Raw genomic sequence first — 251,382 nt, 5'->3', positions numbered from 1 at the left:
CAGCCTTCCTCTATGACTTAACATTGTTGTGGTCAAAATGCCCCTAGATCTAGACTGAAGATGTTTAAAATCATCATCATGTGTTATATGTTATATGTTATATGTTAGCATATAACGCAAATTTCCTCTTGTAAATAGGAAATGTTTTCTTCCTCCAGTGTATCTTTCTGTTCTTCACTGGCTGCTCATGTTCATGGCATGACAGATGCATGGGCAGTTGTATTTGGCTGTAATTTGTCTTGGGTGGTTGTACACAGTGTTTCTGACTAGCTGTGGGGTTGGGTACCTGTGTGGGATGTGAATTACACAAGTTATACAGACATACAGTATGATAATCACAGAATCATTTAGATTGGAAAGGACCTCTAAGACCTTCAAGTCCAACCACTAAGCCAGCACTGCCAATCCCACCACTCAACCATGACCCCAAGTGCCATATCCAACACATCTGTTAAGTACTTCCAGGGACGGAGACTCAACCACTTCCCTGGGCAGCCTGTTCCACTGCTTGACCACCTTTTTGGCAAAGAAATTTTCTTCCTTCATAAAATGGTTGTTCAAGATTCCAGGCATTTCAGAAAAGCAGGAAATACCAGGTTCCAGAGCAAGAGTTTTTTATCTAAGAACGGGTTTTTTTGTCAATGCAAGCAACTATTCCACTGAATTCTCCTAGATGGCTTTGTATCTATGCAACAAGAGGAAGAGTATAATTAGTGTGAGGAGGTTTGCTTGGGAACATTAATCTGTATATGTTGTAAACAGATTTGGAATGAATTCTCTCGTGGGAAGATGGAAAGAGCTGTCTTACATCATGGAATTGCACCTCTTCCCTCTGCAAAACTACAGAAGAAAATGGAACTATGAAAGGCAGTTCCAGCAGAAGTGAAGTTGGCTGCTGAACAGCTTTGCTTATTCTGCTTCAGCTGTGATGCCCCTTAAGTACTTAAATCAAATATAGAAAGCGAATAGATTACAAGCATAAATGGGTCAAAATATTTGATTTTCTTTAGAGAATTTGTAATACAGGAAAAACAATTATTAACTTGCTTATGAGTTTCAAGTGTTACTGTTCTCACCCACTTACTGGTAAAGTTAGTGGTTGTCCTTTTGGTAAGGTTGGTAAAATGCAATTTCTCACTCAAAATTTTTAAAAGTTAAATAATTCAATCAGATGTTCATTCTTTCTTGGCATATATCTAGTATGATTTCCACTCTCCCCTGTTCTTACCTCATTTTTGCTAGGTTCCCCAGAGGGTCCCAGGAAAAATATTAGAAGAACATACTGTATTTTGCCTGTTTTAGTGCCTTCAGCTCTAATTAACTATGTTCAGCTTGACTTTTTTTTTGTCTCCCTAGCATTTTTTCTTTTGGAATTCTGGCATTCACAGCTACAAGTGTGAAGACTGTTTGCAACATGCCAGCTTTAGCTGCAATTCCCATAGACATATTGTTAGGCTGGAGTTCCAACAGTGTACAGCTACAGACTGCTGAATTTGGAACATGAATGAGAATCCAAATACCAGAGAGGTGAGAAATAGCAAAAGTTTTACTTTTATGTTAAAAAGAAATGGAAACAAGCAAAGTAAAAAAAAATCTAGAAAAAACCTGCAATGGCACTTTCCTTTTTGGTGTCTGTTTTTTCCTATTCTTAAATTGGGCATAACATTTTCCTCTGATTCATGCTGTTAAACATTTAAAGGTTAGAGAAGATCTTCGGTGCATAAGGATCACTGATTATCTTGCAGACATACCCAAAAAATGAACCGTTTGGATCATGTGAACTGTATGAATCTTTCTCATTGCTTCATGAACGAGGGAAAGCACATGGATGGTAACTGCAGTGAGAGCAGTCAGTGGCCAGCCCCAGGGGCTGGATGACACTGCATCTGAGATACTCTAGGTATTAAATAAACAAAGTCCTGGGGAACCCGGTCTGAAGTCAGCACTGACACTGCTTTGAGCAGGTGACTGAACCAGAGACCTCATCCATTGTGAATGAGACTGTAATTTAAAACATCAGTTTTACAAAGCATCATCATACTTAGCCAACAGTTTCATTTTATTCAAAAGTGGAAGCAAATACATATTCACAAAGAGAAGTTCACAGGCGTTTTCCTGATTTTGTGGGGGCCCTTGCTAAAATCCTTATTAACAATCTGATGAATATTTCTGAAGACAAAGCTGGCTCATGGGTATCTACCTGATAGAAAAATACGGCTTGCAAAGCTGGGTACAGAGGAAAGGGTAACAGAAATAAACCATGTAACACTGCAGTGTTTTGAAAGATGCAAGGACAGAACAGAAATGTAGTAGGGAATTATTCCCTCTACAATATAGCATTATAAAGCAAAGTTCAGATGCCAACAAATGGGGGAAATAAATTAAGCATTTAAATTAAGACCATAAATGCATCAAAGTCAATTTATCAGTTTCACTAAGGAGAACTTTGGAAAAAGCTTAGTGCCCTGTAACAAGTGAAGCAGAGAAAGTCTGAACTTGTGATAAAAATTACAAATGTGACCGATAGGTAAGATAATGACAATAAACAAAGCCTGTGAGCAAGAGGCTGCTGTCAGTTCCTCAAGACACTAGGCTTTCAAGATTTGGGAAGATGGCAACTGCAAACAGGAAATATAGAGGATCAAAACCGGGATCGCCGTGGGATGAAAAAAAAAAAAAAAATCTTTTCACTATTTTCCCGCTATAATTATGATCAGATTACATTATGTATATATTATAAAATTATCAATATTTTTCATTATAAAGATCGTTTATTGGAACAGCAACATTACAGGGCAGACAAAAAACCACATAGCAAGGGATAAATCAGCCGGGAACTTTGGTTTAAAACGTATCAGTAACAACTGAGCGGGATCAGGGATGTGAGAACTACCAGTATTTCGTGAGGTTTAAACAAGGTGGAACAGAGAGCAATTACACGGGGCAGGAAAACACTTCTCCCGGGTATCCGCTGAGTGCGCCGTGGGGAGGCGGGGGTCCCACAGCTCGGGCCCAGTGGCCCGGGGCAGGGACAGAGGCAGCTCTGTCTCGGGGAGCCGAGGAAGCGAAACCTCCGCCGGACCCATTACGCAGCAAAAAAATCACCACGGCACCCTCCCGGAACCGCTCCGAGCCTATTGGGAACATCGCGCCAGCGAAAACACCCGGAGTGACCACTTTTGAACAACATCCGACTCCCACTTTCCCATGTTTCCCAGATGTTCCCCTGTCTCGCGGTTCACCGCCGCGGGGGCGGGCGCTGCTCCCTCGGCCCCCCCGCGCACGGCTCCCCTCCGTCCCCGCCGGGCGGGAAGGGCGCGGTGGCTGCGCCGCCCGGGCGGTGCCTGGCCCGCTCCGCCTCCCCGCGCCGCGGCAGGAAGCCGGAAGCGGCCGGGGCGCTGGGCAGGCCGGCGGGAGGCGGCTGGTGCGTGGGGCTGCCGGGCCGGGCAGGGCGGGTTCGGGGGTGGCCGCGGAGGGCCGAGCCGAGGTGGGCTGCGGCGGCTGCTTGCCCTTGCCGCCACCGCGCTGGTGCCGAGGGGAGGCGGCCGCCGCCGGGCGCGGTGGTTTCAGTTTCCCGGGGCGGCGGTGGGGCCTTCCCGGGAGCTGCCGGGTCGCGGGCGGCGGCGGCGCGCCCCGAGGTAGCGGCGGGCCCGGCCGTGCAGCCCGGGAGGGACGAGGCGCGGCCGGCCCGTGGCGTCGGCGGCGTGCCCGGGGCCTGGCCTTTGCCCCGGTCTCGGTGACATATCCCCGTGAATGCGCCTCAGTAAGCGGCGTCACCTTCATGGCTGTAGGAGTTGTTAAGGTTTTACCTCGGGAATCTCGTCCTGCTGTGGGGATGAGCCCCGGGGATGTTTCCGCCGTACCCCACGTCTCTGAGAGAGGGCCGTGGCTCTCCGTTGGTTTCCGGGAGCTGCAGTCCCAGACAGGCCAGTCCTCTTCCTGCATTACGGACTGGACATGCCGAGAGTAGGGGTGATGAGCAGCACTGGAGCCAGGCTTGCCATTTGTTTTGTGTGCCTTTGGAAGAATGTGCAGTTTCCTTAGGGTTCAAGCAGCACCATGTGTGGCTAAGGGCACGGTATTTCCATGATTCAGATGCTAGCTGTTGGACTAGAAACTCCCGTAAGGAGGTTGCAGCTGAAGCAAGCAGGAGCTTTAAGGGAGGAAACTTCTTTTCTAAGCCTTGAGAGAGGGCATACAGGGAAGTATAAAGTGTTAATAGTTACCAGACTGTAAGTAACATTTATTTGGAGCCTCAGCACCTTGCCTGTTGGCTTTGGTTGCCTATAGGATCTTGCCCTTAAACAGAAAGAGCCATCACTTTAACTTCATCATCTGTCCTTGCTTGCCTGAAGTTGTACATTGCAGCTGTCAACAGGGGAGCCATACCTGCTTTGTGTGCTTATCCCGTGTGCCTGAGGTAACAGAAAACTCCTTCATATTAATTAGAAGCAGTCAATACTCCTGCTTCAAAGCATTGGGAGTTTTTAAAAAAATCACATTAGCAATGCAGTCTTTTTTTATTACAATCCCCTCTGCTAATAAGTTAAAAAAGTAGTAGCGTGACCAGAAGCAGAAAAATATTAAATAGAAAACACCTAAAAAGCAGCCCTCAAGCCCCTGAAATGCTAATGAGTCATGGGGGCCAATAAATCACGCTGCTAGCTGGAGAGATTTCTTTAGATGTATGTGAGGAGCTTTTGACTCATCTAATACCAAGCTTAATGACCGTAAGTGTGATGTGAAGAAACAGAAAATTCAGCATTAAGTCTAGTGACAGGATCAATCATACAGTTAGAGCTTTTTTTTTTATTTATTTTAATAGGAAACCCTTAGTGCCTTGATTTAGGAATACAGTGGAAGAAATTAAAAGAAAACTTGACATGCGAAGTATTTAGCAAAGATCGGTTATGACTTTGTCAGAGAATGCAAAGTATTAAATCAAAGGAGGCCTAATGTTATTCGATCTAATTGTTATAATTTGAAGGTTAAAGCTGAATGAGACTTTATACCTAAAAAGTGAAGACTGCCAAAAAGAGCGTACTCTTTCAACAAAAAAAGGGTAACAGTGCAATACTGACTTTGTTTTGTTGCTTAATATGTACCCTGGGATTATTATTGATATATTTATATCTGTAGTTTTAAGAGTGAAAAAAACCCCAGACCTTGAGAATCCATTAAATGACTTGCTGGTTTGGGGTTTTTCTTAATATCTACTGAATGATACTGAAGATCATCTGTTGCAGTCATGTCCTTTTGTTTTTTCATCCACTGACCTTTGTGCATACTTAATTATAAAGTAAGAAGGTAAAGAAAAAGAGCTGATCTTGTACGTAAGCTGCCTTTATCGTTTTGGGAAAGGTAATAATTCAGTTTCTCAATAGGCTACTAATTTTTGTTTTTATTTGAATAGACTTCGATGAAGAATTTCTGTGCACTTTCTGTCTGAATAGAAAGGATTTGTTATGGTTCTATGTCTTGGTATGAGTCTAATGAATGTTGTTTTGAAGTAAATCACAAAATACATGGTTACTGGTAATGTGCCAGCTGGCTTGTTACAAGCAGGGTTTTAATTATGTGAGGAATGTTTTAAATTGAAAATTTTACAGATGGTTTGCAGAGCAGGCTGTGCATTATTTCTTTGCATCCTCTCTTCCTTACCTTCTATGTCTGCATCACAGATAGCTCTTTGGCATCTACAGTAACTGCCCCGTGGGAGAAGTCATCTTATTCTACTTTTGCAAATTGTCTTGTCAGAGTCAACCAAGAGTTGTAAAGGTTGGGGATGTGGTGTTAGGTTTTTTTGTTGTTGTTGTTGTTTAGATTTGACATAAAACCTTTTGTCCCTTCTAGAGGCATTAAGAACTTTATCTAAATTTTGCAAATGGCATTGCTGCATGACTCTCAGTTCGTTGCAGAGTAATGTCAGGTCTTTGCATTGTGTCTTTGCATTCTCTATGCTACTTGTTATCGCCTAGATGTTTTGGGACAGCTTTGCGAGAAACTTCACATCTCACATGAGCAAATAGCTAAATGAAAATGTGCAATCTGCAGTCACTACACGCAGAGAAATGTGCTCAGAGTCATGAGAACGCGTGTGCCTGCAGTGTAGCACGGTAGGATCAGGAGCAGTGCCCGGGTATGTGCTCCAGCTGCCTGCCGGGGCAGGGTGGGTGAATGGTGGGGGAATGGTGGGGGAATGGTGGCTGGCATGCGGCTTGGTCCGCTCTCCTGCGGTGTGCACTGTGGGACTCCTGTGTCACCTTGTGCACCAGGGAGCTCTCAGAAGGTGCCAGTCACCTTCTGGTGACAAACACAGGAAATTCTGTCATGCCTCTTCTTCAATAGTTACAGGAAAGGCTTCTTTCTTTGAGTATCAGTCAGCAGTTTCCTGTCAAGTATCACGTGCAAGGAACATGCAGTGTCCCCTGCCAAGCTGAGCAAAGACAGCTACAGCTACTGTAGGAGCTTCCCCTGGTCCAGTTGCCATTCTGCTTTTGAGATTCTTTAGGTTTGGGAATCTTTGATTTTAGAGCCTTTTGCTAGGTTTAATGGCAAAATCAGTGTGTTAATTAAACCAAAAAGTTAAGCATATTCACCTGCATCTCTGCTGTTTTGGCAAACAGGAAGATCTGGCAGTTCTAATGTTTTATTTTATGTTAATAATTTTAATTTAATCAAAATTTTTTTCCTTTTGAATTTGTGAAGACATTTGGGTATTTGACAGTTCATATTTCAGGAAGAATGGGAAAGCCAGGCTGTCTCTCTAGATGTGACATACCCCATATGAAATTTTAGAAATGAGAGAAATGTCCCTTAAATTCTTTCAGTAGTAATTGCTGGATCTAGCAAGTGAATGAAAATACTTGCGTTGTGACTTTTTTTGAGCTCATGTAAAAGGAGCATTCTGTGAGTTGTTAGTCCAGTTCCTTTACAGTTCTACTGAAATGCAACTTCCAGAGCCAAAGTGATCTAAAATATGTGTACTTATCTGCCATCATCTCTAGTGTCTGTTCTTTGGGATATGTACAGAATAATGGAATTCAGTTACAGGTCTTGCTTTCCTTTAGAAGATCTTGTGCACGTGGTTTTGACTCTTTTCTATATATTTTGTTACTTTATCGTTTAAACACCATGTACAACACTAAAGGGATTATAAAGCTTTCACCTTTCCAGTTGATTTTTCACACAAAGTTTGGAGAATATAGACCTTAAATGCAGAGAGGTGTTGTGTCAATGGCATTAGTTTTGATTGTTGGGCTTCTTTTTGTTTCCAACGTTTCACCTCTTATTCCTCTACTTGGTTGTCCTTAATTCTCCATGTCTTTGGAGTTACAGTTGGGGTTTGGACATTTATATTTCCTTCTAATTAAAATAAGTCCCTTTTATGTATTTTACTACATTATAATTCAGTGTATTGAACTTCCTGTTTTTAAGGTGAAAAAGAAAACTGTCTAATCAAAGAGCAAAGATGCAGAGCACTTCAAATTACCTCTGGCTGTTGTCTGACATTCTAGGACAGGGAGCTACTGCAAATGTTTTCCGGGGACGACAGAAGGTTTGTGAGGAACTTTCATATGCAAGTTGCTTCTTGAAATCAACAAAAAAAGTTCAAGATTTAGGCCTAAAGCAAATGTATCTGTGTAATTGTTCATGCTTAGTTTTTAATTTTTAGTATTTGTCCATTGAATTAGAGTTCTGTAGTTAGATTTCTAAGGATTTGTTTTTAATGTTGTAATGTTGTACTTGTTGTAATGTTGTATTATTTTTCCTTGTAAAATATTAACTGTTACGAATTCTTCATTCCTTTTTCTTTAATTTTATGGAAAAAATAAACCTTGTTTAAGACTTTGAATAGGAATAAATGACCTACCAGTTTCTATTATACAATCCTATGATTTATATCTTCATTAAATTGTCTTTTAATTTTTTTTATCTGTTCTTTTAAAACCTGTTTTGGTGATTTTTATTATTTCTGTGCATGAAATATTCTTATTGTAGTGGATGAAGCTGTTGTTAGTTGTTGTCTACAAGTCAGTGCTTTTTAAATGTCTTCTTGGTGATGTGCCTTGAGTAATCAGTGCAAAATAGTAATTTTTTTGCCATGTAAATGATACACTGATGTATGTGTGTGTTGCAACCTGAGTGAGGGGTTGAGATGACCTTACTTGTGTAGGTCATTCTATTCCTGTGAATTTCACAGTATGTCTCACAAAGTGAAGATAAGTGTCGTTGTTAAAAGTTCCCTTACAGTAATGACAGTCTGTGTGAAATCAGTACAAAGTGATTTATAGGCTATAGTGTTTCTGTGTTCCACGTTTAAGTGTGAAACAACTGTAAGCAATAATTTAGTGGTTAATGTCCTTTTCTGGGTGAGTGAATTTCAACACAGAATGATTCCCCTGTAAACCAGTTTCATGGTTGCACCTGTCATCACCCTCACTAGTCTGAGCCTGTGACCTGCAGCTCATTGTCAGTGGGAGAAAGCTCTTACCTGGGCACCAGTAGTGCATGTGAGTGTTGCTGCAAAGCACACCTTGTCGAAGCACAGGAAGGCTGTGTCCTTAGAAATAATCACTAGCACAAACTGCTAGTGCAAGCTTATTCCTAGAGTGGGTACAGGGAGATGCTTTGCCCTGGGAAAGGGACAGAAGTTACCAGCTGGGGCTTAGTCTGACTTGAGTACAAGTGTGATTAAGCTTGTAATTGTGCTTCTGACACTTACTATGTGGGTTTGAACTGCTTCAGGATTTTACATGAGTGGCATGTAGTGCTTGAAACTGCCTTTGAAAAATCAAAATACTGGTTTATCAGTATAAACGGAACAGTAAAGAAAGAGAGAGTAATGTTCAGCTACCAGAAATTGTCTTTTAATTTAAGCAAGCCAAGTATGTGCGTGCCTCTCATTGATAAGTGCAAGTAACTTGCTGAAAAAATATTTTTCAGCTAAGCTTATGAGTAATTCTTAAATGTGTAGACTTTCTTATGCTAACTGTTCTTTTTTTCAAAAGCACTTAGGTTTTGTGACCTAAGGAGTTTCCATTCTGCTAGTCTGTTTGCTTCTAGTCTATATTAAATTAAATCAATTAAATTTTTTTTCAGAACCTTTATTTCTACCTTAGCACAAAATACTATTTTGAAATATTTCTAGTCTGGGTATGCTCACATGTACAACAGAAGATCTCAAAATTCTTGGATAATGTCTATGTGTACATTTACAATCTTTTGCTTCTGTTTGATGAATAGTTTGTTTGTTTTCAACAGAAAACTGGGGATTTATATGCTGTCAAAGTATTTAACAGTATAAGTTTCCTTCGTCCTGTGGATGTTCAGATGCGAGAGTTTGAAGTATTGAAGAAACTAAATCATAAGAACATTGTCAAATTGTTTGCCATTGAGGAAGAGGTAATGCATTGTTGTAGTTGTGATCTGAGATACGTGGAAGTAACCGCAGTTACTGTTTTTTTGTTTTATCCATAAATGTAGAACATAGAGTTACATTTTTAAAGAATGGTATCATATATGATGATTCAAATACTCCCACCCAACCACCACCATATTTTGGTTTTCATTCTTCTTTGTCGTTGTTGCTGTTGAAAGAACATGCTTGCTTTCAGGAGGTGAAACACCTTCAGTGTGTAGGCACAGGTTTGTGTTTGATGATTCTTCATCTCAAGAAGCCTTTGTCCTAAGTTTTATCTTGAATTAGGATTTGTAAGCTACCTACATGTATCAATATTTAATAGTTGAATAATGGAACTGTTTATAGTTGAAGGTGTTTTGGTAATCCTGACAATTTTATGCTTTTCCTTTGCTACCAACTAAATTGGTGACATAGGATACTATTATACAGTAGAACTGTATAATAGTGTATGTAAGTTGCAGCAGCTGAACTGAAACTGAGACTGATCAAGTGAAATGACCGAGATGCTGAGATGAGTAAAGAGTAAAGGACAGTCAGTACTCTCAGCACTTATGGTGTGTAGTTTCTCACTAGTCCACCTGTCAATACTGCTATCAACCTGCTAGTGCCTAGAACTTGAGGCTTTCTCAATTATTTTTCCCTCTCCAAGTTGGAATACATGAAACAGTTTAAAAATCCACTTGTACTTCTTTTGAAGATCGCCAGAATGGGATTTATGATATAGCTATAGATTTTACTTTGCTTTTCTTTTTTGATTGTAAGATCTTGTGGTTATTGATAATTTCTGACATTGGTGTCACAACAGTCAGATTCTTAATCTCATTTGATTTTTTTTTTTTTCAGACAACAACTAGACACAAAGTACTAGTTATGGAATTTTGTCCATGTGGGAGTTTGTACACAGTTTTAGAGGAGCCGTCTAATGCCTTTGGTTTGCCGGAGTCTGAGTTCTTAATTGTTTTGAGAGATGTGGGTATGTAGACTTAGGTCTAATTTGTTGACTGAAACAAACTCATACTTGTTTTGTTTATCTTGAAACAGCAAGAGAAAAATTTAAATGACTGTCAGCTAATTGAACAAATTAATATGGTCTTACGGAATCACATCTTTTATTTGTGTCTATGTTGGTATAGGTAGCAGCATTAAGAAGCCATTTCTGTGTAAAGTATTGATGTAATTTTTTTTCTTTAAGATTATTTTTCACACATTGAACTGACTTCTAGTGATAATTTCAGAAGAGTAAAATAGAAAAATAATATGATTCACTTGTGTTTACCTGCTATAAAATTTTCTTCCTAATTTACCTGCTATAAAAATTGCTTTATGGGAAAGATGTTACTGAGAGCAGGAAATGCTATAATTTAGCTGTTTGGAAAGAAAAAAAAAAAAAGCAATCTGTGGTCATGGTCTTTTTGTTAATTGAGTGTCCCTTCTCATTCCCATTTCCCAATGAGAACATAAGCATGTCTTCCTAGTTACAATTCAGTGTTTGCCCAGTCTGTGTCACAATGTATACATGAATTCTGTGTTTATTTTCTCAATTGAAGTGGCTGGGATGAATCATCTCCGTGAGAATGGAATAGTGCACCGTGACATCAAACCAGGAAATATAATGCGTGTTATAGGTGAAGATGGTCAGTCTGTTTACAAACTTACAGATTTTGGTGCAGCAAGAGAACTTGAAGATGATGAACAATTTGTTTCTCTCTATGGCACAGAAGAGTATTTAGTAAGCCCATATGATTTAATTTAATTGAAGCAATGTTTGAAGCCTGAGGCCCTCCGTGATTATAGTTGAATAGGTGAAGGTCATGTTGTTGGGAATTAGTATTTAAACCTTTGTATTATAATTGTTTTTATAACTTTCCATTGGGCTTTTTCACCTTGGGTCATGCCATTTTCTGCTAAAATACATCAGCCTTGAAATAATTTCCAGGTCCAACTTCAACTGTTGCCTTGTGTGAAAGGAACAACAATGTTTTAGTTATGAATATATTTGCCTTTATCTCTGTAGATGGGTTTTAGTTTGTGTTTGAGCTACTTGGATGACATTAGGTGCAGTTAAGATTCATGTGAAACCTTGGCCAACCAAAGAGAGGCAGGTAGAGAAGTATCAAGACAAGCACCTTAGCATGATTTTCTTCCTGACATGTTTTCTCACATGTATATCATAACTGATACTCTCCTCTACTATGGATCTTTTTTCAATTTGGTTTCTGTTATTTCAAAATCATCTGGAGGAATACTGAATTTCTTCTCTCCTTTAGTGGTCTTTTATACTAGTAGTCACTCTTCAGCTGAATTTTAAAATATTTTTTGCAAAGTTTTCAATAAAAGTGACTGTCACACCTAGGAATATAGTGATATTTGTCAGAATAGCTTAAGGAACTTCTATGATACAGGCAAGATTTGCTTTTTAAAAGAACTGAAAGCTTAGACTGACAAATTACCTTGCTGTGGAAGGATAGATTGGGTTTTTATCTTTATAAACTTTCATAAAGCAATTCTAACTTTTTTTTTCCTCTTTAGCATCCTGATATGTATGAGCGAGCAGTTTTGAGAAAAGAGCATCAGAAAAAGTATGGAGCAACAGTTGATCTGTGGAGCATAGGGGTCACCTTTTACCATGCTGCAACAGGGAGTTTGCCCTTCCGACCTTTCGAAGGACCTCGTAGAAACAAGGAAGTGATGTAGGTAATCTAGAAAGAGAATTTTATGTTGGTAAATCACATCAGCCCTTTAAATGCTTTTTACCAAGAAATCCTCCACACATACAGTAAAATTTAAAACAGTGAAAATATTTAAGGAACAATACTCATTTGTTGTGGTATAGCCCCAGTAGGCAGCTAAACATAACACAGTTGTTCGCTCAGTCCTCTGTAGTGGGATGGGGAAGAGAATTGGAAGGGTGAATGTGCAAAAACTCATAGATTGAGTTAAAGACAGTTTAATAAGTAAAAAAAAGCCCCACAACAAACAGCAACCCTTGCCTCTTAAACCCAAAGGGAAACAAAACCAAGAAAAACAAGTAATGCCGAAAAATGCCCAGTTGTTCATGACCAGCCAACTGATGCCCAGTCAGTCCCTGACCAAATGCCACCCTGGCAAATTCTTCCCCACCTTCTCCTTAGCTTATGTTGCTGAGTAATATGGTGTGGTATGGAATATCCCTTGGGTCAGCTGTCCTCCTGTATCCCCTTCCAACTTCTTGCCTGCCCCCAGCCTACTTGCTGGTGGGGCAGTAGAAAAGTAGAAGAGGCTGTGATGCTGTGTAAGCACTGCTCAGCAATGGCTAAACATGCGTGTGTTATTAACACTGTTTTGGTCACAAATACAAAACATGGTACCATACACTACCATGAAGAAACTTAACCTATCCCAGCCAAAATCAGTAGAAACATTCTGCTTCAACAGGGATTTTACTGTGTGACACCTTAAAATCTGAATTAAGCATTTGAATTGAGAAGGACCTGAATTAAGCTCCCCAAAATACTGATGTTTTTCCACACATCTTTTCTTCAGCCTGGCACTAGGCTGGTCTGTTGCAGTGTCGTGTATATAACTTGGCTACTTGGGCAAAATTACGGTATTCTGAAATGAGTTTTCAGTGCTGCAAATTTTTGTTGTCCTTTAAATGGTGGTCTTCCCCAGCAGTCTTGAAATGGGTGCACTACCCATGAGACTGACATTTGAGTAGTACAGTTGTGGACTGCAGCTGAAGATAACAGGGGTGGCTCCTGAACGGAAAACAGAAGTTGTGTCTGTGATGTGATGATTGTATTTGATTCTTGTTTCATCTTGGTCTGATTCTATTTTGTTTTTCTGTGTGTTGCATTTTAAAAATAAAGCAAGGTGGTACTTGGGACCTCTAACAAACACATCAATAACATCTCTGTTCTGGTACTCCGTGTAAAGCTGACTCCAGTTTTCTTAGTTGAAGAAATTGCCTATCTTGTGATTTTTTTTTCCCTGTAAGAATTCTTGTCGTAGATGTTTGAGAGATGTTTTATATACACCTTGTCCTCCCCAAAGAGAAAGCACAACTGAAATTTTCTATTGCAAAAAGCCTACTGCTCCTCATTCGTTTCATGAAAAATTTGAGAAATACTTACCTGTGCAATGCCAAGTTAAACAATGCCAAATTGTATCCAGATTTCTGGATGTTCCTTCTATATGCCCAAGCCACTTTGTGGTGGCTAAATGTCATCTCTTGCTATAGAACATGCTAGAAGTTAGCATTTTAATGTGTAAATTGAACTAAATTGACTTTGATTAATTAACTCTTGTGAAAACCTTTGGTTTCCTTCAGTATGCTGGAAATATCTCCTGAACTTTTCCCCAAGGCTGAAGTAGACAAAGTTACTTCTCCAGCTAGCTCTTCTAGCACTGCTCTGTCAGCTTGTAAGTGAAACTTCCTAACTGTTGCACCATATACAAATTTAGGCCAACCTGTTGTTTTAATTTGTATTATTGCTGCCCCTTTGAGAATTAGTTACAAGACCTATGTATGTATAAGAGGTAGTAGTTGAAGTCTCCATTATTTTTGTAATGTGTTGCAGGTATAAAATAATCACTGGAAAGCCTTCTGGTGCTATTTCTGGAGTACAGAAAGCGGAGAATGGACCTATTGAGTGGAGTTGGGAGATGCCTATTTCTTGTAGCCTTTCAAAGTAAGTTTGAACAAAAAAATGTTCAAAAAATGTTTCAATACCACTTGATTGGACTTTTCCAGTCATATTCTAGGATTGTGTCTTTGGAGCAGAGATTTGACGCAGTTTTTTCTTTGAACTCTTCAGTACATCTGTACAGTCTGATATTTGGTTATAAAGTGGTTTTTTCCTTCACATCTGTCCAAATAGTTTTATGATTGCTAATTTACAAATGAGCACATCTGATGTGGTTTGAAAAGAAAGATTATTACCGCATTTTCTTTACCCTCAGGAATGAAGAATCAATACCTTTGATGGCCCTCGTTTCTTGCAAGAATGTGACTTCAGACGTGACAAAGATTAGGCAGTAGGAAGGAAATGATGAGCAAAGACAGTTCAGAGGCTTATTTTTTGCTAGGAAAAAGGTCACAGCACATTTTAACACATATTCATATCTCTTCAATTTTATCATCATATTTTTGCTTTGTATGTCCATAATATTCAATAGGAAGAGCCATGAAAGATGTAATTTTGGTATGACTTGGAAAATACCTCCCATAACCCATTTACCTTCCTGAGACTTCTTCCGTACTTTAACGTTACTAATCCTTCATGGTAAAGGAGGAAATAAATTCTTCTATGAAGAGACTCTAGAAGCAAACTTTTCTGAAAGCCAAATATGTACATCTTTAAGGGGTGTAGACTCAAAGTCTGGTTTATATCCATTCATTAGTTCAGAGTGGGCAGAACTTGCGCTTTGTATGTGGTTTTTGTAGTACTGCTCATTTGTTTCCTCTGCTTATTCTGTATAATTGAAGTGCTTGAAATTATAAAGGAAGCAGATTTTTTCATTAAACATCTCTTCACAGTAATATTTTTAAGTAGCATTCAAACAGTATTTAGTGTTATAAGTTTAGTACTAAAGTGAGTTTGAGCACAGCATCCACTGACCTCTAATGGGGTCAGCAGTGTGCTTGCAAGCCGCTGCAGCTTGCTTCAGAATGTTACCTGTTACCCTGGCTTGATGTGTACATAATGTTAAAATTTTGGAGAAGTTGTTCATGATAATGCACGAGTGGGATCCATAAAGATCCATTCAGGTGCCTAAGGTAGAAATGTGAGAAATTTAAGCTGACCTTTCTCCTAGAACAGTAACAGCTGTAAGGCAATAGTTGCATGGGTTCTTTTGCAGCATTCAAGCTGCATGTGCAGAGTATTTATTTAGCCCCATCTCAATCAGAATGAATTCTTAGTGTTGACAATTTAAATAATGAGTCTTTTCTAACCCAGCTGATTTTGATTGAAAGCAACAGTGTTGCATCTCCACCAGCAAATCCTAAATGGCAGTAGCTTGCTTCAGAGTGATACACTGTGGTGTGGGGGGTGAGCTGGGTAAAATGCTACTACAGTGGTAGAAGGTGGCCTCAGCTCAACAATGTAGACTTACTAAATTCTATGTAATTTTTGCACTGTCTGTGAAATATTTCAAGTACCAAGAAAAAATACTTGATAGTTAAGCCTAAAAATGAAAGATTTAAAGTACATGTGTTTATGAAAAACAATGGACATTGCCATTGAACATTTTGTTGCTCACTGTAGGAAAAAAGGCACTGACATATTCTTGTAAGGGAAAATAGATGTGTATTCATGAGGAAGTATGAATTCATTTGGATAGGTCAAATGAATTATTGCAATTGGTTTGCAAGGTAAAATGTTCCAAGTAGAACCAAGTTGTCTCATCTCTTCCTGGTGTCCTCTAGGGGTCTGCAAGTACTGCTCACACCTGTCCTTGCGAATATTCTTGAAGCAGACCAGGAAAAATGCTGGGGATTTGACCAGTTTTTTGCAGAGACGAGTGACGTACTGCACCGAATAATAATCCACATCTTTTCATTACAGCAGATGACCTTGCACAAAGTTTATATTCACAACTATAATACGTAAGTGTTCTCTATTTTCATTACTTTGCTCTTGTTCAGGCTAACAGCGCTGTGACCTCAGATCACCACAGTTACAAATTCAGTAGCCTGTGACCTCATGTCACAAATGTTACAAATGTTACAGATTCAGCAGCCTTTCCTTGGCAGTTTATCTGAGGAAGCAAAAGGGCGCAATTCTCCTGCGTAGTCATAGTGCATTTAGAAGCATGTTGACCAAACATAAATATAAAGTCATTGAAGGTCAAATCAACTGATCTTACACTTAGTCTTACTTAGTGTCAGAACACAGACTTAATCCTGGATGTGTTAACAATATGTCTGTTTTCCCAATAGAGGCCAACTCATCGCCCATTTGTATATGTTCCTTATTTACAAAGTAGTTTTCTGGACACTGTATTCATCTCTTGCTTATCTTGTCCTCAAGCATGCAAAATGCACACATTGTCTCTGATGTAAAACTCTCACAGGGTTTCTGAAGTGGTAATTTGTACAGTTTAGGATCCTGATTTATATGGGGTTCACTTTATGACCATGAAGTGCTGATGTTAAAAGCTGTAAGGTATACAAATATTTTCTCTGCTGTATTACAGATAATACAGAGCATGTGTTTAGTTCTAATACATGGATACATCCTGTTATTTCATCAAATGTGTAAATAAATTTCTGTCCACTTCAATTTTTCTTTTCTATTCCATCATTTTTCTTTTGAGACAGCCCAAATAGTGTTTCTGCAGAGAAATTTTGCTTCTGTTTTTAAATTTTTATTTACATGTATGATCATCTATAAACTAGCTGTAGTATTAAGAAGCTGTAGTGTACTAGTGCTGCACAGGAGGCAAACTGGTCCTTCCTGTTAGCGTACTGAAGGTTTTTCTTCTTTGTGGGAGGTTTTGCTCGTTTCGTTTGGCTTGGTTTCTTGGTTGCTGTTGTGGTGGTAGGTTTTTGTGGTGGGGAGAGGTGTGGTGGTATTATAAGTTCTTATCCTTGTATCTATTGATTGCTGTAAATAAAATTACAGTGTCTTTGTTCTTCCTTATCACTGCTGTTTTAGGAAATAATCTGGCTATCTGTTAGCCTACAGGCTGAATTTAATTTTTTGACATGTAAAACACCAGACTTTTCTTTTGGAGAGACCATCCATCTCCTTTGAAGAAAAGGGTACGCCTTAGAAAACTTAAGTATGCTTCCTTCCCCTCATCTGTTGTTGCCTGTTTTTACTGACCTTAAGACCAGAGCAAGTTTGTTTAGATAGACGTGCTTTTGCGAAAAATCAGAGGTAGAAAGGAAGTTTGATATTTTGCAGGAAATAGCATTTATTTTTGTAACACAGCAACCTGGAGCCTTAGGCAGCATGCTGCTTTTTTTCTACTTAGAAGTCAAGTGCTTTATGTGTAAACCCAGTTCTTAATTAATCAGAAATAAAAGCAATTTTTATTTAAATAATACAAAATCTGAATTGTTGAACTATCATAGTGAGCCTAACTGCTACCAATTATATTGTTTGTGTTATAGAGCTGCTATATTTCATGAGTTGGTCTACAAACAGACAAAAATACCATCTCAGAATCAAGAACTGATATATGAAGGTCGGCGCTTAATACTAGAGCCTGGCAGATTGGCACAGCACTTCCCCAGAACAACTGAGGAGAATCCTATCTTTGTAGTAAGCAGGGAGGCTGTGACCATTGTTGGATTAATCTATGAAGAAGGTATATGAAAGTAATTTTGCTTTTCTTACAGCTATCTTTTTAAAATAGTTTGGGATACTTAATGTAATTGTTTTATGTCTGTTATGTCTTAGTGTTGGAAATTTTCTTTTGTTGATATCTGAAGTTCTAAGTATGCAGTCCAATGTTTTTCAAAACTGCTGATTATCCAGAACATTTTTACAGAAACAGTAGGTGCTTGTAATGTTCCAAGTCCTTTGAACCTGAACATTTGTGTGCTAAGATGTAGTGGTGCTTATGGAGTTCTGTGCGTTTTTGAAGCATGATACTTTAAACAAGTACAAGGAAACATTATAGAAAGTAATTCAAAGCTGGTTCTTTTGTTCCATTATTCACTAAGTGGAAAGTCAAGTTTTACGTATTTTTTTTATTTGTCATGAATGTGGTTAGCCTTTGGTTAGTTAACAGAAGTGGTCTTACTATAACAGGGGAAAAAAAAAGAAATTAAGGTTTTGATTTTCCATTTATCATTGAGAGGTTTTTAGAGGGATCTATGCTAGAGCCCTTTTTTTAATAATGATGAGCTGGAGGACATGGCTGCAGGTGAGAAGTCAGTATTGCTTTTGTCACTGTGTCCTAAATTCTGACTGCTCAGGCACTCTCACAGACGTGCTTGAAGAGTGTGGGTAGGTGAGCTGTTTGTGGAAGGATCAATAGGGCCTTTATATTGTGTCACAGAGCTTTCTGAAGGAGCCAGTGAGCATGAGAACAAAGGAGATAGGCTGATAGGGGCTACCTGAGGTTTAGAAAAGCTTTTTGGTGAAGTCCTGCCCTTAAGAGCCTCAATGAAAATAAGCAGCCATGTGATAAAAAGGGGGTGGTCTCCTGTGTGGGCAAACATGGGGTTGAAGAACAGAGACAAACGGTTGGCTCTCTCAGTGGAGAGAGATTGCTGGTAGAGACCTGCATGAAATCTGTGCTGTGCAGCATGTTCAGAAGTGAGTCTGGAAAAGGAAGGACAATTTGCTGAAGATATCAAGTTATTTAAACACTCAAGACAAAGGCTGGTTTTAAAAGTGTGCATGAGAACCACATGATATTAAAAGGCATAAAAGCAGAGTACAGGGTGGGGAGGGAAAACAATCTGAACTTTTGAAGTCTCTTCTGGAAAATAATAAAATACAGATACTTGTTTTATGTTTCAGTTTTACTTCCTAAAGTACATCAACGTTACGATTTGGATGGGGATGCCAGTATGGCTAAAGTGAGTAATTACCATTTTAGATTATATACTTGTCTTGGATAATGATACTGAAATGAAAGCTACGTCATTTTCAAATTAATAATGTTAATAAAATGATTGTAATATGCTAGTAAGGATTCTGATAGAAATATATTTGTTAACAAGGGATCTAAAAGTATATTAAAGCCATACTTTGTATACAAAATACGGCTTTTTTTTTTAAAAAAAACCAAACCCAAAGTCCAGTCTTCTAAATTCAAAGTGCTCTGTTACTGTATAATTCAGTGTTGGGGGAAAAAGGAGCCTGACACTGTGTGGTCCTGAAGTTAGTTAGAAGCTTCATAACTTCACTTTCTGATGGTGCAAAATCTAACATTAGAAAAATAACTCTTGCTCCATAGAGAGGAGTCTGTAGGACTCTGAAGAAGGGTGGAATTTATTTTGCCTCTTAAAAACTTTCAGAATCTGTGGGAGACAAGTAAAGGATGTTTCATTCTTTTGGTTGTTTTTCTAAAACTACTGAATGTGTGCACAGCCATGCTTGACTTTGTGACGACCGTTTATACATGTGAAATACTGGCTGCTGAAGAGCCTTGTATTCAGACATGGAAGTCCTGAAAATGTATGTCCCTTTAAATACCAGTAATCTTGAAAATTAATAAACAGAAAGGCATCAGTGGATACTAATTATTTAAAATATTGTAAAGTATAATATCTGAAACTTTGTTCTCAATTCTAAATAATATAGCAATCTTGTAAGTGAAATTGGGTAAACGAAGAGACTTTCTAGCCTTAGAATTAAAAAGGGTCAGTTTTTACAAGTTTTTTGTAATGTATGTGCTTGATTCCTAAACTATAAATGAAATGTACTTGTGACTTTGACAGAAATAGTAAGTTGTGTCATTTTTGTTTGTGAGATTTGTTTTCATCCCTAACAGATGCTTCAGCGTAAGTGGAAAACCCATGTTTAGCTCTGCCTTCATAATGGGTGTTTGGTTGTTGCCTGACTAAAGCTTAGGCCAAGTTATGCATTTTAAACTACCATCCTCATGTTGCTCTTTCTTTTTTTGATCTTTCTTTGTTGTGTTGTATTGACTTAAAGCAATTGTTAAGTGAATGCCAGATCAGTACTTATGTTGTGGTTTTTTCCTCCAGGCAGTGACAGGTATTGTATGTTATGCCTGTAGAGTTGCCAGTTCTCTGCTACTTTACCAGGAGCTGATGCGAAAAGGAATTCGATGGCTAATGTAAGCAACTGATCGCATTTTATGATGGCCTTTTTTTTTAATTGAAATATGCCTTGATTATCAATACATAGTTCTGTGATCTCTTGATATCTTGGGAGGTTTTGTTTATCCTTGAGTAATGACAGGCTGAATTTTCTCCTTTTTTTCTGTCATTAAGGAAACAATTTTTTTTTAACAATAAAAATGAAGGTGTTTGTGAATTTAATTCTGTGGATAATTTAACCTCTGGTAACATGCAGATACAATTAAACAGCTTGCACAAGGTATTTCTATATGAGGATTATGTTAATGCATCTCTAACTGAAAAGCAATTCCTCCTGGCAGTTAATGCTGCAGGTATATTATTGTGTTACTGATTGCTGGTAGGATGGCAATTGAATACTTTTTTTATAGACTAATGCTTCACTTTTTTAGTGAAATAATCAAGGATGATTACAATGAAATGGTTCATAAAAAGTCAGAGATTGTCATCAGGCTGGATTTCTGCAGCAGAAACATTGAGAAAGCTGAGAAAATGTGAGTAGAAGTGCTACACCAGACGCACTGATCTTTCATTATAATTTTTAGTGACAACAGTGGTTTAATTTATGATTATTTGCAGTGGTTTTGCATTTAAAAATTTAATTTGACTCAGCATGGATTTTCTGATGGCAATGACTTAAGCAGATTTAGTCATATGTGTTACTCAAATTAGAGTGTTAATTTTGCTCCTTAACCTAAAGAGAACAAGCAATTACTAATGAGTGGTAACTGAGTGTGTTCTTTTTCTCCTTTCTTCTCTGACTCAGCTCATTTGCTCTTATTGACTCTAGAAGCTATAGTAAAGCTTGGACAAAGAACCAAAGAACATAGCTTTGCTTTCATTAGTGCTTTTATCACTGAGTTTGGTTGCATATGACTTTAAATACTGCCCCCTTACACGGTTTTAAGACTGCAGCATTTTCTGTATGGAAGGAATTTTAAAGTTTAAATATAACATAGAGCAGCTGCAAAAAAAACCCCAAATAACCAAACCCACCTCCCCTTGCCCCCTCCCAAAAAGGTGTTATTCTTATGCTGTGTGATAGGAACTTTAAATACCACCTCTTCTTAGCATTCTCCTATGGGTGGTAGTTTTCCTGTTCAACCTCCTTCCAGTCTTCCCCAAGTGCCGTCTTAGTCATAGGATTCTCTAGACTTGCCACCAGGCTGCTCTGAAAATGCAGATACCCAGAAGATGATTAACTCACATATGTAGAACCACTGGCTTTGCAGAGTAGAGTTAGAAATAGACTTAAACCTGTTGGAGCTGCTATGCCTGTGCTCATTGAACACCTTGTGTGCAGTAATTGTGGATACCCAAGTGTTTGACAGATTTGCTATGTGTGTACCAAACCTACCTTAAAAGCCAGGTGTGTCTGTATTGGCTTCAATAACACCACAAAACCACAACAGTGAAATGTGAGGTTGGTAACTTGCAAGACAACACTATGCCTGTGCAGCCTGGCTACAAATGGTCAGGGCAGGAACCCAAACTCCCCTTCAAGCCCATATGCACTAGTTGGCAGGACTAGATCTTGTTCAGTCTTTTGTTCAGATAGTTTCTTCCTGCATTCTGCCAGAAGAAAGCCACTCAGAGCTCAGAAGGAACCACTGTTGGTTCTGATTTGTGACTCTGGTGCACTCAAGGGTAACTCAGCAGCAGTTTGTAAAAAAATTACGTTCATTTGTGAACTGAAGTAGTTCTCATTTGGACAGAAATTTTCTGTGTGTTTGCACATGGTCTTCTGGCCTCTTACAAAGGGGCAGGATTTTCAGTTTGTTTGACTTTGCTAACTCCATAAAAGTCTTCTAAAGGACATGTCCTCTTGTTTGTCCTTCCTTTTCAAGGCTGTGCTTCAAAGCATGACAATGCAAAGTCTTTGTTTGAAAAGGTAAATAAAGCACTGGACTTGACAAAGTATGTATTTTTTGAAAGCAGTTGAGCTGTTTGTGATGTTGTTTTTAAAAATAAAATGTACATGAGACTCAACAGGAAAAATATTGTCCTCAATAATTTATTTGGCACTTGAGCTATGGTCATTGGAAACTATCAATATGAACAGATGGTCCTACTATCCCAGCCTGTAAGCATTTAACCCAGTAAGTTTTCTCAGAAAAGCATTTTGGTGCACTGAAGTATTAGTCTGTTAATGACTACTTTAAGTTTAAAAATTACTTGATGAAAGGAAATATCCTTTCACCACCTGTCATGTACAAGTAATGAGACTAGAATAAAGAATTCAGGAATGGAAGTTTCAAAATTTATTTTAACCGTTCCAATGTAGGAAAAAATCAAGGAATGTTTTTTTTAAATCTCAAATGTTTCCATTGTTTAATGGCCACTTAAATTTGTCAGTTTCATGGTTGTTGCTTGAGAGAGACTGTATTTCATATACAAAAAGAGGCAGTTACTGAATTCAAGGAATACTTCGAGTGTATTCACTGCTTGTTTATTTTCTTTTTTAACTGTTTTTTTTTGCTGGTCAGATATGAGAATTTGATGCAGATCAACTTGGAAGCGTCAGAAGTGGATGAAATTTCAGAGATACACACAAAACTCTTGCGCGTAAGTGTCTTACAAAGTTACCCTGTCATTGAAAATGGTGTTTCTACAGAAATAGCCAAATGCATGATAACACAGGCTTCTGTGAATAACAACTCTGAATTTTCAATGTAATTTCTAAATTGCCAGTAGTTGGTAAAATGTCCATACTAATGTGAATATCTTTCTGAAAACAGAGCAAGTACTTTTGTATTAGCTCAGTGTAGTGAAAATAAGTTCCTGAAAATACATTCCTGTTTTCTAAAATACTCAAGAATTATAACCCTGAAGTATATTTTACTATGCTTTTTTTTCCTTTTCCATTTTTTTCCTTTCCTGAAGGAATTATTTACTACTTTTTTGGCTTTCTAATTTGTTGCATACAGAAACACACTTCAGAGTGATTTGCTTTGAAATATGCATCGTGTTTCCAGACATGTAAGGAAAAACTGAAAATAACTTAATATACTAGGAGCAGGTATAAAGTTCTCCATTCTAAAAGCAAAAGATGATTAGTGCATTTTTATTTTGAAGGTTGTATGAACTGTAGAGAAAGGAAGGTATGAATTATGTGGATAGTGAATTCTTAATAAACCAAAAGAGAGTACGGGTAGAAGTAAATAAGGGTTATATGAAAGGTTGAAAGATATTGTTGAAAGAAAAGAAATTTTAACTAACAGAAATGCCAGTGTCAAATATGATTCTTTCTTTAATAATACCTTGCTTTATCTGCTTCTAGCATAGCCTAGGCAGATAATTGGACCTATTTCTTTAATGGAGATCAGTGAAACAAATGGGTTTATAGTATTAACATGCTAAAGTAATGCTCAAGTAATTTTTCACTTTACTCAGTGATAAGATTGAACCTTCTTGCTCTTATGTAGCTCTCCAGCTCTCAGGGCATAATAGAAACTAGTCTTCAAGATATCAAAACCAAACTTTCTCCTGGTGGTTTACTGGCTGACACCTGGGCAAATCAGGAAGGCATGCATCCAAAAGACAGAAAGTGAGTAACTGTACTTATTGTTCTAATATGTGTTGAATTCTGCATTTAGTTGTAGTTCATGAAACTCATTAATAGGTACTTGAGTTTATGTATAAAATATCTCATTTTCTTTCTTTTATCACTCTAGTCCAGAAAGGTTGCAGGCACTGCTGTCTTCCATCACAGACATCTACTATCAGTTCAAAAAAGACAAAGCAGAACGAAGTAAGTAACTTACGTGATTCACTTTTAACATAAAATGTGATGCAAAGGACAGTTTAGTCTTAGTTTGACTAGGGTGTTAGTGGTAGGTATGGAGAGTTAGCCCCAGTGCATTTGTCTGTAGGTCCTTCTAAGCGTGATACCATGCTAAAGCCCATATGAGTGAAAGGCCACTATTAATAGCATTAAATTTGAATTGCAAGACTGGAGAGGAGGAAAAAAGTATATGACCACTTTGACCTATCAAAAGAAGGAAAGTGTGTAGGAAATGAGTAAACCTAGTAGAGTTTTGCATAAATACAGCTAACAGAATTAGATTGGTAATGTCTGTCATCTGCTCTGATCCTAGGGCTTCCTTATAATGAAGAACAAATACACAAGTTTGACAAGTAAGTTTTGAAGTTACCTTTTGGAACTACCATGATTGCTTTCAGATCCTCCAGGTGCTCTTGCCAATGACCCATTCTCTTGATTTTTATTGTAAATCGTAACCTCTTTAGGATTGCTTTGTAAAAAGTTTCTTTTAAATATCTTAAATACATAGGGGGAGGAGTGTATGAGAATGAGGTGCTTTCTGACTGTAGAGTTTTTTTGCTGATAAGCCTTCTAAATGCAAAATACCTGTTCATTATCTGAGCATAAATGTTTTATAGGAAGTACACTTTTTTCCTGGTTTTTTTCAGGGAGGAAAAAGCCCTGAGTAGGATTGAAATGCCTTTGTGGCTAAGGTGGAGATAATTTTCTACAGATGAGTCAAATATGGACTAGCTGAATGAAATTCTAGAATGATTAAATCTTACAGGAAATATAGCACACGAAATTAATTTTAATGCCATTCTCCATGCCTGTTTAAAATTGTCACTCATGCAAGGTGTCCACATTAAGCAGCTGTGTGTAACTTGGGTCTCTAAACTCCCATAGTCTCCACTGATTCTATACTGTTGTACTTGTCTCAGGATTTATTCAGTTCCTCTCATGCAGATGCCTAATGCCATTTAAATTGCCCTGAAGTATCTGAGACATGCTCTGAGACTGGGAGGTAGGACACAAATCAAATGGCAAACCTACACCTTTCTGGACAGGTGATCAGAAGCAGGGCAGGGTATCTTTGCTGGAGAAGAGAAGGTTACATGGAGTCCTCCTAGCAGCCATCCAGTAGCTGAAGGGGGGGGCCTACAAGGAAGCCAGAGAGCGACTCTTTTATCAGGAACTGCAGTGATAGGACAAGGAGTAATGGCTTTCAAACTGAAAGAGGGGAAATTTAGGTTGGATACATCGAAGAAGTTCTTCTCTGTGAAGGTCACGAGACACTGGAACAGGTTGCCCAGAGAAGTTGCATCTGCCTCATCCCTGGCAGTGGTCTGTGACAGGGCGGGTTGGAACTAGATGATTTTTATGGTGCCTTCCAGCTCAAACCATTCTAAGTTTCTATCTTAAATGATGCTAGCTGCTTATGTGTAAGTGAATAAATTATTCTCCTAGTGGCTGGTCAGTTGTGTGGTTCCCTAGACTTTGCTGAATGCGGCATGAATTTAGACACCACTTATGTAATTTTCTATAAAGTCTTGCTCTTGATACCATGAGTGTGGCTTCACTGACAATTACAGGTACAAAGCTGTCATGGAGAGGGCACAACCATGCCACTTGATTTTCCCATAGTGAAAGCTAAACTGGATAACTGCCAAGCAGAGGAGAGGGTTTTCTACTGCTAAAACCATATCCTTGTATATGATAAACTTCAAATAAATATATTTCATTTTCATGGTTTGAATACCAGTATATTTTTTACCACAAGTATCTCCCTGGGACTGTACAGGTTTGAGATCTTAAGTCCACCTTTTTTATACTTGATTCAGCCCAGAGGGAAATGGCAGTGGCTTTTGTTAAGGACTGTGTGCTATTATCAGCAAAGGCTGGCCTTTGTAATATTTACCTCTAGGCAGATAAGGGAGCAGCACTCAATTTGAATTTTTTTTTTCTGGTTGAATGATAGGTACGCATTCCTGATGACCGTTCAGCTACGCTCTAGCTAGAATTTAATTAACCAATATCTGCCATGCAAGACTTAATGAAATACCAGAAGTAGGTGTTTGTAGTGTTCCTGTATCCCTTACACTTACTGGTGCAATGCATAGAATGGCAATGCTGTTACACTGGGACTACTGTCTGCCATACTAACAAGAATTGGGTTTTGTTTTCCTTTCCTTTTCTACTTGTTTCTTTTTCCTCTTGTCATAAAATTAGGCTGACACAAAACTCCTGTTCTTTTTTTTACGTGTATGTTACTCAGCAAAGGATTATTCATATATGCTGGAAGTTCCAGGTATCTGCAGTAGGAAAATATGAAATGATTAGGACTTTTGTCCTTTCTATTTAGAATCCTTAAATACATCAGCTGACTCAAACACTACATTTGGCCATTTATTAATATACAAATATGAATACAAGTACAAATTAAATGCTTCAAATAATTTTTTTTCTCCCTGCTAGGGAATATTTTTGAGACATAAATTGTCAGTTCCTGTAGAATGTTGAGTTCTTACACCTTTCAACAGCATGAATGAAGGCGGCTGCACAGATTTGAAGTGCACAAACCTTTCTCCAAATTTCAGAAAGTTAAAGGAATGGGGTTTTAAAAGGGTGACACTGTTTTGGTTGTTTCTGTGTTGCAGGCAGAAGCTGTATTTGCATGCTACAAAAGCCATAGCTCTTTTCAAAGATGAATGTGTCAGCAAGTATGATACATTTTTGGACAAAGCTGAGGACTGGACAAGGCAAGCTATTGATTTCTTTAATATTTGGTAATGTTCACTGCACCACTTTTATATAGGGTAGCTCTTAAAACTCTTTTTCTTTTAGGAAAATGCTGCACACAAGGAAGCAGTTACTGGCTCTCACCAACCAGTGTTTTGGCATTGAAGAAGAGGTGTCCAAATACCAGGATTATATAAATGAGGTAGAATGCTTCAAAATTATGTGAAGCATTTGCATAGATAAAAGATTTCCACGTATTTTCATGTCAATAGTGTTGTTTATAGTGAATCTTACATTAATGCAGTTGTATTAAAATACAGGGCTTTGTGGGTACAGAATGTGGTCTACAGTAGCTTCATTGCTATGTCAGAGTGGACTACAGAATGGTGTTAATTCTTGAATAATTTAATAATGTGATTTTTCGAATTGTGACTTGATTTTGGAATTTGGTGCGGTTAGTTTGGTTTGGGGTGGGGTTTTTTTTTATTTGGGTGAGGTTTCTTTGGTGGGGTTTGTGGGTTTGGATGTTTTGGGGTTTGTGGATTGGGGTTTTTTTTTGGTAATGTTACCCTTTCCTCCCCCAAAAAACCAGTGCAAATGGATGTGGGTTCATTGAGAAATGTGCTGTGCAACTGTTACTATAATATTTTCAGAGGACCTAGAGGATTATCCTAATTCTCTTAGGAAGTACAAAAATGCTACTTCCATAGTCAAGATTATGGGATACACACTTAAGGATGTCAAACTAATGATTTGGACAGTGACTCTACAGGATGCAAATTTATCAGAATTACCTCAAGATTGAGAGAATAAGAACATTTTCATGTGGTAAAATTCTTATTTTTTTAGAAAGGAAAGATAAATGAAAGAAAAGCTCTTGCTAAGTGTAAAATCAGTTTAGGAATGTTGGACAGCTGCATTTTACTTGTTATTTGTATTTTAGTAGCACCACCAATCCATTGATTAGGATCCAGTTGCCCTAGGATATCTACAGACATAACAAATAGATAATTCTTGCTTTCCAGAATTTATTATGAAAGTATTAGATAGGAAGATGGAACAAACCAGGGAATTATAGGGTGTGTCAATACAAAACTTGCTGTGATGTTCTCAGCTTAGAGCATATCAGCCACCTTAGTACTGTAATGAATTTATGTGGTATCACAGCAATGGAGCATTTTAAAAAGGATTTTAAGGTGGGCATCAAGATATACATGACAACTTCTATTGTAACTTAAATTTCCTTTTTATCTGTTACAGTTACAAGATGCCCTGCCACAGAAAATGTTTGCAGCTTCCAGTGGGATGAAACATACAATGAATACAGTCTATCCAAGCTCAAACACATTAGTAGAAATGACTCTTGGGTGAGAATTTCGTAATGGGATTGATGTAATATTGTATTCTTGCTATACAGGGAAATCTAAAAAAATTAATTGACTTAGTGATTGCTGTATTAAGATCAAGAATTTTACATTGCTATGGTGGTGGCACAGAATCAGAAGTGAGTAGGGGGGAGCACTAATATATCATCTGTCAACTTACCTGTCCCTTATTTTGTATGTAATGGCAAGTTGCTGGAAACTGTGGTGGTGAGTGATCAGAGCAGGTAACTATCCCTATAAAAACTGTAACCTTTCTTTTGCTTCTGGTTACTACAGGATGAAGAAACTAAAGGAGGAAATGGAAGGTGTTGTTAAAGAGCTGGCTGAAAACAATCACATTTTGGAAAGGCAAGCAATTATTTTCCCTTTTGGGGCTGAAACTAGGCTTAATTTGGTACATTCTATAGATCCAGAATTTAAACTAAGGGAACAATTCTATAACGTCTTTAATTGTAAACATATTTTGAACTTTCAAATGAAGCGTAACCAAAAAAAAAATTCAAAACCTTGGAACATTGCTGTAAAATCATTCTGACACAATTATTTTTGTGGCGTTTTTGTTTCATGTTACTTTGGTTTAGCTAATAAAAATTCCTGTTGCAGAGACAGATCAATTCTGAATTTAAACACAACACTGTTGCAGCAATGCAGTGGTGTCTTTTAATTCCTCAGTTTTAGATGTTATTTTTAACAACTGTGGAATTACACCAATCTGAATTCATGATTTTGTAGTTTTCAGATAGCTTAAATAAAGTAAAGAGTTTAAGATTTTCTTAAAATCCTGAGAGGGTATTGTCATTATCACATACAGACTGATGTTGATTTTTTTCCTATGATGATGAGAAAATACATAAAAATAAACATCTCCAGGGTAAATTGCTGGTAGAGTGGAGTTTAGCTTCAAGCTGAATTAGTTTTATTTTGTTCCCCACTCCCAGTCCCATATTTGCAGCACAGCTTCCTCTCTTCCATCTTCTTTGCAGATACAAAAGTTAGGTATAGATGCCTCTGTTGGCTTGTGGCAAGGGAAAGGAAAACCCCATAAGTAAATTAAAGATTGATTCCATAAGCTAGTCAACTGTCTAAAAATATACTGGTTTTTTGGTTTAGATTTGGTGCGTTGACCAGGGATGGTGGCCTGCGGAACGTGGACTGTACCTAGCTTCCAGAGGACCCAAAGAGGACTTGTAAATTTTTTCAATGGGAAAAAAATACTGTTGGGACAGTTAAAGGCAGATAATAAATCTGTATCCGGGTTTTTTTTTTCCTTCAACAACTGTAATATTAAAGAAAATGTAAATATGTATAATATGTAAATACAAAAGAAATATATATCTTTTCTTGGTCACTTTTAGGATAGAATAACTTCTGGCAGGGAATTGAGCCCTTTGGAGGATCTCTGAGGAGTCCTAAAGGGAAAAAGTATTGTTGATGAAATTGACATTTGTCTACTTTGAATATTGCCCCTTTTTTTCAGAATGCAGTTTAGTCTTCATTACAAGAGGACTTGCAGTACTCCAAAACACTCTTGTATAAAGGGTATTTTGGATTTCCTTTAACAACCACTATTATGTAGGAGTTTAGCTGAATGACTCTGATCATCACAGAACATGATGAATGTTTTAAATGAGATGTTTCTAAATGAGTGTGAGTAGGGACTAAGAGCGCAGATAGGACAGAACAGAAATGCATTTCTCTTTCCTTCACATCCAAACTGTTAGTTCACTTCTACTTGAGAAAGCAAATTCACAATATTTTTTTAAGTTCTCTCCGTATTTGGTGCTATGTTGTCTGTAATCACTTGACTGCTCAGTATATGGAAGTTTTGCACTCCAGCTTGTCAGAGTGAATGTAAAAATTCATTTTTTGGAGTATAGCATTTTCAGACTTTCCCTGAAATTTTGTTGCTCACCACAACAACAGTGGGTACTTCAAACAGCTTGTTCTTAATCTTATTTGCAGGTATAATTTTTTAGAAAGGTTAAAAATTTGGTATGAGAAGAATTTGTGGGCAGTCAGTAGACTGGATAGCATCACGCCTCGGTAGTAACTGAATAGTGGAAAATAAGGTACCAGTCTAGATCTTTAAAAGGGACCACTCCCATTGCTGACTTAAAACTGAGGTACCAAACTTTGATGGAAAATTTAGTGAGACTGTATATTTATTTTCCAGCATCAGTAGTTACTACTTCCAGGATAGAAAATACATTATTGGGTTGCAGAGATGCAGAGTGAAACATTCTGCTCCAAAATACACAGAAGAAAGAGAACAGGAAAACAAAACCTCTGGAAACATCCCTTTGTTTGGATACTACAGATTTACATACTTGTTTCAGAGGAGCATGCAAATATTACAGAACTTGTTCTTTCCTTGTGGAAACCTGGCCATGGATGTTCAGTGGCATCCAATAGCACTTCTCATTGCTGCATTACACCTGTAAGAGCTGGACCAAGTATATTTAGAATTAATTACTGGTGGAACATCTAGGTGTAAACCAAACAATATTGACCAGTGATAGCATCTGGCAGTTTTGTGATGCTTACTCCCTGCTTATCTGTCCGGGTCAGAACACAAAACATTTTCATTTCCTTTTTAGAAAATATTTGGAGAGAAACTTAAAAAATTTATAAACTAGTGTTTCATTTTAAAAGAAAAGGAAATTCACTTGCCTTGATGTCCAAGACCTGCTTTCCAGTGTTCTTGGTGAGAATCAAAAAAGGGAATTAAAACATTTTTACACTCATGTGAGCAGCTTCTGTCTTTGTCACCCAAAAAATCTAGCTATGCAAAAGGAGTGCAACAGTTTGTCACACATCTTTTCTTGGCATTCTTAATAGTTTTAAAATGCTGGAATCATGTCTAACTGGAATGTTTTAATGCCTGCTTGTACATTTGTTCATTCACATCCACAGTCTCACTGAGTATCACATGAATAAATGTTAAAAGAACTGGGCTCTCTAGCCATGCATAAACTGTATTTTGTTTCCAACATTATAATGCTTTGTTGTTTCAAAGTTCTTAATCTTGAAAGAAATCAAATGCTAGGTGGAATATATAATTTCCAACTTCCTTATACTGAAGCAATCTGAAAAAGAAAATTAATTGTAGTAAAAGTATAGTCTGTATGTTGAAATATGTGCAGCTTTCTTTTACATGTTTGAAAATGTTTTGTTGCATTTTAGATTCATTTTAAACATTGCTGGCTTTAGTCTTGCTGAATACATCAGTAATCTTAATCATGTTAAAATTTCTTTTTCTAAAGCAATTTTAACAAAGCAGTAGCTAAGGAACTTGAAGTAATCAGTTCATAATCTTATTATGTTACTATGAAGCAAATAATTTTTCAAGTCAAAGCATAGTGTATGGTACCATCAACTTTTTGCTCAAACTAAGTGTCCTGATGCTATGAGTCATGCTATTGATTTGCCAAAATAAGTAATAGAAAGTAATATATGGTTCTTCTTCCTAAAGCTGGTTTACTGGTTTGGGGGGTTTAGCTGAATATATTAATTATCTGTTACTTGAACAAACCTATCTTCATATGAATTGTGAAAATGCATGAGTGAACAGCTTAATGGCTTAAATACATCATCAACCACTTATTGTACAGTGTGTACTTCTTCCTTTTCATAATTTAATTTTCTGTTAATTTCAGAATTGTCTTATGAGTTTTATTTCCTTGTAAGCACAATAGACAGCCTGAAATATGAAGTTGCAAATTGCAGCTCAGTTTGCATTATCCAGCTGTTCAGAAAATGTGCCCTGCACAACAGAATCACTAGCACAGGCAATATGGTAGAGCCACTAATTCTTCTGATTTTTTTTAACTACTTGGTTGACATGTGTTCTGAACAACGTTAGTACTTATAATGGTGGCAAAATTCCTAGTCTGTGCTCAGTATGAAATCATCCACTGGTAGAACTCAATCAGTTCTGATGTAGTCAATCACTGTAGAAGTGGTGATATAGAACAATTCTGGATAGTTCAGAGCAGAACTGGGAAAAAGAGGAGTTGTTGGCTGAAGGAAGAGAGTATTGGAAGAAGAGGGAAGTAAAAGTCTTTGGTAATCTACAGGCTCTTTCAGAAGATCAGCATTCACTGTGTCTGTGGTGAAAGGGTTGTAGATGATTAATATAAACTGTAATGCAAACAAAAAACCCCAGCCTACAACTTTGGAGAAACCTTTCTAATGGTAAAGAGAGGCAAGTGCCAGAATAGATTGTCCTGGGAACAGCAATACCATTTGAAGAGGGTTTATAGGAACAGCTTGACTGGTGGGACCTCTTGTTACTGGTTCTGCTATTGACAAGGCTTCACAACCTTCTGATTTTCTGTGCCCTAAACAGCTTCTTTTTTTTTTCATCAATCACAAAAAAAAATGTGGTAGGGGGTAGTATCCCTCAGTGGAATTTCCTATTTTGTCACTGGTACCAGCTCAGACAGCAGTAGTTGTAGGTGCACATCTTTTGGAGAACTTCCCTGCGCGTGGGCGATTAAGGCCGGCAGTGGCAGGTTGAGCTGCTGGCGTGCTGCAGACAGGGGCACGGTGCCGTTCTTCAGCGTTGTGTTGTGCTCCTGGACACTGACACAAGTGTCGAATGAACGCTCTGACTGCCCATCCAGGTGTGGGTTATGGCACCACTGCCCAGCTCTGGGAAATACTCCCCCCAGTAGCTGCTTTAAGGAACGGAGGCAGATAATTTTAATGGGAATCTACTGAAGCACATCACCAGCTCTTGTCAGCTCCCCCTGTGCCAGGAGCTGCTTCAGCATTCCTGAGTACGTTTATGCCGAATGATGCGGAGTTTGTGCCTGCCGGCTGCGGGGCCGGCAGGCCGGCGCGAGGACTCGGGACGTGGGGGGAAGGACGCGGACGCGGTGCGGCGCCTCCTTCGCTCCCGCCGCCTCCCCGCGCCCCTCGCCCGCGGGTGCCGTGTGCGTGAGGCGGGCAGAGGCGCCCGGCGCGCCCCGCTCCGCATGGCGGCGGCCGCGCGGGACGGGCGGGAGAAGCCTCGGCGGGGCCGGGCGGGGCCCCCGCAGCCGCCGCTCCCGCAGCCGGACGCGCCCGCCGCCGTCCCGGGCCCCGCGCTCCGCGGCCGCCGCCGCCCGGCGCCGCCGCGGCCTCGCCACGTCCGCACCATCTTCGAGGCGCCGCCGCCGCCGGAGCCCCCGCACCGCTTCGGGCCGGCGGCGGCGGGAGCGTGGTGCGACCTGTGCTGCCGCTTCGTCCTCTCGCACGGCCTGCGCTGCGCGGGTGAGCGGCTCCGGCGGGGAGCGGGGCTGGGAGCGGCGGGGCCGGGGGGACGGGAGACCCTCACAAAACCGAGGGGCGCGGGGCCAGGTCAGGCGTCTCCCGATCCGCGCCAGGAAACGCGTTCCTCGTCCAGCCCCGACGGGAGCCAGGGATTCGCCATGTGCAGAGTTGGAGCACGACGGCTGCCGAGCGGGAGTTGAATGGCCGGGACAACGGCCTGGCGTGGGGGTGGATGCAGTGTGGTCCAGGTAAAAGTGCTCCGTCTCCACCCGACAGGAAGGTAACGCGTGTTACAGGGATTGGGGAGTGCTGGTCTGAGGGGTTCCTGTGTGCTCCCAGCCCTGCCAAAAGCCATGTGCTCTGCTCCCTGTCCGTCAGGGTCAAGCCCAAGGCAAGGCTGTTAGTGTGTCGCATGTCCCATGTACGCAGTACGTACATGTCCTTTCACTCTCTGGGCTCTCATTCATAGCAGGCAAAGGTGCATTTTCCTTTTCCTACACAGAAAACAACTTTCCTCCTTTGCACCCCTTCCATTACCGCTGCCATTCTCTAAAATACAGTGATTTCATTCACCTCCTAGCTCCTGTCCTTTACAGTAAGACAACATACATAATCTAGTGCTGGTGAAAAGTCCTCTTTTGCCATCCCTTGATTGATTGAAAAGAGTTGGCCACGTTGTTGGGCTTCATGGTAACCTTGAGGGTGATTTCAGCACAGAACTCCATGGGCGTGTTCACTTGGCTGGCTGTTCCTTGCCTATGGCTGCAGTGCTGCTGCACTTTCTGGGACAATCTAGTGCTATCCCTAGTGGTGTGACATGTTCAGGTGTGTGGTTTGCTTTTGATTTATGTCACTGAGCCTTTGTTTAACAGCTGATATTTGAAGCACAAGGTGGGAAAGAAAGGTCAATCTTTTCCTTTTTTTCTGTCTTAAGGAGATGTAATAACCTCATACTGTCCTCTGCTGATTAATATAATTTATGTTATGACACACTGTTCTCACGGTTACACTCACTTTCCAGTAGCTCTATTTTTACAGTTACTCTTGGAATGGAAATACTTTGGCAGTGAAAATAAAATACTTTTTATTTATCATTTGCATTAGTGCACTGTTTGTTCTGACAGGATGTGCAGTGCACTGATGTGACAATGGACCTTAGAAATAATATTTTTTTATGATCAAATGCTCCATGAAAAGAACTTCAAGTGTCACATCGGATTATGTATCTTCCAGCAACATTTTCTCAGAACGACTACAGTTTACAATGTTTTTCCTTCCCTGTCATGACAAGCTCCATTTTTATGAGGCATAGTACTTCAAGCTGCTCTCTTAAATTGCTGTTTAAGTAGCAGAGGGAACATTCAGCTTTTATGATCTAGCATTAATATAATATTTAGAAGCTGTAAAGCACTATGGAGATGAAAGGAAACACCAGCTAAAGCACACAAGGGCTGCTGTGAGAACCTCTGTTCTTGTCCACTTGGAAGGCACAGCTGGTAAGCCAGACTGGTGAACAGATCTGGCTGGTAAATTGGCTGAGGGCAACAAAAGTAGGGGCTGGGTCAGGACAGCTCAGAGACCTGAAGGAGCGTGTGACTGGCTGCCCTCCTGGCTCAGAGCCGCTAAATCCACTCAGGCCAGACATCCGTCTACACCCAGAGTCACAGGCTCTTCTGTGAGCAAGTGAATATAGGAGAGAAAGATGTCCCCTGCTTTGGGAAGGCAGCAGGTATGGCTGTGCTCAACATCTAAAGTGTGTCTAGACTGGCCTTGAAAGCTGAATCGGATACATCCAGGACTGCAGCTGAATTTGTGGCCTCTATGGTAGCCTCTGTGAAAATGCCATGGCCTCCTTTGGGTATCCCTTGCAAAGGAGATTACAACAGAGGTTAGAAGTACCTTTCAAAGATTTTAATCTGCCTGGCAAGGTGTGACAGTGCTGAAAGTTTCCCAAATAAACCTGTGTTTTCCAGAAGCCACTTTGTGTCATCTAAAAAGCAAAACACAACAGCATCTTCCAGATGGGCCACTGCTAGTGAAGAGGGAGCTATGTACTAAATTCTCATGATTCTGAGTCACAAAGACATAAATACTATATTTATTTAAATTACCCTCTCTGAGTATTGGTTGAAGTCAATTCTCACCAGAATCATTTCCATTAAACATGATCAAAGTCAGAGGTGGTGAATGTGGTGACAAGAATAAAAAGGCATGAGAAATTCGCTCTGGGATAGGGAAGCAGTCAAAGGGCACATCAAAGGAGTAATTTCAAAGTATTTAGATACAGACTTTTTTCTAAAGAAAAGTCTTTGACTTCTCTATGGGAATGGGGATTTCTTTGAGTATCTCTGTCCTGGCTTCCCCACAGTGTAAAAGAAAAATTCCCAAGCTGAGCTTCAGTAGAGGCTAGACTTAACTCTTACCATTTTTCAGTGGGTCTGTGGTTGTCTTAGGGTTTTTGTACGCTCCTTGGTGCGCATCATAAAGTGAGGTGGAATCCCTGAAATCCCTTGGAATACCAAGAAAGGGTCTTTCTGCCTTTTGTGAGATTTTTGTTTGGAATTCAGACGTTTTCAGGCTTCTGATAAAAATTGAAAAAATACTTTATTTAATTCAGGGAAGAGAGATCAGAACAGGAAAAAAAGTCAAGATTAATGATTGTCTGTTTCAATGCAGTGCACAAGGTGCACATTATTTAAGCAACTTGTTTCTTGAAAAGAAGTAAGGCAGTGCTGATATTCCTGGACCCCAGCCCAAGAAGAAAGCCAAGTGTAATGAAACACCTCTGAAAAGGATACTTTGTAGTATCCGACTTCTTGCGGTTGCTTTGGATTCCTTTTCAAGAGAGGCTTAATTGGTTTAGCAGTCCAGGTTTGTTTTGCTATTCACCTTTTCACCTCTATTATTTGGGGTAAAAACCTGGTGCAGATGCAGAATTCCATTGCCTGTCCTGACTTCTCTGCATTAAGTTGTTTGAGACAGAAGCAGTTGGGATTACTCCATATATAGTGGAATGGTGTACAATAAAGAGTGGGTTTTGTTTTCTAGCATTCGTTTTTTCTCTCAATCTGAAGGTAGTCTGGAGTGAAAATTCTCAGTTTCTTATATCTTAGTGATGGTGCGTAGGAGGTTGTTGCATTGTATCAACATGTGATTTGGCATTTGAAAAATGAGGCATTTATCATGGTTTTGGGTGGAAGTCTATACTGCCAGGCTATGAAATACAATTTCTGAGCAATTTTGCTTTCCCCATAGCCTGGCGAACAGACTGGGTGTGCATAGGTGGTGGGAGTGTAAAGGAATTACTTTGTGTGCTACTTGCTCTGGAGTTCCTCATTAATTTCTGTAACTTTTCTTTTACCTTGCATTTTACACTTTTCCAGTGAACCAGATGAAACCAAATGAAACCTTTTCAGAAGTTTTATTCTTCACTTAAGAGAATATAGAGAAATTACAGGTCCTACATGACTTTATAAAGATATTTAAGCAGATGGTTTAGAGGTACCATAAAAACCATCTGGCTCCTTTCCTGTATTTAGTGATGGGACATGGTTGGAAATTCTCTTCTCTACACCTTTGTTTTTACCCAGACTTTGTTTTTTGAGCAAGCATTCCCTGGCAAGTGTATAGCTCAGTGTCAGGGCCTGTCAGGGCCTTCTCTTTGTTTTTTCTCTACTGAAATGGGCATTTTGGTGGGAGCCTTGTTCAATTTCTAACATGTTTTTGTATTGGCTCTGAGTATTCAGTAGCTGACTCCTGCTTTAGTGCAGTTGAAGAACAGAGGTGTTATGCTTTAATATGTAGTATAGCTCTTCTACTACAAGAATTTTTAAATATCTGTGAAAACAAACAACAGAACAAAAACCTTAGAAAAAAATAGCACATATTATCTAAATGCCTACTAATTGTCAGGAGTAGCAAAGAAATAGACTCCCCTGTAGAGAGTAAAATATGGAGGAAAGGAACAAACACAGAGATTTGTGGTTTTTTTACTTCAGAAAGATACATTTCTGACCACCAAATTTGTGTAACATATGTTTTACTGTTTTTAACTAAGAGAATAGACATTGTCCACTGCAGAAGGACTCTTATCTCTGCGGAAGGACTACATTCATATTGAATTGCATGTAATGAGGGGGTTAAGTTGCTAAAACTACAAGAGTTACTACTTGAATTACCAAAGCTGTTCAGAGTTGAAGGAGCCTCTTAAAGTTTTATCTATAGACTGAGCACTGGGCATCAGATTAGAAATAACAGTGGTGGGAGTCTGCTTCCCTTACCCATTCTTTCTGCAGAGAGTTGTTTAATGGTGCACAGTTCTCCCAGTGCTTTACATTTTCTTTTAAATCCAAAATTACCTCATTTTCTCAGAATCCTTAGAGGCTGGAGCAGCAGGAGATGACAGGGTTTGGGTTTGCTGGTGGAGCTCAACGCAGAGAAAGCCCTGTTTTCCTCCTTGTTGGATTTGAAGGAGTGTGGGTGGTCTGCTGCCCCAATGGTTTGCTGGAGCTTGCAGGGCTGGTAGAGCTGGAGAAAAAATTGGTCCCTATGCAGTGCAGTGGGCACTGTGTCCTGCACAGGGCAGTGGACTGTGCCTGGTGCAGGGTGAAAGGCAGAGGTGTGGAAATGGAAAGAAGCAGCAGCTTTGGTGGAGCTTGCTCTTCAAGAGTAATGCATGCTGTTTTCCTCAGTGCCTCTCTGCCTCCTGGGGCTTTTCTGCGGTCTCTGTAGCCACAGCAAGGTTCTCACTGCTCAAAGCTGAGATCTTTCCCGTGCTGTTTGCAGGGAGTGGTAACTCCTCACTGAGTTCCTTGGTTACTGTGGATCCTGTTTTCTTGGCCTCTGACATTTCTTTTCCTGTGTGAGGCCCATCTTCCATTCGTAAGCCATACACTGTCCCATGTAGAAGCTTTCACCTGTTTCTGAACACCTTCTTTGTTCTTGTTTTCACCATCTCATGAATAAATGGTTAATTATTAATTATGGTGTTCTTCAGAGTCTGGGTGTGTCAGATGCAACTCTAAGAGACTACAGAGAATACAAGCAGCTGTTTTCAGGTTGCATGGCAGTGAAGAGAAAAATTTTCAGAATCACCCGGTAACATTCATATGCCATCACTGAAAGGCTTTGAAAATGCTCTGTGGTTTTCCCACTTGTCTCCTCACACTCTTTGGAGCCGCTCTGGGAGCTCCTGCTGAGGATTTTTTCAGTGGGCAGGAGCCTCCTTTGCCCAGGGCATCTTGATGTGTAGATACCCTGTGTTTCACACTCAGGGGGAAGGAGCCCAGATGCCAGAAGGCTTGGTTTGAAAAAAAACAGTATTTGAGAGATGATACAGGAGTAGAAAGGGGTCTGCTAAAAAAAAATTTGATAAAACAGGTATTTTTGCAGGCAATGTTCCTAACCTTGGATGTATTCAAGATGTGTAATAAAACATCAAAGCAATGATGTGTTTAGAAAACCAAAGATCTTAGTAATAAAAAGATTGACATTACCTGCTAGTGTGATTGCTCCCAATGGTCTGCTTGGAGAAAGTCCTGGGGAACCAAGGAGAAACTTGATGTTGTCATGGGAAAGCTTTGAAGAGCTTCCTGTGACTTGATGCTGGTTTTATACAGTTATACCATGCTCAAAGTTCAACAGATTAGCACTGCTTGGGCAGGCCTTTGGGTCACTGTGGGATGTAATGATACAGGTGCCTTTTAAATTATGTTGTGCCTGCATGCTACATACATATTGCTAGTATCTGTGATTTTAACACACTGGAGAAAAAGGTAAAACTGAAGGTTTTACTGGATAGTGTGTCTTTTTGTTAAATGACTAACATATTTTGGGGGTTTTTTGCATTTAGGGCTAGCAGTAGGAGCTGTTGGCCACTCTTAAGTCCTTGACAGAGAGTATGCTCGTACAGGAAGAAGCAGTCCTCACTTTGAACTGCTATGAGCCAAGCAGACAGAGATGGAAGCACCAATATATTAAGTAACTTTTTCAAGGTTACCCATGAGGTCGCTGGTCAAGCCAGCATTAGAGCTCAGCACTTGTCCAGGGACTGCGGTCATCTCTTCCTTGTCTTGTTAAGTGGTATTGACCAGAAATCTCCAGCCTTCTTGGAAGGATCTCTTTATCCAGACAGTGAAATGCAGGTCAGCAGTGCTGGCAGGGTGGCTTTAGGAGCTGCTAGACATGCCTGTTTTCTCTACACTGGACTGACTACTGAGGAATGCTTTTTTATTTTGCTCAGTGAAGGAAGAGTGCGTTGTGTACAGAAGCTTGGGTGCCGTAGCCTGGCAGTGAATGTAGGAGCTTGGAAGAAAGGATGAAGGGTTACAGTGAAAGTCTTCTTGTACTGTATTTTTCTCTTATACTCCTGTTCTAAACATTCACTTATCTAGTAGCTGCCATGGCTAAAGTAAGAAATATTCTACTTTTCTAAGAGAGAAGAAATATACAAGGTGCGCCTTTGTTAATCTCAAGTGCAAACAGCATGTAATCACTCCTACTGCAACGCAGAGGTCTAAAGAAGGATGGTCACAGCTTGCTTGCCCCCTAAAAAATGATCAGGTTTTAAGCAGATCAGATTAGAATGAACAAAGTAACTGTTCTGGCAAATTTTAACACTTGTTTTTGTTTTTCTGCCTCAATCTGTCTTCTGTTAATGATAGTTCCCTGCAAGCTCTTACTGAGAAGTCTACTAATTTTGGCACAAAGTCACCCGAAGCCCACAGGCAAGTTGGTCTATCATGCGCTGAGTCAAATCCTATGTGTCAAAGCATGTTACAAGGCAACTCAGTATCTTCTCTCCGGTTTTGGCCTTGAGTTTTATTTTTCCTGTACTATGAAGTGTAGCTGTTTACATAGAAAAGTAGTTTTCCTAAAGACTGTTCAATAATTTCCCTGAATTTGCTGCTACTAATATAATAAAACTAAAATTGACATGAATCTGTTATTTTCACATTGCACTACTATTCTCTGCATCTGGCTTTTTAATCTTATATTCAGCTTTAATTTTGAAGCACAAACCTACAGACATACAGTAAATCTATAACCAAATTACATTAAAAATGAACGTGTGCAGCATGTTGTGCCAGCAGCAGTCTCCAGGAAATAGTGCATTACCTTCCCAAAGCTCAGCTGCACCAGCACAGCAACACCCTCCCTCACACACTTCCCTCACAGTACTGTGTGGGTCCTGCTTGCCTCTGCACATTCCCAGCATCTGGAAAAGAACATAAAGCAAATTACAACAAATTTTACAGGTTGAAGTATTCTAAACAAAACAGGGAATGACTGTACAGTGCAATGGATGATAGTGAGAAGAATCAAGAAGAAATATTGCTGAAATACACAAAGAGACGTTCTTTTCCATGTAACAATGCAGGAAAACATTTATTTACATTGTATATATTGTAGAATTAAACAAGAACTAACCAGATGTGAACAAACGTGCTTTGGAACAGTTGTTTTCTTCCTCAAAATCCAGGATATGTTTCATTGGAGCTATTGCTAAGAAGAAACCTTCCTATTCCTTACATCTTAAGGGGAGAAATCCAATTATTCTCCAATAATAGTCATTAATAGATCAATAAATCTGATAACAGATGTATTTCACATCAGTTTGAATACTAGTTTTTCAATTTCTACTTTTCAAAGGGAGGCAAGGTGTTGGAAGTTGCAGACTGCCAATCACTGTTTAATTTTTAGTCCTTTCTTTTTGTGTATGTGCAGCTGCTGAGAATCAAAAGTTTTTTTAGAAAGTTCACAAATATAGCCACTTATTTGGATTAGGGGGGGATGAACAGCTGAGCTGGAAATCAGAAGTATTGTGCTAGTTTTGCTGGTTTAAAGTCAAATACAGCAGTTTTTAGTTTCTTTTCTTTCAGTAGCTGTGTTCTTTATAAACTTCCGAGCAACTGCATAGGCTTGTCACACATCATGATGTTATAAATTATGTTTTGATATGAAATTGGTGTTGCTGTGTCTTGACAGTGTTACAGTAATGCAGTAGTGCTGAATCTCAGGGACTAGTTAGGCAGGATCCTTTTTTGATAGTTGGGTAAATGTTACTCTGGCATACAGCTGAACAGAGTTTAAGGAAGGATGCAGCTTTTGTTCATAATTTCTAGGTAAATATGTTTCATACATTCCATTCTTTCAGTGCATGGGTACAGTGTTTCTCTTCATAATGCAGTTCTAGATTGTGAAAATCTTGTAGTCTGTTTCAGATCTCTGTCAGGCAAAAAAAAAAAAAAAAGAAGTGAAACAGTTTATGGAGGTCCAGAAATCTCTTCCTTCTTCTCTGGAAACTCAAGGTCCATTGATATGGAAAATACCCTTGTGAAGGCTGGCTTGTGAATACTTCTCCATACTGAACTCTGCCTGTGGGTGTGGCATATAGCCTAGTGACATACATCTGCATTGGGACAGGTTGGAAAGACACCACCTTCTTTTCCAAATACATTATTGCCTACAAAGAACGCAAAACCTCCTTTTGAGCCCAGTTTGTAGCCCAGAAACGCCCAAAGAGGGACATTTGCTAATGCAGACAAGCAGATATTCCATAATACACTCAGCTTTTCCTACACACAGCTCCTACTGTGAGTAGGTGTGTGAGGATCCTTGTTTCTGAAACAAGACTAAGCGGAGAAGTTCCAGTTGAAGTCAAAACAAATGAAATCCTTTACTTATCCCAGCCATTTGTTACCTGAGAGCTGGGGGGAGTTGAAATGGCAGTAAGTCCTCACTGAGGGAAAATGCTCTTCTGCTCTGGAGCAGAGAGTTCTCCATCTGCCCCACATCTGCCCCACATCTGGCACCACTGTCGGTGCTCCTTCTGATTATTAGACTTCATTTTTATGGCATCTCAGCACTGCTGTGTTGTGCTCAAAAATGCTTGTTAGCAAAGAATTTGCTTTTAAAGTATATAAACTCAGAGAGTATTTCCAGTCAAACACTGCTGGTTTTTTACAGTTCATTATTTAAGCATATTTTATGTAGCAGTGAAGGTTTGTGTGGGGTGTTTTTAGCTCTGTCAATGGGCATGGGAGGGCTGCAGTAAGGCAGCCACCAGGTCTCTGTGCATCCCCCTCTGTTCAGAGCTGGTCTGTTGAGCTCTGTAGGTCAGGGTAGATGGGGGCATATCTAAACTGCTGGAAGTTTCATGCACCCCTTTGCTTTCCAACCGGTGTGCACAGGTTTCCATGCAGGAAGTGGGCTGGGAGGCAGATGTAGAGAGCAGCGTGGTGTGCCCAGCTCTCCTGCCAAGGTGGTGACTTGCTGCGCCAGGCACCACACACATGAAGAGTGTGTGGGCATTTCTGCCCTGCACAGGGGCCCGCTGAGGGCTGACCTTTGCACTGCTGTGGGGAGGTAGGAGGTCAGAGGCTGCCTGCATAGCAGAGGGGACAGCTGCTCACCTCCCTTCCCAGGCAGGTGGGACAGCAATGAAGGCAGCAGTCATTCCCTCCCTTCCTCCAGACACTGCTTAGATGAGCAGAGTATGACCTGGGGGTTGAAGTCTGTTGCAGTAAAAAGCCTTACATGGCTTTTTTCCTTAAAGGGACGCAGGGATCAAGAGTCTGAGTCTGCTCACATTTCAGGTCCTTTTGTCCTCCTGGAAAGTATCTCTGTGCAGTCTCTCTTCGTCAGAGTAGATTGAAAGGTACATATGTAGCCCTGTGTAGTACCTTTCTAATACAGTGAGTTCTTAGCTTTAGTAATGCATTGGTATAATGTGAGGAATCAGAGTTGCCTTAGGAGGAGCACTGTAGACTTTCCCAAGCCCAGCTGATGCAGGCTGAGAGCAGTGCATTGCTGTGCAGAGCACAGTGGCTCATATTCTAAAGTTAGCAGTTCAGGTTGAGAGGAACCCCCATCATCATCGCACACCCCTCATACCAGAGCTGTGGGAGACAGGTTGTTGTTCACTGGCTTTACATTTTGGCCTAACAATGGCCTAAAAATGTAAAGTGATGGAGAAATTGTGAAATTACTGGATTCTAACTACCACTGCTGTTCAGTTTATCTTGAATTCAGGTCTGTATTCTGCTTGAATTCAGGTCTGTATTCTCATCTGTATTACCTGGTTTGTTGCATAGTATAATTGTCAGATGTTGCATAGTATAACTGTCACATTCATCTCAATGACTTTTTTTGTGTAGAGTAAATTCTGTTTGCTTTAAAATAATACACAGTGTTTTATGCTCTTGCCTATTTTTGTTTCTCTAAACATTGTAAGGTATAAACTTCCACAGGTTTGTTATTCTCATCAGCAAAGTCAGATATCCCCTTATGTTGTTCCAACTGGATATGTTTTACTGAATATTTTTTTAAGCCTCATAAAATACCAGTATAAAGATCCTGTATCTGCTTTTTCTGTTAAGCAAAAAAAAAAATTCCTGTGCCCTTCGCATCCTGCTAAAGGACATATATATCTATATGGATTCTTTGACAAATTGCAAAACTGGTCAATTTATTACATACTTACTTGTGGTGTGAAATAGAACAGGGTTTTTTAATGCCGCTTCGATTTTCATTAAATTTTATATGTATAAATTTCAGGAAAAAAAGAAGTAATTCTTTGATCTTGTATTTGGCAGATGCCAATACACATTCAGACCCCTGCTATTTCCTGAGAGAAGCAAGTTGTCTGTCGGGCCTTTAACTCTGCTCCTTGCCTGTTCTGAATTGGGTGACAGACCTCCTACTTGTGCTAAAACCATCACTTTGCTACTAAATTCCTTCTGGTATGACAGGGTGGAGCTCAAACAAGAGGCAAAATCCAGTGGCCTGCCTTCTGCTCTTTTCATTGACACTGGCTAAAGAATTGTGACAGATACGGTATAAATGGAAATGTTTATTTGTTTTCAGAGACATACTGAGAACAGGAAATGCAATCAGAAACCAGTAGCTCAGTCCTGAGAAGCAGCAGTATGTTTAAAAAGTCAGATGCATAAAATGTGGTTAAATACTTCACATATTTTAGCATAGAAAAATACATTGTGAATTCTAGAAGATTTATTAACTGTATGCTGTGAACATAGCTGGTGCAACAAAGCCCTTCCTTTCTGTAGTTTAAAGGCTGATACAATAGGATCTTTGTCTTGTAATGACATTAGTCTTGATTCTCCAGGGATTTCGGCCATTCAGATCTAGCAGAAGAAAAAAAATCAAATCAAATGTGAGAAGCTGGACACATAGTCAAGGAAATCATACCAGGCTTGGGAAACGGTTACGAAGTCTTGCTGTTTAAAAGTGTATACTAGAAATCATGCTAAATGTTGCACAGGGCATATATTAGTTAATAGCATCTCTGGATTTACAATTTAATATGTACCATGACTGGAGCATATCTGGTCTACCTACTGAGATGCTGTTAATTTCTTTGGATAGTGATATATTGATAGATGCTCAATTTTTAAGTAAACTGTGGCAGTGAATGACTTCACTCTTATGTTTGCCTTAAAATTCATTAAGAAGTCGCATTTTGAACACCATGTGTATCCATAGAAATCTGTTAAATTTATTGCTCAGAACCTTCAGAAGAAAGTCTTTCAGAGATACTCTCTCTAGCAAAAATTCCGTCGATTTACATTAAGGGATTTTGAAAGAGGACTTGTCACTATCAGTTTTGGTGTTTATTTGTTTTCAGCCTGGAAAAGGTAGCTAGAGATGAACAAAGGAGCCCTTCAAAGCCTTCCTGCAGAAAACATGTCTTAACATCATTGGAAACACAGTAACAGGTTAAGACTCTGAAGCACTGGTCTTTCTTTAGCTGATGCATCTATTAATATAGCTGCTTCTTGTCATAAAGAGGGAGGTCTGGAGGGCTCCGAGCAGAGTGACGGAGAGGGAGGGGATTTAGGACTAACAGGTGGTCCTGAGACGCTCTGGCTGACGCTGAGCTCAGAGCGAGTGCACTCGCTGTGGGTGTTCGTGGGCTTTCCTCTCTCCGTCTGGATACATGTGCCTCTTGTTCCTGGAGTAGCTGTGGAGCCCTTTCAGCCATGGCAGTAAGAAATGATCTGAGCAAAACCATCAGGAGGATAGTGCGGTTTTTTTACTGGTTTCCTAAATCATTGAGCAGTTCGAGGAGAAGAACAGTAAAGCTTCTCTGGAAATCTCCCGGTAAGTCTGTGGCTGTGTTTCTTCAGGCTTTTTGTCCTGCTAAAAAAACCAACAAAAAACAAAGGGAAAAAAAGAATTTGTTTCCACTGAACTGGTTAACTTTTCCAGGCCAGAATTGTTTGCATTTTTTCATTCTTGGAGGCTCATTAGACAAAACTGTAAAAATATTCTGGTAGGTTCATCAGGCTTGTTCAGACAAAGAGTTCCCTTGCAGCTGTATAATTTATCCACGTCAATGATATTTGGTATCTTGCTTTTGCCATGTTTATCCCTTAGGAATGTATATAGGAGCTCTAATATGACTGAGATAACTGCCTGAAAATTATGTGGAATTGCCTTGAGCTGTTAGTTGATCTAGAAGGCTGTGCAAGGGCTGAACTGACTAAAGACTTTAACTCATTGTACCAGTGTTCACACAAAGTGATGAGCTGCTTAGAGAGTCTTGTGTTCAGCAGTGATGCACTGGCCGCCTCTTCCATTTTATCAGCTGCAATACAGTACAGCTCAGCTCACCAGTTAGTAAAAGGCATCGCTCCTCACAACAACTCAGTGCTCTGATCCTTGTCCAGGCCTGTCAGGAAAGTGTTTGCCTCTCTCATATTAACATTCTCATAAACACCCTTAAAGCCCAGATACGGTTTTGTCCCTTTAGCATGGTCTGTCAAGGCTGGGGCTGAGGTGTGTTCTCAGGGCTTTGGAAGAACATGCACTGCCATAGCATAGGAAGCCGAGTTCTCTCTGTTGTTCTAAAGGGACTAAAGGTACAAGGTCCATTTTCTCTTGATTGGGACTCTTTGGAACAGAATGGTGAACTTGTCAATTCTGCAACATTAGAAGCAAATTTGTATTTGGATGGGGTAGAATTTGGGTCAGTTCCACAGCTGAGCAGTTTAGTGTTGTACTTCAGATAACAGATCTGTGACTCTTGAAAGGGGTTGTACCATCTGAAATCTGCCACAGAAACGTTGTTAGGCCCCATGTCTAAATGACACATGACTTCTTCCTGTGTGAAGGAGTCCACAGATTTCAAATATTCAGGAGGAAATCCCAGCACATTGAAGTCTGTATGAAACGTTTTTTGATGAACCTGGAGTTTTGATTAACCTCTCTTTGAATACTGGTAATCTCAGGTCCTCCTAATACATCAAGTCACCACAGGGCTCATAACACATCAGATCATTCCTGCATCTCTTTTATTACTGTAAAAACTATCAACAAATGTTATTGAGAGCTTTAATTGCCAGCTGGTTACATACATGTGAAAATGTTTGCATGCCAGTTATCTTTTCCCCTAGTACTGCAAGAAAATAATTGCATCCATGACATGTAACAAGAAACAAGGTGAACTCTGAGTGCTTTAAAAATAATACTTTTTGTGGGTTGCCTTACTTCTCCCTCTACATCTAGTGGTTTGAATAAGATTTGCCTTTTTACTACCGTTTTAATGTACGTTTAGCATCTCTTTTCAACTGAATTTGTAAATAGTGTCTGAAGTGCCCTATATGTCCTTTGCTACCTGTGCAATGAGATATTTGTCACAAAATTGTGGGTTTGATGGAAATTTGTCATTTTAGCAGAAGGTTGACTCCAAGCAGAAAAAAATCTCAGTGTGAAAATTCAACTAAAAATTCTTGTAAGTTTGCAGAAGCCAGTCTCATAAAGTAGAAGCTAAAGTCCTGATGGTCCTCTCACAGGGGAGGAGATACAGCTCCTGATTGCTCTTTAGTCTGTTCAAAGACAGCAAGTGGCACGAAACCTTAGCTACCCTGAAGTCCATGAACATTTCTGCCTTTTTCTTCAGTGTCCGGAATTTCCCTTTAGTTTTTGATGAATTACAAAATTACCCACACGCTTCCTCAACTCCGAAACACCACTTTTTGGTAATTCTTTACCAAGTTGCCCTTCTGTCCTTCTGAGAGAGTTGTTCAACACATAAGCTTACCCTGAGCAGTACTGACCATCTAGTACCATCCCTTGGTACACACAGATTCACCCTTGCCTCCAGCATACTAGAATCCAACTTTTTCTCTGCCTCTGTCTCTCTGATGGGTTTTACTCCAGGATTGACACTAACAGAATTTTTTATTCAGGATGAGCCAGGACCCAGGATGTCCCAGCAGAACAATTCTGTGTCACTAGGCTTGTTCCACAGATGAATAACCCAGCTGGCAATTAAAGCTCTCAGTAGTACTTACTGACAGTTTTTAACCGCTTGTGCTGTAATAGATAAAGTAACAATTTAACAATGGCAAAAGAGAATTTCATAATTTGGACATGTTAGGAAGATAAGAGATTATGTTCTCTATTATGCTTTGTCATAGATTTTGTGTGTTATCATTCATCACGTGAACCAAGAGATGGGCACTGTGCCTCTGCACAGTACCCTCAGACTTACTGGTTTTGTTCTGCTTCTGTCACTCCGTGTCTCAGCATGCCTTGTCCTCTCTGCTTGACCCAGAAACAAAATCTGCCAAAACACAAAATTAGTTTCTAAGTATAACAATGAATTTGGTACTGCTGTAGGTCACTGTGTTCAGAAAGGTACATTTGACACAATTTTAGAAAGGGCTATCAAAGCATAATTAGCTTGCTGTTCCTAAAATTCTTAGCTTTTCAGCCTGTCATTGGATGGATACTTTGGGATTGTTGACCACAGACTTTTGCCTACAGCTAACGTGCTCCTTTCTAAGTTCTAAAAGAAGGAAGAAAATTTGTGGGTGTTCCTCGGTACCTGATTTTGATTAAATTACTTACTGAAGGATTAAAAAAATACCTTAGACATGATTCAGAATATACTAAATGTAGCTGATAACCTTTTAACAGCATTTAGTTTAATCAAGCATGCATACCATTTTATAAGAGGTTTAAGCTGAGGGATACGATGTTTAGGGTTCTGGAGCCTTTATTTCTTTGAAATATGTTTGAATATTTTCCTACAACATCTTAGGGGAATTTATGTTGGCACATCATGTGACTAGAAATTTTATCATGATAAAGTACATATGTATGGGGAGAGATATTGAAAGACAAAGGAATTGGAAAAAACTTCATGGAGGGCCATGGTAAGACTATAGAAAGCAGTGACGCAAAATTCAAAATAGACAAGTAACTCTTGTTTTCTCTGTCTCACAGCAAACGAATAAGGTGAGGGGTGACAAATGTAAAGCAGATAAAAGGATTTTTCAAAATTATTTTTAATTCAGCATGTAATTAAATTGTAGAACTCATTACCAGAGGATGCTGCTGAGGTCAGGAATGTAACAAGATTTAAAGAGGGTCTGGAAAAGTAAGAATATTCAATATTATGATAATTGAAGCTACAATAAAAGCTTTGAAAAGACACATAAATCTTCTTCCTTCAGGGTTTAAGATAATTTTTAACAATTAGGGATTAGTCTGAGATAATTTTGTGGCTCAGCTCTCACAACTGTTACTGTGTCATGCAGTTTCTCCTTAAGCGACTAATGCACCCCCCTGGAAGAGATTATTTTATGATCTGCACTGATTTAAACTTTTATGTTATTTTTCAGGCTTACACAAAAAAAACCAGATTTTAGACCTGCTCAGAAAAGAATCCCATAATATCCTGTTGAAAACATAAAAAGCATAATGCTTGCTGTCTTTTTTTTTTTTTTTTTTAACTTTGCAAAACTGCCCCAGTGGCAAACCCTGCTTGTTCTGCAGCCTTTATAGTAAGTAAATCACTACAGGAATCAAGTGTGTCTGAGATGGGTGATTTTGTGTCATGTTTGTTGCCAAATTCTGCTGGCTTATGAAGACGTTTATTCCTAGCTCTCGTCTGGTGAAAATTCTCATCATTTTGAGCTACTGTTTCTACTAGGTACATTGCAAGGTTCTTTCAGAGGGCAGAAAGTGAGAATTTATTGACAAAATCTTTAACTGTATTTCAGGCAGCTGGAAGTTGATTTTTACCCATTGCTGTTGGTTGACATTTTTTGCAACTTTTCTGCTCTATTGAGTTATTCCTTTTGTCCCCCTGTAATGTTAAAGTTGGAATATTTTTATTGATTTCAAAGGACTTTTGGTCAGAATGGTCAAGCACCCAATATAAAATTACATTTATGTAAGCATATGTGTTATGCAAAATAAGTGGAAATCGTTACATGGGTATGATGATATGCTTTAAACTTGCTACCTCCTCAAATAAGTAACATATTAAGCTTTAACTGATCATACAGTACGAAAAGTCAACCTTTCATCTCCCTCTCCAAAATATATCCAGCTGACAAAATAGATCTATAACACATATGGGATGGGAGGACAATGTTAGCTCAGTATGTCAACTTAGATTGTCTTAGGTTAAAATATTTGTAAATTAACTTTTTTTTCATATTTGGCCAACTAACATATGATGGCTTATGCTGTCGGTGCCCACATCCTTCTGTGACCTCTTTAACTGGATTATTCTGGGAATAATTTGGGAATGTAGAGGCAGCATACCTTCATTTGGGAGACTACATAGCCAGGAAACTAATGAACAGATAATGTCACTGTATTTCAGTGCTCTTGTCAAAAGCCAGTTGGTGAGAGCCATTGCCTCCCTGTCTCCCTCAGGGCCGCGGTGTGCCTCAACTATGCAGTCCCTATGGTCAGATCTGTGCGTCCTGCATGGATACTGTAACTTTCCAGGGAGCACCTATGAGTCTCCTGTGTTTTTAGCAGACAGAAGTTCACCTGGTCATCCCCACAGTTCACTGAAGTCCTTGCAGTACCTGGGTTCAGTGCGGCCCTTGCAGGCCAAGCTTGCAGAGGGGTACTCAGAGGGAGAGTGGCCATCTCTGGGAATGATGGACAGAGTTTTGGCCTAACACAGATGATAAATAGAGTGTAGAGACATTTGGGAACTGTATCTCTGAAGCATTCAAGCTCACATATTGACAAGATGGTTGCCCCCAAGGGAATATAATTTGAAGGCTTAATTAGCTGTGTTTGGGAGAGGGAGCAGAAGGACACTGTCTCAGTGGAAGCCAGCTTGGATATAAATCAGTTATATTTAAACTTCAAGCAGTAGCAGACAAAATGAGATTATGACTGCAGGTGGCTGTTCTGGGGCGTGAATCTGGCAATGAAAAGTCTCATCTTGCTGAGACCTGCTGGGGTGGGTAACCAGGACTTCAGATCTAACTTCTTCAGACTGCTGTTTGTTTCCTGAACATCTGTTTCATGGATATGATTTACATAGTGCTAGAGAGGGGTGGGATGCTGCAGAAGACTGGAAGCAGATAGGAGACGATGGCATTTTACCATCAGACCGTCAGTGTGCAGACCTTTCAACTCATATTGTTTAATCTGCTTCAGATATTTCAACCCATTTGATTGTTTTTGATCATCATTGAAGAGCCTATGTCCAATCTTCGTTCTGTGTAAGAACACATGGATTATTGATGAAAGTGTGCCATGAAAAGATCCTTTGTGTTGTGAAAGCATGATTTTAGTTTCTAGTCTCCTTTCAAGAGCATCTCTACATGTACTTTCCTATCTCTTTTCATTTTAATTTAATTTGCCTTGTATGATTTGCTTAGAAGTCCACTTATGTAGTTAGAAAATAAGCTGTGCCAGCATCTGTAATATAAAAACCTCTGTTAACAAAATAAAAAAGATGGGTGTGGGATGTCAGTGTTGCCAGGTCGTCAGGATCACTTAAAGTGAATTGTAGAATGCAGTAGAAGAAACACATCATACTGAGTGAATATAGTAAAACATAGCTCAGTGTGGATAAATATGATCTAAACCATGTGGGGAAAATGCTGACTGCAGGTATAGAGCAGTGGCTTCTACTTTAATTTTTATCACTCGGAAAACAGAGTTAATCAGGTGGACATTTCTCTGAAGAGACTTACCTTCAATGTTCAAAAAACAAAGTAAAACACCAGAAAACTGTGCTGTGCATATGCACATCATACGAAGCAGTTTGGTCATCCTGCCCTCTTAAAAAGGGTATAATAGTATTTGAAGATAAAAGCAAACATTTTGAATTATTGAAGAGGTTAGTAAACTCCTACAGGGCTTCTTCCCTTGATAAGAGGCAGCTTCAATAGAATATATTTTCCTACTAATAAGAGCAGTGTGGAGAATTGCAAACAGCAGAGTTATTTACCATTTCTTATAGTGTAAAAGCCGGGGCTACATCATGAAATGGCCAAGCAAGTGACTCTTTCATGTACATGTGCAAGTACATAACTCAGTAGTGGAACTGACTGGCACAGGATGTTTAGAAACTAGAAGACTTGTATTTGTTCAAGAAGGGATTAGATAAATTCATGGAGGAAATAGCCATCAAGGGATATTAAATAAAAAGGTGCAAAAACAGCCTCTGGTTTGTTTATTTGCTTTAAGTTGCAGATTGCCAGAGAATAGAAAGGCACAGAGAGAATATAAAGGGGGAAATATCACTCCTAAGGTGCCCTTTTTCTTGCAGATGTGTTCCCTAAACATCTTCTGGCAGACTCTTCCCAAGACAGGCTACTGGCCTAGGTAGATCTTTGATCTAACTCAGTCCATCTGTTCTTGTGTTTTTCAAGTGCAATGCTGATGAAACCTAGGGAATATGAATGCCTCTCTTGCTGTTGTTGATTCCTGTGTAGTTCTCCACCCCTTAAATAACTGTTTAGTTTTTCTGTTACTTGTGAGTCTGAACTTTTCCAAGGGAAGTGCATTCTGTTAGCGTCCAATAGTCCACAGCATGTTTGTCTGTATAGTGGTTTTCATTCACAGCCAGTCATGTGGCTTTTGCAAATTGCATCATGTTGATTTATTCCATTTCTCAGATACCTAGATGAGATGAATACGGTGTCATCCCAGTAAATTTCTTTCTCCTTGGTTCTACCAGTTTTAAATTAGACAAGACAAATCTCTGTCTAATCTGTCTCCCATCCAAAGGAAAATCCTGATTTGTACCTGTAAAGCTATTAAGAATTTTCATAAGTCTGTAACAAAGATAAGAAAAAAAAGTCTGTCCAGAGATTGAATTACATCTCATGGGCTCAATTGCTGCATGGATGAAGGTTACCAAAGTGAATGTAACACATGCAGAATTTCAGTATCACCAGGAGATAGTTGCTAATACCCTCTATGTCTATTGCGGGCTTCTTCTTCTGAACTATTTCAGAAGATTTCACTTCTGCTACATTTCTTGTTTCTTTTGCCAATGCCAAAAAAAAGCAGTTGGAAGATGCTGTTTCTCTCTGCTGTACCTCTTTGCTGCCCTCAGTGCTAGTAGGAAGACAAGCGGAAGAAAAGACAATGACCAACTGTTGCGCATTAAAGTAAGCGTGTCTCCAGTACAGCTGCTTCAAGATCCACTATCAGGGCTGGCATGATGACCTATAACACTTGAAATAAAAGCTGTGGATTGGTCATTTATGAAGAGTAACATTAATAAATTAGTAGTGTGGAATTACCTGTTTTAAAGAGATAATGTAACATAAGAGCTTGATAAGTAAACATAGACCAAGCTTGGATGCAGCATACAAAAGCATGTTTAGAATTGAGCTGTACCCAGTGTTAGAGGTGATCTGCCCAAGTGCAACTATTTTTGTATTAAGCTTCATTTAATTTGATGGGTTTGGTTCAACTTTTTTCTCCTCTCACATTTAAACAGAAGAGACTACAGGTTTTGTTTGGCAGGAAGTCCAAGCTTTGAAATTTCATGTGATCTGTCAGTTAAAGTTCTGGCTTCTGTCCTGCTGGGATATAACTGCTGTTTAACTCCTCTAATGGAGTGATCATTGATCCTTCAGCAGCTCTTCAGAATTAACTCCCACTCCCAGTGTTGTGGCCAGGTAAAGCAGGGAGCTCTTCCGAGTTCTCAGAACTGTTTTGCTATGATCCATCTCCTCTGTGAATTTGAACTCTTGTTTGTTACTAATTCCAGCAAGAAGGGGGAGTTTGGTAACTCAGGTCTGGTCAGGAACTCACAGTTCTGGGAGTGTACAAATGGGCAGACCTAAACTATACTTTTCTTTCCTGTTCTTGTGGGTTTTTTGTGTTTCTCCTAAAGGGAAAACAAAGTGCTGCTTTGTGGGTATCTGTAATGCTGGCTATTTTGGGGATTCAGCAATAGAGGGCACTAGAGTAAATGCTTTCAAAAAGCAGTATTTTTATTGCATTTGCATATAAAAGTGAAAGCTCACTTTTGGTTTTTTATGTGGGAGGGATATTCTACCCATTTGTTTAGGTTTTTAACGTTGGAAAGGGGATAACAGTCAAAGCAACTGGAAACCCCAAGATACCAGCATGACACATGGTGGAACTGCATAAATACTTTGCACGAATTTTTGACTTTTTAAACAGAAATTCTGCTATTTCTTTTCATCACATTTGCAGTGCAGAAGTGTATGCAGCAATGTGTTCCCGAGCCAGGTGTTTATTGAATGTAATATGTAATGCCTTTGATTCTGTCAAAGGTGGATTTCAAATGCATTTTATGAAGCCACCACAAAAGGAAAACCAGGTGTGAGAATCTGTGTAGACCCACATCTCCATTCTCATTCAGGCTCTGTTCCCTCAGAAGTTGGGAATTCAGCGTGTGCTCTGGGCTGCTGCATTTTGTGGTTTCCATATGAAAACTGAATTTAATTTAAAGACAACCTGAGCTGCTTTTAGACTATTGGTAGAATTTACCGGGTCTGGTGGATTAGGTTGGTAGCTGGGATTCAAATGCCTGTGGACAGGTTTGTCAGAGGAAAGAGGCCATAGCTGCCCTTTTACCATTCTAGCCACTCTGCTGCCACATCGCTGCTGCAAGTGTAGCTCAGTGCAATGCCAGGACACTGCCTGGCCTTATGGAGCAGGTGGGAAAAGGTGGAGCAGCCAGAACTCGTTGGGGAGCTGCTGTGTGGTACAGCTGGGTGCTGGCCAGGGGCTCAGCCCTCTGCTTTTCCCCTGTGCTGCTTAATGATTTGTAGAAATACCTAACAACTATTGCAGTCTTGCGTAAGTAAGCTTAAATCAATAGTTCTGTAGGAAATTAAATGTAAATAAATTATTGTAAGCTGATATCTAGGGCAGGTCAAATCTAGGATTTTATCTACGGGGCACTTGTTTGTGTGTGTGGCATAACTTCACTGCAGTTCAGAAATGAAGAATAAGATTTGTTTTCTGTTCCAGAAATGCAATCTGTTTGCTCTTGAACCGAAGAATAAATACAGTTCCTATGTGATATTCTGGTTTTGTCACTGGTACCTGTGGTCAGTAAAACCTGTCACTATCCGGGTCCATCAGATTTTCTGTAGCTTATGAGCCTGTGTAGGATGGGCGTGTGGTTCACTGGGCCAATTGTACAAAAAGCACTCTCAGAAATTTGTCACGAAAGGATAGACATGGTGATACCTTAAGGCACCTGCCAAGTTTCGTCTCTAATTCGTTGTTCAAAGTTACTGCACAGAGGAATTTGGCCTCTCCACCCCTATGTGGCACAGAGAGTAGGAGCCATCGGCTCTGTCTGCTGGCCATAAAGAGCAGTTGTCTCTCTGAGGTCTCTTCTCTGGAAAGAGAGAAGAGCAGGAGTTGAGCACTTAGTCATTCCCTTTGCCTTTGCTGCCAAGTGTGGTTATGATTTGTTAGCTTTTGCATTTACTAACAGGTTGAGTCTTACCAGGTCTCACCACCCTCATGTGTAGAGCTCCAGCAGACGGTAGGAATTGCAGTGCCACAGGGTATTTAAAAAATCCACCAAATCTTAAGGTTATCTCAAGGTTTTGATCAGATGACAGAGTCCCTAAAAAGGGACCTCAGAAAACTAGCCAGATACATGGGGAGGAGAAGCTTGCTTGCTTGAAACCCTCTTTTCTCAGTTTCATTGTTTCATGTTTAGTCTCAAAGCTCGGGGCAAAAGCAATGTAATCAGCCCAAGGAAATTGCTTCTTAGGCTGTAGCCTGGAAGTTAAAAAAGCTAAAGAATGCCATAGATGTGTATATATCAAGAGGACTAAAGGAGAAACGAGGCCTCTCCTTTCCCTCACCCTCACATGCATTTTTGCATGGTGTTCCTGTGCCCATGTACCTTCAGGGGAGTCCTTACATGGAGGAGGCTGTAAGGCTTCTGGGGGAGGGGGAGATCAGCTGTGTATCTCTCAGTCTGCCTCCCAGAAACTGGCATATCTAAGAGCTCCCAAAATCACAATAGCCATGGAATAGCCTGAGGAGGGGATGTGGTCCAGCTCTCCAGCTAGGTGCGATGCTGAAACAGATAAAGGAGATTGTGAAAAGTAAATATAACCACTACTTGAATTATCTTGTCTTGGGCTTTTGTTTTTAAAGTATTTCCACTATTGTAAATTTATATTTTAACCCATACCCCAATTGAATGAGGTAAATATTTTCAGCCTTGTTCGCAAACAGATTTTCAGGCCAGTCTGGCAAACACTGGGTGTTCTGTTTCTGTGGGAGTGGTGACTGTAAACAGGACTGTATGCAGAGCAGTATCTGGCCAAAAGAGGTGTAGTAGTTTTCAGGAGCAGAAGCCTGTTTATAGGCTGGTTATGTAGGATCCCAGGTTTGTGCAAGAGTCTCCTGTGACAAGTCTTATCTGGATCCTGTTGGCAAGCACTGGAAGGAGGGAGAAAACTCAATTGTCATCAGATTGATAAAAATACAAAAGAGTTTTACTAACCAATTAAATTGATTTTAATTCTTCAATACTCCAGAGTAAATCAATGGGATTTATGCTCCAATGTCACTTAGGGCCAGGTGCTCAGAGGCATTTAAGCGTCTGAGAACCAGTGTAGATTTCAGTAGCTGAATAGTTAACCTTTCTCGTGGTTTTTACAGTCACTGGCACCAAGAGTGGAGAATCCTCCCTTAGTCAGGGACCTTCTCTGTGGCAGGTGCCAGCAACCTTATCTGGCTGACAGTGGTCTCTCGGAGATGCTTCATCTATGCAAACACCTACATCCCAGTTTTTCAACGTGCAGCTAGATGGCAATGTCTCCTTCCACTTCTCGGAAAGGCTGGTGGGCTGCCTTGGGATGGCAGTCCTGGCCAGCTTGCCTCACCACCTCCCCCCCGGCTAAGGATGACCATGACACAGAACGCGTGTGTCCTGGTGTTTATGTTATCTAGCAAACCATCTGCCACAAACCAGGTTAACGTGAGTTCATACCAAAAAGAAGTATTTAAAGGCTCCAAAATAGATGACAGTATTTTTGAGATTTATAAAGGTACCAGCATCAGAAACTGAAAAAAAAAAATCCAGTTTAGGCTGTTTAATCTAAAATACCTGTCATTCTTTCCTGTTTTGCAGTTGGGAAGCTGAATTTATGTATTAACCAATTATTTGCCGTCTGGTGCATGAAATCAGAAATATGGTCCCTGAGTTCCCAGGTGGCAAGGACATCAAACAGTCCCAGGTTCATGCAGGTTGCTGATTTTTATACCTCCTTTTCTCCTTTGGGCCTCCCTTGAAGTTCTCACTTAGTGATTCACTCAGGGAAGTGTTTTCTTTTCTTCTCACCAAAAGGCTGATCACTCCCTCCTGCTTTACCAATGTAATGTTCTTCGCATGTGGCAGAGTCAGGTTGTTGCCTGCCTAGATGATAGACAAACTGTTATCTAAAAACTCTGAATCTGAAACTGGTGAGTAATATGGCAATTTTTTTATGCAGTACCCAAATTCCAGCTTGGTAAGACACTTGGCAAACAAAAACACCACAAGCATTTGTGTTGGATCCTGGACTGTTTGATTAAAGCACTTATCTTCAGTTGAGATCCAAATATATGAACTCATCATGTTGCAGGTCTGTGCCATAGGCTCTCTGGTTAATTTTATCTCAATCACCATGAGTAGCTCCTAATAGAGACTGTTGCAGGAGCTTATCCTGTTTCCAGGCCAGGGTTCCTGACCCTGATAGGGCTGCAGTTCAAGTGCTTCTTGGAGAGTTTCCCTAGACAGCAAGTTAAGCCAGCTCTATGGTCTTCCTGTCCTTAGGAAAATGATAAGAGGATCCTCTCCATGGGAAGTGTGTATCCCAAAAAGGGCCTCATGACCTATGGCTGTGAATGGCCATTGTACCTATTGAGAGCAGAGTCTACAGAGACACAGCAGAAGACCTTAAGTGGTACCTGTGGACAGTCGCAGCTTTACAGGAGTTTGGAAGATGTGGGCTTTGCTGGACTTCAATCTGATCTAAGCCTTGTGTAGCTCCACAATGGGGAAGGAGCACAAAATACACACAAAGATCCCTCGAGGGAAAGGACAGCCATAAGGACCTCAGAAATCCTCTCTTATCTGTAATAATAGGGATCCCTTAAAAATCACTAATTGGGAAATATGGTTAAAATTTTATTTTAATCTCAGACTGATGTTAAGTGTAGCTAACAGATAAACAAACAAGCAGAAATAAAGAGTATTTCATAGAGATAAAACAGCAGATCTCCACCTCCTAGTAGCTGTGCTTAGAGGTTTCTGAAGGCTGTTTATTCAAATAGGTTTCTCATTCCGTTACAGATTCGAGTGAAACTGTTGAAAAAGATCTTTGTAGTAACTTTAGCATCAAACTAGAATGTAGACATTTGAGCATCAGCAAAAAAGAGAGCAACACAACATACATTAAGCAAAAACTGAAATGTGACATGCTGATAATCAATGTATTGTAGAAAAAACACAGTTCAATTCTTTCTTGCAGGAGAAATATTGCTGAACTTCATTGTCCTTCCTTTTGTTACCTGCTGGCTGAAAATGGATTAAAAACTAAAGCACTAAGCACCTTACATAGCTTGAACAATTTTTCCAAGAAGCTTTACAGGCATACTTTCCATAGAGCAAGTACAGCAATAAACTCTTCTGATTGCTGGGAGCCAAGCCACAGGTTCTCATGTAAAGCTGATTTTACTTGCTAAGTTCCCAACACAGTAGTAGGATCAAGTTGTATATCCCCTCACACTTTTCTAAAGACTTCTTCAGTCTTACTGTGGTTAATAAATAATGCAAAGGTAATACAAATTTGGCTTTGAACTTTCCATGTGCTTCAGTTGCTCAGGCACAACATACATTCTGCATATCCATTTGGAAGTTAAATTTGTCTGGGCCATCATAGAAATGAAATCACACATTTCCTAGGCAGGGGAGACCAGAGCAGGATAGACAGATTTTGCTACTGAGCCTCTGCCTGCCTCTGCTGGATTGAGTAACACTTAGTTACTAGGGTCTGATGTTGGAGCATCTGTTGGGTTCCTGCCTGTTCCTTCACTTGCTTTCTGCTGCACTGCCCTGGAGCAAATCAGTTATGGTAACAGCTATTTACAAGCTTTCAGGCAAAATCAAGTTTTGGGTGAAGAAAACCCAAACATCAGGTGGGGTCCATTCATATAAAATGAACATGTTGAAGCCTCACAATTCACCCCTATGAGGGCAAGATAGGAGGAGTGTTGACTTCTTGCAATAGTATAAGTTACTTTTTTCTATGACTCCAGTCAAGCCATTGTTGCTATAGAATAATAAATCATAAGGTGCTTCATTATGTCTCAGTAGTTGACAACTAAACTTCTAAAGCATAATATTTATATGTTTAATAAATAGATACTTTGCATTTCCTAATAATTCAGGACAATTATGCATATTCAGTATGCATTGATGCATCACTTTCATAAATGAAGTCAGCATACATGACAGTCTGAGCATCAGTAAAATAAAACTATTAGTTTTTCTAGGTGTCAGTGAATGCTTTTATCAAATGTGCTAAGTTAAAGCTCCCAGAGCTCTGATTTCAAAGAACAGGATTCATTTCAGACCACATCAGGAAAGAGCACCTGGTTCTGATTGCTTTCCAAGCAGAAATGATATGGCAATCCATGATCTAATGACCAAAACAGTCTTTCCAGAATTATAGCTACTTTTTGAACTCATGGAAACTTTGGGAGTGCTCCAGTAAAGGATTACCAGAAAAAGGTATTTTTAAAATTTGATGCTGTCTAGACCTTTGTGAAACACTGTATGCCACAATTGGAATGAAATAATGTATTTAAAGCTAAAACACATATGAAAAATAGATCATATATAGATCCACTGTTTTAGAAAAAAACCCATCCTTTTTCTAATCTTTCTTATTAAACTTATAAACTTATAAACAGTATGTTAAAATCTATCTTAAGGTTGAAAGAATTTTAGAGATGAAGATTTATTAGAGACAAAGCTTTCAGATTTTTTGTAACTATGCCTATAATAGCCAGGTGGAAATTATGGACTTGTCTTGCAAATGACATTATGGACTCACAAATGAAAATTAATATAAATGAAAAACAAAATAGCATTAAGAGATAATGTTTCCTAACTTAATAAGTAATCCTGCTTCAGAACACTGTTTAGCTAACAAATTTTTTCCTAATACTCTTTGTGAATGCTCAGTACATGCATTTGCATAGTCATAGGAAGTTGGGAAATTAGCGAACCCTGGTGTCCTACAGATTTGTGCCCCATTCCCCATAACCTCCTCACCACACAGGTGATATGCAGTAGCTGGTTGTCCAGACATTGACAGACAATGGTGTAATGGCTGAATTTTGCCAGCTTTGCCCTGAGAGTAGGTGTTAGTTTGGATCTCCCTCCTTTAGCCAGGAGATAATTTTCATAAAACTTAATTAGCTTTTAGACCATGTGTAGTTGAAATGCTCAGCTTTGTCAGAACTACAGGGGGTGAATTGAAAGGTGGACATACAGTGCAATCTCATAAGCATTTTTTCTAAAGAAGATAACTGAGCTTGCAAAGTAAAGAACACTGAAATTAAGGAAAAAAAATTCAAATATTACTTTCATTTGATCTTCTTTATGCCCTGTAATGTAATTTTTAATTAAGTGCTCCCATCCTGGCTTTTTGGAGCTGCCTGTTCCCTCACCTGATGAACAATGGCTCCAAATTTTATTTATTCCTGTTGGCTTTTCCACTGTGTCTTACAGGGTCCCTTCACAAAGACAAAATACTTCTTTTCTCAAGGGGTCCATGGAAAGGAGTGTTCTGTCTCCTCCAGAATTCCATGAGATGCCTGAGTCATCTGAAAAATAATCCCAGCTATGTAAGCATAGAACAGAGCCCTGCGAAAACCTCATTTGAGTCAAAAGCACAGCTCTCCCTGACTTCAGTTGCAGTTGGGAATACTCCATGTTTACTGACAATTGGATAAAGGAACTCAAATGCAGAACCCAGGAGAAACTGGACAGCAACTGGAGCAAGCCTGACATGGCCTGCCAGCACCAAACAAGGATGTAGGGACAGCTGTCATTTCTCTTGGGCACCATACAGCTGCCTTAACCATTCTTTTTTTATTTTTCCCCATAGTCTTCTGCCTGTTTTGCTTTATGTGTTTCAAATTCTGCATTAAATACAGTGACCATTTTAGAGAGTTTGAGTCTTTTTTCAGTGCTTTGATTTATACTGCAACAGGGTCCTTTGTAACCCATAATTAGCTGGAAGCTATTTGCTGATGTCTCAAGAGGAGTGCGACTTGAGATACAGTGATATTGTTGTGATATAGTTCTTGTGATGTAGTCAGTCTGTTTTAGGATCAGAAATACCCCAGTTATCTGCCTCAGAGTGCTGATCCAGGATGGACTCACTATGCTGGGTTGCTGGTGTTGAAAAAGTTTTGACAGGTTAACTTTGTGCCAAATAAATACAATTAATCTTGCCTTAATGCAAGTGTAGCATAAATTCTGTATCAGGCATAGGAATGTGATTGCAGGTTTACACCTTATCCACATTATAATTTTCACTTTTAAATGGTCTGATGGTACAGGGATCTTACGTTAAAGATCCAAACCCTAGCCAAGAGGAACAGCATTTCAGGGAACACGCTGCTGTCTTCCTCCATAACACCACTGATGGGTATGGATTGGAAATGGGAAAGTTAAAGAATTTATTTTTCAGGAATTGCAACAGGAATTTAATCAAACATAAGGGAAACTGAAATTTTTGAGAGACTGATAAGGGAGCAGAAAAGCCCATCCCGAATTCATCTTTTGCTATAAATCTTGAAAGTGTAAAGCTTTGTAACAACAACGAAAAAAGAAAGTGTAGTTTAGTTAGAAAAAATGAAAGCATTTTCTCTAAAAGTCATTCTTGGAAATGGCTGAATTGTTTTAGCCGAAATGTCCTAAAACAAACAGCATAATGTTCCCCAGCATGGAAACTTGAAGTACAAGTGGTTACTCTTTGGCAAAATTATAAGCAATATAAAACCTAAAAATAGAAAGTAACATTCAGTACTAGACAAAGATGGCATCATGAACTCTGCCCAGCTTACACAGAAAACCAGCAAACACAACAGGGCTTCAAAGCAAATACAGCCTGGTTTTGCAAATATTCTTAAAGTGATTCTTTCTTTGAGATTAGAGGGTGCATGAATCACCTATTTCTTACTAGAGATGGGGCCATCTGCCTCTGTTATAATGAATTTAGATTTCTAATAGCTGTCTTAGTTGACTTTGATAGCCAGCAAGTGAAATTTCTGAATTGTTACTGAAGGCAACTATGGGATTTACCAGGTTCAGATAAGCCACTCATTCTGCTTTCAATATTCATGTGCATATTCTTATGAGCACCTAGAGCTTAAAACATGAAAAACCATGTAGCAGTAATTCTATTTGGGTAGAATTTTTTTGTCTGTAAGTCAAAAACGTTGTGTCTTTTCTGAGAACTGCCCCTTTTGTGCTTACATTGCAACAGCTAATACCTAGTTTGCGGCACGGACCTTTTGCAAGACCATCTCACTGAGGCAGCCCTGATCTAAGTAAAGAGCTGCTCCACTGCAGGCCTGTCAGTGTGACACTGGGAGGTGTGCTGCACTGTCTGTCACCTTCGCTCCGGTGAATTTACATCTCCAGCACTGTGTAGCTATTATTATCTTTGATACGGGTGGGGAAATTCACTTGAGACATGCTTATTTCTCTGAGGTCACATAGCAAATCAGAATGTGTCTCACTACTAAGTTCTGCCTGCAGAAACCTCATTTCTAAACAACATTTTCATTTCTTCTTCTTCCCCCCCCCCCCCCCCTTTTTTTTTTCTCTTTTTTTTCCTGGTGTCTGTGTGTGGGTTTTTAAGATTGCAAGTACACCTGCCATGCTCACTGCCGAGACCTGGTGCACCTGGGCTGCCGGCGGAATGGAAAATTAATGGACTGCCTCGCTCCACATGACACCTTAGATTCATCTTACAGCAGCGGTCAGGTAATAGATCTCGTGTTCGTGTAATTACTGCTTTCTCTCGTCAGCTCTGTAACAAAGTGTGGTCTGCCTGCCTCACCTGGCTGCTCAGGAAGAATGTCTCACTTAGGCATCACCAGCAAAGCTGGATTTCCCAGCCAGTGCTGTGATTTCACAGAACAGCTGGGTCGAGGTGCAGCTGGCTGCTGCCAGCTGGATCACTCCTGCCCCCATTAATTTGCAGCTAAACTGACTGACAAGTAATCCCACAAAACAGTGTTTTTCCCATTGGTTTGGGCCACTGTGGGGTCATTTACACCTAACCAGTAGAAAACTGTGAGATGGCACCTGTGATAGCATAGACACTCTCCTTTTTTAATTTTTAGGGGGGAGGGAGGATGAAGAATTGTGTCAAGTTTTTTGTGTGTACATTCATTTTTTCAAACCTTTTATTTAAGCACCAAACCCCCCCTTCATTAACCTAGGTCTGGTTTAAACTTAGAGTTTTACTGGTTTAACTGAAAAGTGTTATTCAAAACATAATTAGTGAAAACAAATTGGTATATGCATGTCCACAGTGGTCAATTTAACCTTTTTACTATCTTTAGAACTCATACTGAAGAATGAGAGGGATAAAACCCAAACAATCCCACATCCAGCTATCATTGGTCATGGTCATGTTATTCATTGTAAGAATTTATGTTGTTCACTTTAAGAATCAAGAGAGATTCATAGAACAGTCACACCTACCCTGGCTTTCATTAGCCACAGAATTGCCAAGCACAGGCTGCGCCATGCTCCAAGCTATCAGCTGTAAAATTTGTGACCACCCAAAATTCTTCTGTCTTCAAGAAATGCCCCCCTTCCTTCTGCCCCACCATAAGATGCATAAATGCATAAAACTAATGTTCTGACACACATCAGTTGTACACCCTGTGTCACTTTTCCTACCCAAAGGATATCACGTTAGCAGATTTGTGGGGTGGGTTGTTTGGGTCTGTTTTGGTTTTTTTTTTAATAATGTTGTACAGAATAAACATTTTCAATTTAAGTTAAGCATATTTTGGTATCTTACAAATATTTATGCTGAGGCCTTAAAAGACTATTTCCTATGGCAAGAAACTAGAGTTCTTTGGTATTTTTTCTTGCAGTATTGTCCATTATATATAGTGGAGGCACTATAACTGCCCTCACAAGCTGCCCAATTATGTGCATGAAAGATTGCTCCACAAATGTATTAACACACTACAGCAGATACCCCTTTTAGACAGCAACTTCTGCTTTAAATTTTTCTTTACTGAAATCAGTCTGGTCTAAGGAATCAAACAGATACCACTTGTCTTCAAAGTCATTACTATCTTCCTACTTTAACTTACCTACTTGTCTGATACGCAGTCACAGGTGATTGTAGCCATAGCCCTATTTAAAGGCAGATACTGAACAATACTAAGGAGGGCAAGGGAATCCTCCTTGAGGATTGCAAAAATTTATTCTGAGTCAGCTCTGAAGTCCAGCAACACAATCATTAACTAATGATGATGTACTGCCATTTCACTGAAATAGTCTGAGGACACACAAAGCAAAGCAAGCTTAACTTGGTGGAAAAAGCAGCAAGAAATATTAACATATAGGTGAGATAAAACCCAGTGCTTACATTCCTCTGTGATGATCACTCACTCACCTGTGAATCAAACAAAAGAAGTATTTTCTCAGAGGATTCCAAATTAAAAAATAGTGCACCACTTTTCCTTCCCAGATTCCTGTTAAGCAAAATTCTTATAGAATATACAGAAGGCCTAAAATGTAGCTGGGAAACATTTGTGATGGACAAAGTTAGACTTTATCCTCAACCCTTGCCATAGATATGTCAGACAGATTCCAGGAAGCATTTTTATAATTTTATTTTTTTAGCAGGAAAAAAATGGAACTTGCTACAGACTTAGGTCAAAACCAATTTTTATGAAATCCTAATTCTACCAAAAAGTAAAATAATCCAGGTAAGTAAAAAACAATATTTGGTCACACAAAGACGTGTAATGACTTCTAGTGACTAGAGTGATTTTTCAGCACAGCCCTGGAACAGGCTGCCCAGGGAGGGGGTGAGGTCACCATCCATAGAAGTATTCAGAAAATGAATAGATGTGGTACTTCATGATATGGTTTAGCGGCTTTGCTAGTATTTGGTTGAAGGTTGGAACTGATGATCTTGGAGGACTTTTCCAACCTTAATGATGGTATGATTTTAAAATTTCTGAACACTCTTGCTGAGCTTGCTGCGTGTTCTCCAGGTCATCACTGAATTTTCTCTGCAAGTGCAACATTTTATCTTGTAGAAGAGCTACTGCTCCAGCCACCCAAACTGTGACTGAGGACACAGTGTTTCTTGTGAGCGCCTGTGTCTTGCTGTTGGAGAGAGTGAAGGGGAACAATTCAGATGCTGACAGGCAGAGTAGCAGGGATGGAGAGGAGGAAGGACATGGCAACACAAGTTTTGGAAGTGTGGGTGACTGTCAGCAAGAAAATACCATAGGAACAGAGAGAGAAAGGCATTAAAAATAATTTTTACTCGAAACGACATATACAGCTTGCCTGCGAGAGATCTAAAAAAGCGCTAATGCTGTCCTGGATATGAATACTGAGCAAGGAAACTGTTTCGTGTTCTTTGAGCCTTACAGTACTTAAGGGAGCCAAATTTCATGTGCATTTGTTTGTGTGCAACAGGATCGCATCAAAGAAGTACTGTTTTTTCCCTACTGATTTCCTTCCTCTTGGAAGAAGTCACACTTTGGCTGCTTGCAGTGGATGACAGTTGTTGCAAATCTCTTTCCTCACTAGCTGTTCGGGTCAGTGTGTGCCTGACAACTGGTACACGGAAGATGAGGATTCAGTTGCTATTTTCAGCATTCATCATCCATTGGTTTTGAAGCAGCAATCATTTACATGCAGAAAACCTGGAATGTTTCCTGTTGGGTCATTTTCTTTACGCACAGCTGTCCCATATGCACAGTGCTGATGGAGCTACCACAGGAATCTGCAAGGTTTGAATTCACTCCTTCCTCTGCTACTGACCTGCTCAGACCACTTTGTCTTTCTAGGACTTGTCGACTTTTTTGTAGGTAAAAAAGGAATTAGAATTTAAAAAAATAATTTTAATATCTCTGAATGGGAACATTGTTGCAAAAGCTGGCATTAGGTTACTATTTAATTAAACACAACGCCCATCTCAGCTGCCTTCTCAAAATTACTCTTTCCTTCCATGCTAAAATTTTCTGGACTTTATCAGCCTTAAGGTGATTTTCGACTTTCTGTTTAAAGTTTGAACTTGCATCTCACATATAAAACTGAACAGGTGTTTAGTATAAGATTGTGAAGGGGTCAGAGGATGGAAAAAAGACTGAACCTATTTTCCTTGCAAAATTATTCTTGCATTCTTATTCCATGGATGGTGTCTAGTCTGCAGTGTTTTAGTTAGATGCAGGACTGTGCTTTTGAAACAAATCTTTCAATTGTCTTCACTTCCCTTGATTTGACTGATACAAGGGAGTAGTCTTAACATACATAAAATCAATTCCACTTCAGGTGAAAATTAAGCTGCTTCCTGAAGCCAGTGAGAAGAGGCACTCCAGGAGCCTACCTAACACACTCAGTCCACCGGATCAAAGCAGAGATTTTCTTAAGTAAACATTATGAAGGGTTTGTATTGAGGACTTTGGATTCTCAGCACCACTTGCTGACCTTTACAGAGCTGTTTGCTGCACTACATTATTTGCTAAAATAGGCATTAGGTTCTTGGCACAGAAGTTTCCCCAGCAAGAAGCAAACTGTTAAGTGTTCCAGTGATGCCCGCTTTTGCTTTATCTACATTGTGACTTTGAAAATCACATGGCATGCAAAGCCAGTTAATTTTGCATGAGCTATGCTAGTCAAATGCAGAGCTGCAAAGATCGCACATGTATTTGGGAATGTCTCACCCATACTGTGAACATCAATTTAAAATGTGAAGGTATTTTGCAGGAGTGCTCAAACTTTGTAGTATTTATAGAGAGGGATGACTTGCTAACAGATCATAGTCTTGGGCTTTGTGCCTTTTCTTCTTACTGGGATAACTGTTTTATTTGAAGTACATTTTGGTTTTTTTTAAACACTAAAGCTCTAGTTTGAAGTCATTATATTGTCACTCTTGTGCTGGTACAGGTTAGATCTTTTCTTGTAAAGAATCATGACACCTCTGTATTTGCATAAATTCCTTCACACAGGGAGATGATTACTTTGTGATGTAGAAGTAGAAGATGCTTTGAACTCTAACTCTCTAACCATTTTAGATTGGTCAGGCAATGTGAATATATCTCCTGCTTGATAAGGTGAAATAAACTGCACTTCATTCTGCTGCAGTGACCTGTGGTGCCCTGAGTGCAGCAGACCTCGGCGCCCAGCTGTAGTCTGTGGTCCTGAATGCTTGTCCATGCCCATACACTTTTGCATGTTCTCCCTGCTCTTCCACTCCCAGTGGCACCAGGACTGCTGGTTTTGGCCAATGCACTTTTAAAATGAGTCAGGAAAATGTTGCAGCTTCTAATGTTTGCCCTTGCAATCATTCAGCGCTTCAGTTCTCAACACAGCCCATGAACAGTGCTGTCAGCACAACAGGGGCTGGGTGTTTTGATGTGGCTGGAACACCTTAAACTCCAAATAACCCTGAACAAAATGTCTCGTTGAGCTACAGTTTGAGAATCTAGGCTTAAGATTTCCCTTATGAGAAAAAGGAATTTCTTACAGGCTCTTAACTGCTGATTTTGCAAAGAGAGTCAGCAGATTTCCGGTGGATTTCCCTCCTGTGTGATTCTGCCAGGAACTGGAGCACTTGGGTGCACACATGAGTGGTCAAACAGTCTCAGAATCTGGAATATAGTCATGCAGCTTGACTTTGTTAACAAGTCACTGGAGCTCAAAAGGCCTAATTTTTGAGCTGCTTTCTCTGTATGTGTTTATATACACACATATATATTTCATTATAAAAAGGTCTAGGAAATTCCATGATGTAGCTGTTCTTACAGATCACTAAGGCTGCGGGGTTAAATACCGAAAAATGAAACTCACGATGTCAAACATACTGCAAGTATCCAATGGCAGAAATATACGGCTCAGGTGAAAATTGTGTGGCCCTAGATGTTTCCCTCCTGAACAGACTTCCTACAGAGATTAAAGAGGAAGTGATCTATATAGGTTCTCTGTGGTCTTGTAACAGAGCACTCAGAGAAAGCTGGGGAAAGAGTTGCCAGTTTCTTCCATGAACAAGCAGAGTGGGATGAATAATGCTCCTTTCCAGCAATCCTCTCCTGTGCTACCACATTGCTGATTACAGGCACAACACCTCTGACTGACATGCCAAGGCCTTCTCAAAAGTATAAGAAGTATCAAAACCATTATGCGGATTTTAATGTTATCTTGTTTTTCTATCATCCTAGATGAATCAAAATGTAACATTTTTTTATGTATAAGCCACAGATAGAATTTCTTTTCTTCTTTAAGTTGACAAGCCTTCCCAAAGAGGTCTTTCTACGCTCAAATTTTCTCAAAGACAGAGGGCACTCAGAGTTGAGGTTTGTACAAGACCTAAGGCACTTGGTAAAGTATAGAAGGGGATATAGGGTTTTGCAAATGACTTGCATAACAACACCTCCCAGAGTGCTTCAAATTGCATGAATGCCATGGAGAAGAATGAGAGGATCTCACAGTGCTAATACAGAAAGTTCTGGACATGGAAGGGCACTGAGGTTGTCACCTAAATATACCTGAAAGTGGTTTCAGTTCTTTCCCTTAAAAGGTGTGGTAGTTGAACATCTCTTCAAAAATAACCCATGGAGAAAAAATTGACAACACAGAGCAGAATATCATAATGTAGGTGTGTGCAGTTCTTGATTAATAATGAAAGCTACCTTTGAGCAATTGATTGCTCTCCTCTACTAACTCTGTACAATGGGCATGGGTTTTATGGCTCACATATTTCAAATCTGTTAAACCTGGTTGTGCTTGGTAGTAGTTGAAAAGAAAAGAGGAAAACAGAATTATGTTTGCTTTGGCAGGCAAAGCGAGATTTAAATTTTGACAGTAACTGCAAAAACTTTTAAACCAAAACTGAAGCTGATTTCAGTTCTAATTGTGTATATTGCTCAAGTTACTATTAGGGAATTCTATTTGGCAAAAATAAAAGGTTTAACTGATTAAATGAACTAGAAATTAGTTCCAAGCTTTCAGAAAATAATTTGAGAGTATCCACAACAGTTCCTGGGGCACTACCATTTGCAACCATGCCTCACAAGGATATTATTAAAACAGGCTTTGCACAGTACTGACTTAAGATCTTTAAGTCATAAATTAATTGCCACATTTTATAGAGTCGAATTTACTCTATCAGATATTTGGACTTCTTTAGTATTCTCTGGCATAAACACTGGAATATTTTCTTGGGTTTGCTTGAGCTCACTGAACAAATCCTTGGGTCGATGGTGACTGAGGCAGTAGTTGAATATTGCAAGTAGGACAAATCCAAAAGACACATTTAAACAAGGAGAGAGTTTTAGAACTCAGAGTAGGCCTCGAACCCGGGAAGTAAAGACTGGACGGGGCACGTAGTGAGGGAACTTGTATCATCATACCACCAAATAGAGCTAGTACTAGAACTGATATTTTTGACAGAGAGAACATCAGCTTCCTGGTGGAAATACTCAGCCCACAGAGGCAATCTGAGTTGTGTTCATACGCTATTATATTTTTTAAACTTCTTTTAAAAACCCACACATTTTGATCAGTAAATCTGTCTTCAAACTTTTTTCTTAAGTTGGGGTTGTTGGGGTTTTTTCCATTTTAAGTACTTGGATAATATTCAGGCCTGACCTTTCAAACAGAAGGGTAGCAAACTCACTGCTTAAAGCGCACATTACTGAAACCCAGAGAACATCAATTATCAGTTGTTTAGCAACCAGATCAATATAGTCAAACAGCTTTGATTTTCTAGTTCTGTAGAAGAAGCAGACAAGGTTTCAAATTACAGGAAGATTCTCCTGTTAGACAAGGGGAACATTTAAAATGGACTTCTGATTTTTTGCACAGTTAGGTGTTTTCATATTCAAGAGGTTTGTATTGTCTTCCTAGAAAATACATTTTCCTAAAAATGTAGCCAGCCTCAACCTGCCATTTCGTCAGCTGCCATTGTAAGATCAATGTTCTTTTTTCACTATTTATTTCTAATACACACATTTTTCCACAATCCTTTCCAGTTCCTGCTGTCAGTGTAGTGCCAGGTGTAGGATGTAAAATACCTACTGTATTTTTTTTATTGTGCCAGTTTTCTTCCTAATTCAAAGTTATTAATATTTTCCCAGTATCTCAGCAGGCTCAGAAGAGCACAGATGATTGCATTACAAATTTAATACAGGTAATACAGGCTTGCAGGTCCTGTAGGTTCCAGGTGGTTCTCCAGTATTCAAATAGCATTGCTTAATCATGTTGGAGAAAAATTTCAAGGAGAATTGATCCTCTAAAATGTTAAGTTCTATGTGGAGCCTGAGGGTTGGGCTCGTGACGGTTTGCAACAGAGGGATCAGAGAACATTTCTGTCTTTTCTTCAGTGTAGATTTTTCAACATGCATATCAGGACAGCAATCACTAGGACAGTTGGTTTTGATGTGGCATGTGAAGGCAAATGGGTGTTGCATCAAATCGTGCGTGCTTGAAGATGTGTATTTGGCTGTTTTGTGTTGTAGATTACGATTGTACATGGAAGCTGCACAGTTACTGGGTGATAAATCACTGACCATGATAGTATCCTCAGTGTCTTACTCAACCCTCAAAACATGCAAAAGAAAATGAGCACTGGTAGGGAAATGGTTAAATGGGGTGTAAATGCTAGGCCCTGCAATCTCTGTCTCAGTGAAGTCCTAACACTGATTTTTCTCAGAAGTCCATATGCTGTAGATGACAGATGGAGTACTGAACTTTGCCTATCAGTTAGAGACAAGCTGGCAAACAGAGTGACAGTGGCTTTCATTCTACCCCTCATGGCCTGATTATGTTTTTCATATCCATTAAACACCTCAATCTAAACAGAATTACCAGCAGCCATGTCAGGTCTGTCCTAATCTATTAATCCACAGGGGTAAAGCGGTGACTGGCTTTCAAGTAGAACAAGGGTCTCAAGAGATATTTAATATCACACACTTTCTAGTGCATTTATTCAAGAGGCTGATTTTATTTTGCATTTGAATATTCAGGAAGGTAGCTGGGCTGGTGACATGATGCAGACTACTTAATTCATCCCATGTAGACCTGCCCTGAGCAAATAATGAGATGGCAGTGAGAACCGATTAGAAAAGAAAGTCGGAACTGTTCGGAAACTCACATCCCATGTTCTCAAATACTCTTCCAGCTTCACATTATCTGGGTTTTTTTTAATAGAGTTTCAGCCTTTTTGTTTGACTTATGGCATTAGCAGCTGTTGGAAATATACACAGAAGAGATTGCTGCTGCCTTTTGACTCAGTGCAGGAAGGGCATGATGCAAAAGCTTCCCTGGTGGGGAAGGAAGGTGGGGAGTGGTTTTTGATTATTTTCAATGATAACATTGCTGGGTGAAGATAGGAAAATATTTGTTCCCAGTCTTTGATCCAAGTAGCATGCCAACCAGCAGCAACAAAGACAACTGTTAGGAAAACAGGTAGGCGACAGAGCCCTATGTTGTTCTGTTTATCTTACAGGAATGAAAAGTCTTGTTTCCCAGAGAGCAGGAATCAAATGACAGAAGGCAGCATTTTTTCATAGTGATTCATGGCTTCCTCTAACTGGTGACACTGCCTAAAAGCTGCCCTCCAGACTCTTCCTCAGTGCAGAAGAGCCTGCTTGTTCATGGGAGCTCAGTTTCTCCCCAGCTATGTGCATGTGCTGCACTCTGCGTTTCTCTTCTCAAAGAGACCTCATTCTACAGTGAAGCTCCATTCTTGTATGTGCTGTCTCATATCAGTGTGCTCCACAGGAACTGGAGATAAGAACTTAAACCTTCCCTGTTTACTCTGCAAATAGTGTATGTAAGTGATGTAGTGTTAATGCTTCAATATCCTCACTGGGAAAGGGGAAACTGTCACCAGTTACATGCCATTTCAATGCAACAACAGTGAAGTCCTACTAGTTAACCTTCTGGGGAGTAGTGCTGTTCCTACCCAAAGCATGAAGAAGTAGCTCGCTTCCCCAGATCAAAACACGTTAGGTTGTCTTAGCACTTGTGGGAGATCTCAAGCAATAGCCAGTTTGTCATGTTCCCTCCTCCCTTTTCATTTAAGCTATGGTAAGCCTCCATTCCTGCAGCATAGGTCCCACTGGGGATTCAGCACTTCTGCTTCCTGAGACCTTACAATCCTTCACTGCCAAGTGAAAGAGGCTGCCTGGATACAAAAGGCTGTTGTATAGTTTCTTGGGAACACAGAGGCAGAGCTACAAAATGTATACTCCTAGAAGGTTTTTAGATCTGGTTTGTTCTACAAATAATATGCTGATGATTTGTTGGGTCAGTTTGTCGGTTTGTTTTTTGGGTTCTTTGGCATTTTTCTGAATGCTTATTTCATAAATGATGTAACAAACCTTTCAAAAAGTAGATAAAATCCCTTCATCACTTTTTTCAAGATATACACCTTACATTATGGTTGTGAAATCCCAGATGGGATTTTAGATCCAACAGTAGTTTTGCATCTTGATCACCTTTCATCTGTGGCCTTCATATTGCTTATGACTTGAGCTTTGGGTCCTAATCAAGAGGCCCCTCCTATGGATGAGTTTTGGATCACCTCCTAGCCCAGATGACGCTGGAGCCATGATGCTTGGAAGCCGGACAGTTTCCTGAGAAGATAAACCTGGCTGGTCTCTGCATGCCTGCCCTATTTGGATAACCCCTAGAGAAAAATGGAAAAATTACCTCCCCTTTACATTTGAGAAGACAACTTTAATCATGGGATCCCAAGAGATATTCAGACATATATGTTACAATTAGTCTTGTGAACCCATGGAAAGCTGCACATGCCCATTTCAGGTATTTTGCCTGCTGATGTGTTGCAGTAAGATGGATAACTGGATATGATTACTTGATTTGCTGAAGTAATATCCTATGCTTCTCCATCTCTTTCTCTGCTGATGCTTGCAAGTGTGTATTGTAGTCATGGTAAATCCCCTTTTAAGGCTTTGTCTTTTCTGACAGAGTGTCTGTTTACAGGAAGGTAAATGCCATCATCGATTATTTTGCTTTACAATCCTAGGTGAGAACAAAGCAGTGATGATGGTTACCATGGGGCAGCAGGATGAGGTCAGTACCATGCATCCTGCCTGGGCCTAACCTCACCTAGTTGACTTCAGGATAAAAATTATGTTGTCTTAATTTCACTAGGCTTTTCTATCACAATTTCTTATCAGAAAATTATGCAACAGTGTTCTCTGGGGAAGGAAGACCAGTGTATCACAAGGCTGAACACTACTTTTATATTTCTCAGTACTACTGAACTTTTCTTTAGAGGGACATTGCTCAGTCCACACTCCACTCTGTTTTCCATTTGCATTGTTCTCTTCCCTCGACCTTCCTTTTGCCATCCTGAGTAATATTTTCCTTTACAGTAACCTTGAAGAGACATTTCCTTATCTGCATATATGACTAATCAGTAAGGCCTTACGATTATTATAAAGCAGTTTGTTGGAGGTGGGAATTGGAGCATGAAAGGGACCAAGGAAGCCAGATTTGCAGTTCTTGCTCTACTAATGTCTGATTAGATATGGCCTTCAGCAAGTCAATTCGGCCTCAGTTTTCAGATGTGTTGATTTAATTTTTAGTCTTTTGCCTCCAGCTTTCTTTTCTTCGTTGTTTTGGGGGGAGAGAGTTGCCCCTGGCGTGCAAACCTGCTATTTAGTTTTACCTCAAAATATGTCTCAGTCTGGGCAATCAGAAGTAGAAACTGGTTTTGGAAATCGTGATGCTGTGAGTAGTGTTCCTTACCTGTCATCATAATGAGGATGAGCTCTTTCTTGCAAAATGTTATGGGTGGATGAATGCACTAGGTGGGACAGAGTTATGTTCTGAGAACTTGATTGTTTCTTCTTTATGCTTTACCTGTAGCTTCTATGACTATCCCTGAATTTGTTAAAGAATCCATCATTTGGGGAAGGAAAGCAAGGCTGATTTCTTAAAACTGAGGATTACAGATGAAGGTAAATTCAGAGTTAACTCAGTATGAGGGAGTGGGAGGAGTAAAATCTCTGGCACTTGCATTTGTGAACTATGATTTTACTGAGTTCTTTATATTATTTTCCCCACAATTAGGAGATATAGCTAGAGAGAGGAACAATTTATGGGAGTGAATGTATACAAGAAAAAAGTGTTTTGAAAATACCTAGGATCCATATTTTCTGTTGTCATTTGGCAGCTGCTGTCGGTCTGAGAAGTGTCCTTAATGCTACTCTTTGGGGGTAGGTCAGGAGTCCTCTCCTTTGGCTGAACCATTTTTCTGAGATCCCATGCTCCCATCTCCAAGCAGGAACCTTCCAAGCTCAGCTGGGCTGCACACTTCCCACAACTTCCCCTGTCTCAACCCACACCTCAGGCTGCTGGGCTTCACCCCTTTGCTGCCAGGCCCTTCTACCCAGTGCAGGAGCAGCCTGTCAGTTATGTACATCCCCCACGGTGGGACCAGAGAAAGGAGAGACCTCCACTGCCAGAGAAAGAGGGAGACAGAAAAGGGACAAGAGGGGCTGACATGAGCCATCTGGATTTTTTATTTTTGATTCCCTCTGTGTCCCATCAAGCTGTCTGGACCTCCCAGAGCAGCCCTACTCTTGGGGATTCTTGAGAATCACAGCATTAGGTTAGAGAGAGAAAAGGGTGATGTAGGGTCTAGCAGAGTCAGTAAAAGCAGAGTTTTTTGCAGATCTGTCTGCAACAGATCCAGTTCCACTAACAGTTTGTAAACATCCATTTTCTTTTTTCTTTAAGGTAGCCTCAGCTTGCAGTTTTGAGCCTTCTTTGGACTGAGATTGCCTGATGGGGAGTCGGCACAACATGTCCCTGAGCCATGGGGCCTCTGATGTGAGGGAAGTATGTGTGCCTCCATCCCACCCACCCTCAGGCTATCTGAATTTTAAGATGAGTTGGCCATGGTCCAGCGGCTGGCAGCATTTCATAGACAAGTCCTCTAGACTGTGCTAATGCGCTGTGCATAAGAGCAGTCTTATTTTGCACTCTTCTCCACACTTTCGTTTCTTATAAGTCACCTGTGGGTTTTGGCTTCAGTTAAGAAGAAAAAAAAATTGGGCTGTTCTGCTGTAGTCAGATTTGGCAGTCTCACTGGTTACTTCCAGTAATTATCTCCATGTCACAGATATGCTCTTGGTGCCAGTTTTAGGAAAACCTTCCACCTTTTTGATGTCCGGGTAAGGAAATGGATTCTTTCGGAAATTGCTTTTGTCCGAGAACAACCCCTTCTTTACAAATGCTCTCACTGTGATCTTTCACAAAAGGCTGCATTCAAAATTTGAAATATGCTGATATGCAAATAATTTCAATAGCTGACCTGCAGAATTTGTTGGCAGGGCTGCTAAAGGCAGTTTGCTCTGACTCCAGCTGCCTGCTTAATTTTGGCAGCTGTACACTTTCTGGCCCAGATGCCTGCAGTCTCTTGTCCAAGTTAGGAGCTAGTCAAATTCTAGTCACTGTCCTGTAAGTGCACCTCAGCTTATCATCTGCATGAAGAATTAGACCTAAAGCTTGGGCTGCCTTTTGCCTCCCAAAGTTACTCTAAATTGACCCATTAAAGCTGGATCACTGATGTACAGTGGTGGATGTGGCTGCCGGAGCCTCGCCGAGGAGGGGGCCATTGTCGCCTTGCGTTGTAAGGGTATCTGCACGGCCACAGAGCGGTGGCAAGCGCTGCCAGCCATCCTGAGCAATCGCAGGAGGCCTTTGAAAGCAGCCAAGCACACAGGGGCAGGTCCTCTGGAAGAGCAGATGCTGAAGCAGATGTTAAGGCCACATTGAGGACCACGGAGTGCGGCGTGGCAGGGTTGTGACAGGAGGTTGCTTCCAGGACACAGATGTGAAATTCTTAGGTATGGCTTGCAGTGTTGGTGTGCCTCTGTTTCAAATCCTCACACCTCTGCCACAAAAATAATTTTAAAGTTTTGCAGAATTTTGGTAAGTTAATTTAAAAACAGGTCTTTGAAACAAACGGTTTTTAGAAAAACTTTCAGACCCAAACAGAACGAAGGTAGGTACCCTAATGCATACAACAAGGAGCATGAGCTTTTTAGCATTGGTCTGGTGCTATCATAAGTGATGTTTCTGACATATTTTGAGGTCTGCAAGTAAGACTGCAAGTTCACTTACCACTTACTGACCTTGAGGTCCAACCCATCTTTCAATTATCCTGTGACTCTGCTAATTTGGTCACATGTCAGAGGAGGGGAGAAGCACCCACAGTGTTAAGTTACCTGCACATATGGACATACATCTGTACATCTGTTGAGCCGCATGAATATGACCTCTCTTTGTCAATGCTTTGCTGCTGTTGGTCTCCAGGTCTGGCACTCCGGACACTGAGTGCAGGTGGGAATATGTGGTGCTGCCCTGTGATTATGTGGGGGTCTGCCACTGCTCCTGTGGGACGAGAGGTTGATGGTGAATGATGGAGACAGCATATGACTGATGAGAATAAACACTGACCAGCAGAACTCAAGGACAAGGTGTGAGGAACAAAGATCATCCCTTTTAAAACAAAAGTAATGCACTGTTCATGCCAGATGCAGTTTTTTCACAGTTGGCATTGGTGGGATTGCCTTTGTAATGGCAGCTACCCAGATCTGGGATCCAGTTGATAAATGGCACAAAAGGAAGTGCTTGTTGCTCATGCAGTCTGGCGGTTTGTGCCCCAGAGTACTCTGTGTTCCTGTCCTACATGGAGCTTTCCAAGCTCTGACCAGTGACATCTTATCTTGGTATTGCTACAGTAGCCCCCGCTGCCCCAGTGCCCAGCTTGTTTTCCTCTTGGGAAGCTCCATTTTGCCTGGAGGGATGGCTCAGCTGACGAGGCAGCTGTTCTACTGTGGCAGATTTCAGCCTGGTGCTATTAAGAAAAAAGAATTTAAAAAAAAAATTGGTTCCAGTTTATCCTAACCATCTAAGCCCTAAATTGAGGCGGTTCAGCAGCTGCCTCACAAAGAGCTGAGCTGCCTGTGCAGAAGGACCAGGAACTTCTCAGAGAGACGCAGCTCAGAGTGATAGTTAAGGGCAGGAGTAACTACTTGTGCCATACTTCAGTCTCTAGGTGCACAGGTTGCATGGCACGTCTCGACATAGCAAAGGAAACGAGTTGTGGGAGATGTCTTTGTGAGCCTGTAACAAAAGCATTTCTATGTCAGTGACAGAAAAGAGAACATGATGAAACATGTTGCTCAAATGTTGTAGGAAAAAAGCTATATTTAGCTGCTCTAAAAATTGCTAAACATCAGACATGAGGGAAATGTCTGTGGCAACCTATGCTCCTCCAGTTTCACCTGTTGCAGTGTTTCTTAAGTCTAGAAATATCTATGAAATAAGTAACATAGCAGTTAAAACTTTCCCAGAAGAGGTGTAAACAAACTAAACTCACTTGCCCAAACAGCTATTGCTGAACTATGAGTTGACCTTGAGCTGTGTCGATTCACTGTAATGCAAACCATCTGCACACTGAAACAATTAAAGCCTTCACATCTCCTAGGAGTTTCCTTCCTCCGATTATAACTTATGTGCTGTGGTAGAAGCACAGAGGTAAACAGCTAGTTAGTGTGGCCCCTGTGTCTCTGTGTCTGTGTAATTTTATGGTGCAGCACATACAAAACCATTTTCATTTGAACTGGCAGCCAGCTTTCAAGTAGAAAATATAGCATATGCTTGGTACCAAATGCTGGAGTCATAGCTTGTAAGACAGCCTGAGTTAGATACATCTGCTTTGCTCCTCTGCTTCCCTTCCCCCAGCTTCTTCTTTGGCTGTACCAAGTTTTCATGAAGTGTAGGTCATGCTGGAGAGGCAGCGCTTAAATACAGACTGCTCCTGTATAAGGCCCCTCTGCATGTGCTAAACTGAAACCTTCCGTAGGAGCAGTACCTAAGTGCACTGAGTCTGGGCTGTGTCTGAAGTGAAAGCCTTGGATAGCAATTACACATGATTTTGTAAAAATTGTATTTAATTTACAGCTACTTTGGTTTCCAGAAGCTCAGGGTTTACACTCTTTAAAGCCATAAAAAATCAATCTACAGGCATGGCATTAGAGTTTGGATGTTGCCATGGTGGGAAAATACCAAAGATGTTGTTCTGTAGGATTGCTGTACAATTTGCTGTGTCTCACAACTGGCAAAGTTTCATATTAAAATCTCTGCACTATAAAACCTCTTTTTAACACATTCTTCCACCATTTATGTCCATCCAGATGACAACAGCACTAAAACCTCAGATCCTCCCTCTTCGGATCACAGGAAAGAGTAATCATGCAAGCTCAGTAAAATAAGAAAATAAATTTATTTTGTAGGAATAGGGTTTTTTTCTGTAAAAAAGTTTTAAACACTCATTTTTAGAAAACAATCCTAACATTCTAGAAAATGAAAACATAAGCAATGTAAACATAAGACTGTAAAATTAAAATAATTAAATATTTTGCTTTTAAAGTTAAGTCTGAAAAATAATGAGTAGATGCAGCACAGTTTCTGAGCCAGCCATGCTTATTTGTCTCTGTGGCCAAAGGCTTCCATCCTAGGGAGTGACCTCTGGCCTCTGGCCAGGTACCATAAAGCAACTCGGGTCCACATTTCTCAGAGCTGGCTGTGTCCTACATGCCTGCATGTGTGGACTCAGGATATGGCATGCATATTTTATCAGTTCAAAATGCCTGGAAAATGTGGGGGTGGGGGGCTGAGTGGGTGACACTGGCTGGGATAGTGTAAGAGGATGGTAAAGTGCAGAAAAAGACTGGGGGACTCCACACTAGACCCTGGGGCTGAGCTGGGAAGCAGAACTGTTTGGCAGTGTTGGCTCAAGTCCTATAAATTCTAGGTCATGTGCACATTATGTGTAAAAGACTACCTATAACAAATAGACAAAAGTATATAAATTGCTAGATTTACAGTTTCCTCTGTGACCTCAGTACTGACCCATGTCTGACCTCTGCTGCAGGCCAGAGAAGTAATGAGGGTCTTGGTCATGCCCTGCATGCAGGCTTTGCAGGAATATGTTAAGCTTGAGGCAGTCAGTCATGAAAGAGGCATTTCCCACCTTTCAAGTAAATGCCTCTGAGACCCAAATATATCTCCTTTGTATTTATTTTTTATAACATTATGGGGGTTTTGTTAATGAAATAGATAAAAATAAGTAATGTCAACTTCCCTGCATCAGCCCAGGGCTCAGGTTCTGACCTCCTCACCCATTGCAGGGACCAGACGTGGCAGCCTGTGAGGGGCATAAATGGCTTCTTTCCCTTGGGCTGGGAATGGTGCTCCTACTGCATTTAAGTGCATATGTTGGGTTTTTCCCCTCTGGTTACCTCTTTTTTCTCCCCAAAGTGCTGTCACTACATCTGACTGATAAAATACAGGGAGAGGAGAGCAAGAGCCCTACTGAACCAGGACGCCTCTGGCAAGGCTGCAGCCCCATGTGATCTGCAGCTCTGCTGGACTTCTCATTGATGTAAAGCATCCACTTCCTCCCTTTCTCTTCCCTCCATATGTTAAATCTCCTAAACTGAGGATTTGCGATGCTGTGTACACGCCATTCCACAATTTTGAAAGAAAAAGCACCATATTTTCCTTTTGTTTTCTCTTTTCTAGTTCTCCAGTATCTTCTCAGCCCTGATACATATGCTTTCTTTAGCTGCCTTTCCACATAGATTACTTTTTTCATAATTTTAATTTCTAATTTTTCAGTATTTTTTTTTCTCTAAATCTTCCTTCAAAATGAGAAACATACATCTCAGTTTTCCTAAACATGTGCTCTTTTTCCACCCAGAAACCTCTACAGACATTTGTTTTGGAATTTTATGGAGTTCTGGTGAGGAAAAGTTTATTTCTCTTCTAAAATACTGTCTTTTCAATTTGGGTTTTACTTTGCTGATTTGCCTATTTCTCACTTCTGACTTTTTCCACTTCCTGCACTCCTGTCTCTTCTTCAAGCTCTCTTACTTCTTTCTCCCCCTGCAGCAGTGCTCTCTCAGTGAGGGAGGAAGAGCATGATAGCAGAGATGGGAATCAGAAAGGTCTTGGGCCAGTGAATGGGACACAGACGAAATATGAAAGGAGTTAGTGAGATTTATCTAAGAGAAAGCTTGATTCATGGCAAAATATTCAAAGGTGGTCACATCCTACTGAGAATGTGAAATGTTCCGTAGCCCTGCAGAAGTACGGGGGCCAAACCCCAATTACCTTGCGCTAGCAGCTGGCAGCTCCTCCCGCTCTGCTGGGCTTGCAGGCTGGGGAGGGAGCGGGCGGGCAGAGCAGGCAAGCAGGGCTGCCCTGCTGCAGCCCCCAGCATTTCAGCGGGCTGGGCTGGCTCCACAGACACAGGGCACTGCACTTCAATTTTTTTCAGGTTTTTCCAGCTAAGGGTGGACTGGATGGATTAGGCAGGCGTTTCAGCAAACAAGTTGTCAGATCTGTTGTCCTATCAAACAGCACTGTTTTTCTGGGATGGTTGTCTTCACAGACTGTTGAGATGATTTACTAGAAAGTCCTAAACTTGTGTGGGCAGCTTCTAGGGGGTTTCTATGATCTATAGCAGTCAGACTTATTAAACAGAGCAAAATGTCATCTCATACACATTATGACAAGACAATTTCAAGTTCTTTGTCTAGGAAATGACAATTGGGATGTGATTCCCAGACCAGAAGGCCCCTTCCCCCACCGATTCACCAGCTGAGGACAGATGCTGGGAATCAGATTGCAGCTACAGCACAGTAGGGCTCACATTTTCATGGTATCCACAAAGCATGCTGAGCTGCCACAGTTGTGGTTTCTATACTTAAAACAGAAGGTCCTAGTTAATTTTTCTGCCCTGAGTATTTTTATACACTGTTAGCAATTAGGAACTGAATTAAAGTAGGAGAATGTCTGTTTTCTGTACATTTTGTTATTGAGTATTTCCTTAAGATTATATTCTCTCATGTATTAGTTCTACTGCTTGCCCTGGCAAGGCATGGGTGCTTCCAGAGAATTGGATGAGAGCACTCCCAGGCCTCTGAAGCTTCCCTTATGCCAACCTTTGCTTATACTTATGTCTGACTATCCACATCAACGGGACTGTGTGAGTAAGGATGTTTATTCACCTCTTTATTGAATTGGGGTTTCTGGGCTACATCTGGGTCCTGACAGACTTTATCTGACATTGTTGGGACTGGCTACAGCATAAGCTAAAAAGGCCATTGCTGCAGGGAATGGGTTGCCAGATGAAACATGGCTCTCACCTTTGAATTCTTACTACTACTGACATATCCCTGATCCAACCTTTGAAATGAGAGTGAAGGGCAGGGCAAGAGTCACTTCTCATTTGCACAGCTCTCTGGAGCCCTCTGATTAAACATATGACAACCATATGAAATAGTTTTTCATGATTTGTATTGTAAAATCTACTTTTTTGGATCTGTGACAAGAAAGTACCTGTTTAATAATGCAGTCTATAATCAACAGGAGAGGAAGAAAGGAAAATTGCTAACAAGCCTCTCTGTTTTGGAGAGCACTTCTGCCTAACTAGGATGCAAAAAAGTGAAAGAAAAATGCATACCGATACAGCAAAGGACTGCTTTATCAGCTTTATCAAAATCCTTTCAAAGGCAATGGGAGTCTTTCAGTTGGTCCCAGTGGGTTTTGGGGCCGGGCAGGATGTGGGAAGGTGAGTGCTGATACCACCTGATGAGGCCAGACTCCATGTCAGTGTCTTCAAACTGCAGAAATACTCCCTTGGTGAAGGTTGTACTTGTAGTCTTATCCTGGCCAACCTTGAGTCATCTGTCTAAGCTGAATTGATGACATCTGTTTGAGATAAAGGGTATAGAATACTCTGGAAAGCTGTCCAACTCTAACACAAGGATGATGGTAATTCCAAAACTGCCAGAAAGGTACAATTTTATCTTTACGGCTTTAGGTAGCAACCGAGATAAAGAATCCTCCAAACTATGTGCATGTTTGAAATTATGAGTAGCTGTATTGATTGCAGTCACACAGTGCATTTAGGTAGGTGGCCACATGTTTGCAGCATCACAAGAAAGGAGACAAGCACAGTCTTCTTGTTCCATCCACTTTCTCTCTCCCTTCACAGTAGTGTAGGTCTGACTGCTCTGAGCACAACCCTTGGGATGGGAAAGGTGAACTTACTCTGATTTCTGTTATCTTCTGACCAGTCCAAGTATGGTAGATGAAGAACAGAGATCTGGTGAGTGACAGTGTGCCAACATGTAAGAAAGCGATGACATGGGTTATTTTAAATTTCCATCTATCCCTTCCTTTTTGAGGATTTTGGATGAAAAGTTGCCCCAAAGGGGCTTAAGGGTTGGGCAGAATCAAGAATTTTAAGAGCCAGAAAAGGATTACCGACAGTACTGTCTAAGGTTGTGACTGCCGTAACAAGTACCTGTCCCCATGGCATTTCTTCACCAGGAGATGGGGAGAGGCTGTTTACCTGGCTCCTGTTTGTTTTCTGTCTGCACTCATGAGCCTGTGTGGCTGGAATGACCTTGTTTGAATTAACAAGTTGCCGGGGTATGAATCAAAGGATAATTGTCATTGCTGCCAGTGGTACTAAACAGACCTGAGCTATTAATTCAAGACAAATGGGAGAAATGAGTAAACAGAAAGTTTACTGGTGTAAGGAAACTACAGGCCTGAGTAGATATTCTGTGTTGGTTGTATTTCAACTTTATTGCTTTGCTTTGATCATTTGAAATTACTGCTGTTTTCAGCTGGAATGTAAAAAAAACGAAACCCTCATGATTAATTATTTATTTAAAGGGACAGTCTGTTACAAACTGTCTCTTTTCCTCTGCAACTTGTTTTTAGGACAAGTTTTTGTTATATGGACATAATTTAAATAACTAACATAATGGAATAATTATATTTCCCTGTTAAATGTGTTACAAAGAAGCCAAATCAAATGTGCTATTTGGTAGGAACCCCTTTGGATTTCAATCCTAAGCATATCTTAAAATTTAGTATTAGATTAGTCCCATAGGGACTAATCATCAATAAGACTGTTTCCACAGTCAGGGACAGGGTTTGCAAAGACCTATGAAAGCAGAAAATGAGAGGGGGAGAGAGAGACTCATAGCACTCCATAAATGACCAAAAAGGTTCCTGAAACAGCCAGGGGCAAGGGGCTTCTGGAAAATTCATAGCAGTTAGAATTAAATACTGCTAGGGCTGTTAATGAGACTCTTCCTGCAAAGCACTGGTGAAACTGGAGGGATGCTAAAGCAGATTTAGAGGGCGTAAGGAAGTTTAGTCCCTGTGACCCTTTCCTTCCCACAGCCCGTGTCCTGCTTCCCTTCACTGCTCCCACCCCACGGGAGGCTGCTGCCCGCAGCTGCAGGGCCATCACAGGTCCTGCTTGCCAGAGCATGTAAGCATCCTCGCAGGATTTCACCCAGGGGAGACTGAAGTCAGAGGAAGTAGAAAAGGAGGAATTCTTCTCTTGAGATCTCCACATTACTTTTTAAATTATAATAGAAATGCAATCTTAAATGCTACAGGACCCTCCAACCCATGCCCTACCTTGCTTTTTTCCTTTCCTGCTCCTTTGACCCAATGCCTTTTGATGTAGTCTGTCACAAGTCTGGAGAGAAGACCAAGGCTTGCGTGCAGAAGTGAGCATCTTGGTCCCGAGCCTCAAAGCAGGATTATTGGCCATGCGAATGTTTTGCGGCTTTCCCATTTCAATGAGTCCTCCCAGTTTCTCTGTCAGAGGGCTGAGGGGATGTTTTAGAAACATGTAAACATCATGCAGTTGGTAATGGAGTTAATGTAAACTCTATAGGATGTTTTATCAGTTGTCCCTTTGTTTAGTCTGGGAAGCAGAAGAATGAGAGGAAGAAAAAGAGTCCTCAAATACCGAAAAGGTTTCTCTAAAAAACCAGCAATTAACTGTTCTACCTCTGTTTCTTTTGTTAAGAAACAAATGAGCAAGGTTAAGGATTTAAAATGTGATGCTAGTAAAAACTTTCTAACTCAATAAATAACTTAAACACTGGAAGGGATGGCCTATAGTGGAGGTGCTACAGCACCATTTCAGGTTTTAAGAATGATTTAGCTAAAGGACTGTTAGGGATGGCATAAAGCACTTGGTTCTTCCTCAGAGCAGGAGATGAATTGTCTGAACTAATAATCTGTGTAGTCCTGTTCAACCATACTTTCCTGTGGTATTGTGATCACTTCAATAAAGTGATATTTTAATACAAATAAAGCAATGAAACTGAAGGACCTTGTGAAACAATCTATCTCTATGCAATTTGATGTCCGGTTCTAAGGGTTATTTCAGTTATGGTAGTTCAAAGTCCTAATTCTTGCCCGATGCATAAAACTATTCACACCTGTTTTGCCATTTAGGAAGTCAGCTTTCACTTCTCTGGAAGCTATGCTTGATATTTCATTTCTCTCAGCTGACTCTCCAAAACCACAAATTGATTTAAAACTGAATTTTGTCCTAGAAAGGAACAGTCATTTAAATTGTTGTTTTTCCTCCTACACAACAAATGACTGTATGTCACACAGGTTATCTTTGTCTGTGATTGCTTTTTATTCTTATTTTATTCATGAGATTCTTCCTTTGAAACAGAGGGCCTATTACTATTTTACGTTGTGTTACTTGGGCCACCACTTTTAGCTGGCTACAGTTTAAATATCCTAATTAATTCTATCTATGTAATCAAACTTTAATTGAAAAAAAAGTTCATTCTCCTTTTCTTCATGGGTGCATTTGTAGCACTACTTGCTACTTGAACTTAATGATTCATGTAGAAAAAAAGCATCTCCCTCCTCTCTTCTTGCTGTGTGATCCTATGATAACTGATTGACAGTTGATTTAATTTCTCATCGGATTGAATTATTTCTCAGAAGGACTTATTGAAAGCCTCATAATGCTCCGTGTTTCAGATCTCACTCCTGTGCCATATTCCTTGGCTTTTAAATTAATTTTTTTTTACCTAATCATTCTTCCATAATTCTTCTTAAGAACAAATATGCTTTCAGAAAACTTATTACTACCTTTATCTTGAGACATGGCTGTTTTTTTTCATTCTGCAGTGCTGTTTGGTTTTTTTTCGGTTGACTATTTAAGAGGCCTGTCAGAATGAACCAAAAGTAGTGCGAGTGTTGTAGCATAGAGGTTTCAGTGCAGCACCTAACAAAGAGCCTTGAATGAATCTTACCTATGTAAGATTAAAAAGTCAGTTTGAGAACGTGGAAGAGTACTTGTCAGGGGACAAGTGAAATCCACAGGAGTACCTTGAAAAATACTTGGTTTTGGGTACATTACTTGCAAGCCCCAAACAAAACAAAACTGAAAGGCCTCATATCTGTTTGTACCTTCATGTGAATTGTTTGGTTCAGTGCCACGTCTGAAAAAAAATAAAGTGAAAAATCTCTTGTCAAAATTAGTAGGCTTAAAAACTGAGCTACGGTGGAGGAGTGAACTAATATTGGAAGATCTATCACAGAAAACAGACATGTTTTCTTCATCATTCTTTGTTGCAGAAGGAGAAAATGATACTGTGAATCTTTTGGTGTTACCAATATAAATGGTGCTTTACAGATGAGGTGAATGCCATGCCTTGCTGCCAGGGAATATATAAACTTGAGCCCAGGACTGGCAACTGATCTTGCACAGATGAAGTTGAGCTCTTTTGCAGCAGCTTGTTGTCTCGATGATCCTCTTTGCCAGCTTAATGTTCCACCCATCCACTATCAGGTTTGAGACTGCAGCCAAGCAAACAAGCTATCCACACAGTGCCTCTGGTTGCTGGGGAGTCCATCAAGTGTGCCAGCAAATAATATATAAAAATGCTTTCGTAGTTTCAAAACACAAATGCCGTTTTTAATCACACCTGAGCCACTTAAAATCCTTCACCTTAATTGTGATAATGGACAGGGATGTTTTTTCCAAAAGTTTTGTAAACTGGAGTTACTGGGTCTTGGACAGGTTCAGAGGCATGCCCAGCAGATCTCTGGTGTGACTTCCTTTTGGCATGGGTCTGGCCTCAGTGTGCCAGGTAACACAAAGCTTGTTTGTCTACAGCAAGCATTTTAGAATGTTTTAGTTGCATTCAAGTAACTTGGCATTCAACTTAAAGCTATCTTGCATACCACACGGCTTTACAGTGCTGACAAGTAGGCTCAAGATCGGACACATCTGCATCTATGCTGTTAAACTCAATTATTTGTTTTTAAAAGCTATGCAGCCTTCTAATCTGCCAGATGCCAAACTCCATACAAAAATCTGGAAGAATCAGTTGATGGAAAAGTAAGTATTTAACACCTCCCAAACTGACTGACCAGTTCTAGTTCTCAGTGTGAGTTGTTTTGCTGGTTTTGAGGTGACTTTGTCAATATGTAAGGCATACCGGTCCAGGAAGAGCACCTACGGAACAGCAGAAACGGACCCAATCGCCGGCTGGATACGGGGATAGGAACAGCCACGCACAGCAGATGAGGAGTGTGTGAGGGACCAGCGAGATGGGGATCAGGAAGAGGGAAAGGAGATGTTAGCTAATGGTGTCCCAGATACATCTGTGTCTGAGTACTGAGACCACAGGAACTGATGTGTAAATGCGCAACTTCAAATATGTTTAATCTAAGGCTGTGCTGTTGCTGAAAGGTATCGCCTTTCTGATGCCCATGTCTCGGGGGTTTGCTCCGGCAGCAAGTGACTCACTTCCCCCCATGGGACCACCGCCGTGGTACAGGGGACAGCAAGAGCGCCGGGCTAAGGGCGTGGAGGAAAGGCAAGTCTGCTTTTATGGGCAGCTGCATAGCTTTAGGAAGCCGTACCTTAAACCCAGTATCCTGTCGGTGACAGTGATCAGCCTTAGATAAATTAAGGGAAGGCATGAGACTCAGAGGCAGGTAATTACGGAGTGACCTGACCTTCAGGCATTGTCCGTAATTTCCCCCAGTAGTGATGAATCTGATGTTTGCCCTATATCTTATCAGGAATTTTGTGCTTTAAATGTTTTCCAGTTGCAGATCTGGATGTTCCTGCTATCTGCACACATATCTAATCCCTGGTGAGTCTCCTCGCTAGTGCAAGCCTCCCTCCTCGCTACATCCTGGGGCGATGAATTCCATTGATTTAATAGTCCGTGGGCTGGTGATGGTGCGCGGAGCGGCCCCGGCCGGGCACCGCCACAGCTGCGGAACTGGAGGCTGTGACTGCTCAGTGCCGTGCGGCTGCCCCCGGTCGCGAAGCCGGAATTCACGGATTGCTGAAAGAACTGTAAGGGAAAAGCTCTCCCCATTATTTTGCCGTCGGTCATTTTTTTAATGACTGTTCTTACAGTGCACAGAAGACTGAAATCGGGTAATTATTAGGGAAAAGGTTGGGAACTTCTTACTACAGAAGGCCGCCCTTAGCTGCCTCGTTGCTGGTAATGAGCATGGGGGTGCGGAGGCGCCGGCAGGAGACCGGGACGGGGTCAGGGACTCGTCCGGCCCCGGGCCGGCAAGGAGCCGCCCCCGCCCCTCACCTGCTGCCCGGGCGGGCGGGGGCGGCGCTGCCGGGGAACTCGCGCGGCAGGAAGGGAGCGGAGCGAGGGCGGGAGCGGGGCCGCCAGAGCCGCGGCTCCTCCTCCTCCTCCTCCTGCGCCCCGGACCCCGCGGGCTGGGCGAGGAGCGGCAGCGGCGGGGCCCCATGCGGCGGCCGGGACGGCGCTCTCCGCCGCCCGGCCCCAGCACCACCAGCAGCCCCCGCCGCCGCCGATGACCTGGACCAGCAGCATGAGCAGCGGGTACAGCAGCCTGGAGGAGGAAGAGTCCGAGGAGTTCTTCTTCACCGCGCGCACCTCCTTCTTCAGGAGGCCGCCAGGCAAGAGCCGCGCCGCCCCACAAGTAAGTGCCGTGCGCCGGGCAAGAGGGGCGGCTGCGCCCCGCGGGGCAGCTGCTGCCGGGCCGGGCCGGGCCGGCTCCCTCCGGCTCGGCCTCCACGTGTCCGCCGCCCCCTCCCCCACAGGGAAGGACCCGCGGAGCCGCCCGGGCGCCGGGACAGAGCGGGGAGGAGGCGGCCGGCAAGGGCTTCCCTCGGCAGGCTTCCAGCGGGGCTCCTGCGCGGCCGGGGGTCACTGGAGGGGCCCCCGCCGGCGTGCCCCGCTCGGCAGCCGGGCTGAGGGACCCCCATTGCCCGGTGGGCAGGGGACGTGACCAGAAATCGCTTATTTGTGCGGAGAGTAACCGCGCTGTTCGCCCCGCTGTAGCCTCTGCGGGGCACGGCGGGGTCTGCCTCCTCGCTCTTTCGGAGCTCGTTCCGAGGTGAATGACAGCCTCTTCAGCTGGTTTGTTGGCAGGGAAAGGCCCTCTGAAGTGTTTAAGTGGCTTGGTTTAAGCATTCAGGCTCATGCAAGTGGAGCTTTGAAGTGAACAATTGATTAAAACCAAAGCAAAAACCCCGAACCAACCCCTTGTGTGGGCAGCGTTGAAATTTCAATGGAGGACCTGTCCGACGCAGAGCAGTTATTAAACCATATAGGGTAAACGTCACACTTCTTTAGCCAGCCAGTCTATCCCCCCTCATTCCTCTCCTCCCAATGCACAGGATCTCATTGTAGAGAAGGCTGGCTATGAGCTAGTGAGCCTGTTTTGTTTATGCTAGTTCTTCACCTGCTCCCACCAGCATCAGTGCCTTCTTTCTGTTCAGTGTCTGTTTCTTTCTACAAACTCTTCGTGGTTTTCCCCACTGGATTTCAGTGTTAGTATTACTGCTGCCATGGGGACCTGCTTATAAACTTGCTTTTCAAAGCTTGGATACCTCAGCTGCCCTCTGGTCCACCTGTGGCACTTGTCAAAAAACGTCGTTCATTACCCACAGCCATTCCTGTAGGCTGTGTTCTGCTGCAGAAAGCAAATCTTGGTTTCTTTTTCTCTGAGGTTATGTTCCATTTGTGATTTGTTTAAAACTGAAACCCTCTAGCTGCCCCTTAGGAAACTCCTGCTCCCGTTTGAGGAAGTGCAAGAGCTCTCTTGAGCTTTAACTTCCTCTGCAAAGTTTGGCAGGGAGCCTGGGCACACCCTCTGTCTACACCTGAGCTTGGGCACTTGGAGCAAATAGGCTGGGACTGGCTATGTATCAGGTTGTGGCTGCTTCTCCAGGATACTCGTCTTGACAGCTCTCCTCAGTGGTTGGTTTTGTCTCATCCATTTTGAGTTTCAGCCTCCCACTAACCTCAGGTATTCACTGGAAGGTGCTGAGTGCTGTGGAGTGTCCTTGAACTTCACCTGCTAACCTATTTGGCCAGCACTGGCTGCCACCTGGCCCTTACGGAGGAGGATTCTGGTGTGACAGTACTGTGTGAATAGATGTCTGCTGTCATAGAACTGCTGTCTGCCTCTGTGTAGCTGCTGTATCGTGACATGTAAGAAGGCCTGTGTCTTGATTCAGATCCTGAAAACATACAGGTCTTTCCAGTGCTGTTGTATGAGTTGTGTTGCTAAATGTTAGCTGTATAAGTGGTAAACTGTGCAAATGTGTAAATTTTTGTGTGTGGTGTTAACATTTCCAAGCAAGGGGGACTGGAAAAAAAACCACAAAAAACCCCATAGCTAAAATTTGATGTTCTGCTCTAGTAATGTTTCCCAAAAGAATACTGTAGTGAGGTGTTGCAGGGTGCATATTTAAGTAAGTATTTACTAGGCTGGAACAAATTAATCTGTATTGCTGACTCTGCAGCATCAGAAATACTCAGCTAATGTTTCTAGTCATAAAGTTATAACCAGTTGCTCTCAACTGCAGATTTATAGGCAAAAGAAAAAAAAATCTCCAAACAATGCTGAATGTAGATTTCAACAGTCATGTGGCCAGTAAGAGTGAGTTTCCCCTTCCAGCAATAACAGTCATAATAAGCCTCTTTGTAGGGATGAGGATGCTACTTTTGGTTTGTATTTGAGGTTTAGTCAAAAAATGCATACTATGTCCCCTTGAGCGAAGAGAAAAGAGGGGAGCTGATAGTTATTGTTTCTGTGTCTTTCTCAACTACACAAATATTAAGTTTTGCAGTGTGGGTTTCTCTTCTTGTAGAAGACTTTAAATGCTGGCAGTTACGTTTATCCTTCTGTCTTAGCTCCCTCTGCCCCCTTTCTTGCAGGGAAGAAATGGTTTAGAGCATTTGGCTTGCAGCTGTGCCTGCGGAAAAACTCTCTACAAGTGTTTAGTCTTGTTTTGTATGGATTTCCAAAGAAAAGAAAGAAAAAAGGAAATTCACTAGTTTAAGTAGTGAATTTTTGTCTTCATTTAATTGGGCAAGGGTGGACTTAAATACATCAAATGCTGCAACTGAGACAGGATTAATGAATTGACAGCAATTCTGGTGTAAAAAATTTGCGATAGTACCTTCGGTCTTTGCCTAGGATGCCTGATCTCTAGTGTGGTTAAAGATTTAGACAACTTTTCCTCTCTCTGTAGCACTTCTAAAAAAAATTGCAGCATAAAACCATTGCAGCATATAATAGATGGTATGGTGTTTTGGGGATGAGCAGTAGCCCCAAAGTTATTTCTTAAGCAAGAAATTCTTCAATCTGAGGGCAGTGTGAATAAAAATGCAGGTTGCTTTATGCTGTGTTATTGCTCCTGAAAGTTTAGCTTTAAGGTTTCTTATCATCTGTGTCTCTTTTAAAATTTAAGTGTCAGAAACTAGATTAAGCTCGGTGTGGCCCTGCTTTATGTTTGCAATGAGTCATTTAATAAACGAAAAAGGCAGAACTGTAAATATTTTTGTCCTGCCAGTGTGACTACTCATGTGAGGTAAAGTTATCCATGTACATAGGCTTTTGCAAGATCAGACCGGTGCTTCTGTATGATCAAGCCTTTGGAATTCATCCATTCCCTGTAGAAAAAGTACTAAAATAAGATGTTTGGCAAACTTTTGAAAGCTGACCTCTTTCTCTCCCTATTTCCTCCCACCCACCCCCATCCTTCAGGAAAATTGAAAACAGTCATGCCTGCTGCTGCAAGCCCCACCATATGCTGGAGGGATGTGCATCTTCCTGTGTATGTTTTCTGTGCTTTCCTTCCCCACACCAGTTCCCCGAATTATCTCACATTGAGCAGGGTCGATGTAAATCCTTGCAATACTTTTCCTTTCTCAGGGGTCTCGATGGACAGTGGCCTTTCAAGCACACTCAATCCCAACTCAATCACATCACTTAATTCACAAAATACCCACATTTACTAAGTGCTCCTGATCTTACTAATGTGAAGCCTAGCTACTGTACTCCAAGACTCCAATGGGTGAATCAAAACCTTTTTTTCTCCAACAAAAGGAAAAAAAAAAAAACAAACCAGTGTGGCCTTTCAAGCATTGTATATGGTTAGTTCCAAGCCATGCTGAGCTCAAGTCTTATATCAGGATGACTGCAAAAACCTGAGGACATCCCTGTACTTGATTCTGCTTGCTCTATGTTTGAGGGCCCCTTCCACTGTAACTGTAAGGGTTAGAAACATGAGAAGAGGCTGTGGTCAGGATCTCTCTCTGCCCTTACGTGTGTAGGATCTGTGAGAGAGGACACCACTGTGCTTTGGGAAACCTTGCTTTGGAAGCTGGCAGTGCTATGGAGGTCACGGATCCCAGCTGCTAGAAGAGGGCCTGTCCTACAGGCCCTTGTACAGCATCTGAGTCGTGAATAGTTTGCACACAAAATGTGAGAGAGTTCTGGTTGATGTCCCATACAAAATGGCTTGGATATAAGAAGTTTGACGCTTGGATGCTGCTCTGTGCTTTGGAAAAAAACCCAAAATGCTGCTGTGTGCTCTGTTTTTCTACCATTTCATACAGGGCTCTGTAAAAGTGTTTGCAAGAAAAATGCAATCTCTTCTGTTGGCAGTTTCCAAAAATGCATGTGTTCCTTCTGCACCCAAGTATGTCCTCATTGCCTCACTGTCAACACTGGTCCTTCCCTGTCTGAGGTCTGATTTCTCCCTCTCTCTTCCCCTTACTGGTCTTGGTCTTCACAACTTGCAGACCTGCTAAGTTCCTTCCCCTGTACCCTCACCCAGTGCCCCCTGCTATGACATTGGCTTTGTGGCTGTATTTCCTGCATGTCAGTGGGATTTGCAGGTGTGGTAATGGTGGTGGGAAAGGAAATTCATAAAAAAGCTGGAAATGAAAAGCAGATAGATAAGAGCAGAGGAGATGTAAAGGGGAAAGGCAAAAGGCAGAGGGTGACAGTGTCATCCCGAACTAGTCCTGACAAAGTAACTAGCAATCTCTCATTTCACTGTTGGAGGAGGAGGTTTGACCTGAAAGGTGTAGCAGTTTTTTTTGTTTTGTTTTTCTTTTTTTTAATGGGTGAGCTGGTGGAAGTGGGAGGAAGTAGGACAAACTTCTGGGCACAGACGCCTTTTTTTACATTTCTTCCATATGAATTTGCCCAGTAGGTTGAGGCATGTGATTGAGAGGACGAGAGACCATAAAAAAAGCGTTTAACTTTGGAAGAAAACAGTTTCTAGCAGAAAAATGCAATTTGTAGCTGCTCAAGCCTGGTTAGGATGTCTTTGTGTTACCAGTGTCTGTTATTAATGTTTCACGTTGTTTAGCCATTACGACTCTTCCTGGGTTTCCTTTCTGTAACATTCCCTAGGGAAAATGGCTCTCCTGACTACCAGAAAAAATGAGGTTTCTAATTATAGGCTTGCTTTGGAGCCAAAAAGTTTAGGTTTGTGTTTGACATGTAGTCGTGAAACTTATTTAAAAAAAGGCAACTAAAAATACCCAGTAATGTTTTGTTCTTTTTTTTCTAATCCATTTGGCAGTCAGTGAATATTATGGGATAAACATTGTTGCAACTGAAATACTTGAAAGTTAAGAACTGAAGGAATGAGCAGGGTAGAGATTGTGTCTATTTTAAGGCCCACATCATTGTGACAGTAAACTAGTGGTCCTTATTTTGTGTTTTTGTCTCACTCTTGTCTTGGAGCACTTGATGCAGCATGTGTGCATCAGTAACTTGGAGGGGTTTGATGGCCATTTTGTGGTGAACTCTTAAGTCCCCTGCTGGTGTCTGACAGCCTCTGGAGGTGAGATGAGATTTATGCCCTGTGCAGAGGATGCTGATTGCTGTACACTGGTTCATCGTCCCAGTTGGTTCTTGGAGTCATTGGTTTAAATTTTGAGGGCTTAACTATATGAAATGGTAACTACTAGCATAGACAAAAATTTAAGAAGCAGGTTTAGAAGAGATGGGTTAATGTACTGTCCTAAGCAGAGTTCAAGTCACTAAAACATGTAATGAGTGCTGTTACATTCAGTGATTTAAGTGTCATGAGTGCAGCACCAGCAGCAGGTAATATTCAGACTAGATGAGTAACTCTTAACATTTCCACTGTTTTCTTTAGTTTATTGTATTAATACTATATTAAGTGCATCTCAGGCAGTTACTTCTCTATAAACTTGGGGAGCACAAACAATGTGTTATTATCTTTGTTATTGACATTTATTTAAAAATCACTGGAGAAACACTGGTTTTTTTTTTTTTTTTTCCTTTTGTTGGAGAAAAAAAGGTTTTGATTCACCCATTGGAGTCTTGGAGTACAGTAGCTAGGCTTCACATTAGTAAGATCAGGAGCACTTAGTAAATGTGGGTATTTTGTGAATTAAGTGATGTGATTGAGTTGGGATAATCATGTAGGTTTAAGTGCAAAGCAGAAGGGCAGAGCTGTGGAGTTTTGCTGAAGTCAGAAAGTACTGGGCATCTATAGCTTTATGGTCCAAAATGTTTAGACTTAGGTTGCTTTAGACACATGTGAATAGACATGCAGACACAAGCAGTCTTCTTTTAACTGAAGAGTCTGGTGAATTCAGGGAAGTGCTCTGCAACACAGCAGAACTGAAGAGTGTCTAAACATGCTAAAGAGATTAAAAGAAAACCCAATAAAAAGTTACTTAAAGAAGGAGAAAATCTTCTTGTGATCTGTTACCTCAACTGTAGATCACTGTGTAAGAATAGTATCAGAATGACCATTTTGGAAGAGGGTCTTGCTGATTAACATTTAGCTACTGCAAGAGCAAAATGATGAAGAAAAACTAAAGTAGAAACTGATGCTACAGTCTGTCTCTTCTGTAAAACGTCAGTGGCACCAGTGCTGCATTAACAGTTGCAAGCACTACTGGCTCATGGGTCGGATACAAGGGGTTGAAGTGAATGGGGTAACATCAGGCTGGCAGCCAGTCACTCATGGAATTCTGCAGGGCTCCATCCTCTGCCCAGAGCTCGTCCACATCTTCATTAATGAGTTGGATGCAGGACTGGAAGGAATACAGAATGAATTTGCTGATGACACTAAATTGGGAGGAGCTGTTGACTCCCTCAGAGGCAGAGAGACACTGACAAATTAGAGAGATGGGCTATCACCAACCATATTAAAGAAGTTTAATGAGGGCAAGTGACGGATTCTGCACCTGGGATGGGGCAACCCTGGATTAACAGACAGACTGGGGAATGAGAGGCTGGAGAGCAGCACTGCAGAAAGGGACCTGGGTGTGCTAGTCAGGGGAAAGTTGAATGTGAGTCAGCAGTGCCCTGGCAGCCAGGAGGGCCACCTGTGTTCTGGGGTGCATCAGGCACAGCATCGCCAGCCAGGCAAGGGAGGGAATTGTCCCACTCTGCTCTGCCCTGGAGTGGCCTCACCTTGAGTGCTGGGGTTAGTTTTGGGCAATGTAAGGAATGGTCACAATGCAAGGAGGATACTAAGCTATTGGAGAGTGTCCAAAGGGGGGGCAACAAAGATGGTGAATGGCCTTGAGGGGAAGGTGTATGAGGAGTGCCCAAGCTCACTTGGTCTCTTCAACCTGGAGAACAGGAGACTGAGGGGAGAGCTCATTGCTATCTGCATCTTCCTCGTGAGGGGAAGTGGAGGGGGGGGGGGCAGACAGTGATCTCTTCACACTTGTAACCAGTGAGTGACAGAACTCGAAGGAATGGCCTGAAAGTGTGTCAGGGGGAGGTTCATCTTGCATATCAGTAAAAGGCTCTTCACCCAGAGGGTGGCTGGGCACTGGAACAGGCTCCCCAGGGAAGTGGTCATAGCTCCAGCCTGACAGAGTTCAAGAAACGTTTGGACAATGCTCTCAGGCACATGGCGTGATTCTCGGGTTGTCCTGTGTAGGGTCAAGAATTGGACTTTGGTGATCCCTGTGGGTCCATTTCAACTCAGGATGTTCTGTGATTCTAAATAAACTGATTAACAGAGAATTTCAGGTGAAGTGCTGGATGTGTAATACAGCATTTGCCTGTGAGAATATACTAGCGAGTCAAGGCAAGCAGCGTAAGCTTCATGAAGCAAGACATGAGAGTGACAGGTCTCTTGTCCAGCTCTCCTCATGGATAGACAGGTAAAACTTGGGGGGCTTCTGCAGGCAGCACATGGAGCCAAGCTATTCAGTATATCCCGCACTTCATTCTTAGGTAGAAATAGGGCTGTTATGGATGCATGCTCACATTTTAAAAAAATAATTACGTATTATCTATATATAGATACAAAATATTTAGATTTATATGTATAAATCTAACATGCACACATATGGATTTGTACCTTTCGAGACCAATACTCAGGAAAGGTCTTAAAACCCACAGATGTTAGAGGTGTGCCCCAATGGGACTGAAGCTAGCCCAGCATGCTGTCGTCTCCCCCCAGTTTCAGTGCAGCACACCTGCCTACAGTGTTGTCAGGCTTTTGTATGGGTTTGGGTTCCTGTAACAAAGCCCGCACGTTTCTGTGGACAGGTATGAATTCATTTGGAGTGAGTAATTGCTGCTTTCCTTTTGGCATGCTTGCTTTTCTGTGAGGTTGATGAAATACTGCAGACAGTTTTGAGGAGAGTGCTTCCTATGCAGACATGTATTTGGCTATGCTAAGTAGCCACATGTGATTTATGTAGCAATTAAGAATGCTTTCTGGTTACTCATCTGTGTGTGTGTTGGAGAGGAATTTGTGTTCCTGTATGCAGAGGAATCTATGCTGTGCTGAAAATAATAGTAAAAGCAGAAGTGGTTCATCTGCCTCAGAGGATGCGTCAAACGTTGATGTTGGGTATGTAGTACTTGGTGTGCCGGTTGTCAACTTCTCTGTCTCACTCTTTACCCACTAAGTAATTGTGGAAAATGCTGTTTGCAAGTGTGTTTCTTTTAGAAATTATATAAAATAATGTACTAGGGGCAAATTACAAAGGCAGTCGTCTCTAATCTTTTACAGATATCCCTGTTGTCCATAATTAGGACTGCTTGTATTGTGATCTGTCTCCTTACTGATCCAAGGTGTGGTCAAGTGCATGGATGCACAGTCTAACCATGCTATACTCTTCCTCATAGTGCACAGTCCTTGTATCTTGTGTTTGCAGTACACAATCAATACAGTCTCTCTAAACCCTGGTTTTTAATAATAAAAACTGAATATCAAGTACTGCTCTGGCTGATGATGATTGTTTGCCAAATACTTAAGTGCTTAATTTTATTTCTGCTGAAGCAGGAATCCCATGATTTGACTTGTCCCCCTTGAAGTAAAGTTTGTAATAGAATAAATTTTTTAATACTTCACAAGTAGCTTAACACCTTTATTGATGGCTAATAACCTCTGTTGTAGACTACTTCCTCTCGGTGACTACTTATGTACAGTTGTGCTGGTCACACTAGCCTGTAAACTTGGAAGAGTTTAGTTCAGAGGTTTCATTTAGAGCATTACTTTTCTCTTAGTGGGTTCCTCTCTTCTGAAGAATTGGTCTCCTCAAGATCAAAGACCGCTTGTCTTGCTGTTCAGTCCACCAGCAGCTTGATTTAGTGTGTTCACTTAGATACATAAGCTGAGATCATGGAAGTCTTTTTGTTCAGAGCTGCTCATTTAATTGTAAAATATTTTCATAGTTCATCTGAGAAGCATCTGGTAAAGCCATATAAACTCCAGCAACTGCACTAGGGATTTCAGCATGACCCATTGTGATCGTGTGTACAGAAACTGGCATATTCTTTGGCACTGCCTGAAAGATTAAGAATTTTGGTGGTTGTGTTGCATTGCATAATGGGAGAATTGGCCTGCATTGTTTATCTTCATGTTTGAAATGAGTAGGTTCAAGGTTCAGTATTACTGAGATTAGCATAGCAGTCAGTACAGATTTTCACAATAGATGTAATTTGAACTACTATATTAGAATTTTTTATTATGTTATTGATGTGTGGAAAGGTTATGTAGTATAGGCATAGACAGGTGTCTTACGTTACCCTTTATGATAAAATGTGTAAAAAAACCCTCCAACCCTGTTTTTTTGCGTCTTTGATTAGCTTGTAAGTACTAGAAAAATCGATGTGGCAAGTGACCTGGGCTGTGCCTGAAGTGAGCAGAGGTATGTGCTGTAGCCAGCTGCAGGAACTGGTCCCTCAGCTTTCCGGACTGGTGACTTAAAGAATGGTCAGCCCCTTTTTTGTTACCATGCATGTGTGTTTAACTTGGAAAAGCAATGGAAAGAGAGGGTTTTTGCAGAAGCATTTCTGGATGCGTCAGGATAAACAGTCTACTGTTGAACCTAAGTGTTGAAGACCAAGGAACAGAAATATGAGCAGGAGGAAAGTTCTTTTAAATCCTGTCAAACATATAGGCTCCCCATCTCCATCACCAGGAGTACCTTGATCCAGAAATGAGACCCATGTGATGACTGTGATATAGCCAGGGGTAAATGCTGCAATAAGGGGGCGCTCCTGAAAACTGGTAAAATAAATCCCTAACTGTATGTGTGGCATGGACCTGGCAGCTGAAAGCTAGAAGTAGGTATAACTTTTATATTTGATAGTTAAGGAGTGAAGGAGGAGGAGAAGGAAGGAATCTTTGTGTATAAGACTTGCTCCATCTCTTGCAGGATGATAATATGAGCACTTATCAACTGCTGAGAGCAAATTGGAGTAAATTATCCTGCATGCATGTAAGGCATGGTAAAAGTAATTTGAGATGGGGAGTTGATTTGTGACTGTTGTCTTTTAGGAGCTGTGAAGGAAAGAAGGAAGATGAAGTATTTTATCTGTCCTGCTGTAAGTGCAGGCTGAAAAATTGCCTGTTCAGATTTCTGCACATAGGAGAGATGTCTTATGTCCTGTGGAAAAATCTACAGCTTAATCAAAAGTTCATGCTTGAGGCAGTTGCTCCATTAGGTACCCACGTACAAGTGCTGGCAGCGTAAGAACAGCAGAGTCAGGGGAACATTAGTTGTGCAGGCAACCTGATGCAAGCAGTAACCAGACTCCATATAATCTGCACGAGAGAAATCTGCTTTATTAAGGGGAACTTGATCTTTCATTACAGAAATCTTCTTCTGGTCATGATACTTGCAGCTTTCATGGAGCCTAACTTAGCACAGTGTTACTTTTCTAATGCAGTGTCTACATAAATTTGTTACTCTAAAGCCTGATTTTCTGTATTTAGAAATGTATCCAGATCTTTTGAGTTAATTTTGATGTAAAAATCTAATATTAAGGAGAGTTTGCAGTTTTTGCATGAGTTAGCAGGTCTGCTTAAGATGAACTGGGAATATTTAACTTGATATTAAGGGGTGCTTTAGTTGTTGAATTAAGGGAATGCCTTTTTCCCTTTCCAATAATATGTGATATGGGGTGATGACTAATGACAGGAGTCTGAGTCAACTCTTTCTGTAATGAAAATCATTTAGCTGCTTTAGACAGCCCAGTAGGTGGATCTCAGTAGCTACATAAATGGATTCACAGTAGCTAGTTAAGATAGTCTATGGAGTGGGGCTGTTGTAGAGTTCAAAGACTGGAATATCTTTTGTTGTATTTGGTAATATAATTTAGTAATTTCCTTGGGGAAGTGACTCTTAAAATACTGAATTGTTTCAGTTACCTTTTGATTCACTGTAGTGGTAAGAGACTACTGCATATGCATATGGATGTCAGTCTGGACATCAGTCAGATAAACCTCTGAATCAGATCCTCACATTATTTTAAATTTCATTTTTCTATTCTCATTGAATATAAAGTCAAATTAATTTATATGATGAGTTGCCTTTCTTAGGTTTTTTTCCTTTGGGCTCTATGACTATGTAAAAAATTATTCCTGAAAAACTTCCTACCACCTCCTGTCCCCACCCTCCTTATTTTTTCTTCAAGGTCCTAGCCAAGCAAGAACTTGTTTTATTCTTTGGGTACAAATTACTTTCTCCTTTAAGTCTGAGACTGACTCACTGTTGTGGTTTATAACAAGTATAACAAGAATTGCTGATAAATCTAAGTACCTTCTCTAAATATTCACTATAATCAGCTGTACAGTATTGCTTTGGGGTCTGATTTGGGCTTCATGGGAACAAGTTTGTTTTCACAGAAATTGAAAAATGGTATTAGTGTTCAGCTGACCATGTGATCTACTACTGTGAACTTTTGTTGGTCCCTTGCTTGCCTAGGAGATATTTTTACTGCTTTAAAAATAGTATAATGTTAGCAAAATAATATTCAGCTTAACTAAAACCACCATGTTTTAATTAAAGTATGTTAAAGAAAATATCTTCTATAAGACTTTTAATTCTGTACTGTTAATTACAACTTTTTTCTTGAATGAATATTCAGTAGACTATGTTGTCAAAGAGTAGAATAATTGGGAGAATGTTCTTATTGCTAACTCAAACCTGTGAGCAACAGGACTTCATGAAGTAGATTAAACTGTGGGTTTCTGGCTTTTTGTTGCTCTGGTCAGATTTCTTGCTCTGTAAAATAAAGCAGACAGTTCCTGTGCTTAGTACAGTGAGATTTTTATATTCAGGATTAGGCTGGGTGCCAATTAGCCAGCCACTGTCTACCCTTTACAGTGTAGACAGTTCCTACATCTTAGACCTGATCACAGCCTATGTAACATTATCCTAAATAAATGCCAAGTATTAAGACAAGGTGGAGAACCAGTGATGCTTTGTAAATCAAAGTGGCTCTGTTGCCAGCGGGGCATATTCCATCAGGGTTTCTCTTTTGGTTTGTTAAACCATAGGGCACTTGTAATTGCCTTGATACTGTGGTGGAAGGTTTGTTATAAAATACAGAAATAATTCCTGATACACACCTTTCTCGAGTTCTGAATAAGAATGGAACTGTCTGTAAAACAGCAACTCCAAAGAAGCGTCCAGCTATCAGAAGATCAAGTAAGTTGGCTTGAAACATGGCAGGTTGTGTAATGCAAATTTGTTTGACTTCTTTATGATCACCAAATCACAGTGAGGTTCCTGGGAGTTTAATTCCGTGTTTTGTCACCAGAAAGCCACTTTGTGCTCGCCTGTACCTGAGATGAACTTGTGAATTGTGTTTTCAGGCAGCAAAGTTATTGGCTGCACCCCCTTGTTTTGGCTCACTCCTGTTGGGTGTCCTTGGTTTTCCAGTTGTTGTTACCCTGTCCCTGCGATGGCAGCAGTGGGCATGGGAGCTTTTTGGAGGAGTCTTACACCTGCTGAGCTGAATCCTACAGACAAATCAATTTTCTTCTGTTACTATGCTCCTCTGGAAGGGGTCATCCCACTTGTAAGCAAGGAGAGCTTCAGGTACTCCTACAGCGGAAATCTGTGCTTTGATGGTCGTAGCAGTTGGTGATTTGAATCCAAACTGTTGTTCCATTGTTCCACATGCTCCTGTGACTGAGGGGTGATAAGATGTGCCTTAATACAAATTATGAAGGATTTAAATAACTTACACATCATTCCAATAGAACAGAAGTTACATATTTAGAAGTATCCTTCTAAAGATCTTCTGTGTTTTCCCAGTCATGGGCAAGAGTGGTTAATAAAGTTATATCACAGGTTTTGTTTTATGGCTGCAGTTTGTGGGTTTGTCTACGCTGACAGCTGCTTTTGAACTGATTACGTGTTCACATGGTGGGAAGCTTATCTCAGGATGGGGGAACATGACTGTTTATATTGTGCTAAAAGGTTGATATGTGAAGTGAAACATCAAAGCAGTTTCACATGCTCTGAACTTTAAAACTCACAGTTAATTTAATTAAAAAATAATTAAAGGCACATTTTTCCCCACCCCTGAATGTAGACCCCAAATAGTCTTCAAAGCATATTTGATTTTAATGATTTGGTGATTTCCTCCCTGAGGCTTTTTTTAACTTGCCACTGACATACAAAGATGTAGCTTTGAGTTGCAATGATAATAGACTATTAGTGCAGTAGGTGTTTGCCTCCTAAGACAGTACAGTGACATGTTCTGTGGAAATAGCCTAGTATTAAAAAAAAAAAAAAAAATCATCAACCTAGTGGTTTTTCCTCTAGCAGCCAAAGTTCATGATACACTTCTTTTTTAGTGATTTATAGTTTAAACTAGCTCCTGAAGCAGCTTGGTGAAGTGCATGGTATGGAATGCTGGCATGCTACCCTTGCTTTTTCACTTTTTTCTTTTGTCTCCTCTTCTCCCCCTTGAATTCTAATGAAGGGTCCTGTTTTAAAATGAGTTAGATTTTAAATCAGCCTTTATGGCCAATGCTGGAAAAATCATGTATTATGTAATACAGATTTACTGCACTAAGTAGTTGTGAAGATGTTATGTGGAGGATATAGGATGGGAGCTCCATGCTACTTGTCTGGATTTAACAAGTAGTAAACTATATGTTTTCATCTTCAGAGATCTATCTGGAAGATAGAGTGGAAAAAAAACCTTTCAGAAGATATTTCACATTGGGTAGTGATTGTGTCAGAAACAAAAGGCAGCAGAGAGGAGTATTTTTTATTATAAGGATTGGTATTTTATGTTGTGGGTATGGGCATTACAGTGTGCTTAGGGCAGTCATTAGAAATGTGGTGCCATTCCCTGGATGAGGGAAGGAGCTGCGCTTTTTAGGTACTTGCAGAGGTCCTGAGTAATGTGCTCTGGGAGACCCTGCTTGAGTGGGGAGGTTGGACTAGATAATCTCCAGTGGTCCCTTCCAACCTTACCATTCCATGATTCTTCTCTGTCCCCTTGCTATGTGCTTCCATATGGACCTCAATACTGCCCTTCCATAGAATCCAACCTTTGTTCTGACTGTACCCAACAGACAAGTGAAAAAGTCTTAAATATGGTGGGGATGCCATGCTGAAACTGACCTGGAATTGGATCCCCTTCTCTTTCAGATGTGTAACACCAGAACATAACTTTCCTGGGCAGTGCTTGCTCTGTTCCCTCTTTGTTGTTCTCGTGGTTTCTGTGCAGGTCCATGGCTGCATGCACAGAAGGAGATCTTCTAACCTGCAATAGTAATTGGGTTGCTAATCCATACAGGTTATCCATAAATAGTTCACAACTTCACCATACTTCACTTTTGGTGAAGCAGATGTTTGCAAAACATTTTGGTGAAACCATGATAAACTAAATGTCAAACGTAAATTGTTTTAAGATCTAAAAAGTCAAAACACAGGCCTAGTGCAACTTACAGCACTGGTTCTGTTTGGGTGTTTTGTAGAAGGGTGGCAAGTACAGCCAGGTTTCCAGTTTCCTAGATTTATCCTGTGACGCAAGGGGAACAAGTGATGTCTCACAAGGTAGAACAGAAAGGGATCATCACAAAGCTGTTCATCCTACCTCTGTTGGTCATGCCCTGTCATCTCAGCCATACACCTACAAGGTGGGTGCCACAGGTTGAAGGCTGTTTCAGTGTGGCTGCCATCACTTGAGCACAGGGTGTGGTTCCACTGAAGCTTCAGTTTAAGCTAATAAAGGTGGGTTTTTTTCAGATGCCTTCCTTGAATCAGATCTCTCTGTGATTGCAAGAGGAACAGCTCTGGTGCTGGAGCAGATGGAGGAGGAATGTGCAGATGAGGAAACTGACTGAGAGGGTGGGACCTCAAGAGGCTGGGCTTAGTTTGTGGAGTTGTGCTTTGGGAGAGAAAGCCTGAGCTGATGGTGCAGTGGAGATGCCTTAGAGTGTTTGGACAGATTTCTTAACTGGATAGACATGATACAGGTAGGCAGAAGGTTGAGAAGTCTGGGCTTTTTGGTTTTGTGTGGTTTTGGTTTGGCCTTTATTTTGTTGTTTGTTTTTATTCTTTTAATGAATAATGGTTCTGAGAGAAAGCAGTAGAACTTCTTGAATGGAAAATATGGTTTATGCTTTGGTATCTGACAGCAAGTAGTGCAGCAAATAGGATTGCAATGTAAACCTTGGATTTACTTGCACGTTCTTGATTTTCAAAATACATGCATTTGTGTATTTCTAGCTCTTTGTATTTTCTGTGGCTTTAGAATCCTCCCTTAATTGTTCCCTGTAACAGGTTTAACAGGCCAGCTCATCCATTTAGAGAATAAAGTTAAGGGCACTATTTTGAACATATTGAAATGTATTTTAAATGTTATGCCATACCAAAAGGTAACTGCACTCTTTCCTGTGCCTTGACCAGCTTCAGTCTCCAGCTGTTATAAGATTTTTCCGCTGCAAGCGTGAGCCTGTTAATGGAAATCAGGTGTCTTTTGCTTGTTGCCTTGCTTGCCAGTTTTGAGGGAAGGGGTTTATTAATCTGTTTTACAAATGTATCATCAGTATCTATTTTCATAATGCCACTTAATAAAAAGTTTCACAGCTGAAACTATCTGCCTGTGGTAATGGTTGCTGTAATCGACCTTTTGCCATGATTTTGTTTCGTTGTTTTGGGCTTTGCTGGTTATAGCATGAACAGTTACTGCTGTTTTCACAAGTGTAAATATGGGCAGCTTTTTGGACATAGCTGTTTGAGAGGAAGAAAGTTTCTTTCGCTGGATGGAAGACAAAAATGCAGGTGAAGAAGCCATAAGAAGGGAAGGAGGCAGCTGCTCTCGGCAGGAGGTCTTGCTCTGCCGGTGGACCACTGGAAGAAGAGAAGGCAGGCCTGTGCACTGCTTCTGCCTTTCTTTAATCACAGAATGGGGACATTCGATCATCCTTGACTTCTGACTGTTTAATAATTTAATTTGCTTGTTTTAGAAGGAGAAAAATCACCTGATTAGCTTCTGGACAAACTGGAAGGGCACATCATGATTTTTTTTTTTCTCTTTTTTTTCTTTTTCTTTTTTCTTCTCTCCCACAAGACTGATGATAACAAGTAGGACAGAATTCAGATGAGTAAGGCACTAGTGTTGTCAGGATCATGGTAAATAGCAGAGCTATGTATGCTATTAATGTAAGAAAACTGTGAAGTTTAAAAATACGTAAAATGATACCTCATTACATGGGAGATTAGATCTATTTTTTTACCTTGGTTGTTTTTATTGTATTAGACACTAGATGTTCCCTCCCTTCCTTGTTCTCTTAGATCTTTCTCTTACAAATGTGTGAATCTGCTTCAGGTACTTTGTTAAAACAAACAAGAAACAAGTATGGACAGCTACCTGCAGACTGGGGAGCAGAAGGACCAAAACCTGACTGATATTGCCAAGACCTGAAAGCATTTGATGCTTCTTTGGAGGCAATCTCATTTTGTAATAGTCTCTGAACTCGGCCCTTAGATGAATACAGTATACTGGGACGCTGAGAAATCTGTGTACTTAGATTTGTGCATAATGAGTTTTGGTCTGCCAATTAGTAGTGTTTTTTAGGAAGTAATTGCTAAGTCTGTTTTGTTTTATTCTATTGAGAGCTGAAAAAGGAAGCCATTGGAGTTGAACAGCATGTGTGTGTCTAGCCCTCAGGAGACATGGAGTGTCCTAGTCAGGGTGAGGAGACCAGGTGACAGTGCATGGCCTCTGTCTCTTCCTTCCCTGGCTCAAAGGTTCTCTGTGTGTAGCACCTATGTGAGGCATTAGATCTCCTCTGAGCAAAGGGCTGATGTGAGCAGGTATAAGAACCCGTGTGAGTGCTCCAGCTCACCGGTGTGATGGAGTCTCTGCTCCTAGCGGGCTCTTCCCTCATGTCAGTGCTGTGTGCTGGCTTTGATGCGGGGTTCCTGCAGTGGCCTTGGGGAAAAGGCCCTTCTGCTCTCCAGAGACCTCTGCCATCACCTGGGTACAGGATAAGGCATCTGGGTGACCAAGCTGCCTGGAAAGAAAGGGAGGGCTCTGGGTCAGCTTCTGTGCAGGTGAAGGATGCTGGAGTAGGGAGGATGCTGGGCTGTGAGCCCTGTAGTTTGAGTATTTAATTCATTCCAGTTAGCAGTGCAGGAAGCTGGACAGCCAGCATGCTGGGCCCCTCATCCGAAGAGAGAGGAGTCCAGAGAGCTGAACGGCAAGGAGGATGTCTCAGGGAGCTTCTGCTGGCAACTGGAGCGGAGGTTTGCCCACATGCTGGGTGCTGTGGGTGACCTCAGTGGAGCTGGTGGCCAGGTGGAGGTGGTGGTCTGTATTGCAGCAGTGCAGGTGTTGGGTTGGTGGATGCTCTGAAGATGGTGACCCGATCTGAAAGGAATGATGAGTCTAGTCTGTGCTATACAAAGAGTGATGTTTATGATAGCAGCTAATGTATGAGGAAAGGTGTGCAGGGTGTTTTTGACATCTTTTCTTCCAGTGACTGTTTTGTTGTTTGTCAGGACTGGCTGGACTAGCTTTATGCTGATACCATCAACTTAACTTCTGTGTGTTCTTTTAAACCTCTTCCTTGGTGGCTGTGATGCCTGAAGAGGTCATAAAACAATACCTGGCTGGATACAAATGCTTTTCAGATGATTTTTATCACTACCACTTCCCAGACATCTCTTAAGCAAGCCTATTTATAAGCATTGGTTTGTTGGGTAATTATTAACTGTAAATCCCTCCTGTTTGCTGCTTGGAGGCTTGAGGATAGTTGCTGATAGTAGATAGGTGGTTAAATATCCATGCAGAAGTCCAGCAACCACAGCCTAATACTAGTCCATTGACTTACTTTGCAGTATTGGGTGGATATACTTAAGAGTTTGGATGTAGTTTAAAAGTGAAAGTCCTTTTGTCAGAGTGTAACTGTGCTGGAAATCTAACTGACTTTCTCCAACAGCCTTCAGGATGCTTTGGCTGTACTTCAGAGAACTTGTTTGGAAGTAAATGTAGAAAGCATCATTTTTTTCTCTTGAGTTAACACAACAGATAAATGAAGTATACAGTAAATATAACAGTATTTAAAATTTGGGTGTTGACAGACAGTGAAAGTGGGTGAGAGGCTGAAATTTGTAAAGTTGCTGTCCACTAATTGCACTTTTGTATCGCATGTTTGCCAGTAAAAAGAAAAAAATGCATCATTTAGTTTTTGGCTAGAGAGGCAAACGCAGACCAGTTGCGTGGAAGTGTTTGCTCTGGCACCCTTCATTGCTTAAGAGAGTCTTTGCTTATGACTTGAATTCTGGGAAAGTATCCAAGCCCTATGCAGGCTGAAGTGCTTATCTCTTGAGTGTTTTCTTTTCTTTTGCACAACAGAATACACAGACCTGCTTAGCAAATGCAGACCTACTTAGCAAATGCCCATGCAATTACAGCTCTGTGTCCCATTTCAAATTCTCCTCCTGCCCTGCCAAGGCTATGCATTTAAAGGTCTTGTTCTTCAGTTCCAGTTTGTTCTTTTCCCTTGAACCTTGATAGTGTCTCTTTTTTCCCTCTTAGTTTGAAAATTTTCTTAGTTAATCTTATGGCTTATTTTCAAGGTGACCTGTCATCTTACATTCATCTCTGGAGGAAAAATTAATTTTGCGAGCAAACCAAGTTGTTTTCTGTTTTTATTTGAATAGTTGCACAATTAACATGAGTGCATGAAGAATCTTTGCTTTTGCATCCATGTTACTGATGTCAGCTACTAAGGCTGCTATGAGAGTGGTGTTTGTGAAACTCTTGAACTCCTTTTTCATTGCTGTGGGAGAGTCATGTTGGCATAAAAGATCTGTGGTGTTCATGCAGAGCCCCTGGCTGGTGCCTGGGGTGGCTGAAAGCTCTTTGTGCATGGCACAAGTAGAAACATGAGTGGCAGAATTACGAGTGGGTTTGTGCTGTCTCTCAATGTAGTACGTAGCTGTTTCAAAATCAGTTGTTGCTGTGGAGGAGGTATAGCTTAACACAAAACCTTTTCTGACTTGCTGCTTGTGGTAGGATCTCAAAACTGTCCTGGCTACTTTTTAGCTAATTTTTAGCTCTGTTTCCTGCAGGAGTGACGCTTCCATTCCCTCTCTTAAGCTTAAATAATGTGTTGACTAGAGCTCACAAAGGTCTGGAAGCAAGCAGGTATTGAAGGTTCTACCAATCTTTAGCTAAGCTCTAAGAAGGATTTGCAGAGGAACAAACCCTGCTGGTGCTCCAGCCAGAAGGTCAGCAAATGCCATTTGAGACATCAGGACAACAGCTCAAAAGACAAGTTGTACAATTCATACAAGAGAACAACTTGAAACACAACTTGCCTCTTTGGAGGCATCCATGTGGAAGTGTCATGTAGTTTAGTTCACAAGTAGGTTGTATGCAAGATCAAGGCAAATGGGCCTTTATTAGTTCCTTTGCATGCAAACCACTTGGGGGTTTCTTGTTGCCTTTCCAGAGGCTACTGGAAGAATTTTCAGTATTGAGTGGAGCTGATGCTGTCCCTGACCTTGGGTCATTTGAATCAGAAAATGTTTTTAGAACAGCCTTGCTTTTTTAGAACAAAGGAGGACTGGGAAGTTTTGAAAAGTTGGATAAATAACAGTGTGTTTTTATGGCCTGTAGCAGCCTGGACTCTTCATGGCAGGGAGTATAGCAGGAGCTTTGTTCTGCATTTCTGTCTTGGCTCTCCCTCTGGCATTGGTGGCACTCTCTGAGTTGCTCAGTGTAGGGAAGGGGAAATGGGTTGTGTCTACTTCTGCTGACTGTGGCTGTGTTGTCAGTTCTGTGTGTTTATCTAGAGAATAGTCAACATCTTAAGTGTGTTTACTCTCTTACACAGTGTTTGGCATAGTTCAGTTTGCCCTAGACAGTCCAGGGGCTGCCAAGTTAGAGAAGGCAATCTGCTTTTGTCTCCTAACAGTGGAGAGCTGTGAATGCTCCAGTAAAGGAGACTTTGTATTACCTTTTCCCTGGACTTTTGTGTATGTACTGCAGTACAGAGGTTATCCCATTATCCCCTTTCCCTTTGGAGTTGTGGATACTTGAGCATCCTTCCCATCCCCCAGTTCTGCCTTTCAGTGCTTCCTCTTCTGGAATAAAGTGCTGCAGGACTTCCTTCAAAGGGCTTTTTTAGCTGGGAAGCTCCTGAGGTAGCTGTGCTCAGCAGTGGGCCTGTTCAGGATTCTGGCAGGATTATGAATGCGCGCTTTCCCCTAACCGTTCTTATCATGAGACACAGATAAAAATGGACAGATGCATCTTTAATGCATTTATAAGCCTCAGTGGATTTGGCTTTCTTTTAAAGCAGGCATCTGGCTTTGCATTTTGTACTTTGTTTTCCCTTGGTTACTTGAAAATCCCTGTGTGGTCCATCCTGACTCTCACCTTTTGCAGATATTTATTGGAGATGATTTCCAATGATGAGTGGGATTTAGGAATGTTTTTTATAAGTGATGTGGCTTATTTCTGCAGAACTAATATTCTGGAACAGCTTAAATCTGTCATTGGTACACTAAACAACCCAAGATAACTTTTGTGAAAAATCTACTTCTAGATCCATTCTGCGTTATATGGCAGAGACTGAAGGGCTCTTCAACAGTCTAGTTCCCTCCAGATGAGGCAAACACTGGAAAATCTTTTATTAGGAAAAGCAGATCAAATATGTCTTCATACTGATCACATCTGTGTTTTTTAGAATAAAGCAAAGGGAATGGCATGTTTTGGTCTTTGCAATTCTCTGACCTGAATAAGTTTGTTTGTGGTGTTTTGGGTTTGTGTTTTTTTTCCTTAACCAACAGTTGATGTAAGAGGGACAGGGTTGAGAACTTCGTGGTTTCTAAGCAAAACATTCTTCCATTTGATACAATCTTTTGTATTTTGAAACGGGAAAAAAAAGTTTTCATTTTACAGTTCATGTAGGACATAGGATTTAGTCATACATGATAGGCACTATATGTCGTTATTGTAAGCAGCTGATTACATGTCTTAGATGGAACATGCAAATGACTCTGGCCTTAGCAGCAAGTTGATAGGAAGCATGTTAAATTCTTACCTTACTCTTAATTGTACTCTGGGATGTCAAACTGATAGGCTGTTGAGGAAAGCTGGAATATTTGTAGTTTTAGTAAAAATACCTTAAAGCAGGAAAATAGTTTTGAGTAACAGATTATTCAGGTTTGTCATCTGAAGGCTAAATTTCAGTGTCTTTTGGATGTCTGCCTTTTATAGAGAGGCTTCCTTTCCCCCTGAGGATGTCTTGCTTCCTTGCCTCATCTCAGTAGCTGCATAACATGACTTTCATGCTTTGAAGAAAGATGGTTCATTCTGCAGAGTGGATTATAAGCAAGTGATTTATAAGGAAATAATGAAGCACAGTAGGAAACTTTTTAAACATTAAGTCTGATTAGAAGTATTAATAAAGGAAACAGTTCTTCATAATGCAGAAGTGATGCCTAAGGAAGGACAGCGTGACATTTACAGTTCTGTAATTTTAAAATGGTTTCTGGATAAACTTTTCCCATTATTTGTTTCCAGTAGCCATTGTTTTTATTAATAGTCAACTACTGGACATGAGAGATTTGCATTTACGTTAATTAAATGTATATCCTTCTAACTGAGTGTGAAGATTTTGGCATGCATGAAACTTATCTCAGTGACCCTGTAATATCATAAAGGGCACAATGATTTGCGTCATTCCAAATAGCATTTTCCCATGCTAATTCTCTTCACTACAGGCCCTGACTTAAAATTTGAATGGTGCTTTATCTAATAAACCTCACAGCTGTGCCTTGCTTTAGAGCCGACAGTTCATTTGGGGTGCAGAGGAAATGTATCATCTGACTGAAGAACTGTTACAGTCTAGAGTGGGCAAAACCACACAGGCTTGACTCTGCTCTGGCACAGAGGTAACCTGTGAGGTCCATTAGCTCCCAGTGGAAAAAAATTCAGCTGGGGATGGGGGCTTGCCGAGTTTAAAGGCACACTGTGAATTTCTAAGGCTGGCTGTTTGCTTAGGTGTGCCTAATGGCTCTGGCATCAATATTACAATTCCTTCTACAGTTTTTTGCTTGCAGTTCTGGAAAAGACTGTCCATGCACAGGGGCTGTTGCAGTCAAGGTACTCTTCCATTATTATTTGGGCTCTTGGGCTGTTTCCTGTTGATGAGGCAAGCATCTGCAGTCTTGGTGTCATACTTTCCTACTAGATCTGCTCTTTAAGGCCTTCAATCTCACCAAAATGAAGAATAAAATAAAAATAGGTAGAAAGAAAATTTGCATGTGTAGTTAATTTGATGCAGTTTTTCAAATAGCTTCACTGGTCGTAAACAAATCTTCTTTCAAAACCCATGTTAATACTCCTGAAGTCTGGGTTTCTTCTAGATCTGATGGGTCCAGAGCCTTAGATTTGAACTTGTACATACTGAGTTTTTGCCTACACTATTTACTCAGGCTGCATTTTGAACACTTCTCCAGTGGGGGAGGGGAGACTCTTTTATGAGTAAGGCAATGTAAAGGATTCCAACAAAGACTAGGGCATGTTATCTCGAGGTTTGCATAGAAATGCCTTTAATTTCTTGCATTTAAGAAGCAACCAACCCAAACCCTAGGAAACTTGTTAATAGAGCATCTGGCATGCATGGTGTGAGTGAGTCAGGAAGTTGTTGACTGAGTAGAGCAGCTTGAAGCTGCTGGAGAAAAATCTTAGGGTACTCTGTGTATTGCCTCCTGTACTGCATTCACCTTGTTTTGCTAGCTTAGTTCTTCTGGAGTTAGTTTCCTGACACAGCAGTGAGCTGAGTTTCACTCACCAAGGGTTTGTTGGAAATGCTGAGAGCCAGGGAAGGAGGTGAGACCCCACAGCTGTTAGGGAGGGGAAGTACTCCATTTGTCCTTGAGAGCAGCAAGTTGCTGGGTTGTGTCACACCTAGGAAAACCTAACACTCATGTTTGACCAAGTCTGGGTGATAATGCTGTGGTGTTTGCTCCCTAGAGCAAATAAAAGCTATTAGGACTATTGTGCGACATGAATTGATGGCTGCGTTGCCCAGTTTAACGTGTGTTCCGTCTGTCCCTTGCTTAAGCTGATACAGCCTTTGGTGGGGCTGTAGTGTGTGAGATCGGAGAATTCCAGTTCCATGACTCATCTAGGAAAAAAGACTGAGTGAGGCTGTTTGAGTACAGTGTGCCAGCAGAAAAGAATCTATCTCTGTTTGGAGCTTTAACCTTGCCAGTCAAGATGCCTGGGATTTGAGAAGGCTGACTGGCGTGTGGAGAGTTTTGCAGTGCACAGACAAAGAGCCACTGCACTGTGGCTCTTTGCAGTGACGTGTGCTGCAGGGGTGCCTTGGTGTTTGAGGAGGAGCCAGTTGAGGTTCAGCAGAATTTATGGGCAGTAGCTTGGTACTAGCTGTGTCAGAACACAGGGAGCTTGCGTGGGGGTTTTCTGCATCATACCATTCACTTGTGAAGGGTGCTTGTGCTTGCCTCTCTTCTAATTATTCTCCCAGCTCCCCACAGCAGATGATTGACTAGACAATGATGGTTTTTTAAAATAAATGCCTTTCTTTGATGGTGATTTAAAGTGACACACTACACCATGAAGTGCCACCTACTGCTCATAAGTCTTGAGCATTAAGAAAATACATGGTAGCTACAATTCTAAGTTACTTGCTGTTGGGAAATCTAAAACTGGATGCACAGGCTTCAAGTCTGAAGATGTTATCTGTCTTGTGGAGAGATCTAATAAAGAGTGTCTTTTTTCCAGAACTACCTTTCATTGTTAGTCTGAATTAATATTATAGTGCATAACTAATAGGTTCTTTGATGCATTTTGTCATCTCATAAACAAGTCTTGTAAGTGCTCTCCATCTTTTCTCTTGGTTAGAGGACACTTCCTTCAGCTTTGTTAAATTGGCAATAGATGACGTGTCAAAAGTGGCAGAAAAATTTATCTTTTTTATTTTAAAGCAAAAAAAATTTAGGTAAAGCTACCATGTAATCTTTTCCTATATTCATATCTCACTTTTGCTGCTGCAAATGGAAGCTAATTTTTGTTGAAGTCTAACCATTTATTGCTTAGTACTTAGAAAACACTTAGGCAGGTAAACTGCTCTATTCAGAAGTAATTTGTAAATGTACTGAATCTGTCTGCCAAAGCTTAAATGCCTTTTGAGAAAAACCAAATATGCAGTGATATCAAGCTTGCAGCAAGTGATGAGGGATGTTTTGTTTTCTGTGTTATTGCAGACATACCATAGTATTAAATGTAAAGACAAGGCTAATCATTAATTTTTAAATTCATAGTTCTTTTGGACTTTATTGTGCAAATAAGTTTTGTTGTTACTGGTTTGATTGCTATGGAAAGAATTAAAGGACTTTTTTCTTTAATGCAACTGACAGCTCTTTGTCCTACACCTTCAGAATACTTGATGATGACTGCAAACACTTGACACCTTTGAAAATCAGACTTCAAACTCTTGAAGTTTGGAAAAACCTTTCAATCTCCTGACCTGTTAAATGTGATACTGAAATGAAAGGTAGTTTGGAAAAAGACTCGAGGTCTGTAAGCCTCAAATTTGGCACTACATTTAGCTTACTTTTACATAAACACTTCCTAAAATGGCTTAGCTGTTGTGACAGGTACTTTTACAGAAAAAAAACCCCAGGACTTGACAATGGTGCTTCCCTAGAAGTTTGCTTTACATGTAGCAATAGGAGCAACCTTGCCTTTTGACTTAGGCTTTAATATGAATTTAGTCAGTGACACCCAGCACCTTCCTCCCAGACATGCAGTGGGTGCAGCGATGGCTGCCTCCTGATACATGAGAACATTTGGTGCATTAAAGTGCACATCTGTAGGAAAAGAACTGTCTTTCCCTTTCCTTTTTAACATGCATTTTAAATCCCTTTAACTTTTTTAACTGTTGAAAAGTAAAGTGCTGCTTCCTTTTTCCTTGGCATTCACAGTGAGTAGAGACAGGCTGATCTTAATTATTAGTTAGCAGCAACCAACATTGCTCCTCTTTTTGGTACCTCTAGATCACCAAACTGCACTGCCTCCATTGCTTTTTCTTACTTACTTTATTGTATGACCAAGGAAGCTATACTACTTAACTCACAAATCTGCTGACTAGTTGCAGTTGGCTCCTTATCTCCATTTCCTTTTTTGCTTGCTATGTAGTGTGAATAGTATCCTTAGGGAAAGGAGGAATTAAAGTGATGTTTGTGCAGGCCAGGCTGCTATAGCTTACCTTCATCTGTGCCCTCTGAGAGTGGCCCAGGAAAGGCAGGAAGACAGCACCTGCTGCAGGGAGATCAAATCACGTTTGTTGTACTAAACCAGATGTAGGGTAAACTGTAAACCAAGGCTGAGCCTTCCTGGGCGTGGTATTGACTTCTGGAAAGCTGGAAGTCAGAAGTGTAGCAGTCTGTTTCCTGGCCTTCTAAAGCAAATCCTTAATCAGAACTGAGGAGAAGTATCTGTATGTCCTGGACTATTGAACATTTATACTGGGATTCAATATAAATGGCTTCCCAACTGCTTCTCCAAAGTGTTTCCTCCCTGGGCATGGAGGCTGTGGTGATGTGACCTTACTAGGACACAGTTTTGTTTGTCATGGTGAGCCATTGCCATGTCCAAAGAGCACCCTGGTTCTGAGGCGTTTGTGGTGCAGGGAAGTGCTCATGATGTAGGAACAGTGACTGTGTTTGCCTTCCACTAGTGGTGTGCATCTGTTTTTGATTCCTCTTCCCCAACCCTACCTTAGCTGGTTTTTTTTGCTCCCTGTGATGACTTCTGCTTGCACATCTCCTGGGTGCAGCAGGATTCCCTTTTCCACCATGGTTTGGGTACTCACTCCTATGTCTTTTCCAGGCTGTTATACTGACTCAGCCTGGGTTGGGTGGGTGTCTGCAGCTCAAGCCTTTAATCTCCTCCCTGCTCTACTACTTACTTTTCTTTGATCTCTCCTAGAGCCATTTCTTTCCTTTGTCAGATACCACAGCTACTAACCTACTCTCCATGCAGGTACTTAGAGCCCTCAGTATTTACTCTCCGTAGCTGTTTCCTTCCCCAAATGCCAATGTTTGTTTTAATCTCAATGGGATAGGTCAGATGATCATCTGCACTTTCTTCCTAACCCACTCTAGTTTGGTACAACTATCTAATTTACATTTATCAAGTCTGTGCCTTTCAGAAGGTCTGTGTAGGAGGCCACTGTGTTTTTTCAACCAGATGAATTTGCCGGAGCCCGCACCCGTAGTGTCAGTGCAGCCGCATCACAGGTTGAGACACCCACACTTGGGCTTCCCCAGGTGTGCTCAGAGCAGGTGGGCGCTGAGCCAGTTTCTCTGTGGGTGGCTGTGAGCTGTCCTTCCGAGGTTTGCTGGCAAAAACAAGATGGGACATGAGAAGCCTTTCATGCAGGGAGGCTGTCAAAGGGACTTCCACTCCCTTCCTGCCGCGGGAGTGGAGGGGTGTTCTGAATTCCTCATCCATTTCTTTCTGTAGCTGCCCTCACTGGGGTGGTTTTTAAGTTTACCCTTACCCCAGGCAGTATATATTGCCCTTCTGATCTGCTGGCAGCTGCTCGCAGCAGCCCTAACCTGATCTGTAGCCTGCTCTTTACTTCACAAAAAATTAATGTTCCATTATCTATCTCTCCATGCATGCCTCAGCCCAAGGGTTTTCTAACAGAAAGTTGTAACATCAGGGTAGTAGCAGAATTTACAAAGTGTTGAGAGAAACTCATTGACTTCAGGTAAAATGGAAGACACTTGTCTTTATCTTCTAATTCCCTGGGCTGTAGCTGTGCTGTAGCTGTGTGTTGGTGCTACTCAGGGCAGAATTCTCTGAATCTTACAAGAGAGGCCAGTGTGAGGAGCAGCATTGCCTCAGGGGATTGTATGGTTTAAAATACACCCCTGCTATAAATGGAAACAGATGGTGGTGGGATTCTTTGAGGTGGATTTTTATTCAAACATGACTTTCAAACAGCTATCCTACCCCGCTCCCCACCACCCCCTCTGATCCCTTATCAGTGCAAATTTTTGGAAAAGGTGTGAAAATGAACACGGGAAGGTTGACTTTGGTTTTTGTTTTGCAGCTGCAAGGAAAACACTGTAGGACCTTTAGTGTCCTTTTTCAGTGGTGCCAGACATAGTTCTTTGTCCTCTACCAGTGCTACTCTGCATATTACTCAGATTAGGGACATGTAAGCAGGTGTGCAAGTGGAGTTGTACAGTCTCTCTGTGTATTTTTAATGCATACCATATTTGTTGAAGGGTTGCCTGGCACACTGGGTTTGGTCCCCCCGTACCCAGGAACATGGAAGCTGTTCTATTAGTTTCCAGCCGCTAATTTTTCATTTGCTTGGGGAGGGCATCCTGTTATGTTGACTTCCATACAGTATCTGATTACCCCATGAAATGTGAATGTGGTCTTGAACTCTTTACCAGATACCCTATCTGCTCACATTTTTCTTTATTATCCTTTTAAGTGGTTTTGTTGTTGTTCATGTTTTTTTTTTTAGTTTTATTTAATATCCTTTGCAGCAAGATACATGGTAGTTCAACTGATTTTTCTTTTAGTTACTCTTTACTTGGTATCCCTACTTAGATTAGATCATACATATTATGGGTTTTACTTCCCAGGTTTTCCCTTATTTCTTTGTCTGCCTATATTCAGGTGGAAATGGAAACGGTGCCCTTTTTGGTAGGTTTTTTTTTTCAATTTTGTCCTTTATAGCAGGCTGTTAATGCTTACTGCAATTGAAAGGCAGGTATTACAAAATAGGGGTCTCTGTCCTCAAAGACTGTAAACAGAGGGGGTATTTTTTTTTTTTTTCTTTTGCCCTGGCCAGATAGGTTAGTTCTCATGTGCCTTAAGTGTGTAGGATTTGCAGATCACTCTTGACCTGTCAAAATGAAAGCCAGCTGTAAAAATTTGATATCTGTCTTGTGGGTTGAAACAAGAGCTGGGTTCTCTAAAGTTTGTCCTGCTGTTTGGAATGCCAGGCTTTCTTTGTGAGAATTGAAATTTCTGTGGCAGATTTTTTTTCCCCCTCAGTTGAGACCCTGAACAGCTACTCTCTGCAGTGTCTTCTGTATGTGTGGTGGGTTGCATACTTCTCCAAGATGGGGCAGCAGAAAACTTGTACTCCTGCTTTTCATGTGGGCTTCAAATAGAGCTCTGAAATAAGCTGAGGGTGTTGTTAATACTAAAACACTGACTTCAGATTCAAGACTTGTGCTTGAAAGCTGCAAGTTGAACAAGTGAGAGAAGAGTGTTATGGTCTTGCTAAACTTGAGGTAGCTCCCATCTTGTCAGGTGGCTGGACAGTGCACTAACGTGCTGAGATACAACAGAGGAGAGCATTACTAACAAGGAGAAAGCAATTACTGTGTTTCGATTGGAAGCAGCAATGTAAGTGATAACTAAAATATCTAAAGCAAGAAAATGTTTCAAAGACCATTTGTACAAAGACCTAAATAAATTCTTCCCCAAGAGAGGAGCTCTTGAAAAAAGTCTTTTTTGTTACCTATGCTGCAGTCTATTTTAATAAGAAAGTAAGCAAGAAAACATGATTCCTTTTTGCAATATTTCATCTGTTCATGAGCTTATTTTTCCATGCAGGTTCAACTTCCACATCTTTTAGTTTATCATAAATCTTGTGAAAATAAATAGTTGTTTAGCAGAATTCTTGTCAAGGTATAAGTGTGTGTGTGTGTATATATATATGCATGCCAAGGGTTAGTATTATAAAGTTAAGTGTAACTGTTTCATTTGAAAACATGTCATTGTCCTTAAGTGTAAAGTCTTGTCATAGACTTCATAGATACTTAATGAATCCTAGGTCTGTGGTACTCCAATTCTGGATTGTGCTTTCTAGGTAATAAAATAATTCTTTTATAAATGACCACATTAAAGTGTTTGTGTGTTTATTTTTAAAAACATTTGATAGCTAAGTTTGGAAAAGCCAGTGTTATTATTCCTGCTTGTCTCTCTGGGTTAAGTTAAAATTTTTAATTACATTATCATTTGCCAGCATCCCTCCCACATACTCTCTGCCTCATCAGCACACAGAATATATGCTGCTAATCTTGACGAGTCTTTCCCCTTCTCCTTATTGTGGAGTATGTGGCATAAGGCCATAAATTCCCTGCATGGTACTCAAAGCTTGCTTTAAAAGGAGAATTAATCATTTCAGCAGGGATTTTTTTTTTTTACTATGATATTTCACAAATGTTTGTGAATGTGCCTTCCAATAATAACAACATATTAACAAGAACTTCTTCCCTTCTGCAAGTACACCACTGCTCATATTTCTGGCTTTACGTTAAAGTGTGTTTTGTGTTGTGGTTGAGTTGGGTGATCCCTAGCTGCTTCACCTTGGGCTCTGTGCATGCCTGACAGTCACCTTGGTTGGCCAGCCTCACTTTGGGACCTGCTGTTTCTCTCTTGTGCAGTGGTGATGATATTCCCATTTTATATGGAAGCTGAAACATAAGAAACGTGTGGATACCCATATGAGGTCAAAAGCAAGATCTGTCTAGAGCAGTGTCTGGCAATTGTTAATAGTACGTGCTGGGGAAGAGTAAGAAACGGGGCAATTATGAAGTGGTGTCCTGACAGAACACTCTTCTAGCCTCTTTGATTTGCAGGCTAGGTTGTTTTCTCCTGGGAGTTACCAAGGCTGCTTTTGCACCCATGTAAACTTGTAACATCCCCAGAGTCCTGTGACATGGAATTCCACAGATCCACTTGCAAAAACCACTCTGCCTTTCTATTTTTTTCAAGTCTGCCTCTTGTTGATGTTGTTGGAGTAGGATTCAGCTCTGGACTGAACACCCACGTGCAGGTGTGTGAATGCGAGTGTCTCACTGACAGTGTTGGCAGTACAGCTAAGAGCAATTCTGCTCACCACTAAGTCAGCCTATGCTTTGGGACTCAGTTGCTTAAACCAGAGGTATCTAATGTTGTCTTGGGTACTGTTGGATGTGTATCCTGCCCTATCTCCTCCTGTTGCCACTTGCTAGGTTGCAGGCATCCAGCTAAACCTCTGACATATCTGCCAGCCCTGTGCAGGCATCTTGGATGTGCTAGGATTTCTCACATACGGCACTTGTGTTTATCTGGTGGAATTGGCTCCTCTGTCTTACTGCATCACCTGGCATAGGAACTGTTCAGGTGTTTTGATCAGATCAGTGTCTCGTGTCCTGTCCTGTCTCCCGCTTTGCTCCCTCCTCTGTGTAGTAAGAATTGTCCTCTGCTTCTGATCTGGTTAGATCTACAGCTGTGACAGACTTCTGCATGTATCTCACATTGCAGAGAACTTGTCCTGCTTGTGTTTGCTTTGCTTGCAGATGTGAATGTTCATGAGTCAGCAAATCCTAATAACTATCAGGTCTCGAGTCAGCTCCCCTAAAAGTAGAGAACCTGCCATTAGCTATCATCTGTGGATATTTTTGTACTTTAAACTCCTTTTCAGGGCAGGGGTAGAACCTGTTCCTGCCAAGCCAAATTCACTTGAGAGGTTCCTCCCGCTGTTCCTTCCTTCTTTGCTGGGCTCCTTCCAGTATCTGTAGCAAGGGCTCTTACAGACCCAGCCTCACAGTTACAGTTGCTTGATGAAAATATTGCCACAGAACACCTAAAAAAGCCTGTGTTTGCAAGTGTGTGAGGAAAATAGTGCTACGTGTAGTGTGGAAAATAATATACTGATGGTAATCCATAAATGAATTAGTTTGTTCTGTAATTCTGTTTAGTTGTTGATGAGAACAAGTCTAACAATGCTGCTCAAAAAGATGGATGCATTTATTTAAAGAACAGGTGGACCTTGAATTGAGCAACGGTTCTGAAACAGTGCTCAATGCATGCATCTCTTTCAGCACATGGTCCTGACTTGCTGTGCCTATGGTAGCTTCCCCCACTGGTTCCCTATCATCCTCCTGGACTCCACAGCTTTCCCTTTGCAGTTGCAGCTGCTCCAGGGGCAGTCAGATGAATTTCTGTTGTGGACAAACACACTGTTTCCCTGCAGCTTCTCCCTCTGCTGCAATGGAGCTGTTTGGCTGGAGTTTTGAGAGAGAGGATAAATGTCTTCTTAATACATAATGTGAACCTTGGCTCAACCTTTCTAACATTAGTTGCAGTTGTGATCAACTGAAAAATGGCTGTTGCCATCTGTGCAATTTCAGTCAATACATGCTTGTGTGCCACAAAGGTAACGGTTTGTGTTCTTTTAAAAGAATATTTTTAAATTATTGTTGCAAATTGGACACTTGGATGCGTGCTGTATTTATCCTCTGAAAGCATTTTTAGTACCTTTCCTTAGCTTTATTTTCAGTGAAATGTACTTAAACCCATTACTTAGTGGTTGTGTTCAAGTTCATAGTAAAGCTTATAGCCTATGCTTGCTCAGTACTTCACTTCCAAAGGGCACACAATTAAAAACTCCTAGATTAAACCTCATCTTAAAACTACGTTGTGTATTCATGGCAAAATCTGGACTGGCTCTTCATTCCTGGTTTGAGTGCTGGAGTGAAAAATACGGACTTTTCCCATTATCCAGCTGCAGAGACAGTAAATTAGAGGCCTCTTAAGGGGCCAGGTGTCCCTTGGCAGCATTTTGATGTCTCTTGTTTCTTATAAGTAAGCTGGATATTGGGAGTTTCTAGGTCAGTCTGGGTATGGGGAGAGTTGCGTTCTGTTATTTAGAAATCTAAATGAGCATCGCTGTGCTCCTTTGGCTGCTCTTTCTTATGTTAATCTTTAGTTTTTAATTTTGTTCAACTGGATTTGTTCAGTGCTTTTTTACTTCAAAACTATGCAATCACTTAAACAGCTTGAGTCAAGACAGCAAATATCAGCGAGGGTTTGGACAGAAACAGAGATCACGTTCTGCAAACAGCTGTTGTGGTGGAGGGTGGCGGTAGCCCTTTCAGTGGGAGTAGTCTTTGTAAACTAGAGCAGTCAGATCTGGAAGATCTTGCAATGTTACAAAAGTTAATGTGAGAATCAATATTCCAGTGCCAGCATTCCTGATAACTTGGTATTTCAAAACATCCCATTTAATAGATGTATGGGACTCAGCATAAACTGAAACACAAGAGTGCTGAGGTTATGGGTGCAGGGATAATGTTTCCTTGTTCTGTGTAAAGTTTAGAAAAGGTTTGCTAAGCCTACTGTTTACAACTGATTTGCAAAATATTCCCAGGAATGTACAGTTGTGCTGGCAAATTATTCTCTTAAACAATAGTAGTTTGCAAAGAGATCTCAGAGGGAGTAGGAATGTAGTTATGACCAGTCCTAGTACACAGGAGCATGCATGTCTGATGCTCCCAGTTTGTGGGCAAGTCACTGCAAAGGGCTGGCAGTCCAGAGCCTACCAGCGGGGAGCCTCTCTTCACCCACTGGCCCTGTCACCAGCTATAGCAGTCAGTTGGTCATCTACCTATTATCTTTTATTAATTTATAAAAGACTCTGCTTCTGTGGTGAAAATTACTCTGTTTCCCTTTTTAGTGACAACACCTGAACTAGCTAAAACAAGAGCATGGCCCTTGGTGATATTACCTCTGCTGGTTTACATGCATATGAATTCCCTTCAAAGCATTTTGAGATCAGGTTGGGCACAGGTGTTCTGGTGGGCAGGAAAAACAGGTAGTGGTGCCTGGTGGTCTCCCAAGATGTGCCAAGCAGGAGAGGAGGGGCAGTGGGGTTAGTTCTGTTGGAAAAAGTAGATTATTTCCAGCCCAGCTTCATCCTTTACGTCTTGGAGCATGGAGTTGTGACTCTGGTGGCAGGAGGAGAACACAGTGCAGGGTCTGCACAGTGTCTGCCCCCCTGTTAGAAGATGTGGAGGGTACTTTGGAAAGCCTCATCCCAGAGCAGGCTTTTTGGCTATCCTGTGTATGGGCTGTGCGACCTAAACCACCACATGGTCTCAGTGGGAGGGTGGCTGGAAGCAGGTGTGCTTCATTTCTAGTATAATTATGTGGCCACGTAAAACTGCTAAGGAGTACAAAAGAGGAGAGCACACTCTCCTTATGTTAGCAGTAACATCAAGATGTTGCTGAGTTTTGATCACTCTTTCCTCAGGACAGAACTAGACTTCTGACTCACTAGAAAGGTGGTATTTCCTAGTCTGGTTAAGCCTATAAGATGTTTGCAAGTCTTGTTAATTTTTCAATGATGTAAATTAGTTAGATGTATGAGATTGAGAAATTGCAAACAAAATGCAGATTACTGAAGCAAAACTGGAAGGTGTGGTGGTACCTCAGGTTGTATACCCTGCAGCATTATCTTTTCTTAGGATTGCTTGCGTCCTTTGTAGTTTGCTTGTTTAGATTGCCTGTGCTCTTTTTATGAAATGCTGAAAAGCTGTGTCTGGCTTCTTCCCACTTCGCATCATAAAAATTATTTGATTAAAAGCATGTAGTAAGCTTCCTTTGTTCCTTGTTCCTCGTGTTTCTACGCTTTGATGTTGCCATGCCATTTTTTCTGAAAACATCTTTCCTTCATGTGTGCGTATGTGGGCATCAGTGTGTCACCTAAGCCTGTGTAAGTAACTACACTGATTTTCGTTAATTTTTGCTAATTAATAAATGAAGAATTCTGCTGATTTCATTAGGAATTCCTGATGAATGGTCCTAATAATCAAGGACTATGCCATTTGGAGAGAACTTCCTTATACTTGGGATGCCTTGTAGTTTTTGTGTAAAAGTGACACTTACTATTATGCTACTGTAACTTTCCACATTCATAATGTGGGTCAGAAGTGATTGTTTGGATGCTAAACGAATGCATTTAAAAAAACGGAATGCCTTCTCTGTACTGTTCTGTTGTCTGTAGTTTCCAGGTCTGCTCCTTGTGTTATCATAGTGCTTGCTAGGATGCTGCATAGGGGAAACACCCATGTGTTCTTCTCCCCCTTCCCTACCCTGTGCAACCAGGCATTACAGAAGAACTTTTTATGTGAACCATCAATGTTTGTCGATATGAAAAGTTTTTGCTATCACATTATGCAAAGGTAGAAATTTGTCTGAATTTCAGTGTTCTGGCAAAATTGTCTGTACAGGTTTGGAACAGAAGAAATACCAAACCTTTAATTAATCACATGTTTGATTGAGGCGTAAAAGCTGAGGCCCTTCACATATGGCAATTAGAGAGGTCTTGTTAGCGGACTTGTATTATATATGCTCAGTGGAAGAGTGGATGTGAACTGACTGGTCTGATTACAGGACTAATGCTTTTGTGTGTTCCAGATAAATTCTTAATTTTTCCAGCTCTCAAAAAGACTCCACTTTACTGTATAGTTTTAAGTGTGCATGTCTATATTTGTAAACTAAGAATGGCTCCTATGATCTATAAACTTCTAATAAGATAATTATATAACTTAGTAACTTAACAACTGTAAGTTTAAAGACATAGGCAAATGCTTTGTTTCCAGTTGGGTGATGGTTTTTTGGTTTGGTTTTTATTTTTTAACTTTTATTTTGATCTCCTTTTAAATTACCTGGTTGCATGCTTCATTTTATTGGCTAAAACCATGAGTTCTCAGTATTTTCTGTTAAAGTACAGGAAATGTTAACAAAATATTTCAGATACTTTTAATAAAAAGGCCATTGTGATTTTGCTTTGCAGAATTTGTTATTTGAGGAAATTTTGATTGTACTGGTTTCTTATCTGATGCTTGCCCATAAGGTGACCCATCCTTTTCAATGTGTTCTGTCTTCTGAGTGTTTTCTCAGAGGGTGTGATAGTACTGACTATCCTTATTCCCTCTAACATTAACAGGGATTTTTTTTAAAACAAAAAATTCTACTCTTCTGCTTCCACCTGAAATGCCTATCAGCTCTAGCAGATCTCATACCTTCAGAAGCTTCATAATTACATTTCCTGAAGCAGAAGTCAGGCTTAAGGAAAGGTGGAGTAGCAGCAGTGCTTCCTTGTGCCTGTAACATCCTGCCCATAAAAGCAGGGAAATAGCTGTTTGGAAAGGAAAAAAGAACAACTTTTTGAACTTTCTGTTGTAAAGTCAACACATTCTCCCATTCGCTGCTTAAGAACAAAGCATGTAATCATTTTCCCCCTTCTCTGGTTTCCTGGTGGCCATTCTCCAGCATGGCAAAATAACTTGTGTTTGGAGTCGGGCCATAGCATCAGGTTGTAAGCAAGCAAGCCCTGTTCTCCGGTGCAGCCTAATTGCTGTTCCCCTGACCTTTCCTCAGATGGAGAGTTTGTTTATCCAGCTTCTCCAGTGGGATATTCATTAACCATGTTCTGAAGTCTTCTGTTCACACCTTCCTGGAACGCCTACCAGTTGTGGCCTTCTACTCTGTTCTCTCTCCACTGTGTCCTGTCAGTATTGATCTAAATAGCACTGGTATCACCCTATTCTTTTGTTGATGTTACTAAAAAAATAAATGTCTGAGTGTAACAACTGTCCTGTAATTCTGATGTGATTCACTGCTACAGAATTGTCTGCCCAGATACAGAAATGGTGAATTGATGAGAAAGGAGCGGCATGCTCACATAAGCACTGGAGATGTTAGTGGTGTAAACTGTCTGCTGATACATGGCACCAGGCTAGCACAGTGTTTGGGTAAGTTGGGACCTGTGCCATGAGGTGTTTATTGCACTGTAGTTCTCTCTTGCTGCAGACTTGGTTAATGCTTTTTTATGTTATCTCTGGTCTTTTTTTAAACCTGTACAAAATTAAAACCCTGGCTTTCCTTTGCTAGTTCTTCTGTTTTCAGTTTGTTTATTTTGTTCTTTTTCACCTGTAAAAAGAAAAAAAAAAAAACTATTTAAGAAAGAAGCCTCCTGGATTTGTGGAAGTCACCTGCAGCCTTGTAGTGATTCTGTTAGTGGGTGAGGGCTGTGACAGCTGACACTGGTTTCTCAGACAGTGGTAGCACCTAACAGAGAACTGGGCATATGGCTAAAAGCAGTCATCTTTAAAATTGTCTCAGCATGAGAGGCACCTGAATTGATTTGTAAGAAGTTAATGTGTGTGTGTATTCTGGAAAACAAACTCATACTGAAACTGGGCAGCAAGTGTATTTTTGCAAAAAGGGTTGAGACGCAAGATGGTGGCAGTTTTCAATTTTTGTAATGGTAATAGTGTGTTTTGTCTTTCTTTTTAGAGAATGTAGGAGTTTTGAAGACACTTGTGCTTTTGTCAGTCCCACTCTGCTTACAACTGAAGTGCTTGGTAGCCTTAAATGTGTGTGACTGATAAAATCCAGGTGGTAGAAAAACAAGAGATTGAAACCCCTCAGAAGCAGGTTATCATTACCATGCTGATGAGTTTATTCAAGGCATAATCTTACTGACTCGGTTGGTTGGTTTCCTCACAATGCAGCAATCTGAGGGTTGAGTACCATCTTACCGGTGTGGTCTTGAGGTCACTAGGACATGGGCTTTAGTGGGTGGTGCCATGGAGCTGGATGGCTAAGGTCCAGCAGCCACCTGCCTTTTACCAGTTTGTTCTCAGCTAAGCCGTGAATGCTCTACTGCATCCCTCATCTGCAAGATGAGAGAAGTAAGTTGAATCCAAGAATGGTTCAAGCCTTTTATTTTCTTTCTTACTGGAACAGCAGTCAAATCTGAGCTCTGAAGTCATGATAAGTTCAAACTGGAATTCCAGTCAAATTGAAGGAAGGTGGAGAAAGAACTGAAAAGTTCCAGTTTGCTGCAGCCTTGAGATAATTGCGTAAGGGGTTTTGGTTTTCATTTTTCAACATTTGACCTCTTAAGGCTGGAGATACAAAATAGAGGTAAAATCCTATCATTAAGGTCAGTTTAAGTTTACACTACAGTGGTACATGGTCGCCTACTTTGCCCCCATCCATTTTTCTTTCTTGAATTTTTGCAAGATTAGCTTAGGGAGTAGTAGGTAAAGCTGATGATTATATTATGCTGCTTTAGAAATGTCTTTTGGATACTATCTGATTTTTAATGTGGTAATATAAAGACTGTACAGAAGGGTACAGTCATTACAGTTTTAACTGTTAATGAAATGTGTCAGGTGATATAAATTTTCTGGAGTGTGAAAGAAGGAGGAAGTTTTTCATGCAGGCCAGACTGCAGGGGTGCGTCCTTTTGTCTGCACTGTGAAATATCTGATTTGGATGTCTCTTGGAAGAGACTGGTTTTTAATATTTCTGTGGAAGCTGTGTAGAGACTTAATTGCACAAATTGCAGTGAGACAAGTAGTGTGGTAAAAATACTTCCTATGGACTTACTTCATGAAAACCTAACTTGTTTTGAAGTAGAGCTACAGTCAGTGTGAACTTTATTAGGTTTTGGATGGGATTAGTTTTTAGCTCTGTTTGTTTTGTGTATGTGTGTGTATATATATATAGCAGCAGTTACATAAGTTGACTGTAAATGCATGTGATGGTTTTATCATGATCATATTTAACATACTAAGAAGATATTTTTTGCTACTTTAATTAGAGGTTGTGTATGAGCTTTTGAGGCCTTTCAAATGCAGACTTCATTTGAAAAATAGATAGCTGTACTTCCTTAATTTTGTGGGGGTTTGAGATGCATGTGTGGTAGAGGAGGGCATTTTTTCTTCAGAAAAGTTTCAAATATGAGTTCAGCACCAGGTTGATAGAGACAGTAACAGTGACTATTTGAATTTGCAGAACTTTATGTTCTTCAAACAAAGTACAACATCCTCCCCATGACCATGGAATTTCTTTGAGAAGGCCATTCATCTTTCTCAAGATTTTTTTCAGTGTTCTGGTCTGTGATAAGGGAAAACTGTCAGAGTTGTTCTATATCCAAAGAGCCAGTGTGTGATGTTTCCTAGATGAGAATTGTTAGTGTGCATTTTTGAGGTTTGTGTTTTTTATGTGGAACAAATCCAAACAAAAATGACTTGGTTGATGGGACTGTTGTGACCATGTGTAGGCTCACCATTTCTGTCTAACACCAGCCCTAAGGCTTGGCCTGATTATGAAGTTGTTGTCTTTTCTCGATACAGGCAGGTTTTGTCAGAAGGTTTTAAAAGTAATTTGGTGACACAATCTTAGAGCTACCCAACCAAATCCAGGAAGGGAATGTTGCTCTAAAGATAAAATGGTGCTTGACACACTTGGCAAAAGCTGGCACATCAACCAGCTTCTGCTGAGACAAGGCCCACGACTGAGCTTGCTTCAGACTGGAAAGTGCTGGCAGTAAGCACGGGGAGAAGACTCTATGCCTTGGCCTGGCATGGTGCTTGCTTCCCCAGGAATGGCTGGGTGGTTTCCAATGTCAGTTTTAAAGGAAAATGTAGATAGTTGCATTTGAAGACCTGGGAGGCTGTCATTGTAAACCACCTCTTCCTACCTTGTGTTGGATGGAACATGTTGGATTCTCGCATTGCAGGGTCACATGCACCTGGTGTAATAACCTGGAGCCCTAATGTTACTTAGCTGTTTCATCTCTACTTGTGTTAGTACCCTGGGCTTCAGACCATACTTAACCTTCAAGATATACTAATTAGTTTTCAATACAATATCTTTTATAAGCTCATTTCCTAATGGTCTTTTAAAAGCTTGACTTTGTTGTACAGGTCACAGGGGCTGGTAATCCATTTTAGTTCATTAAACACCTTATGTGCTTAAATAGCCAGCAGTTAAAACTCACACTTTCTGAAGAGGAGACCTGAAGGAAATGATTTGCTGTCTGTGATATTTCTTACATCTAGTTTTACTAAAATTTGCAAAACTGAAACGGCTGTTAAATGTTATTTAAATCACTTAATATATTTCTTTAAAAATATGTCATAGTATGGAGAGGGGAAAATGTACAAATCTGTGTAAAATCTGTTGTGTCTTTAGGGACAAAATCTAATGCTAAGCCTGAGTTGCTATTATTTGTACAGTTGGTTTTCACTTTAAACAGATGACAGATTTTTTGAAACTGGGTTGCATGCCAGTAGTTAAAGTACAACCATGTAGGGTACGACAGGGTTTGTAACTAGGGGTTTTCAGAGGTGAGGTCATGATGAACTTAAATGAAACTCAAGCAGCAATGTTAATGTCACCAACAAATATATTCCGTTTTCTAGCCTTACTTCCACAATGCCTGAATATGAACTGTGTTCATGTGGCCTCTGTTTGAAGGAAAATAATTTGTTAAAAGGAATAAAGGGAAGTTACAACTTTTGTTTTGTTTCTCTGCTACTTAAAAATATTCACCATATAAACATCTGAGTGTTTACATCAGAGGGGGCAGACAGGAGCCGTAATGTTTTACTTTGTCATTCATTGCTTTCATTAGCATGCCAAATCACATGGTGGTACTTGGGAAAAACTGAAAATAGTCAGAAAGTAACAAGTATTAACTGTAATGCCTGTACCTTGTAAAATTATGATAAAATTATAAAATGTGGTGTTGCACGGGGATTTCTTTAACCACTATGGAAGGGAGACCACATTGCATCATGGATAAAAGTAAAGATTTTTCATATACCTGTAGCATACAGATTGATAAGCAAAGAGCATCTAAGCTTTGGTGCACCTATGTTGCAAGTTCTGTCCTGGTCTGGTCCTCATATCCCATTTTTGTGCTTAGTCACCCTGCTGCAAAATGATTGAGAGGATGGAGCAACTACCTTAGGAAAGACTAAGGAGTTCAAGGCTTCTCGCTTTGGAGAAAGAAAAAGAAGGTATGTGCGCCTGTGGCTTACAAAATCACAAAGGTGATACGTAAACTGAATGTGAAACTTGGGTTTACCAGCTCCTGCCATATTGGGATTAAAGGGCACTCAATGTTTTTAACAGAAGTTATCTTCTGTCTTAGTAGAAGATCAGCTTAAAGCAGATGGCAGTACCTCTTCACACTGCAGTCATGAATTTCTGGAACTTGCTGCCACAGGAGGTGTAGAGACAGGCGGTGTTGGCAGGTTCAGAAAGGGCTTATGTGCATGCATAGGCACCAGGCCCATAAATGGACACTGAACAGACTCGGAAGGGAGGTGCCGTCTGAATTCCTGCTTCCACACTTGTGGATGCCAGCAGAGAGGCTGCAGAGATAGCTCACGTGCTTGCTCGAAATAGCCTTTGTTTTTGCTGCTGTCAAAGGCAGAATATGAGGCTGGATGCCCTGTACACCTGACCTGGGAGGGTGCCACTTCTCTTGCTCTGTCAGGAGTTTATGGTGTGGGCTGTTCTTGAACTCTCTCTGACTGTCAGGATAATTGTTCAAGACTCAGATCAGCCAAACCTGCTTAGAAAAACAAAATCTTTTCCTAAAAAAGAGACTGCTTCCTTGCCCTGTGTGCCACTGTGAGAACTGGATCTCCCTGAATGCAGAAAGCAAAAGGTATTACAAGAAGATAGATTATTTTGCCCATGTCCATCCTGTGAGAAAAATTCCCCTTTCCCTGACCCAGAAAGCAACCTCACCCTGTTCAGGAAGATGCAAACATTACAAGGTTCAGCTATGTGATAAGGTCAATGCCTGTAGGTACTTAGATGTTAATGTTTCCTCCTGGCCACCCTGCCCCTAGTTGGTCTTCTTCACACCTTTATGGCTACTGGTGTCTCTGACTGGCTGTGACGAGTGTCTCTACTTGGTGAGTCTCAGGGTTTCAGATGAAGGAAGAGCACGTATCCTGAGTTCAGGCTTGCCCCAGGATAGGAGAGATTGCTGTCACTTGGGAAGCTGCTCTGCTCTCAGAAGAGTTAGGATGAGGGAGAAGTAAGGTGCTTGTTTCAAAATAGTTTAATTGCAAGGTTTCAGTTGCTGTCTTTCCTGTAGCAGTGCTGGCAGGCAGTAGGAAAGAGAGTATTCTTGCTAGTAGAAGGAGTAACAATTGAGATCAGAATTCCCTTTATTTTGTTTCCTGTATTCTCTGTTGGGCTTTTTTGTTGTTGAATGATAGCACTGTTAGTTAAATCCTTTCTTTAATGCAAATGTAGTGTAAATAGGATGCACTAGCTGAAATTTTTATGACTAAACAAGACTTCTTTTTTTAATTTAGATTAGGCCGGATTTCTCATTTTCAACCCCTTAGTGCTTTATTTCAGAAACTTCCAGCCACAATTTACAGCAATCTTCATTCATCTGACTGAATCATGTTCACTGTATGTGTGTGATTAATGTGAAACATGAGAGCTGAGATAGGGATTGATATGTCTTAAAAGATTGCTTGAGTTCCCAGAGGTCTTTGGTTCTTCAGATTTCTCATAAAAATGCTTTATTTAAGTTCCCGGGATAGGTTTAACCTTTTGTCCATTATATTTCCCTGTGTCTTTCAGGCTGAAATATTGAAGAGGAACTTAGTTCTCCATTCCTCAAGAGATGCTAATTTCTTAAGTTTTGTGAAAATACCAGGTTGGATGGAAGAGAGAAACCTTTTATCTCTCCATGAATAGAAGGCTGCAGTAGCAGTTTGGGGAAACCAGACATTTGACTCAAGGCAAGGATCCTGAGGATACAGGCTTCATGGTTTTGGAGTTTTCTTTGTTTGTGAAACCTTTTTTCATCCTCGTCCCATAGCAGCTTGTAGCTGTTGAGTTTATTAGTGCTTTCTTACTGCATGCGAGACTAGGCTTTGGCAGAAGCCGTGAGACTTAGACTTCCATAAAACCCCTGATGTGATGTGATTCTTCTTTTTTGGGACCACAACTTGACTTGCAGTTCACTTTAATTGTAATTTGTGCAGTTTTAGTTGTGCTTCTTGAGGATTCATGCTGAGCGAGTCTCAGCTAGGGCTTTGCACTCAGCATAAATGTTACAAAGAGAGTGCTGCTTCTCGAAACATCTGTGCTACGATAAATGAGATGAGCATGGGGGGTGGAGGCGATAAAGAAAAAACTTTTTCTGCTCTTTTTGTTGGGAGGAAGCTCAACTGTGAAGAGGCATTGCATCATGAGCTCTAATGAAAGACCAGCTATTCCCCTTGGGAAAATGAAAGCACTTGCCTCATTTCCCTCTTAGGGACAGCTGTTGCTTAGGAATTTCATTTGAGAATTAAATCCTGCTTTGGTTGAGCTGAGAAATGGCTTTAACACAAATGGCTGCCAATGGTGTGCACTGTAAGTGTTGTGAAGGACAGAATGATTTTCTTAACAATTAATAGCTCACACTAGAAAATCAGTGCTTTAGACCCAGATATATCTGCACGGATTCTGATGTATTCAGCTGTCTCCTTGGGACTAGTTTTTATCTTTCCCATCTTTGCTGGTCTGAGGAAGTAGCAGATCACATTTGCATCAGGGAATGGAAGGAGACCAGGAGCTCTGATGAGGAAAACACTGAAGTGGGCTGGGAGGAGAAAGGGATGCTGACATGGCAGACATTACCAAGAATATAATTTGGCTAGGTGATGGAAGAGAACCTAGCTCAGGTTCAATTCTATATATTTTATTTTATTTTTACAAAAAATAGCATGGAAATGTTTGTGCATTGTTTTATAGAGAAGGTTCATTTTTTGCACACTAGCACCCAGAAGTGCTATATGATTAAGCCTAGCAACATCTAGGTCTTGGTTGATGGAAGAAGACCCAGTGTGAACTTCTCTGCTGGTTGTGTTTATACTTCACTCTGCTGCTGTGACATATGCAAGGATCTGTGGTTAGGAAACTCATCACCAGGCCTAACTTTTGAAGAAAGGTGGTTTCACAATTCCTGATGTACAGTTGTTCTGAGGTGCGTGCTGGGCATTTTGTAGGGAGTCGGAGATGAATCAGCTGCATCTGAATCAGCCTGGAGATGAATCATGCTTCCCTTGTGCCTCAGCAGCACACTGACTTTGAGAAGCTGTGCCCAGTCTCACCTCCAAAGTGCTCTTGCTCCTTTGTTTGAAACAGCTGACTTAGGAGCAATTACTTTACCAGTAGTCCCACCCTGAGCAGGTGTGGCTTCAACCACTTTAGTGGCCATTGCAAGAGCAAGATGTCAGAAGCATGTTGTAAAGCATGGTAGAGATGAATTAAGTATTACTGTTGTATTGGATGACTCAAGGTCTTCACAGGTAATAAATTTACCTGCTGAGATAACAAAGTGGAATTTGATCTGCTAGACAAAAGCAGAGTTAGCAGGGGATGGCTTTTAGTGGGTCCTGTTATGAAGGACCTGTTATTTCCTATGGGAAATGAGTTTGCCAAGTCTTCCTCTACCCACCTCAGTATGCTGGTCAAAGAAGACTTATTTTAACTTGAACATGGCTAGCAAAGCTGTATGGCAAAATTTAAGTGCTAATGTATACTGAGAGCAATTCAGCTTCAGGAAAGTTGAAAAAACCAGGGAAAAAAACCTATATACCATCTTGTCAGCTTCTCTTTGCATGTTGGTTAAGCATAATTAGGAAAATTAAAAGACACAAGTGCCTCAAATCTGTGTGTCCTGCTTAATGATACTCACTGAGTGCAGCTGACTCAGTGAATCATGGTGGGCTGAGGCTTTCTTGTTCATAAGAAACCCAGTGAGTTGTTCCTTTGTTGGCTTTCTGTTGACAGCAGTCATATGGGATTTACTGTCTCTGCAGTCTGTGTGACAGCAATGTGATTTTCTCTAAGTCCTGGTGTGTATCTAGTGAGGAGGTTTTGTTTGCTTGGTTGAAGCTGTGCCCTGATGAATGAGTAGTTGGAGTGTTCTCAGCTTTTTTTTTTTGGGGTGCAAGATGGTATCGCCAGAATAATTCATGAAGACCTCGGGCTTAGGTTTCCAGTGGCATCAAGTTCTTTCCTCTTCTGGGACATGTCTTCACTTTTCTCTGCCTGTGGTCTTGATGGTGAAAGATGGTGGAGTAGGGTGAAAATGATGACTGAAGTAAACAGCATTTCTGCCTATTATGTGTGGTATTTTTATTGAATGATTTTGGGTCCATTTGTCTGTTTTAATCCTAGTAGTCCTCTTTGTATTCAGTTCAGAGGTTTGCTATGAACTACGTGCTGTTAAAATTAATTGAGGCACAGGCTTTGGTTGTTTAGAAAATGAGTTAGAGGTACATTTGTTGGCAGAATGCTTGCTACAGAAGGAGGTAATCCCTGCTTTTGCGTAAACACACAGATGTGTTTTTTGTGGGCTTAATTAAGCTTTGCCAAAATTGTCTGGCCTCTAGTGCTAGTGCAAGAAGGCAGAAATTGCTGTGGTATGTTCAAGTATGGAATCATGTCTGACTCATTTGAGGGAACGACAGCTGCCCCAGTGATACCTTGTGGCCCACAGCTCTATAGTGGAGCCGCACCTGAGAAGGCTGACTACAAGGGCATGACCAGGGCAAGTCTATGGGAAATCAGCTGGCTTGGATGCTGTGCTTGGATTTTGCTTGTCGTGCCTGGTTCCACGGCAATCCCCAGGATTAGAGTGATCTCGTGGGGTAGTGTCGTTTCTAACCAGATCAAATTTCTGTCATTTTGGGAGAACAGAAATGTATATGAAAACTCTCCTGTGTGAAAACAGGAGAGAATTTCTTGTTGTCTGTTTATACTTATTAATTCACCAAGGTTTTTTTTCTTGCTCTTTTTTTTTTCTCTTTAATAATGCATACAGATAATTTCCTAGCTGTCAGCCTTGTGAGCTTACTCTGTGCCATTGCCATTAAAGGCAATAGGTTCTTTTTGTCACCTACAGTTATTAAAAGTTGTTTTTGTGAAATTAAACCTTGAGGTGCACAGAAGTTAATGCAAAATGTTTGTTTGTTTGTTTATTATTTTTTTGTAAACAAAGGTTGATGTTTCAACATAGGTTGAGGTTTTTTCCTCTTTCCTGGTTTGTGTTTTTGCTTAACGATAGTGGATGTTGTGGGTGACCTCAGTAATCATCGTGACAGTCAGCTGCAGCTGGGTAGGTACCTGGCTGAACAATCAGAAATTAATTAATAACAAACATTAAAGCTGAGGTGGCCAGTATTGGAAATTCAGTATCAATACTGTTGGTAGATTGGAGAGATATGACCTCTACAATGTGCTTGCCTGAGGTGAGTCTTGGCTGGCATCCATGTGAAGGAGTTTGTCTGCACTTACAGGGAATGTTGCAAGTTAAAGCTTGGGTTCTTGAAATGTGTCATATAGATGTAAATAGAGGCCTGCAGACTTTCCTGTCCCTTTAGTATCCACTTTTTTTCCTTTGTGTCTGCTTTGTTTGCCCCCAAATAGAACACTATAAAGCTGAAAGAGCCTTTGGAGAGATGAAGTGGGCAGTTTAGATGAAACTGTGTCCGTCTTTATTATGACAGTTTGGGGGAGAGGGAAGATGAAAAATAGAGGGGCAACAAGGCTTCATTTCTCTAGGGAGAATAGAGATTTGAATTCTGAAAATGTTCAGTAATTTGGTGTTTGTAATATAGTAGGTGGTGTCTGGCAACTGTGCAATACACAATCTTAGAACTGTGTTTAAGGAACTAATGGCAGAGTTGTCTTTCACTGGTATTCCTTTTTTGCCTCAGTTTCCTGATTTTGGAATAAAGGTATGTTCTCTGTGGTATGCAGGAAATCAGTATCTGAGCCCAGATCAGAATTCAAGGTTTCTGGCTTCAAGTTCTCCATTCAGACCACACCTTTCTTTTTATAGCTATGGGAAAATAAGTCTGCTCCAGCATGTCATTTAGTGAAATGCCATATAGGAAAAGCAAAACTAAGCCTAAAAGAGCTAAAAATATTTGATTTTAAATTAGGAGACACAAAAAGTTCAGCAGATTCTTTCTGGCAAGTGGAAGCTTACAATGGCACAGCAGATGTGCTCATCTTTGGGGTCCTGTCTGGCAAACTGAAGTGCCTGCAAAGGTGTATGCTGAGTTGTGCTGAGTGGTGTCCAATATACTGGGATACAGGACTGGCCACTGAAGTCAGGGAAGTCCTTTCTCAGGATATGCTCCACTGGAATGTGTTTGTGAGGACAGATGGAACTGTGATTTGGTTTGTCCGTAGGGTGAATGTGTTCAGGTGTTCTCTGAAAGCATCGAGGTTCTTCAAAGCGTCTCCCTTGTCTAACTGAAGCCTTAAATCGTCAAAGCTGAGAGCTGGAACTCTTTCATACTATATATGGCGTTTGTGCCAGTGGTAGAAACTGGAATGTATTTATAACACTGGTTTGCTGTGGGAATACAGACTGGGAACAAATGTTTGTTTGGAAAAAATCCAATTCCAGGGTCGTCTTTTACTGCTGCACGTGAAATCCATAGCAACCTCATAAAAGCAACAGTTGAAAAATCTTAATAGGCCTTCCCCATGGAAAAAACATGCAATTGGTGTAACATTATGTATCTGGAGAGTTACTTGCAATGGTTTATGTAGTAGGCAGTGACCCTGTGTGTAACATCCTGTCTGTCACGTTGGAATGCAGGGATGCCGTCGTGTTGTTGGCACATGCTGGGATTGTCAGGGTTACTTGTTAGGACGTGCTGCTATTTTCAGATGTACTCCTCATTTGTTCAGAAATACCTATTTGTGCCCCAAGTAATATTTCATGAAAATTTTAAGTGTTCTTAACAGGATGGCATGGCATTGACAGGAGGAAATCAAGCCATAAAATGAGCTGAGCTGTTTTGCATACTGCTGCAAAATATTCGAAGGAAAACAGTTGGCAACAAAAGGGCACAGGTGTCTTTGGATGTGTTGATTAAACCATCTCCCTTCACTCTGAATGTTCTGTTTGATTTGCTTAATGTGTTAATCCTTTCTGTTGCTGCACAGCTAATTACTGTTATGTTGAGCCTTTGTGGAATAATTACCATTTGGAGTAATGTTCATATCCAAAATCATAAAATAATTATTATTATTTTTTATTTTAAAACTGCTGTCTTGTTTTTGAAGGATGTTCAGAAGGAGAGAGAACCTCACATTTATCTCAGTAAAGAAGAAGTTAAAGAGAAGATACAAAGCTATAATTCATCTGTCACTGATAAATTAAAGATGACCTTGGTAAGTTTTGCATAGGATTCCTGTAATTTTTAATGCAAGCAGTTGAGCTGTAACTTTGTAGTGCATTGTGAATTGCTTTATTCTCAGCATCTTACATATGAAACTGTTTTAATGATTTTTTAAGTGACATTTCCTTAGATCTGCAAATTAAATCTCATATCTGAAATGCTTCTTATCCATGTAACTCTTTTATATGGATCAAAAAAACCTGTTGTAAAAACAAACTGGTGTAATTTGAAATGTGTTTAAGGTAAACTGTCAGCTGACACTAAGGTGAAAATTTGTCAGAATTTTCTGACAAATTCTGAAAATGCTCAGATGGTAAAAATGAAGGTATATTTATCTTGTTTCTGCAGATAAATTTTTGCCAGATTTCTTTGATAAGGATGCTCAACGAGTGATAAAAATTAAAACACTCAATATTTATTATAGGAGACTTAACTTTCAGAGTAGTTATATAGGTTTTCAGCATGAAGAGGCTTTCTTCCCCCTGTCCTCAAAACATAGACAGTACAAACTGGAATACATAAGACTCATAATTTCCAAGGATTGTGAACCAGGTCTGATATTCAGTCCAGTCTACTCAGGACCATACTAATAAAATTCGCATATGCTTCACACGCTGTTACTCAGTTGTCATGCTGTCCAAATTTTCTAATACATGACATATTCCCGTGGGTGTATATGGAAATTTTGAAATTCCATTATATCCTAAACCATGTAAGTATGAGTATGTACTGAGAAGATCTTTGTTATGTTTTTGCATGTGGATCAGGACTTACTATGCCTAAAACCAGATTGTCAAAAGTTTTCTAGCTCAGTAAGGTTTGATTTGCTTTACTATTTTGTCTTTCAGAAGAAACTGGAATAAACAATTTCAGATGTTGATTAGATTGGCATTTATTCTGGGGTTTTGTCTGGGTTTTTTTTTTTGTTGCTTTGTGGGGTTTTTTGTTTTGGTTTTTTTTTTTTTGGTTGGTTGGGTTTTTTTTTTCAACATGATTTGACCATCTAAATACCTCATACGAAGTTGACAAAGACAGCTAAAGTGTGGGAGATAATTTCTGTATTTTTGCAGTAAATCTGTTGCCAAAGATGGGTGTTAGTGATCTTTTTCACTTCATAGTTCTCTCCTAAAGTTAAAACCTATCACTGGTATGTCATACCTGTTGCTTGATGAGGTCCTAATATACTTAGAATTCAATGGTTATTATTAAAAAACCGTTAATACTCAATAGTTATTAATAAGCAAAATTAATATTCAGAAGATATACCAGAAAGAATAACTGTCTGAACTACCACAACAATACCTTTCCTATGAGATGTTGTGTATTGCAGTGGTATTTAAACTGTGTTCACCACAGTGAGCATTTTCATGTGGCTGCTCCACTGCTGTGTCACAGCTGGTCATTGCTGACAATGTTAACGGTTCAGTCCTTTCCTTCACTGCAGAATGCAAATGGGATTTACACTGGCTTCATCAAAGTGCAGATGGAACTATGCAGACCCATCACTGTGCAGTCCTCCCAGAGCCAGGGGAGGTGTGCTCCCAGCAATACAGAGACCGCTTTTTACTTGCCGGACGGCTGCGTGAACACCCTTCACATCAGCAGCACCAACACTGTTCGGGAAGTTATCGAGGCCTTGCTCAAGAAGTTCTTTGTGGCTGACAACCCTGCGAAGTTTGCACTTTATAAACGCTGTCACAAGGAAGATCAAGGTATAAGCTGAGCTTGGGGCATTTTGGTAGTGGAAGGGTTTGGGGAAGAAGTTGTGCTATAGTAATACTTGAAATAAGCCAGGTGGAAGAACTCAGATAAATAGGGGTGACAATCTTCCTACCATGTCTTTTTTTTCCCTATGCAAAGTAGCATGGTAAGACAGCAAAAGATCTGGGGGTATTTCAGGATAATTCATCGAAGACAAAGTCACCTGCTAAAACATTTACACAGATCTCCTGTGCTTTGCAGTCCATCCTATTTTATTTTATGCTCCCTTCTCAGACCCTACGTTTCAGCTGGCCTGATACACTGCAGAGTTGTGAGATTAAGCTACAGGACAGGTTTTTAAAATGATAAACCCTGGTGTCTGTGGTGCCTGAGGTAGTGGCGCTGGCAGACCACTCTCAAGGTGACAACCATGAGCATGTGTGTTGTGCTCCTGGGTGTTAATGCACATGGCTTTCCCTGGGCACTGGCTGCTGTTAGGAGTTTGTTCTATGTTGTCATGGAAATACCGGAAGATGGAAAAGAGGTTTTTTTTAGGGAAAGGTGCATTTTACCAAAGTTGTGTTCTTGCACTTAGAATCCACCTTCTTTCTGTGGACATTGAGAGCAGTTTCAGGAGTTCAGATGTTTCTGGTTGTCAGGCAGGCAGAGCTGTCTTTTAGACTTTGTGTGTGAAATTTTAAGTGGAAAAGGTATCTGAACAGGAATACACAGCTCTGATGTTGTAAGTGCTTAAATAGAGCAACAGATCTGTGTGTTGTATATTTTTCTTGTGGGTTTTTTCTCCACCCCAGCCCTGCACATATTCAGCTGGTGTACTGTGTTGACTGGAGGCCATTTCATTCCTGTGTAAGTGCAGTGTTGCACTGTCACCATCAGTCAGTGCTCAGCTCCTCCCTAAAACTCACCACTCTAAACCAGTCTGTAGACTGATAAACAGTGTGTAAATTTTGGCTACACATGCATCTTTCTGAAATCTTCAAGCATTAGCAAGCATTAGTCATAGCGTCAGTTGTTCCAAGTGTTTGAAACATTGTTGGTAAAGATGATAATTACTGTGGTTTCCTTCTCCTGCAGTTTATACATGCAAGCTGTCAGACAGAGAACATCCCCTCTACCTGCGCTTGGTGGCAGGCCCCAAAACAGAAATGCTCAGTTTTGTTCTACGTGAGCATGAAACTGGAGAAGTCATGGTATGTCACACCCGTGCTGGGTCAGTGTTTGTGTAACTTCATGGATGAGTGGGCTTCTGTTTGAGCTGTGCTGACCAGACAGTTCATTTTTTGGAAGCAGACTTTTTTCCCCTGTTAATTTCCTTTGTGCTTTTGTGTTAATTTCCTTTGTGCATTTCATTTGTGGTTAGGTTGACCTGTTGTTACTTGCAGAAGAAAAAAGCAGTTTAAAAGAGTAAAATATTTTCAGATACCCTAAGATTTGCAAGGAAGGTGCCTGATACTGTTTCAGTTGGAAATGGTCTACAGTGTCTGAGACTTTGTTTAGAAATACTGTATATATAAAAGATTTATGTATTTTCTGTTCGTCTCATCCATTCTTTGCTCTTTGCCTTTCCAGTGGGAAGCTTTTAGTATTCCTGAACTGCAAAACTTCTTGCGCATACTGGACAAAGAGGAAAATGACCAACTGCAGATCTTGAAGAACCGCTACGCAGCTTACAGGAGCAAACTTGAAGAAGCCCTTCGTGGGGTGTTGAAACCGGGTTAAAAGGGGGCCAAAGGACTCTCAGGAAAACGTGTGCTACCAAATGTCAATAGAGCATGCCAAACCCAACGTACAAAGAGCAGCAGAGAGTAGTTTTCTTTATTCAGAAGACGGTTTTGTGATGCCAGGGTAGACTTAGTTCCATAAGCCAGGTCACTTAGCATCTTGTACCCACAAGTAAGGGATTCTGCATGTTTGTACATCAGTTTGCAACCCTCTGTGTGCCTAGAGAGTTTCCCAAGTTATCTTGGTGCAAGCTGTGAAACTGTAAGCAATTTCCTAGGATGCTATGAAATAAGATTTTATGGTTTTTTCTTCTTTGCTTAATGGTATCTTTACAAGTAAGGATGTGCAAATTGATAATTATTAAAGCCATTTGGACGAGAATTAGTAGGAGCACTATCTTAGAGATGAAATTGATTTGCACTACCTTTCTGTTTTCAAATAGTTACTGTATAATTTGTGAAAGAACTGTTATAGGTGTAAGGCATATGAGATCTTGTGGTTTGTACTGTGAAATTTGTGGAAAGCTTTAAAGTGATCTTTCTGAAGAAGGTAAAGAGAAAGTTGAAGAGAAGGTAAGAGTTGGGGGAGAAGAACTCTTAATAGCTGACAGAGGAAGTTTTAAATGAAAATAGTATTTACACAGAGGAAAGTTAAAATACTAATTCTACAAGGTTAAAGTTTTAGTATGTTATAATATTGTGAATAAGTTTTATGGTTTTTAACTGCGTAAATCCACACTGGAAAAGAAATAAAGATAATAGAAATAGTGGGAAGGAACGAGAAGCAAAAGCTAAGTAAGAATGGAAATGGAGCTGCACATACAGGTCCCTTTTGGAGAAGCTGGTTCCATAAAGGCATAGTCAGGGTTTGAAAAGTGTTGCAAACCTAAAAAGCTGCTTACTTGAATTCTGAAAAGTGGTCCATGTCTCAGATAACTCTGTGAGAAATACCTGTCTAGCGAGGGCTCAGACATAAGCTGCAACTACAGATGCATTTGGTTTTTATTGTAAGTCAGGTCTTTCCTCTGGCTCAGTGACCCATTTTTAGGCTGGATAATCTTGAATTATCATATCTAAAAGACAGAAATAGCTTCCTCTGCTTCTTTCTTTGTTAAAGGCTCAGTCAGGCAAAGAAAGTAGAATTTTGTATTCCCGTTTCCAGCCCAGCAGAAAGTTAGTATTTATTGTCTGTGTTGGTGACTGAGCTTAGTAACTCTTGCTTTTAATAATTCAAAAGGTTTTTTTCTTATGGTTTTTAAACTCTTAATTGAAAGACTGATTACCAAATTCTGCAGACTGCTGATTTACTTGATTTAAAAGTAGGAAAAATGTAGCAAGAAAACTTTTTACTTTAGTGTAAATATAGTTGTTGTTCTTTCAGAGTTATTTATCTAAAAAAGCATGTTCAAAAGAAACCAAAGAAGTGGGTGTGCAATAGAAGCATGGAAGCATGAGGCAGATTTGAGTGACTGATACCGTAGTCATTATTATGCCGGAGAGGAAATGAGTTGTATACTGGGGGCTGGGGGAGTGGAGGAGTGCTAAGGATTGAAGAGCAGCAGAAGTTGTGGTGGGGTTTTTTTCCCCTCTGTTCTTAATGTCTTAGTTTTAAATTCCCAAGGAATTGTTAAAACTTTGGTGACATCTAATGGATACTGTGTGAAACTCCAAGATGCTTCTGTTCTTCCCCTTAATTTTATGTAATTGTGCCTTTGTTTCCTTTCCGTAGTAAGATTCTTTTTAAAACTCTTCACAAGTTTTTTAGGTAAAAAGAATTTGCAAGCTTATGAGACAATCATAATGTTTTAAAGGGTTAAGAAAAATTAAGAGTAGGACTAACTATAAAATATATCTAAGGCATATCTTGTTTGTTTTTTAATTTCACATGTAACATCGTAGTGCATGTGTGAGTTAGTAACATTATCCTCAAGTGAGACACTTTATAATGGTTCAGGGAATGCTTTTGTGTTTTGTTACAATTTGTTTTTCTAGGAATGCAGCAGCATGTTGGTGGGTATTCTGTTAACATCCTAATTTATGTATCTGCCCATAGCTATGTAATCATTGCATAATCGCTGTCAATATTGAACCATTTGTTGCTCAGATTTAAACACTGTTTGAGTTTTAAAGTTGAGTATAAAAATATGTGAATTTTGGTTTTACTTGAACTAAACTATCAGTCTTTTTAAGTAGGCACATCTGCATTTACTTTAGCCAAAAACCTCAATCAGTGTTGTATGCACTATGAGTCTTGATTTGGGGTGAAGGGGATGGGGGTGGGGGACCAAAATAAACTTTTAATTTTGTCTTAGTCCACAGTTAATTATTGTAAGATATCGTGTGTGGAGTTAATTTTCTTCTTTTTTGTTCTGCACACTGGCGGTTACAGCAGCTTTAATTTAAAAGAAATGGTCGTGCCTGGTCAGTTTTATCTTTCTTTAATTTTAGCATCAAATTGAACTGTCAAAGCTTTTGTTGCAAAACTGTTTTCTTGTCACTATATGATGGTACCAGAATGATGAAATGATGAGGGAGGGGAAATGCAGGGAAACATTAAAATGTATGTCTTTAAATACAAACATTTAAACTATTTATAATTTTAACAAGCTTAGTTTTATTTTTGTAGGGAAGTTTTTATTCCCCTTAAAGTTATTACTGAAATGGCAAAAAAAGTGATGGTTCCATTATTAAAGTTGAAGTTGGCAATACTTTGGTTATGTGACGTGTGTCTGGTTTTTCCCTTACCTGACGGTGTTGTGGTCTCTTTGAGGCCAAATGGATTTCCTTGTAAAGCAGCAGTAAGGCCTGTGGGCAGACACAGCTGGCCTTTAGCACACATTAAGGGTTGCCTGGGAGAGAGGGAGGGAGCTGAGGGTGGCGGGGCTCACGGAGCTGACCCCTCCATAGGGGGGAGCGCAGTGGTGCTGGGTGGGACAGCCCAGGGGCGAGTGGTTTCCTTCTGTTAAAAACACCGTGCAGAATGAGGCCAGTACACCAAGGCTGGAGGTGATACCCTGGTCTTCCCTCCCCGGGAAATGCTTTTCACTCCTTTTTATCTTTAGTGGTGATTTAGTGGTTTTCTTTGGTAGCATCCATGTTTAATTTTCCGGTTACTTATTTTGTGTTTCTTAAGTGGTTTATTCCTCCCTGATTGAATTGGTAGGAGGGAGCTGCTGAGCTGTTTGCTTTGGTCTCTGTGGCACTTCCCTGGGCACTGTGGCTGCACAGCAGAGGAGATGGCAGTTGGCTCAGCCAGTGCCTTGAAGGCTGGTTCATGTGAGACCTCACAGCTTCGTGTGTGCCACAACCACATTAGGGCTGTGTTTGCACTTGGTAAGGGCTGCAAATAGCAAATACTTCAACACTCAGGCAGGGTGGGATGGATAAAAGCCTTAACGATACTGCAGTCAGTGAAGCTGCTGACCACACAAGTGACTGGGCTCTGCCTGTGGCAGTTATGTACTAGAAATACAACTCAGCAAAAGAAACGTGTGTTTTGGTGGTTTGGGGGCAGAATCATCCACCTGGAGACTGACGAGTTCAGTGCAGAGGCAGAGCAGGACAGCAGCAGTGTTTGTGGAGCAGTGGGGCCACTCCTCTCCATGGCAGGGATGGACAGATTGTCAGTCTGCTGTGTCTTCCTGCAGGCCAAATTTTTAGCACTCAGTTTAACATTTACAAAAAAACCCCACCAGACTCTGTTCCCTTCCTGCCCTCCTCCTGAGTGTGTGAATATAGAACCGTTTTCTTTCCTTCCCAGGTTCCCAGCATGGGGATTTCCAGCTGCAGTCCTTGCAAGTTTTGTCAGCATTCACTTCTTACCATCTCCCATTGATCTAGAACCGTTCAGGTATGTTCTCCTCCTTCATTTTAATGTTCAATAGCATACTTGTATTTGTTGGGAAATAACTGTGCTATCAAAAATTTTCCTACACTTTTCATCTTGCAGGAGCATATAAATGACACTGTTTAAGTTCATATGCAGGAGAAATTGTTTCTCCTATAAAACTGGAAAATAGAACCACTTTTTTTAACAAATGCCTTTTGAGCAAAACAATGCTGACTAGTCCAGTATTCATACATTCATGTAGGGAAATGTTAGTATACCTCAGACTAATAAGGAATAAAACTGTCTAGGATTATTGCAATTTTGTGTTTGTATTCGTTTCAGAAAATAAAAACTCCTAAGAGTCTGTATACTTTTCACTTGGGCCTGAAAGCTCCACAGAATCCTTAATTTAGTCTGAAGTACTAGTTTTAACAAATTCTTTTAAAAAAGAAAAAAGATAATACCTTGTTACTTGTATCTGGAATAAAGTCCTATTATTTTAACTGACTTTCTAGTCCAATGTTGTCTTGTTTCTTACATCTATTTTATAATTAATTTGGTGCCATTTTGAGAAGTCACCTCCTCCCTTAGTTGGATCAAGTGAATAAAAAGTTGCAGAGTGGACAAAGAATCCTTACAGGAGAACTGAAGGGTTCCGAGTCTCTTCCTGCTGATGACGAAGGCAAGTGGATGACTTCCAAATGGGTGAAGTTATGCATTTGCTACATCTCCTTGGTCAAGAAGCAGGGACTGTGGTGAAAATTTAAGCCAGACAGAGGAGACACGCTGTGATCTGCTGTTTACAACACAGGTTTAGTGCTGTGAACTGAGGACGTCCCTCTTGATGTGTGAGTTGGTAAGAGAGATTGTTGCAGTAGCCAGTATGGAGAAGTAGGCAATGCCCAATCCAGAGCAGTTTGAGCTGAGCACTTCAGAGGCCGAGCCAGGCTGCTGGCACTAGTCTTGTGGTGTTTTCCAAGGAAATATTGCATAGGCCAGGACATGTTTATCTGAAAAGCACCTTCTTGTGTTATGTGCTAGCAAGGTGAGAGGTAATTCTGGAGTGTCCTTGTTTGCCCTTGTGCAAGCTGAAATTAGAAGTGTTTTCAGTTGTAGCGGCGTAGGTCTGAAAGGGACCCAGCACAGCACCCTGCACTGAGGCACCCAGTACTAGCAAATGGCTCCTCAAGCTGTTTCCTTCCTGCTTTCCTCAAAGGTGATTTTTAAAAAGTGTCTTTTTTTGGCACATTCTGTTCTCTACCTCTCTCTCTACAACTTTTGGAAAGGGCAGTGTTCACAACTGGAATTTTGAAGTTTTTTTTAAATCCAAGGATTAATCCTGCAAATGCTGTGTTGCCAAATGTAACTTTTCAGGATGCTGTGTAAAGTACTGTCTTGGTTCTGTCTTTCTTGAGTGCATTTTGCATATGAATAAGACAGTAGGTAGTTCTGTTTTGCCTTCACTTTACCACGAATATCCATAAGAGGAGTGCAAAACCCCCTTCATTAACTCTGTAAACCTAAATATAGCACTGTGTGTGGCCTCGCACATAGCATGAGAGAAAATAGCATTACAAGTCTAAGATTTCTCTTTAAATACAGAATCTGGAATGTGATCAGACATTTCAGCTGTTTCCAGCATGTCTCAGGAGGAATTAGAATGCCAGTATATTTTATGACAGTGAAGATCAGCCTCTGTTTTTTTCCTAGGCTTGGTTGTTGTATTAGAACACTGGCTCTGAAGCTCTCCCTTCAGCTAAGCAGGTGCTTTCTGTATGCCAGTAATCCTAGACAGTTCTTTTAATCTAAACTTGTCAGCTGATACTTTCAGAATCTGCCCTCTTTGCTTCTAACATTTTTCCATAGATGTAAGCCAGCAGATGTTAGACACTTCTGTATTTTTATCTGCTCTGGTTTGTCTGATGAGCACTTACAGTCAGAACCTGTGGGTTTTTGGTAATACTGGCACAGAAAGGCAGCATAACTTGTACAGAGTATCTTTTAACCTGTTGCCAAGTGACAGCACTCATTTTTAAATGTAAACAAGGCTGAGTGAAAATGCAGTTCACATGCAAAAACCCCAGTATCTACTTTAGTTCAGTCTATGTAAATAAAAGATGTATCAGAGGAATGTTTCCAGGAAGTTAACAGACTTAACACTAAAAGTGTGTTTTGTTAACAGCAGCTCTAGGACTGCTCATGTGCATTGTGCTGTTCCAGAGCCTGGAGCAGCCCAAAGGCAGGAAGACACTCTTTTCTAAAGGTGGGGCTTAATTGCTGCTGATGTTTTTTCTTTAATACTTGACAGAGAAGCTTTTGAAGTTACTGTACCATTTCAAAAGACTTGAAATATTTTTGTGAGGTTTTTGCCTTGTTAATTTGAACACTTTAAAAGCAGAGAAGAAAAACACTAAGCAGGTATCCAGTAAAAAATGTGGTTAGTCCTTAAAACATCACAGCTCAAACAAACCCACAACACACTTTTATTTTGCTGAGGATTTTCATGTTGTAGGAGAAGGGTTATGTTCTTGGTTTGGATCAGTCATTGTAATGTTTTTCTTTCATCTAGTGCCTGTTTTAACATGGCAGAACCCTCAGGACAGAAAGATAGATCACATGAGTTCTGATGCTTTCACTGATTTTCATCAACAGCATGAGAATATCCCCATGAATCTTTAGTCTCATCCTTGATGCCTTTGCTGCCAACCCATAGGAATCTAGCAAGAGTCATGGACCTGGCTTTTCCCTAGAACTTGCACAGGAAAAATGAGGAAGTGGGTGATTCAGTTGTGTTCTATCAAGTCCCTCTTATTCCTGTTTTTACAAAATGGGGGGATTTTGGCAGCTGGAATAAGTTCAAACTACTTTAACACCTTGAGAAAGCAGACACTGATTACTTTGAGATTTGTGAGCAATTACTGGACTACAGCTTTAGACACAGTCTGGTGGATATTATCAAAATACTGACAGCTGAATGACTACAGCAGCATCTGGAATGTAATATATTGGCACTGCCCTTTCTTTCTAATCATGGCATTCCCCTGCCCATCCCTTGAATGAAGTATCAACGCTGTGTATGTCTTTTTCTAAAACAGGTGATTCCTTTAGCCTTGTAACAGCAATTTTCTTCACAGACAGGGCTTGTTCTTAGAAATTAACAACAAGGAGATGTGGCAAGCTTCCATGACAATGACAGCTGTGTCATTGGGGCTGTCAAAATTGGCTGATGGGAACATGTATCTAAGTAATACAGAGCTGCCCTTTTTTGTGGTGCTACAGTAAACTTCATAGTTTTCATAAGCTGGAACATCAAAATTAAGAGAGCAATGTTTCAGGCAGCCATTAAATATTTTTGTCTACTTAATGGAACACTGCTACCTCCTTGCTGAAGGAGAAATTAACCACATGGTTAAGCAGAAATGCAAATAAAATGCAGAAATACATGTTTTAATAGCCTGTGAAAGCCTCAGACTTAAATAGGTTAAAGGTGTACCAAGTCACCTTCTTCTATAGTTCAGGAAAGTTATGTAGTATTTTTAAACAGAATCATCAAAGAAATTCAACTCGGTAACAGGGATTGAGGTGAGTAAGTAGCATGTATCTTAGTGTTGGTCACAGTTCCCATTTTGGAAAAAGCCTTATGTGGGATGTTGTTCTTCCTCTTTCCTGGGGCAGCAGATGCTGGTCTTAATTATGCAGAGCAGTTTCTCCACTGTGCTTTCTGTTTTCCATTTATTCAATGACACCAGTTTCCCAGGAAATGCAAGCAAGTACAGGTTGCATTTCAGTTTGTTCCCTCACCTCAGGGTTTCTTCCTGGTGCAAAGTAGTCAGGTGCTGCCCTGCTAGACACTGTAGTAAAGTTCCCTGTGGCCATATGAAGTAGCTCTTGTTAAGTAGCAGGGCAGTAAAGCAGAAGCTTGTAAAGGCTTATAAAATAGGAATTCAGCCATTAGACCTGTGACACAGCTTATTCCTGTAGGAAGGTTTAACTCAAGCTCAGTAACAAAGATAGGAAGTTTGATAGGCAGTTTATTTTTTCTTTCTTCAAAAGTGCAGCAGTGAACAGGGTCCTCTGGAAGGGCACTTTCTAAACAGATGTTCAAAACAGCAGAAATATGCTCACAACATGCTACAGCAAAGTATGCTCACATACAGAGAGTCATACAAAGAAAATTCATTTTAACTGAATCACAATAAATGACAGTTGTTTCATTATCTTGAAATACTGTATTCAGTTTGATGAATCAGTCTCAAATTTAACTTGATTGAAAAGGTATTATACCTGCTTTGGGTGTGTTTCCGTGTACATGTCCCTGCTACAGCTTCGTTCCCTAAAATGAAGAAGCCCAGTTTTCTGGGCCCCTGCTGGGTAAGGAGGGGCCTATTCTGGTTGTATTCACTTGTGCTGAAGTGATGATAATGAGTGTTGGTTTGCTTTAGGGTAACATAATGAAGTTGTTAATTGTATTTCTCCCTGTATAGTATCTACTTTACCAGATCCGATCATTAAAAATTCACAGCCCTGCTTTTGATAATAATGATTTTTAAAAAAAGTAAAAAACATGATCACATTTTATCTAAACTCAACTCTGTACCAGTAAGGCCTTTTATTTAAAACTCTGTACATTTAACATGAATGCCTTCGGTACCAGGGTACAGAAACAGCTGTGGTCAAATAGCACACGAAATGGAATATCCAGAAAGACCATTTAATTTTAAAATAACTTAGTTGGGAATTAGATCTGGATAAGACTCAAAGATCCTTCATAGTATTTTTTTAATTATCAAGGATAAGAATTAACACTGTTCATTTGAGGTTGTAAAAATACTCAGAATTAACCGCTTTATGGCAACAGACACAAGTGATAAATTGCTCTAAAAGCAATGGAAGGCAGGCAGCTCTTGGTTCCTGTTCTTCCTTCAACTACATGCTTAACAATTATTAAATCTTTATCAAAGGTGGGAGTGAATCAAATATTTCCCTGAACCACTAAGTAAGGACTGATTAATTTAATTCTGAATTTCAATTTAATACAACATTTACTACACCTCTGCCAGATTTCAGGTATAGTGTGGTTCTCTCACAGTGAGTGCCTTAAGTTACTGAGCCTTGTTACAAAATGCTTTACAGGTATGTGCAGATAGCAAGAGTAATAATTTGGGTAAAACATCTGGTCACTCATACTGAATAATCTGCATCAATTCTGTCAACTTTCATATTACTAATTAGGCAAAAAATAAACATCCAAAAGAAAGTGTCATTGTTAGGGCTTAAAATCACTTGAAGAAAAGATAGTTATGGGTACAGAAATGTAACTCTAATACAAAGTTTTTTTCTATTAAGAATGCACATTACTTGCACTGAAACTTAAGCAGAAACTTGATGTATGACCCAGATTTGATAGGACTGATGAGGGTTCAATGTGCAGCAGTCAATATATTTCACACTAGCCTCCACACAGCTACCAAAATGAAGCTTAAACAAAGAACAAGTCTAAATTGCTAGAATTCTCTAAGCAGAACACTACCTACATGAGCTCAGTGTGCAAAACCCTTGAGAGCATGAAGACAACTTTGGTTTTGTTTCTAGAGACAAAACAGTGTATGAAGGATACTGATGAACAATACTAAAGCTTGAGAAACAAAAACCAGGATAAAGCTACAGTTGTAGTTGAGAAAAAAAAACCACCTGAGTTTTTGAAAGCATGTAGTAAGTAGTCTAAATATCCAAAACCCTCTGCATTTATACAGATGCTTCAGCTGAAAAGTTACCTTTCAAGCTATTTTTTTTCTCTCCAAATATTTGGTCACTTCTGAGAGATTTGAAACAAAAGTTCTATGAAAATCTACCTTGTAGACCACCACCGAAGTTTGCAACTCTAAGCTACATGAAGGAAAACTTCTGTGCCTCAGAATTAAAAGCCAAGTAAGTTCAACTTATTTTATTGTAGCATTCCTTGTATCCAGTTGGTGGATCTGCACACTGGGGTGTGCACTTTCACAGTTTTGAGTCATACTTTGTTGCCTACTTAATGATTAGGTGAAATAATGAAGCTCTCTACTGGGGTTGAGAGATGTGAAGTAACAACACTAAATAGTTTTGCCACAGTTTGTCTGACGAGGGAATGATTACCATGCCTGAAAACACAAGCAACACAAACTTGTCTTGCAGAAGATCCATAATTCAGTGTTTTCAGATGGTGTGTTGCCAGTGAATCTATACAGAAGTTATATGGTAATGCAAGTTTGTGTGCTTTTCAAGATTTAGAAAGATACTCAAGTTTGGGTGCGCATGACAGCTGCATTTCAGGTAAGCCTAATCACAAGGTTGATAAGACATCACGCTTTTGGAGGGAAACCAAGTGACTTCTGACATGCAGACCTTTGGTGTGAAGGCCACTTTTTGCAGGTTCCAAGTAGTTATGTCTCAACCAAAAAGCAACACTCTATGAAGCACTTAAACTGCCTAAAATAGCTCTTAGTCTAATGTCTAGTGAGCAATGATTCTAAGATTTATTTTTAGCTAGTTTGCTTTCAAAATAATTTACCTTCAAGAATCTAATCAACATAAGTTAGACATCTAATTCAAGACATTTGGAGGTTAGAGACAGATCACCTCTACTCTGGTGCCCTGGTTGTTGGATTTTGTTTATTTTAGTATTACTTCTGTTTGTGTATAAAAAAATAGATTTAAGAGTTAGCTCAAAGCACAGGCACACTTACTTGAATACTTGTTAGTCTCAACAGCCTCTTAACTCACTAGGAAGTCAGTCTATCTTAAACCCTAAGAGGTTTTTCAGTAGTACATAGTAACCCAGCCCAGCATTTCAAACCGAAGGAGGCTGAAATTACATTCTTGTTTGTAAGCTACCAACGCTGTCCTACAAAATTCATTGGTCTCATCTAAAGGGGTCTCATTGAAAGAGACTGTTTAGCAGATGGGTTTTAATTCTGCCCAAGACACTTGCTAGTCAGATCCTACACTTTTGACTAATACCCTCCTACTCTCTTTTGGGCTAGTTTGCTATTGTCATTAACAGCTTGGAGCTCAGTTTATACGGAAACCTATAATTAAGCGTAGCTTTTAAGAAGGTCTGTGACACTGAATATGGGTGAGCATTACTGTGCAATAGCACCTGCCTATCTAACCTGACTCAAATACACATTTATTGATTTTTTAGAACAAAATAAACTGTTCAGATTCATAGGCATAGGTTCACCTCTGTGCCTGTGATATGAAAAGGTACTTGAAAGACAAAGGTGGTAATCAACGATCTGAGCAAGACAGATTAGCTGTGTCTAACAATTTACAGTTAGAGTTCAGCTGTAAAATATATATATTGCACAAGGCAACCAGCTAAAGACAAGGGGTTTCCTTCCAAACAGGGTTTGAAAAGCCCATTAAAAGTCTTCCAGCTGTAATCAGCAAAAGTTAACAGAGACAGACCTGCTGCAGTCACTGGAGAAACTGGTCAGTAGGAGCCCATTGGAAGAGGTTCCTACAGGTCTTACAAGAACTGTGCAGAAAACCTCCGAGCCCGTAGGCCGTGATTGCTGAACATGAGCCGTGGGTCAAACCTGTACCTGGAGAGAGGAGCAGAGTCAGTGTGAGCTGCTTGGCCTGCAGTGACCAGCACTTCTGAGAGAGCTTTGTGCCAGAAGAGCTCTGGTACAAGGCTATGTGAGAAGATGCTTTCTCAGCAGTAAGCAGCAGTGACAATTTCTCTCTGTTACAACAGATAAACTACAACAACACCCTACCAAAAAGCTGTCTCCAAAGAAATAAATCCTAGCTACAAGGTACCAGCAGCACAGGGGCATGTATAACATCAAGCATTCAGGAGCTACATTCTAACATAAGGCTCTGCTGTCCAAAATGACAAACTTACATAGCACTTTAAGGACACTGTAAGGACATTTTAAATACTGCTTTAAAAAGCTTTGATATAAATGATTAGTGACTGAGTTTTGAGGCACAAAGTGCTATTTACTTCCAACAGCTAATATATACAGTTCAGGTCCTGTGGGAAATGTTCTTGCTAACAGCATCTCCTGGAACAATCAGAGCTAGTACTTGGAAAATGCCTGCCTAGAGAAACCAGCAGAGCTTTTCCTGATTTGCAGGCAAACCTGAGATCAGTCTCTTGACTACTCAGAACAGCTGAAGTGTACAGCTAAGTCGAGAGTGGCTGACAACATTAAAGTGCTAGTATTCATACCATCGAAGTTATACTTGGTAAGTTAAAATATAGATTAAGCACCAAAATTAGAAGCATCAAGAAAACACCTGTATTAAAGAACAGTATGTATGACAATATATTCCATCACAAATGCCCTCTATAAAAGACTAATTTAAAAAAGACATAGTTATATTTGAAAGTGTTATAATAATGAAGTGGATCTGTTTACCCGGGATCAAAGACACCTGGTGTACGGCACGTTGCTCCTGAGCAGGACTGCAGCATCATTAGTCGATAGTTCATCTTTTCTAGAATTTCTTGATCAATTGTTTTAGCAATGTTATTGATTTGGTGTGGATCTGCAGTCAAGTTATACACTTCCACAAACACCTGCAGAAGAAAGTTCCTGCACTAAGTCCTGAATGCTAATTAACAGTCATATTATTTGAGAAGAATGCTTTATTGGCAGCACATAGTCTCAAACATTATTTTGAACTCCACTGCAGCAGCCCCACACATAAGCTGTGTTCAGCCATGCAGCTAAGTGGTCAAAGACTGGACAGTGTGCAAGCAAAGCAAAGCAAAGTTTTGCAATAGCACAATTTTGTTGGAAAAGTTTGTACTTTCACCTGAAGTACTCACCTGCTACTGCAAATTCTTTTCCAACACACAAATGAAACTTGTTTTATGACTGTAAGATCACAGTAAGAGGCCTTGGCTAAGCTGGCAGTCTTTTCACTAATGGATCTCAAAATATGTAATTTCATGACCATCACATCAACGCTCTGTACTCATCAGCTACTCAGAGCTGTCAGACCCAGACAGGTGTCTTGACAGCACATACAAAATATGCTGAATACAAGTATGCTACAGCCTCAAACAGAAAAAGCTTATTCTGTGTGCATAAGCTGAGGTTTGTCTGGAAGATTTTTAGGGCAGATTTGTTTTTTGGTACATTAAATCTCTAGACACTTCTGTGGGACCAATACTGGTCAAAAGTATCTCAAGAATTTAGCTGTGGTTTTGTCTGTCCTAGAGGAGGAGGCCTGACTGCAGATGATACTGATAAAAACTGGCTGAGTTGTGTCTACCTTTAAAAAAGACTTATCTGGACAGACTTCAGCGTTTTTCTTACAAGGTTCACTGCAAGGTTATAGAAGCCACATTGTTGCACCTTCCCCATGCTGTTGGTTTTATTTTAGCTAGTCCAGCTAAGCATAGTGACCCAAAAATGCCACAGCCATACTTTTGCCTAGTAGAAAAATCCCAGAGTGACATGAAGTGTATTATTGAGTTAACTCTGGAGTCTACTTTTACAAAGAAATCCACAAGCCTTGTTTAACTTGATCATAATTTGTCAGAAAGGGGAAAAACAGAGGGCAGGGTCTGCTGATTGGTATTTTGGTTTCCTGTACAGCTTTTCACACTATCTAACTGCAAAAACATCTTGTAGGATTTCCTCCCCTGGCTTAAGTTGCTCACTGTAGACTACCATAAAACACGTTGTGTGGTGCACATTACTGGGCATACCTGCTGCTTATGCTGTGACTACACAGCTGCTGACAGCACAGTTTGTTAGATCTGTGACCCAACTGCCTCAAACCCCGCATCCCTGCTGGAGCAGCTGTGTGCAAACAAGCATAACTAAAGATCAGTCCTGTAACATGCCACCTGTTGTACATACAGCCTGTGCTCCCCTAGTGAGACCTGAGCAGCCTCTGAAGGGGGAACATTATGTCCCTTATACCCAAAAAACTCAAGATAAGACCTTTCTCACAGTTGTAAATTTACTGCTATTTTTGCCAGACAAACAAGCAAATAATAGATGAGAAATTATTAGCATGGAATTTCAGGTCTTCCCAAGTACAAGAGTTGAACACTGTACCTCTGCTGTGTTATCAGAAAATACTTGTTGTTCAAAAGAGACTGCCACATGGAATTAGGCTGACAGAGAACTGAAATCAGTCCTGCACAGCTCCCTGTGAGGCTACTAGGTGATACCAGAAGGTAATAATCATAGTTTAGGCCTCACTCCCCTCCCACACCCTTTTTTTTTTTCCCCTTCTTCCCAGAAGCCCACAGTTTTGGTCAAACATTCTCACTAGGAGATAAGTACTTCACTGTTTATCCTGCAAGCAATGCCAGTCTGCTTTTCAGAGTACTTCATGGAAACCTTGAGCACTGATAAGAGAGCAGACAGACACACGGCTGTGAACAGCTGACATCTGCTAGTCAGACACAGACTTACCTCCCGGTCATCAAATTCACAGTACTGCAGATCCCAGGAGGCCGACAGTGTCCTCACACAAGCATATGTGTTGTTATAGGAATCTTCACAGACGCAGTCTGGGAAGCAGTGCTGTGAAGCAAGCAGCAAACAAAAACTTCAGGGCAGAAGATGAGCTTTTCCTAGACTCTGTACCAGCTTATCCTAACTGCAGCTAACTGATGAACACCCAGATCTCAATTTAACACAAGCAAATTTGCACTGGGGATTTTAAGCAAAACCTTGCTGTTGTTATTAAACTCATCATGATTAAGTGCATTTTTTTCCAGGAAGTGAAGGTACATACACAGAAGAGAACAGCACAACACACTGCTAAAGACAGCACCAATGGGATGCTTTACTTTAGTAAAATAAAGCAAACCTGCTTTGATTTAGAGAGTAGCTGGTGACTTAAATAAATAAAATAACAGCAAGAATTGTGCAACAAGGTTACTGAAAGTTTAGAAAGAACATTATGTCACTGCCACACACTTGACTTAAGCTCACACCTTCCTGCATCAGTCTCCAGCCCTGAGGCTCCATAGATTCCCACTGAAAGGGTTGTTGTGACCTAAGTAGTCACATACACATGTCAGTTCCACACAGCTGAACATCTCCTTCCACTTGTCAAAGGCTGCAGAGGACCTACAGAGCTGGCTCCTACTTACCAACACACTGGGAGCTTACATTCAGAACCAGGTTAGCCCACACAGCAAACAGGTTTAATTCAGCAGCTATTTCCTAATATTAACAGATCTTACTTACTGTGACTCCAGGTCCTAGGCCAGGACAGGTAGGATCACTGCCATTGTATCCTTCTCCTTGGTACTCCACCAAGAAGTCTGATCTCCATGTGACATTTTTTTCTCCTCTCTACAAGAGGGTAACACAACTTAGTATCTACTGTACCGTGAAACAGAAGAAATTCTCCATGCTTGGAATAACACTAACACTGCCCACTGCTTACCAGGCAGTATCAGTCTTAAATAATTAGCTTTATGTTAGAAGGTCTTGTGTAACTGGAAGACAAGGATTAAACTCCAAAAATATTAGTACACCCTCCTGTGAGGGTTTATCTTCAATTTATAAAGTATCATGCAGTAATACCAAGTAGGAGCCACATGGCCAGATACTACTATCCTACAGACAGGATCCCTGTAACAACTCTGCTTCCCTTTGATTTGTATCACATTACCACAACAGATGGAAAAAGATACCCTTGTAAAAAAAACCCAACCAAACAAAAAAAGAAACAGCTTTAAGAAACAACTAGGTTTTAAGCTGATCTATTTGTAGCTGCATTTTAAAAGACAGCGGAGATGGAAATACTTATAGTCAATATACAGCACCATCACAGGCATATGCAGCAAAACAATGAGTTTCAGATTTGATTCCACCAGAGTTTAAAACAGGTGCTTTTTACCTGCTTCTGTCTAAAGAACAGCTTAAGGTTTGGATACAAGGTTTTAAGAACAAAGCACCATTTTAAGTCTGGATGATCTTTCCAAGCTTACTTTCCAAATAAGCTGCCTTCTATTTAAAGACTAAACTTAATTAAAACTAAACAGATCAACTGCAAGCAGCTTTATTTAAATAGGCTTCTGCTCACCTATTAGAAAGGTCAAGTTTACTTTACAAAACCACATACATTCTTCTAGAGCTTGGCAGGAAACACCAGTTCTACTGAAAATGGAGTCAAACCAAAGATTTAATAAGAAGAGTCTGCTTTTCTCCTATTCCTATGCTGAGAAATGCTAAGGAAAAGGGGAAGGAGAATTCAAGGTGGAAACAACATACGGGCTTCAAACCAGGAATTATTACAAATGTGAGAACTAGCCAAAGGACAACACAACTTTCTATTATAAAATGACCACGAAGCTGGTAGTGCTTATGAAAATATATCTGCATTTAAACAGCATGCCTACTTTTTACACTCAGCTATGAGCATCCCATGTGAAAACAACATCAAAGGAAGATTCTGGATTATGAGTCAACCTAATCTATCAAAGGAAGTAACACTGACTTTGAAGAATTACCCCTGCAAGAATCATCGGTTACTATCCCTGTCCCTACTTACCAACAGCGGCAACAGTGACATCCCATCCATCTGGGTCTTATTCAAGTCATATCCCGCAATATCCAGAATAGTGGGACCCAAATCAATGTTTGCAACAAGCATCTGCAGGGTGAGAAGAACTTAACTTCAGAAGTTCAGAACCTATCTTAAATACTCATAATTTTAGGTGCATCTAAACACTACCTAATTTCATCTTTATGGGCTAATGGACCCTGTAATATTGAAAAGCAATGGTAGGGAACTTGGAAAGTGAGTTCAAAATTCATTTGCTTTTGTGGCCTGCAATGGCCTAATTTGATTCAAGCAAGAACAGACAGCTTTTTATAATGAGGCCTTTGTACTTTCTACCACTCTGTGTATTTAATTTCATTGATACATATATATGCAGGGCAATAAATTAGTAGCTAAAGTGGTAACTGTGAAACAACATTAAAAATAAAACTGTACTGGGATTTCACTTCTTCCTTACCTTGTTTATCTGATTTGGTTTTATCCCTGGTCCTCGAACTAGCAATGGAACTTTGATATCAAACTCATAGAGCTGCCGTTTGTCTATTGGCAGAGAAAACTGGCCTAAACAATAGAAGATAGAAAAAGTTAAATGGCTTCTGTTTTACATTATAAGCCTTGTGTTACCATAGAGTGGTTTGGGTTGGAAGGGACCTTACAAAGATCATCCAGTTCCACCCCTTCTGCTATGGGCACATAATTGCAACCAGTAAATTTTTAAAGGAGAGAGGTTCTGGACCTGAACTACACGGACACATTGGAGGACAGAAGAGATAACTTCAAAGTATAAGCCATATCTTAAAAAGTTTAACAGCTTACATACTGCACTTTAAGTTCTTTTAGTTGTACAACATGATACAGACAGGTCTTTGATAGATTTTTACTGGTTAACCCTCTTATACCAACTCTTCCTATAGAAGATAGAGACCCTTCCTTCATTTCTGTCCTAATTTTATGTATACCAGGATACACTGGTGGAGATTAATGCTAAAAACCACAACCAAACCAAAAAAACCAATAAAATTTCCAAACAACCCACACTGCAACTCCAGATTGTTCAGCAATTCAAACCAGTACTTCTCATATCTATAGTTTTCCACTGCTGCTGTTCCCATTTTCTGGGGTGATCATGAGGGTGAAAGGTTATGCAATTCCTGGATCTTTTACAAATAAGCAGTAAGCAGTGAAAATTTTACCAGTGTGGAAGCCATTGTCTGATGTGTAAAAGATGTACGTGTTGTCTAACTCTCCATTCGCTTCTAATTTCTTCACTAGTTTCTCTATCAGGTCATCTACAGACAGCAGAGTTTGCCACCTATACAGAAACAAAGTACTTCACATTAGAGTGTGAAAAATTTGCAATAACCCTGACTGCAAGTAGGGCATTTATAGCCCCTCCAGTCAACAGTATATGCACTGTAAATGAATTATTTTGCTTACAAATTCTGAAAACAAACTTCATAGACTACTACACCAGATTTTTAAGGCAGCAATTAAAGATAGAAATAGACTTTGTCCTCAGTTCTTGTTGATTTTATTCTGTAGTGTCTGCAAAAGACATCAAAATGCTGATTACTTCTTATCTGGAAACACCGAAGACCAACTCTGAAGCAACACGGTGACAAAGAGTCTGTTATCTCCTGCAAGGTCACTTATTAGTTCTTTATACATAGTTTTATATTAAAATGCATGACTTTAGTTGTCTTTATGGGATCCTTTCTGCTTAAAAACTGTACCAGCTGTTTTGTATTACTCATGTAATGTCAGGGTCCATTATTTCAGTTCTTTTCTTTGTCATGGGGTTTGCTGTTGAGAAAAGTGACTGCTTCCACTAGCCTCCACAGACTAGATTAATGCTCAACTAACTACAGCTATTCAATTCTTGGGTTCTGTTGTCTCTTGGCTTAACTTAAGATCTTGTTGTGTAATTTTACCTTCATGTTTTAGAAAACAAGAGCCTGAAAAATCTTGGGTTTCCATCTCCAAAGTGACAAGATAATGCCTCGTAACTGCTCAAAATGAAGTTCAATACTTCAGGTAATGTTTGTTTCAAGACTTTTTAAAGAAAATACATCTGCAGTATAAACAAATACCCTTGCTTTCTATTAAAAAAAAGGGAACAAGTCATGTGTACACATTATTTCCCACATCCCCTTTATAAAAAGGAATCAAGCACCTCCTCTGGCCAGTCAGGTATTCCCACGTACAGACAGAGCCAAGATTAATAAATCTGATTAGCTGGCAGACAGATCAGCCATGTTTGATATGCATCACGTAAGAATCTAGAATTAAGTGCAGGAGAAGGTAAGGCCATTTTTTAATGAAAACCTGTTGTGCACTGAAAGAAAAGCAATAGAGAGACAAAGTGCAATTGGTCTTTTTTGTGACAAATAATGGCAGCATTTGTGAATACAATATTTCTGAAGCCAATGACAAGTCTATTTGCAAAATGTAAACGAAGTCAGAAGGTCTTCTGAGACAAGTGCCAGAGAACTATTAGAGGTAATGTGACATTCATTGTCAGACTTACTACAACTTCTTAAAAAACTCCACACATTACAAATTAAGCAACAAAAAAGTTCTTACCGCTTTCTGTAAGCATCATCAAGAAACTGTATTGAAGAGTTGGTCATTGGAGTCTTTGCTTGTCGAATTAACCAGTGCTTGTTCTAAAGAAAAAAAACCAACAAAGATTAGTGTACAAGAGAAGTATGACGTTTTGAACCTTTCTTAGAGCAATTACAAAAATGATTCCTGTGAAAAAGTCAGGCAAGGCTATCAAACTGACCTGACTCCGATTTTCCCTGTTGGTTTATACAAAATCTAAGTTTCAAGAGTAAGATACATTACAGCCCCATTATGCTCAGCCACGAGGAGAAGAAAATAGATGTGGATCTTTTCAAAGCAGTTCAGGGAAGAAAGGATCTAGGGAAAGCTCTCTCAGACTAATGAAAGTGGTAGCCTAAGACAGGTCTGAGGAAAACAATCTGAAGCATTGAGCATCATTGTGAGATTGGACTTGGTTGTCAAAAGTGAGATACTTTTGGGACTAATATTAGTGAGCATCCCAACAGGTAGCAAGGTGGGGAAAGCTCCTGCACCCAAAGCAATTAGAATCACTTAAGTTATAAACAGGTGAGTTCAACTACCTGTAACAGTGTCACTATCAGATTCCTAGCAGTCTAAATCAGGGCTAGAGACTACTGAAGGGAGCAGAACATTAGCATTTTATTTAGATTTTGACTCTGAAACAAGAGCATTTCTTTAGCTGCAGCATCATGGGTTCTTCTAGATGTATCCCCAACTCCCAAAAACAGCCCCTTTCTTTCTTTCCTCACCTACACCCCCAAAGTAATGGAGATGATGTAATTCATATAAAAAGTGATACTCCTACATCAAAGGACTAGTCTGAGCTGGGTCAGCTGCTCTACAAATACATGAGAAGGTCTGTTGTGAACAACCTGAAGGTTAGTATTAGTGGGGATCAGAACAAAGAATAAAGTCATGTCAGTGCAGCTTTATGCTTTTTCATTTAGTAGGTCAGAGATGACCCCACTCATCACCCTCAGCTTGAGCCTGTATTTAGCTGGTCACTCCTCTCTTTAGAGCCTCTTGTTACGCAATTTCCCCCCTGTCACAAGCGAATGACTGAAGGGCTCAGGCTTTAGGGACTCACAACAAAGTGACTCATATCTCCTGCAATTACTCAGTTCCCCTGTTTTCTGCTCTTGACTACTGAAGGAAAGCTTTTTGGCATGAAGACTTAATGCTATGTCCAGTTTAATTCAGTTGTTCAGCTCTTTTACAGTAGCTGTACAACAATTCTCTGGAGAAACACAGTCTATCCGAGCTGAGAGAGGAAAAAGTGAGGAAATATATCACAAATCCTATCTTCAGCTCAGCAGAAGTTCTTCAGAGAGCAAAGGAGCTGGAAATGTCACCTGTGCACCAGCCACCTTTCAAAGGTGGTGTGCTTAGGAGAGGAGCATTGTAAGGCACAACCACATTGGGCAACTCAGGCAAGTAAGTCACCTAGTGCAGCAGAATCCTCCTCTTTGAGTATTTTGTTCTTCCTGCCTTTCTCTGAGGTTTCAAAAACTTCACATAGCACCCAAACACCTTCGTGGATTTCAATAAACTTCACACTAACTCAGAGTTCTCAAATCTGCTTCCCTGTCAAGTCTCTTTCAGCACTTACATACAAAGCAGTCCACCAATCCTGCTGCCTCCCTATGCTCCATTCTTGGAGAAATTTTAGGAGATCGAGACAATATACATATATTGCCAGCAGAATCAGAACACAGCTGTGCTCTGAATTTGCAGGAAAAACAAGACATGCAAGGGAAATACCCAAGATATATCTTAATCAAATTCTCTTTTAGAACAGCTTAGCTAAAACTCATCTGGACTATTAATAACTCTGCTTGGGAATCCAGACAGCTGCTGATCATTTCATACAATTCATAGCTGAGAATCCAAAGCAGAAGTTAAACTCAGACTCTCACCAGTGATGTACACAAGAGCTTAATTCCTATTTTTCATGTGGAGAGTCTGCCTAAATGGTTCCTCTTAGTAGCCCTTGCCCACATCCAGTATAAGGAAGTGAGGTGACATTCATTAAGGAGTCGAGGCTGTACAATCCAAGACTGTCAAGCAAGCATTACAACATCAGTGAGGGTCTCAGCCTACGTACATGTTTACTGCTACTGCAGGAATCATGCCTGCCCTAGAGAACAGTGAAGCTCTAGAAAACACTGAAGTTCCAAGAAGAGTTAGGCTTCAAAACCACAACACTGCCAGCTGCAGAAATGCACATTAGCTGTGTCCAGGAAGGAAGGTAATGTTAGTCTGCTCCTCTAGTAAAACTGCTGTATCCACAGATATTAATTGCCAAACATTAAGTCTAGCATTTTGCTCTGTGTTATACAGTTATATGCAGAGCTTTTACACCACCTAAGGGAACACCACAGTGTATATTTTGCTAGCTGCTGACTTCACTGGTCAAGTTACTTCTAAATCATTATTTTAAAAGCACTCTATTATAGTAATGGAGTCTTAAGACAAAATCTGGAATCCCTTTATGGAAGAAAAAACCTCAGTCTGATTCCCACTCCCTAGTTTGAAATGTAAAAAGGTTGGGTGAAAGTATTTCTTACTGCCTGCAGCCCTTTTCTCCCCTTTCATTCATGTTTGTCTATCATACTGATAAGCACGTGGTCATTTTGCAAGCTACAGTCCTCAGCTAAAAACAAGTTTCATTCTGTACTATAAGAGTCACAGTGACCTGAGGTACGATTGCGCTCCTGATAGGCATTTAGGCAATGTTATCTCAGTCTTAAGATTAGAGGCAAATCTTGAAGTGAAATAATTGAACACTGAACTGAACAGCGGTGGGTTCTATATTTTAAACTACTTGGATCAAAAATACAAAACTTCTGCAAGTTTCCACCAAATTAACTGCTTGTAAAATTCACTTATTGGCAGAGTAAATTGCAGCAGATTAGTCTGAGCTAGACCGTATCTGGCCATATTTGCAGGCAGTGGAAGGTACTGCCCTGTCACAAAGATGTCTCAGTTCATAACACTAGGCCCAGCAATTCTGGTTATAGGTTATTTTAGCAAATAAAAGGTAAGTTCTCAAAGTACTTAGTGACCCTGGGCCCTATGGTTCCTGATTCCAGAGGCCTCTGATTAGTCTGACATGGTTTTCACCTTGGGGCAGCTTTGCCACAAGCTCAAGGAATGGAATGCCCATCCACAAGCAGATGTATGCAGGAAGACAGGGCTCTTGCCATTCTTCACCCAAACCTTTGAGTAGCACACTACCTATGTGTTCCCCTGAAGATACTGAGAGCAATTATAAGAAATTTTTAAGAGCTTCAGAAGAGCCTAGAAATGGAACACAGAATTCACTTTTTATCTTTATCCATCATAATTCCATTGTACTACCATATCACTTCTGCCACTCTGTTGTTTTTCTTTACAAGACATTAGTATGCAAATATCTCAAAGTCACAATGAACTTATCTGACCCTGACAGACCAATTTAACATGATTAAACAACCAGTAGCCGTAGTACTTGTCTATTCTAATCACTGTTTAAACCTAACATGCAAGTCAGGGCCACTGCCTTCTGCTCTCACAAACTAGAATAACCTAGTCAGGTTCTTGCTAGTTAGCTTACCTTGCCATGAATATTAAAATTGCTGTTTCTTGGTGCACTGACATTCTGAAAGCTCTTTGTATACTGTGGAGCAGGTGTCCAAGGGGAGTGCGGTGCTGGGGTTGCGATCATCATAAAGAATGGTTCAAAATTAGATTTGTACTCCAAGAAGTCCAATGACATGTTGGCCTGTGAACAGTGTTGTTGGAGAAGAAAAGTCATGCTTCAAAGGAAACCAGCAAGTATTTGACAAACCCAAACTAGACATTCATAACTTACTTAGAGTTTATTAATACTGTGAACATTTAAACTATTTCAAAAACTTACTGCTTGCTCATCTACAAATGTCTAGAACAGCAGCTCCTGATAACAATAATCCCAAGTACTCATGTTAAACAAATAATTTTTCCCACATCTCCAAAAAACATTCTACTTCAGACCTTTGCATTAATTAGACCTGGAAAGCTCATCAGATGTTTGTGCCTGTTTCAAGCACCAACAAAATCCATCTATACTCTGGTTTCATCAAGTAAAATCAGAGCTTTCTTCAACATAGGCCAAGTCTGAGACTTTCACATGCCATCTCCTGTCTCACAGACCTCAGTTTACAAGCTTCAAATTTCTTCAGAAATAGCAATAGTTCTAAAAAAAAATTAAGCCTCACTGTTTATAGCCTATGCTCATTCTACAGCAAGCTGCAAGATTACAAGGGGTGAAGACAAGGTCTGGCGAAGAGCAGTACCAAAATGGACTCGCTCACACCACTTCACTGCACTTTCATTTTCATTTCAGCCTATACACAATTACAAGTGGCGAGTTCCATTGCACCTCCCCTAGACCAGCCTTTAAGTTAAGGCCTCAAAGGTATTACTTGTAGATGAGCTCTTCAGTATTCAAATTTGCAACATTTTTTTCTTGCCTGATTAGTATACCCCATTTTGGCTATCCTTTTATTTCTCTAGAAAAAGAAAAAATACCAGGAATTCCCTCTTCCTTCTAAATTTAGCATCTAAGCAAGTAGGGCTCAACTTCAGTTACCTGACAGGAGAGTCAAGGAAGGATACGAACCATTCAGAAATTCATAGTGGTAGTCAACTTTGATTGCACTAGGAGCTTAAACTGCAACATGTGAGAACTGCAGTAAAAAGATTCAGGTGTTTGGATTCTTAATACCAGACTCAAGTACCCAGGTGCCCTTAGTCAGGACTAGAAAGCTTGAGGATCACATCAAGCAACACAGGAACTTTGCATAAGCAATCTACTCCTGTGCACTGCCCTGCAAGTGAATTAAACACTGGCTCTGAAATGCTGAATACATGTCTGGTAACTGCAGGAAGAAAGTAGAATGCAACACACTGAAAATCATAATACGCTGCTGTATCAATAGGTAATATACCACAAATAAGCAGTTTATGCAACAATGACCTGTTGGACAAAATGCTTACAAGTTGCTGAAGGATCAAAAAAACCCAGTACAATGCCAGTAATAGAATAGTCTCACTTCTGGCTTATCGATTCCAATCTAGCTTTAGACAACGTAAATCTAAATTTAATCAGACAGCTGTTCAGTACCCTAAGAAACATCAATCAGTGCTGTTGCTAGTGAGCAGCTGTGTTCTAGCACCTAATGGAATGAAACTCCTCAATGAAACACTACAAGACTGCACGAGGAGACATCTCTAGAGAAGAATTTTTGTGAGTGCTGCAGTACCAACCTATACACTGTAACAACACATCAAATTATGACTCCCCCTTGGCAGACGGGGACATTCCCCCTCCCTGCCTCTGCTACTTGCCAAACAGGGCCTTAAGAAAGCTAAAGTAACTCTTCCAACCTTCCTTAAAGTATCTGACATCTTTGTAAACTCTCTTTAGTTTATGCGGATAAAGAGACTAAAACCTCTCCTGGTCAGCTGCACATTGCCCTCACATACTGTAAAGGATTGATTAGTCTTTAATATCTACAAGTTATCAGCCTGCAGGAGTTGGAGACCACAAGATACCAACACATCATAATACCTAAGAAACAAAACATGGTGTGAAGTTTATGGTGCTTCCTACTGAAATCTTGGCCCAGTTAATCTGTTACAGAAGTTGCATATTATAATGAAACATTTCCTTCTGTGAAGTAATTTAAATCTCTGCCTACCCATTCTTCCTGCAGCACAGCAGTCAGTATTAACTCCTCAGTGAGGCTATTGGCTCAGCTGGAATCCCTTTCCTCTCCACAGTTCATAAACATAATCCTGTCATTTCTAAATACACTCAGAATCTTGCTTTGCTGATAAATGCCCACCCACCATCACAACAATACAATCATCCATTTGTGAACATACAAATAATAATACAGCCAAACAAATTATCCCACCCTTCTCCAAGTCCTCAGGATGAAGTATTATGTGGTCATAAGCAGCTTCTGTACACCATGCATTGCAAAATTTCTTACCAGTACATCTGTCAGATAATCTACACTGTAGTTCTCACCATGCCTTCGTGCTTTGCCATTTACTGAGAGAGTATAGTTGTAGTACTTTGAGTTTTTCTCCTATGAAAAAGAAAAGTGACACAGACACTTATGCAAAGTAACATGTACATTGATTACCTGAAATAATCCAAATTAATTGCCTGTGAGCATTTGTCAAATAGGTTATGAGCATTTGCCATAAGGATACTGCAAAAATTCTCAGAAGTGGTCTCCATCAACAAAACTGGTTTTAGTGCTATCTCACACTGCTTTGGCTTTACAAATTGGTATTTTTTCTCCAGGCACTCAGTAGGAGTAGCATTTGTAAAAGCAACAGATCTGACGTACAATAAAGGAAAAAGGGGAAGAAAATTTGCATTAAATTGTTAGACGCTTTTTTCCTGCTCTTTCATGAGCAGCAAGGTTAGAACATGAGTTGGATTACAAAGCAACCAAAATTATGTAGTTAAAAAAAAAAAAAGAATAGTCACATACCAAAGCATACCAAAAACTCCATCCAGGAGGGACATGACCAACTCCCCCTGCATCCTCTGCTCCATACTGAAAAAAGACAGATCATGACTCACAGTTTCAATTATGATGAATCAAAGCCAGACATTATGTTTCATATTTATGTGCTTTATTCAACACTACTCAGAAACCATGTTAAGCCAAATTCAATTTCAGAATGGGGAAAACCACATATATGCATATAAAAAACACATGTAGGGCCTGTTAAAGAAACCAGGGTTCAATAACTAGACAGTAATTGAAAGCTTGGCAATCATCAGTAAAATTCAAATATTATTCCCTGCTCTATTCTGCATGTGAAAATATGCAGAGATCCTCAAGAACATAGTGTGTACATCATCAGGTAATGAGAGGTGATCTAAACATCCATGTGACAAGACACTTGTAGGCTTTGTGATAACAGTTCACAAGATACTAAAGAGAATTCCACATAGACCAACAGCTTCCTTCATCCTCCCCCAACCGGGGTAGGAACTTCAAGTAATGCTAGCCTCTTGCCACCTCACTGCCAAATAATCTACAACAACTGGCCTTTAAGACAGCAAAAAAAGGAAAGTAGCTGCTGAGTCAGTGCCAAACTCAAAACAGAGAGTGCCTTAGAGCAACACAACGGGTTTTCTCAGGGCTGCCCTCTCCCATCTACGTGGCTTGCCCAACTGCAGGCACGAGAGAGTCTGCTGAGTCAAGGGATGCTCAGAGGAAGCCAGCTAAGTTTCCCTTCCCCTTGCTGCCTCAGGAACATCAGCAGACACAAATTCATGCTTGGCTATGAAAACTCACATTCTATTTTCCACACTCCAACATTTTCCATCATGAAATGCAAAGAAAACATGCTGTTAAGAACCCTGTAGTTCATCTAGCTCCAAATCCAATTCCATCACACAAGAGTTACACCTAACGTTAAAGCTTTCAGTGCTGAATTTTACATCTTACTATAAACTACTAGAAACTACAACCTAGTTAAAAAGATGAAAACCCTAAAGCACACATATACAAGTGACTCAATAATAAAGTGTTGGGTAACTGTAGTAAAAGAGCTCTGAAAATATCTGTTCTCCTGATGAATTTGCCTCAGTGGACACTTAACTTTTAAAACAAGCCACAAAAAGAAAAAAAGAAAAAGGCACCAAATACCTCATTTAAATACTTTCCAGCAAAGAACGTTTGATAACCACACATAGCTTTGAGCAGAGCTGGGAAGGTATATGGTTCTTGAATCTTCTGCCATAACTTGCTGCTACAGTTCCCTTCCAGAGTGTTATTGACAACGTGATGATTATGTGGATACTTTCCTGTTAAAATGCTAGCTCGACTGGGACAGCAAAGTGCACTGGGAACATACTGGAAAAACAAAATGAGGAGATTTAAGAGTGGCATAGTAAAACAATTTTACATCAGAATTTATAGTTTTCAAATATCAGCTAACAGGTTGATTAAAATGTTCACCAACAGTAAAACCTACTTCTTTCTGGACACCCAGAATTACGTCCCAAGTATTTTCACTAGCGAAAAACTCCACATGAAGCCAGTTTCAGGTCTCTGCAGCACGTGCCCTTCAACTTCTCACCACCAGACTAGACAGGGTTTTCAGATGGGGCAAGAATCCACTAAAATACTGTTTGATCATTGACTCACTCCATTATTTTAGCCATGGAGATACATTAGAATATGAAAAGACTGAAGTGACTTTTCATTGTGTGTGAAGCTGATGAAAGTTTTGAGCAGCTTCTTTTAATGCTTCTCAGTTTATAACACGAATATTCAGACTACGCAGTTTTACTTTACAGATTAAGGAAGTGCTTTCAGAAAGTGAAACTTTACAGATTTTGAACATTATCTTAAGTTATATTCATTCTGAGACCTAAAAGTAGGTAGCGATTTAATTTTAAAAAGCCTACATCCATATATACAGGCTTCATAAAACTATTACCATCTTTTGAGATCTCAGATGACCTAAGATACAAAATACATAAATGCGCACACCTCAGAAGTTCAGAGCGTTAATGCAAACACTTACTGCATTTACGAAGGTTATTCCCATCTGCGCAATGAGAGCATTAGTCTTCTTAAGGGGGGTCTGAAAGGAAAACACCAAAAATGTATCAGCTAAAAACGTAAGGATGCCAGGCAAAGCAGGGGACTTGAAGCAGGCTGCGTGGAAAAAAGCCCATCACCACAGTCTTTACGCACCACCCCGGCAGGACACTAAGAGTGCCCTTTCCTTCTCGCTAGGGCCTGGCGTGGCCACAGCGATTGCACAAGCCGGCCCAAGCGAGCACAAGTGCGGGGGGTTTCCAGGGGTATCTGCAGCTCTAGAGGCCCTAGCGGCTCCGCAGAGCGACTCATCCCACCCGCGGAAGCCCCACCGTGACGCTCCTTTAGCGGGGCTGCCTGGCCTGAGGCCGCAGTGAGCCCCTGCCCGGCTACGGGCTGGGCCCAGCGCGCCGACCCCCGCGGCCGGAGCGACCCGCGCCCCACACCGCGCCCTCCGGCAGCCAGGTACGCGACCCGGGCGGGCGGCGAGCCCCCCTCTCGCCGCGCTGCCGCCAGCCCCGCGCCCCCCGCCGCAGGGTTACCATGCCGCCCAGGCAGACATCCTGGTCGTCGGTGAGGATAAGCACCACGTTGGGCCTCCGCGCCTGCCGGGCCGCCCGCGCCGGGCTGAGCAGCAGCAGCACGGCCAGCGGCAGCGCCCGGAGCAGCACGGCGGGGGACATGGCGGGGCCGGGCGCGTCGGGGCCGCCACAGGCGCGGAGCGGCCGCGGAGCCGGAGCAGCAGCGCGCGGGCTCGCCCCGCCCCCGGCATATGACCCGGGAGCGCGGGGGGAGGGGCGGAGTCACGTGGTCCGGGCGGCCGCCGCGCCCCGCCCTAGGCCCCGCCCCCGCCCTGGGCTGCGCGTGGAGGCGCTGCCCGGCTGTGACCTCCGCGCTCGGCTCCCGAGGGTGGATAAACATCCGTGGGAGGCGCGTCGAGAGGATGGAGCCAGTTCTTCTCAGCGGTAGAGTGGTCATCTCAACCAAGCAATAGGGCAAGAGGCAACGGACAGAAACTGATGCACAGGAAGTTCCACCTGAACATGAGGAAGAACTTCTTTACTGTGGGTGACCATGCACTGGAACAGGTTGTCCAGAGAGGTTGCGGAGTCTCCCTCGCTGGAGATATTCAAGAACTGTCTGAACGCAGTCCTGTGCGATGTGTTCTGGGATGACCCTGCTTGAGCAGGGAGGTTGGACCACTCAGTCTTACCCATTCTGCGATTCTGTCAATTCGCGACCTGAATTAGTCGCGGCTGTTACGCGTGTGGCCGGGCCTGCCTGCACCGCCATCGGTGCCGCAGCCAGAGCCCAGGCGCGCCCGGCTCTGGCGGCCGTGCGGACCCCGCCATCCGCTCCGGGTTGCAGGTGGTGTCACGGGGACCAGCCGCAACACAGGTACTGAACTGTTGGCAAAAGCGGGCCGCCGCTCCACCGGGGGAGCAGGAGCGGGACGGCCAGCAGGACGGCGGTGACCTCCGCGGCAGCCGCACAGTGCACGGGTACTGCGCCCGGTGTCACCGCCCCGAGGCGGAGCGAGGTCCCCGCCCTCCCCGCCCCTCGGCAGGTGCAGCGCCCCCGCCTCCCCGCCCGCCCCGGCCTCTACCACGGTGCGCGGGGAGGGAGCGGAGCCGGGCGCGGCGCTCCTGTCCGGCTCTCCCGCCCTCTTCCCTTTCCCCTGCCCGCCCCACCCCGGCGTGTGGCCGTGGAACGGGCTGAGCCCGGAATCCGGCGGCGGTGCGGAAGATGGATGCGGGGGAGGCCGGCGCGGGCGGCAGGGCGGGCAGCAGCGCCGACAGCCTGGCCGAGGAGGAGGAGGACGAGGACGAGGCGGGTCCCGGCAGCGGCCGGTCCAGCCGCACCTCGTCGCTGGTGAGCGGGCTGCTCACCGAGCTGTACAGCGCCGCCGAGGCGGCCACCCCCTCGGGCAGCGCCCGCTCCCGCGCCCTCCGGGAGCTGCAGCAGCCGCCGAGCCAGGTCAAGTACCTGCGGCTGAAAGGTACAGCCCGCCCCGCCTGCCTGCCCCTGCCGCCTCTCCGCTGGGGCCGGGAGCTGCCCCTGCCGCCTCGCTTTTCCTCTGTGCCTGCAAGGGAGTCCTTCCCGAAGGTGCCCTCCGTGCCTGCGCGCACGTGTCTATGTGTGTCTATATCCAGGCTTTCTGCATGGCCGTGGCTCCGAGAAACTTCCCACATACTGTTAGCTGAGAGCTCTTCAGACCAGGCCCTCCTGTGCTGTTCCTCCCTCTTTTGTTTCAGGTGCCCTAGGAGCAGAATTAGGGTCGTCTGCTACTAGTTTCTGTGATAGATTGCCCAAGCTCTTGTGTTTCTGCGAGTTTGGTGCTTTTCCTCACTTACAGTAATGAATAAATGTCCAGTTTTTCTTTCTCTTTCTTTCTCTTTCTTTCTCAGTCCTTATTTTCTGAATCTAGAAGACATGCTACACGTACAGTGTCATAAGAGAGAGAGTTGTTTTTCTCAGGTCCTTTTAGTTCTACTGGACAAACTAAACTGGACAACTGTAAAGCTTATTTGGAGCTTGGCATGTCTTCCAGAAAAAAAAAGGGGTGTAATGAAAAATGTAAATGCTGGAGTCAATCAGAATCTAAATGGAATTTTCAAAGAATTCTTATGAAAATTAGGTAGCCTCAACAGTGCATGTTTGTGAAAGACTGAGATGTGCAACTCCAAGTTGAACCAATGAAGAGGAAGAGAGAACAAAGGCCTCTTGTCTCCTGATGTTTAATCACTTTTACTTTTGATGAGGAAAAAAACCCAAGAGGTGACTAAATATGCCTGTTTTTCAGAGCTGTACAAACAGCTATCTGCTTCCGTGTTTGGCTTCTTAATGAGATGATACGCCATCTGATGTTACTAGGATGTAGCTCGAGTTCTTCTGTGTGTCCTTTGGCAACCTGAGACCCAACAGGAAATTTACTTGTACAGAAACACATTTTGTGGTATTTCATTCGTTTTGCTGCCAAGTTACTTGTTTTTACAGGGACAGCTAACTGGCATGAATAGGAAAGAATAAAACTCATCTGACAGCTCTGGTAGTGACTGTATAAGTAGGAATGCAACTTATATTTTTTTTTGCTCTCAAAATCCATAGATCTGGTTTTAAATCACCTTGCCTGTTACAAGTGATTGGGAATTCCATCTGAGCAGCAGGTGCTGAAACAGGGAAGTGTCTATAAAATACAGAATTGTTTTATCAGTGGCTCCCCTCTCCTTGCAGTCATACTTTTCACTAGGCCATGGTTGATGGTCATTTCAGCCTAATTTGTCCTTTTCTTTAGGCTTTCCAGAATTTTTGTAAAAGATTTGCCACATGAGCTGAGCTGTTTACCATCCCACTGATAGTTCCTTTTCCTGGATGCATATGTATTTTTCTCATTATATCAGGTTACTGAAGAAGGGATTTTTTGGGCTGATTTTCTTCCCAGCGTCAGGGGATAGGGGTTGCATTGAAAGTGATAGTTTGAAAACTTAGCTTCAGGGAGCAGGCAGCTGTGTAGATGCTGGTGGCAAGCTGTACCAGGCTGTTACAGGGAGGAGCTGAAGAGGTCAACATGTGATAAGCAAGACCCAGGATTTCACTGGTGGGGTGAGCCTCTGAGAACAGAGCAGAGGACTCAGAAAAAATAATGGACTTAAGACATCTCCCCAACAACTCCCTTTTCTGGACCTGAAGTTCACCTTACGGGGGGACAGCAGGAATATTAGAAGTTAGCTGAGACATTTTATGAACTAAAGGGATCTGGTGGCACTGTGACTGACCAGGGGAGATAACTGAGGCCATGACTGGAGCCATCTAGTTGCATTTTAGTGGAAAGAATTTCCCACTTAGAGGTCATTCTGGAGTTGCATTTGTAGCTTTGCAGGCAGCTTCTTGAACATGTTCCCTCGTCTGTTACAAGTGTATTTCTTGTCTCTGCATAGGCAGTTTCTGGAAGGTACTGTATTTAAAATGTATCCCCTGGTTGCACTATTATCAGTATATTCTGGCTACATCTGTCATGTTCCTAGGAGTTTATAACAGCATAATTGTTAAGATTCATACTCTGTGCAATAAATTGAAGTACTTTTGTTTAAAAGAAAATTAAAGACTTTGGCTCAGATTCTGAAAGTGTTTATAACTGGGAATTACCCCAGTCAATAGAACTTGTCGTTTATAGAGAGCTTGTATATGTAAATGTTTGCAGGGCAAGTGCCTTTGCGTGTCAACTACAATAAGCTGTTTGTGAATGTCTTGGCCTGTACTGAAGTTGTTTTCTCTGCTTGTTGGCAGATGTTGATGAATTAACAACTATAAAACGAGAACTGAATCACAGAATTTCCGTTCAATCAGCAAAGCTGCTCCGTCTTCTGAAGCAGAAAGACAGGCTTGTACAAAAGGTCCAGAAGAACTGCGACATTGTCACAGCTTGTTTACAGGCAGTTTCCCAGAAACGCTGTAAGTACTTTCTGTGTACTAGTGTAAGTAGTTTATTTCATTAAGGTGGGCAGTATTTTAAGCCCTCACACTTAATTTAAAGTCAAGAGGCCAGGCTATGCTATTCCTTAGATATGACTGGCTCCTACTGATGTCAGTGGTACCTGGAAACAGGCAAAGTTTAACTAGCTCAGCTGGGTAAGCTGCTGTAGCCCCAGCTGTTAATTTTTTGTAACTCCTTTCTATCAAGTTGATCCAAGGTGAGGTGTATTAGTAAAAAAAAACCTACTTCCCTCAAAGCCCTTTATCAGCATCAGTGTTTTGGGGGTTTCTGAGAGAGTGCGTGGGAAAGAGAAGAAGTGTTTTGGGGGTTTCTGAGAGAGTGCGTGGGAAAGAGAAGAAATGCTGTTCTTTCATTGTTTAGCCTTTTTTTCCTGCACAGTGAAACCTTTTTATTTGACTTGGCAAAGTTTTCACCTTAAGATAGACTGAAGTGCTTTTTGGTAGTTCTGCTAAAGTAAAACTGCATGTGATGTGATATGTAAGAATAAATAGAAATTATGCCTTTAGAAAAGACGTGAAAATAACCTAATGTTCCATCTTATTTTTTCATTAACATGCAGCGTGACAGGTACAGAAATCTTCAGGTACAGTAAATAAAGCATGGTCTTTTCATAAAAATGTCTGTAGGAGCTTTGAGGTGCATGTAAAGACTTTACTAAAAGAATTTTACTGTAGTGGCATGTGCTGACGTAGTCTAGTTAAGAGCTTGTCTATTAGTGTGAAATTAAATTTTTAAGCATTTAAAAGCGTTCTTTTGTTTTACTTAAACCTGGCATGAAAGTTCTTGGCTGTCATGTACTCTGTAGGCATATTTCTTTTCAAAAACTCTCTTCTTAATGTCAGCTTGAGAACTAAGGCCTCCATGACACTAGTATGCAAGCATATACAGTAGTCTCCTTTTAAATGAGACTACTTGAATTTTCTTCATATTTAGAGGATTTGGCTGTAAACTCTGAATCTTTTTTCCCCCCCATAGTGGTGTCTCTATGTAGAGGTAGAACTGTGGTCTTCAATTAAACTTAAGTTAACATTCAGATGTTTAAGTGCTACCTTTAAGCAATCTATACAGCCCAGTTGCAAACAAATACTGTTTCACAAAAAGGTGGAGATTCTGTCTGACCCTTTTTGAATACTGCTTGACAAATTAACTCCTAGTGGTAATTTCAGTAAGTTCAGAAATTACAGGGCTGATAAATTTGATGTCTTATTTTCTGCTCGAGTGTCTATCATGCTTTAACCTGTTTCTACAGAGAGAAAAAAACGGGTACTGTTTAAAAAACTGCATGCTCAGGACTGTGTTCAGTGTCAGAAAGTTCAGGATCTGTGAGTTTTGCAGCTCACACAGGGAGCCATCCACTCCTCAGTCTTAGACCTATGCTGGCTCTTGGTCTCTGCTGCATGCACAGAGGAGTCCTGCCCCCCTGACAGCTTTGGGAGCCCACATCTGACTTTCTTGTGCTTCAGGACCACTGATAGCCAGCACAGCTCTTGTAGCATTTGAACCCCTGAGTGGGTAGAGTAAATGTAGAGGAACAGTTGCCAGGGACAACTTCATAACTTACTGTGTTTCTCATTATGCTGCTAACCCTTGTCCCTAGTAGATGATGCATGTTTTGCATACAAGTAAGTATTCCCATAGAAAATAAAATTCACTGCAGAGTGAAATGTGTTTTGGTTGGACACATGAATGGTCATGGCTCTGTTAAAGGAATGATAAATTGTTCTGTAGGACATATTATAAAATCATATATCACTGTACAGTACACTGTGCTGTACTTGTAGTTTGTAGGATATATGAATTAACTGTTCCATTTTAGTAATACTTTTTTTACCCAAATTTAAATAAAATACTCCAATGAAGAGAGAAATCACAGTGATGACCTGATGGCAAGCATGGCACATGTTTCTCTTGTGATTTTGACTTATTTGGGGTAAGAAGATATATGTTTGTTCTGGAGAACTATGAACTATTTCAAGTCCATAATAGAAACAAAGTCTGCTTTATACACTTAATTATATCATCTGAGAAAAGCAGAGATCTTTTTCTCGGATGATCTCAGAGATCATCCGAGAAAAAAAAAAAATCAAGGTTTTGCAAAGCTGTCATCTAAAGATTATGCGAAAGACATCTCTTTCTTTCATCTCCCTGTATTTTATATAGTGACAGCTTGCTTTCATTACTAAATATATTTTGATTGATCAAATTGCAAACCAGAAGTTCCTTGAACCACAAATTTTGATTGATGTTAATTAAAACAAACCCAAAAGACAACCAACAAACAACCCAAACCAAAACCATGTATTATCTGTAATTTATTTAGAAGTAAAAGCATCAAGTTTAAGTCAGTCTGGCTGGAAGCAAGCAGGAATGCTTGAATTTGATTCAATATAAAATTACCTGAAGTTACAGAAACAGAAAGTTCATTAATATTCTCTTGTATTTTTAATGAAGAAATAATTTTAGTAGAAAATTTCCCAAATATATAAGTAATTTCTCTGTCATAGCTGTGTTGCTGTGGTGGTGCTATGTACCTATAATAACTTTAAATGGGTCTCATGCTGTGTTCAGAAAGATTCTTTGTATTCTCTCTTCTAATACTTGTTTAGAAACTATGATTAAAGTATTAATCTTCTGTTACTTGAGCATTGTTTCTGTATAGAATTCTCTAAGATAACAATAAACATTTCCTTTCTAGTTTTTCTTTCCCTTTTTCTGGTTTGATTTAATGCAGAGCCAGTAGAGGGAGACAGAATATTTTATTTTGTGCAGAAACTAGAAGTGTATCTCTAGTTTTGATAAGGATACAAAAGCCTTCTTAAACATGAAGGGAAGCGCTTTACAATGCAGTCAGCAATAGTTGGATGAAAAGATTTAGCATCAGGTTGTCAAATGAATGTTATCCACAAAGGAAATATTAGGTTCCATATATAAAATAGATGAAAAACAGTGGCAAATGGCTTTTTAATTATAACTGAGATCATTAATTCCCACATGGTTGTCAAAGTTATTCAGAAGCTCCTGACTAAGTGAGCTGAATGTTTTGGAACTCAACTAGAGAAATCCAGAGGGTTATGTCTGTATTTATTAGTGGTATTTGCGATCTCTTTGAGTGCATCTTAACTGGATAGAAAGGCAGCATGAACTGGCATCACCTGAGCACAGGTTTGTCCCCCGCATGTCCCTAGAGCATGGACAGTTTCCTGGTAGAAGGCTGGGCTATGAAGTCTCCTCAATTTCTGAGAACGAGTTACTGTCTCTATAGCATCAACTTTTCTCACAGGGAACTCAGAGGAAACTGGGAAAGCATTGCCTGATGTTATTTGCATGAATTGATTAGCAAAGAACTGAGTAAGATTACATTACCATGTGCACCTCAAAAAGTGCAAAAATTTAGATATGCAAAAGTACTCTAACATCTAGATTAAATTTCTGTTTCCTGTCTCCTCATTCCCTACTTCCATCCCTTTAGCTTCAGTCCTACTGCATGTGTTCTGTCCCATTTTATTTTTTTTCCTGCCAAATGCTTTATTAGCTTTTCTTACATGGCCCAGTCTTTAAATATTGGACTTCTCAGCTCTGTTCCATTTTCCCCATCCCTGCATCTTGTCTGTCTTGCAGTGTCTACCCAAATTACTCCCTATCCTTGAGTTTTCTTCACATTATTCCTTGGTCCCCTTCATATGTTCTTCCTTGTCTTTTTCCTGCATGTACTAATTATCTACTGGCCCATTTTCTCCATCCCTCCTCTTCCCTCAATGTGGTTACAAAACCAAGCCAGAAATTCACAATTTTTAGTTCGTAGGATGAAAGTTTGGTTAAAGGGGTAAGAACAGCTTTAACACAATATCGTGTGGACACAGCTAATATTGATTTGATTGAACTTGAACTTGATAAGGTTCTTGGAGGAGATGAAAATTTTTCACAATGAAAACAATCAGCCACTGAAATAATCTCCCCAGGAAAGTGGTGGATTCCTCAATGTTGGATGCTTTTGAGATTTGGCTGGACAGGATGCTGGGCAATCTTGTCTAGACCATGCTTTTATTGAGAAAAGTTGATGATCCTTGAGGTCACTTCCAACCTGGTATTCTGTGGTTTGGTGATTGATTTCACTCTGGATCAGATGTCTTGCAACATGGGGCAAGTACTTATGTACATATGTAATAATTCATGCATATCAAATTTTGCCTGTGACTTATCTGTCTCTTCCCCCCCAGTTCCCAGTAGTTTGATGTACTGTTGCAGCATTTATATGCAGTACTAAGCATATAAATAGGCTTTAACCTGGAACACCCCAATTGCTCTGTTCTAATTTTTTTATTTCTTTATGAAGACTTGAGTTACTCAGTGAATATTGGTGCTATGGCAGTTTAGTGGAGGTAGGCTGAGCACTGGTTAGCAAGGATTTTCCGATCCATTTCTGTGCTGGTTTGCCAAGGGTGAGGTAATGGAGCAGTTAGAAAAGGAGAGAACCTGTGTTTAGTGATGCTAGAGCTTGGCTCAGTGGGCATGGTAGCTGTGTGCTTGGTCCACCAGCTGCACTGGGCCACTGGGCAGCAGTTCTTTTGATCTGGATGGTGAAGTTCACCTGCTGGTCCCTTGGGATGGGCGTGCACAAGGGAAAATGGCTCTACATCTAAGTGTGATCTTAACTAACTTGTTCATTGTTATCCAGCATTATTAATAAATTGTGTAATTTTTGAAAAGATTACTGAAGAGCCCTTCAAAAGAGCCACCTATAGTGATGAATATAAAATTAAATGCCATTTGACTAATGTACTTCATTCAGCTTCAGCCAGGAAAGGTTCTGAAAGCTTATTCAATTTCAGTTGGAGCCTGGACTGAGAAGGATTACTTTTCTTTTAACACTTAGCTTGGAGGAGAAGGACTGCAAACAGCAACCTTCATTTCTGTGCATCAGGTCACGAAGAAATGTTTCAAAAAGTAGGTGTGTGTCATGTTTACTATTTGCTAATGTAAATTAGATTGTGTATTCTGGGCATCTGTTAGTTCGACTAGGAGAGAGTTTCAGTGTTGTCAAACATAATACCAGCTGTGTGAAACGTGGACTGACAACTAATCACTAATGGAATAATCCCAAGGAGTTTTTAGGTAGTGAATTCCATGGTTACTTTCTTTTGATGAGACTATCATCTTGGAACTGGTCTTTGAGCAGCACAGCCAGGATGCTGGGACTTAGGGAAATAGTTTAACGGAGCAGGAAGTCAGTAAAGTTCTAGTATAGCACTGTGTACCATCCCTCTCATAGGATATTCTTCTAGAGAACTATCAACTTAGTACCCAGATTTAAAGTGTAATTGTGCTGCTGATGGAATGTGAACACAGAGCAGATCTTGCAAGTAATGAATTTTGACATCTTTGATTCCTTGATGAGCAGTAACATTGGTAAGCCCTAGGGGGAGAGACCACCCCACTGCACTGTCTCCAGCCAGCTCTTCAGGATGATCTGTGCTAGCCCCAGAATGCTGACTGATGTGTGAGTCAATAGAAGCCATTGGCTGGCTAATGAAAAATACTTCAACTGACTGCCATCTTCTCTTGCCAATATTTTCCACTGTAAAAACAAAGCTGTAATATAAATTCTAAATTGGCAAACTGTGCAGTCAGTTTCCCTACAAACCTGGCAAATTGTGTGATTGTGCAGATTTGGTACCTCTCAGAGGCCACTTTGAGGCCATTTTCAGTTTCTTAACTCCCAAGGTGAAGTAAAGTTTCTTTGCTTTTCTGGTGTTGAAAAGATAATTTTTTTCTTTCTTTTTTCACTGAAAGAAAGAGGCTGGATTTGCTGTCTAATTTGGTCATATATTGACTGAAGTTTTTGTGGTCTGTGTCACTGCAGAATATCACATTCAAAAGGTGGCAAGAACGAAGTGCTCAGAGCATTACAGAACCTGGAATCCTCACTTTTGAGGGAAATTCTGCTTTAAGGATACAGCAACTAAAATATCTTGTTCCAGCATGAAATAAAACACCCACTCACAAGAGTCAATTGCTTATGCAGCAAAATTCTGAAAGCTTGCATTTCAAATTAAAATGCTTTGTTCAGATGCCTTTTTCATTTCATGTTATGTAACGAGCCATTTTCAAGTAAGATGATAAAATGTTTAATCCTAAAAAGAGTCAAAATCATGCTTTTAGCATTTGGAAATCTGTTTTTATCAAAGATGACATTTTGCTATGAAGGACTTTGCTTTCCACAAGCTGGTATTTTATGTCAGACCTTTCCATTAAAGTGGTTTCAACCAACTATATTAGAAGAGATCTTCCTGGGAACATTCAGCAAGCCATCTCTGCAGCTCACTCCCTGGCTGCTCAGCACTGGGATTGCCAGGCTGGTTAGGGAGCTGAGGAGCCCACATGCATTCCTAAACCATATGTTTTCCTTCTGACTCTGTAGGGGTTATATGAATCCTTACTTTTCTGTGTCACATACTTTCCTAACTACTTTGTCCCTAAGTCTCACCACTGAAGTGTCTTATGTCTACCAAAAGTAACTCCCAGCCTCCTCAGAACAAATACTATCTCATAATTGGCTAAAATTTCAGCAGTTATTGAAAATGGCTTTTATCATGGGCTCCTTCAGCTATACTATTCAGGATTTAACTGAGCAAACTCTCTTGGTGGCTGCTTTGACTAGCATCAGGAGCCAGAGGCAAGATTGCCTTTGTTAAAAGCCCTGGGAGTCTGTTTCCCGGGACACTGGGCTGTGCTCAGTATCAGCACAGGGTGTAAGACCACACCTGACTGGCACTTTTTTCTTTTAAGTGTCATTCTACTGCTACTGTTAATAGGGAATTGGTTGCATTTGGAGCTGGGGTCACTGCTGCTAGTAAATTCCTGGGGACAGTGTGGAGCCTGCTGACTAGGAGACCATTATGTGCTTGAGGAAGGTGCTGCCTTCTGGCTCACTGCTGCCACTCATTTTCCAGTTCAGTGAGCTGCTGTATCTGGAGGGGTGGGATTTTTCTCAGAAAGGGAAATGCCAGGGGCTCAGGGCTAGGTGGAAGCTGAGCAAAATGAGCAGCTGACCTTGGAGCACTTGCCTCTGAGAGGAGAGAGCCTTCAGTTGCCTGTTCACTTCTGCCTGTTGGGCATCAAACTTGGCCCCAGACGTGCCTCACGCAGAAACAGGTGGCTGCTCTGAGACATACCAGCCCTTCACCCACAGGAGTGTGGTGAGACCTGGGAGACCCTGGTCAACCAGCTGTGGCATTCCACTTCTGTATAAGCTGTGGGCCCTGTGAAATGGAGAGCCATGCTCCTGCATGGCTCCTTCCATCTTGCCCCACTTTGAATGCTTGCCCTGTAAAAGGCAGACATCTGGGGTGAGGGTGTGGTGGGGCTAAATTGGCCTGTCTGAAGTGTGTTGTGTAGGTATGTTCTGTAGTTGGCCTCAGCCTCTAAAAATGAAAGGTGCACCTTGCAATGGTCACCTGAGATTGTGAGAGAATCAGCCACTGATTAACTACAGATAGTTCTCTTTCTTTCCTCCCTCACTTTCTCCCTCCCTTCCTCCCTAATAAATAGTTCAGCAGTATTTTTTTTTAATGATGTAGAAACTTGGTGGGATAGTAACAGCTGAATGTGGTTACAACATAGAAAATTACTTGCAGAATAAATATTTCATTTTTTATCATGGAACTGAACAGTAAATTCAGTAAATAATTTTGTAAGCAATTATCTGGCTGCTCAATCTAGGCCCGGTTTGCAACAGAAAATGCAGATTGTTCAGTATAGGGATGTACAGACCACAGAGTCACTAACAAATTCTTGTCCTGCAGCATTTGGTGTAGGATGTTGCAACTGTCCTTTGTCAGTGTGCTAGCAGCTGTGATGGCAAGGAAATTGGTTGAGTTAGTGCTATACCCGAGGTTGTGTTTATTTTGGGTATGCATACAACTTGGAGGCTGACTGCTTAGCTGCTTCTCCATATTTTTCTGTGTAACAGTAATCCTGTTGCTGTTGCAAAGTTGTAGCTAACCTCACAGGATTAGCTTTGTAATGCATGTAGAATTTTGACTCCACTGAATTACACTTTTCACAACAGCTGTGCCACAAGGAATTGATGTACTGGAGAGTACTTGTTACATGAAATACTTCCTTAGTATTAGAAATAGGGATTGATGCAACAGATTATTGTGTGGGGGGCTTTTTGGATTACTTATCAAGCAATACTTGTAGTATTTATATACTAATTTGCCCGAAATAAGTGGTTCTCAAACCAGTGACCTCTTATTTCTTTGGTACTGAAGTAACTTTGAGAGGTGGGATTTGATTAGTTCAAATTGAGGAGGCATGCTGGAGGAAGGATGCTACGGTTTGGAGACAACAAAGTCAGAACAACCTGTTCTCTGTCTACAGTCCCTGTCAGTCAGTCATGACATGAGAAATAACTGGCAGGCATTGCTGTTCCCTCTGCTCATTTGCAGCTATTCAGATGGATACCTGATCAATGGTAAAGTTTTGTTAGTCTAATAGTTCTGAAAAACTGGAAAAGCTTTTATTTAGTCAACCAGGGATTATTGTGATTAGATGAGGTGAAGTGCCAATTTCCAAGTAGGTTCAGGAAGAGTGTGAAACAGCTCATCCTGCTGCAGCCCAGCAGCTGCATGTCTGCCCTGGGGCAGGGCTAGTGTTGGCTGTGGGGGCAGGAGTGGGGTGCAGAGCCCAGCTGAGCAAAGGGCTCAGCCTGCACATCTGTGTGCGAAAGCGTTTGAGTGCTTTGCTGCGAGGCGTTGTCACATCCAGGCTATAACCTAGGAGTTCATTGCACTAACTGGCAATTTGCAAGGAAGCTGGCTCCACAACCAGTGGTGCCAAAGGCCACATGGGAAGCAGTGATGTGTGAGAAATGCACCTGAGTACATTCATATTTCACAAATCTTTAGACACTTCTGAACTGATGGTAGATCTGCTCCGATTCCTGCAGGTAGTGAGAGCCACAGCATCTGTGACAGACACTGAACAATCAAGATGTAAGGGTTTGTTTGTGTGTATAAGCTCACAGCAGGGGTGGCTGTGTGAGCTGCATAACTATAATATCATGTCATTTCAGTCTTTTAATCTTTTTCTGACAAGCTTTTGGATGTGGAAACAGCCTGAGAGAAAAAGTTCTGTCATTAGATCGTATGCATAGTCTTTCACACTTGCCTAGCTGAGCACTGCCTTCTCTTTTATTCTGCTGGGGGTTACACTTCTGTACAAGAAACAGTGCTGTTCTTTTTCCTACTGAAATACTCTTTTCTAAAAAAAAAAATAAAAAAACCAACCCCAAACATTGTGAACTTGTAGGAGGGTTAATGGGGCTTCAGTGAAAATACCCAACAGGGTATATGGCCTTTAAGTAACACAGATGCATTTTATCTCCAAGTGGTACAGGCTGAACATTCTTTGGTTGCATTAGCCTTTGAAGAAAAGATTTCCTGGATACTGAAGATCAAATGGAGAGTAACAGCTGCTTGGGATAATCAGTGCTAGGAATAGACTGATTTATGGAGCATCAGGCAGTGCCAGCAGCTATGTTTCTGCAGCTTTGAGATAGCTTGATGTTTAAAAACAAAATGCTAGAAAAGTGGGCTGTGGAACTTAGTCTGTTTGGATCAATAGTCCTGCTTTTAAGTCTGCACTGGAGCAGCTCTGAAGGAAGAGTTAAATGAGAATATCAGATTTTAAAAATGTTTTTCTCTTTGAAGCTGTTAATAACCTGAACTTGATTTACTAAGCAGTAAATGAGTGCTCCTCACATACCCTTGAAATTTGCCCAAGAAGTCTATGTTCTATCTCCACATTAGATCATCTTACTTACAAGCCTATCATTTATCTTTTTCTTAGTAAAAATTGGAACCTTCTTGCTATGTTTTGTAAGCAGTGAAACAGCTTCTAAATTTAGTTCTCTGTAAATTATTGGTAGCTTCCTAAAATCACAGAACCTGATACTGATCAACGTGTTTTCCTTGCCATCTGTATGATACATATGACCAAAAGACAGACCGTGAAGAGTTTTTGATTCTTGGGCTGGATTAGGTATCATTGATAGCTAACATTTTAATTTTGGGTGTGTGTTTGTGTGGTTCTCATTGTTTGTTTGGGTTTTGGAGTTTTTGTCCCCAACATATTATTGCTAATTTCTTGTCTCATCCAATGCTTATTGGCAGAAATAGCTATTGGACCTGAGGTCCTGAAGGAAAATAATTGTGCAGTAAAACTAAGGAAGTCAGAGTGAGGAGGTAATCAATGTACAGAGCTGATATTTTTAAAAAATGTATACTAATCTGAACAACTCATTATTACTGATATTTATAGTAATATCTAGAGAGGTCTAGAAGTCAGTATCTATTGAGCTGGACAAGGTAGACATCACCGGACAAATAGATGGTATGAGATTCTTTGAAAAACAAACTTAATGGGACAAGATTACTTGAAGGCTGGCAGAAGAAGCACATGCTTAAAGCAATGAAGTGAGTTGTCCCATGCTACGCAGTAGTAAATAAACAACCAGAGCTTTGCTGTTAGCAAAACTCATGCTTGTGTGGTATTGTACATGCTCAAAATCAATTTTAATGGCTCTAGGCCTCAGTACTAAATGAGCCTTTGATTAATCCTAAACACATCCAATTCAATAAACTTGCCCTGTAAGAGTAGGTTGTGAACTGAAATTTTGTCATTTAATTGTTGAGTCTAAAATCTTGGAGTAGTAATGTTGTTGGAACTGATAACTATTTTCTCCTCTTCATCTCACAAGCTTCATCATAAAAACTCTCTGTGTCAAACTTGCTTAAATGACTAACGTGTGTATCTTTTTCAGGAAGTGGAGGCGGTGATTTGAGGTTCTTTTGCTTTGCTAGCTGCTTCTGTTCCAGAACTTGGAGAATATGCTCTGTGAAGCTATGGCCCACATGGGAGATGAAGAGAATTAGGTGGTCTGGAGGACTTGAGGTTGCAGTAGCTTCACATACATGCAAAACTTTCTTTATGGCACTAGTGGCATCTGCAAATGGGAACCAATGCATACATGATCAAAGACTGCAGTGGTGGTGCAGGCCTTGCTATTGACTGATCAAGGTTTGTGGTTCCAAGAGCTCTATGGTGCATGTATGAGCTTCTCCAGGAGTCAGCAGCATTCCCCTCCCCAGCTCCAGAAAGGGCCATGTTTCTGTTCTGTTGTAACAGAGCTCTTGTCCATAGAGGCCATGTGTACTGGGAGAGAGGATCCGAGCTGGAAGCTGGACCTCTTCTCCTTGGGCAGTGCAGGGACAGACTGGCTCTTTGCTACATGTCTAATGAAAGCCTCCCCATGGTCCTGAACCTAGTCTTTGCTGCACATTCTTAGCATTACTGCAAATAAGTATGGATCAATGTATAAAAACTTTTATGTATAAATGTGTCCTATTTCCATAGTATTTCCTGGCCCCAAACAAAGAGATTTTGTCATTAATAATTTTTCTGACTTTGGCAATTAATTTTTAATCTATAATCTTTCAAAGTGTTCTATTTGTGGATAAATCTTGTCTTGGAGACATAGGATCATTTTTCTTTTTTTTATTATGTTAGGGAGATAAAAATCCTGCTGTTTCTGAAATAGCAGTTCAGCTCAATGAAGCTGGTGATTCACACTATAAAATTCAATTTGTATGCTAGGTGCTAAGCAAATAATCAGATTCTAATAAAGGAAGAGAACTTCAGTTTTAGATCTGGGACCTGCTATGACCTCAGTTTTTCTGCAATATTATTTAAGCATAACTACAAGTCATACCTGTCAGAATTCTTTTTTTCATGCATTGCATTAGTTTTTCTGCTGACTTGGTGACTTATTTTTTTAAATTACCATGTAGCATTTAAGCAGGATTCTGGAGTGTGAGTACTGGCCAAGATATGCATTTACTTCATATTGCTTAGCAAGGTTAGGGAACATTTCTTACTTCTATAATCATACTTTTCAGGCAATATTTTTTTATTATGTAGGCCTCTTCAACAATTTTCTTCCTAATATATTCCTTACCAAAATATTTGAATTTCTTTGGTAGACACAAATAATTTCTCTGGACAAAAAAGGTCCATTTGCTCTTCAAAAAGCTCACTTCAATTCATTACTTTGTATTTAATTTAAAAAGGTGTTCTCTCTATATTTTATCGACCATATAAGCATTGCTATGACTTTTATTCCAGTTGTTAACTCTAGGCTTTACGCTACTGGTTACTACAGCAGTTAAAATATATTGTTACTTTAGCAGTGCTTGCATGACACATCTTTTACTTTGCTCATGAGATGCAGCTATCTACTTAAGGTAGCTGTGTATGATCTGCTTTACTTTATAGTTGGCACATGAAGCCAATAAGTAAAAAAAATTGATTCTCTCCCTCCTTTTATTTTTTTCATCACTGCTCCTCAAGTGGCCAATTATAACTTCAGAGTTTATATATGCATTTGAACCAAATAGAAAAAAATATAATAAGAAACCTAGATGCTGTTGTTGAATTACAAACACACAGCCAATTTTACAACATTGAGATATCTCTATCCAACTTATCTAATATTTTTCTCTGATTAAGAGCTTGTTAGAAGCATGTGGAACATAGCATTTGGAAGCTTCTGCAGACTTTTTTTTGGTTGGATGTACTTTCATCCTTTTGGAAGACAACATGTATATAAACAAAGAATTAAACGTAAAGTGGACTTCAGCATTTGATTAATCCCCTGTTTTAGTGTTTGTACATATGTTTTCATGAATGCTAGTGTGTGTGCTTTCCTTATGGTCATTGTAGATCTAGTCTGTCTTCCTCTTGTTGCTTTAATATCCAAAACTCTTCACAACCTACTTTTTTCTCCTTTGTCCCATCCTTATAATTTCTTATTTAGTATTCAAGTTTGGCTCATGCCTCCTACCTCCATCCCACATGTGTTTTAAAACAAGTATGTTTTCAATTTCCCCCCATGCTGGCATTTTCTTATAGATGTTTAACCATGTTGAAGATGTGGATGATTAGCACTGATCTCTTAGCCCTCTTATTGACCATATGCGTTCATGGTGTGTCCCTTGGAGCTCATCTCTGCCATGAAGGCTGTAGAAACAACAGCAGCTCTTCTATTAAGAGTACTGTCCACTATGCTTTTCAATATCATCTGGCTGTACTTCTCTGTCTGCTAATGTGTTTTCTCTTATTTCTTTTTTTTTAAAGCAGGCAGTCTGAGGTTTTGCTGTGCTTGTGCAGTACCTGTAGTAATAGTGCTGGAGTCCAGAATTAGGATATTTACAAGCACTGCAGTGAATACAGATAGCTTTAATAGTATCTCAGGTGTACTCAGTTGTGTAAATTTGTTGTCCCCTATTATTGGCATAATAAGGTGAACTAACTGCTGTCTTGTGATCAAGCAAAGTTAGTCTAAGCTCCTTTTTGTTTCCCACATAGTTCTGAGTAAAATCTCTGCCTTGTTCTTTCATTGTAGCTATTGAAACCATATGTTAGAAGTTTCCACATCACATATGTTTATAATTTTCAGTAAGGTTTTTGGTTTTTTTCTGAAATATTTGAGGTGCCTCTGATCTGTGCTGCACGATGTTTGAAAAACATGAGTCAGTTTCTACTTTTTGGGAATTCTTTCAATTCTCTCCTTTTAAGCTCTGGGAACAGTCAATTCCCAGTGATGGGCCTGGATTGAAATAGGCCACCCTTTGCACCCAGCCCATTGGCACTGGTTGCTGTCCACTTTTGTGCTCAGGTTGCTGAATTATAAGCAAATTTAAATTCTTCTATTCTCAAAACCAGTTTACCTAGGAACTACAGAATACAAGCTTATAAATGGTGTGCTGGTGAGAGTTGGTGACATAGGAGAGTCAATTATTTGTGAAGTAAAGCATTTGAATATAAACATATTCAATGTTAGCTTGATGTGATGATGTTGTAGACAGGTTTAAGAAAAAGCTTCTGGCTTACTGCTGAGGGTTTTCTGACAGGGAAAACAGGAGCTTTTTGCTCTACTGGAACGAGCACAGATCTGGGAGATGAGTTTATGCAGTTCTGCTGTTGCTGCCTGTAACCCTGGTACTATACAGATGTTTAAGTCTTTCTGCACTTCCCTCGTTCAATTTAAACAGTTATGTATCTACAAATGGAAAGAGGTTATGAGTAGGTTCAGGGGGATTACAGGCATATCTGTATGTCTGTTTTAGCAACCTGCAATGCTTGTGAGGGCTTTCCACATGCTCACCTATGTGATCCAATTGCATAAGCATCTTGTGCTACTCTGACAACCAAGGGATTGAGGGACTGCAGTCAGCCCTTACCTGCACTGATTCCCTGCTAGGGAATGTGGTGCCTCCCTAGATGGGGAACTGGTCCATCACAGCTCCATCTCATTGTGCTGTAAACTGCTAGAAACTGCTTTCACAATTGATTTACAGATATAATTATATTTTCAAGTGCTTTCACTAATGCTGGAAAAACTTTGGCATACTTCTCAGGGTGTATCCGCCAAAAATTTCAAGAAGCAATATGACTATGAACATTATTCAACTTGAAAATAAACTTACTAGACGTAACTGTCCATCACTCCAAAGAATAAATTACAACACACACTTGTGGGCAGGGGATGTTCGCTCTATTGAGGGGACCTTCTTTTCTCATCAATCCTGTCCTAGTGTATGCAAGTGTGTAGTACAGAAGGCACGAGTGGATAATGTGTGTGGGAGGAAAATGGGAGAATAAGATTAAAAAAACAAAACCCCACAACTAAAGATCACAACAAAGAATCTTGAGTCTGAAGTTCTCGTGGCTGAATCCTGATTGTGATAGCTGAAGGATCACGTAGTGCATATGCAGTTGTGAGCATCTTACATGAGTTACAGACTTGTAATTTCCTGTTAAAAGATATATACCATACTAAGCAGTGCTATTTTAATGATTTTCTCTAGATTAGTCCTCAATAGATATGGCTAAACATCATAAAATCAATATTATTTTTCAGATCTCTTACCTATAAACAAGAGAATTCCCCAGCTCCTCTGTCATAAGCTCACCAAGAACAAGTGTGCTGTTTTAGGGCTTCCTTAAAAGGAAGGCTCTATTAAAGTGTAATTACTGTGCTTGCAGTTTTTGAAGGGGGAAATAAGTAATAAGGTTATGTGCCTGAAATCTAAAGGAAGAGGAAACATTTGACTAGCTGCACTCTTCCTTAGACTAAATCATATAAATTTTGTTCTCTGTTCCTGGAAATCATAGATGTTATTTCCTGTCCATTGTGTAGTTTATATTTGCGCTGAAGACCTTTGTAGGCAAGGATTAGCTCTGCAGTTTTTGTCTGTGATGTCTAATATAGGACACAGCGAGGTCTTGACCTCTTTTGTGACATTTGTGTACAAAGTGATACAAATAATGATAAATGCAATGAAAAAATGCTGTGTTGATGAGGCTGTGGTGTATGAACACACTGCACCATTTTCCTGAGCCCTGCTTTCAACAAGTGCATAGAATTAACCTTCTCTAGGCACAAATACAGTAGCAAAAACTCGTTTTTGTATTTTTTCTGGAACCATCCTTTGTGCAGTAAAGACAGCTCTGGATTACTTGTTTGACAGCAGAATCCAGCTTGGTGGCAGAACTGAATCTGTTAGTCCATAATCACGTTTCTCCTTCTGCATAATACAAATCTCTCCACTTTTGCCCACAGGCTCCCTTGTTAGGTGCTCCTGCAACAGTGATGCAAACAGATACACAAAACAGTGCTACAGGCTCTGTGCTTGGTGGTCCACACAGTAGTTGCAGGTAGCTGGTGGATCACAGCATGCACTCCCTGCACTGTCTGAGGCAGCACGTCACTACCAGGGGCTGTGGACAGAGCAGTACAGGCAGTGCAGGAGGGAATGCTCTGCTTGCAGGCTGAGGTGGGAGGAGTGCTGGGCTGTGCCACCTCACAGGCTTATGTGTTCAAGGGACACGTGCTGTAGCATCGCTGTAGCACCTGTGCCCCTGTGGTGTCGAAGACCCGACAAGCCAGAGACCTCTTTTCAAGCTGTCAGAGCTGTCAGAGGTGCGTTGGAGGAGTATGAAACCCCGGGCGGGTTGTGCTTGCTTTTAGGCTTTTAGGATCAAGCAGAAGGAAGCAGGGCTGTTTTTTCAGAGGGGATGTTTAATAATAGAACACACATAGAACTGGGTAGGATAGGAGTTTTGTGCTCCAGTAGTGGAGATGGTTTAATGGGCTAAATATATTTAAAATAGTTTTGCCTTCTGGGATAATCTCAAACCGGCTTACCTTTTCTTGTCTCCAGTGTGGACATATTTCATTCCATTTGTTTTCTCTTGTACACTGTCATTTGAAAGTGAAATCTTTTTTCTTTTGAGCCTCATGGTGAACGACAATACACATCAAAACATATGTTGGTTTATTTGCTAACTTCCGTAGAGCTATTTGAAACCCAGTGGTAATAGGGTTACATTTTCTCGATACATTTCTTGGCTCTTTAAAGTGGTGTATGGAGCTCTGGGGTTTAGCAGACGGTGACCCTATGATTTGGTCAATACGACAATTGTGGTTGCAATACATTTTTCCCCCTCATCCTATTGATATATATTTCTTTCTGATATTTGCTGTATCATCAGCTGCTGTAGTGCTGCTGTCTAACTGTAATTTCCAAAATCCTCTTGGATTAATCCTATGACAGTATTATCATACAGTATACTTACTATGTTTTTTCATGGGTACATGTTGCTTTAAGTATTTTTGCCACCATAGGTGTCAAGAAGTGTGGCAAATAAGCTTTCTTCACAGACTTTGACTGTTTTACTGGGATGTTGTGATGCAAATCAGAATTAAGGAAGGTCTCTACAATTTTCTGTGAAATAAAGGGGAGGATGTGGATTTCATTAAATACAGTGACCCAGCTGAAGATATCTTACCATTTTTAGTCTTTTGATTACATTCAGTCTTCTTAGCACACATCAGAAGAGAAGTGGTGGCGAATTGTGCCTTCCAGTAATCCTGGGCTTGGGCACTTAAAGCTCCATGCAAATAGGTTCTTTAAAAGTAAGATTCCTCTGTGGCCCCATTTCTGCTGCTGTTCCTGTCACTGTCCCATCTGTTTGTACTCATTGTCCCTTTCTGGCTGCCTGTGTTTTACCTCATTGTCCCAGTGCAGACAGAAGTGGGCTAAAGAATGGAGAGGTTTAAGGTAAATGGAGTTGGTCAAAATCTGGTGGTGATCTTGGGACCGACCATCCTAAGGTTGATTGTAAAAAAGGAATAAGAATATACATAGTATTCTTAAGAAGTTCTCTGTCCTTAAAATGGCATGTGTAGCAGATGGTGGTAAGACTGTAAAGAGGTACCAAATGAGGAGGTAAGGTTTTTCAGAAAGTGACTCTGTTGTGTGGGAGGGAGTACATGAACTACAGAGGGAGGAAAAAAGCAAAGTCTCACGATTATTACAAAATACTGGAGCTGAAATATCTTGCCTAGCCAAACATTTTGATTTTTTTTTCCCCTCAGAATCCTTTCTGAATGTCATCTGTCTTGTCAGTAAATGCCAGTGAGGGCTTGTGGACATGACCAGACTTCCATGCACTGGTGGATCAAACTAGAGTCATGATGGTTGACATGTCTTGCCACAGGCAGATTAGACCTTTGCCTGATCAGTGATTAAAACCCAGTGCCATCTCCTTTTCTAGAAGCTAGGTTCTTGCCCTTAAGATATGTATATGTGAGCTTAATGGGAGGCTTATCCCTGCCTCTAAAATCCATTTATACTAATGATCTAGTGAGTCATCAAACCTATTAGTATGGCTTGGCTTCTTCATTTTGTCTCCTGAAGTTCGATTTTGCTTTTTTTTCTTCAGAATAACGTTGTATTAATTGGCTGGCATGTGGGAAATATCCTTAATGGTATGCTTGGAAGTACCCGTGTGCCCAGTCACAGAATGGTTGTCCTGATTGTTTCCAGTTTTCTTGTAGAGACAAGATGACAAGTAGGAGAAATAGCATAGTGGGGATACTGAATTCTCATTTTGAGAGCTGGTTTTCCTCATCAGTTAAATATTGATGTCTTTCTTAGACCTGATTTCTAATTATTTAAAAATTGAAGGTAACACAGTTTAGTGCGATGACTGATTCTCACTGTATGGATAATGAGCGATTTCTGAAACTTTGGTTATGGCTTCTGAGACTTTGGGCAACGACATGTGGTGTTGGATTAGTCAGTCTTGAAATGATCCAGGAATGATGTGGTGCTATTTGCAAAAGATGCTCAGGAAAGAGGAGAACAGTATTACAGAGATAATCCAGCTATTTCTGTATTTAAATGTTGCTGTTATAGTCCCATTGGTACTATCTGTGCACCTAGGGAGACTAATTGATTTCAAATTTGATGCTTTAACCGCTAAATCATCGTCTCCAGCTGGCACTGAAATAAAGTCATTTGCATCGTCTACATCAGCAGGGAAGTGTCACCTTTGTTAAAAAAAGAACCACCGACACACAGACTTAATTATCTATTCAGAGTGCAAGCTAACAGCTCAAATGCAGTGACTTTTCTCCAAAACCAAGGCAGATATTTAAGGAGGTGTGATCAAAATCACACTTCTCTGAAAGCTGAACAGTGACTTCTAAAGATAGTTATAACTGATTTTTAAAGAAGGCTTGATTCTGTGTTTTATATTGTGTATCTTTTATATAATTGGCTTTACTGCTTATCTGTTGACAGTTTTCTCTCTTCATAATGTGACTGAGAAACACATCCTTTTAATAAAGGACCAAAGTGTTTCAAAGCTACAGTTGTTGGCAGGTAGACCGAGACTTCTAGTAGCTTGGTCTTTGAGCCTGACTAATGTGGTGTGCTAAATCTGCTCTCCTTCCACAGAAACGCTGAGTGGTTTAGGTTGTAAAAGCTATCATTATTTCAAATGCTTTTCCTTCTTGTCAATCAAACGCCCAGTTTGAGAATCTGTATGAAACCCTTTTAAGATGCTCTTAGGCCAAATAGCACTGGAAAATGCATCTAATAAAGTGCTGTTGAATAGCTTCTTTTAACTATTTAGCGCATGGCATATCATTACTTGTAAGTGCAGTTGCAATGTAGATTCATAGAAAAGGCTGTTATTTTAGCTGAGGATGTTCAGGGTCTCTGTGCTGGAGAGTGAGAAACAGAAACTGTGCAGTGCACTTTCTTGTACTGCGGCTGGGGCTGTCCTGAGCAGGACTCCAGCCTGCCCTGGCACTGACATGCTCTTTGCTCCCTGCTCCGAGGTCTGATAGTGCTTGTGGGACTCCTTTCCAGGACAGCTTTTTGAAAGGGGCAGCAGGACTACCTATGTTTATGTTCAGCTGTAGGCTCGAGTACCACGTGAGAAGACTTTTTGGCGGATATTTAGCTCATTTCATTCTCGGGAGAAATGTCAGTATTGCCGCCTGTTAACAGGCGTCAAGCGAGCCGTGTCCGCATTGCCCGTGCTGGGGGTCTCCGTGTAGCCCGGGGGATTGTCCTGGAGCCCCTTGGCACCGCTGAGCCTCACCACTGCCGCCGGGGCTCCCTTTATTTCTAACCAGAGCTGCTGCTCCCCTTCGCCCGCTGCATTCCAGGTGGTGCTGGAGGAGGAGGAGAGGCTGCTGCTTTATTCAGGCAGTGATGCTAGGATTGTGGGCGGGAACAGCTTTTTTTTTTTTTTTTTCCCCCTTTTTGTCTTTCTCCTCTCCTTGTCCTCCCTCTTCTCTCCCGCACTTGGATTTCGCTGTCTGCAGTGCAGGTCCCCGCATGCCATGCCCTCCACCCCGCCGCCCTAGGGCGAGCCCCGGGCACCATGCGGCAGGACAGGCTCACGGGCTCGCTGCGGCGCGGGGGGCGATGCCTGAAGCGGCAGAGCTCGGGCGGCGGCGTGGGCACCATCCTCAGCAATGTGCTCAAGAAGCGCAGCTGCATCTCCCGGACCGCGCCGCGCCTGCTGTGCACCTTGGAGCCAGGTACCCGCGCCGGCCGGGCGAGGCGGCGGCTGCCGCCCCGTAAGCGGCTTAGAGGGGCGGGGGGAGCGGCCGGGGCCGCGGGGTCGGCTCGGAGAGGAGGCGGCGGCCGGCGAGCGATGAGGGCCGCGGGTAGGCGCGGCGGGGCGGGGGGCAGCGCCCGGGGACGGCCCCGGCCCGAGGCAGACGCTTCTGTCCGGCCGCCGCTGCGGCAGCCCCGGCGGGGCCCGGCCGGCGTGGGGCGCCGGGTCGCGGCCTGGGGCCGGCGGCGTGTCCGGCGCGCGGGGCTCCCGCCCGCGCTGGGCCGGCCTGGAGCGGGGAGCGGGGCCAGCGAGGTGGCTCCGCGATGAGGAGCGGCGGAGGCACCGCGGCGGGGGCGAGGCGGCCCGCGGGGAGCGGGGCCGGGCCCAGGCGGGAGGCCGGGGGCGGCCGGGGCCCTGCGGCGAGGCAGCGCGCTGCCCCTGCCCCGGGGCACTCCTCCCGCTCGTGTCCCGCCCGGCTCGCGGATCCGGGCTCCGCTCTCCAGATCTCCCGGTCCTTTCCCTGCTCCTCCCGCCCGGCGTCGCCGCCTCGCAGCGCTTTTGTGTCGTCTGCCCCTACTGCCTTTCTCCCTCCGTCTCCTCTCCCCCGGGTCCGGCGACTCAGCTTTCCGCCAGTCTCTCTCCGAAGTCTCTTCGCAGCCTCCCCAGACCTTTCCCGATAAACCTGCTAACTCTTGACCTGCCGGAGACCCTCCTCCCGCCCAGCCTTTGTCTGCGGTAGGGTGTTGTCTAAATTTGCAACTATACCTATCCCAAGGGGGAGGCATCAGCTCTGCAGCTGTATTTTCTAGATCCTGCCTCACTATCAAAATCTTTTAAGAACTGGGTGGTCAGCAAACAACGTGTGTTTATTCCAGGGAGGTGGGCTCTCAACAGAAGCACTGATGCGTGGTCATGACTGAATGCTAGATTCTAGTTGCCTGCCATCAAAATTTCGGATTTTTTTTAATATGAAATATCAAGAAATTTAAATTCAATGTACCATGTTAGAACTGTCATTTGTAGCTAAAACATTGTTGATCTGTTGCCTAATCGTAGGCATTTACAAAGCATGGAAGCCAGAGATACACTGAAACATAGACCAATACATTGAAATAAACAAGGATCAGTTTCCCATTGTACTAGCTGTGTGTGCGTCAAACACACAATGCTCACTGCCTCTGTGTTTGAGATGAGTTTCAGAGGCTGTTATTAATAAGGTCTCAGATACATTTTGGGATACATTTATGGGATTGCTGTTTTTAAGATTTCCTAATTTGTAATTCTCAATGACCCCTGCTCCAACCGTAGTCAGCTATTATCCCAGGTAATGACGTTTTCTGGATAATGACATTCTTGTATTTACACTCAGATAAAGATCAGAGAATGTGATTGGAGGCGTAACTATGAATGCCATAGTCTTAAAAATCCCACTGGTTTGGGGTTTCCATATTGTTCATATGTAGGTAAAGGCAATAACCCCGTTCGGGATACGTCTTTTCACAGAGTGGTGGAGATGGGACACCTAATGGGCCCTTAAAAAATATGCTGGATGAAATATTCATATATACTTATATACTTAGTGTCTGTATTAGCTGTCTGTATTGAGAAGTTTTTTTGAGGCTGGAGATTTTAGATGTGCTTTGATACATCCCAGTGAGCTCTGGCTCCTGATAGAAGTGGTTTCATACAGAGTTACTCAGAATGTTACTTTCAGAGATAAATTGCAAGGCTAAGAATCTTTCTGAAACAACAAGCAGCATAAGGTGATAGCTTACATTGGCACTTCTCTTTCCTCCAGTGTGGGCTCCCACTGAACACAAAGCTGCTTTAGGCCTTTTTCCTTGTTTATTTTTGATAAAATATTTATTTGCATTCTGTGGGAGAGGTTTCAACAGCTGTCAAGTATAGCCAAGAACCCATACTACTACTTTGCAGGTTTAAAGCTATGGCTTTATAGCTCACAAACATGCATCAAAACACATAATCTTCCTACACTTTCTTCTGGTTTGATATTTCTGGAAAAAATCCCAGATTTTGCCCCATCCTTTTGTTTAATGTTGCTGAGGATGGACTGGGAATTTGATTCTGTCACCCAGGTATTTCGTGGATAGTATTTTTCTCCCCTCTTGTGGCTCTTTATGTGGTTCTGCGCTACATTTTGGTTATGCAATGGAAGATTGCTAGGGTTTGGGAATCCTAGGGATATAATCTTCCCTCTTACAGCCTTTTCTTGTGAGGAGTCATTGTGTATTTTACACAGGAAAGCTAACAGGACTGGGGTTTGGTTGGGTTTCCTATTTTTTATTATTTTTTATATAACTTTTCTGCAGTGGTTTCTGGTGACAGGCTTGGAAGGGCATTGAACAGAGCTTATTTTGGCATTCCCTACCCTTCAGAAACTTGTTGTCAAACACGTACCTTTGTGTGTCCTTGTATTCGTGGAGGTAGTAATTCCAGTGTGTTCCCAGCATATTCCTGCTGATAGGAATTAATATGCTTCTCAGGTGTGAAGTATCAGTTGAAAGTGTATGAACTGTAGGTGATATTTAATATGTTAATAACTAGACAGGTAGCCTGGCTGGTTTGATGTGAAAGGCCTGAGTTGTACTGACAACACTTACAGTAGGAACTATTGCTCTGTGTGTGGTACATCTATGCCAGGCTGTCCTTGCAGAGGAGCTGGGAAGAAATGTTCTCTTAAGGCCCAAAGGGGTCTTTTCTGCAAAAAGCATGTATTTATGTAATGATGAGGAATGTGACCTAAAGATGGAAGATTGTCAGAAATGGGAAAATCCAGTGAAAATGGGTGCAGACGTGGTAGGGTTGTATGGGTGTGGGATACTGAGGGGGGAAGAAACTATTGGGGAATCTGAGTTAGTTTATGGAGAGAAGACAACTGAATAAAAAAAGGGGAGTGATGAAAAAAGGAAGGTTTAGGAAACCAAGAGAGGTTGAATTGGAGATAGGCATTAATTTCCTTGACGCTCTAAAGCTCAGGGACAAATTCCTTGAGCAGAGTGCAGAAACTGCATGTAGCAAGATGATTTTTGTGCCAGAAACAACTAACGGGCAATGAGATGCTGCTCCCAGTTTGTTGGTTGCCTTCCTTGCTCTCAGAACAGTTGCAGCTTTTTTTTACATGCTTACTAGCTCTATTTTTTATTAAGCAAGGTTGTAATTTTTTTATTTTAGGAAATATAAATTCTTTAAAATGGATGTGAATGAGGAACAATTCATATATGCTCTGTGGTTCGTTTCCCGTGGTTCTTCCCCTCCCCTCCCACAAAACCATCACATAATTTGATTTGGAAAATACTTCTAATGGAGAACAAATAAGGGGACACAGATTCCATGTCTTCTACAAGAGATTGTCATGCATGACCTGACTAAGCAGTTCCTCACCATACTGAAGAGAGTGTGCTGTGTAGTCTGATGTTACCGCGTGATGTAATTCTCATTTACAGTAATTTTCACACCTGTCTTAATTGTTTGCTGTGATGTGATTTAGTTAACTTTTGTAGATGGATGATCTCATTTCAATCTGTTAATCAAGGGTCTCATTTGAAGGGTCTTATTTCAGTCTCAGGAGAGATAGCTAGCTTGACTGTTGTGTGAGCTCCCTGGTCATGATGTTCATGTAACTATAGATAGATTTTGCCTTGCTCTGAAATTTTATCTTACTGTACTCGATCTTTTGAAGACCTGGAAGTATCTGTTTGTATCTTTCTTAGGAAGCTTCTAAGACAAAGAGAGAAGTTGTTACTGGGGTCTTGAAGTCTTATAAAACTGTGAAGCAATTAATATTTAGCTGCTGGGTTGGAAATGAATACATTTTGGAAGGCTATTGGTTCTTTGCTACAAGGTAGTGTTAGTTAACGTGTCAGCATCTGTTACTTTAACAGAAGGAGTTCTTGGTCATGATATATTTTTGTGTGTATTAGGGTTTTACAGTACTTACTTTTTTTTGCTTGAAAATGAAGTTCGCTTTTTCCAGTTTCAGCAAATGTGATGCAATTTAATCTTAGTAGGTTACTGGCACCGCTACATTGCTTTGAATTATTGTGAAAAGATTTACCTATTAGGAGTCCCTATGCTGAGTGCCATTGCACTATGGGAAGGAATACTAATAAACAGTTCCTTCCAGGAATAGCTATTAATCCTTCAATGTTTTTTTAAGACATATCTATTATGATTTGAAGCCTTTATTTTTCTAGATCTGACAAGCATGTCTTTTAGATCTGAAGCAGGGAAACGAAAGCACTAATCCCCAGGTCTTAGTGATGCAATTCTAAAACGCTAAAATTCTAAACAGTGCTGGAGTTTGTGTGATTTTTTTCTTTGTTTCTATTCACTCACCCCCAACAAAGAAAAAAAAACATGGAAAAGAACATTTTCTCTTTAAATATATATTTATCAGGTAGTAAGGCTTTAAAATTACTTACCACCACTTCAGTATGCAAATGCTCAAAGGCATTTTACATTCCATAAATAGCAAATGCCACTAGTTGGGTTTTCTGTCAGACTTGAAGGTTTAGACCTCCAAAGCACTGGGTATTACTGGTGAGTTGATTAGCATGGATATTACATACTTAAAACCTTGCAGGATTATAATCTGTTTGGGTTTTCTGTGTGTGTGTGTGTGTATATATATATGGACATTTATATGTTAAAAATGTTTGGCTTCATATTCTGGAAAAATAAGAAGCTATGCATAACATAACTGTAAGTGTGGAACAGTACCATTAAATTATTAGTTATTAATATTAGTATTAAATTAGTATTAAACTATGGAAGGAAAAGAAAAGAAGGCTTTATTCTTTGTGCCAGCAGACGGGAGGGAGGGAGGGGATATGATGCCGTGTTCAGCACCTGAGTTCTGGACAGCGGCATTTGAAGGACCAAGGAATTGTACATTCAAACTGTGGGATGGAAAGCAAATTAAATGTGTTACTGTTGATTGTGTTGATCTGGCATATCCAGTGCCATGTTGGGATCCACTTGAGATTCTGGTGTTTTATGTAAAACTGTATGAACTATTAGTAGGCCCGCTTCATAACAATTAAAATAGTTTGCTCATATGGCCAAAATAAAATCTATGCTTAAATAACAATACTGACCAAATGCACATTATGTTCTGAGGAATTATAAAAAAAATACGTTCTGAACAGTAAAATAATTTTAGCACACCAAACTTAGAAATTAGTTTTGACTGACTTAAGGTCAAGAAGCTGGCATAGATGAAAAGAAACTGTCTCTGTACATGTATTTTTCTGTGGATACACATGACAATTTGCAGTGTACTGGTATAGTTTGTAGTACAGTGAACTATATGAATATTAGTGAAATGAGTTGTGTCAAACTACATCATTAAGGAGAATGTTACTGCATTTTAAAAACATTTTGTCCATGTACTTCTTAACATGTTCCTTGAATCCACTGTGAAGACAAAATTCACTGAAACAGATTGAAATGTAGTTGTTATAATAGGAGGCTAAAATTTTGTGTTCTTGTTTCAACTGTGGGATTTTTGTGTTTGGGATTTTTTGACTTCTTTTTGTCTTCTGAGCTAAATAAAATAATGACCTTTTTTTTTTCATTTTTCTTTTTAGGGGTTGATACAAAATTGAAATTCACTCTTGAACCATCTTTAGGTCAAAATGGTTTTCAGCAGGTAATTTGATTTATTTTTCTCTTGAGTTTGTGAAGGAGTGGGTCTGCAGTCAAGGTGCTTGCCCTCATTCAGAAGTGCATTTGTCATCATAATGTCAGCATATTATTTGCAATTGCATCAAGAGCTGTTTCATTCATATTCAGAAAATGGAATAGGCTTTCGTTGTTTACTCAGATATTTCCTACATCCTTGTGTCCTAGAATATTATACTCTTGTCACATCATTAAATAATTAATCTGTATCTTCCCTGTGAGTGGATTAAGCAGTTAAACTCTGAAATGCCTGCAGTAAAATGAAATTAATGTGCATATCTGCAAGGTATTAAATGTTGCTATACTGTAGCATGAAACTAATGATGGATATTTTACAATTTTGGATGCTTTTGCTTTTAGTGGCATGATGCGCTCAAAGCAGTGGCCAGACTGCCGACAGGTATCCCAAAGGAATGGCGGAGAAAGGTAGGTAGACCTCTATACCTTGTGGGCCATATTGCCTGTAGGTTTCTCAGAAGAGGTTAATTACATCAATATTATCTGTTGGTGGTTTTTATAACAAATATTTGGACCTTATAAGCTGTACTGGGGATTTTTCCTTGTTTACGTTCTTCAGTGGCAACCTCACAGGGCAGCTGGAAAGGCTGAGGAGACAGGTAAAGATGGTGTTTTCAATAGTTGGGCTCTTTCTGCTTGAGGCTTAGGTAACTTATTCTGGTGCAGATGTTACTGCTTCATTCTGTCAGTCTCAAGAAATTGCACTGGTGAAATTTCCCCCAAAGCTGAACATATCTGCAGTGTAGGCTGTCACACTTACAAAGGTGAAGTTGATAGATAATTAATGTTGACAAGAATGCTCATAGAAACAGTTGATGGGGAAAAGGCAGATTGCCAAAATTAGGGAAATTCAGAGTAAGGAGTGATGTAGAATGGCAGAGTGCACCATTAACAGGAAATTGCACTGAGTTAGTGTTGTAGGAAAGGGTCCACTGGGATTTTGCTAGACTTACTTTATTGCATTCTTCAACGTTTGAAGCCCCCTAGCATAAAAAGAGGCATGTCTATTAATTTTTTCTTTAAAACTGAGTCACACGATCTAAGCTTTAAAAACACAGTTTTAATAAAAGTAGTATTTTTGAAGATTTATAAAATACATGTAGTTTCACGTATTTTTGATGCATCAGCTTAATTTCCTTTTCCTGTTTTTGCTATCTTTCCAAACTGAACTGTACCTCTTTACAAATCAGGGGAGAAGGAAGAAAAGACTTGGTGGCATTGTTTTCCTCACACCACGATGAATTTATTTTTAATCTACAACTAGAGTGAATCTTTATATCCATCTAACAGCCTTTTCTCTTTCCTGAAATATTCTTTTCCCACGCTCCAGAAAGTGTTCAGACACTTTTCTGTGGTACATGAGTGGAAGACGTCACAGAATCACAGAAGGGCTGAGTTTGGGTGGGACCTCTGGAGGTCATCTGGTCCAACCCCTCTGCCCAAACAGGGCCCCCTACAGCTGGTTACTACGGGCTGTGTCCATGTGACTTTTAAATATCTCCAAGGAAGGAGATTCCACAATCTCTCTGGGAAATCTATGTCAGTGCTCCTCAGCCTGTACCCTCCCCCACACCATGTGGCAAGGGAACGGGCAGTACTCAGTCACCCTCACAGTAAAAAAGTGTTCCTTAATGTTCGAGGAGAACTTCCTGTGTTTCAGTTTGTGCCCATTATCTCCAGTCCAGTCACTAGGCACAGATTAGAAGAGCTTGGTGTCCTCCTCCTTGCACCCTCCTTTCAGGCGTTTATACACACTAGTAGAATCTCCCCATAGCTGCCTTTCTCCAGTCTGAACGGTCCCAGCTCTCTCATAGGAGAGATGCATAGGAGAGATGCTTTGCAACTGGGTGCCCCCCAGCAAATACTGGTGCTTGGGATTATTTCTCCCCAGAGGCAGGATTTTGCACTTCTCCTTGTTGAACTTCATGAGGCTCTTGTCAGACCATTTTTCCATTCTGTCAAGGTGTCCTTGGGCTTATCAGCCACTCCTCCCAGTTCTGTGTAATCAGCAGACTTGTGTATACTCTGCCATGTCATCCAACTCAGATCTGTCTTTCCTTCTCACTCTGCCCATCTCTGTGTTTGCTCACATGTGACCACATGATACTAGCCAAAGAAGTAGTGGTAAGAAAAGAGATGTTGTCTTTTCACTGCCATTCCCCAGTTTCACAATGATTTTAAGATAGATACCAAAATAAAGGAAGTATTTAGTGTTAGTGGCATGCTGATTGCTTCCTTTGCTGTCAACAGAAGGAGCAGGTTGACATCTGCATTATTGTTGTGGCATGTGACATTTAGTTTCTGGGGCTGGCAGAGGTAAAGAATCCAGTCAAACAACATCAGTAGGATGTCAAACAACATCTGAGGTGGTTGGGAGGCAGAACAGTGGCATTCCTCCACATGGGTGACTTTGCAGAAGTGTGGGAAGGGACATTTAAATGCAGAAAACATGAGATTCTGGGAGCTGTCTATAAATTCCTTCCTCATGCAGCTATCTAAGTGTTTAAATCTGTGGGAAGTGTCTAAATTGCTTTTCTCACTTGAGTGAATTAATGGCTGGTATAAAACTTGACCAGTTTGCTTTTATGATTTCTTTCAGTTTCCTGAAGAAAAAGATCCTTTATTGTTACTTGCTGTCACTGTATGATCTGTCATGTGCCTTTCATGGTTCAGGAAGTTTTCAAATTTTTCATAAAGGTCCAGCCTTTGTCTTGGATACACATGCATAAATCTGTTCTGGCAATTATTAGGCTTTAAAAGTAGTGAAAATGTTTGTTTCAGAACTCCCTGTAGCACCAGCAGTTTAGGAAGCCCTCTTGTAAGTTGCTCTGATCCAAGTGAAGCTTTCAGATGAATCCCAGATGGTGAATACTAGATGCTATTTGTTCTGCAAAGTCATCAGAAGAGACTTCTGATAAAGAGAAGCACCAGCACTGCCAGATTTCTTTTGGGAGTTTCCAGGAGATGTATCCATGGTAGAGTTTGAGGAGAGCCAACAGCAGTGTTATCCTTTTATAAAACTCTTTGTTGGTTATGAGGATAGAAGGTCTGAACTGACAAAGAATCCTTGCCTTGTGTTTCTATTTTGGAGGGCCCCTGTGAATTCACTGACAGCTGACTTGCATCTTTGTAGTCAATCCATGGATCTGGATGCTTAATGCCAACCATTTCCTTCCTTTCTGTTTAGGGAGCAAGGTATTATTTTAATTGTGCAAAAATTGTTGTAGCTAAAATCCTCTTCTGCATATTTCAAGTCTAACAGCAGATCACATATGGGTGAAGCTGATAAGGTTCATCTAACAATAGATATATATCAAAACTTTTTATTTTACCTGAGAAATAATTAATTTTGCCTTATGTATTTCTAGGTTTGGCTGACCCTGGCTGATCAGTACTTACACAGTATAGCCATTGACTGGGACAAAACCATGCGTTTCACATTCAATGAAAGAAGTAATCCTGATGATGACTCTATGGGCATCCAAATAGTAAAGGTAGCCAGCTAATTTGTTACTTCTTTTTAAAAATTTTTAATGAAAAGTTGACATTTTAATTTGGATTTATTTTCATGTCTGCAACTGCTTTGGCAAAAATTACATCTTCATTCCCAATTTTGGCCTGCCAAAATTTTTCTTTTTTGTCTGCTTTGGTTCTTTTGCACTAATCTGGTTAGTGTTAGCTGGGAAAAAATTTGCTATTTCTGATTTTTTTTTTCTTCATTTTTACTTTTTTTTTATTTTGAAAAAGTACTGGAGTTTAATGAAGACAAAGGAGCATAAGTGGGTTTTTTACTTCCCTGTAAATAAACACAAATGTTTTCTGGGAGTAAAAAGTATGTTTTAAAATGTAGCAAATGAGCATTTTTCAATTGTTTTACAGGAGTGAAACACATTTGCCTATTTGTATTTCTCAGCTGATTAATGTTTAATATTTAAAGCAGTCAGCCATTTTGCAAATTTGCCTTTCACTTATAAATCACTTAAATTTCAAGGACACGGTTTCTGGTTTTTATGGTTTGAAAATTCAGTTGCCTAGTAGCTCTTTTATACTTTGAAAAAAACAGTTGCTCTTTTTTGTTCAATTAAGCAGCTGTTATGTCTTGCCTCTTTGAAACCCAGAGATCTTTTAATATCTTCTGTGACAATGTATTATGAACATCTTTTAGGGGACTTGTTTACTTGAGAGCTTGCTGAAACTATTTCTCTTGGGTGAGCTAAAGGTTTAACAGATTAAAAAAGAAATGTTGTCATCAACTTTGGGAGTATGTACTGGGAGGGTGGAGGTGGAAGGAAAACTGGGACAGTCAAGAGAACTAACGGGGGAAGGAAAATACACATCTTTTCTCTTCTTGTCATTTTTATTTTTGTTTTAATTTCTTTTTCCTTTAAAGGACCTTCACCGAACTGGCTGCAGTTCTTACTGTGGCCAGGAGGCAGAGCAAGATCGAGTGGTATTAAAACGTGTTTTGCTGGCATATGCCAGGTGGAATAAATCTGTTGGCTATTGTCAAGGATTTAACATACTAGCTGCACTTATTCTGGAAGTAATGGAGGGCAATGAAGGGGATGCCCTGAAAGTGAGTAAAATTTTTTTTTTCAATGGTGAAGATTGCTTTTAGTTAGTGAACTTTATAATAAACCAATGTGTGAATTTTGGAGACAGTGTAAAAGAGCAGGACTCAAAAGAGTTAGCTAATTTATATCTGTGGATTTTTTATTTTGTTATCCTGTCTGAGCTAAAATTAATAGTTTGAATTTTATCACTGTTAAATTTTTTTTCAAACAGAAACAAATGAGGTCTTGGCCATAAAAAAATAAATGGGACCACTGCTACTAACTGTAGAATATCTTATGCCATAATCCCAAATCTGCTTGCAAACACCATAGGTAGCTGAAATCTTAAAATTCCATTATCAGCATCTTATGTGGCGGTTCCATGTGAGGCAGTTTATAAATCAGCTACATTTCAAAGCAAATCCTAGGAAAACATTAAATATTCAAAAAGAAAGTAAGTCACTTTGAAGCTATTTTCTGGGTTACATTAGTCTTAACAGCGTTTTGTTTTCTTAGACAGTTTTTATTGTAATTAAAAGAAAGCTTAATGAACTTTATAGTATGTTAGAATGGAAATACTATTTACTACAGGACATGGTTTAAGGTTTGGCAAGATCATGGCAAAGTTCCTTAAACAAACTTGCTCATATGTGTGAGTTGGGGTCAAATTAATAAAAGATGACTGTGACTCTTGAGATACTGAGCTGTTTGTTTTGCCTTAGACAATGATTTAAATATGGTAAATATTTAAATTCACTCAGAGCTCCTAAAATACAAAGCTTGTGGCAGTAGAGTCCAGCTACTTCTTCATTCTAGACAGCTGCCTGTAATAGGAAGAAAATACCATAATATACTGAATTTGTATCAGAAAGTAGAATTTTCTTTCAGTAGTTCTTGTTAAGATTTCCTCAATATTTTTAACTGTAATTTATCACATTTTATTGTTATCTTATACTGTCCAGAAGCTCCCTAAACACATTATGGTAGCATAGGAAATACAGTTGCCCAAGGTTTATGAAGTCCAAGGTGACGATAAGAACTGTGTGTGTCCTTATGTGTTGTCTGTTACTGTGAGTTGTGTCAGGCTCCTTGTGTGGAGGAGACAATGGAATGGAGCCAGACTGCCCCAGGGAGGTAAAGCACTGAAGGCTGTTTGCACCAAAACTGGTCTTACCTGGCAAAAATAAGAATGGAAAATAAAGTAATTCTTTTCCAAGCTTTGTGTGTGGGCTTTGCAGAATTTTCTTCAGGAATTTCCCCAGAAGAGAGAGGGAAGAGGGGAAGGACAAGAAAAGGAACAGAGTGTGCGGGAGGAAATAAGAATTGGGTATTAGCATTAGGTTTTGTTGTAGTCACTGCCACCTAAAGCAAGCAGTGAGTGACTTCAGAACAGCTACAGAGGGCTGTAAAGGTGCCCTCAGGATTGTAGCTATGGGGTAGCTGTGCTTCGGTTATTGTAGAGTCTGGGAGTTAAGGGAGCAATGGCATTCTCAGGTTTTGCCGGTCAGGTCTCGTTTCTGGGAAGGACATTATAAATAAAAGCTCTGTGTCTGGGAAGTATCTCCCAGAGGCCAGGAAACAGCAGGTATTACTGATGCCAAGGGGCTTTAACAGCACAGGACCCAACATGGTGGCTTCAGGGAATGCCCAGCCAGTGATACTTGAGTGTTCACTAGTTAACGTAGGCATTAAGTTAAATCCCTGGAGTTGTCTCAAAGTTAGCCTACAGAAATTATGGTAAGCAAGAAAATCCCAGCTTGCATGTGTAGAAGCTGTCAAAGTATGCATAACTCATAGATACCAAAATTCAAATTTTTTCTCTTGCATGTTATTGTGTAGATAAGCTACAGAATCAAATAATAAAAATAAATATGTAGAGATGTGTTACAAAGAAAGTATCTATTGCAAACTGGTAAATATAGGAAGTGCTTTTTAAAAAAAGGTCTTCTCAAAGCAATTCATATCTTGGTGAAACAGAATGAACTTCAGTGTTGAAAAAGACTTCTGTTCTCCTCTGTGCTCTCATATATTTGAGATCAGTGAAGTAATATATGTCATAAGAAATTAATGAAAACGCAAATAGCATAGTTGTAAATTAATGTTGTTATATTAAATTACTCTTCCATTGGTTGAAATATATCTGAACAAAATAAAGCATATTTTTACAAGACAGTGAAGTGACCCACTATTCAGCAAAGGTTAGGTAATGCATCTGACAAAATACAAGGCTGTCATGTAGAAACTGTCAATTTGCCTGTGTTGACTACTGATCCACATGCTTTAAAACATGGAACGTAAGACTGCTATTACCTGAAGAAATCTTGCAAGGACAAGTGGCAGTATGTGGTCACAAGCAGCTGGAAGCATTAAGACTGTTTCAAGTGGTGCTCTTGGTAGTCCTGTGTCTGAGAAGCTGTTTTTGTAGGCAGCTTATGAAAAGAGAGGGATTGGAAGGAGGATTGTCTCCTGTATATGAAGGTGCAATGCTTCTCTCGAGAATTAAGGTCTGTATGAAACATGGTAGGGATGCTCATATGAGAGAAAGGGAGACTTGAAGCATATGGGATGACTGCATGCTGGCTCTCTGGGTGTGGTTAGCAGAGTGGCCAAAGAGTTCATAGAAGATCCTGAAGTGAAGGTCAGTGTCTTCTGTTAGGCTGATGGTAAACACCAACTTTTGCGTATTTTTTGTTTCATTTGTTCATTCTCAAAAGTTTGACAGTAATCCATTACCATCCATGTAGTTTAGCTACCTCACTTGAAACAGATGTCTGCTTAAAATGTCTCATGCTGCTTAATTTAGCACCTTTTAAAGTGACAAGATGGAGTGCAGCACACAGGAACACATCGCAGTAAAATGTATGGAGAATCTCTTTTTAAAGAACAGGACCTTGCATTTTGGAGAGGGAAAATAGGGGATTTGCAAGATCAGTTGTGGCATTAACCAGAGAAGGGATAGTGAGATTCTCCAGCAGTGGAGAATCTCATAAACAATTCCAACATCAGAAGTGTCAAAATTGCTTTTGGTATGGGTAATGCTGGCAGCTTGGGCATAGCTTACTGTGACATTGATTTCAGTCACTGATTTCAGTAATTTCATGGTTCATAAATTCTGGACAGTTTCAAGAGGTCTTTGCATCTTGAATACTGGATACCTAGGGTACTTGAGGATGCTCAAAGTGGTAATATTTTCTCCCCATTTAAGTGGAGCTGCCAGAAGCATGTGTTGCCACTGGCTCCAAGTAATTCATATGTGAACAGAGAAATTTTATTTTTCTGTTATTCCTAGAAAATAACTGCTCTGTAAGTCCTGCATGATGGTCTTTCATTTTTCCCACAGATCATGATTTACCTAATCGATAAGGTGCTTCCTGATAGCTACTTTGTCAATAATCTCCGTGCTCTCTCTGTGGATATGGCTGTTTTCCGAGATCTTTTACGAATGAAACTTCCTGAACTGTCCCAGCACTTAGACACCCTGCAAAGAGCTGCTAACAGAGAAAGTGGAGGTACATTCAACAGCAAATGCTATTATACCCTGTCTCGTTGTTTTGTCTGAGCACTGGTTTAAAAATACAATATTTTCAGTGTTTACATGAGTTTATTGCTTAGATTATGTATTTTAAATTGTTAAGATGAAATATGATCGTTTCCATTATTGATAACCTTAACATAAATAGGTGGTACTTCCAGGAAAAAACAAAGGGAAATAATTTGGTCCCACCACTAGCTGCAAACAGAATTGTGTTGACAGGAATATACAAAGCATGGAGTGACAACACTAACATATAGCTTAGTACAAGGGCAACCTTGGAAAGGTAGTTGCTTGCCTGAGCTCAAGATAGCTGTCCTCCTACTGGTCTGTGTAGTTGCTGGCTCATATAGTTATTCTGGGAAGAGTTACAATGTGAGAGCAAGTGGGAGCAGGTTAGTATTTCTTCACCTGGATCCTTACCAATATACAGGTGCAAAACTCAGAAGTACATCTTGCATTGCTACTGAGAACTGGCTTTGCGCTGTGAATTTTTTTTTTCTGGCGTAGCATTCCATCCAGATTTAACAGCTCTTTTATCTGGGAATGTTCTGTGGAGGGCAAGAGGTCTTCTGTTAGTTGATTTGGTTTCTTTTTCCTTTGGGAAGCTAAGTGCACCCTGAGTTCTGTCTTAGAAAAGATCTGCTACTATGTTTCATGTGGCTATGCCCAAACTGTATAAAAAAAAAAAAAGAAATGGTATCAAGGAAATATTTGCTGTTTGAAAGTGTTTTCACAGGCTGGCCTCTCTGGTCATGGCCTTCAGTGCATCAGTTGATACCGGGATGCACAAAGTGTTCTCTGAGCATAACAAGAAAGTCAAACTTCAGAGTTTCAGGCTGAAATAGTACATCTTGTTTGAAACTTAACAAGTACATCAGGATATTGAAATAATAGATATGACTTTACAGAGACAGTCACCTTCACTTTCATGTAGATAAAGATTTACGCCATCAATTGGTGAAGAAATGCAGCATTTTGTGGGAAAGTTGGTGAGTTTGTTTTGTTTCTTTTTTTTGATAGAAGTTTTTATTTCATATTGCTTTGGGAAAGGAGAAGCAGTCTTTCTTATATAAGGGGAAAATGTGCTGGTGTATTCCAGGGTTTACAGTCTAAAACCAATGCTGTTGCTTAGTTTTTTGCAGTGCAGCAGAATGGAAGGTGACCATGTAATTTTTTACATTGCTCTTCTCAGCTTATCTTTGGACAGCTGCAGGCTAACTAGGTTTTGAACAATAACAGAGGTGCTAGAAAGTCTGGTGGATTTTAGTGTACAGTTTATACTCTTTGTAAAACGATAGTAAATTGCAGTTACTTCAAGTTTTTTGCTTGTTTGTTTTTTTAACTTCAGGAGGCTACGAACCCCCACTTACAAATGTCTTCACAATGCAGTGGTTTCTGACACTCTTTGCCACCTGTCTGCCTAACCATACAGTTCTGAAGATCTGGGATTCAGTATTCTTTGAAGGCTCTGAAATTATCCTGAGAGTAGCTTTGGCTATCTGGGCAAAGCTAGGAGAGTAAGTGGTCATTTTTATCTGTTTTTTGTTTTCAGTATGAGCCATGTTTAACTTTTGTTTTCCTTAAGAAGATGTTATCAATTCTAAACAAGATTCAGTCTTTCAGGAGGATGATTATGTTTTGAAAAAGCTGCAAAAAGGACCTTTATGGTTTCTTAAAAACACATGATTCTGCCATCAAGTCAGAATGGGCATGATAATTAATTGACCCTTTTTGCAGAAAATTGTCTCCACTTTTTGGAGTTGTCTGTGTATAATGTCTTCGTGCTGTGCTAAAGGGTTGGACTTTCCAGAACATAAACCTCTGAAGGAACTGGTAAATACCCTGTGTAAAGACACACTCATAGACTTCAGGATGATCAGCTAATTTAGTTGGGTACCTGAAACTGGGGGTGTTAATTCCCTTGGTTTCACTTAAGGAGACTTAAGGGTTTGAGCCCATTGGCTTTGCCCAGTAGAAGAGTTCAGTTACTAAGAGAATGACTTTGTAGTACACAAGTCTTTTCTGTTAAGGCCTGGAAATGAATTTTCTGGAAATTCTCTGCTTTTAAGCACATTCAAGCTCACTTTCTGTTGTAGTCCTTTATGGCCTTGGAAACTCACCACATGGCCAGAACACAAGAGATGGCTAGTTCTTTAAACTCCTCCGTTGTCAAAGCAAATATTTGCATTCCAAAGAGTTTACAGTGCTCCCAGAGAAATGAATTTTGTCATTGGCTTCGGTGGGAGCTGTGAGCTGTGACAGGTCAAGCAGATGTTAGTTCAGCTGGAAACATTTTTTAGCTGGCATCAGCAGCTGCATCGATTTTTTTTCTTGTGATGCCTGTTAAAGCTCATCTTCAGTTTTTGCTCTGAAACTGAACCACTGGGATTTATGTTCAGTTCTGTCCTTGGAGGTTTCATTTCCTTTTTTCTTTCTGAATAAATTAGCACTGCAGGCAGGTAGCATTGTAAGAGGCTTTGTTTAGTACATTTAATTTTTAATCTGAAGAATAATAATTAGAATAATAATTTCCTGAGAGCTTTTTTTTATAGTCAGTTCATGAATGAAACTTGCATGAATCATTTGTATTAGGATTAATCTCTATGTAGTCACGTAGTGTTTTCAATAAAAGGTCCTTTCAGTGGATCTCTGTGCACTTAAAAGCTGTAATTGTGAATATTAGTGCTCATAACATGATAAAAAAGGAAGTTACGACTTTGAAGATTTTACCGTAAAGCTTAAAGAAAAATTAAACGTGTTTTTAAAACTTGAAAGGAACAGAATCAAGAAATAAATAAGAATGTCTCCAAGAGAATAAGCTGATCACACTGCACATCTTGTAACTGTTGTTTGTGGGGAATGGGAGAAGGTCTGGTAAAAGGTTGGGCACTGTTTTTGCTGGGAGAAGATTGTGATATTTTTATTTCTCTTTGTCTACCATTAGAACTAGAACAGGGGACATTTACAGAAGTGGGGCCTGAAATAGTGTTCATAGTCTCATGATCTTCACACTTCTCAAGAGTAATTCTCGAAATGAAAATAGGGTGAGAAGTGCATTTTTAAAATGTGGGTGGCTCAATCATACTTCTGTTTTGAGGGAGACTGAAGGAACGGGGAAGTTAATCATAGGTGCAGTGGAGAAAGCAGTATGTGGGGGTCATGAGAGACTGAAGGCATCAGGGCAGGTGAGCCATAAGTTGGTGATAATCGGCTACATACCCATTGTTTCTACTAATTTTTAAATTTTTTTAGCGATGTTATCGTTGTTTTAAACAAACTACGTTAAGATTTCAGTAGGAGTTTCATAGTTCAGCGGTTGTTAGGTACAGATGCTAAAGATCAAGGGAAGCTGCTTCTTCTATTGCTTAAGAAAAAAGGCAGTGGTTTTTTTTCATCATTCCAGCATCTGTGTTTTAGAGGAGAGGCTACAATATGTAGCCATTGATGCATTTCCTTGGGGTATAAGTAAAACAAATTTTTCACTTGACAGGAGAGGTGTTTAGCAGCTGACCCTAATGTATGTAGAGCATCAACTCACAAAAGCATTTTACTCATATTTCTCTTCCTCTAAGTGACACTCTGTGTGTTTAGAATGATTCTGTGTTTTTAGGAATTTAAAGAAAAGTGTGGAAAAAATATCCAATTGGACCTCACTCCCCAAAACAAGACAAGCAAAAGCATACTACCAAAGCAAACAAACAACCAAAACCAAAACAGTTCCCATCTCTAATTTAGAAGTAGCATTCACAAATATGATGAGTGAATTTTCCTTCATTCTTCATTATGTTAATTATTTTTTAACACAATGACATATATGAATGCACCTATACTTAATTTATTCCACAGGAATGGTTTCTGGCCAGTGAGTATCTTCCTGTCTGACAAAAAGAAAGTTCAGCCAGTGAATTTGGCCATTTGGTGCATGGTGAAGAATGGGTGATAAGGCAGTTAAGAAATCTTTATGTTCCCTTTTTGAGCTGATGAAAGAACTCCCTTGTGCTAGTAGGAGGCAAGGTTTATTGATTCTTGTGCTGTAGAAGTGAAAGGGCCAGAGGGAATAGCCTGTCCGGAGATACATGAATCTGTTATCATGAGGAGTCAGGACAGTAAGCTGTACTTAGTGCATCTTTTTACTGCTGCACCTTTTCCAACGTTGTGTGCACTGTTTTACTTGGAAGTCTAGACAGAATTGCAAATAAAAGTTAAGCTGTCTAATGGAAATGCATATTTTATGATGACAAGAAAATCTGTTTTGTTTTGAATGCGTAGAATCATATGTAAAAGTAAAATAAAAGCCAGCGTGTATTTTGATGTAGGCAAATTGAGTGTTGTGAAACTGCGGATGAGTTTTACAGTACTATGGGCAAGCTGACCCAGGAGATGCTTGAAGACAGTCTGATTGACAGCAATGAACTTATGCAGGTGAGTAATTTTGATGTAATTATTTTTTGTGTTTTCTGTGTTAATTTCTAACAAATTATATTTTTGTTCAGATACTGCAGAAACCTAAATTCTCCCAAGAATAAAAGTTTCAGATAACTGGATTGAGCTGGCATGTCAATGAAACAAGTAGATGATCTGCAGTTAGAGCTAGAATCTTATTTTATATATGCAATATGGAGAACCACTCGGCTTCATTTAATAAAAACTGATCCTATGTTGACAATTGAAAGTCTTTTGTGATATTATGCCCAATTGGATTTACACAAGTAAGATGTAGAATCTTTCAGTAGTCACCATTTTTAGGGTATTCTTTTTCCTTATTTTTATGTTTTGGTCAGTTGTTTATTACACTCTGTCCTTTTCATCCTGCAGACACTGTGGGAAATAAGAGTTTATGAAGTGAGAAGTGTATAAAAAGTCCTTTCTGGTTTAAAAAAAAACAAACCATGAACAATCAGTAGTGTACTGTAAACAAAGACATTTGTACATAATTGCAGTCCCTGAGTTTTTAAAGCATATGAGAACAAAGACCCACATTGTTCTGGGAAAGGAAAGGGCCTTTAGTATCACATATACAATTTATTTATTTACAGTTATACTTATTCTTGTGATATTTTTAAGGTGTTGTCTACTTAGCTGTTTTATAAGGACTTCGTGCTACAGTTCTGGAACTTTCCTTTTGATGAGTTAGAGCATAGAGATTAAATGGGTGCAAGTACAGAGAACATAATTCACCTGAAACTTTGTACCTGTCTTAGGGGAAGGAAAAAAGTCAGTCTATAAAGCTACACAAGTTTAATAACAGTTGTTAGCAGGTAATAGAATAGTTGACTTCTATTACCTATTGTTGGAAGTGTCAAAATACACTTAGCTAGTCTGGTTAAGTAGTGCCCTGAAGTAAAGGATTGTTTTTAGTTTTATTATTTTGGCCATTGTTATTTTGTCTGATGAGGAAGCTCTAGGAATGGGAGGAGTGAGTGTTGTGGCTTTGTTTTGCTTCAAAAATGGAAATGCAGCTGGTCAAAGGTACTCACGTGCTTTTTAAAAATGTGTTAAGGTTCCTCAAAAGACAGTTCAGATACTGAGGATGTGTAAGGAGGGCAGCACAAGCTGACATCTTCTCATTATGTTTCAGTTCCTGGTCTCCAGTGCGGTACAAAATCAAGATGTGGCATTTGTGAATAAGAATGATTTTGGGAAAGCTGAGGTGGTCTTTCATGACTGTTGATTTCTTTCTTTGCTACTGTAATAGAAGATAAGGCATGGGTAACTTACTGGTTGGAGGGATGGAAGGATATTTTTGTTTTTTAACTGTTGCAATTAAAATACTAGCAAATTAGCAATCTTTTTTGTGCTTCCACATAAAATGAGTATTTGGCACAATACATATGTGTGTTCATAGTATAAGTGGGTATTTGGTTGCACTGACAGGAGTGTTAAGGTAGGATGGCATTGCCATTGATATGGAGAATGTGACAGGTTTAATACTGTGTATGGAGGAGCAGTGGATCTGGTTTATGTGTGTCCTCTCAGTTGAAGAAACCACAATATAGTTTGCGTAGCATTCTTCAAGTCAAAGGCAGGCACTGGCAGTGTAGCCATCTCTGAGGTCTTTACTCTAGGCCCTCTTTACCCTAAGTAAAGAGTCCACTTTTCCTAAGTGGAAAGAATAAAGCACTACAAGAGTACAAGAGAGCATATAAATGCTACCATGTATCTGATTGGAGAAAAAAATTAAGAAATATGAACCATTGCATTAATGAAAAGGTCCAGGCTGCTTGAACATACTGGTTTTTAAATTGCTTTAAGCTTTTTCAGAGGAGCCATCCAGAGATGCTTTGTTTTCAATTTTTCTTTCTTTTCCCCTAATAAAAATCAGAATGATGAATTTACATCTAATACTTTTTACAAGATGGCCCAAGGATTAGTATCCTACTGTGGGAAAGGAGTAATATCCAAATCTGCCTTCCCTACACATTTCAGTAGAGTTCGCTGGCGGCAATCATCTCACTTCTCTTTAGACTTGCATAACACTTATATTTACATCTAAACTACTTGTCCAGGCTCACTTAAGCCAGAGTAACAGACACTTCTCAACCACTGGAAAACAAATTGTGCTCAAAGAGCCTTGTTTCTTTTGGGAGTTGGAGGAGGGAGGTACAACTGATCCTTCAAGGGAAGTGTTGACAGAGCAGATGTCTAAAATAGAACAGGGGCTCATGTCCTCATTCTCTCCAGCAGCGTGTACAGTTGCTGCAGTTTTATCCCTCCCATGCAGACAGTACCTACAGTTAGGATGGCAGCCTTAAAGCTTTTTGCAGATTTGGCCCTTGCGTGGCAGGAGTTTTTAATGTTTTACTAAAGAGAGAAGAGAGCATGGAGGCATTGGAGGAGCAAGCCAGCCTACAGTTTCCTCCTTTTTCAGATTGAACAGTTTGGGTGAATAAAGGGTGAGTGCTGTACAGATCAGATTCTAGACTGGGTATGTATTGGTTCCAATATGGAGACAGAAGGCTGTACACCAGGTGTCTGCAGATATTCTAAACAGAGTGTGCTAGACTGAGTCTGTGCTTTCATGCCTTCTCAGAAAGTGAGCATTTTTATAAGCAGCTGAACTTATTCAGTTTGTACACCCAGAAACATTGCAGCACAGAGGAGATGAGAACTGGAGGAGAGGCATCTCTTTGTATTTACTGGAAGGGAGGGGAACAGGGAGTAATCTTTCTGAGGTACTCTAGCATTTTGGACTATCTCCCTAGGCAGTTACCCTGATTTAATGGTATTCGCTGTTAGCTTTCTACTTGAGTAGTACTTTGTCTGTTTTCTTTTGGGTTTGTTTTTGCTTTTGCTTTTTGTTTTGTGTTCTTAGTCAAAGTGAAAAGAAAGGAGAGCCTTAAAGCAGTGAGGAGCAGCTATTGAGATAAGTGTGTTTGGTAAGTTGTCTGCAAAATGGCTTACCCTATTTGGAAGCCACAGCCTATCACCTTCCATATGGTGTTCCACTGAGGGTGTAGATGGCTTTGTTTTTTTAGGGTAAGGCAAAGGATTGTCAGATGATTTAAGGTGAGAATAGAGGGTTTTTTTCCTTGTCTCTTTTCTTGTTCCCAGGATCTGTCCCTTACAGCTGTAAATAAGATGCTAAGTTTGGCTGCATTGTGTTTTGTGTGTGTAGGCTATTTCCCTCTGGGACAGTTCCCCAGAATTAACCAAATGGCATCCAAAGCAGTGTAAAAACTAGAAAAAGAGTGCTTTGACTCTGAAGTGTTGCTGGGAGGATATCACAGGTGTTGGTTCACAATATTTTTTTAAAATTTTCAGTGGAACTTGCACTGGCATAAAATTTATTTTGTGGATCTCTTAGCCAGGTGGTGAGGCCTACAGTTATAGCCTGATAACAATAATTAAGCTAAAAATATGTATGCTAAATGAAAGAAATTGTAGAAGATGTGGAAGAGACACAGATTGGAGACAGGCAAAAGCTAAAAGCGTAATCTGAAACAGTAGGTGCAAGGAGTAAATGGAGGACTCGGAGCCAACTGTTTCACTTAAAGGGTAACTAGCATATGGAACAGGTTACCTGAGAAGGACATTGACATAAAGAGTAGAAATAAATTCCAGACAAACCTCCAGAGAGAGTTGAAACGTATGAAAAAAAAAAACCCTAGCAGGAGAGTATGGTGGAGATCAAACAAGCAGGTAGACATGTTGGGCTGGAGGTGGGTCTTTCTCCAGATCATAAAATTCCTTTGTCTGCTAGACTGATGGGAAATCACTGTTCAGGCCCTAGAGAATATTTTTCTTTCACAGTAGCATTGTAGTTTTATGGAGTGGCAAAACTTCAGTTCATGCTCTGTATTTTTGGAGGCATCTGCCTTAGTCTGTGCATGGCTCGAACTGTAAAAGCGTTCTCACACAGAAGCCTGTTGAGGTGCACTATTGCCCTGTCTCTGATTCAGACAGGAGTGTCCTTCCTGCTCCTCAGTGCTTACATCAGTGCCATTAGGGCAACTTTTTTCCTCCTTATGTCAGGAAATGTCTAATACTGAATTCACGTTTGCAATTTTCCTTAGTGTATTTAGCATAGACAAGACATAGTTCAAGAATGGATTATGTAGAAACTGTTCAGAATTTCCTTTCATCTTAATTGAGGTCATTTGCCTTCGGATGAAAATGCCACTGACTTAATAGCACAGGAAAAAAATATGTAAGTGAAGATTTACTGTCACAGCTAATGAGAAAATTTTATGTTGCTGTCTTTCAAAAGATACTTAATTTTCAGGGTGTGGAAATTTTCAGAGAAACGGGAAATTATATTTTTGGTTTTGTTTTTTTTTCTTCTGACATTGAGGCTCCCAATGAATTATTTGGCAGTTATTTGAAAGTTCTGAGTAGTGAACAAAAGCAGGGGAAAAAAAGGCAACTAAAGTAGGTAGGAACAAATCAGCTGTGATATTGCAATGAATGTAATGCATCTTTATGCCAGGTTGGCTGGTGACTTACAGCAAAAGTAATGCTGAAAGGAAATGCATCTGCAACTATGTATCTTCTTTGATTGAGAATATCTATTAGTATTTTGATTACCTTGTTTTAGAAAAACAACTACCTTTACCCCACCAAACCTCACCATTCCCCTCAAAACCAACCAGCAATCAAAACTAGAAACTGAGGGAAGAAAACTAGGGTAATGTTGGATCCTTCCTCTTTAGCTATAATTTTTGTGTTGGCATGATTTCTTTCACATAAGCTCTTGAGCTTCTCAGGTAAAATAATGAATCAGCTAACTGTCCACATCAATGAGGATCTGCCCCTTCCCATCTCTGCTAGTGCTAATACTTTGTTGAATAGTTGAGCAAAAACATAGGTCTTCTGGAAAGATCCCCAAATCCTAAATGATGCATTCATGTAAATGAAATAATAATTGGAGGAGCATTTCTGGTGTACTGGCAGGGAGGGGTTGACAAAAATTACTAAGTGAGTATGGGAGTTGAAAAGGATCCTACAGCTCATGTTATCAGTTCCTTTTTGTTTTTTTTTAACTGAGCTGTGTATTTTTCTAGCGAGTCAGTCTTTATTTTTCTTACAGGAAATACTGACTGAATCATAAAACTAGACCATTTTCTTACAGCATGTGAATGTGCAAGAATGTGCAGCCTTTAATCCTGCAAGACTGTGGAAGTCTGTTCATGGAAAAATCTTTTGTGAGACTGCTAATTAAAGCGAAAATTTTTAAAGTTTCCTTTTTTTTCCCCCCTAGACTGTTTACACCATGGCTCAGTTTCCTTTCCCACAACTGGCAGAATTAAGGGAGAAATACACGTACAATATTACTCCTTTCCCTGCAGCAGTAAAATCAACTTCATTTTCAGGGTAAGTTTGGAATGCACTGCATATGGTATATAGGGTTATTGGTTACCCTCCACAGATGGTGAAAAGGGAGGTGGAATCCTGCCTTGTATGCGTCTAAAAAAGATAAAAATGCTCTGTAATGTTCACATTTAAGAATGTATCTTTTTTATTTCTCTTATGTTCTCTTTTGACAGAAGGTTAGGCAGAACCAGAGACAGTGATGAAGAGAATGACTTAGATGATGAAGACTCAATTGCTAATGCAATTGGTTGTCTTGGACCATTAAGTGGGTTTTTGGCACCAGAGCTCCAAAAATACCAAAAACAGGTGAAAGGTAAAAGTGATTTTTTTAATTTTGGAAAACATAGTTAAATCTCTATGACCTTGCAGAAATTGTCTGCAGCTCTGTCTGTGAAAGCTGCTATGGAAAATGTGTTTTCTGTGCACATAGAGGTTACAGCAGGTACCAAATGACTTGCTCTGTATTCCATAAAGATGTCTTCAAAGCTGAGTTGGAAGGCTGTAGGTGTACAGTAAATGATGGTGTGAGGTAAGGATTTGGCTACTGTAATGGTTAACAAATCAACCCCATAGTGTTGCCCACACACAAAAAAGAAGCATATGAGAAAAAAAGTCCACCCTAAATCCATGCATATTTCTGAGTCAGCTGTTAGATAGTCAGCATTTTCTGAAAGGTGTACCTTTAATAAATGATCTCAACCTTTATTAGTATATGCATGGCAAATACTGGAACCTATCAGCAGTGAGTGAATTCTGCAGGTGATTTCACTGCCCTTTTGGTCAAACCTTCAGATTGTTGTATGTTTTGGATATATTCACATTTAAGAAAAAATTGGTATGGTTTGGGGTGTTCTGACAAAATGTCACTATTTTTCAAATCCTTCCACACTGAAAATTTCTTGACAGATTTGTATGTACACCAGTGCAAATTCTCTATAAGCAGTATAAAATGCTGATCCATACAAGAAAAGCAAAGAACGTTTGTTAACTTGCAGCAGCCTTTATGAAACGGTACTGGGTCAACAGTAATTTCACAATATCCTAGGAGAGGCCATTTTTATTTATCCCCAACTGACCTCCACCTTCACCCTCAAAAAAACCCCAAACTGATGTAGCAGTTGCTGTTTACACTTCATCATTCTTGCGTCTCGGTTTTGCTGAGACCTGTAAGCTGCAATTTTGCTCTCGATTGCTGTGGTGTTTTGTTTTTCCCTTCCTGAGGGACTCTCTACCTGCTGCTTCAAACTAGCACTTAGTCAGAACATCAAACTGCTGTTGCAAACTAAGCCAAAGACAAATAAACATTCCTTGAAAAAGAATTATCCTCCTGACCCTGGAGTGCCAGGTTGGTGGTGCATCAGAAACAGCTGTGAAAATAAATTGCCCTGCTGCTGTTGCTCTGCAGCTGTTGATCAGAGACACTCTCAAGTTGTCTGATCCTCAGCTGCTCTGTGCCTAACCCTTTTGTTGCTACTAGCAGCTTTCTCTCTGTGGTGTTCTGTTTCTTGATGCTTCTTGCTGGTAGCTTAAGGTTGGTTGTTTAATCTCATGCCTGCTTGACTGTAATGTATTTTGTAACTTGCTCTGTTGGCCTCTATGACAACAGAGTATCTTTAATAATCTGTTATTGAATTACTTCAATGGTGGCTTGATGTACTTTTGAACACTTGAAGAACTCTTCTTATAACTTTGCATTGCCATGTTAATTGACTTTTGTACTCTTTAACCTCCCCTCAAAGCCTTGCTATTCTTAAGCAGTAGTACTATTTACAATACTTCTTATTTTAAATAGCGCAGCTTAGTTAAATATACATATTATAATAAATTTTTAATTAAAGACTACAGTTAAATAAGATGATAGGAATCAGACACAGACTTCTTTTGGAAATAATCTGCAGAACTTTTGAGTACACTAATTTATTCCTCACCTCCACTTTATTCTCTCCTTCTACAGATCAGAATGAAGAACAAAGTCTTGGTTCCAGTAACATTGCAGAATTAAGTCCAGGAGCAATAGACTCTTGCAGAAGTGACTATCACACTGCTTTTAACAGCATGATGATGGAGCGTATGACCACTGATATTAATGCACTGAAAAAGCAATATTCCAGGATAAAGAAGAAGCAGCAACAGCAGGTTCACCATGTGTATATCAGAGCAGGTAACACATCAAAACATGCTTCATTTCCTGATTTATTACAAACTAACTTCATCAGTGGGGGCTAGGCAAATGATGTTCTTTTACATGTAACCAAACAGACAAAACAAGAAAGATTGATGGAATATATAACATTAGTCATAAAGTGGGTACCACTTCATGCAGACAGAAAATGAGAAAGTGATATTTTTTCTTCTTTTGTCAGGATCTGAAGATGATGACCCTGGGGTTTTCTTGGGTCCCAGGGACCAAGTAAACAATGGTATTTAAAAGTAGCTTTGCTATCTGGGTGCATTGTGTTGATCTCCCTGATTAAAAACTTTAAATCTTTGGCATTCTTGGAATTGACATACTGATGCACTGGAAAAAGTGAATGCAGAGATGAGGAAGCTTCAGATCATGTGGCAGGTAGATTCCTAGCTGGTCTGTGTTATCCAAACTTCTTTGAATTCAGCTGGGCATGGCAAATTATGCAACTGAAGGAACCGGCTTAGATGTTCCATTGTGGCTGGCAGTTTCCCTAGCCATAATGGTACTGTTGTGAGGACTGAGCTGGACATCAGTCCCTTATTTAGCAATCCATGTTATGGAGTCTGTCTCCCCAATTGTGAGACCCAGCAGTACAGGGGTTGGCATAAAATGCACAGCTGAAGGTTTTACTGGGTATACAAGCTGAACACAGTCCGCCCCGCTCATTCCTTCCACTTAGGTGTCATCTTTCTAAGTCAGCATTGAACCATGCAAGTGGGTTGCTGTGGAGAATTTTTATTTCTCTTCTAGATTGTCTAAACTTGTGCTAGCATGAGTGTTGGAATATATGGAGCTGCAATTTTTTGTTTACATGATTTAGAAATAATTTTAAAAAAAATATTAGTGAAGTATTTGCAATGAACAAAGGCTGTAGCCAGCAGAAACAGTGCAAACAGTAAAATGTTGATTCCCAAGGATGCCAACCCCTACCTTCCAAAGACAAATCTTTCTAATCTTACTAATCATGATGCAGGGCTGGGTTTGTCACTTAATCAAACTGCCATCTAATCAGTAATTCTGAGTCTACTCCTCTGGCTTCATAAGACGTGGTTTATCCATCAAAAGTACTTTAATTCGTTTTCCATTTTCCAGTCGCACAAGCCTCATGGAGAGGCTTGTGTGACTGACCTCATATGGAGACTGAATTGCCTCTTGCTGTTGGAAGAGAAATGAAGGAGAAGGGAAAGATCAGAAGCCAATATTAATGTTAAACTATCAGTTTTAGTGCAATTCCAAAAATCAAGAAGCTATTTTTTAAAATTATTTATTTTCATGGTACCCCTGGCTCAGGACTTATCCATAGGTGGAAAGCAGTGAGGGAGGACAGAAAATCCTTACATGGAAGGTGCAGCTTTGTGTTCAACTCTTAAGACATAAGTGAAATTCAGTGATGATTTTTAAGTTTGGATTGGTTTTTTTTTATATACATTCAGTCCTACAAACCTTTGCTATACCTCAAGAAAAGTATCAAATTTGGTGGTGGATCCTTTGAACATTAATTTGTTTGGTTCTTTAATAATACTGTGTTTCTGTTAAATGCTTTCTTTCAGACAAGGGGCCAGTTACCAGCCTCCTCCCTTCTCAGGTAAACCATTCCCCAGTGATAAACCACCTCCTTTTAGGAAAGAAGATGAAATTGAATAACAGGTCTCTCAAAAATGCTGTTATTCACATCCCAAGCCATGCTACGGGGAAGATGTCTCCCATTCCTCAAGAAGATCTTAAAACAAAGCTGAACTCTCCGTGGCGCACTCATATACGAGTTCACCGGAAGAACATCGCTAGGGCCAAAGGCCAGCTGGGCTACGGGGATACCGTAGGACTGATAGATGAGCAGAGTGAGAGCTGTAAATCAAGTAGTCCTGGTGCAAAGGAGGAGGCTTCCAAACCTTCTGACTTTGGAGAAAGAGAAGGAGGTGGTTTGGATGACAGGACTACTCGGAAGGCTGACCAGCAGTCATCTGAGCCAGTCTCTATGGACAGCAGTACAAACATGTCCATGGTTCAGCTAAAACTGGAAGCACTGGAACTCACTTCAGATACCCAAACCGATGTGGAGTCAACATCCCATCAGTCCAGCCAGCCACGCTTATCAGAGTCTTCCACTTCATCCAGAGACAGTGGAAACCTGGCTAAATCTCCCCAGCCTGGGAACCCAAAGCCACAAGTCTTCAATCCTTTTCCCAGCGTCAAGCCTCTTCGAAAGTCAGCTACAGCCAGGAATTTAGGGCTATATGGCCCCACTGAAAGAACGCCAACTGTGCACTTCCCACAAATGAGCAGAAGTTTCAATAAATCTGCCAGTGGCAACAGTGGGACCAGGAAACGATGATGTGCTACCTGGTACTTACTATTTCTGACAGCAACAAAAGAATTTGTATTGCCTTTTTTTTTAACGTGTGCATGTGTATGTGTGTCCCAAAGCATTTCTAATTGCTAATTAAGTAACAGGGACAAAAGTGGTTACCAGATATATAAGTATGTGTCTTTGAAAATTGTACTTCCGTATTGTTATGGGATAGATTAGTGAAGATGCACTCTGGCACCCTATTGTTGATTCTGATGGTCCTGTGTAAAATAAACAATTACTTGCAATGTGAAACATACTGTTTCTTAAAGTCTAACTCAGACATTAAATCACCAGCTGCCTTTAACCCCTCAGCCCCCCATGGCTGCCTTCTGTCTTTCTGAGCTCGAAGGACAAATTGTCCAGGGCAGCAGACAAGGTGTAACAGTTTTTGTGACTGTTAAGCAGCTTCCCCATCAGACCTCATCATCATACTCCAGGAGTAGCTGGAGAAGCCATGACTAACAGACGCACAAGCAGCCCTAGCAATCAAAAGTGTCACTTCGTGACATCTGATTTCAGATCTTCTTGAGCAGCATTTTGTGCTTCTCTTCCCACAGCAATTCTCTGCTGATACTATTTTTAATATAAACCTAATCATTGAGCATGAGAGCAGCAGACATAAGTCCATCCACAACACAGGTTTGCTCCTCTGTTACATGTGTACATACATGCATTTCTGTTACGTACTGCTGGAGAGTTGCAGCACTGTAAAACTAGGAATTAGGTACAACTATTTGTGTAGTTGTATGATTATTATTCTGACGCATCTTGGCTTCAATGGATTTAAAAGTTATTATCTAGATTAGACTTCTAGCTAAATAATATTTGCCAGCTTAGCAGTAGGTAAAATATATGAATGTTCCAAAGTAGTTTAGGGGTTTAAATTCTATAAATAGAGTGATTGGATACTGAGTGCCACTTCCCATTAAAAGCCAACACATCAGCTACTATGTTAGTGGGATGGACTCTTGGGCTTCCATGTCTTGGTTCCTTTTTGGTGTGAAAGAAAGTGATAAACTGAGTATTTATTTCCAAATCAAAAAGCAAAGCTGATGAACACCGTATGACAAGTACTTTTATATATATATATATATATATATATATATATATATATATAAAAAACACAGGCAGACAGAGAAACTAAATATAGGTCATTCAACTTCAGGGTTGCAAAATCAAGTACTCAAACTCCAAGAAATTCAGGTTGCTCTTAAATTATTGCAGCTCTGTCAAGTGGCATGTACTGACTGTGATTCATTACCTTAATTCCAAGCTTCCTGTGGCATGAAAGGACCAATATTTTAAACTGGAGTAAAAGCAGTAATGATGAATCAGCTCCATTGTATGTAATATCTTACTTTTAAAAATTCTTTGTTAAATTTGCAAATTAATATATCATTGTCTATTAATGTATTCCATAGCCTATAGTATGTGACACCAGTTTTACTGTATACCATAACTTATAAGCTGTACAATATACTCTGTTCATGGTTGTGGGGACAGTTTTATTTTGCTGTGTTTCATGTAAGTGTATGCATATAAAATAATATACAAGTATGAACACTATAAATATAAACCAGATGTAGATCAGATCTTGCCCCTGCCTTATTTCCAGGCTATAGTAGTATTGTCACTAATAATTACTTACAGCACTAAGTAAATTTAAAATAATGTAGAATTTAGTCACTGATTATGGACTGAATGTGAATTGTTTCTGCGCTGAATTAGAAGAAATGGACTTCTCAAAAATTTTCCTGTGAATCATCCTCCCCAGTTTTTCTTAGCTTCAGTGCATCATGCGGTTGTATGCTGAACCCGTAAAATAAAAGGACTGTCAATCTGCAAAACCTGCTAAAGTGGTCCGAGTATGTGCATGAATTTTCACCATTTTACAAAGTGAGTAAGCAGTGGAAAATTAGAAAATTATGCATGGATATAGGTCTGGGGAAAGAACAACACATTCCAGTGATTCAGAATGATTAGTAATTTACAAGTGTGCACTCAGGTCTTGGACTGTTGGGATTGAGGTGAAGGAACCACAGCTAATCAGTGCATTGGTTTGGTGATGCTTGCTGGAGGAAGTTTTCTTTAAGTACTGCTTGATGAGAAAATAGAATGTCACGTTAGCTACCTCAAAGGTATTTCTGTACCTCAAAGGATATTCACTCTCTACCTGAAATACTGTTGGAACATACAGCAAAAGCAACTTCATTGCTTAGTATTGAGACAGAACACTAAGATGAGGTCCAGTGAACCAGGGAATTACGGAGAAATTTCACATTATTTTTTCTTAAAGAATCCCTTCAGCAAATGAGGTCTAGTGATGAAGCAAGTTGTGCTAGGAAGAGTGCCATCGTAGCACTGAGGGTGCTGGGAAGTATGATGGTGAGAGTCTGCTCCGTAAACATTTTGTTCTCCTTGAGCCTTCTTGTGCTAATGCTCTCTTCCATCTGACCAAATGACATTTCTGTTTGTTGGGGTTTCTAAAAATTCCTTGAGTTTTTTTTTTTTTTTTTGGGGGGGCGGGCTGGGGGGGAAAGTATCTTAATAGGATCATGTTGACTTTTACTTCTGAGCATGTGTTTCACCATCATCAAATGAAAGCTCTCAAAGGACAGGCATTTGATTCCATTTTGTGGACACTTACAGTCCTGCAAGTGGAAACAGGTCCATAGCTATTCAGAGATTATTTGAAATTGTCTATGCTTTGAGAGTAAAAATAGCAGATGGTAGAGATAAGTTTTTCAGAATTGCTGTAAGCAAAAATTGATTTCATTCGCATCTGCAACTATAGTGCAAATTCAATTTTGTGTACTTAACAAAATCCTACGTCCATTCAAAACAACCTAAGTGGTTGCTAGAAAGGCAACAAAATGTTATTTCATGCAAAAGTAAAATGCAGCCCTTTACTCTGGTATTTCCAATTCGGGTAAAAGCTCATTTTCAAAATTCAAGACTTAAAATCTGTATCAAGCTTTCACAACATCTATTTTAAACATGATTTTTTCGTACAGAAATAAGGTGATTGGTTTCACTGTACTGTAGTTTTCCTTGACCTTCTTTGCAAGGAGTTACCTCATGCCTATCCATGGGCAGTAGTAGCATCTGGCCGAGTGGCAGGGAGCCACTATCATCTGACACCAGCTCCACTGAAGTATGAAGAGATAGGAAACTCATCCAAATGCATCCCTATCCTAGTCAATGCTTTGCTCCAGTTTTACTTGCTTTTTATTGGTGAAAGTTTCATTCAAAGTTGTTGTAGAGGCCTGCCAGTGCTTTGAGATGTGCTGTCAGGCCAGAAAAACACCCTCAGCCCGTGTGCCATTAGCCAGCAGGGACTGGAGAGGTGACTGGTTTCTCAGGCAGCCAGAAGCTGCTCAGGCACCTTTGAACACCTCTGTGTTAACAGCATCCTTGGGAAGGTGTGCTCCTTTGTGGGAGGGGTGAATCCAGTGTACTGCAGGAAAATGCACATGTGAAGGGGTCTCTTCTGCACACCCTTTTCCCGCTGAAGAGCCTTCAGGGTTTGCACCAGCTGACAGGCTGATACAAGATATTTGACACGATTTAGGACATAGAAGTGGTTTACAGTGTCAGACCATGCTCAGGCCCAGCTTCCCCCAGCCTGCAGAGTGCCATTTCAGCTCTGCTTCGCCCTGTCAGCAGCACACAGCTCTTACTGGCTCACCGCAGGTTTAAAAAGAACCACAAAGGTTTCCGCGTCTTTTTCTGATAAAACTCTATCAAACCACATTGGCTTACCACAAATAAGCAGGCAGGCATGGTGGTGGCACTGGAGGTGATACATGTGGATGGAGAGGTTAGGAGGAGGGAAGGAGCAACTCATCCAGGTCAAAGGTACAAGAAGTTTTGAGGGAAAGCAAACTCCTTGGTGCCTGTGTGGCTTTTTAGGTTTTTTAGTTGTAAACAACAAATCCGTGACATGTTGCTTCCTGCCCATCCTTCCTGTGTTCAAAGCGCTCATGGACTTGCCTGATGCCAGCCAGGTGCCACATCCTGCAATGGTGTTGTCCACCCACTTGGTAGCCCAGTGGTTGCTCCTGCCCTGTCAGGAGCCAGCCTTGGCAGGAGGGAGATGCCTGTGGAGAGCCCTCTGATGAGGTTCACTGTGGCTCCCTTCACACTGAGCCATCTAAAAGGGTCTCCTCTTGTGGATGTGTATGGTTTTTTGTTCTCACTTGTTGATTTTCTGATGTTTTATATTTGTTGGTGACATGGGGAAGTTTTTTGATCCTTTCCTCATTTTTTGAATACTGCATCAGAAAAGACAGGTGCTTCCTGCATCTCAGGACTCAATAGTTTTCCAGCTATTCCTCTCTGTTTGGCTTGTATTTTGCCTTTGTGATCTCACAACCCTTGCTCGTATTCGTTGCCTGGGTGTTTGATGAGAGTTTTCAGGAAGATAAGGACAGCCATGCTGGTTGGCTTAGCCATTGTCTTTTCTCTGACAACTAATGGTTGGAAATGACCAAGAATGGAGTCCTGTAGGAATGCAGCACATCCAGAGACAGCCTTCCCTTGGGGCAGTCATCTATATTCGTCTGGTTTGAGCACATCACACGGAGGTGAGACGGATGCCTGGGCCAGCGGCTGATCCGCAGCAAACCATGCTGATCTGGGCGGCTGCATGCACAGCAGGGACCACAAACAGAGATTCATAAGCAAAATTTCCTCCTTCCCAGAGGAACAATAGTAACGGACACATGGCCAAGAGTGAAAAGAATAATAAACACCAGAAAATGTGAGCCTGATGCAGCAGCTGCCATGATGGTTCCTGCTGGGTTCTGGATTGCCTCTGTGGGCTCCACTTGAGCTTCCAGCCTTGTGGTGATTCCTCCCTTCCAGGCTGACTGGCCTCCCCTTGCAGGGGAGCTGCCATGGGATGTAGCTGGAGAGATGCTCCAAAGAGGCAGAAGGTGGGAATGGACTAGAAAGCCTCACAGACCCTCCGAGGGTCAGACATGGCTAAAAACCAAGATCCAGTGCATCACACCGTGTGCAGTGATGAAGGACTCATGGGCAGTAGTTCTCAGCCAGGTTTCAGCCCTTTTTGGGCACAGAGGTGTTGCTCTGCTCCTGCTGCTCACTGTCCATGATGGTTCCTCCACCTTGATTTCCCTTCCTAACAGCTCCAGTGGCTTCTCTAAGTGATACATGGGCACAAACCCAGAGAGAAGGGCAAGCACCAGTCTGTGCAGACCCACCACAAGGACAGCTGTGCAAGGAAGGCGTTTGGCCAGCAAGAAGGAAGTAACTCTGTTCTCAGGAAAAGTAGGAAAGGTCTCTAGCAACCACCCAGTATAAGCATAGGAGTCCAGTATTAAGACTTTGAGAGGCCAAAGATTTACAGCTCACCAGCAACCAGCACAGGTGCTCAGGAAGAGGAGAGTTGAGTGCAACCTTACGAGGTACAAACTTGTAGTTTCAGGCACCAAAAAGAGTGTCAGAAATTGTACAATTTTTTTCACAACTGTGACTTATAATTGCAGCTTCTCTTACTCTTCTAATGACATCTCTTAATGAAACTGGTTTTTTTTCTTTTTTTTTAAATAAATGTATGTCTATTTCTCTATCTGCACCAAAGTACAGACCTGATCATCTTCTTGTTCCACACTACTAGTCACATTAGACAAACCTAGTGCCCTTTTGAACTCCAAATTACTGTGTATGACAATTTTTATACTGTTTCTGCTGCACTAATAAACTTTTCACTCAGCTGCAACAGTACTGTTCAGTGTCTGGCCTCCAGTGCTCTTGGAGAAAAGGCCTTTCTCCAGAGGGAACAAAAGGACTGTTGTCTGCTTGGCAGAGGGCCAGGTGACTTGGTGTTGCTGGACACGTTCTCCATCCCCACTAGCTAGTGCTGAGTCACTGATTTCCATCCAGACTGGAAAGTGTTTCTTGCTGAAGAGGCACTTCTTCTTCTATCGTGTGAGAGGCAAGTTGTGCTACACTGCTGCTGAACCTCCAGGCTGGTATGACAGAGAGAGTTGGGGAGGATTTCACTATTGCAGTTGGCAAGACACGATAGCATCTTCTGTAAAAGTGGCACAGTGTCTGGCCACAGAGAAGCAATTCTGCTTCTAGAGATTGCACCAGGTTTGCAGCCATCATCCACCAGCAGGTCAGTGATGTGTGTGCCCTGGCTCAGTCTGCACGGTGGCTTTCTGTGCTCATACCCATTCGAGGTGCTCTTCTAGGTATGGTCACTAGATGCCACTGGTGCTCCACGCAAACACAACTGCTGCAATTCCTGTGAAACGAAATACAGCCGCAGCTTAATGTTCCCTATTTTTATTCATTTTCAACCAGATGTGAAGCAGTTTCCTGTATGTTCACCTTTGATTTCACATTGCAACCTCTCTGCTCTATTTGAGTCCTCATGGTAAGCTTGCTAACCTTGTGCAGTGATCCCACAGCATGGAGACATCCTAACATTGTGTCTTTGCAAACAGTGCCCATAGCAGGACTCTAAAATGCTCTAAAAGCTCTTTCTCAGTCAGAGGTATAATAAATTTTCTCTTTGGTGAATGAGCCATCAAACAGAACCCCAGCTGCAGGCAGATGAAGAAAGCTTGCTGGATTCACCGAGTGCCTTGTTGAAACTCGTTTTATGAGTGCACCAGCAATGACAACCAGTTCCTGCCAGTCATGAATCAGCTGAGGTATTTTATCATAAATACTGGAGCTGAGCTGTTCCATGCTGAAGGCAGAAAGAAAAAACCCCACCTTTTTGTCAAACTTTAGTAAAAAATAACCTCAACAAAATATAGCTGAACTGATAAACTCCTCTCAGATACTTACCAGCTTGCTGCGCTGCCCTGGAGACCTGAGTACTCAACACATGAATGTCTTAAACTTCTGGAGCTTGACAAAACCACATTCAGGTCTCCAGATGTGAGTCTTGTGCCTTGAAGAATTGCTTGCCTTCGCTGAGAACTGGAATTTGAAGTCCACATGCCAGTCATCAGCAATCAGTACTGACTCCATATGGGCCTGTGGGAATCTCATGAGGTTTAACAAGGCCAAGTGCAAGGTGCTGCACCTGGGTCAGGGCAACCCCTGGTATCAACACAGGCTGGGGACGAACAGATCAGAGCAGCCCTGCTGAGAAGGACTCGGGGGTGCTGGTGGAGGAGAGGCTGGACATGACCCAGCCATGGGCACTCACAGCCCACAGAGCCAAACGTGTCCTGGGCTGCATCCAAAGCAGCGTGGGCAGCAGGGCCAGGGAGGGGATTCCACCCCTCTGCTCTGCTCTGCTGAGACCCCACCTGGAGAGCTGCACCCAGCTCTGGGCTCCCCAGGAAAGATGAGGACCTGTTGGAGCAAATCTAGAGCAGGGCCACAAAGATGGGCTGGAGCACCTCTCCTATGAAGACAGATGGAGAGATCTGGGGTTGCTGGAAAGGACGTGGGGAGGCCTTATAGAAGCCTCCTAGTACCTAAAGGGGTGTTATAAGAAAAATGGGAACAAAATTTTTAGCAGAGCCTGTCGTGATAGGACAAGGGGGATGGTTTTAAACTAAAAGAGGATAGTGAAACACTGGCAGAGGTTGCCCAGAGAGGTGTGGATGGCCAACCCTGGAAACATTCAAGGTTAGGCTGGACAGGGCCCTGAGCAACCTGGTCCATTTGAAGTTTTCCTGCTCGTTGCAGGGGGATGGCCTTCAAAATTCCCTTCCAAACCAAACCACTGTATGATTACATGGTGACTTCTCAGGTACAGGCATGATCCAGACACAGTCATTGCCAGCATCCCAGCAAAATGAGATGAGCCTTAGATTTGCAGTTCAATTTTTCAGCAGCTTGCTCTGCAAATTACTGTGACCAAACACATGCAGCAAACACACAGGCTAGACACAGCCTCACTGAATGTGCACCAGACAGTTTACTGCCAGGAAAAAGCACCAGCTGAATGCAGGTCACTTGAAAAACAAGCATCCTATATCCATTTGAGGACTTAGGCTCTTAAAGCAGGACCAAAATATTATTAAGATGCCTAAAAAGAAACACAACCCTTGCCTAGCTGCAGCACAGCAACAGTGGCCTTTGGTGCTCTGTAAAATTTCCCTGTTTGGCTTCAGCACTCCCAGAGCACCTAGAATTCTGCCTTTGCTTATGTCATCTCTGTGTCCCTTGGTTAATCCACATGTGAGGAAAAATCTAGTCAAATTAATCTTAAAATCAGACTCTGATTAACTCTGAGATTGGTCTGGCACACCTAGAGCTCCTACTTGCCTTTGGATAATGAAATTCAGCACAGGACAAATCTTGATGTGCCTGTGCAGAGCCAAAAACAGACTGATTTGGGGCATTAAATCAGGATGTGCCTGAAGAGAGTGTGGTTGTTTCTAGACCAGACCAAGTGTGATTAGTTCAGTAATGCCTGGAGAAATTCAGCAGTTAGTTGCTTTTAGTCTCCATTTCAAGATATACTTCAAAGAAAGGTATTACTTTTACCTCAGAATTTGTTTTTCACTTGTACAGCCAATGATGTTGATGACCAGAATCCTTAAGCCTGAACAGTTCCAACCCGTGGCTCTCCTCCTGATGAACAGGTGTCTTTACTGTTGAGTATACCATGTTTTAGGGTACATGGGGGCAAGTCCTGTGGCTCCTGTTGAGGCGGCAGCACCACAGATGCAAAGTTGAGTTCAGATGCAAGAACATGGCTCTGTGCCATCTACACAGGATGGATGGGTTTAATCCTGTGGGCTGTGGCTTGAAAAGGGTGAAAGGGAAGGCACTGACCTCTCTAATGTTGCAGACAATAGCCTTGTTTAAAAAATAGCTGTAGATGGGTCTGTGCATCCACTGAAAAGGCTGTAAATCATGAAGTGTGTAAAAGCTCTGTCCTCGAGTTCTGACCTCTCAAGTGGATGAGGGAGGTCTGGACCCCACCACCTGTGTGTGGTTAGATTTTCCATTATACAGTAATTATGTAAAAAGAGGATAGAGCCCTCTGCAGGCAATTGTCTCAACCTGAGGCTTATTTCTTTAGATTAATGAAAAAAGGATGAAAGATACCAGTGATGTAATTTAAATATAAATTCTATGTTAAAGGTAACCCATAATAAATCTCTTGTGTCAATTCTCAACTTGCTTTTGTCCTTCTGTTTGCCAGTGAGTACAGAAATGAGATCTGAGGACCCTTGGCTCAGATACCATCTGAGCTGAAGTGGATCTGGGTTTCGAACATACAAATTTTTGTATATCTTTTTCCTTCAAGGACACACAGTTCATCAGGCATTTAGCTGTTACATTTGTTAAGCTACAGGTATTACCAGTCTGCACAGTGGGCACTGACTGCAATTTAAATTGAAGTAATCATAAGTTTGCTCTAACCATTGCCCTCTCTGTTACGAAGTGACAACACCTGAGGCAGCAGCTTGTGGAGAAGGTGATGGTCTCTGGCCTCTGAAGCCATGTGCAGCCCTTGATGATGTGTTAGAGGGGCCAGAGCACTACAAACACCTGAAAGGCTGGTATTTGCGGGAGTTCAGTATCAGGAAAAAGTGAGCTGGAAGCATCCTCACTGTAATGAAGCTGCAGCAGCTCAGTTTGTGCAGGCAGGTGATTGAGTTTTACCATGTTCACCTGCCAGCAGGTTACCCTGCAGTGCCACTGGTGCTGGTACTGACTGTGGAGCCCAGAAGCTGTTGCTGGTCTCCAGGAAAAGACTTACATCCTAAACAAACGTTGTGGGTTTCGCTTGTGCCTTCCTGCAGTGTCTCCATGGCACCAGGTTGGTGCCACCACTGTTAAAGCTGGCAGACTGAAGGATTTTTATTCCTCTGTCCATCCGTCCATCCTTCTGTCCCTTCCTCATGTCTACCTGCCTGTCTCATCTAGTCTCCCTTCCTGCCTGCCTTTTTCCATCCTTCTTTCATCCCTGAAAAGATCAAAAGCATTTTCTAGAGATGATAAAAAAAAAAAAAGAAAAAACCCACAGTGGTACCTGACCCGCCTGTAATACTTCATTTATCCAGCTTTCCGTTTCATGTTTATTTCTTCTTATACAAGACCTGTGCTGTGTCTCTACACTTCCAGGAAAAAAGAACGGGATGGTTTATCTCTGTTCCAGTACACTGCAAGGACCTAAGTGCAGTATCTGGTGATCAAGGCCATTTTTGACACATACACTTGTATTATGAACCAGCCACAAGTTTCATTTTTTTTCTTCATGTCTACTTTTCTCCTCAACAAGTTTTGTGGGGTGGGGGGCTTTTTTTTTGTTGTTTGTTGTTGTTGTTGTTTGTTTGGGGTTTTTTGTTTTTTGGGGTTTTTTTGTCTTTCCCCTCTATTACAAGCCCGGCCCATTAGATATTGAAACTGTGGGGTTTTTCTTAGTGGGTTTGAGTTTTTTTTTGAGCCTTAGCTGCTAACATCAGACTGCACCAACAAAAACACCCCCCACTCCAAACTGCAAACCAGAAGAGGACATTGTTTCTGGCTCGCTTCGGTTCGAGAAGCTTTTTGCCGAAAATTTAAGCATCAGAAGGGAAAAAATTACATATCTGAGACTATATTTTGGCCTTGTTGGAATAGCTCCAGTAAAATACAAGTCATATGAGTTAATTACTACACAGCTGACGCTGCTACAGAACTATCTGCAGGTTAAAATTTCTCACTGCGTATCTCACTGCTGCTCAGAGAAGATGGAAGCACTGGCAATTTGCTGCAGTCAAAACTGACTGTGGATGGTGAGAGAAATACAGTAATTTTTTCTTCCAGAGGTGTGCTCCACTCTGAGCCATCACATGTGTGTAGAAGAAAAAAAGGAACTCCTTGTTTTATCTTGTCCTTTTCTCGCACAATGGACTGACTAATAGGAAAAAAGATTGATAAGTTGCATCTTGATTATTCACCAGCTTTTGAACTCTTTCCAGAACAGAGAATAAGTCCCGCTTGCTTTTCTGTCAGGCGGAACGTGCCCACACGATTTTCAAGCTCTGCCATTCACATATGCAGATCGTTACAGATGAAATGTATTCTTCATGATGTTTCGCTCACTACTCCCGTGCAGAGAAGGACTGGGGTGGAGAATGCCTCATAAGCACTAATCCTGAAGTTATTGCTCTCAGAATAATTGTTGTAATATAACTCTGTTGTCTGGGAGGTATTGCCAGGCTCTCTTTTTGGCTCTTGAAATAGTTTGCAATGTTGCCGTGATGCAGATTTTTAGTTTCCTTGAACCACGGGGTCTTGCTTGAAGTTAAGGCACCTCAGGATGGGAGAAGGACGTCAGTTTAGGTCCTTAGCTGCCTTCAAATGGTGGTCTCAGCTGAGTGAGGATGGACTCCATCTTCCCTTAGGTGTTTGTAAGGTCCTTGGGCCTATTGAAGAAGCCATATGTCAGTCAGGTGCTGCGTGCCTGTCCTCCCTGGGCATAGTGTCCCTCTAAATCCAGCTAAGTTTCTAGCCTGAGCTGCAGGTTTGGTGCAGCTCTTCACCTATGTCTACTGGTCTGTGGGATGCTTCCATCTACACTGTTGCTGTTTTCTTTGGAGGAAAAGGGGAACTGCTCTTGGGGCTGACAATGCTGCCCTAGCAGGCAAGCACCTCCTTTTCCTGCATTTTCTGTATATTGTCACAAGAGTATGATTTTAAGGCTGAACTTCAGGAAATCTGCCTCCCTGGCTTTAGCCTCACAACATCCTGCAGTGGTGTAGACCCATCACCAAGACAACACAGCAGTGGCTGCAAGAGGCTGGACAGGACAATGGGGAAAGCAAGAGGATTTGTCGGGAAGGAGCATTCTATTGGCATCTGTCCAGCCAGGAACTGCCACCATCAAGAATAAAGCCTGTGGAGAGTTGGTGTCCCAAACCAGCCCCCCAAGAAGCTACCCTGGGGCCAGTCTGATTTACTGTGTCAGGTTTTAGTCTGAGACCAAAGTCCGGCCTGCTGAACAGCAGAAGGTCTAGAAGAAGTTGGTCTGTGGTTTGTGGTCTGTATGGTTTGCTGTTGTTCAGAGCTAAATGGAACACCAGAACCAAGCTGATGAGCAAAATCCCTTTATCTGGAAGTCACAGAACTCCCTGCAGGGAAGCTGTACTTGGGGAAGGTCTCTGTAGGGCTGCACAGAGCTTTAACACTTGAAAAAAAGAAGGGCAGCTGGCGGTATGATTTTGAGCACTGCCTACTGCTATATTAATCAGTAACAGATTACATATGTATAAAAGTGTAACACTGAGTGAAACAAGGCTGATTTGGTCCCACAGAGTGGAGTATAGAGCTGAGAGGAAAAGTGGACTTACATTTTGTAAGAAAAGGGGTTGAAACATTCTGGGTAGATTTTCCTAGGTTTAGTTGAAGTAAAATAAAGCAAAAAGAAAAATCTCACAGTGTTGACAATACGTCATACTCACATTTTTAATGAAACATTGTAATTTCCAGTTTCTATTTTTGCAGTGTTTACATTATGTGATCTAACTCCAATCATATGTCCTATATCATTGAAAAAGCCCTCCTCAACTGGCTTGGAACACCCCAATCATCTGGAATTTTACTTTTGAGAGAAGAGTGGGGGTGTTTTTTCTCACCCTAAACTTGACTGTTAGAGAAGGGAAGGGGAGTTTGTCCTTCCCTCCTTTCGGTGCACAGCATGTGTTTGTCTGAGCACTAAGCTGCCCAGAGAACAGGCAGGCTCCTGGCATTTGCTAGCTGGAGGAAAAGGTCTCAATGCAACAAAAACTTGAGTTGCTTGCAGAATAGGTACTCGGATTCATCCGAAACCTAAGGCAGATGTTAGTCTTTTCAGAAAATACTAGTGTTTTTCTGGTGTTTGCTGGTTTTCTAACAAAGAATTGCAATGATCTCCCAGGTTATGATGCTCTGAGAAGTGTAAAATGAAACTACAATCCACAGATTAAGTAGATAAGAAAGTCATTAAAGGATAGAGAAGGCCTGAAGAGATGGAGGAGAGGCTTTTTGTTTGAGAAGAATCAGGATATACCTCTCATTTTGCATTAGATTTTACCCTTCCTTTCTGCAATAATCCCTAGGTCAATTAACAGTTTGCTGTGACAAGCAAAAAGCAATGTCTCCTTTTTCTTTTTTTTTGTCACTCACAGGCATCTTGGTTCAACAGAAAACTTTCTGACTTTGATCCAACTATTTTCTCGGTTCAGCAGAAGTTTCTGATGCTATTCAGTATTTCACAATGGCACCAACAGGGAATTTGTCAGCACAGAGTTTCTACTTAATTAACCAGCTGTTAGGAGCACCCCTGGGACAGGAGAGGAGAAAGGCCACCGGAAGGTTTGTCTGAGATGTGAGTAGGGGAGGTAAGGAAAGATTGATGCAACATGGCAGTAGAAGAAATGGAGAGGAAAGAAAAGAAACCTGAATACTAATAGGAAAAAAGCAAGACCAAAATCAAATTATTCATTTTTTTTCACACACAGGCCTAAAAATGAAGGGTGTTTTGAGGGATTTATAGATTGTGTCCTATTTCCTAGGAAGGCATTATGGTTTTTGACATTCACATAAAACTGTGCCAAAACTATGAGCAGAAAGACTGTAGGACAAAGCATCAAGGAAGTGGCTTTTTATTAATTGCATTTCCTTGGGACTTTTCTTATCAGTGAGGTATTCATAGTTGACTGTTTTGAGTATTACTAAGGACTTCTACGTCTCTCAGGAGAGAAGGATCAACACTTTAACCAACAGCATAACATTTGTAAATTTTTGGTTAGATGAATCTTCTACGGCACCAAAGGCTCTGTTAACTTTGCACCAAAGGGGCTCATGCTGCATACAGTGAAGAAGCTGATACAGAGCAGTCAATTTAGCAGCTATTTTTTCCTGATGCTCAGAAGAGGAGCTCCTGATGTGTTCTGCAGCATTCACATGCTGCACTGCTCACAGGAGTCACACCGGGTGGACAGCTGCAAGAGACTTGTAAGCTCAAAGAGCATCATTTGAGGATCAGCCTTAAAGGCATTTCGTCTAGTTACAAGGATGGGAAAATACTGTCCTGTGTAGAAATTTTCCTACTGAATTTCAGTGTTGCACCTTCTGATTGTACCTTCTGAATTCAGGTCCTCTCTTTGCTATGCCTTTTTCAGAATGCTTGCCTCCATAATATTTGTCCCCAAAAGACACCTCTACCACTCACTCCCTCACAGTTATTAAGGCACAAATATTCATGTGGGAAAGTGGAGGAGTGGTTTTTTCTCTGTAGTTCTTTAAACAACAAGTGGGTGTGCTGGGCACTGGGGAAATGCCTTCCCACCCCCACATCTATAGATAGAATAGTCTCAGTGTTTACCACTCTCCAAAGTCACACCGGTGCCAGCCAGGATAAGAGGAGGATAAGACACAGAAATACCAAGTACAAACAGCACAGACAGAGGAAAATAAAACAATGCATATCTGACTATTGCTTGGGTTGGATACAAAGGGGCTCTACTCTGCATGATGTAACTCATCGGTATTCACACCTGCTTGCCCGTAGAGTTGAGCATCCCGGTAGGTTTTCTCTGATGAAGGAGGCTGGGCTCACTTAATTTCAAATTTCAGATATCCTTGATTGCTTAATCCTCCCCTTTGCAGATATCTAGATCCTTACCTTAGGCATGAAGGAGCTTGAACCTTCCTCCAGCCTGCCTTGCACATGCAGGCACAGAGCATGGCTGCCCTACTGCTGGGTTGGTGGGATTGCCCGTCCACCGACAGAAGCAGAGTGCCAAGGGGCCGTGGGGTGAATGACTATGCTCCTCATGTATCCTGCTTCTAAGGATAAAGTGAGATTTTTTCCCATATCAGGCCCCACTAATATTCCAGAAGACTGTCTAGTTAATGGAAGCAATCATCTACTGAACCATTTCTACAGGTAATAAATACACTGTGCAGAGAATAGTTTTGCACTTTTAAAGTATAGGCGTGTATGAAAATGGATTTTTTTTTGGTGGAAAAATGGCACTATCTGAAGCATGGATATTGCTTGGCAGTATGTGTGTTCCCTCACCCTGTGCAGTCTGTCCCTTTGTTTTCTGAAAACTAATCCTTGAGGGTTTTCTTCAGTTTCTCTGTTTTTATGTTTCTATGAATCTGTGGTTTGCTGGTTCAGTGCACTGTGCCATTCTCTGGTTTCCTCTCCAAATTTTTAAGCTGGACTTAACCTCCAAGAATGGCAACTGCAAATGGCTTTTCCCAAGATTAATCAGACTTTCTAAGCAAATCCTTTTTTTTTTTTTTGGGGGGGGGGGAGGGATAGAGGGAGTGGCATGGTTCTTCATGATTCTTAGGTTTCCATTGTAATTCCCATCATGAAATTTGATTCAAAAGCTCAGATTCAGAGAAAAATTTCAGGTTTCTATCTCTTACAAAACACTCATCTTCTGAACGTTTTATTTTTTCTGGGAGTACAAAACTATTGGAATCTCTGTAGCAGAGCCTGTAGGTAGGCTCACATTCTCTAGCTAACTTATTCGGAAGGCATCATCTTTGTCTCCAGGGCTGCTGGTCACTTGGAGAATACATCAGGAAGATATCACTGCATTTACCCTATTCTTAAACTCCTTCCTTGGCATTGCTGGTCAGTGTCAAAGATAGGGCTGGGGAACCCCTGGGTTGATCAATTAGGACTGTGCTAACTAATTTATACTCTGTCATTAAATTTGTTCCCCCCGACACAGAATTGTTTAAAAATTAGCTGTATTCCACTCTCTTCTCTTCTTGCTTCTCCTTGTGCCTCCTGGCAAGGGTGGAGCTGCCATTTTTGGTTGAACAGCTAAAGGTATCCACTGCCTTTGCAGCAAACTCCCCTTTCTCTGGAGCTCTCTCTTGCCTGTTTTCTATCCATGAGCTTTTCTCCCAGTTCTCTGTTTCTAGCTCTTGTCTTTTGTGTCCATCTTGACTCCTCTACCACTTTCTGTCATTCCTTGCACTATCATTAATGGTAGCTGTGGGTAGAAACCTATAATTAAATACCTAATCAAATACTGCGTAGTGTGAGTATAATAGAACAATAGATAGGACGAAAACACTGAAGAAAAGATGAAGGAATGAAGGAAGGTCACTCATACTGTTAACACCATTGCCTGATCAGCCATTTCATTAATCAGCGGCTGTAACTCTGCCTTACCAGAACGGTTTACGGCCTGTTCTATTTTAGCCCATGTCTCTTGTAGAGACAGATACTCCTGGAGAGCTGTCTGCTAGAGAGGTTGTTTCAGGGTCTTTTTAATCACTGCCAGTCATCACTGAGTGGGTTACTCACGGTTATTAGTATTACCTCAGCTACTCTAAAGGTAAACAACAACAACAACAGTACCAACAAAACTGACTGGTCATTTTTTCACTTGTTTTGTGAAAGAATGAATTGGACAGATGGAGAGTCTACAGACCTCTGTATACCATGATTGCTGTCCTTACTGTTATTGCTCTAGGTACAAGTTGTATGGCATCAAGAAGGATAAAAAATGGGGCGTTTCATAAAGGCCAGCCTGATACTGATAGTAAATTACAACCCAAGGATTTGCAGTACAGTCTGAAGTTTACACAGATAGAAGTTACTGATGATTATCATTTAAAAGACACTGGCAGAGTAAAGTTAAATTATTTGCTCAGTATAGCACAGTGAGCCAAAGCCAACAAAAAGTTGAATCCAATCACTGTCATCTCCAGGCTTAAATACAACCATAAAAATTGCTTCTTTTCTTCAAAAAAACCAATTCAAAACAAAAAGAAAATTCCTCTTGGGTTACAAGCTGGTAACCTCTAGTGTCCATAAATGGCACTGTCTTTTAGAGACTTTTGCAATTTTGTAATAACTGTGGGGTTTTTTGTAATAACTGTTCCTTCCAGTGTCTGATGAACTACACATTTGTTGCTTGGGTACTAAAGCTGAACCTATCGGTTTTATATACATTTATTTACTTTTGAAAAACACATAGTTGTTTAATGGTAATATGTGCCCTATCTCTGAGAGCTCTACATTCAGTCATGCTTCTGGCATGTTACTTATAATCTTCCCCTGTTTCACAGCATCTGGATGGTCCCGTATCTTATGAAAATAAACTTCTCCAGAGCATGTCCCAGTACAAATCTGCTGTTCAAACCTCTGCCCTTTGACATGTACATTTTGTACAATGGTCTAAAAATTGAATGTTTCAGGTTTATTTATTTTCTAGCTTTAAGTAATTTCCCTCAACTTAGTTTCTCATCTGCTACTGCTTTTCTTTGTAATCTTTCCTGTTTTTCTTTAAAATTAATTTGAAAGTTTTTCATTGGAAGAAATGAAGATCCTTCCTTTTCATAAAACTGTTGTAGACGTAGAAAGCCAGGATATTTGAGGATTTAAGGGCAAAATTACCTCTGGTGAATTACTCACCAGACGATATAGATTTTGGCTTGAGATTTCGACTATGCCTTTTATGAGGTAGGTATTCCCTGTTGATTTCAAGGGGAGTTGGAGGCACAGTAGAAAAGGAGGGTACTTGAGTAGGCATCATCATATGAAATTAATAAGAGAATTTTGCTTTGTACTTTCAGTGTCCTTGAGAGTATGGAAATTATGCCAATGGCATAAAGTATTGTTTACTCTTTGTTAAATGTTAATGAACATTGGGGCTGTCACGTAGTTGTGACATTTCCACATTAATAAGTCCGTCTCTGAAAAGGGGGAAGTCAGGCTTAGCTATGTGGCTTCTTGACCAACTTGTGTTACACAGCATCCCTGAGGTTTTAAAACACAGACAAATTTTTCATTTCAGAGGAGAGCAAACTTCGCTGGAGTGAACAATGGAGTGAACAAAAGAGTAGGATGCCATTAAAAATCATTCTCCCCCACCAAAATAACCCCCTAGTGACTGTCAGTCCAAGAAGACCCTTTTCAAAGAAGGGTCTTTCCCAGGCCCCTGCTACATGTCAGCAGAGTTTATATAGTCCATGTATTTCTGGGATGGTGCCTACCATTCTCTGAGGCTTTGCCACTCTGTTCACAGCACAGCTGATTTGGACTTCACCCGTGGGTTGTGGTTTTTTGAGTTTAGAGCAATATTCCTTTTGGGTGTTTAATTCCGGTTAGCTGCTTTGAACACATTTGCTGTTGTGAAAGTGTAAAAAATTGGCTAGTTTTTATAGTTCTCTTTTCCTTCTTCCCTCCAAAATTTCAGAAATGCTTTCATTATCATGTAGTGATTTATAAATCCAACTTAGACAACTGAAAAGGAGACAGCCAGACACGTTATTTACCTTCCTTGGCACCCTGAGCCTCCAGCTAAGTAATCTGTTCAAATTGTCCAATATTTCTGGCAAGACTCTACTCAGTTTTCTCTTCGGTTTAGTCCAAACCCAAGGAAATTTTTTCTTTTATCTGCTCTTTCCAAATTTCAAAGCCTTAACAAAGAAATGCGTGAACAGCATTGTCCTTGGAAGAACAAGTGAAGAGGCCAGACAGAGGAAGGAAGGGAGCTTGCCTGGGAAAGCTGAAAATAGCTGGGAATATTTCTGAGTGTAAACTAGGTAGGATCCTGCAAATCTAAAAATCTACAAAACGTTAAAAAAACTGCAGGGAGTTACTTGAGTGAAAGGCACCACTAGGTGAATTGCTTGTTATCCTCCACCATATGTGATAAGACTAGAATAGACCACTGTGATATTCTTGTTCTGATTCTCTGTTTGACATCCTTATAAGGCCTCCCACCACAGCAGAACACAGTGGGAAATAAACCCACCCCTGTCCTTCTGCAAAGCCTGGTTTCCAGGCATGGTCAATCCCTTCAGATGATGTCTGTCTTGTTTAATAGGATTGTGGGCCTTATTTTCTGGATTTATTTAAATGGCAATTCCTAACATTATCTTGGAGGAGAAACACCTTCCAATAGCAGATGTGCCTAGGGAGGTGTGCACATGCAATTTCAGCTTTCTCTGCCTTAATCTAACTGCAAATTGCCTTTATTCTCATGGCTCATCTCTGAATCTCCACATTTTTAGTCCTGCCCAGAAAAGTACTTAATTAATTTAAGCAAATAGAACCTGTTTCAGCAGGAGAGCCTGAGAGAAGCCCACAATCTTATGAGGTGCAAGGATCTGAGCTCAAACCTCTGCTCTCTACCAAGGGAGCATGAGAAATCCTATGGCTGGGCTCTGTGTGAGGTCCAGCCCTGAACATGTGTCCTGGGGAGGTCCTGTCTCATCAGCCAAATAGGCTTTTTCCCCCTTATCTGTTCTGTGAATTGTGCTGTGCCACAGAAATAAGAAGCTTGGGGTTTAGGAGATTTGGAAGATTCCAGCAGGATTTTGTGGGAAGGAGCAGTACCCACAACACTGACTCGCAGCGGAGATAACATCCAGCTACTGCCCATGGGACTCAGAGGTGCCCCTTGGTCAGTGCGGTTGCTGAGGCTCTCCATCTCCTATTTTCTTTCTTTTGGTTATCACCGAAAAAACTTTAACTAGAGCAGGGTTGCGTACAGGACCTTGCAGTACTGGACAGCCATTTGAAAGTGATGTTTCCACCTTCATTTCTACCTTATTTATCCAGTTTCCAGTTCACGTATGCACTTCCATGTTCTCTTGGCAGTGGTATGACACCTTAACCAATCATGAGTAATACAGAGCAGCATAGTGGTCTTGCAGCCTTGGGGTCTAAACAATCGTGTCTGTATCTGTTTTCTGCTGGCCTATCTGGGTCAGTATTAATTCCAGTACCTTCTCCAAAGCAAGGTATACATCCCAGGGTGTACACCCTCAGGGAAATCACAAACGGATCTGTGGAGCTCTAGTGGCTCTCCTCGCATAACTTGAAGCTGGGCAAGAAATGGTGTTAGCAGACACTTGCTAAGGGCTTAGTTTTCTTTCAAAAGGATGCTGGCTGAACCCAGCTGAGCCTTCTAAAGGCAAGAAAGTTATATGAAGGCTGCATGAGTAGGGCATGGAGTTAGTCTTGTGTTTGGCTTTCCTGTCAGCAACCTATGACATGAGATTGAGGTAGAAAATGGAGAAGTACCAAGCATGACTGGTTAAATGTAGAAAGGGAAAGCAAAGACAAGAAAAGATAAAGGAAGATTAAAGTCTAGATATGGGAGGATTTCGGTCTACAAGCTCAAAAGTGTTTGTGAAAGGGTTGGGAAAAAATTGCTCTCCATGGGCGCTCTTCCCAAATACTCTCCTGTCAAATAAATCACTGTCCTCTGTGACAGCAGCACCACTATTTCCCTTCAGTAAAAGCAGCACCATTATCAGGCTTCTTTGTTTTAGTCTATTAAAGAAAGTCCTTTTATTGTTCTTACACATGCCACCCATAATATTCGAGCTGTATGTCGTTGTTTCTCTTATTAGCTTTTTATTCCTAAGCTTTATTAATTGTTATCAATTCATCCTTTCATTCATGTCTTCTTTCTTTCTCTTTTTTGTAATGCTTTTAGCTTATTTTGCACTCCTACTAAGTCATATTATTTTGTAACCATCACAGCCTTCTTTTCCAATTGTGGTATTGTGGCTTTCTTAGCATCTAGAGAAATATTCTTAAATATCTCCTAATTAACATTTTTCTTGTTAGAGTCATCTCCCAACTGACTTTAGTCTATCGTTTTCAGCTTGGCCAAAAGCTGGCCCTTTTCAAGCCCCAAGGAGGTGTATAGCTTGAACTCTGTTCTAGTTTCACAGAACAAAGGTAGTGAAATCATGACTGCTGGCTCCTAAGCTATCACTACCTTCTACTTCTGTTAATGGTTTCTGTGTAAACAGGAGGGCTAAATTTAAACCCTCCCCATGTTGGATGTAATGCTTGAACTCAGATATTGTCTATGGTTCTCAGAAACAAAGGAAAAACTTGTATTTGCAGTTTGAGATCCTTGAAATTCTGATTTTCTCCTTCCTGAATATTGCTGCAGCCTGAAATACTTTTGTAGGTATCTGGATTGACTTGTATGAAGCAAAACATGCTCGATACAAAGAGACTGACTTTCAGAATCTCTAATTGGCAGAAATCCTCTAAAATTATTGAAAGAGACAGAACCTTAGCACTATTGGGAGCTTAAACCCTCTGCAGATAAAGTGTTGACCCAAGAACTGTAAGTCTGCTGTCTTCATCCTTAAGAGAAACTTTGAATAAATTTTCATTTTTATGCAGTCACTATCCCTTCATGTGAAGAAAGTATCTAGCGAGGTATCTGGGACAGTTTTTTAACATTTTATCTGAAAATTACGAGCCCTCCCACTATTCCTCTTGACCATACCTCTTGTTGGGCCACCTTGGGTTGCTGTCTTACAGACCCCAGGCACCAGTATGTGCTGGGGGCTGGCCAGATGGAAAAGAGCTTTATAGAGTAGGAGCTGGTGGCCACCAAGCTGAGCAGGAGGCAGCAATGTGCCCTGGTGGCCAGGAAGGCCAACAGCCTCCTGGGCTGCATCAGGCACAGCCCTGCCAGCCGGGCGAGGGGGGTGATCCTTCCCCTCTGCCCATCCTGGTGAGACACACCTGGAGTGCCGGATCCAGTCCCGGGCTCCCCAGTGCAAGGGAGCCGTGGACAGACTGGAGCAGGTCCAGGGAAGGGCCATGAAGATGTTTGGAGCATCTCTCCTATGAGAATAGGATGAGAGAGTTCAAACTGTTTAGCTGTACTGGATATAGCTTAGATGGAGTTAATTTTCTTCATAGCAGCCTGTATGGTGCTGTGTTTTGGATTTGTGACTAAATCAGTGTTGGTAACACAGCAGTGTTTTGGCTACTGCTGTGCCGAGCTTGGCAGTGTCAAGGCTTTTCTTTTTTTCTGGCTCTGCATCCACAGCCATTGGGCATGGGGATGGGCAAGACATGTGAGCAGGACTGGGATGGGACAGCAAGGACAGATTCCCAATGTCCCTGGCCACAGGGATATTTCCTACAGTATATTATCAAGCTCAGCAGTAAGAGGTCAAGAAAGGAGGAGGAAGTAGGGGTGGGCATGGTTATGGTGTTTGTCTTCCCAGGTAACCATCACACTGAAACCCAGTGTACTGGGAGAAGGCTGATGGAACATAATGAATAAAGTCTGTATTTTGCTCTGCTGGCACATGCATCCTGTGCTTCACTTACTGGACTGTCTTTTTCTCCATCTGTGAGTCTTCTTGTCTTCCTTTGATTTTCTCCCCATCCCCTGGGAGAGGGGAGTGAGCAAGTGGCTATGTGGCTACTGGCTGGAGTCAACCCTACACTGCCTAAAGAAGACAAGGCTCACAGCCATGTATATAAATACATGAAGGGAGAGCCCTTTACCTGGAGGTGAAATCTGAACTGCAACCAGTGGACCTCCTCATCTCATAGCAAAAAGTAGAGAACAAAGAATTTATAATCTTCTTAACATTAAACACTGAAGTTAAAAACATTAAATCCCAAAAAAGAAAGGACTGTTACATCTCAGTGAGCAAGAGAGCACTAAAGAATTGATGTGCGACTGACGCCAGTGTTCGCGTTTCACCTGCAGCATCTCGCCTCAACCATGCTCAAGTGCATTTTCCCTGTCACAGTTTCCATGCAGGTATGGCTGATTGCTCCTGCTGCAGGCACTCCACTGCTTCACAGGATCCTGGCTAATTAACCCAAACAATGTTTATTCCCCCTTTAATTTTGAATTTTTACTATCTTGTCTTTTACAGAACATCAAATAATGTGGTCCCTCTTTTCACTGTTACTTGTATGTATCTGTGTTTTTAGCAGTGGGAACTAGAGAACTTGCTGAAGGACTTGTTTTTCTGGAAATTTTTTGTTTTCAGCAAGACAATTTCTGAACAGTCAAATGAATGCCACTAGTGCATATAGATTTTCTATTTAAAACCAGAAAGAATCCTGCAGTATTGGAGGCACTTTAAAGCAACAAGAGGGGTTTTTAAAATTCAGTCTGCTGCTGAAGTATGTTTGGGATCTCTGTGAAAGTCTATGTGGATTTATAGTATGATTTCTGATGAGGAAGGTATCCGTTTTCTAGGAATGTGTGGGGTTGATACAGTCTTCCTGGGTTTCTAAAATTATTTCTTCCTAGGCAATGAAACACTGCTCAGCACACACAGGTTATTGTGGGCTTCAGTTATGATAGGAATATATGTACTTTAGTTTCTCCTGGAGACATGAATGGATTTTTTTTACTTTGCTTTGCTTTATGAACTCTTTCAAAATGTGGTCTCCACTTCAAGACACTGTTACAATAAAGTATTTTTTAACATCCCATGCAAATATCAGCCTATATATACTGAGGCCAAAGTAAATACAGACTAAAGACTGCATTTTCACTCTCCTCAGGAACAGGCTGGAGGCCTGTATTTTGGGGCCTATTCTGCTGCCCACACTGTCATGATACTTCTGTGTTCTGCGGTTTTGGAGCACAATTTTGGATTCAGCATCAGCCATGTACCACCATCAGCAAGCACTGTGGTAAATCTCATAGGCACAGGCTGAACAGATACAGACCATGCTATAGCATTTCTGGCCATGATCCAGGCAAATGCCAGCCTGGGTTATCTCTAAAAGACGCATGTGGTGGGTGGAGGGGGTGTGTCTCACATCCAGGCTGCAAGAAAGAGGGGTACATTTTAGGGCAAACGTAGACGCGTTCACATATAGTTATAGAAGTACCTAAGATCTCTCTTAGATTTGGGGTGTCTCAGTAGCTAGATGAAAAGACAAACACTCTTGAAAATCCCTTTGCCATCCTTCAGCAGTTCATCAGGAACAGCCAACTCCCCCCTTCTACCCAAGACTTCTGTGAACTGTCCTGCTCCTTCCCCAAAACTAAAAATGCCCCCTGGAATACATTCTGTTTCTAGGGGGAATACCCCTGTTTCCAAGGGGTGCATCTTTCTGAAAGCAGAGTTCAAGATGCAGTTTGAGATACTCAGCTCCCCTAAAGGATACAGCTGAAGCCACTTCAGAATTTTGTTACATGTATTACATTAAGCATCCCTTTGCCAACCCTGTTTTGAAAGCTGAGGGAGAGGAGGAGCACAGTGTTCCTTCGTGACATGTTGGATGTTTGTTTGAAGTACATGGCTCCCTGTAATTGCAGTTTTGACTTTAGGATTAAAGATGCATATTTATTTACTTTAAATTTCTAATCCTGTTCATTCTGTCATGGATTTGCACATATTATTCCAATCATGGCAGGGCAATCCACAGCTTTCTTACTTACTATGTAGCCAGACTAGTTTCTCTGAAATCAAAGTGCTGGGATTTATTTTGTTTCTTTTGCTTCTTTTAAATAAAGAGACTTTCCAAACAAAGAGCCAAACAAATTTTCCTGTGGGCTTCCTAGATTTGTTCTGCTTCAGTTAAAGAAAGATGTAGGACAAGTCAAAGTATATTATGGAACAATGGAAAAACAGAGATTAATATACTGCTTTTTCTTTTTTCTTTCTTTTTTTCTTTCTTTTTTTCTTTCTTTTTTTTTTTTTTTTACCTGTGTTGAAGAGCTCCCTAAACAAAAGCAGCAACATTTCAGGGTCCAAATCTGGGTGTCCTTGAAGCATGTGTCTGATCTCACCTCTCTGAACAATGAGCCTCCTTACAAAGAAAGTGCCAACTGTTCTCCCAGAGTTCATTTGAACTTCCTCCAGCTTCAGAAGAAAGAGAAGCAAGAAATTCCACTTAGGATGCCAGCAGGTCTCGTCTGTGTAGCTGGCAGCTCTGAGGGATTCCAGATGGCTTCAGCCCTTCTTTTGAACCTATCTTTTGATCTCATTTGAGTTTCCTCCTGATTTCACCTGCTCTGTGTTTACAGACTGAAGGATACGCAGGTGGACATATTAACTTCACCATAGGACACAAATGGATTAAATGGACTTCGTGTGCAGGAGGGAAGTTGTGTAGTACAGCTAATGCAGCTCCAGCTCCATTCCATGATTTATGATTCAGAAACCACAGAAAAATTTTAAGAGACAGAACAAACAAATGGAAAACCTTGTCTGTCCCCAGTGCGTGTTTTCTAAATGTTACAACATGTACTCTTCAATCTAGTGGTCATCTAAGAAGTCAAGCAAGAAATATTTTTAGAATTAACTTTTGTGATCACATATTTTATCCCATTCTTTGTTTACATATTTATGGATCTCTTTATTCACAAACAAGTTGTTTGTCAACCTTTCGAGCTATGTTTAGCTATTGGACATTTCCATAACAAGTAGCAACAAATGATTTGTTTTAACAAAGACAGCAGTCTAATTACATTTAACATTGCACCTGAACCTGCATGTTGTGGGAAGAGGGAGAGCAGTCGGAATCGCGCACTGGTAGAGTGCAACCACAAGAAGACATCAGAATGCAGCAGAAAAATAAGACTGATGAACTGGAGTCTCATGGAGGAGGACATGAAATGGGTTGGTCTGCAGAGACACAGGACTTTGCTGGTTGGATTAATATGTGCCTTCATCTGAAAAGGGATCTTCTTAGTCCATTTAAACTGCTGAGTGTAGTTCACTTCTTAGCTTCAGTTTAGGTAGATACCCCCCGTGCATGTTGGCTGTGTCAAGATGAGACTCAGGTGTAAAATTTTCTCCATAGTGTGGTTTCTGTGGGGTGCATGAGTTAGAAGAAATCTGTTTCACGTTTTACCAGGTGTGCTGCCGTGGACATCAGATGTCAATTTTTTTGACTATGTGTTTGCACATACTTAACAGAATTTCAGTCTCCGCCAGGGCACTACAGGTTTTTAATTGTCAACCTACAATGATCCCCTAGGGTGGGCCCAGACACTGGTTTGTCAAGACTGCACAAGATTTGGGCACAAGTATACTAATGTTAATGGCAGGGTCAGAGTGACATTTCAGTTTAATCACAACATCTGCTTAGCATTGTCTAGTCTCACTGACAGACACCGACTTTCACTGATACTAGTGGGAATTGTCACTAGATTAAGAATATCCAGTCAGTACTCAAGTTTGTATACATTTGGTTATCACTTAGTCTTTAAAAAATACGTGTGAGTGGGTAAGAGTTGGAGTTTTTCTACCAAGAATAAGAAAATTTCAAGGTTAATGCCACCAAAAAACATCAGAAAGCAAGACCACAGCTGACATTATCCAGAGAAAATACATCTGAAAAACCTGTGCAGATGAGGTCTGCATCTCCTGTGCCCCTGGTAGATTTCTCTGTTAGGCAATGTTAGAGCTAAGAGAAATTGAACCCCCTGAGAAACAACTCTGGAAATGTCTTGGGTTTTCGTCCCGTGCAGCTTTAGTGAACATTGTCAATTTACATTCATATTGCTCTGGGGGAGGTTCTCTCTAGAAAGCAGAAATGACTGAGATCAAGTGGAAGCCCCCTGCTCCAGGGTACTGTGCCTTCTCAGCCAGCACACACACCAGCAGCTCCCAGGCCTGGCTTCCCATTAGTCCCTTTGCCTGAACTTTGCACTTCTTCCACTGCTTGTGCCATTCCGTGTCTCCATGTATTGTGTCTGCATGGCAAGGTTTTGGAAGCCAGGGGGCTACAGGGGTGGCGTCTGTGAACAGCTGCCAGAAGCTTCCCCGGTGTCCAACAGGGCCAATGCCAGGTGGCTCCAGGACAGACCTGCCACTGGCCAAGGCTGAGCTCGTCCGTGATGGTGGAAGAATCTCTGGGATAACATATTTAGGAAGAGGGAAAGGTCTCTGCTCAGGAGTAACTGCGGACAGGGAAGCATAGAATGAGAATATGGGAGAGCAACAGATCTGCAGACACCAAGGTCAGTGAGGAGGCAGGGGGAGGAGGTGCTCCAGGTGCCAGAGCTGTGCTCCATCTGCAGCCCATGGTGATACAGGCTGTCCCACTGCAGCCCATGGAAGGCCACAGTAGGGCAGAGATCCACCTGCTGCCCATGGAAGACCCCAGGCCAGAGTAGGTGGATGCCTAAAGAAGGCTGTGACCCCAGGAGAAGCCCATGCTAGAGCAGAGCCCTAACAGTACCCGTGGAGACAGGAGTTCACACTGGAACAGGTTTGCTGGCAGGAATTGTGACCCTGCAGGGGACCTATGCTGGAATAGCCTATTCCTGAAGGACTGCAGTCTGTGAAAGGGATACATGCTGTAGCAATTTGTGAAGAACTGCAGCCTACAGGAAGGACTCATGTTGGAGAAGCTCGTGGGGACTGTCTCATGTTGGAGGGACCCCACAGTGGAGCAGGGAAGAATGTGAGGAGTCTTGCCCCTGAAGAGGAAGGAGTGGCAGGGACAATGTGTGATGAGCAGACTGCAGTCCCCCATTCCCCATCCCCCTGTGCTGCCTGGGAGGAGGTAGACAATTGGGAAGTGAGGTTAAGGCCAGGAAGAAGAGAAGGATGGGGGGGAAGGTGTTTTTAAGCTTTGGTTTTATTTCTCATTATCCTACTCCAATCTGGTTGGTAATAAATTAATCTGATTTCCCCCAGTTGAGTCTGTGTTGCCTGTGATGGTAACAGGTGAGTGGTCTCTCCCTGTCCTTATCTTGACCCACCACTTTTCCTTATATTTTCTCTCCCTTACCCAGCTGAAGAAGGGGAGTTATAGAGCAGCTTTGGGGGGCACCTGGCATCCAGCTAGCATCAGTGTTGAAGAATGGTTAGAGGATCAGGGACATGGATCATTGATAAAGCCAAAAAGCCAGATCAATAACAGAGCTGTACAAGCAAAGGCCTGCATGAGCAAAGGCCTGCATGAGAAAATGCCTGCATGAGAATATGCCTGCGTGAGAAACAGGCCTGAGAACCAAAAGGGAGTTTTAAGGAGGTACAGCGCTCTGCTGATAAGATGTTCTGACCATGAGAAGGGAGGGAGAACTTTGATTTTTCAAGTTAAAACATAAATAGTAGAAGGTTGCCAAATGTAGTCTTTTATCTAACCCAATTATGTAGAAACAAGAATGCGCTTTCGTAAGTTTAAACCAATTAAAGAACTGATAAGCATGTATACTCACACTATATAAGTGCCTCTGTATTGCTAATAAACGAAGCTTGCTTTATCAATCACATTGATTGTCTGCATGTCTTCTCCCGCCGAAGTCAGCAAGTCATCAGTCCACTGGACTCCAGTAGAAAATGGCATTGTCAGGGTGAATGACATAATACACACTACTGATGATGCAGACCAGAGAATAAACATTGCTTAGTGACTTTTGTGTTAAATAAAATCCAAACCATGTTGTTTCCCAGAAATGTTTAAGCCCTCCCCAGCCCCATGATTCATACTTGCTGGTAAGATCTGATTAGGTTCCTTGCCAAGTCACCCAAATACCCTGAGCTTGCCCATTTGCTTCAAAAGGATCTCATCTGACCAGTGCAGATGTCTGTAGCTCAGAGAATGTTCTAGACACTATCTCTAACTAAAGGAGAGAAACAGGCACTTCCACAGCATGATTCTCCCCATCCTAAACAAACAGAAAAACAACAACCAAACAGAGCAGTCGCTCCAACTGCAGGCTCCACTGATGAGAAAGGGAACATGTGGCAGCTCATTGCCTAACAAGTGAGTTGACACTTACTGTGTCTTGATGGCAGCCACACTTGTTCCTTTCCTTTCCCTGGGGAAAAGTCAGTAGGGATGCAGCTATTTTCTTATTACGGTGGGGTGCCCAAACTGACCTGGCACAGGACACCGAGCTGCAGAGAGCCCTGCCTGCAGCCATTCCTGTGGCTGGGGGTTGGAAGGGCCTCCCCTGACTGTGGCATCTACTCATCCTTTCACATGGCTTTTGCATAACATGAGGCACCTCCTCCTCCCTTGAGGACTAAACACGTTGCTTTTCTTATGTTCCCAGCTGCCACTGCTGCTGACAACCTGTTGCAGGTTTCTCTTCTTCACAGCACAGTATCCCAGTTATTATATCGTAATTAGTGTATTAATCCTAATGCAGCCTGAATACATCCCACTGAAATCAGGAATGAAGGGATGGAGTAAAATTTGCAAAGGGTAATTTCCCTACAATCTGTATTTTGTTTGCTTGATTCATTTTAATTTAAAGGTACCACAATTATACTCACCAGATGGGTAGCTCCAGGTTCTTGACCTAATTATGGGAAGGAAGAACCCTACTCAGGCTTTGGTCTATTTTCCAGGTTTCAGTGGAGCTTGTCAGATTAATTATAGTTTGGAACCTACCATCAGCATCATAGAAGGTGACATGAGCATTTACTATTACGGACATTTAAACCTTTGGTCTTCAGATATGCAACTCAGTGACAATCCTTCCAGTACACGTGCTGGATAGTCACTTGCTGGCAATCAATGTTGATTCTCAGCCTAGAGAGACAGGTCTAGAAGCAAATGTTTCTCATAATTTTTCTAGACAATGTTCCAAAAGTTACAGACAACTTGGAAATTTTATAGAATAGCCTTTTGAAATACAGACATGAAAATGAAGCTCTGTTTACCTATGCTGTGTGGCAGACATCTCTCTCAGCTCTGGGGTAGATTGTTGGTTGTAAAACCACATGAATTTTCATGCAATGTCCCTGGAAAATGCTCGCACATTGACTTTGTGTGCGTGTAGATTGAACACGGCATGGAGACACTTTTGTTCCTCAGTATTCAAAGCATTTTGTTAGAAGAAAAGTGGGAAAATAAATGTCTGGGAGGAATAAGCAGATGTTTGCTGTTAAAGATCAGCATGTTATACAATTGAGCTTACAATAACTGCTTTTAAATATAAACTAACTTCTGACCAGTGTTTTTCAATGTACTGTGAAATCTGCATGTCATTCCTTTTGTCATTTGCAAGTAAACACCCACTGGAGTGTTTTATAGTTTGTAAAATATGAAAAGGGCTTTGTTCATAAGAGACTCCTTTGATTTACTGTAAGATGAAAACCTATGTGCCAGAAGTTTTTCGTTCTCTTAATCAGAACTGAGCAAACTTTTCTTCGTCTTGACCGCTCTGATCTCATTGCCTAAACACACTAGCAAACAGCTAACAATTGTGGTGGCTTTTTTTTCTCCTTTTAACATAGCTTTCTTTCCCTCTGGACAGGGCAGATGTTGGAGACTGGCTTCAGCAGCCAGGAAAGGCATCTTTGTCTCCTGACGAGCCTACAGAGCTTGAACCCACAAAAACAATGATAATGAGGAAGCTTTCAAAAATAAATAGACCAAATGGGTGCATCTTCCTTTTCCCAGTGCCTCTGTGCCAGATACGAACGCTTAGCTGCTGTGTTGAGTCAGCAGTTGCAGCTATAAAAAGCTATGTTAGGTTTGCTAAGGTGGACAAAAACCCCCCCACAATTGCTGTCCAAAAGTTCAAACAAGTTTGAAGGACAGGTGTCCCTTCAAGGAAGAATTTGCATATTCCTGAAGCAAATGGACCAACATTGAGGGAAGTATCCAGTATCTGAGGGATTTAACAGTGTTGAAGTTGATTTATAATAACCTGCGTGATGACCAGCATCCAGAGACCCAAACAAAATCTGGGGCACATGGTCCGCGTGGTGAAAGTTGTACAAAATGCAGCAATGCCATCACGCACACTCTGGTGATAACGTCTGGACAGACACGGTGGCACTGACTACTAACTGGTCAGACAACTTTGAGAGTATGAAGATTATCTCACTTCCCATGTGGGGCTACATCTCGGCCATGGACAGACTGACCAAAAAATTGTCTGAGCAAGCTGAGGAGGGTGGGTCATCCTCTCACACTCCTACCGAGGCCTCAGCTATGAAGAGTCAGCCTTGCTCTGTTCAAGAGAAAGAGTACCAGTGTTGTACACCAAGTATGATCCTGTGGTTCTTCCTGTGTGACCATGAGGAAGTAGCATGGTGAACCTACCTGGAGGCTAGAAACTTGGATACAGGAACTGAAAACAGTCTAAAATACCCACTCAGGAAAATTACTGCTCCAGTGTCTGTCGAGTAGAGTAGAAGGGCTGATTTTAGTTTTGACCCTGACAAAGAGACTTCTGTTTTGCAGTTACAAATATTATACAAATAATGAAGACTCCAACCAGGAATAGAGGGGCCCTGCCTTTGGCCAGTGGAGGAAAGGGACAACTGGATCTACTGGACTGTGGGGATCAGATGGACTGGCTCATCAGCCCCACAGGAGTATAAAGCTCTAGCAAACACCTGCACACAGTGTACCCTAGTGCCATCAGACCATAAAGGGGCAGAATCCATCTTCATTTCTTGAGTGACAGGAGCGTCCCAAAAACTGTCTGGTTTGTAGGCTGAGGTCAGTTTAACTGGGAATGAGCGGCAAAAGCATCCTACTCTGACTGGTCTAGAGTCTTTGTGCCTCATTGGCATAGACTGTTTCAGGAGAGAGTACTTCAAAGACCCAAGAGGGCACTGGTGGGTGCACAGTATGATGCCTTCAGTACAAAGAAGATTAAAGAGCTGCCTAGCTTGCTTGGTCTCTCAGGTGGTCTGTCTGTGGTTTGGTTGCTGTGTTTAAAGAAAAGCAGATTCCAACTGCTACCATGACAATGCACCGGCGACAATATGGCACCAGTTGAGACTCCCTAGTTTCCAGGGAGTTACATGTTGATCTGGTGACTGGACAGCCCAGAAGTGATCAGAAGGACCTGCTCACCCTTGGCCTGCTCACCATATGGCCAGTGAGAAAGTCTAACAGAGAATGGAGACTAACAGTGGACTGTGGTGGCCTGAATGAAGTCATGTTGTGGTGAGTGCTGCTGCACCAGGCATGCTGGAGCTCCAAAACGAGCTGGAGTCAAAGGCTGCCAAGTGGCACACAACCATTTATACAGCCAGTGAATTCTTCTTGATCCCCCTGGCTGCAGTCTGCAGTCTGCTTTCAGTTGTAGGGGTATCGAGTACACCTGGAATCGACCGCCCCAGGGCGGAAACACGGCCCTACCATTTGTAACTGGGTCTGTTGTAGGGCAAAGCAGCCACAAACAATTTTCATCAAGCTGCAGGAACTCCTTTGGTTGGTTATTAACTGTGCGTTAGCCACAGCTGGGCGAGGTGGCCCTTTGCAAGGCAATCGCAGGAAACAGCTGACAGGGCCTGTTAAAGCAGGGGTTGGGGACAATCAAGTAAAAGTTTTAGTATTTTCTGGGGATGAATAACTGGTATAGATTGGAAGGGGTAGGGGAGATGCAGAATAAAAACACCATGTGCAAGTCTTTCTTCTTCACAGACTCTTTTCACCCAGTTTTTTAGCAAAGCTGCATTTTGGGTGATGTCCTACTGGATTTGAGTATAAAAAGGAGAGATAAAAATAATCTTCTTTGTATTCTGTAACAAGACCACTGAAAAAGTGATTTAAGAGGATATGATAAACATATGTTTATCATATGTACATATGAGCAAAGGAGAATTCTCACCCTAGAGGAAGAAGTAAGTTACAGGAGAAATTCCCAGGGACCTGGAGGAAATTTGGAGCTTCTGTTCTTTTTAAGCGTTATTCTCAGGAGTCCCAAGATAGACACAAAAAGGAGTGGTAAAAGATGAATTATGTGCTGGAACAATAGCTGGATTTTAAAAGGAGTTTATGTGTGGCTCAGCAGGACTTTGCATGAGATCATTCCCTGAGAAACTGCTGGGTGTTACAGCCTGGCACCAGGCAGTTCTGGGTATATGACTACAGCCATGAACAAAGCTAAGCTTTGATCTAAACATCTAAGAAGATGCCCAGGACCCTCAGAAGAAGAGCTACAGTAGTTAGGATGCTGGCTAGCAAACATAAGACTCCTCATTACTTAGGGTTTGGAGATGTAATTTCATTCTTATAGGGTAAAAAGCCTTTTCTTTCAGTTGAGATGCCAGATCTGCTTAACCCCATGGTTTCCTTATAAATGCTTGCTGCTGTCTTTCCTCATTATTATAAAATTTGATGGTTAGAAATCTGCAAAGAGAGGCAGTTTCAGTAATACCAGTAATTTAATGAAACAATGATATAGCAAAAATGTGTGTGGGCTGATGACCCAGGCCTTCACTGGGAGGAGACAATCCCAGGACTTGCTTACCTTTCCTAATCCAAGTCCTGTATTTTCTGTGAAACATTCATTGGATAGGAGTCCTTAGAAAACGCACTTGAAAAGGCATGCACAGGTGTCTGTGTTAAGCATTGAGCTGGAGACCAGCTGCCCCACAGAAAGCATGAACACCTGGGG

The 251,382-nt window shown here is 40.9% G+C and overlaps 4 protein-coding genes and 1 long non-coding RNA gene across 13 annotated transcripts; 3 read left to right on the top strand and 2 right to left on the bottom strand.

The window, feature by feature from the left end:
- Positions 1–3,344: 3,344 nt before the first annotated feature.
- Positions 3,345–31,687, top strand: TBK1 (TANK binding kinase 1). Its single transcript, XM_032106433.1, has 21 exons — positions 3,345–3,424; positions 7,438–7,558; positions 9,265–9,405; positions 10,268–10,397; positions 10,972–11,153; positions 11,954–12,114; positions 13,984–14,094; positions 15,834–16,013; positions 17,526–17,722; positions 18,886–18,944; positions 20,079–20,170; positions 20,585–20,686; positions 22,679–22,757; positions 23,618–23,739; positions 23,867–23,943; positions 24,290–24,329; positions 26,613–26,714; positions 26,800–26,896; positions 27,955–28,061; positions 28,356–28,427; positions 29,190–31,687. The coding sequence occupies exons 2-21, from the start codon at positions 7,472–7,474 to the stop codon at positions 29,239–29,241; spliced, it is 2,190 nt and encodes a 729-aa protein (XP_031962324.1). The 5' UTR covers positions 3,345–3,424; positions 7,438–7,471; the 3' UTR covers positions 29,242–31,687.
- A 33,910-nt stretch (positions 31,688–65,597) lies between these two features.
- Positions 65,598–140,868, top strand: RASSF3 (Ras association domain family member 3). Of its 4 annotated transcripts, none has more exons than XM_032107067.1 (5): positions 65,598–65,651; positions 134,602–134,709; positions 136,162–136,429; positions 137,514–137,629; positions 138,009–140,868. In XM_032107067.1, exons 1-5 carry the CDS (start codon positions 65,613–65,615, stop codon positions 138,156–138,158), a joined length of 681 nt encoding a protein of 226 aa, XP_031962958.1. In that variant the 5' UTR covers positions 65,598–65,612; the 3' UTR covers positions 138,159–140,868. The 4 variants fall into 4 exon arrangements, with proteins under 4 accessions (XP_031962958.1, XP_031962956.1, XP_031962957.1 ...); XM_032107065.1 differs by lacking the exon at positions 65,598–65,651 and adding an exon at positions 86,957–87,130; XM_032107066.1 differs by lacking the exon at positions 65,598–65,651 and adding an exon at positions 87,515–87,741.
- LOC116443147 lies at positions 139,776–145,792 on the bottom strand. The gene is made up of 2 exons (XR_004239750.1): positions 141,685–145,792; positions 139,776–140,965 (listed from the first exon to the last, which is right to left on the bottom strand). It is a non-coding gene; the product is annotated as an uncharacterized LOC116443147 (long non-coding RNA).
- A 210-nt stretch (positions 145,793–146,002) lies between these two features.
- On the bottom strand, positions 146,003–166,458 carry GNS (glucosamine (N-acetyl)-6-sulfatase). The gene is made up of 14 exons (XM_032107064.1): positions 166,258–166,458; positions 165,699–165,758; positions 164,816–165,022; positions 163,646–163,711; positions 163,133–163,231; positions 160,708–160,875; positions 157,110–157,192; positions 155,720–155,838; positions 154,984–155,087; positions 154,515–154,616; positions 153,203–153,310; positions 152,420–152,530; positions 150,401–150,561; positions 146,003–149,575 (listed from the first exon to the last, which is right to left on the bottom strand). The coding sequence occupies exons 1-14, from the start codon at positions 166,396–166,398 to the stop codon at positions 149,500–149,502; spliced, it is 1,605 nt and encodes a 534-aa protein (XP_031962955.1). The 5' UTR covers positions 166,399–166,458; the 3' UTR covers positions 146,003–149,499.
- Positions 166,459–166,996: 538 nt separating this feature from the next.
- On the top strand, positions 166,997–220,205 carry TBC1D30 (TBC1 domain family member 30). Of its 6 annotated transcripts, none has more exons than XM_032107061.1 (14): positions 166,997–167,113; positions 170,003–170,167; positions 195,806–195,867; positions 196,260–196,325; positions 199,286–199,411; positions 200,308–200,493; positions 203,811–203,979; positions 205,354–205,522; positions 208,322–208,427; positions 213,703–213,815; positions 213,989–214,128; positions 215,770–215,976; positions 216,179–216,235; positions 217,554–220,205. In XM_032107061.1, exons 5-14 carry the CDS (start codon positions 199,346–199,348, stop codon positions 218,333–218,335), a joined length of 1,995 nt encoding a protein of 664 aa, XP_031962952.1. In that variant the 5' UTR covers positions 166,997–167,113; positions 170,003–170,167; positions 195,806–195,867; positions 196,260–196,325; positions 199,286–199,345; the 3' UTR covers positions 218,336–220,205. The 6 variants fall into 6 exon arrangements, with proteins under 6 accessions (XP_031962952.1, XP_031962948.1, XP_031962949.1 ...); XM_032107057.1 differs by lacking the exon at positions 166,997–167,113 and adding an exon at positions 167,347–167,714; XM_032107058.1 differs by lacking the exons at positions 166,997–167,113; positions 216,179–216,235 and adding an exon at positions 167,350–167,714.
- Positions 220,206–251,382: the final 31,177 nt, after the last annotated feature.

The sequence above is a fragment of the Corvus moneduloides genome, chromosome 4 (assembly GCF_009650955.1).
Source record: "Corvus moneduloides isolate bCorMon1 chromosome 4, bCorMon1.pri, whole genome shotgun sequence".
NCBI lineage: Eukaryota > Metazoa > Chordata > Aves > Passeriformes > Corvidae > Corvus > Corvus moneduloides.
This window is presented reverse-complemented; position numbering and strand designations above follow the sequence as displayed.

What these genes read in the sequence shown, in the direction of transcription:
- TBK1 (XM_032106433.1), top strand. Translation starts at nt 7,472, where the DNA reads ATGCAGAGCACTTCAAATTACCTCTGGCTGTTGTCTGACATTCTAGGA. An exon ending in ACCAGGATTATATAAATGAG is followed by an intron (nt 26,897 to 27,954) that starts GTAGAATGCTTC and finishes TATCTGTTACAG; the next exon opens with TTACAAGATGCCCTGCCACA. An exon ending in AACAATCACATTTTGGAAAG is followed by an intron (nt 28,428 to 29,189) that starts GCAAGCAATTAT and finishes TTTTTGGTTTAG; the next exon opens with ATTTGGTGCGTTGACCAGGG.
- GNS (XM_032107064.1), bottom strand. Translation starts at nt 166,398, where the DNA reads ATGTCCCCCGCCGTGCTGCTCCGGGCGCTGCCGCTGGCCGTGCTGCTG. An exon ending in CTGGAAAGTATTTAAATGAG is followed by an intron (nt 163,712 to 164,815) that starts GTATTTGGTGCC and finishes GTCTTTTTTCAG; the next exon opens with TATGGAGCAGAGGATGCAGG. An exon ending in CCAGGTGTCTTTGATCCCGG is followed by an intron (nt 149,576 to 150,400) that starts GTAAACAGATCC and finishes TCCTCTCTCCAG; the next exon opens with GTACAGGTTTGACCCACGGC.
- TBC1D30 (XM_032107057.1), top strand. Translation starts at nt 167,462, where the DNA reads ATGGATGCGGGGGAGGCCGGCGCGGGCGGCAGGGCGGGCAGCAGCGCC. An exon ending in CAAGTACCTGCGGCTGAAAG is followed by an intron (nt 167,715 to 170,002) that starts GTACAGCCCGCC and finishes GCTTGTTGGCAG; the next exon opens with ATGTTGATGAATTAACAACT. An exon ending in GTCAAAATGGTTTTCAGCAG is followed by an intron (nt 195,868 to 196,259) that starts GTAATTTGATTT and finishes TTTTGCTTTTAG; the next exon opens with TGGCATGATGCGCTCAAAGC.
- RASSF3 (XM_032107065.1), top strand. Translation starts at nt 86,972, where the DNA reads ATGAATTCCATTGATTTAATAGTCCGTGGGCTGGTGATGGTGCGCGGA. An exon ending in CACGGATTGCTGAAAGAACT is followed by an intron (nt 87,131 to 134,601) that starts GTAAGGGAAAAG and finishes TTGTTTTTGAAG; the next exon opens with GATGTTCAGAAGGAGAGAGA. An exon ending in ATGAAACTGGAGAAGTCATG is followed by an intron (nt 137,630 to 138,008) that starts GTATGTCACACC and finishes TTGCCTTTCCAG; the next exon opens with TGGGAAGCTTTTAGTATTCC.